Source organism: Coturnix japonica, chromosome 12 (assembly GCF_001577835.2).
Source record: "Coturnix japonica isolate 7356 chromosome 12, Coturnix japonica 2.1, whole genome shotgun sequence".
NCBI classification, from domain to species: Eukaryota; Metazoa; Chordata; class Aves; order Galliformes; family Phasianidae; genus Coturnix; species Coturnix japonica.
In genome coordinates this window covers 14,829,771-15,118,128 of record NC_029527.1, presented here as the reverse complement: position 1 = coordinate 15,118,128, position 288,358 = coordinate 14,829,771, and the positions used below count along the sequence as shown (strand labels likewise).

At 40.0% G+C, this 288,358-nt stretch overlaps 2 protein-coding genes across 8 annotated transcripts; one reads left to right on the top strand and one right to left on the bottom strand.

Annotated features, from left to right (window-relative positions):
- Positions 1-68,390: 68,390 nt before the first annotated feature.
- Positions 68,391-206,361, bottom strand: LOC107319952 (contactin-6). 7 transcript variants are annotated; one of them, XM_015875354.2, is made up of 24 exons: positions 205,594-206,361; positions 173,561-173,695; positions 150,928-151,054; positions 144,063-144,238; positions 129,777-129,872; positions 122,984-123,187; positions 121,558-121,660; positions 114,551-114,735; positions 111,998-112,134; positions 108,616-108,745; positions 107,710-107,860; positions 93,125-93,252; positions 87,894-88,069; positions 87,445-87,562; positions 86,762-86,920; positions 86,520-86,669; positions 82,625-82,695; positions 79,985-80,219; positions 79,319-79,434; positions 78,329-78,368; positions 78,182-78,250; positions 74,596-74,708; positions 73,195-73,363; positions 68,391-72,564 (listed from the first exon to the last, which is right to left on the bottom strand). In XM_015875354.2, exons 2-24 carry the CDS (start codon positions 173,613-173,615, stop codon positions 72,464-72,466), a joined length of 3,009 nt encoding a protein of 1,002 aa, XP_015730840.1. In that variant the 5' UTR covers positions 173,616-173,695; positions 205,594-206,361; the 3' UTR covers positions 68,391-72,463. The 7 variants fall into 7 exon arrangements, with proteins under 7 accessions (XP_015730840.1, XP_015730838.1, XP_015730839.1 ...); XM_015875352.2 differs by having other exon boundaries at positions 78,182-78,368; positions 205,594-206,356; XM_015875353.2 differs by having other exon boundaries at positions 78,182-78,368; positions 144,063-144,187; positions 205,594-206,356.
- On the top strand, positions 181,193-182,902 carry LOC107319954. Its single transcript, XM_015875358.2, has 2 exons — positions 181,193-181,232; positions 181,413-182,902. The coding sequence occupies exon 2, from the start codon at positions 181,999-182,001 to the stop codon at positions 182,899-182,901; it is 903 nt and encodes a 300-aa protein (XP_015730844.1). The 5' UTR covers positions 181,193-181,232; positions 181,413-181,998; the 3' UTR covers position 182,902.
- Positions 206,362-288,358: the final 81,997 nt, after the last annotated feature.

The following is a 288,358-nucleotide window of genomic DNA, read 5'->3' as shown; positions in this document are numbered from 1 at the left end:
TTATCCATCCATGTACATATAAATATGCCAAGTGAGAGACGATCATATCCTCTTCTCTTGTGGGTGAGAAACATCCAAAAATGCTAAATAAATGAATATGAACAGCCAAGCCTGGCTTCAGAAATGAAAAGAAATCCAGGTTTTATACATTGGGGTGTTCAACATTGAGTTATTTTAAATTCATGCCTAGTTAATAATAAATGCATTTCACAATTAATATTGGAGGTCAGTTGCAAAACTGAATCTGTGAACAAAACCACTCTGTGTGTACTCAAATAACCACAAAGATGTGTGTCAGATGGTAAAAGGAAACTTACAGAAGTCAAAGTCACTGAGGTTCCAGGCCTTGGGCAAAGGAGTAGTAAATATATTCATGATATCGTAGAATCGTGGAACTATAGAATAACTATTCTGGGTTGGGTTGGAAGAGACCCTGAAGTCCATTCCGTTCCAACCCCTGTGGTGGGCAGGACACCTCCCATAGACCACGCTGCCCAGGGCCCCATCCATGGCCTCAGGCATCTCCAGGGGTGGGCTACCCATGCTTTTCTGGGCAGCAGGGCATGGTCTACCACCTGTGGGTAAAGAATTTCCTCCTCATATCTTACCTAGATCTATCCCTTTTAGTTTAATAATGTTACCCCCCTTCATATCACTAGAGGTGATGAGACACACTGTGTTCTCGTGAGTTGCTCCTGACTATATAACACAGTCTATTTCTATGGGTGATTGTCTTCAGCAAGTATGTGGGGAGGTCTATTGCAGGCTTTTCTTGCTAAAAAAAGAGAATGAAAAGGCACCTTGAAATGTTGTGAAAAGAGACAATTTAAGGACCTAAACATTGATCAAAATGAATTAGTAAGAGCCTGGGTGTGAAAGCTCATGACAAACTGCTCCCTTGGTTTCATGGCACTGCATGGTTATGGACAGGAGTGCCAGCAGTCTGAGCTCACTCTCCGTTTGCCACTGAAAACTGCTTTACCTAATGCTGAATTTCTGTTCCAAACTGCCTCAGGGAAAAAATGATCATAAATACTATACTGCATATACAGAACATAAAAGGAAATGCTTTTATGTTCTGTATTTCTGCAATTGTTTTTAATCTTCCTTGGTCTGCTCCTGGGTAGAGAGGAGACATGGATTTCTTCCCTGCTGTTTAGATGCAGAGGAAAAGCTTTCTGAAGTGAATTACCCACTTTAACTCGCTGCTCTTTAGAGGAAATGCTCTGTGGTTTGGGATTAGAGACGTGAGAAGCAGCAGACGTGGCACCAGCAGCCCCTCCAAGATCTGTCCTTGTGTGTCCCCCAGCTCCTTCCCTGCTCCTTGCAGCACTTGCTGAGCATTTCCTTATAGTTTTATTAAGCTTTTCCTTTATATAATACATCCAGAGGTACCTTTTATTTTCTTTTGCAGATCTCAAGGGGTAGCGAGCAGAGGAGCTGCTGGTGGATGCTAAGAAGGAGCAGAGCAGGTGGTAGCAGTGCTCCCCACCAGCCCCAGGGACAAAGCACTTCCCTCCCCACTGCTGAATCCCATCTCAAGGTTGTTAGCCCTGCGAGCTCTGATTGCTTTCAGCCGATTAGAGCTGAGACGACCAGCTCAAGTTTTTTAATTTCTAGGCATAAGTAGGTGAGCTAAATTCCACTCAAAGAAACGCCATCTACAATTCTGCACTTTTTATTTTAAGCACTGTAGCAAACTGACGTGTTGTCCAGACATGAGGTAAATATTAATGCCAGAATTAATGCCAAATCTCTCAATAGATCTTTAAAATGAACTCATTATCATAACGCTGGAAAATAGAACATTGATCCATTCACGCAGCGATCCAAGGGGTCCAATTTTATGGTTTTCTTCAGAGAATTTACTGAAAGTTGTCATCATAAATTTAAAAAAACCCAAACCTTTCCAGAACGTGTGCAATGTTCAGAACAGAAGGGATAAAATGAATTAGAGTAAAAACACGTACAGTTTAGGCATACAAAGCATAATGGAAGGCACCTTTCGTCAAGCACAGAGTTCTGTCTCTTCCTTTGTATTGTGGTTGTACATTTGTGCATTATATATAGAGATAAATGGTTTTGACTGTAAGTATGCACCCATTAAAAATCCATATTTAATCTTCTCCCTCGTTTGGGAGCAGACTGTGCATTGCACCATACGTAGGCACAGATTGGGAAGTATTGTTTTCTCCATCTTTCTGATCTGAAGGAGGCTGCACTGCTTTCACATGCCATTTAGTGAACATATCCATCCAGCAACACGATATCAGGTATTCATAAATCATCATATTTCAGATAACTAATTGACAGAAATCAACCCCCAGAGGAGTCTTCTTGTAAATTCAACAGCTCTTTACAATGAAGGACTCTCTAACTCAAAGCTAAAATCCGTTTGAGCTTTGAACCAAGACCTGAAGGTCAACAAATGTAAGCTTAATCAGACCAACATGGAAACAGATTTCATTGTAAAAGCCTCTTTATTGAATAACATGCTTCTCAGCTCTGCTCGGCTGGGAACGCATTACACGGTGATGAGAAAGGGACCTAAATTACCCAACCCCAAGAAAGATGCATGGCCTAATTCAAACACAACTGTTCTCTGGGAGAAGAAGAGGGTTTGTGTGGTATACATGAGAAAGATGAGAAAATGGGCGTGCTTGCTGCAGTGCTGGTGGGCAGCCCTGCACTCCCTGACACTGGGATGCCCAGAATACCCCACTGGAAATGCTGGGAACAGCAATATGAGCTGAGAGCCTGCTGGAAGACAGACAGCTGTCATGCAGACAGCAGGAGAACTGTAAAATACGCTTTTGTATGAATTGAGCTTTACATCATATTGTGGTGGAGTAAAAGGAAAACCTACAAAATTACACTTCTTTGCAGCTAGAGGGAACAGACTCCAGTCCACTAATTGGCACTTATAATGTTTATATGCTTATTTTTTTTAACTTACATTATTGTCTTCTACACACATCACATCTTAAAATAAAGTAAGGCCTTTAAAATGCAAAATTATTTGTTTCTCAAGATAGCACATAAACCTGAATTGTCTCAGTCTCCAAAAATGAAGAACATACCAGAAACGCTTGGGAAATGGCTGTAAAGATTAGTTGCAAATCTTGAAATGTTTAGTTTGAACTTCAATCTATTTTACCTATTACATATTGGCTAGATAGACGATCTGTTGTTTAAAAATCCCCCTCTCCAAATAGATGCTCGCAGACTCTAAGTTTAGCCCTTGATCTTTGCTTTGCTGAGAAAAAACAACAGCTCAATTAGCTCTGTCTCTGCACTTGAGGGCATGTTTCCAATCCTTTCATCATTCGGTGGCACATATCTGATCCCATCCCAATTTATCAGCATCCTTCTTGGGCTGCAGCCAACGGAAAGGGACATAACATTGACATAGTAGAATAATCTGCTAGTAATTAAAATGCCTCTTTTTCTTTATCTGAAAAACCCAGTATCTGTTTTGGCTGCAGTATCTCCAAGAGCCTGTGCTCGGCCATTATCTGTTCTGATCTCAACGTATTTCTTGGTGACTGCTCCCAAGACAGGCTCTCCAGGTAAGTTATACTGAAGTTAAGTAAACTTCAACACTAATTTATTTCCCATTTAATGGGTTAATGAGTTGATTTAAACTGCAGGGAGAGGGAAGATGAGCCAGTGAGAAAAGAGCACAGTGGTGTAAGCTTCAAACCTGTAAGGTGTGGATTCAGCTCCCTCCTCCAAACACCTTTAGTTTGCGACCTTGAGCAAGTCAGATTAGCTTCTTGTTTCTTACTTCTCTACCCATGTAATGCAGATGATCACATTCCTCGTAGCACTGGGGGAGCTGGGAGGATAAATAGATTAGAAAGATGAGCCAGATCATAGCTTTATTTCCATTTACAATGTATAAATGTATATGAACACACTTTCACTCTCCTGGCCAAGCATAAAATGAAACATTTAGAAGGTAGGATCCAAAGAATTTCATTAAGAATCCATTGCAAATTGCAAATGACACCACATATATTGGAATGTGAATTGTGAGTTGGGTGTTGCAGAAGTGTAAAATTATTCCATAAATTATCTATGACAAAGTCAAAAAATGTATCAGTCAAGAACTGTATCAGTAAAGCCATAGTTTATTTTTAGTTCCTCAAACTGTGCACAGTAACATGTATAATACAGAGATAATTACTCCATTGCAATATGGTAAAATAAGACCAGAAAGAAAACACTTAGAATAAAAAAATAAAAGGAATTTGAATTGCGAAATTCTGAAATTTCCGCCTGTTGACCTCTTGGAAAGCATATTGCTTAATGTTATATTAATCAGCCTTCCCTATCATGCAGAGACATTATATGATTCTACCTCATATATTTTCACATTTTAATATTCGTCTGAAGATTTCCTTCATATTTCAAGGGAAATGGTAGATGCATGCACAGCATCTCAACTACCCTTCATAAAATTTGGGACAGAGTTGACTACTGAATTCTGCACTCACCTGAAGTTCTGCTTAAGATCCCAGGAAACAGGTGAGAGAAAAGGTAGAGGATTAGAAAGTAGGTTTTTTTCTCTTCTCTAGTCCTTTGCTCGCTGGAGGAAGAAACTCCTACAAATGCAACCTGGGCTTCCAGAGCATCAGAGACTGCTCTTCAGGTTCCTTGGTTGGCTCAGCTGCACCACCTATGCTGGCCAGCATTTGGGCCACCGTGCTGCAGAAGAGGTCAGTGCAGCAGCAGTGCTTAGAATGCTTCTATGTCTGTAGGCACATGCCCATTGTTTCGCACTGCCACCATCCCCTTGTTAAGAAATTACCCAAGTGAGCATGAAATCCATGGTTCCAAGACCTCCAAAGGTACATTTAAACAGAAGTACTATATTATTACATAAATTAAATAAGATGGGTGTTAGTATATTAAATGATATTTTAATTAATACGAGCCTATCTGCATACATTATCTCGGGATATGAATAAGGTGTGTGATCTTTCAAAAGCTACTGTAGTTTGAGGTCACTCATATTCAAAATTCTGGAGAGGAGCTCCTGCTGGAGAGGAGCTCTGCTGAGAGGGACCTGGGTGTCCTGGTGGATGACAGATTGGCCACAAGCCAGCAGTGTGCCCTTGTAGCCAAAAAGGCCATAGGCATACTGGGGTGTATTAAAAAGAGCGTGTCCAGCAGGTCGAGGGAGGTGATCCTTCCCCTCTACTCTGCCCTGGTGAGGCCTCATCTGGGAATATTGTGTCCAGTTCTGGGCTCCCCAGTACAAAAAAGACAGGTCTTGGAAAGAGTCCAGCGAAGGCCACTAAGATGGTGAAGGGCCTGGAGCATCTCCCCTATGAGGAGAGACTTAGGGAACTGGGTCTGTTTAGCCTTGAGAAAAGAAGGCTGAGAGGGGACTTGATCCATGTTTATAAATACCTGAGGTGTGGGAGCCATAGTGCTGAGGCTGGTCTCTTTTCAGTAATGCGTGGGACAGGACTAGGGGTAATAGGATGAAACTTCAGCATAGGATGTTCCGCAGGAATGTGCTCAAGAACTTCTTTACGGTGAGGGTGACGTAGCACTGGAACAGGCTGCCCAGGGAGGTGGTGGAGTCTCCTTCTGTGGAGATATTCAAGATCCGACTGGACGCCGAGCTGTGTGATGTGATGCAGAGAGCCTGCTTTGGCAGGGGGGTTGGACTCGATGATCTCTAGAGGTCCCTTCCAACCCCTACAATTCTGTGATTCTGTTATTCTGTGAAAATATTTCATGCCTTCGCAACAGATTCCAATGGGTTTGATGGAATTGCTATGGAATATCACCTTAATATCTACAAACTTTGAAGTCTCCACCAATAGTTGGGAACAAGCTGGATTAACATCAAAAAGAATAGGTTGAGCGCAGACCTACATTTACAATTTGCAGTTCTAATATTTTTAAATGACTACATTAATGTTGCTTAAAAGTATTTGTGTGTTTGTAGCTGTTTCTCTCCAATTTCCTTCATTCCTAAAGAATAAGAGTATGACATTTTTCCACATTAAGATAAACTGAGTATGTTAGTCAAGTAATACAATTTTTTTCACTTCAGTGTTTATAATATTAATAGCTGTGCACTAAGAAGTGTACTATTGAACTGTCAAGAATGATTTGTTACCAGGTGTTAGCATAATTTGCCAGCTGTCATATTTTAATCATTTTTATTTGCCTAAAATCTGACACTTAACTGTACTGGTAAATCAAGACATATAGCAGAACTTATTTGATGCTACAGTAGCTAAGGGCAAAAGAAGCCTGTGCATCCTGCAACTGGTATTTGTATTTTCACTTAGAGGACCGATTCTGAAGTCCACTTTCATTCATAAATCATGTCAAATTGCCACTGTCCTCCACAAAAGCTTTTTCCATTTAAGCAGTTCAAGCAGATGCTGCAGGCTTTTACTCAAGTATGTGTTTTCTCATGTGAGTAGCACCAGCAAAATTCTCCAGCTGCCTTTGCTGAGTAAAAGGCACTTGTTATATGAATAAGAGCTATAAACCAAGATCTTGTGCATACCTCTTTTCCAAGGTACCCGCTTAATTTTAGCATATCTGTTCTCATTCTTGATTTATAAACATATAATGAATCTAACTGTACTAAAGTATTCTTGTTTTGAAGGAGCAAGGTTAGTGAGGGATCCAGAATGCTCTTTTTTATTTCCCCGGTCTCATAATTATTTACAGTCAAATCAATCTTCACGTCATCTGAAACTTTTATAAGCCAATCATTACTGAAAATGATTAATAGCAGTAAGCAGATACCAGCCAAATACCAGCATTGCACTTAATTATGATTTCTCTCTGATGACTATGCTTCAGATCCATTAGCTTGCCCATTTTTAATAGATTTAACCTGTGCTTTATTGCTATTGAATAATTCTCAATTTTAATCAAAATATTCCCAGGACTCAGTCAAGTACTGTGCAAAAGTCAGTGTGTAGGAGCTTCACAGCAACCAAGCTTATAATGTTATCAGAGGAAAAAAAAATCAGGCTTGTTTGACATGAGCTGCTTTGTTATCACCATGTGGAATGACAATTGTATTCCCGCCTTTGATTCTTCATCACTTGGATCTTTTGTCAGCTTCCTCACCATGCTTTGCCCAGGACTGAGGTCAGACTAACAGACTGAGAGGTACCAAGGTCGTCCTGGCTGCATATCTGGGGCACTGACACAACATAAATACTCTTCTAATCTGCTGGAATGTCTCTAGTATTATATGCTGTATCAAAAACAAATGTTGCGCTAAAATAACCTCATCCAGCTACAAAGGTCACCCTACGGAGAAGACAACATGACTGCAAATGTAGAATGCTTGTATTTATAAGTACTGTTTAACATCCTCATTAGTTACTAGATGATACCTAGTAGAAAGAAGGTAAGTAAAAAAGTAAAGGACTTTTTTACTAAGTAAAGTAGTAAAAGTAAAAAAGAAAAAGGACGCTACTTACCACCTGACTTTTTTTGCCTATACATTCTCAGGTTTTTCTCTTTTCCACCAATCTGCTAATTTTATTGGTTCTCTTAGATCAGGGACCACTGTGTGCTCACTCACTGAAAAACATTTAGCAAGCTCTGACTGCAGCTGCATGGGAAACAATGGTGCACAGATCCTCAGTAAACATAACTGCAGGATTAGGGTTCCATTTAGTTGGGTGCACAATCAATCAGTTCGAAAAGCAAATAATGAAGACTCAGAAAAAGTGCTTGCAAGCGAGTTAGAAACCAAGAATTACTAACTAACAAAATCTCAGTAGATAATACAGTTGAGGAAGCTGTCAGGGTTTGGGGCAGTTTGTGAGAAGAATTAAATAAAAGATTTCATCAGATAAATTATCTGTTGCAGCTGTTTTTCCAGCTCTACTAGTAACCAGCAATAGAAAAAAATTGGTTCCTTTGACATTTTCTCAGGTTGTGACAGTGGTTTAGTTAGATATGTTGGAATAATTTCATGGCTTGTTATTTCTACCGAGGTAAGACTCTCCTATCCTAATTATCTTCCCATTTGAAAGTATTGCATTTGCAAGAAGCTGTGAAGTCGTAGCTGAGTCAAAGCTCAGCTTGGGAGGAAGAACAAAGTAGTCTGCAGAGGCTAGGAGAGTCTAAAGGGGGAGACGCTACAACAGGCGTTGCATCTGGGGAAGTATTGATGTCTTCCTCATGGCTACCAGGAATAACATAAGGAGTAATTAGCTTAAACTATAAAAAGGAAGGTTTGGGTAAGACAGAAGGAAATTTTTTCACAGTGTAACATTGGTTAAGCACAGGAGGAGCATATGGAACTTCTGAAACCGTCGTATCAAGAAGCTCTTGGAACTGATTCTACAACAGAAGTTATCAGCAATGATGAAGGTGAAGAGAGGATAAATTAAGAGACCTCTGATGATGAGCCCGAAGTCCCTTTCAGACCAATTGTTTGCAGTTTCCACTTAAACTCTGAACGGATTGTTTTTGTAGACAAAAAACTCAAACAAAACAGAGAAAATTATTTGAGGGCTCAGAGACATTTATCGCCAGCTACAAAAAAATGGCATGTCGTAAAAAGTTAGTGAATGTATTAAATATGTCATTATATTTATTATAACAATTAAAATAGCAGAAGCTTAATAACTAATGAACCTGGAGAGAACTTTGCTTTCAAGTAAATTTGGTGATAAAGAATTATTTTTGACAACAGCATTTATCATGGGCTACCTAGTACTGTTGTAGCTATTTGTTGTACTTAATAAACAATGATAAATACATCTCCTCGCAGGAGAGTAGCTTAAATGTGTGTTGTGCAATATTCTTGAGAAATTGTAGCCAAGACTAATTAAATGATTCTAATTAAAATTGTGTAGATAGGAAGAAAATTAATGGCTTCATTTGTACTATTTGTTTATTTCATTGTCAAATGTACTGGATATAATTGCAGCGCAAAGAAAATCAAAATTGTTTTTTACTCTGTTGATTCCTTGTTACATCAATTTACTCAGAGGCTTCCTTTTCTCTATGTTTAGAGAGAAACAATGCTGGCAAAATGGAAAACCTCCACAAAGTTATTTTCTTGTTTGAAGCTGTTAGATGGAGAATACATTTATTGAACAAAATAAAGGTTAAGCTTCAATTAAGCATTCTAAATATATTTAGTGAGCTATTGAAAAGCCATAATGTCTCAGCCCACACGCTTCACCAAAAATGATGAACAAAATAAATTGTAATAGAAGCAGGAGGAGTATTCGGATGGTATGCCTCCAACATGAGACTGAGAAAGGAAAGCAGTGTTACTCCTACTCTCTATTATGTACAGTTTTTACCAGATAAAGTAGAAAAAAAAATCTTTGTTATGATATTATTTTTAACAAGTAACAGATTCCTCTATCAGATGACGAAGAATGCCTAATTCTTTTCATGGCTCTTGTTTACATTTCACTTGTTCACCTGGGGCTCCTCACATCCAGGAGATAATCATGCCTGGGTTGAAAAGGACCACAATGCTCATCCATTTCCAACTCCCCTGCTATGTGCAGGGTCACCAACCTCCAGACCAGGCTGCCCAGAGCCACATCCAGCCTGGCTTTAATGATAATGATCATACGTAGTCTTCAGCTTACATGAACTGCTTCATGTTTCACTTTGTGTGCTGGGGGGGAGTTGTCTGAGAAACGTGTGCCTCACTGAGCAGCTTGGAGCAGACGCACTGCTCTCCAGCTCGCAGGTAACACCATGGGAGCCCCGATGTTCACCCACCTCAGAGAGCTGTGCTCCCCAGCACTACTCAGGGAACTGCTAATTAATTGAATGGGTTTAAAGACAGGTAAAATCACTTGAGAATTTTGTTCCAACTAAAAGAGGTGGAAAGGCTCTGAAGTGCATGAGCTTAAAATATGTTTATGTTTGGCTGGGTTGTGCTCGTGAAATTTGTCTCTTTGACATGTCAACATTTTCTACAGAAAGCAGATGTTCTTTGTGAAAAATTCTGATTAATCAAAAATACGCTTTTCCTTTCTTTAAATTACTTTCAGTCGAACAATTTTGACAACTGAACCGTAGCTAAATCCTTTATGCTGAATATAAAATCTGTCTTTATGGTTTTGTCTAAATGTGCTTCCACAATGCCATACACAAAACTAACTTTTACAGCCCTGATAAGTGGAAATATGTGGGAAATGAGAGTATATTTGAAAATTCTTCCATTAGAAACGTTTGTTAAAGCTAGCTAGACTAATGGCTTATTTTCTGCCTAAATCAGAGAGATTAATCTGTAGCCTTAAAATCAAAACAGTAAGAGCTCTACCTGAAATGTAAGGTGTTGAGTAAGACAATTTTCTTCCTGGGTAGGAGACTAATCATCCTTCTCAGTGAATGTTTTTCACTCTCTCCTCTTTTCAGCAACTCATAAATGCCAGCATGCTCCATGAAAACCCTGTTGCTCCTCAAGCTTTCACTGCGCTGTGATTGTGTTCACAAGGCTTCAATCTGTTCCTAGGAGCCGAGATAGCAACTTTGGGCTTGAAAACCATTCAGGGAAAAGGAAATAGAACAACAAAATATTTATTCACCAAAAGAACAGTTGCAGCCCTTGCTCAGGTGTTGGGAGCTCTCTGCAAGGAGGTACCAGGTCATTTAATAATGTAGCTACTTAACTGTGATGTGCATGCAACGACCCTCCAGCAAAGCTGTTGTAGCGGCGCACCCTGCACATCCCTGACCTCAGCAGAAATGGTCACCTAGACACACTCATGGCCTAGCACAGTTACTATTCACCACCAGCTGTGGTGTTGGTAAGCTGGCTGTTTAATCATTAGTGTCATGTAGCTGTAATGCTCTAAGGATATAAGTAGAGCAAGTTCAGCAAAGACACCATTTTTTATTAGATCAGTTGATACAGCTGAAAGAAGAGCAGATAAGACAGTCGTTCCTCATGGGAGACTCTTAGATGTGAAACAGAGGTCTTCTGTTTCTCATCAGGATCGTCAGAGTACTCCTATAAAACAGAGGTCCTGAAGGTGTATGGCTAAGCAAAAACAACCAAAAAAATAGACAAAATGTAGAACAGATGCTTGTGAAGGTGTGGAATTGTCCCTTCATAAAACAAGAATTGCTACCTCTTTCCTTACAACATGATACTCATGTGCTATAACCGACCAGATACAAGGTGAGTCATGTACATGAGTTATTTCTCAAGGTACCAGTACAAGAAAACTAACCCTGCAATTCTCAAGAGAAAGATCATTATTTCATGTTACTAACTACTGAATGCATCAGTAGAAAGAAGAATCTGAGTTATCAAACCTGGTAAAGTTCTACTATCAATTAAAATTCTTGTGTTAAATAGTTTTATACTGGCATCAGAGCATAAGTCCATACTGTACACAGACAAAAGCTGCTTTATACAAGGTGTGAGGAATCATTGCTCAATACTTATGAGAAAATCTCACTCCTTCTTTGTTGGGAGTAGCTGTGTTGAGCTGCAGCACCAGGACATCAAGAGTCACGAAGGGCTTCCGTAAGCAGCACAAAAGCTTTCCTACAGGCCCTTCCTTAACTGACTGAAGAATTAGCAACTAAGTCACTTAATAAAACATTGTCCTCTTATTTGTTTGTATGCTGTCCAAAAATAAAATTGAATTTTATTCATTTTTTAAAATTATTATTGTTTCTCTTTTTGCTTTATCAATCCACTTGCTACTCCCAGTTCTTCAAATAATATTTCACACTATCCAGCTCCAGCCAGGGTAACTTTTGGAATGATCTGCTGAATAGTCCTTCAAGCATTCATTATTCATCATTCAGTATTGAATGGGGTTGATTTGACACTTAGGCCAAATGGAGGCCTTAAAGAAGCCTCAGACTGCTCTTTTCTGGAAGCCTAACCCGAAAAACATCACCACTCCCGTGTCTGTGGCTGTAGGGATCTAGCAGATGCTGTTAGGGTAACACAGCTAAAACTGTTCTGAGCTTAATACAAACCCAGAATTAATCTTTTTTAGAGTGAAGATTTATATATAAATCTGTATGAGGGTAACTTAGAAGAGAAAAAATACCTAGTGTTTAGGAAATCGGTTCTGATAACACAGAACTGATGGGCCAATATACCTCGTGGTGGGATCACCTTCCTTTGACCTGACCAGGAGCTATTCATTGTGCTGCCTTATTTTGTGAAGGGAATAAAAGAAGACTGAATTTCCTTAAGAGCGAAAGTTGCTTTTCCTGCCTTCTTTAAAAGCATCAGAGGTAACATTATTGGCTAGATGGCTGTAAAAAGAACAGCGGGGATCAGATAAAAGGAGGAAACTTTCTTTGAATTGTCTCTCCCCACTCCCCTTATTTCATAGCAATATTGCCTAGTAGAATGTTTTTTCTTTTTCTCTGATATGGGATGACAGAAAATAGTATATTATAAATACAGCAATCTTTTCATTTTCCTATTGAGCAAGAGAAAATGGAAGGCAGGCAAAACCTACAGAATTATTGAGCCTGCGACTTGAATGCAGGCTTCTGCATCGCTGACTGCATCTCTGGTGAGTGCTGCTGGGGAATGGGGCAGAGGAATTGCTGGGGAAACTGCTGTGCAGTAAAGTAGGAGGCTGCCTGGGTATTAAATAAGAGGAAAATCAATACAGTCCAAAGGTTGCCTCCAAGGAAACAAAATGTTTCTAAATATGTCTGTCTTGCTTCTTTTTCCCTGCAAATGCTGATGAAACCATCAGCTAAACCACCTGCCAGAAGATAGGGGTTAGCCCAGCCAGTCCGCTGCTCCCATCACACGAGTGAGAGGTGATTGTCTCTTCATGTCCCCACCTGAATACTGGTCTGATCTCCCCCAGGCTTATTTAGATCCAGTTGAGCTGACTTGGCTGGAGTGGTAGACAGGATTTGAGTTACTGGTGTGTCTGAGGTGAGCACCCATAGCCTGGACATGACCAGCCTCAAGCACTGTACCCACCAAGGAGTCAGTGACAGCATGGGTTGGCTCAGGGCTTGACTCTCCACATGAGAATGAAGTGTGATGGAAGGAAGGAGACTTGGGATTATTTTCTCTTTTCTAACATTTTAATTTTACTGAAAACTGTCTAAATACAGATTCGAGGACTCTGAAAGCTTTCTTCACAGCTTGGCCTAAGGGCAAATTTACATTTTCAACTTAGATCATATTTTTTCCTTTGTGTTGATGACCACGGAGGGAGAAAGTGAGAAGGTAGTAAAGATATTGGCAAAATGAATGCATAGATCATTAAAGCAGCTTGGATCCCACAGTTCAAAACAGGCCTCTATTCGTATGTAGCTCACGCATCACACAAATTTTCATAAGGGTTTTTAATACGGATGGCATGTCACCTGATTACATAAATACATGATGCTTTTTAATGGCTTAGTGATTCAGGAGAGATAAAAACTCCCCTGACAAGTTCTGTGAGCTCTAAATTCCAGTGGGGTTTGCTGGTTTTGTGTATGTTTTTGTCAGTTTTTAATATGATGTTTCCCTAAAATCAGTAGAGTGTTTTGGACTATATAGAAGGAGATGCACCTTTAAAATTATTATTTGAAAGGGCAACCTTCTAATATAGATTGATAAAACAGAGATTTGTTAAATTTCTTATAGAAGACCAAATTCATCCTTTTTCTGTTTCATAAATAATTCCACCACAGCAAAAGTGTTAGGCCACAATAGATAAAACATCCTACATGGAACAGAGACTGTCAGAAGTTGAGGTATAAACTTATGTTACTGTCTTTGATAACATCTTTTGGTGATCAATTGTTGTAACTAGGGATAAGTGCAATTTAGAATGAGTTAATTTTGCAGAGATCATGCCATTCCTTGTGGCTTTCTTGCAAAACTATTGTGAATAACTGCTCTCAAGACAGGGACATTTGTTGTGACAACTCCTGAGTGCTAACAGAAGCAAAATCTTTATAGTTCAAAAGTGCCTAAGTCTCTTTTGCAAGTTTTAACTGCATAATAATGTTGCTTTTTCTATACCAGATAGTGCACCTCTGCAAACAGCTGCTCTTTTATAGCCCTCGAGTTGCCTGGAGATGAGCTTTGTAATTAGCTCTTTGCTTCAAACCAAAACCTTTGAACAAACATATTTTTGGTGCATCAGCCTGCAAATATAAATCAGTTTTCTTATCAGTTTGGCAGAGAGAGTGGAAGAGGTGAGAGAAATAGGTAAAGAGATGTTGGACTATCCATGTAGAAGTTAGTTATTGTCCACTTTAATTGGTAGGTTAATTAGCATTGAAATTAGTGTATTAGTTTGGGGTGGTAGGAGTGGAAGGTTCTGATCAATGGATTAATAGCACTGAGTTATACATTAATTAGATCCCTGCCTCCATGAAAGCCTGAAATGACCCATTAAATCATGCCTAATCCTAAACTACTGAAATCTCCCCATACTTCTGAGAGAAGCCAAATGCAAACTGGCTATCAGGCCAGTGGGTGCAAGATTCCCCTGCCAGTTGTGTGGCACTTGGTATTACAAATGCATTTCTGGCTGGCTCTACTAAACATGAGGTAGTGAGTAGGAAGCAAAGATTATTTCTTTAGCTCCTGATATTAGTGTGACTGTGAGCTGACTAAACTGGCAGGTTTGTAAGGATGTCTGTTACATGGGCTGCCTTCTGTACAGCTGCTCTGTCTTGATGTCTTCTCAAGAAAGCTGAATTTTACTGGCAAGAGCATATCACACTGCCATATCTCACACTGATTCTCCATTAATCTGCATTTCCTTTAGCACTTTAAAGGGAAGTTACACAGAGCTATGCTGTGTCCTGATTAACACCTGAGTGCAGAAGCATTTTTGGCATGCTTGATTATTAATAGAACAAGCGTAGTTAATTGCACTGGTTGAATCGTCCCTGTCACTGATTAATGACTAAGTGCAGTCCTTGTAATTTTAAGTTATCCTTCTTAAACTGGAAGAGAAAAGCAGAGAGAATCTCACTCTTTGAAAGGACTTTTTTGTGATTAAGACAACTGGTTGTAGAGAGAACATTTGATATTTTACTACAGCACGTAAACCATATAAAATTAAACAAATTTAGCCTTGGCTTTTGTTGCAGCCGTAGCAATGTGTGACTGATGTAACTCAGGGTGGCATAAAGTGCTCTCTGACAGATTTAATGCAGTACTTCTCCTGTGACTGAATTTAATCAAACTACATTTAAAACAACACAGTGCCAGTCATGATAAACAAACATAAAATGTAGCAATTAAAGTATTCTATATGATGCATTTATGCCACAGCTCCTTATGCAGCCTTCCTTCTTAACAGATCGCTGTATGGCAAAATCATCGTATCTCTTTGAATTTTAAATCTAGGGGAAAAAAAAGAGTGGGTAAGTTCCCCACAGTACTGCTGTTACTTTAAATCACCTTCATTCACATTTCCAACAATTGCCTTCACTTTTCAATGGTCTTTATGCAGCCCTGACAGAGGTAAGTACTAGTATTTCGGAAGGTGGAAAGAAATCAAAATAGCAATAGCAAAAACCCGAGTAAAGAGCACATAAGGCTGTGATGCAGGGTACTAGGTCTATGGAAAAAACACCATCTGCCAAATACCTTGATACATAACGGGAATTGCACTGAACGAAGGAAAACACAGGCTAAAGCTAACACAATTATATTGAAGCCACAGAAACAACAAGAAAAGAAAGGTAACACTGAAACGGTGTATAAGACCCACATAATTCAAGATTCATTGTATACTGGCAGGAGAAAATGACCTCAGTTTGCTAAATTTGATGAAAACATTTCACCCCATGGACAAAGTACCACTGGTGTTCAGCAACAAAATCTTCTTTCTAAGCGATTGCTATTAAGTCTGCTGAGGGGCCATTGTTTGAAACGCTTTAGCATTTCTCTCAATTCATTTCAAATGATGGTCTTGCACAGCAATTACTACTGCATCACTATATATCTTGGCTGCTAGATAATGGCCGGGGTAATCATTTTATCGATCAGGTGGCTGAAGCTACTGCACATGGTCTTCACGTAGGCAGGTCTCTTCCAAGAACATACCACGTCCTCTCAGCTCAAGCTCCACTGGGAGTACACCTAATTTTTGCTCCTTTGAGGAAATACTCATCCAGCAGTGGATCCTTACTGCTGCAATTCCTTTGGGGATACAGGGCTATGGGAATCCAACGTGACTTTTGGCGCAGCCCTCAGCAAGAGTGTAGCTGCCCTAGGACATACTCTAGCAGATGTTTGGGGTTTTTTTTGCGTTATGTTGCTAGGAAATTACATTCTTTTCTTCCTGTATGTTACATTGCCTGGTGAGTAGGGAGGACAAATCTGCTTTTCTGGCGAGCTCCTCACTTATAATATAGAATTGTAGAATTGCTCAGATTGGAAAAGACCTTCAAGATCATCAAGTCCAACAACAAACTAACCATACAATCCTAACTCAAATGACCCACTGCTAAATCATGACCTTGACCACCACATCCAAACAGATTTTAAACACATTCAGGGACGGTGACTCAACCACATCCCTGGGGAGCCTATTCCAGTGCTTAACAACCCTTTCTATAAAGCAGTTCTTCCTGATATCCAACCTAAACCTCTCCTATTACAACTTGAAGCTATTTCCCCTGTATATACTTGAAGTGAGAAAGCAAGGTCTGAAACTTTTAAAAACACCCTTACTAAAATCAACTATCAAACCCTTTGAATGCTCCCAAATATCAATGTGCAATACCATTAACACACATTATTTATCAGACTGAAATCTCAGACTCCTCTTTCTCACAGACGGGATGCCCTTTCGAGTGTTCCTGTGGTACTTCATGGATTTTGGTGCCTCAGCACTGTGTGGTATTATGTGAGCTGTGCGACAACACAGAAACTCAAAATAAATGTTAAATCTCAGCAGAGAATGACTCAGAGCGTGAGTGTTGGAGGAAGTAGGTGGAGAAATACCAAGTTTCCACATAGTTGGTGGGCTTAGTCATTATCTAGCTGCTAAGAAGCGATGCAATGGTAAAAAATGGAAAAAAGTAGGCTTGTAAAGTGTCACCCTAGTGCCACCTCAGTGAAATAAAAAAAAATCAGACATTGAAGTGCAGGTGCAGAGAGCAGCAGAACAGGGGTTCCAAATGGACAACTCATTAGATTAACGAGGCTAATCTTGTTGTGGATCTGGGCTGAATAAAGGGAAAAAAGTTGCACTCACTTCATGCTTTTCCTGAGGACAGATAGTGACAAAAGGTTTGTGTTCATGTGGCAGTGACAAACTGGCCCAAGCTGGCAGCTACCAACGTCTCAATGGCAAATATAATTCTTACAGAAACACCATTTCAAATTTAAGACAATTTCTGTTTGTACAAAAAAGAGAACACTTCTACAAAAAATAAAAGTCTCAGCATATTGGAGTCAAAAAACAATAACTCTGTGTTACTTTCTTCAGACCTTTTTACTGGCAAATAAATCCATTGGTTTCTGACTGTGTTTGGTTGCTGTTTGCAGACAATGTTTGCAGCATAGATCCAAGGTAGATTTATTTCCATTTCATCTAGACAGCCTGATATCCATAGTTCAGGTCTTCTCTGCATAATTTCAATACTTTATGCCATTTTCATGTAAGTGATGACAGAATACTTTACACAACACAAAGATGTATATATATATATATTAAATCTAAGAGCCATCAAGATGTCACCAAAAAGATAGCATGCTACGTTTTGCCTTTTATTGGCCATCTGCCATCCCTGGGATTACAGTCAATAACAATCTGTCAAACAATTAACACAGATAATAAAAAGCCACAACGTAATCTAACTTGCCAACCACTAGTAGCCAGGAATTGGAAATTTATGTCCTGAAGCTATTTGGTACCACACCTGACACACAACCAGATGGAACAAGAATGTGTCATGAGAGATGACAATCGATGAGGAGAAAGACATGCAGCCTTAACACATGCTGAGACATGGAAAATGCCTGTTTGCCAGGTACATGGATGTGGCCAATATGGCTGATGCATTGCCTTGCAAATCATAGAATCATAGAATTACTCAGGTTGGAAAAGACCTTAAGGATCATCAAGTCCAACCGCAGCCTAACCATAGTACCCCAACTCTAACAAGCCTCTGCTAAATCATATCTCCACATCCAAAAAGCTCCTAAACACATCAAGGGATGGTGACACACCCATCTCCCTGGGGAGCCTATTCCAGTGCTTAACTACCCTTTCTGTAAAGAATTGTTTCTTAACATCCAACCTAGACTTACCTTCGCTCAACTTGAGGCCATTTCCCCTCATCCTGTCACCAGTAGGGAGACACCTGCCCCACTCTCACTGTAAGCACCTTTCAGATACTGTAAGAGAGAGATAAGGTCTCCCCTCAGCCTCCTTTTCCCCAGACTAAACAGCCCCAGCTCCCTCTGCCTCTCCTCATAGGGCTGATTTTCCAAGCCCTTCAAAAGCCTTGTTGCCCTGCTCTGGACCTGCTCCAGTACCTCTCTGTCTTTTTGTACTGAGGTGCCCAAAACTAAACACAGCATTCGAGGTGAGGCCTCATCAATGGGGCCGGATGACTTCCCTAGTCCTGCTCACCACACCATTCCTGATACAAGCCAGGATGCCATTGGCCTTCTTGACCACCTGGGCAAACTGCTGGCTCATATTCAGCCGACTGTCCATCAGCACACCGAGGTCCCTTAACATCTGGGAGCTTTCCAGTCTCACCTCCCCAAGCCTGTAGGGTTGCCTGGGGTTGTTGTGACCAAAATGCAGGACCCAACACTTGGCCCTATTGAAACTCATGCCGTTAACCTTGGCCCATAGATCCAGTCTATCCAGGTCCCTTCTGTAGTGCCCTTCTTCCCTCTGGCAGATCAACACTCCCTGCCAACTTGGTGTTGTCTAATGATACAACACAGATAACAGATATAACAGCGTTATATCTAATGATATAACACTGCAAGAACTGCTGAGATGCCACTGTAAACCACTGCTCTCCATGTGGCTACGCTATACATGGTGGAGCCTGGAAAGCTTCCGAGTTCATTGCTTACACTGAGATTTTCCACTTAATCCTTTTAGCAAAGAGAAAAATGGTGCAGAATATTAATACAGTGCATAGAATCTATGAATAAGGCCTCCCAAATCCTGCAGAATTTGTATCTGATGTTGAGACCTGAAAGAGCCATTGCAGCCACCCAGATACTTCTTGAAGTGCACAAATTGCAGAGCTGCACCCAGCAATTCTTTCATCAAGTCAGTAATTTCCAGCCAAGCTACAGTGTGATGAGATGATTTGGAGAAACCATCCATGTATCACTTACAAATTCTGGATTGGTTTTTGAAATCTATGTTACAATAACCTGGGCCTGTACACGTTCTACTTCCTGCTGCTTACCAGAGCCCAGCTGGAAATGGCACACACATGTCTACCTGTGAATAAGTCCGTCATTAAAGACACTGTGTGGAATAGACTTTATTTGGGCCAAACAAAAAACATAAGAAAATAGTTGATATTGCTGCTTTTCTTTAAGCTCTCTGCAGGGTTCTGAGATCTGAGAGAGCATAATTTCCCCATATCTGTGTGAAGAAATCAAGGATTAGTGTCAGGCCTTAAATTCATAAAGACTTCAAAATTCAGAAGAGGTGCTCAGAAAGAAAAGAATCTGAGCAGGAAAGAAAAGCAGAGGGTTCTATTTTGCAAAGCAGACGTCTTCTTTAGCGCTAGGATCAGACAACACAGAGAGACTGTACATAACAGTGCGCTGGGAAAGGACTGTTTGTCTCTTATCTCTTTATGAACCACTTAGGCGTCTCTTCAATTATCCAAATACATCAGTGAATGCAGACAAAAAAAATCAGTAGCAAATTCAGTCTCCATGAAACGCTTTTTAATTCCTGATTCCTTGTTCCTGCATCCAAATGCAGGCAGCTGCAACTTGGTGCTGAAAGGCCTCAATGCTTTAGAAACTGATGGAAATGAGGAAGGAAGCCATGGGAGCTGCTCCCTCCTGTGGAGCAGCTGTTGACAGAAGCAGATCACCCCCCTTCTTGGAACTGCAGCCATAGCATAGGGACCAGAGGTCACTTTTATCATCATTTATTATCCCTGCATGATGGCCAAGGGACCCTACAGCCAAGGGTGGGCACAGAACTTGAGTTCCTTCCTTGGAAGGACCAGCACATCCAGGAGGATGCAGCAACAGATGGTATAGGAAGTATGAGAAAATGCCAGCAGAATGATTTATTCCACTGCAAGAATTATGCAGAGTCATTGCATTCACTGAACTGTGATGGGAATGGATAGAGCAGTTCATACCTCTCAAAGCTGGGGCTGACACTGCCAGATGGGCATGGGGTTACCAATGCCTTAAGTTGAAATGTTGTTTTTGCCTTGTGAAAAGCTGCAATTAAATTGCTAGAGAAAGAGAAATTCAGATTCTGGAGTAGAGTTTCATGGCACAAGGCTGATGCTGGAAATTGCTCAGCTGAAACTCCAGGGACAGGTAAATAGCAGCACACAAGGGCTTGGACATACACATCCACTATGGCAGTGCTCGCATGCTCTCCTGTATCCTCCTCCTTTGAAGCCCTGTGCTGCCTCTGGTTGTGTTCATTTGTTCCTGAAAACATCCATACAACAGAATGGGACCGCAGCATCCGCTTGCAATGACCCAGCTCTGGCCCTGGTGCAGGTGAGCTCAGGTATCCTCCCTACCTGCAGCTCTTCCTTCGCTGCCATCTCAGCCTCTCTGCTGATGTCTCCTGCAGACGTCTCACTTCATCTCTCACATCACTGAACATCCTCAGAGGACGCTGTCCTGTGCTTATGCTTTTACTATTTAGTTTCTGTGCCTAAGGGAACACTGCACTCTCTGAGCAGTCTGGCAGGGAAAACAGCAGTAAGTAATTCAGCTAAAAAGAAGCCAGAAAATGCAGATACACAAGCAGCCACCATCCTTTCTTTAGCCCAGCCTATCTTACCACATTTCAGACTACACAAGACACCAGGTGAGACTGGCTTCTGGGAGGCTAAACCAATGATACTGAATACAGGTTGTTTGTATAAACATATTAACACATCATTACTAATATTAACCTGGATTTTGCTGGTGCTGCTGAACATTATCTGTATAGCTTCCCTCCAGCAGAAATGTTCTCTGCCCCACCACAGCACATGAGCAGCAGATCCCACTTTGCTCAGGTTCACTTGTGAACTGGGCTGGCTGGCTGGCAAGGGAAAAACAATTCCTGTGAGTTGAAGCGAGGCACTGTGGTTTTTAATTCATTTTTCAGTTATTCTTTTCTCTTCCCCTCCCCTTTCTCTTTCCTTCCTGGGCAGCAGTTAATCAGTACCTTTGAGTATTCATTCCTTCTACTTCAGAAAATCTATAGAAAAGTAGAAGTATGGATGGAGGAGAATAATAAAAAGTAAATTATATGACATTGTCATACCTGTGCCCAGCAGCATAATTTATAATATATTCCTGCTCTTGTCAGTCACAAATGTGCAAATTTAGAAAGATGTGCAGGTGGCAGAAGGGGTGAGAATTTAACAAAAACTTCTCTTCAAGACCTTGTCCTGTAGTCCTGCAAAACATTCTAGGCAGGGTTAATAGAAAGCAAAGGAAAGTTATATGCACACTCTCCTGGCATGGGTGGCTTGGTGGAAGGAGTGGAGGCAAACGCATATGTACACAGACATACACAGAAGTGGTTGTGTAGTGGGAACTTTGACAGACCTATGGGACAGGATGTGAAAGCAGGTGCAAGACTGAAAAAGTCTTGAGTGCTGAATGGGGAGGATTTCAATTATTTTGACACTTATGAAATGAAACGGAATGAATTCACAGAAGATGTTTGTTCTTGGGAAAAGTCAAGAGCTGTCTCAGTGCTCAAAGTGTCAGACAAATGCCAGAAACCACTCTGAAAGGAACAGAGACTCCATTTCTAGACCTTCTGAATGAAAGGATATGATATTTCTCATATCAGCTGTGACATTTGGTGGTAAGGTGGGCCAAAATAAAAACAACCCACTGGTGAGTGGGAAGATTTCCATGATTTGGAATGGAGTATCTCAAAAAGCAATTTTTGCCCTCACATCAGGAAGATAAACATTACTACTATCAGCTTGCTAGAGCTGATACTAAATAAACAGTTTTTCTTTGGATTCTTTGAAATAAGTTCATGTAGAAACACAAGCAGAGAGTCTGACAGTGCACTGAATCATAGAATCATAAAATTACCCAGGTTGGAAAAGACCTTGAAGATCACCAAGTCCAACCGTAACCTAACCAGAGTACCCTAACTCTAACAACCCTCTGCTAAATCATATCCCTGAGCACCACATCCAAATAGCTCTTAAAGACATCCAGGGATGGCGATTCAAACACCTCCCTGGGGAGCCTAATGAAAAACATGGATGTCCACCAATACTTCTGCAAAGCAGGGAACGCTCATTGCAATGACACTTCTCAAAGATGAGTGTGAGCTGATGGAGCACTGAAGCTCAGGTTCTGGCTATGAAAACGACTAAGCCAAAAGGTAAGACTTAGACATTAAATAGGAGTAAGATTTAGATGGTCAAACATATAAATTCACTGAAGAAATGACTGCCAGAAGACTGGAAAGCAGATAGCTAACCCCAGTGCTTAGGAAAAGTCCTGGTGCACGCTTATAAAAAAAATAGAAAGATCAAAAAACTTTGCATCATTTTATAGAGAAAGTTCACCGAAACCTCTTTGAAGATCAAATAGAAAAAAAGTACAGAGGAAAGTGTACAGAATTAAACACAGTCAACAAGATTTCAGAAAGGAAAGGTCAGGCCTCAGTAAGTTTTGCAAATTCTTCAAAAGCATGAATTGCCCTAAGGGTTGCAAGGACCAAATGCTCAGGTTTTCATAAAGACATTACCAAAGGCATATCCTGGGAGTATATGTCTAAAGTGTGAAACCATAGAGTCAAAAAAATTTTAAGCAGATGCCATTTTACAGTGCTTTCCTCTAAACTGGGGGAAGAAGTAGTTACTGCCTTCAGCAGACTGACAAATGGCAAGAGACTTGGAAGTGGGAAGCTGAACTCTCCAAAGCCTAAACAAATATAGTAGCAAACAAATATCTTAGCAGTACACAGCATGTTCTTCCAGACTTTAGAAAAATCAGTGAATTCAGTTTTTAATGGAGTTTGATAGGCTATGGGATTTGGTATAAAGACCTATGGCCCTCTATTGATCATGAGCACAGCGATCAATGTTTATCATATAGAAACTCAGAGCTGTGATTTCATTCTTTTTTTTTTTTTTTTCTCCCCTTGTACATTGGATTGTGGCAACAGTAAATTCTAATTACATTATAGCCTGAAACAAAATTGGATCATGCCAAGTACATGGTCACAGAATCACAGAAATGCAGGGGTTGGAAGGGACCTCAAGAGATCATCGAGTCTAACCCCCTGCTATAGCAGGTTCCCTACGGTGCATTGCACAGGCAGGCATCCAGATGGGAGTGAGTATCTCCACAGAATGAGACTCTACCAGCTCTTGGCAAACTATCCCAGTGCTCCATCACCCTTGTCATAAAGAAATTCTTCCACATATTAGTAAAGAACTCTCCCTCTGTTCGAGTTTGAGGCAATCGCTCCTTGTCCTATAGCTATGCAACACCAAGAAGAGCCTCAACCATTTTCTTCCCACCTCTCTTTAGACAATTATAAACATTAAGCAGATCCCACCTCAGTCTCCTTCTCCCCAGGCTGAACAGACTCAGGTTGCTCAGCCTTTCAAATAAAAAATATCAAAGTAAAACAACATATTTTTTTTTTTTTCCTTTTCTTTTTTCTTAACTGAGCGTTGGGTGGGATGTTTCAACAACTTTAAAAGCAGTTTTTCCAGAACAGGGAGATTTTTATATGTCTGTGCCCCTCTCCACTGGGTAGAGATTTTTGATGAATTGGCACTTCTATTTAAATAAAAACATGTTGATGAATTCTCAATCTGTTCCGTACAAAAAAATCACAAAAGCATGGGTGGTAGTCATGGCATCTGTTATTAGAGCCCAGCCTTTGACAGACATTTGTTCATAGATTTCTAGACATATGTAGAAATGTTGAGTTGATCAAATGCAGGAGGAATAAACCTAACAGAATCTAAAAGAGAGAATGGTAGACTCTAAGATGAAAACATATTTCCACACTAAGAAACTGCAGAAATGTAGGGGCTGACAATGCTTCCATTTTGCCTGATTTCTCCCCATTGGCATCTGGGTGAGGGATTTCATTGACCTATGGGATGTACCCGTGAACCAGCACAGACATGGCTCAGCTGGTCCTTTGACATCTATTGCCAAGTGCTCTGGCTCGCAGGGTCACCATGAGCTCGTTAAAGATTTTGCAGAAGGAATGGCATGGTGTATGTCACACCACAGATGCAGTGGGCACTGGGAGGTAGGTGGGAAAGGTAAGGATTTTGGGGGGGGGAAGATGGTCTTCCACATGCTAAATCACCACCTAACTGAGGTCAACAAAGTAAAGAATAGAAACACGCTTTCAGAATACTAAACAGGGTTTTTAAATGCTGAGATTCACAGATGGCAAGACTAAGTGAGAAAATCTCAAATAACGATGCACTTCTTAAAGACTGACTAAAGAATATTTAATTATCATAATAAAACAGATCATTGGACAAAAAGAAGTCTTTATCTAAAAAAAGACTCATTTATGTTTCAAATATCTCCAGTGCAAAGTAGAAAGAAGTGCAGAAATAATTCTGAGAATCATTTCCAAGCAATTTGCAGTTGGAGAAGCATCACTTCAAAAGATCCCAGTGGGTGACCTCTTAACCTGGATTTTTCTTAGGAGAAATAAAGTAAAGCTTGCAAAATAAAACTTGCCAGCAAAGTCCCCAGGGAGCAGGAACTGGGAAGAAATGCACTCCGAGAAGTGCAGTGGATCAGCCCAAGAATGTGGCTATCTCCTCATTGACCTGAGCTCCCTGGGGTTTGCTGCTGCCCGGACCAGTGCAGGCTCACTGCCTTTCTCCCTTTGCCTTGTAGATTAATGTGGAAAAGTAAAGAGGAATCCTTTTTGCAGAACTTAAACTCATGCCCTCACACGTAAAGGAAGCACTACGTTCCATTTACTCCAAGGGGTGAATGCTAGGAGGAGGAAAGCACTGGCTTTGGTTTATGGGCACCCATAAAGGACCAGCCAACCTGCCCAGTCCAAGCAGCACTGGCACATTTATCTCAGAGCACAGACATGGCAGTGTTTCCTGGCTACACTGTGCTGTGCCAGTGGAGATGGGGGAAAGGAGATGGCTGCAGAGCAGCTATTTACATGTAGACCTTTGGGCCAACAGCAAGGTCCTTTTTCTTTTCCTGTACTTCTGGCTCCACTTCCAACCCCCTGGGGCTCTGCAGCCTTACATACAGGGGGATAACCAGAGGCAGGGTAGCCACCTTACCAAGGCCTGCAGTCACCTCCAGTTCTGCCTGGGGCCACCATGCAACCCAAAGGATGTGGGGTGTTCCTGAGGTGCTTCACACCCAGCACAAGCCAGAAACGGGGCTGACCTGTATATCACACCTCTACCTTCAAAATTCCTGTAGGAGCATTGCTGTCATTACAGAAGCACACACTTTCTTTCACCCATATCCACCTCCCCAACTCAGCCAGCAGCAGGCAGTTTTGCCACATTGTCCTCAAGATGACTGGAAGCAGATGGAGGGGGGCACAGAGTCGCCTTCATCTTCCATCTGGCACTGCCTACTTTTAGCTCCACACCTCCCTGGGTGGATTTTTGGTCTCCTGCTCAGCACTGTTTGCTGTACAGGAGCCATACGTGTGGACTGCTGCCCCCAGCGCCGCAATGCACCATGCCCTGCATGCAGCCCCGCCCTGAAAATTTCCAGACCTTCTATGGAAACTTTTATGTTAAAAATAAAAGCAGGTGATGTATTGAAGACTGCCACGCATGCTGTATTTATGCAGCACATAAAAAGTTATAGGATTTTTTGTTAGCTTTAATAAAATATATTTGAATACATGCAATTGTGGTGCAATATAAGACAGGGAAAAACAAAGTATTCACAGAGGAAGAATTCTGCAGAAAACTTTTTTTTTTTTGCCACTATAAATGCAGGCCTACTGGCTTAGAACATCCCATAAGCAAAGAGCACATCCAGTTTAGACAACGTATCTATTTTACAAATACTCCCATCAACTTAAATTTACAATAACAGGATGGGATGTATTGCTTGCATTCAAGCAAACTAAACTGGTCTTGAAAGGCCAGATTCTGTTTCACTGCTGGAGTGTCAGTGAATTCATTTGAACAAACTTTCAGTGAGGACACCTGAAAACTCATTGTTTACATACTGCTTTATATCTCATTTACCTCTTTTGGAACAACTTTATGCTGGTTAGTGCTTGTTGAAGACAGGTTCTTATTAAGGCTAAATGGTGATAAAAGCATGCACACTTATATGTTTTTCATGGTCCAATGGAAACTCAGGTGATGTGAATAGAGAAGACAACAGAAACACATGGGTGGAAGCTCCATTCCTTCAGGAGCAAACTCAGAGATACTTCCTTATGAAGTCATTTACAGTTCAGAACATCAGAAGCAGGGGGAAATAAAAACAAACAGTAACAAAAGTCCCTCAGTCATAAAATATGTAAAGACCTTTTGAAACAACCTCAGAAATGACAAAAAGCCTGAGTTGTAACTCTTGAGATGTTTATGAACAAGACTGCTTGATATGATTGACTATGCTAGCAGGCAACCCGATCTGATGACCTGCAAAGGGCTTCCCAGCCTTGTGACCTATGTTACTGTCCTTATTGATTATCTGTGGTTAGTAATAGGTTTAAATTTTGATTACCACAGTGTTTGACACATGTGGTACTTGTATTGTATTTCTATAGACTAATTAAGAGGCACAGTTCTTCAAGGAGATAAATGGACAGGACCAAAACCTTTTCTACTGATGTGAGTGGAGAAGACTTTGTACACTACTCAGTTTTTCCCTATTGAAGTACTTATTCTAGATTCAGAGGATGCACTTAGTCCTGCAAAAAAAGCAGAACATTCATGAAATCTGGATTTGAAATTTGATTTGTTATTTGGTGTCTTTGTCAGGACTCAATTTATTACAAAGTTCAGATTCAGAATCCTTTTTCTACATGGAGTTTTGTTATTTTTACATAGATTTATTTGTGGTAGTACAGTTTCTGCATATCAGAATAGTTTCAGAGTGGTGTCATCCCATTGATTTAACAGACTGTAAGGTTAAGTTTAGCTTAGGTTCTTTTAACCATCACCGTGCTCATTAAAAAGAAAGAAAAAAAAAAAAAAAAGGAAAAAATACACTTAAACTTGATCTTCCATAAGGCCAAAGCACACAGAGAGTGCACAGACCCAAGTGTCCATTAGCAGGTTTTCACTGCAGCACATTTCCACCCATTTAATAAGGAGCAGAGTTTCTATGATTCCTTACTGCCCCAGAAGCATGAATATGTCACCCAGTCCTTCCTGTTACAAAACCACACTGCCCTGATCTGGAAAGCAGCAACAACAACCATGCAGCAAATGCTCCCCCTCACTTTCCCAGGGTCACCCAAGTGCTGGGGCACCTCCACATCAGAAGCTTTGCAGGAGCCCGACTTGGTTTTGCAGAAGAAGTCTGCATGTCTCCACACATTCTCCAACTCACAGCCACCTTTGTTAGCAGGGGATGAACCTCCTCTTTTCTCAAGCTTTTTAAATTTAGAAACAATGTGTGAGGTTTGCCTGAAAGAGGAAGAAAATTAAAGAAAAAGAGGACAGGCTTTAACTTAAAGAACTTCAATGTGTGAAATTGTGCTCTCAGCTAAAATATGACATAAACCTTAATTTTTTCCAAAAGTTGCATGGTGCTTTGGTTGTGTCAGTCCAAACAGGGCCACGCAGACTTAGATGGAAAACTCTCCTAGATAAAGATAACAGGACAGCATCTGTTTCTCAGGAGGGCCTCTTTCTTCTCATTAAAAACATTAGGCCGTTTTTAATATCATGGGTTAGTAAATTATCTTTGTGAGTGTGTGTCCAATTAAGCAAAGTGCTGCCCATATTGCAGGAGATTTCAGCTAAACTTCAAGAGCTATTCAAGTTTTGACAGTACAAACATATGCAGAAACATTTGATTCTTGCTAACAATTCTTGTACGTTTCTGTCAGTTTTTGGCCTGGTGCTTGTCTTTGTGGTAGAGCTTTCTCTCATGGGAAATATCACACAGCACCTCTCAGCACTGATAAAGGAGTCTGGGCAGATCTCTTTTGAAATAGGAAAAGGTTTACACCCATTTTCCTTTTCCCTGCATTGAAGCTATGTGTGACATCTCACAAAGATCTGAGGTCTCCTCAGTGCAGCTTATCTTTGTGTTGCAAAACTCCTCATTTGCTACACACAGGCTTTGTGAGCAATAGCAAACATCTTGATTCAACTCATCTGGAGGAGCCCAATTCGTTTTCTTAGGGTTCTTTTTTTAAATACAGGGCTAACATAGATTTCAAAGAGCCCATCTAGCTGAACCATGCCCGCAGGTTTCACAGCTTCTCTGCTGTGTGGGAGAAGGAAAGGGAGGTGGGAAGCCACCAAGTTGCAACGTCCACCATGGCACAGACAGAGCAAGGCTACATGTGATCCCCCTATGATTTGTCTAGGATCAAGACAAATGATCCCGGAGTACCCCTGAAGACTGAAGCAAATGATGGTAGATGATGACTGCTAGATGTGCCGGGAAGTGAAAAGAAATTGAACTTCATTATATGATTGTTTCTAATGTACATAAGCGATGTTATGCGATGGCTCGTTGGGTGACCCACAAATGAAGAAGGATGGCTTGAGGGAACTCTTGCTGACTGCGAGTGAAAGGATCTGGGCTGAGCAATGTCAGACAATGAGTGCTTAGTGGATATTTGGGGAATGAAGATGAACAACGTCACAGGGAAACTGCTGAGGAGATGTAAGTCAAACAAAGATAAATAATATCCGAGGATTATTACACAGACTATGCGGGGGAATGAAGATTAATAAAGTCAGTCAGCTGCTGAGCAGATATTAGACAAACAAAGCTGAGTATAGCAAGATAAGAAAGATATACGGCACAAATGATGCCTACAAAAGGTTCCTTTAAGTTGGGTGAAGAAAAGAACAACTTATCTCCTCTCACTACAAACAGATTTTTGTGTTTTGTTTTGGTTCTTTTCCCCCCTTTCTCTTATTTTCTGCACAGATTTCCACTTTGCTCCTAAAATCTGCTAATTTTGCTAATTTTCTTTCTCATTTGCAATTTGCCCTCAGATATTTACATACTGCCATATTTGGTCAGGGACAGACCAGAAGTTTGGGTGAAGATCCTTTTCCCTCTGTAGAAGTGTCACTGTATTACTACCATTATGGAACAAAACCTCTCTGATGTAATCAAGGGTGAAATTTGGCTCAATTAGCTTCAGATAGAAGTAATAAACACCAGAAGATACTTGGAGAGAGAGAAATGTGAAATAATGGTACCTTCTGAGAGGAAAAACAGAGAAGTTAATTACTATAATTACAGAGGGCTCCAGAACAACTTAGTGGAATTCTATGGCCCATTGCTGAGACTGGAGTCACCAGCCCCTTCCAATCTCAGGAACAATTACAGCACTACTTGTGGGTTTTCAGGCTAAAAACAAAATCTGGCATCCTCAAGAAAAAGAGGAATTCACTCTTCAGTAGATGTGAATTACACATAACAGTGTCAAAGTGGCTAGTAACAAATAGATTGCACCTTTGTCCTAAAATGATATAAACAGTAAACAAAAGCCTTTCTTGTGTTTTCTCAAATACAGAAGCATGTTTCCTAATTAACTTCCTTATCACTGTCTCCCTCTTTCCATAATATAAAAGTGCCTTGGTAGTTTCACTGATATACTTGGAATTACTTAAAACTTATTGCTTAGCATGAGGATTCACGTATACTGCTTTTATGAGATCAAAATATAGTTCAAACTATATTTCTGCACCATAATCAGTGAAAATTAATGTGTTTTCATTAAATCTTTAGTGTCAGACTGTGAGATGACTGAGATAACATAATGCATGAATAAAGACTTGCACTGTTCTGTGAACTGCTTTTTCTAAGGTTAGTGGAGATTTATGGATGAAATACAAATTTTCTTACTGTATAGTTGTTCACTTAACAAAGGTTGGCTTTGATAGGTCTGCAAAGCTTGTTACTTCAAATATTAGCTACAGACACAAGCTTATGGAGCAGAACACTTGACTTGTTAATCTTCTCCTATTAATAGCATGCAAAAGTATATTATTCTCTTGGTAAATAAGTGATGTGTGTTTGCTATATTCTACCAGAAGTGGAGACATGATGTATCAAGAATTGTCTTTCTTTTTCTTACTGAGTCCACATGAATTCAGAAGAAGCATGAGTTGCATAAGGTCCCAGATCTGAGGTTTTAGAATTTAGTCTGAATGAATCTGTGCTAAACAGCCCAGGCAGAACATGCAGTTCTATTGTGCAGACTAGATTAAACTGAAACCAGAAATAGCTGTATTAATCATGTATGGGCACAAGGAAATATCTGCTATGTGCATGTCAGAATTTGTCAACAATATGAGGTCAGGACAGAAAATGATTCAATTATATATAATCAGATGTCACATATTGAACTTTTAAATTTAACAACCAAAAAAAGGACTATAAATGGCATACAAAATAACTGAGGGTACTCACCGGCTGTCCACAAATGCGCGACTTTGGGTTCTCCAGGTAATTTATTTCATCTGTTATTTAAGGAATGGCTCTGAATTGCAAGGTTTGTCACTGCAGTATGCTGTTCTGAGACTAAGCGCACATCTTAACTTAGAGATTTTTGGGATAGAAGAGCTTATTATCATCATCTCATCTAATTCCATTGAACACAGGGAAACACTCCACCTTAAGAGAAGAACATGGTTTATACTCTTGTAGATCATCATCACTGTGTTTCTTTTTGGACTTAATTGGTCAGTATATGCTGTAGGAAAATAGTTCAAAGAACAGAAATTAGAAAGTATTGAAGAGGCCATAAGGTTTGTACCACAGTGGGATGAATGCTGTGAATGAAGGATAATCAAATATGGGATCTAGGTGAGGTCAAAACTACATGGAGTCTACATTTACCTTAACAATACAAACTTGTTGAGATGATCAATAGTTGCCCTGAAGCTTTCCTTGCAATTAGAGCTCTTAGCTTTTCAAAGCAGAACAAGGGCTGCCCCCATAATATATGCACAGATTCAAAGATGACTTCAAACAGGAAGTCAATTAATATGAAAGAGTACAGATTTGGGATTGTAGGTGAACAGAATGCAGAGTTTCTCATATATTCATTCTATCAGCAATGTAGAATGCAGCTTTATACCACAAATTCCATCACTATTTGGGATGAAACAAACTTCCAAATTTCTCTTTCCAACAAGTACAGACTTCAAATCTTTCTCCTCCATTCTCTGTCTTTTAAGATTACCCAAAAGGCATGCATACCCACACTCCCAAAGAGGGAGTGAAGAAAAGCTTTAATCTTGGCCTAATTAAAAGGAGTCATCCTTGCCAAGGCTGTTTTTCATTTTCTCATTGTTACACTATTTATCTCTTAAGGACTTTCCTTTTCTTCCTCAGCACAGCTGAAGTCTGTGTAAGATGAACTTTTGAACTTCTGTTTCATAAAAAATAAAGCAGCTTAAGATATTCTCAGCTTCACTACAGGGAAGATGAGATACTTGTCTCAGCACTACATGACCTACCCAGAGTGAGCCTTAGCAATGTTTCTGCCCTGAACAAAACAAAGAAGTAAAAGAAAGTAAGACAGGTTCAGGATGCAGTGTTTGAAATAAGATGGATGAAAATCCATTAAAATGAAAATGTCTTTTGGAGTTGCTGCCAATTCATAATGATAAAAAAAAAGAAAAGAAAAAGTTCACAATTGGGCCAGCAAAGATTATTCACTTCTCTTATCTTGCTGTTCTGCAGACTCCTAAAAGAACCAAACCAAGCCAAACCTCAACCCTCCAAAAGCAAAGAGCAGCAAAATGTGACCTTGAATAAGCTAGGAGTTGTGGTCTGTTCTTTTAGAAAAATGATTCCCTGTGCACATGTAAGAAATATTTCATTGTACACCTGTGAAAATTAGAAGTATCTACTGCAAACAAACCAGCAGTTATCAACGCCAGGAAGGAACATAATGCTGTTGGAAAAGGAAAGGTTTACACTAAAATCTTTAACTGCAAGAAGGAAGCTACACTCACTTAGTCCAGTCACTATAATCTACGTATTAACTTATCATGAGAACAAAATCCATGTAATTGTTAATGTTATTATGGAGAGAGAAAGCCATTTGTTACACAAAGATGGAAAGAGAATGGATGCATTCAGACAGAGCTGAGAATCAGTTATATGGAGAGAAGCCTTTAACTTCTGATCTTAAAGAATAGCTGAGCACAAAATTATAATAGCCAACATACGGAGTATCTACAGAAAAATGTCATATACACACACAGGGAAGTATACTGTGCTCACATTACTTTTTCCTCTGCTGTCTTCTATGAGTATCCAACAGTTACTAAACTGTAACAGTCTAAGACATATTAAAGACATTTAATACAATACATAAAAATAGATGGAAGCACATAACTGCTTTGGACATCTCAGGTCCAAAACAACCTGAGGAAATGCTATGGCTGAATGCTCTTGAAGGATGATTTCAATGTGAGATCAGATAAAAAGCTCTTCTCTATATAATACAATTTTTGGTACACACAGTATCAACGTGTGGAAATAAGGCTTGGATTTCCAGTCTTTAAAAAATAATGTCTGTACATAAAAAGAAATCACAAAAATACTAATCTAACTCATGATTCCCTTAGAGATAGTTTTTAATTTTCCTAATCCCTCCCCATCAAACTCCAGCAACGCAGTGCTTTGTTCACTGTATTCTGCATGTCATGATTATCACACTCAGTATGGGTTTCATTTGACATGGGAGGAAATGATTCGCTAATATTAAAGATGATGGTTGATGGAAAACAGTATCCACGTTGCTTTTCACACTGGTGAGCCAGACTGCAGACATAGTTTTTCTACCAGTTTGAAAAGAATGGCCTAAGTATCAACAAATACCATTCAAAAGTTCTTTTAAGACCAAATTTTAACAAAAAGGCTTTTTTTCTGGGTGGTATTGTTATATCACGTACAATTCAAAGACCAATGTTAAAAGATTATGGAATTGCTGCACTCAGTTCTTTGATAATTCCTCACCTTCCTTCCAAATCTGCCTTTACTCCAAGGTTTACCCTCAGCCAGGAGTAAGATTAGTCTCAGTGAGTGAACTCACAGAGCATCTCCTTGAATCCATAATATGTTTAGCTCAAAAGGATTCTGTATTGGTTTTCTGCTGCAAAGGCTAAAAACCTAACAATCTCATTTTCCAGCTTGGGAGCCTATAGCTCTAACCCTGGACTAAGAAATGCCCAGATTAGATTTAGGGACTGCATCACAAATAGGAAATACACCTATATTTAATTTCAGTAAGTGCCAAACCAAATTGATACTTCCCCAAAAGCTTTGAAATAAGGAGCTAATGCCTTAATCACATCACTTATATTAGCTAATAAGAAACACTAAATTACAGAAGATCAGCTATAGACCTTCATATGAGGTTTTTCCTACATATACAATATGAATATTCCTTCCATGTACTGCTCACAATTGTTTCTCAACTGAGAAAGAATCAGAATCACAAATTAATATTAACAGAGCTTTTAAATTCTCAAGGATGTGTTTAGATAGGTTTCTGATCACTATCCCTAGCACCAAATGCTTCAGTCAAAAGCACACAGGGTCTACAGGTATCTGTTGTGATCCAACACACTTTCAGTTGGTCCATATATTAACAATTGTGAAGAACTGCTTTTCCCCCCCCCCCAAGAAAACCTATTGTATAACTGGCTTAGAAGAGCTACATGGTCTCTAGCTCCTGCATTGGCTTTGCAGAGAGCTGCAGTTGGTAGCTGATCTATTGCTAAACAGTAATACAAAGGTCTCATCCATGCAAAGTGAAATCATATCTGTTCTGCTGCCAGGGCCTTTCCTGCACTTTGGAAGAAGGGGTAGGATTTATTTATTTGTATCCTATCCATCCTAAAAGGATTACATTAACATGCCCCATGGGATATGGGGGATAAAGGGTATTTGTAGTCATTCTTCAACTGTGGAACATGATTAATAGATTTTACGACAGTGCTATTTGCGCATTGTTTTTCATTCAAAATAGTAGATCTTGGAATCAATTTATTTGCTTTTATCATATACAAGGTTTTCTTCTCAAAGATGTCACTGAAAGATATTTGATAAAATTACATATTGTCTTGTCAATGTCCTAATCCCTTTGTTTGTAGACTCCACAGTGATGGCAGTTTCCTCCTTACCCCATTGTTATTTGCCTTGTATTACATTGTTTACTTCTGCCTCATATTTTCTACTAAGCACTACAGAGATTTTCACAAGTGGAGGATAAGACCTTGAGATTTTGCGTTTGCCTGTTTAGATATAATTTTGAATTATTGTTTAACTTCTCTATAGCTTCTTTTATATTGCAGGTATAGCAAACATAGCTGTCCTTGTCTTCCTCTCTTTATTTGAAATTTTACAGCTAGTAAATCAACTGACACTAAAATGACTCTGTGGAATGTGCAGAGATTTAAATGAACCAATGAAGGTATAATGCACCTGATAATCTGCAAACAAGTAATGAAATTTGGAATGATTTCATTCGGAAAGACATCTAGAGGTCAAGGATATTCCAAGTTCTGAAGGGCTGAGTGATTTTTTCCTTTCATGTTGAAATGCAATTAAAAAAAAAAGAGAAAAGTATTTGTCACTTTTACTGCTAGGATTCAATACATTGACTCCTAGCGCAATATGGAAAGAAGAGATGCTTGTTCATACTACACTGTACAGCCCCAGCGGTACGAACAAGCTCATTTCAGTACTACACAAATCTCTTTGAAGAGTGTGCAATCCTTATGACAGCACTGCTCTTCCCTGCTGAGAAGGAAATAAGAGAGCTCATGGCCAAGAAACCTGTGTGTGTGTGGGTTCTTACTCTGTTCCTTTGGTCTCAAGGCAATGAAGTGTCCTTGGCACATCTACGTTGAGAGTGCAGAAGGCCAGAAGATATGAGAAGCTGACACTTTCCCCCCCCCCCATGAAAAGTGTATAAATCAGACCATGCCACACTGCACCTGCTGCTCTTGTCTGGTGAGGAGGTCACAAGTGTTCTCTCATCAGAAAGAGCTGAAAAACCCATTTGTTTCATGCACAGATTGCAAGGAAAAAAGTACTAACTAACACATTATTCACTGCAAATTGTTCATTTGGGTTGGCTCCTTATCCTTGATGGCTTCCTGGGAACCAGATATGATCTTTAAACAATTCTTGTTTGTTGCTTTCTCTGAAACAGGAACCCCTTATAATTTAAACTGAAGTCCCATATTGTTCAATATTCCATTTGAAGATAGTAGCTTCATCCTGCATGCTATTTTTGACTGATTTGTCAAATAAATCTATTAATTCCTTTAATTTACTTGCAATTCTCCTCATCCTACTTAATTATCTGCATGTGGACCCTCAGAGAAGCATTTTTCAGTTTGGAGATGGGAAGATTTTGGATACAAGTTTGGAAGCCTTTATCTACAGCTTAATATCATAAAATAAGAATTCTAATAGGTATTTATTAAATGATACAACTAATACTTCTAATACAACTATTTTCCTTCTCTCCCCACTTTTTTTTACCCATTGGTTCCATAGGTTTGTATACCTCCATGTAGATTAATATTCCTTCCATGTTTCACATCATACAAACGTCTGTTTTCCTTGCCTTGCTGAAATGCCTTCAGTCCAATGGTTAGAATCAATCCAGCTTCTGTCTTGCAGTTATGCAGACGTTTATTAAATGGAAAAAATTTGATGATCAATGAAGAAATGGTAGTGGGAGTCAAAGCAAACCCTCATAACCTTTGCAGCCCCTTACAGCAGGATTTTGAAATGAGGTTTTTAAAAAGACCTTTATAAAATCTTTCCTGAACAAACAATTCAGATAATATTTGTTGGCAGAAGAATTTGAGAGAAGCAGAAAACTAAATAAGCTATCTGATTCCTGATCCAGTTTCATAAATTGGTTGGCTGGCATGAACAACTACCAGAACAATTAACTTGGTTCCCCAAGACAACTTACAGACTGCAATCCAAAACTCAAGTCAGGCTATGGAAACTTGTAGCAACTTTGCCTTTTCAGTTGAGCAACTTTTAAAGAAGACCATTTCCATCCCTCTAATGCCAGCATGCAAACACACACACAGCCATTTAGATTTTGACTCCTAGATGCCAAAAGAACATGAGCCAAAAGCTGTTATGCAGATCACTAAGTAGCTCAAAAATGGAAACCGCAATCTCACCAGTAAGGAGAACAAAAATGAAACCAAGAGAAAATGAAAAGGGTCCAAAAGAACAACAAATCATCGTTTGCATCACCACAAAGCTCAGCTGCATCAAGATGGGGCAGTCTAAAAAAGGGAGGTTTAGACATGCATTAAGCCCTTCTGTTCAACACATCATAACTAAATTCTGGCACTGGTTTATGAAGAGGCTGGTCATAGTAAGTCAGGAACACGACTATATCAGATAAATACCATACAGAAGAAGACAAAGAGGTACAAAGCATTGGAGTGACATCTAAAGAAATGCAGGATTGATATGATGCATTGCAGTGTCTCCCTATCTCCAGGAGACCATGACTTCAGAATATTTGATAGCACCATTAAGCAGCTGTGTAGCAGTCAAACCAAAACACAAGAACTCATGCTGAAGCAGTGGAATTAACTGACGAGAATACAAATTAGCTAACAGATTTATTTCTCACACTGACATAATAAACAAATATTGATGGTTTCCTGTGGTGTAATACATTCTTATTCACTGCTTCACAACTCACTTGGAGCTTCATCATTTTCTCTTCACTGCTTTTAAATGGGTGATTTATCCCATACTTCTCGAAATATTAGTCTGTTTACAGTCTTCAGATAGCTAACAGATTGTGCATCATTAAAGTAACAATGTGGAGACTTGCAGTGGTAGATTGTTGTGCTATTCACCTTTATTTGCTTTTTTATGCATCAGAGTTTTAAAGAAGAGAGAAAAGCAAACTGCATCAACTCTGTAGTTAACTGAACCATTTTGGTTGTAGATCTGTAACATGCCCTTAGAATGACTTCAGCATTTCCGATTACTCCCTCCTGCCTTCTGAAAATTAGGATTTGCAAGGTGTATAAATCAGGAAGAGAGCACAGGTTTTCAAGGCACACATGGAGGCTCCAAGTTGTAATCTGAAGAGTAAACAGCCGTAGCTGGGTGCAAGGTGAACCCCAGAGGCAAGTCTCAAATGAACAGAGCCTCAAGCAAACCCAGTGATGCCCAAGCGTTCTTTGTGTTTGAGGCATTCACAATTCAGGTAAGAAGACTTTCCCCAGTCTTTAGGAGATACTTAGGCCCTACCCTCCACACTCCTCAAAGGCAAATACAAGCAGTGATCACTGCGTGAGCACTGACTGAAACAGCTGTACACAATAAGCATTATTTCAAGCCCTCTTCTTCACTCTCAGAATGAGAAATACTCTCATGAATTAAGTACATAATACTACTTTTTCATAATGGAAGAAAATACTGAAAAACATACTAAGTACCTTAGAGTTATCTCTAAATCCCTGAATGGGCAGAGTTTCACCACAAGCTTACAGAACATCAGGGTTTTGTTTGTGAAAACGAAATGCCAGAGTGGTCACAGTCCAGCTCCAGACTTACACAGTCCCACAGAAGTTCATACGTTCCGTGCTAAGGTTTGGAACCACAAAAAAGGTTTAGAATGTTTTGTGTAATTCTGAGATTTTAGCAAGTTAATTACTTATGGGATGTAGTATTGTTAAAATTTAAATATCAGTTTTATATGTAGGTAGAACCATGCTCCAGGGGCACATCTCACGGATAGATTTTCATTCCTTTGTTTCTACTCAATTGCATAGAATTATTCCAGATTTGTGATCTAATTTCTTGACAGCAATACAGAATATAAATTCAAAGTTGCTTTACCAAGTTCGTTCCAAAGAGATTTGAGAATTCTGGCTCAAACCCTACATAGTTCAAAACACCCACAGCTTATTCTGGAGCACTCGAGTTTTACTATATGAGTGAAATGCTTAGAAATGTTTCCTCCACACTTTCAAAACTTAAAGAGATGACACTGTGTCTGATTATGCTATTTTATGCTGAATTCTAACGTGTCTGTTAAGTTACTGTAGATAACATGTGAGCAGAAGCAAAGGCTGCCAGAAGTTGGAATGTGCTTTTGGGGTGTTTGGGAGAAGAAATATTTTAGAAAGTGTAATTCACAGCTTTTTTGTTTTTTGGCTTTTTTTTTTTTTTATTATTATTTTTAAATGAATGGAAAATCTGAATGGAAAGTAGAAATATTTTGCCTAAGTAATTGATCCTATAAAAACAAATATTTAACTTTAAGCTTTCATTTGTAATACAGCAATTGAATTTTGCATGAGCAGTGATGGTGCGAAATGAAATACGCCTTCCAGATCACACTGTGTGTGCAAACATGGTGTCCATGTTTACCTTTTTCCCCTGTTACAAAAGAGGAGGACGATCAATGGACACTTTGGTTTCTGCTTTCACTCTCATTCAATAAACCACAAGAGAAGCAGTGGAAATCTGTAAATTATCCTAAATAATAATAATAATACTAATAAAAATTGCGCATACTACTCAAGGGCTTTCCTGGTCTTTTTCTGCTGGAAAAAAACCAACTGCAGGAAAACCAATCAATTCCCAGAACTGCTGATAACATGGAAATTCTGTGCAATCGAGTTCTTTCCTATTAGATTGAATTATTTCAAGCGCCTATTCCTCTGTATGCTTTTCTATTTCTGCATAGCTGTAGATTTCAAGCTTTCCAGTACAGCGCTGCAAAACATAACAATCTTGCTTGTCTCCAACCTACATAATAACAACTTGAGATTGGCTAATAAATCTGATTTTTTAAAAAAAATAATACTTTCTTGATTCCTTTGATTTGCTTCCTGGTTCTCTAGATGAGATTGCCCCTGCTTTACATTGCAATTTTTCTTTTTCAACTATGTGGGACAGTAAATTGGCTTCTTGTTTTCTAATCCAAACCTGAGATTCACATGAACAATCAGCAGTTCCATCCTTAAAGAAAAAAGTTACTGGAAATCATTAAGGCTATGGCAACATTACAACAGTCTATGCTGTTTTCAGATTCATGGAAACAGTACTTGAACCCTTCTGCAGGACCTGCTTAAAGCAGATAATAATCTCTGTTGTTTTTCCCCCCCCCCCCCCCCTTCCTTAAGACATAAATACTGATGATTAAATCTTATGGATTGAATCTCTGCAGATAAGTTATGCAGATAACACAGTTCTTCTTCTGCTCGCTAATTGCTATGATCTGATAGCATTGCTGCAGATGTACTCATGGTTGATGGCTGCTGAATGAGGCAGGGATGCAGCCCCATGTCACCCCATCATTGAACGCGCAGTATATTACAGCATAGAACCTGGCCACCTGAGCTACATGGGTTGTCCTTGTTGTCCCATAATAGAACACTAGAAGCAACTGAATTACAGGAGATACACTTGTTTATATGGAAATGGAGATATCTGAAGGCAGAACACCCCAAAGATTTACAAAAACATACCCACAGAAATTGTTAAATACTGAATGATTAAAGAACTTGAATATTGTGAAAAACAAGTTGCTTGTTATTACATGCATCCAAAGGTGAAACTGAGTCCCAAGCAAATACCCCTGATGCCTTCCTGAGCAATTCCTCACTCATCCCCTAAGCCTATGCAAGTCAGTGCCAGCACCGTGCAATATGGCACCTCACTTCTAGATTTTAAGATTTCATCATATCCCTGCATTTATTTCAGTTTGGACATAGAGATTATATATCTATTTTTATCTGGTACAACACCACAGAGCAGGAAGCCTAGAAAGGAACAAGTCTGACCTCAGCTCTCCTATGATTGTTTGGGGACTTCAGTGCAGTAACAACGCATGAATACTTGAAAAACAGATTTAGCTGGGATTTGTTTTCCTTTTTGAGGGGTGGTAAGAAATCAAGGGAGCGATGGCTATAGCAATATTTGAAAGTTGATAGAAATTAATAATCAACTAACTCCTTTCAAAATGAAGGGGTTGACATTTTCCAAAAGCCTTCACTGACAGCAGCAGGTCCTGAAAAAACTATTTTATATTTCCAGTGAGTAAATGAGGCACACACAGAGATATGTATAAGCTAAAAGCAGGGGGAAAACCACCACTACAACTAACAAAAAAACAACAGTAATCAGCACACAGGACTTCTAGCAACATCTCTGCCCTATGGACGGGGATAGGGGAAAATTTTTACTTGAGCTGTTTGTGCAGCAAATATTCTGCAATTCAATACAAACAGATAAACACTCTGACCCACATGGTGCCCACAGCCAGGTGCTATCACAGGGACAGAACCCCAAGGCTCTGCCACAGCAGACACAACACACATTTGAAATCTGTGCCCTTACCTTGTTAGCCTTGTTATGTCTGTATCTTCTTTGAACCATGAAGTTCTTCCTTGATGGCATTTCTTACAATATGTCTTGAGGAAAATACAGAGAAAAAAGGAGCATAAATGGGGAACTATTATGCTGCTTTTTGTAGCTGCATGCCCTCACAGTGCTACATACTGCCAGTACCCTTCTGCTAAATGCTTAATTGGTTTCAGGCTTGTTTGACAACAGAGCAATGCTTCATCTGATAACTGGTATTTATCTCAACCATCACATCTCTACAACTCTTAATTGGACTTCAGCCTTATCTTGAAAAGATGACTTTTTTTTCTTTCCTAAACGTTTCTGGCTCCCAAGTTTGTGTTCATCAAAAGCACTATGACCTCCATTCTTGCAAGCATTTAAATGTGCTAAAATTGATACATTTAAAACCAATTCTTTCATTTAAATTTCAGCTTAAGTAATGTAGCACAAGGCTTTATTAGACCAAAATTTGGCAGGTGTTTTGTTTTTATATAAGGACAAAAGGCACCTGAATATTCCAGCAGTCCTTGAAAGCCATGTGCTCCTGCAAAGGATAGCAAAATCAATGGATTTCCATTTGTAAGAGGTTATATGCAAAAAGTTAAAAGAAACAAATGACTACTTTTTTTCCCCCCTCATGGTGAATTACATACTGCAGAAACAGAAGTGATCCATTTATTATTTTGTGGATGAAATAGAGCTGCCAGCATTATCGAGGCAATACTTAGATAACCCTCATGAGAGATAAGCAATAAAAAGTGCCCTGCAAGCAATATTACCTACTAAAGCACCATGGCCAGATGGATATACAGCTGAATTTCATAGAGCATCAGTGATAAATTACTTCCAATTTTGTATGTGATTTATAAATATTCTTTGGAGACTAAGGAAATATCTTCTTATTTTAATTAACCAACGCTTCTGTCTTCTCAAAATAAGGGGAAAATCTCAAGTGCATCTGATTCAAACCCTTTCACAAAAATCAAGCTATTAGCTCAGAGAAAGTCACAGTTATGCCTCCTTATCTTTCTCAAACTGGATTTGTTCTGGGCAAATTTTTAACAGATGGTTCCCAGTATCTAATGAATTCAGCAGACTATTACAAATGGGACACGAGATACACTTAGGTAAAGAAGAAGGAGTTTGAAAGAGTGTTGAAAAATACTTCAGAAGTTTGGCAAAATGTATATAAATTAGAGTCAGATACTTCATGACTTGAAGTAAAACAACAGGGCATGAAAAGCTTTCAATTTGAAATGAACCTCATTGAGCATACCTAATGTACCTTCCCCTTATTTGGGAGCTTTGCTAGAAATGAAGCAACCATGCAGGAGATCCCCTGCTTGCTTCACAAAATACTTTTAATAGATTATAAAGAAAGTAGAGAAAAAAAGGAAATGGGAGCAATAAGTTGCTATTCTTTTAAGAAATTAAAGAAAAGAAGGAATTTCTCATCAGCTGCATTTAAGTGCAGTGGCTCAGCAAAACCCCCCTAGCACTGGCAATCGCCAAACCTGTGCTAACTGCCTTGCTTCTGAAAGTCTCCCTCTGTTTGTAAGGCTGCTTGTACATTGAATTCAGGTGGCCCAAGTCCCTGCAGGGAGCGTTATCTTTTTGGAGAGCTACTTCCATGGACTCCCAGCAAACTGGTGGGAAATCCCAAATGTGGGTCTTGAGGCAAAGAGCTGAAACCATCTGCATGTGTCACCAAGTGTTTGTGTAATCTGTGAGTGATGCTGTAAAACTGATAATGCCTGTTCAGAAAAATTAATATTATGACAGCAGTTATTGTAGAGAGATGTATTGCATTTTTAATGACAACAGCTGTAATTTTCTAAAGAGATGGCTGTGAAATCCAAGGAGGGAAAAAAAAAGCCAGTCGTGCCCCATTTGTCATTATGCAGTCTAAAATGTCTTTACATGGAAAAAAGTCCCAGTGTGGAATGCAGGATTAGAGTCTTATATGAAAATGTATTGACACTGAAATGGTTTTAATCAGTTAAATTATCATTTTGTACAAAAAAGACAGATTTACCTAATAACCTCACTACTCCAGGGAAGTAAGAAGAACTTGTCAATAAAAGCAATTACAAGTTAAATGGGAGAGGCAAACACTGTACAGGATGGGTCTTACCTTCCTTAATTTTTACTTGTAATTGTCCTCATACAAAGCGACTTACACTACCTGTCATACAGCAGATCAATACTGGTGGCTCACCAGTAGGATAGATTCTCTTCTTTGTCTAACTAAATTTAATTGATGTTTCCAGAAGTGGAATTTTCCTGTGCGTTAATGGGGAAGCTTTTATTTAGTGAAGAGATTGCTTGAATTGGGATGAAAAAACAATATGATGACAAAATTAAATAGTTTTGCTGTTCACCCCCTTGGTACACACGTACAAAAAAAGGCTCTCCAATAAATTACAAGGCAAGGAAGTGTCTGGAAAGATGGCAGGCACTACTATTAGAAGAAAAACTAAAAAATGTTTTGTATTTTACTGATCATGAGCATAGATGGCAAAGAAATGGCATCTTTAATTGAGGCTGATTTCTTTTCTAATTTTCATTTACTTATAAAGAAAAAGCTCCCCATGGGGAGAGGAAGGAACTGAAATGAGCAACCGAAAGCCAGCATGCCACTGACAGCCAGCTTGCAATAACAGCTAGGCTGCAGAAGCCTTCAAGATCACAGCAATGACTGATTTCCTTAGGAGAAGACTGAATCTCCCCTTGCTAACGAGTCACTGGTTGCAGTGTGGGAAGACCCACTTCAGCTTCAAAAACCTCAAATTGACAAGTGAGCAGATGATGGAAGCGTCTCAAGTGCTGATGAGTTTGTATGCATAATGCACTGAAGTGCAAATAATTAAGAACTGCACTGATGACAGAGTTTTAATGTAGCTTCAAAATTCAGGTTAAAGTTGCACAAACACTTCTCTCCATTAGCAAAGCTGCCCTAAGCCTTTCCTGCTGGCTCCTTCCCTGCCTTCCCTCCAGCTGCAGCTGCCAGTCTCCATGGTGCAGATTGCACTCATTTTGCGGGCTGTGCTGGGGGAAGGACAGATATATTTATCCAGATTAAGAAACTCAAAGCACAACAAATCTTTAGGTTATATTTTTTTAACTCCAATTTACAGCACGGCCCCTGCATTATGGCAAGGAGTCAAAGGAGTTGGGAGGGGAGAGAAAGGTAAAGTCCATCAATGTTTCTGCCTGAGAAGATATTTTTCCACCTCCTCTGGCTGTATATTGCTTGCTGTGACCACCAGCACCAGGCACCACAGCCTGTACAAAACCAGCGTCAGTCCTATGAATCAAGCATGGGACTGTGGTTTACCTGTGAAGAGCTTGCCCTCACTCCATGTCCTCCCAGCATCCAGCACAGCCGTTCTTCAGGATGTTCTGCTCCTCCACATCTTCCACAGTGCAGAGGTAATTGTTCCTCAACCCAGTTCTGTCAAAAGGATCCAGTTAATTTGAGCACTTCTAATAGTAGAGGTTTTTGGTTTCTATTTTCAACCTGGATGATTTTGACAGACTGTGGAACCGAGTGGGCAGAGGAATGAATTATGTTTGGACAGATGGTCCTTGAATTCATGGCGCTGCTTCCATGATGGTGCTGCAAGAATTCCTGTGGTGATCAGAGCTCTGTTACAGTAGGTGCTATGCAAACAGTGATGGAAATAACTCTTACTGTCCTGTTAGAAAGAGTACCCAAAAGAGGGAGAAACTGGAGCTACATTTGTGAAGTGACACATTCCCCTCAGCACCATCAGCAATAATTCAGTCATGGTCCTGTAGGGAAGCCCCAGTGAGGACAAGAGATCGTTGTTTCTCAGCAGATTCAGAAAGTTCACTGCTCCTGAGTGGTGATTATAAATTAGGGGCCCATCCAGGCTCCCCTTGAGGTGCAATCAATGCAGAACCACCTTTGGGTGTTAAACCCAGAAGAGCCTCTGACATGGTTCCTCATTCTTTCTCATAGTTGCCCAAAGACCCACAGTCCCCACTGCACTGGATCTGGGGCCACTTTGTACTTGTCCTTGAGGGCAGGGCTCACCGCAGAGTTGAGCAGAGACCCAGCCCTTTGCTCTGCACACAAACACACAGCATGAGAAATTACCCCACACAAAGTGCACAGCCCAAGTGAACAACAAAGAGTTAGAAGGAAGCACTGTTTTCCCACTATTTAAAGAAAAACAGAGCACAGAGAAATAGCAAGTGACATCCTCAGAGGTGAGCTCAACATGTTGCCTATTTTAGTTATCTAATAATTAGACCATTGCTGACCCATGGGTAGAATATTTGACAGAATTATAAATTGATGGAATAAGCTTTTGTTTTGTTTTACTTTTTATCTTTTCTCAGTGCAGCATGTAAGACAGTTCCCTGAAAACTCTTGAGATCTGGCTGTTTTCCTATTATTCTGGTACATGACTAAGTGATCTGCCATGTAATGCTAAGAGACAAGCCTAATGTAGGCATTCTGCATTATGGGCCCAAAATATATTCCCTGAAGCTCAGTGGAGATGTGTCCACCAACACAGGAGTATAATAGAGGAGAAGCAGTGCTGGGCACTTAAAGCAGTATGCTGTGGTTCCTGGGTTTTGGAGCCTGCTTCACCTCCATGGAGTTTGCCCAGGGTCACAAAGTGAACCTGTCACGAGACCGAAGACTGAACTCATTTGTACATCCATTGAGGTGGCCACAAAACCATCACTTGCTGCAACAAACTGATCTCTTTCAAACCTTGCTAAATTAATTTGATTGTGTTAAGGGAGGGATAACTGTTAATATAGTGGATAATACTTTAATTATCTTCTTTGTGCCAGGGAGTTTACGTATTTTTTTCTTATTTTTCCCTAGGCTACATAGAATTAACAGAATCTATAATCTTTCCCTAATAGCTGGTTGATCATTTCTTCTTTATTCAGAGATTGTCTTACCCTAGAAAATGCCCCTGTGATATCAGGAATGAGGTTAAAACTTTGTTAGATAAGGTCAGGAATTTCTCTGTCAAGCACACGTACATGGAATACTGACCCAGACTCATCAGAGACTGAAAGGGGAATGGGAATGATCACAACAAATATCACATCCCAACAGCTTACCTGTGTGGTATCAGCTATGACTTTTTCTCCATGCATTTCTGTTTAATTAAACTAATACTGCATGATGCTGTTAGCAGGGCTTCTTATTCTTCCTTTGATAGTTTTAAAGCCAGTAAGTGGTGGTTGAACAATTACGCAATTAATGGCTCAATGTGGTTGGCAAGTGTGTTGCTAGGGAGATCGTCAAAATGATTTTTTAGATTAGTACTGTAATTCAAGGTGGGTCCCAAGGAGTGCTGTAGTTTGTGCCTTGTTTGCTGTCGCCTCTGCTCTAGATGTCAGAGCGAGAGAACCCTGCTCGTGTAGTTTTGAGAGCATAAAGAGAGCAGAATAGAGGACATTTTATTGTATTGATTTTTCACTTGTTTTTTTTTTTTCCATCTTCCTCAAGCATTTTCTGGCCTTTTGAATCCTCCCTATCAATCATGTTCTTTTTCTTATTGTTGGAATAGTAATAAGATGTTCTCTATAAATGTTTTTCCCTTATTATATAATGCCCTTAGTCAGGCTGAAGTCTATAATTATTTTCTGGTTTTGCCTTTGTCTGTAAACACCAGCACGAGATATTCTCCTAACTCCTTCACAGTAACACGATTGTGATTTTATTTCCAAAGAACATCAGTAGAGCAGTTATAAACCCTCCTACCTAGCTCTGCATAGCACGTGTCTGCCCGTGACTGTGAGAATGCTGGTTGAAGAGCTGTGGACCATATGTCCAAATCAGGAGACGTTCAGACAGTGGTGGTGGTTTGTGCACCAGTGCCTGGTAAGAACAGCTGTAGCCAGGACAGCTTTGCTTATCATTCACTGCAAAGCTGCAATGTCACTGTGCCAGGAAGCAGCTGGTTGTGCTGCAGGATACCTGCATGCAGCAGTGGCCAAACATCTCTGCTTCAGGCGAAGGGAAATCAGAGCAACCTCCTCCCCCAGCTGTGAGGGGTTTGAACCAAACAAGCTTGGGGTGTGAGTGACATAAGGTAGGCAAAGAGGTCTGGGGATAAATAGAAGTGACAATAAGTGAGACCATACATAAAACTATTTTGAAACACAATTCTGCAGCATTTTCAGGTCACTTGGTAGAGAAATATATTGAGAAAGCCTTATCTTAAAATTTTTGTGCTTTCTTTTCTGGCTACTGGTAAGTTAACAATAGTGTATTCATATGGGTGTAATAAAAGGTACCAGATATCCTACAGATGGTGAATAATGCCATTTGTACCCAGCTAACACAGAACACAGCCTTGTAGCAGCAAAGCCTTCCTGTAACCATTGGCTGGCCTTTTCCAGCTGCAGTGAGCGATGAGAATAGACCAATGGTCCCACAACGTGAAGGCTGCCTGCTCGAGTTCCCAGGACAGCGCTGAAAACTTTGGAGGCATCCACTTCCAAGTAAACTCTTATTCCATTAACCTGAAGGATATTTGCAACTCCGCTCCTGCAATTAGCAGTGAGTCCTGTGGGAATGGTATTCAGCTTGCAGGCTTCGAGGGACTTGTGTGCTAGATGCTAGGCTCCTCTGCAAGATGTGCTGTTATTGTGCTTTAATGACATGTCAGGGCAATAGCCTGAGGCAACAGAAATCCATGGATGTGGGGGTCCTGTGCCTTTAAGATTTCCGCAAGATATGGGGTATTCACAAAGATTTCCTGAAAAACAATGTGTCATATGTCATATTTTCCAGCGTATAAAGTTATCACTTTTGGAAAATGAAATCTCTGCTCTCCCTCCAGTCCTGGGAGACAGGCTTGAAAGTGAAAATGGATGCATTCTGAATGTGTGACTCAGCAAAACTGAAATGGAGCACTATGGCTGTGACCCTGCAGTTTCCCCTGATCTCCAATCAAGCAAACCTCCCATGGAGCTGTACTGCAGTCACACCTGTCACTGAGCTCTGTGGCCAAGTCTCATACAGGTGACAATGGCTGTTCCTGGCTTTCATCTGTCTGCTCATTACAGTCCTTACTTTGACAGCAGGTTTAAAGGAAAAAAAAAGATGGTCTGGAGCTCCTTCTGCTAATGAACAGTTGCAGAGGTGATAGAGTCCCACAGAGTGGACAAATGTCCTGTGCTCCAGGGTTCCACACTGAATGTCCCCTCTCCTGTTCCGCCAACAGGAGGTCTTCTGCTTGGGCATCCATCCTTGATGATGTTGTTGTGTCAGCTATCAACATGAAGAGAGAAAGTGGGAGATGTGACATGGTAAAGCAGACGTCTGGGTGCGCAAACTTCCATGGCAAATCACTGGGAGGATCTGGAAGACAACTCGGATCGTTTTGCCAATTTGCGGTATGAAATCTGTGGCTGTGCTGCCACGAATCCCAACAAATAAATTTGTTCTCATTTCAGAGAGTTTGTACACCCACCCAAGCAGCCTCCTGTTCATGCTCTTGCTCTTTCCCTGCTTCGTTAGTATGAGTCTAAATCTCATCTTTCAGCAAAATCAGTGTGGATGCTGCTGGCTGAAGCACCACGCGTCCCTGATTTACAGCATTGCCTGTGGGTCACAGGTTTGACGTTGAGCGGCTCAAGCGTGATTAAATAAATATTCAGATGATGAGCAAAGCCCTTGTGTGGATGAGTGTCCCCGTAGGACTGAGTTAATGATGAATGAGTCATATTATTTAGACTAACTGATTGTGCCTTGTGTATCTGCTTATCAAGATAAACAGCTTGCTTCTGCTCCTGCTCAGTGTTTGTGTAGAAATGATGGTAACAGGAACCTCAGCCTCCAGAAAAGCGTTGTGGGATATTATGAAAGGTGTCTGGAGGTGAATCAAGTGCCTGAAGTGTGGTTACATGAACAGCCACCCTGCCTTTTTTGGAAGAAAAAGGGAAGGCTTAGGGGGAACTGGGACAGGAGATTGGAAAATGCATTGATTTCAGTTCGTGAAGCCACTCCTGAACAGGAAGGTTGCACAGCAGTGCAAAACTGAAATCATTTGGCTCTCAGGTTTCTTTCTTAAATGAAAACGAATTAGCTGGATTGAACATATGAAGGAATGTGTTATACATAATATGAGGCATTGTAACAACTGCAAGTAACAGGGAAAAAGCCCAAAGAGAGATATTACTTATTGAAATACATTAATTAAAACAAATTCTACTTCAGAATGATGCTGAGGATACAGTGTAGTTAGGCAATTGAATATCCACTGCTCTTCTGCCTCTACTGTAAGGTTTCTCATTTTGTTGCTTTTCTCCTTCTAAAGATACCGCAGAGACCAGAAAGAAAAGATTCTCTGAAGGACAATTTGGTATCTCGCTCAAAGGGATTTGGACAATGTGGAGATGACTAATGCAGCTATTTCAGCTGTAAGAAAATACGTTGAGTACACAGGGAGCAACTTTCCCCTTGATTCTTTCTAACAGTGCTTACTGAATACACACATCACCGAGTTGTTTGATTTTAAACGTATCCTTTCAAGAGCAGTGAGCAAAGCAAGGCCAAGTCCTCAGATAGTGAACAGAAATCTTGTGTGGATGGGATTCTCTGCAGCATCGTGTAAATGACAGATTAGTCACATCATTTTGACTAATTGGTCTTGTCTTGTGTATTTGTTTGTTAACATGAAACCACATACTGCTGTTCCCATTTTACGCTTATACAGAAATGAAGCCTGCACGTGGTTAACAGTTTGGTTTCCAATGGAATGTGATGGTAAAAGGCAACCATTCATTTTCTGGTGTTTTTGTGCTCATGAAATCAAAACTACATTTTTTAAGTGACAGGGTAAATTGTGACGTGGTTCTAGCAGAGCTACCAGTTTGAGCAGTCACTGCAACTACAAAAGGTAAGATTCTTGAAACATGCCCAGCAGGTGCATGTTGGTTGCCAAGTTATTGCTGTAGCCTTGGGTGGGATCATACACCAAAACCAGCGTTCAGCAGGAAAAGAAATTGCAGAAAAATAAGAAGGAGAAATCAGAATGACTCAGAAGGGTTTGAAAATCTAAAGAAGGTGTAACATTCCAGAGAATTATCAGGAACAGAATTTGTCATGGTGTAGGATGTAAGAAATGTTTTCCTGTTGCCTGGTTCCTACCCAAAGGCAGCTGTGCTCATTGCCAGACCCCAGATCAGTTTAAACACAAGTTCCTTTGATGCTGACATTGACTAACATGATGAAAATGGCTGAAGGTATTATTTAACTGGAAAAGACCAGAGGAATTCTTTTCATCTCAGTGCTTGGTATCACAGGGAACACTTTGCGCTTACATTTAAACAGATGTAGAACAGGAGGAAACCACAGCCAATAGCCATCAGGGTGACACTCCCCAGCACCTGGAAGATGTGCAAAACCTCCGGTGGAAAACTTCAGCAAACACAGCATCTTCACTGCAGGAGTACATCGTGCCCACTGCCCCCAGTGCCCTGCAGCATGGCTGGATGGACAGCTTACATGACTTTTTACCACCAGTTTTCAATGATCTCTATGACAGAGTCCTGGCAGGTAGCTTCTATCTTGCTTCAATATTGGTTTTAGCAACAGGAAGAATTTTACCGTCTGAAATATTAAACTCCTTTTAAAATATTCAACAGTTAACATTCTCCTTTTAGTTGTTAAATTTGTCCTGAAGCCCCAGTGTGGGCTGTACACATGGCAGGGTGCCCCCGGCATGGACTCTGCTCTTTTTGCAGAGAGAAGGGCTCTGCAGCAAGGAGTGACTTTGCTTTTGGTCTGGTGGGACAAAAATCCATTCCCAAGAAGCTACAGGGCCAGGCTGACCAAAAGAACAACAGGCGGGATGTTGTTCAGGTTTCTTTCTCCCCTTTCTGTTCCAGTTTTAACAAATGTGATTCATTACAACGGGAAGGTGGATAAATGACAAGACCTCATTTCGGTGCTAACCTCTGGGGGAGAAAGGTTATCCCTGCTCATCTGTGGTACTGAAAACAAAGGAACAAATAAAAGAGCACCATGAAGGGGCAGGTAAAAGGAGCTGATGTTGTTTTGGGTTGAGGTGTCCTCACTCTCCCTCTGCCCCTTGGCTCTCCCCACGTGGATGTGCAGCTGCAGCCTTTGCAAGCAGCTGTTGCTTTGCTTCCAGGATGCAAAAGATGTGATCAGGTTTGCAGGCCTTATTATAAAAACTGTGGCATTTGTCTCAGCCCAGCTGCAGACCCCAGCTTCTGCTGCTGCAGTGCAATGGGTGAATGTTACAGAAATGCCCCAAAGCTTTTCCAAATGCCACCAGAGCATGGGGATGCTCTCAGAAATGGGAGAGGAAAGTAAACAGTTGGTGTTTGGAGCACTCACAGCTGAGTGCCCGTATTTCTAAGGGGGAAATGACATTTCATAAATACTCTACTGTGCTGCTCTCAACCTCCAGTTTTTCTATATTCAATTCAGTTCTCAAAACTACTTCTTCATTTCAGAAGACCGAACTGTTAATCTCACAAGCAGTTTTATAAGCAGCATGTAGCTTTTCATTTAATCTGACAGTTGTATTTAAATGACCCTATAGCTTTGGGGCATTGCAGCAACCATTATTTCATTATAACATTTCTATACAATAATAAATAATTCTATGCATGATAACTCTAAAAAGGAAATAGCACGTGTAGGGCATAGCTGGCACCAAGTATTGAATGTGTGTTGTTATAGAAATTTGTCTATGCACATCAGAGACATCTATTCCCAGAGGCCAGAAATCAACAGAGCAGTAAAACTGAGCAGCTCCTCACGATGTTTTACTGTTTTCCTCGTCCTAGAGAGGCAAGTTTTTTGACTCCTGCACTGGGGCTGTCAGTGAGGAGTTCTACTAATGATAGTTCTAGTAGATTTTAGCATCTGTAATTTTGAAGCCAGCTAAGAGTGTCTATTCAGTGTGCCACTGAGTAGTTATTCGTTGTTAATCAGCCAAAGTCAATTAGTGCTCCTGCCATGGATTTGTTCAGGGTATGACAGCACTGGATGGCTCTTTGGGACCAGAAAGCAGCTAAGAAATGGGAAAGGAATTCCTCTATAAATGCCTTGTTTCTGTGCTTGAAATTCAGGACACTTCTATAAGTTTTCACAATAATATGTAAGCTGAATATCTACAAAACACAGTGACCTCACCATGCCTTTGGTCTCATTGCCTGTTGCCACTGGAATTGGGCTCATCCTGCATGCTTCTGGGGAATGTGAAGAGTATCTCACATACGGATAATGATAATGCCTCCTTTTTTTGTGAGGCCAAAATACCAAAGGGACATCTAACTTGCATGCAGCCCATCGTTGGACTCGGTACCTTCTGGTCTCATTTACCCCATGATACTAAAAAGTGGGAGGAGAAGGACATTTCACAGCTTTTTGAAACTCTAATAAACGTTGGGCTAAATCTTGATCAGAAAGCAAGTTGCCAGTCACCAGTCAACAAGGAGCGTTGATAGATGATGGAAAGCAGCACAGCTGTCACCTCCACCAGTTCCCTCAGCACTCTTGGGTGAATCTCATCCAGCCCCATGGACAGTGCAGTTGCAGTAATAGGTCTCTGACTGTTTCCTCCTGAACTGTGGGGGGTTTAGTCTGCTTCCAGCTGAGACTACCAGGTCAGAGAGTGGAGAACCCTGAGGATAACTGGTCTGACTTTTAAAGACAGATGTAGAGAAGGCATTCAGAGCCTCTGCCTATTCCTTATCCTCAGTGGCCACGTTCCCATCCTCATCCAGTAAAGAATGGAGATTCTCCTTAGTCCTTCTCTTACTGTTAATATATTTGTAAAAGAGTTTCTTGTTCATTTTTACCTCAGTGGCCAGTTTGAGTTCAAGCTTTTGCCTTTCTGATTTTTTCACTGTGTTTAGAAAAGTTATATTTTTTGTTTTTAAACTGAAGTTTTCAAGTTTATCTCAGGAGATATATTCCACAGAGCATTGGATATACGCACCTTCACAGACAATGGTGATTCATTAACTGGATGAAGTGTGGGGACTTTTGTTTGTTTTGTTGACACTTCCTTTTAAATGGAAAAACCAGTGCCAAGTTTTTATCTATTCACGTTGTGTCACCTCTTGTAAAAGTCAATATGTCACTGTTTTGTGCATGTCAGCCGAGAATGATGGGAGTGCTGACTTTAAAGACAGGTCAGAAAGGCATTGGGAAAAAAAAAAGCAACAACCTTTGCTAGAGAGGAGTGATACTAAATGTCAGAGAACAAAGATTCGGATGCAAGTTAGAGAGCTGATATGCAAAATGTGTTCAGAGATGGTTAAAATGTAAGTTTGTAATATTATACCCAGATCACAGAGTGACCTGGGTTGGAAGGGACCTCGAGGATCATGAAGCTCCAAGCCCCCCTGCTGCAGGCAGGGCCACCAACCTCCACATTTAATAGCAGACCAGGCTTGGATGCCTCCAGGGATGGACGGGGCATCCAGAGCCTCTCTGGGCAGCTGATCCAACACCTCACCACTCTTATAGTAAAGAACTTCCCCATGACATACAACCTAAATCTCCCCTCCTTCAACTTAAAACCACTTCCCCTTGTCCTGCCATTGTCTACCCTTGTAGATTATTACTTTCTCGTCCTTATCCAAAGTATTTTTTAAGGCACAGGGATCTCTTCCTGCAGCATTGCAGCTCTGCACCATGTAGTGCAGTGCTCAGCAGTTCACCACCACTTGGAACTGTGACTACAATAAGCCATTTCAGGATATTCTCTCCCTTCACATTAGTCCATTATCTCCAAATGGATTCAAACTAAAAGTCTGGCTTAAGGATGGTTTTGTCTACCCAGATCCTCATTAGAGCTGCCTATGGGGAAAGCAGAGGCACTGACTGGAAGCTCTTCAGACCTGGGAATTCTGTGCTGGCTTCAGTCCCATTTCCATTTCTTTTCCCTTGCTGTTTTTGAAAACATATGCAGCACTATAAGAGTGCAGAGTGCCACAGAAATCTTTACTGTGTCTTGCCTTGAAAACGCAAGTCACAGAGTTGAGCAGAGACACATTCATACAAATAATTGCCATCACAAAGAACCATCCTTCCTGCAGTGAATGGTATGGAATTAGTATGCATGATGATGATCTTTGCCTGCCACTCACTAGAGGTCACTGTTTTGGATTGATGATTCATACTATCTGCTAGTGTACAGTTTGACACCTGATTTTTGGATGTTCCTCCCTGTGACCTCTATTGTTGTGCCCATAACGTTGTCTCAGTTCTGGAAACGAAAGGCAATCGCAGACTAAAAATACTGTGAGCAAAGAAAAAAAAAAAAAAAAAAAAAGCATGCTTGAACAATCTGGTTTTACCTCTTTTACGTTATTCCATCAGCCACACATTCAAAAAGATAATGCCAGCTATTCTAGAGGCAGTAGTATGTTCATACAAGAAATTATAAATTCTTTAACTGAATTCAGGTGAAAGTACAAGTGAACTAGAATCACAGAACTGCTCAGGTTGGAAAAGACTTTAAAGATCATCAAGTCGAACTAGCTACACTCCATTCCAGTAAGGTGTTTCAGAACCCTTCAGCTCCAGGTCATTTGAGTTTTTAAATATCTGTATGCATGTATTAATACAAAATATGTACAGCCAACCTGTAAATGACAGCAAAGCACTGCTTCCTGGGCACTGAGTACCCAGTGTGAAATACGTTGACTGCTTTCCCCTATGCTTGATGTAGACTGTTCCATCACAGATCTGTCATCATGGGTGTTGTGAACTTGCAGCCCTACTTGGAGAGGCTCACAGGGTGAGAACAAGATGTGCTGGAGCCTCTTATCTCAAATATCGCCCTGAACTGAATGACACACATGGAGGACATGATGCTGAGCTCCCCACTGCACACACGGGCTCAGATCTTCCTCCCATGCCCAGAAGCAGCTTTCTGATCAGGTATGTCTAGATTACTTACACGGAGTTTCTGACAGATTTCTGTTCCTAACCACGTTTCTGGGGCACCTGTTTCTCTTTGAGCAATTAGGGCTTTTCTCAGACTCACACGCAGGGATGCTCATAGGGAAAACATCAGTTTTTCATAAAAGGTTTATTGGATATTAATGTATGATTTTATGATATTGTTTATAGGATAATGAAACAAAATGAAAGCAATCTTCTGTCCATTCTATTTCTTTCCTGATTCTATTGTGGAAAGCATAAAAAAACCCACAAACTCAGCAGAACCCTTTTAAAAGTATAACGTTTTACTTTCAGCTTCTCCTGATGTTCCAAGCTTTTTCTGAGGAACATTGCAGGTCTTATATGCAAGATGCTATGAACTTTGATCAGCACAATGGTTTGAGTCATTGTGACTGACAGGCACAATTATTTAGACTACTACACTGTGTAGCCCCACATCCCCCTTAATGGTTCAGGGAAGAATATATGTATCATATTAGCATAAATTTAATTTACTGACTCATATAAAATGCAAATCAATAAGACTGAACTTTAAGAAGCATTCATTTAGTTTTTCATGCAGGGCTTTGCAGGGCGAGGATTCCTACCAGGGGTGAGGAATAAACAAATGAACATAAATCTGAGTAATCTGAAGTTCATCAGTGGTGAAAATCACAGCTAATGGTAGTGACTATGTTGAAAAACAGCACTTTGTAGCTGAGAATTTGCTCTATCAAATACTGCTATTGCGCTCTGTTGCCATTTGAAAGGAAATAGGAGGCATTACTTTCAGAGCAACCTACTTGTACATATATATGAAGTCAGAGTCCTTTATTTATCATAAGATTTGACTAACAAACGACTCTTGCCTTTGATTGCATGGGAAAAAACATTCTATGGATGCCTCTATTGAGTTCTAAGGGTTGTTTAAAGTCATCTGCTCTTTTAAAGATGGAAGTTCAAGGGAAATAATTTCAAAGCACCTCAGACGAGAGAAACTGAAGTTGGCATCTCCTCTCATTTGTATATTCCTTAGCTCTCATTTGAAAGAAGAAAAAAAAGTCTTGTTTTGTATGGAGGGGAGAACTGAGATAAAAATTGCCAAAAATATGAATCGGCTCCAAAGGAATGGAAGCAGAATCACCTGCTGGGAACCGGCCATTCCTTCATTTTAGAACTGGATACAGAAAATACAAAGAGACTTGTAAACACAGGTTAAAGACAGGATACAGTGGTTCAACCTCTCCAGTTCTGCCATCTTCTCTCTTAAAGATGCTGTTCAAGGTTAAGCATTTAAATAAAATCTCTTTAGAAAAATTCAGTAAGACTGAATTCCTTAAGAAAACATGGTGAAAAACTGTCCTTTTGTTCTTTTCCTTTTTACGTCATCTTTAATTATAAACCAGCAGCTATGCTCAAAGAACCATTCTGTCACTATGAACATTTTTTGAAGGCGATGGAAGGGCCATACCCAATCTAGGAGATTTTACAGAATGGGAGGATAGTTTCTATGCTTAACTTGATTTATTTAAGTTTAAATAACGTTTCAGGAAAGGAAGATGTATAAACAGCCTTCTGCAATCTCCTTCAACAGGAATTGCTTGGGTTTTTTTTAACAGAAGCTTTGCGAGACTGCTGCTTTTCTTTAGAATTCCAATGAAAGACATACTGCAAAATGGCCACATCCTAATTGAAAGACACAGCATCTCATACATGCTCTTTCTAAATTTCACGAGGTTAGTGTGAGCCAACTTCTTCAGCCCGTCTGGATCCCTCTGGATGGCATCCCTTCCTTCTATCAAGTCAAAAGCACACCTCAGGTTGGTGTCACTTGCTGAGTGCACTCAGTCATGTCGTCTATGATGTTTATTTTATTATCCACTGGGAAAATAAAAGTCTTGAATACAGCAAGAGTCTATAAGCCATTTATCTGGTCATTTCTGCTACGAAAGTTGTCTTAAGTTGTCATACTACACAAAGATAAGAAAAAATGCTAATTGATTAAAAGAAATAGATTGATGGCCCTTCATTTCCCCATTGGGTTGCTTTCATTTCTCTGGTCTGAGGCATCTCCTGAGCTGTTCACAGGAATATGACAATAATTTCAAACAGGATAAAGTGATCATATTAGATAATTTAGAATACAGTTGCATCATGGGAAAGCAGATTATGAGACAGAATGGTGTGTCAGCTTTATTCAGGAGAAAAGAGAATTGTATAGATTATTTTTCCTTCAGATCTAATATCTGCTGTTCACAGTAAGTGACTGTATTTTCTGCTTGGTCATAGTTAATTTTCTTTCTGTTTTTGACATATTTTCCTGATTTTAATAAAAATATTCTGTTATTTTACTATTTTTAAACTCAGATTCTGTTTTAAAATAGCCTCCCGATTTATTTGCATCTTCATTTAGCTCCATTTTTTTCCAGTGTATTTAGAGCTCAATGACTTAAGAATCCTCTCCAGAATGCTTAAACGAAAGCATTTGACAGCTCATTTTAGTTCTCTCTCAGCTAATCCTTTCCAGCTTGCACACCAGATCCGTGCTGCTCCGTGCCTCCTCTCTAACAGCTTGCCTCAAGCCTGGCCTTGAAAGGCAACTGCACAATAAAGCATCTTAGACAAACATGCATTAATTCGTTATTATTATCGTGAAAGCAAATTAAGAGTGATAAGTTTCTGAAAATCGCCCTTAATTAGCTGAGCAAATCATACCAGCAGGCCAATGCCCAATGAGCGAGTTCTTTGCTTGCTGCCTTTCTGACTCTCACACTTACCGTTCTGCCCTCTTGCATTTGATGTTTGATCAATAGTATCAGAAATCTGATCTGGCTACCATTGAAATGACTTGCAAAACTTTCTTTGTTTTGATTGGAAACATGACAGGGCTCAAATTTTTGTCTTTTAATTAACAAGAGGTTTTAAAAATAAGTCTTAAGATATGTGGTTTGATTTGATCGCTGCAGCGACCTTTCCTGGTGTTCTCAAAGCTATGTTCTGGAGTCCAGTGATGCAGGGAGAGCCCTTTCCATGGGGGCAAAGGGAGCATAGCAGCAGCAGAATAAAACAGACTGCTCTGAAGATGTCCAGAGCAGAACAAAGAATACAACTAATTAGATTACTTTATGGCAACGTTTAATCTTTTCAAATGAATTGAAAACAGTTTTTCAACCCCCTTCCCTGGTGATTTCTCAGAGCCATAAAGCGTATTCTTTGTAGATGTAGTTCCCAACACTGAACAAAACCCTTGTGGAAATGTCTCACCATCTGATTTTCTTAATCCACTTTTGTAGATTAATGTCTAAACTGAACTGTGGTATTCATCCAGCAGGAGCACCTAGCATTCTCTCTGCTGTTTTCAATACACCTTCATATAATCACTGGTCCCAAAGAAAGGATTAGTCTGTCGTTTCTTACTATTAATTCATCTTCTTCAAATCCCTTTTCAATAAATCTCTGAAATTAAGACAAATGCTATAAATATGGGATTTAATTCAACGATATAGTTTTAGTGTTCATTTCCTTTTCAGGGTGGATTTGGTCTCAGTGCTCTCAGAAGGCTATGGAGGTTATTCAGTTTCTCTTGCAATCTTTTCATTTCATCTATATGAAATATTAAACTTCCAGCATTTAATAATGATGCGTAAGACTGAGTTAACAGCAACTTAAAAAATGTTTTTCTTTTATTTCAGCACCAAGGGCAGGATTGTTCTCAAATCCAGCTGTTTCCTTTCAGGTGCTTTTGTTGCTGTCACTTTATAAAGAAATATTCTTTTCTTGACTGTTCTTCTTAACATCATCCTTGATGACTAAAGAATCTGAGCTTTGCCTGATCAGTTTACCTGTAAAGCATTGCTTTTTTGAGCTCTGGATTTAGGAGTGCCCTCAGATCTTTTGGCTTCCCAGTTCTGCAGAGGATGGAAGCCTCATCCTGCCTGTGAGCCCTGCACAGCCTTCCCCTATGAGGCTATTAGAGATCTGCATTTCTGAAAAACACAATTCTAAGTGCAGCATGGAAGAGCACAGTCGGTTCTGTTGCAGATCTGAAAATATAATTAAGTTCCTTAAAATCCCAGTTCATCCCCCCTCTTAAGACAGTCCACTGACCTAACGTGAAAGGGATTGGTGGTTGTGCCTAACCACTATGTTTCATCTCTTGTCTTTTCTCATCTCTTTCCTCTCTTCGCTTTCTCCTGCTTTTGGTGGTTCTAGATCTTCACAGAAAGCCTGAAAACAAATCATTATGCCAAAGTAAGGCTGAAACTCTTCTGATTCTTCTTTTTATCACTGCAGAACTTGGTCAGGGTCAAACATACAAAGCTGCTGAAGGTTGTTCTTTTAGAAGAAGGAGCCTTCGTCATTGCAGCTCTGTGGCAGAAATACCTCGTAGACTTTACATACAGTTTTAGTTTCTTGTTTTTTCTGCTTCACTTTCATTTCAAAATAGGAATGTAAAAATAGCAAGTGTCTTCATTTTGTTTATAGTTTATGTTAATTTCATCACTATGTAGGGCAAATTCCTCTTGGTTGCATGGCTTCAATCCATGCCTAATTCAACATTTTCTTGCTTGATCTCTTTTTTTGGTCAGTAATAAATTTAGCTTTGGCAACAATCTACCTGATCCTTCTTGTGTTCTCTTCAGTGGTCATCATTATGTGGCTTTACTGCAGTTATCGCAGAAGCATGCCATGGCCAATGCACACATCATAACAGCAACATACAGTAGTGGGAGCACCCTGAGACATTCCCTGTTCTGGTGCAGCCCTTGTCTTCCCTTCAAACGAGCACAGGAAGAAAAGAAATCTGAAAGTTTCCTTTTTTTCCTTTTCTTTTGGTAAACTTTGTTTCTCCCTGCCTGGCAGGAGGGAGAAGCAGCTAATGTCTCCCTGCTGAAAGCATTAACTGATTGCATTGTTGCTTGAGCACAGCAGCTGTCCTTTTGCATTTAGACTCCCAGTGACAACAAAATTAAGGCAGCCTCCCCTTCTGTCAGGCAATAAAATGATTTTCTCAACTTCTTTATTTCTTCTGAGAACTTCTTAACGCCTGCCGCTCTACGACTGCAGTAAGATGCTACAACCATAACGAAGGGGACCTTTTAATCAGTGTTTTCTGGAAAGTCAAATGGAAAACACAAAACAACGCAGATTCTAACGTGCCTTGAGGACTGACTTCCCCCACATTTTCTATTTGCCTTAAATTTGCAGATGTGTGGGGATGTTTAATCTCATTTACGCCACCAATGCTATGCTGATTAATTGCCCATTGATTTCTTATGTCTGATAAAAAGGTTTGTGCTATGACATCTATAGAAAAGAACAAATCCCCAGCAAGGAGGAAGAAGAGTGCTGCTGCATGAGTCTGGATGGACCCTAAGATTTTGTTATGCTCTTTGCACTAGATCAGAATGAGGCCATCCCAAATGATGCCTTCCAGGTAGTTTCACCTACACCTAGGTCTCAGGATGATGTGGATGCATAGCTGAATAAGAAAATAATTTTAAACTCAATCCTTTTCTCTTCCAGTGACCTATTTCAGGCACTTTTTAAGTAGACATCTTGCCTGCAATGAAAGTGCAACAGGAATGGAAGCTGCTGCTTAAAACTGATATACATTTCTATTTTGAATGGATCTCTATATCCTCACTCTCTGATTTTACACATAGTTAAATATGCATTACTTTTAATGAGAGAAAAAACACTTTTCAATTTAATAGCTCTTTTTTTCCTGGTTCTGACTGGATCTGTTTATGTGTAGTTGCTAGGTCCAGTGTGATGCACCGAAAGCATGGGCTCTGCTATAACTTATGAAGGTTTGGGAGCCACAGTGCTAGGCTAAATCATCCACCGTTTGCCACAGCAGGATCCTTCACCTATTTTCTGAAACATTTAGTTTCATTTTTTTCCTCTGGATCTGACCCTCACAGCTCAGTGTGGGTAATTAGCCCCCTGCTTCTTCTGTAGATACTAAAAACTGGGGGAAAATAAACGTATCCATTTAAAACCATTATTGCAAAGGCACAGCCATGGAACGCTGGAAACTCACTCGCGATGTAAAGGGAAATTCTCATAAAATGACACTCAGGCATTTGGGTTCTTGCCTTCAGAATTAAGAACAGTATATTTTCTTAAACATCAAAAAATGAGGAAATGGAAAATGAGGCAGTTCTGTTTCTGTGGTTTCATAGCAGGAATTCAGGTACTGAAATCTCAGCTTGAGGTTTCACCATCCTAAAAATCACTTATGCAAGGAACTCTGATGTGAAATAATAAAAATTAGCATTAAAATAAGCAAAGAAAGAGTCTTTGGGAACACGATTTCTTCTCCAGTGGTACCCAAAGGAAATGATCTCTATATGGAAGGGTGGTCAAGTGATGAACTCTTAAAAAAGCTGTTATTGCAGGCTATATGCAACATGATTTGCCATCACACAGTTCTAATAGCACTTGGGAGCTTCCCCTTGCAGCTCCCTTGACAAAGTATCCTTCCAGTTACTGCTTCTATGCCACTCAAATCAAAATCAAAGTTTGGACTCTGCTGTTATGGGTCTGTTCAATTCTGCCTTTTCTGCATACTGACACAATCGGGCAGATATTTCATTAAAGCAGTAAATATCAGAGCCAAGCCAGAATTTACCCAAACATCCAAGGCAGTATTGCACCTTACAAACTATCATTGAATCTATGGATTTAAAATTAAATCCCATTTTCTTCTTTCTACAAAGGAGGTATTAGAACAGACATTATTGGCTGAGAACTTAATCCTGCAATGGTACCATGTCCAACTCATCCAATTTTCTTATGAAATTCAATGGCTTTCTTTAAGCTCCAGCTTTCTGCATCAACCAGTTCCATAAGGAGCTCAGCTATTCATTTCAGCAGAGCTGAAGTCCAACTTTGACTTGGGTACACACTAAAGGCTCAAAAAGCCCTACATACACAATAGTTAAAATGATTGCCCATTTTGGGGGAGAAATTGTGATTTTTGAATGCCTCTGACAGTGCAGGCATTGAGTATTTGAGAGGGGAATGAAATGCTAACAGAGAAACATCTCAGCGTCTGCTGGCTTTGCTGGAGAAAGACCTGCTCTGAGCAACCACATTCCCTGCTCCTTATTCACCCATCTTTCCCTTTTTCACTCCCCACAATTCTCAGAGATTAATCCGGAAATAAAGTTGCTTTTCTATGAGTTTTTCTTGAGTTTCCCCATTCCTATAAAGGTTTTATCTACTCTGCCACTGACTTGATGCCATTCTGCTTCAGAAATTCTGCTCAACCTCAGCTTTTCCAATAGCACAAAAGCAGTTCTGAGAGCCCTTAAAGACATCATTAAACATTTTATTTCCACGCCTTTCAAAGCCCCTGGAAATACATGTTGTATTACATGCCATCATTGCAAACAGCATTTCTCTTAATGCAATAATCTCAGTCTAATCTTTAGGCAGTGTGAATATTCTAAAAGGGAGGTTTAAAGATGTAGATGCTAAATAAATTAAAGTGAGCTAAGGGAAGGTGCTTTATAACTCTAGAAATATTGCAAGCATTATTTAAAGTAGTTAATATTTTTACAGCCTCGTGAATGCTAATCTCTGGGAAATCTCAGGTAGCAAATATAGTTTTAATTCTCAATTTTAGTTATCACAATCTGGAACTGTAAATTAATTTCAACACCATAAAAAGTAATAGAGACGTTTATTTTCCTAAGCAATCTGGCTTATTCAGCTGCAGACTAAATCTGAATTAATGGTTCCGATATGCTGAATACAAAATCAGTAATGATGTGAAACACAAACAACGACAGTATCTGCTGGAAGAGTTACGCTGCAGTCCAACTTCTTCTCATTAATAAACTCCATTACTATTTAAAACATTATACTGAGCTTTCTAGCTGGCACTTGAGTGCTCTCCTGGAGTCTCCTCTACAACAAATAACACCATCTGCAGTACTGTTATAGCCTAAATGTACTTCTTTCTCTCAGGGTTGCATTAAATGCAGAATTCTGACATCTGTCATATTTGTGTAACCAAGAAGCAAACTAAGGTAAAAACTTAGGAAAGTCATGGGATGTGATAGCCAATGTTCAGCCCAGGGAGGGAGGAGGAAGAGGTTACAAGAGCCTTATTTTAGTCACTGGAAAATAGAAACAAAAAGGATAAGAAAGGAAACCACAATGATGCCTCAGAACACAGCGTAATTCAAAGAAAATAGTGCTGTTGAAGAGCCATCGGTACTGCCCTGTGTCAAAGAAGAGGTTTCTTCAATTATATGTTGAAGACTTGTACGTATACAGAAGTATTTTTGTAAGTCTATGTACAGAAGTACATGGGAAGATATGAAACAGGGCAGGGGCATGCAAGACTAAAAGTAGGATCAAAACAGAAACAAAGCAGCATAGACTTACAGGAGGTCTAAAAGCCACGTGAGTTAGACTTACTTTTTGTTTATAATTGACTTCCCTAAGTAAGACGGTATTGCCAAAGAAAGCTATTGTTTTTCCTCCCTAACAGGAGCAACCCCCAAATCCCTCCATCTACAAATTACAAGTTCATCAACAAATGAGTTTTACCACAGCTCCACTGTGGAGCTGATGGTTTAATTACAGGTATGTTGACTACATCCAAGTGAAGAGTCTGGGTATACTGCTGCCTGTGAAAACCTAGCAGGGAAGATGGGGTTGGCAGCTCTCAAAGAGAACTCAACCTGTCCTTGCTGCCCTCATGCTCAAAATCACCTGAAAGCCCTCACAAACAGGAGTTGAATCACTCTGTACTCGTGGCATTAAACAAAATTCAAAGCAAATAGCAAGGCAGAAAAAAGAACCACAACAAAACTTCTCTGGGATTAACAAGGAATATCTTTAACTTGAGAGCATGCTGAAAAACCTGTCCCACTGCTGGGGATGCTGAGGGGCTGCTCTCCCCACCAGGCCATGTTCATACTGAGGGCGCTGGTGGCATCTGCCTGCAGAGAATCATCAGCTTCCATTGAGAATGTGGCCACCATCAGCAACCCAGATAAAACTCTGCCCTGAGATGGAGCAACGTGCATCTCCTCAACAAACCAGGGGTCCTCCTGCATGGGGAGCACAACACAGAGGGACTCAGAGTGCTCTGGCTAACTTCTAACTTCAGCGAATGCAGAGCTATGAGTGTTACTAATTGTAAAAGAACAGCACACATGGACTTCATCACCCAGGCAAAGAAATACTCTATTTGTTTTAAACAATGAAAGAGAGAGAGAAAGAGAGAGAGAGAGAAAGAGAGAGAGAGAGGAGAAGAGAGAGAGAGAGAATAGAAGAGAGAGAGAGAAAGAGGAGAGAGAAAGGAGGAGAGAGAGAGAGAGAGAAAGAGAGAGAGCGAAAGAGAGAGAGAAAGAGAGAGAGAAAGAGAGAGAGAAAGAGAGAGAGAAAGAGAGAGAGAAAGAGAGAGAGAAAGAGAGAGGAAAGAGAGGAAAAGGAGGTGAGAAAGGAGTAGAGAAATGAAGAGAGATAACGAGAGGAGAGAGAGAAGACGTAGAGGAGAGAGAAGAGAGAGAGAGAGAAGAGAGAGAGAGAGAAGAGAGAGCCGATGAGATTTATCGAGACGAGATGAGAGAGAGTAGAGAACAGAGAGGTAGAGGAGAAGAGAGGAGAGAGGAGAGAGAAGAGAGGAGAGAGGAGAAAGAGAGAAGAGAGGAGAGAGAAGAGAGAAGAGAGAGAGCAGAAAGAGTAGAGAGAGAGACGTAAAGAGAGAAAGGGAGAAAGGGAGAAAGGGAGAAAGAGAGAAAGAGAGAAAGAGAGAAAGAGAGAAAGAGAGAAAGAAAGAAAGAAAGAAAGAAAGAAAGAAAGAAAATCTACTGAATCTTGCATTGCCTACACACAAAATATTATGCCAGTATTAAAGCCTGAAAATGAACATTATTTGCTAGAATGCATAGAAATATTTAGGTTTTGTTCTAAATCATTAAAACTGATTTGAAAACTGGAAGGCACTAAAAACATTTCTGCGCACCCCCAGTTGGGACCTACAATTATGACAGATCTTTAAGAGCAATTCCACCTGAGAGCTCTGGTAATCCTGCAGTTATTTGGTTAACAACAAACTGCTTTAATGTAAACTCCACTTGGAAAATACACGGGAGTTTTAGTGCAACTCCTCAGAAGAAGAGCCAGACAAATCAGGTATCTCTGGTAAAGCAGTACATGGTGCACTTCCTATGCTGATATTGCCCATCCTCAGAGGACAGATGTCTTCCTACCATTGCCTGCAGAGCTGGGAGAAGTGCACAGCTCCAGACTACCACGAGTGGTGCTGAAAGCTCTAATAAACACAGGAGATTGCACTGATTAAAGCCCAATGGCGTAACTTGACCAGGGACATTTAATTTTATTAAATGCCAAGCTATGTACCAGCACAGACCAGAGTGCGTATGAATCAATAATTGTTGGCAGGCTCATTTTACTGAAAGTTGCAACTGCCACAAAGTGACCATATTTCAGTTGATACCTTTAATTTAGGAAATGAAACAAAAAAGAACTAAGTTGTAGGGATGGGGTGATGCTAACCATGGCCATGAGTTCATTTCACAGGTGCCTTCGAATAGTATATAAAACATCTCAATAAAACAAGTTTTAAAGTACAAAGTGTGTTATCATTTTATTTCCTCGGAACAACTAATAAGCCTGGAAAGCCAGCCATGTATTTATAGAGGGATATATTCATAGAAGAAATCTTCCGGTGACTGGGGGAAAAATGGAGAAGCACACACCACTCCTAATGTAGAGAAATGACGGGTAGCTCATACTTATGAATGTAGTGCCATAGCTAAATTAGATAAATTATTATGGGCCCCAGATACCAATATCTGCTGCTATACACTGCCTGCTGCTGCAGAATCAGCCTTTTGATTTTTCTTCTCAGGGAGAGAGGGAAAATGAAAAATGTATTACTCTTTTCATTACACAGCTCACTATTTTCTGCTCCTTATATATGTGTTTTTATCTATATGTGCATAGATACGCGTGCTTAGTTACCAGCTTTTAATTTTCTTGCTACTGAGTGCACTCATCTCATGTATGTGTGGGAAATGCTGGTGCCCCAGTGCTGCCCCACCACCAGGCAGCTCTACCCACACTGCTTTTGGAGTGATATATTGATTCCAAGAACAAGAGCGAAACCTACCATAACTCCATAAAACCAAACCCTTTTCTTCAATAAAAGCATGACCTAATGCAATAAACTTCACTGTCTGCCAACCAACACAACAGGCACAGAACAGAGTACTTCTCTCCTAGATGTCTAGATATGGGGAGAAAGGTCTGTGTGTTAAACAGGAGAAAAAGGGATTCTTTGGGGGGGTTTAGACTTGAGGCAGCTAATTCAAAAACCTTGTGTGACTCCGGAGTCTGGGAGGATCTCTCTATTAGGGAACATCCCCAATTGGAACAGTGTGGGTACTCAGAGATCTTCTCTACAGAAGGTATTTCTTGTGCCATGATGATTTTACTTAACAGATTTCACCACATAATGCATATACACATAAATAGGTATAATAATGCTGCCTTGTAAACCTAACGCTGAATACATAATATGAAATAAGATTTAAAGTGCTTTGCTCCATATATAATTCTGAGATTTCTTACAACTGCAAGCAAGAATGAGATAGAGAATGGTACAGATATATACATACTCAGAACCATTCTTTCTGGAGGTATCAAGAAAAGCTTCCTTACTTCCAATAATGCTGAAGAAACATTATTACCCTGCAAGGAAGCACGAAGCTGCACGTGTGCACATTGGGACGGGAGACGGTGTAGGAAAGCAGCTACTTTCCTCCTTATCAGCTACAATAGGAATCAAACCTGGAACTTCTTTCCCCCACTCTGCACCACAGTCTGCCTCCTACTTCCTCTGCTAGGAGCAGGAATACAAAAAAGTAGTTCCAGCTCAGCCAGAGGATGATTTTTATCAGCTCATTTTAGTCAATAAAGAATGGAGTCAATCACTCTTAGAAAACAGCACTTTGCAGTCCTTGTATACCAGGCTGGTACAATCACAGAATAAATCAATAACCACATTAATCAATGCAACGTAAACTGCTGATCTCTATGGATAAATGGTACTGGTGTAAGAAGGCCCTCAAATAAATCGCAAACCCCCTCAAACTGTGTAGGTCTTAAATCTACCGAGGGCAGAGGGACACGTGAAAGATTTGCCTTGTTTCTCTTTAAAATCTTGAGCATGTCTCATGAAATCCAGGATGGACTTTTTTTTTTTTGGTTATCTTTTTGTGTCTCAGAGTTATTCCAATTCATTTTTTAAGGACAGGATATCTCTGTAGACATTTTCCTGCACTGAAATACATTGGCATACGTTGAGCAGGTTAAGCAAAGAAATAATACATAGCAGCATTATTAATATGACATTCTAATTGCTACAGCACACACATTGTCAAGTTCTAAGTGCTATGAACTGATAAAAAAAGAAGCTCAAACTAAAAAAGCCTGAATGATTGAAGCCATTTAGAGGCCTTTATTGTACCATGCTGTCAAAATGTCCAAGTGACCTTTTCTACACGGTAAATTTAACCAAGAAAAATTTTATACAAGCTATTTTTATAGCACTGTTTTGCCCCCTTCCCCTTCCCCCCCACCTCATAGATTTGGGATTAGATAGTGGTCAAAGCAAGAGAAATGTCACATCTTTACATATACTCTGAAGATGACTAAGTCATTACGTGCCAAGTCTCTGCAACTTTGTCTATGTTTTTAGGTAGAGAGATATTTCTGAATACATATATACAAATGCATGAAAGCGATACTATTCTTCCACATTGCTGGTCCATAACAATCCTTTGCTATGTGGCAGCACTCCAATAATCCACTCTCAGTGGCAGAGGACAGCACACAGACCTCACCTGAACCCAACAGATTCCCTCCTCAGGATAAATAATACAAACGCCACAAAACAGCATTTCCATATTGCCTGCACTTGGAAGATCTCACCACACTTGTCCCAACATTTCAACAGTCCACTTCAAATATTATCGTCCCTCAACCCACATTCACTCAAAGGCTACAGTGAAGCTGCATCTACATGAAGCAAGGCAAGCTTCAAAGCAACTGACATTCAAGGGCACTGAGACACATGGGAGCGTACACTGGACATACAGGTACCAGAGTGGAGGAAAGGCATTAGGTATAGTCACTGTAGGGCAAGATTCTAGATAGCTTTTACCCAGAGAAGTGCAAAGAGCACTTAGACACAAGTACCCTTTGAAGACCAAATAGATAAAACCTGCGTCAGCATCCCCAACCACCAGCTCAGGCAGCCCTGTGCATGCAAAAGCCTCTCTTAGCAGATTAATTCTTGCTTCTGTGCAGCAAATCGTTGTGGGAAATTCTCTGTGACTGCAGTACTTTCAGATATTAATAAAAATCTTTCTTTGCTTTTGCAATGTATTTATACATAAGCGTGATTTAGAGCTCTGTGTCAAGTCCTCACTAGCACTGCATTCCAACGACCTGCACAAAACACAGGGTGTTTCTGCACATCAGGGTAATGCTGATTTAGGGGTTGGTACAATGGCACACATGGGCTATTTTACTTAGTTTCTTGGCATTCATATTCAGAAATTGCTCTATAAAGAAGGGAGAAGGCATTAAAGAAAGTTTAAGTGATCTTAAATCACAGTGAAACATTGCATTTGGAACCAACTGAAACATTTGGATAGACTCAAAATTGCTTTTTTTTTTTTTTTCTTTTTTTTCCAGGGAGAAATATTTTGTTGATGTATTAAATTTAAAATGAAAATCTCTGACTGCGACTGGTTTTAGTTTTTTGCTACTTTGCTTATGTCATCAAAATATAATAGATATTACTCTTCTTGCTGTTGGAAATCCGAGTCTTGTCTTGGATTTGATCCCATGCTCTGAAGTCCGGGAGGTCTGCACCCAGCATTTCCAGTACAATACAAATAAATGGGGTTGTTCCCCTTCCCTGTTGTTTTCCTTTTGACTTCTAGTTTTTGGGAGTTAAAATTCCTATTTTGAAATGTCTTCTACAACTGTGAGTAACAACACTCTTTCTATTTCAGCACCAGATGTCTTAACATTGTACAAAGATACAAGATGAAATCATTCAAGTTGGCTACCTGGCCTTTTCAACGCTGTTCTTGTAGATTGACCAGTCCAGTTTCATTTGGACATCTATTTTAGTGAAACAAACAACAAGAAAAATGATAGGGAAGAGGAGAACACGGGCCTCCACAATTTAACAAACTTCATTTATTTTAGAGATAGAAGGGGACCACATTATTATTTAATAGTATTCTCTTTAAGACTGCTTAGAAGCAGTGTTTTAACGCATTCTTCTCTTGTTGTAAATCTACTTTAGGAAGCACAGCAGCAGAACAAAATAGTGAATTAGATCAATTTAAGTTCTGTTTGCTGAAGTAAACATCTTCTAAGGGAAAGAATGAAAAGATTACTTGCTAGAGTTGCATGTCTTGCTTGGTTTTAGTGGTTATGATGCCTAAAACCTGATGTCTGCAGGCAGAGGGGACACCACTTCGCCACAACTGTGGAGCAGAGATCTATGATAGACACTGTCCACATGGTAGCACATGGAAGAGGTAGGAAACATAAGCTGTAACGACCACTGGTTATTGCCTTGATGTTGCAAGGGTCCTTCCTGTATAAATACACATACTTATCCCTCAACTGGAACTCACTAGGCAGAATAGTAACTTTGTAATGCACTCATGTGCCAGCTCTAAGGAAGCTCAGCCAAAGAAAAGCGTTATTCAAGTCAGCAACCTTCAATTTCCTAGGGTTGTCCTTTAATTTAAAAGGGGATTCTCCCACAGAAATAACAGAATAAGACAAATATAGAAATTATGAGGTCAAACACAGGGAATTGGAAAATTAGCTCCTACAGAGAGAAAAACACCTTGCAAGGAAAATCAGTAATGCATGCAGAAATGAAAACAAACCTTAAGAAAACATTTTCTTGTTTAGTTTCACCACAAAGAAAAATATTTGTTCTTAGGGTATTAACAAGACTTCTAAATACCACAGCTACTTCATTCTGCACTGCTCTTTTCTACTGAAAGCTGTGTTAAACCTCTTCCTAGTAATTCCTGCAATTAGTATCTATGTAGAAGCCTCAAAGGACAGACTTCTAAAAGCAGAATTATATTTTTAGAACCTCCCTGTAATTAATTGCCTATCAGGCCTCCTATACAGTTCCACACAACTGCTCTGCAGAACGTATTTCTTTCCTTGAATGAAAAGAATTGTTTTGTTTCAACTTAGTGAAAGGATCAGATTCATGTTATAAAATAAAAGAGTTTAAGTTACTTTTCACTGAAAAAAATAAAATAAAATACCCCTTGCTTATTGGATGACAGAAAATCTGCATGCAGGCTGCAATGGTAGCAACAAGCTGCAGCTGGAGACCTGCTGGGATGTAATGATGCAAAAAGCTCTGTCAGAGCTCCACTGCAGTGGTCATCCTTTTGAAAAAACAATGTTGAATTCAATATGAGGATTACCGACTGCCACCAGATGCAAGTAAAATTTGTTTATCCACAATAAAGAAAAGCCCACATTCCTACACTCAATTCTGTAGCCACAAGAATGTGAAATATGCTCTCTTCTGGCTTTGATAGCATCACAGAAAAAGCAAATATTTAACAGAGCGCAATTCCTAGCGAAATACCTTGTCCTGGGGATTTAATGTCCTTTTCATCCTCTGGAGTACATAAATCAAAACTGAACATTGTTTCATAATGCATGTTCTTGCTATGTGTTTATTATTTATGGTTTTGTGTCAGAGCACGTGGAGTTCTCTCAGCACGTCAGTAAACCCAGGCATCAAAATTTTGGTAACTTCCCATACGACTTCATATTTTAAGGGCAATATCTATGAAGAAAGGCTGAGGGAGATGAACTTGTTTAGCTTGGAGAAAAGAAGGCTCTGGGAAGACCTCACAGAGACCTTTCTGTACTTGAGGGGAGCTTATAAACAGGAGCAGAGCAACGCATTACACAGTCTGATAGCAATAGGCTCTGGGGGAATAGCTTTAAACGAAAAGAGTGGAGATTTAGATTAGATGTTAGGAAGCATTTCTTCACTCAGAGCTGCGGGCATCCCATCTCTGGAGGAACCCAAGGGCCATGGATGAGCCCCTAAGCAGCCTCATCTGGGGGGCAAGTATCCACCCCACAGCAAGAGATCGAAACTGGGTAATATTTAAGATCCCTTCCAACTTAAGCTATCCTAGGATTAAGACTCTTGCTTCCAGCTTAGCTTCCCATTTCTGTGGATGTGAAATATGTTTTATCATGCTTTTTGGAAGATTATCACGCACAGGTTAAAGCATATTTTTCAGCTCATTTGTGTGCATACAAAGTGTCATCTCCCTTTGAGCCCTTCTTTTTTCAGAAGTATTGGAGTAGGGAGGGAACTTGATTAATTTGTTGTTGCAAATGGTTACAAAGATGAGATAACACGTTTGTCAGTTACAAAAAGAAAATAGACTTCAAAATACAGTGGGAAGGATGAAAAGGTCCCCTAGTAGTGATGTGAGAAAACAAATACCTTTTATAGGATGTTGTTAAAGCTGACAGCAGTGTGACTTCATGTTTTGAGCTCTATCTATTCACTTGAAAGTCAAGCTCACTCTGGTGTTTAATTTGACATGCTAATAACTCAATAGATTGAAGGGTTTAATTAGATGCTTTTATTTATATTTCAAGATGAGGAAAATCAATGTTCTTCTCATTTACCTTCACACCCATCCCAGAGATGAATCTACACTTTCAACCTACAGTGAAGAACAATACCAGCTGAAGGATAACTAAACATGCTAGAAGACAGATATATTTTAATCTCTCCTTAAAAAAGTTGTTGATCAGAACAGCCTTTGCATAAAACAACCTTTTAAAGTTCATATCTCAAATTACAAAAGGTTCTGCCTTGTCCAAACCTGATTCAGGGCTTGCTGGTGTTACTGAAACTCTCTTAAACTCAAGGGCTTGGGGTTGGCCCATATACCACATACAGAAAAAAGAACTAAACTCATCCAGATAGTGAAGGGGATCCCTGTCTATGCAGCACATCTCCTCAAGAAACAGCCCAGGTCCAAGAGATGCTCTCCTTCCAAGAGTTGGCCCCTATCTGAGCCCAAGGAGCCTCTACCCTCCCCCCATCCTCCTTCTGGTTAAGTGGGGAGTAAGCACAGGTGCAAACAATTTGCCTGTGCTGTCTGGGCCAGGCACACCCCATCACCAGGTGTTCAATCACCAGTTGAAACCCTGAACTAACAGCTCCCCTACGAATATATTTCGTACTATGCATTCTGTAGTGGTTCCTGTAATACAAAAAGTAAATAACTAACTGTTATTTATTTGAAATGTTTTTGGTGGGTTTTGTTTTGTTTAGAGGTTACGGTGAAGAATGTGAGATAATTAATATCCACAACACAAGTAATTTCAGGTCTCTTCTCAGTTACCTCCTGGCACAAATCTTCCATGTTTGCCATACCATTAAATTGGAGTTTCAATAAGAATTAGTACAAAACTGGAGATCACTCTTTTCACAGTCTCAAGTTATATTTGGTACCACTCTATTTAATTAATGCATATACCTTTAGCTATGTATTTCAAAGCTTATCTTTTTAATCAATACATTATTAATATTTACATTTTCTTTTATGTGTACAATCTCTGTCTCCCTTCCCCACCCCCACTATTTTTCCTTCTTGGAAATTTTGGTTGTGATAAAGTATTAAGACAGAATCTACAGGTAGTTCAGTGTTAAGAGTCCATTGCTTCAGTCATCAAGGAAAAGAGTACATAAGAACAAAACTCAAGAGTAGGATCCCAGATGTCGATGTATACAGTTTTCTTGGGGACAGTTTTATTCCTCTAGAGCTTAAACCTGTAAAAACATAAGCATAAAAATAAGGAAATTTCTGTCCCAATCCATTTTTCCTATGCAGTCTTGTCTAACAATGCTCTTTTACAAAATATATGCAAAATAAAATATCCGAAAGACTATTTCTTTCTATTCACTTTTAAGTTGTAGCAGCAATTCTAGAGAGTTTTGAACAGCCTTCCCATGCCCCATATAGATATCAGCTTGCAGGAGGGTTTGAGTTGGTTAGTTACAAGCCAGGGTTCCATTCTGGGTGAGTAATAAGAGCAGAGCCTGGACACACCTGCACTAGTTGTGGAGTGCAGCTGAGGAGCTCTACCTTAGTGTATGCAGCAGCTCCAGACCGGATTAAAATCTGCAGCATATACAGAAGCTGCAGAGTTGAGTTCAGTAAGGAAGTTTATGTCTCTGAAAAGCATTACAGATAAGGTCACATCTGGGTATTGTGAAATAGTTTCTCCACTAATGAACACGAGGAAACTGGACACTAATCTACATTCACCCAGTAGAACAAAGGGAGAAGGAGGTCAACAGTGGTAGCAAAAATTCTGTTAATCCTTTGTACTATTTAGAGGCACACAGATTTCTTATTACACGTTGATATTCAGAGAAAGGAAATACAATCTTACGTACTTGATATTTTTGGGATCCTAATTTCCTTGCTGCTGCTGCCATCCCCACCATCACTGACGGTTCTTATTTCAATGAGATAATCTTCTTCAAATGGCACCAGAAGTTCAGCTGAAGTGTTGTTTGTCTCCAATATGTGAGCTTTACTCTGTTTGTTTTGTCTGTACAAAATCTAAACAAAAAACGGTTAGAGAACAGAGGTTACTCAGTTGCTTCAGATTTTACATTGTTCTTTACATGGCTGAGAAATGAAAGGACAGAAGTTTGAATAGTAGTATCTGGGTTTCCACTTAGGAAGCACATTTCTGCAATTAGTTGTGATAGACCCAGTGCCTGCCTGCACATAGGTCTCTTCACTAATTTATCTCTGGGACGAGGTGCGGAGCAGCCCTGAGCCCACGTGCCCTGGGGGAGACAGACTGTGATCAGATTGGGCCTTATAGAAGCCTTTCTTCGTAATTATCACTCTTGACAAACTTTACATAGTTATGATTAAAAGAGCACTTGAAGAGCAAAGCAGGAGGAGAAATAGAGTTAATGGAGATTGTAAGGAAAATACTGTGTTGAGTACTTATAGCACTCTCTCCACAACAAAATGTAACAGACAGTTATAAGGAAGAAGCAGGTATGTTGGATACAAGAGAGAAGAGCTTAAAAGTCTGATTTTAATGTCACTTTGTGGGGCCATTCAAGCACACTAACTAGGCTCTAAGAGGAGGTGATCTTGAGAAAGATTACATGGTAGGATATTTTTTCTGTCTTTTTCCTCCCTGGGAATAAATAACTCTTGATAGTCACTTAAATGCTGAGCAACACCAGGATCTTGATCCTGACAATCTTTCCCCATCTAAGTGCTCTCCCCAGCCATTCTGACCACTTTTCAGGTCTTTCAGAAAGTCTTTGAGGGTCAGAGACACTGCAAACAAACTTTAAACTAAATATGCCTGTCCTTAAAAAGCAGATTTATGGAACCAACTTTTGTTTCGCCCACAGTGATCTTTATGTGAGTATCTACCATTCTATTTTCAAAGCTATGTTTATGAATTGTCAGAGAGGGAGGACTTTTAAATATGTTCTGGGTCACTTTAACTCTTAGGAGTCTGTTCTCTATTTCTTACAGGTGTGCGAAGCTCATTTCAATGCAAGAACCTTACAGAAATAAGATTACAAGGGAAAAGGAACAAGAGGAGTCCAGCAATGGGGACATCCAACTCCAAATGAGATATTCTTCCACACTTTCTATAAATATCAGCCAACCATCCCAGTGACTGCAGGAAATTCACCTTTTCATGGGTAATGAATAGTCACAGTCCAACAACTCACTTTTTTCACCTCTGTTATAAACAACGTGTATGATTAACGAGATAACGCAATGACTTACCTTGTAATAATGCAATGACTTACCTTGTAGCCTAGCACCTCTGATTCATTCTCCATTGTTTTCACATGTTCCCAATTCAAGCAGATTTTGGAATTTGTCAGTTTCCATGCAATATTTACTGGAGGTTGACTGGGAGCTTAAAAAGAAACAAAGATGATGATGATCACAAGATACAACTTTGTATTAATTTGCATAGTGTAATTGAATGAGACTCTGACATGGAAGTAGCAAATGCATGGGTGATTCAAGTCTAAAAGAGAGAAATATATTTTCCAGTCTATCATTGCTCTCTTATTAGTCAGAATAAAGATCTATTCATAGCACAGAACCACTTACTGTGAGAGTTCATTCTGGAAATTAGGCAAAGCCTGACAGTGCCTGACAGTTCAAGTTACATTTGATAGATTTTATTTAAGTATGATGTTGTTCCCATCTATCTTTTAATGGACTGGAGAATGTTTTGCTGTATGGATTTCAGAAAAAAAAGTTGAAACCAGGAGCAGAATACAAAAGGCTCGATTTTCATCGGCCATGAGAATAGGCTACAAAGAGTTACACATTAAAGTCTCCATGTGATCCATCATGAAACGTTGCTGGATTTTATAAATTCTCAGTATAATAGGCTGAGGGTAGATTTTCAAAGGTTTTTTTATGCCTAAGTGCCAGGACTTTGAAAATTTGCCTACGAGTGACAGAAATCGAATCCTGTGTGAACATGTGAAGTTGAAACTGCGCCTTTGAACTGACTGTCTCAGATTTACATCATCTCCATCTCCATGGTGCATTCCCCAAATCTTGCCTGGGAGGAGAGTGCCAGGGGTGTCAGAAGAAATAAGAATTTAAAAATAATTGAGAAAAGAGAGGGAGATATGGAGAAAGGGCTGCTGGGTTATAAGGGTCCCAGGCCTGACTTTAAAATGTTAAACTTCTGGGATTCTTCTTCACTCCTTACAGTTCTTACATACTGATAGGTTAGCATACGTAGCTCAGAAGGTACCGCAGACTTGGTAATACTCCATGATCTGTTTATTTCCCACACAGAGAATGAATCAATGGCATCTGTTGTTATGCATCTATCTGCTTCTTGACCGTGGAGAAGTTTAATACACCCCAGTGTCTGGAAAAGGAGGTGTTACTGGGCTACTCAGGTGAATCTAAGCAGATATCTTTCCACGAACCCTAAGTCCATACTGGATAAAGATTATTTTTCTTTTTGAATGCATTTACATACATTCACATGCTTCAAACCAAAAAGTTACTTAAATTTTGTTTGAAAATTCTTTGTTGCTTTTACCAAATGTTTTAGATGAAGGAATTTGGACATGAAACATTCACAAGATATAAAGGATGTCAAATTTTTAATTGACTCAGTACTTTGAAAACTGCTTGATGCCCTCAAATATGGGGGAATATCATCTTATCCAAAATCTTTTAATACAGTACTTAAAACCATTTAAATGCCCCAACTTTTGGTTGAAAAACCCACCTCTGGGTAACTTTCTAAGCTGAATTATCTGGTTCTCATCTACAGTCAGGGACCAGAATAGGCAGTAATGGACTGCCCTTTCCCAGACTCACAGTGATACCCATAAACAAGAACACTATGAACAGCTCCTTAGATTTAAGACGCCCAAGCCTTTCCACAACTAACTTATCAACTTTATCAAGAACATTTGATATTCTTAAGTAAATCAAGTTAGTGAAGTTACTCATGTTTTAGGAAATCTTCATAGGTTTTTTGAGTTGAAGTTTATACTTGCAAAGTATTTCTAATATGTACATCTTCTAAAATATGCATTAGTGATTAAAAAGCAGTGAAATCCCTTAAAACCACGATGACATATAAATATATATAATATGAATATATAATATATAATATATGATTATGAATATAATATATAATATGAAATAAGTGGAATAGCTGAGCCTTGTAACGCCTCCTTGTGGAGCAGTATGCATCATTTTTACTTTCCTAAGCAGTAAACTTACACCATGATGTCGACCTAGACATTAAACTGATCTTAGATAAGTATATTTCAATCAGAATTGCACTTATTTGGCTGAAGGCTTATTGGAGTTTTAAGTTTGGCTTAGTCTGTACAATAATGCCGTATACAGAACACTAGGAATCTTTGGCAATGAGCGTGAAGACAGAGCTATTCGCTTGAAGCCAAAGCTCCTGCTGTAGATGTGTATCATTTATATGCTCTTGATGTGCCATCTCTTCTCCTATTGAAAATGCCTGCATTTTTCAGAAATGAGAGCTTAAAATTTTAATATATGTTTTCAAGTATTAAATAGGTTGTTTTGACTTTAATTTTTAAATGAACCATTAGCACCATCCTGAGTTTGACAGAAGACGAAATCAATGTAAATCAAAAACAAATCTGTTCCTTTTTTGTTTTGCCTCTTGACTGACGTGTCTTTATCTTTTCTTCCATACAAATATACATACAAATATAGTGAATCATTTCCAGAGATGAGTCCATTTTACAGTGTCTGTGAGAAAAGTCTTCCTCAAGGTTTTCCAAAGATTTTCTCTGGCTTTATTTTGGCTTATGCTACCAACATTAAATTTAATCATTAAAGTATTTAACTCCTGTCTAGCACTTTAAAGCAATAACCTGGAGTGATGCATGGATAAGAGGACAAACGAGGAGAGTCAGAAGATTCCTTTTTTGTGCAAATTGTTGATAAATTGGGAAAACGTAGTCCACTGATAGTCTAAAAATAATGGGGCATGTGGGTATATAGCAGATTAGCAAGAGTTCCTGTTTTATGCCTATATTGCTGTTGATGAGCATTTCCTTTACAGGTTCTATCATGTAAAACAGCACTCCTGTATTATCTCAGAGGATGGCCCCATGAAAGACTACATTTCATGTAGCTCTTATTCTCACAAGTAGAAAAGTGCATGTTTTTGCTTCTAAAATTGCAGGGAGTTTGAACAGTTACTGATTAAATAGTATATAAGTGAATGTGTCACATATGTTCTTCTATGGCACAATTTTGAGGTCCCCAGAAACACCTAGAAAATGTAACAGTTTCCTATTAAAAAATAAAAATAAAATAAATAAAAGCCATAATCCCAAATCTACAGCTTGACCTGTGGAATATCTTTCCTTCATTGACTTTGACTCTCTTTTGAAATTTCCTAAAAGCAAGTGGCACACTGTTCCATTTAAAAAAGATCCTTTTTAATTGTTGCTACACTGTAGGAACATAAACACCCATGTTACCTGGTTTTGGCAGTGTAGAGAATGACCTGAGTGCACACACAGAACAGGGTAAAAGAAATAACCTCAGGGCTGATTTCACTCACTGGGAATTGTAGCTTCTGCTGAGACAGAACTGGACGCAGATCTAAATACAACATCAACATCTTGCATACCAGAATCTGAGCAAACTCAATGCTGACCACAAAATTAAGAAATAAAGAAGAGACAAAGTTTCTCAGACACAGACTTCACTGCTTAATTTTATGAAGAAATTTGGGATCCCATTTTCCTTGGTACTGCAACATTTAGCAGAGCTGGGTCATGATAAGCTGAAATGTCACTGTCCCACCTGGGAGTCTGCAACATTTGTTGTACAAAATTGAATACTCACGTGACTTTTTAGTGGTGACATTTACTGGGGAGCTGGAGGGCCCTGTCCCTGCTGTGTTGTAAGCCCGAACTGTTGCAAAATACACTGTGTTAGCTTTTAGGCCTGTGATATTTTTGGCTGTTATGTTCCCATTGACTCTGACTTTACCAGCTGTGCTTTCCTTGGGATCATCGGTCCAATATAAGACCTGAAAAGCCAAAACAAAAAGGCAATTCATTGTTTTGCATCAGTTACAGATCTGGCTGGCAAGTAGGCACACTGACAGTGAAGATTTCAAGGAATACTGGATTTTTCATATACAAAACCAGCAGGAAATAAAACCAAGCGTGAATATTTATAGAGAAGAAATAAAACTTCAGAAACAGAATACACATTAAGAAAGCAAATGAAATCCTTATAGAAATCCAAAAGGAAAACTTCGATAAAATGAGATATTTTAAAAGCTTTTTGGCTTTAAGGTTTGAACAGATTCAAAAGAAAAAAAAAAATCTTTAAAAGATACAAAGAAACATTTCTATGCATCATCCAAGAGGATTTCAACTATTATGTATCCTGTCTAATTTTCATTCTGTGACAGACATTTAGACCTTCTTTGTTTTTTAATGAACATTTGATTTAGAAGGTTTGAATATGGCTGCTCGCTATGAACAGGAGAGAGAAGCTCAAAGCCTTTCAAATGCTGTAGGAGAAGCTCTGGTTGGTAATAACAAGCAGTTCCTTCTGTAAGGAATGGTGGAGGTCATGTGCGTGCCTGCTATATATCAGCTGCCCCCATCATGCTCAGGCAGTGCTAAAGCTGTGTAAGAGGAGGGAGGATCAACCTTGTTTTGTGGAATCAAGAACAAGCACAAGGCCTTCTATAGTGGCCATCACAAATGATTAATCTTGAGGTTTTAATTTACATTACAAAAAGGCTGGGTAGGAACTGCAGTCCTGGTCTGTAAATGCTCGTGATTATCTCAGGTGAAATGCTGTTAATGAGAGTCAGGTGAAGAGCTGCATTATCTGCTGACTTGGCAGCAAGGGAAGAAGAACCAGAATACCAATGTGGCTGGGGAAGGGATGTCTGCAAGATGCCCAGTCTCAGCCCCATCTCCCTTACCACCCCAGCAACAACAGCATCAGCTGCTACCTCACCTCATAGCCCAGCACCCTGCCTGTGTGTCTGTTCCATGCAACGGGCTGCCAGGAGACCTCCACCTCTGCCGCCGAGATGCTCAGTGCTGAAGTCCCTGCTGGTGCTATCTGCGGCTCTGGATCATGAGAGGAAAGGCAATAAGTGGAATGTCTGTAGTATGAAAAGGTTGCTGCATCAGATAGTTAGAGAGATTAGAGAAAAAGTCAACATTTTTGGTGGATGCAGCAGGAAGAGGATTGGGAAACCTGATGTGAATCTTCAGTTTTGCTGCCCATTTATTGTGGAACAGTAGCAAAACTGTGATTTTTCAGAATTGGTCATAACCTGTAATCTGGGACAGATTTTTAGAGGAAATGATCTGTACTGAGTGGTCTGGGCTCTCTGATAGATAAAATGTTTTGAATGTCTCCTGCTTTTTCTTATACTGCTCAGTGGGAGCTCCTGAGACAAGTGCATTGAAACATACCATCTACTTAAAGTAACTCTGACAATCTTTTCCTTGCCTTTGTTCCCTTCGAATTCCCATCCTCTGTCCCATTTCTCTTGAGAATCTGCAATGAGCAGCTTTGAACACATTTCTTACCATCCCTACAGAGATCTGCACAGTCGTACCTGGGACCTATGTGCTCTACACAACCGATACTAATAAGAGCAACACACTTTACCATCTTCTCCAGAGTAGACAGTGGATATGGAGCTCAGGGTCCCTTCTCCTTCATTGTTGTAGACACCAACTTTCACTTCAAAAGGAGACAGAGGTGCAATGCTTTCATTCCTATAAACATATTTACTTGCTTCTACGGGAGCCACTGCTGCTTTTGTCCATGTTGTTGAGCCAAGAGGGCGAAACATAACGATATAGCCAAAACCTTCTCCATTTTGTAGTTCTTCTGGCACTGGCTGCAGTGACAGGGCAGTCAGTCAATAAGCATTTGCAAGTATACACTGTTTTAATTGAATCTTCATTTTCTGAGAATATTTTAGGAGCATTGATTCAGTTGACTGTGCCTTAGAGAAGATAATAATGTTTGCTCCATCAGTCAATGTAATATTGAAATAAAAATCAAAATAATAAATCTATTGAGGCAATCAATTTAGAAACAAAAGATCTGATCAGCTCCATTAAAGTTATTCTCTTTCAGGCATGAAGTTTTCAAAATTAAAAGCAATTCACTCAGCACAGTTTATAGCTGAATTTTTTTCCCCCAAGGGGCATAGGAACACTAATTTTAAATGATTTTAAAAGAAGGAAAGAGATGGGAAAGGAGCAAATGTACACAGAGGCTCATGTCAGCTGTGTAATTGCTTGTGCATGTGTAGAGCACATATATTTTTCTTAGAACAAGGGAGAGTTAGGAGTGCATGAATGTTTTCTTATTTAAGTTTGTTTAGAACAGAAATGTTATTGCAAGCCAACATGACAAAATTAATGTTTCTATTAATAAAATCTCATGTCAAGATATGTATTAATGACTCATACTGAACAGGCAATTACATCAACACTGTATCCAGAATGAATGCTCCTATTTTCTTGGGAAATAAAGTACTTCTATGCTGGCTTTTCAAAGCAAGAGAACATTCGTAAAACAAGAAAAGAGCAGCAGTATATGGAGGAATAAGTTTTGCCAGCAAAATTTCATTTATTATAAATGCTTTCATCAAAGCAAAGGTGCTCAGAAAAACCGCCATGACAAATGGTACCAAGGGCAGAACTGCTGCCCCTGTGGTGGGTCCTGGCTCCTCCACCACAAGTGTTACTGGGGTGAGAAGGTGGGAGGATAAAACCGGTGAACATCAGTCGATTTCAGAGCACCGCGTTTATTTATTTCTTCATAAATTACTTCTAATGTGATAGTAATATTGTCAGATTATAACCCTGATCTGACACACGTGACAAATTTTGTTATCTCTTGAGTTCTTTACAGGTGTTAATTCATCAATCTGCCCCCCTTCTACTTCCTATCCAGACCCAAGAAAGTTAAACGTGAGGGCTGAGGGTGCAGTGGGGATTGATAAGAGCTCAAGCCACTTTCTTTTAGATTGTTTTCAAGGCTTTCATGACCTCAGATTTAATCAGAATGTTTAAGGAGTCCATAACAGAAAGCCAGAGAGTGATATTCAGTGTGTTTGCTTATTAATTAGTATTTCTTTTGACTGTTTTTCAGGACACACCATGGAGTCCAACAGGATAATTTGATTGAGATCTCTCAGGTTGTTTTTCAATTTTCACATTCTGCTCGCAAAGAATAGATTGGTGGAGGAGAAGATGAAACACAACTGAGGAAGATGCATATGGAGGAAAACAGCTCAGTAAAAGCAAAGTTTCAGTTTGTTTGGAGAGCTGAAAGGGGAAAGCACAGCACTATTATTTATCTTGCGGGGATTTCAGGTTTCATTTTTTTCCCTTCTGTCACTTCCCTTCCTCTCACATTGGTTAAGTGGCAGAGTTATCAGCATACAGGACAAGACGGGCAGATCGCTCAGCTGATGAATAATATCACTTTTAGAATTAATTTCTTCTCCTTTTCTTCAAACTATGAACACAAGGTTGGCTCTTCTTTTGAAAAATAATGAAGTCAAGGAAAAGTGTTTTTTTTTAAATGAATAAAGATTTTCCATGACTTATGGAGCACAGCAGTTTTGAAGCTGTGTCCTCAATTGAGAATTAACTGAAGACCATGTTCAGCTCGAGGCACACAACAAAAACACAGAGGTTGGACATTGGTTGTTGGCCAGTTTTATCACAGAGTGGGAAGCTTCCTGCCTTCATCAGGCTGGAGAAGGAAGGCTACTTCCCTCTTTCTGCTCTCCACAATGACCCACACTCCGCTCCCTCATTGCAACTTGTAGGATGGTGCTGAGGGTTCTGAAATTGTATATTCTCTCCTCTTGCTGGAGCGCTGGAGAATTAAAGGGTTCATCTCCTTTAACACATAATAGGATATGCCTTGTCAGCACAGTGTTCCAGAATGAAAAACATGTAAACAAAAGTATGAAAAACGTTAATGCAGAAAATGGCCGAGCAGATTAGTGTGTTAAGCACCTCCTGTACAATGGAGATAAGAGGGTTATACAGACTTCTAAACATCTTTATAACATGCCTCCTAAGCTGTTTATTTTTATAAATGGTTCACTATAACACAGAAAACTTGCTGTGTATCTTAAACCGTTTCCTCTCCAGATGCAGGATGAATCTCAGGCTCAGCCCAAGCCAATAACTGAAAGGCTCAGAATTTCAGCAGGGCTGTGATTGCACTCACTGAATCGCTCATCAGACAGCTTAGGTTAATTGAGTTACCAATTACCTCCCATGTGATGACCAGCTCTGAGCAGCTCCCTCCTCCTCCACTGACGTTCATTGGTGCCACTGTGGGAACTGGAGGACAAAAAACACCAGGGCTGCAACAACCATCACTGCTGGGGGTCTCCTCTACTGCAGGAATAAAGCTTTCCTCACGGCTCCTCTCACGTGCAGCTACTCTGCCATTCAAGACATGCAACAGGGGATGCATTCTATTACAGTGCACTTTAAGTGAACTGAAATCACGTTTGCACATTTTCAGATTTCTAAGGCTGAAGCCACAGATGTATTTGATACATGAGTACCCTGGTTCAAAAAATTAATTAAAGAAGCTAGTAGCATCAAGTATCTGACATTATTATGCCTCATCAACTAATTGGCAAAATGCTGTTCCATTCAGACTGTAGCTGCAACACTACTGATTTACTAATTATGCATTTGTTCAGTAAACATGTTGTTGGAGCAATATATTAATTTTTTTTAATTGGCTGCATGCTTTCCTTAGGAAATTCAGAACTCGTAATTTGCTGTTCTCCTTCTGCCAGCCCTGTAAGAGACCCAATGTGCATTGATTTGAGGCTGACTTTCCCCAGTGGTGCTTCAACTGTGTGGCTGCGTAGGTCCGTGGTTGAGGTCAAATAATAAGTTGCTGTTGCAGGCTGAAGCTTCATTTGTCTAATGGCTCTTGGTGGAGAGGCCAAGAAAGTATTTCTTGCCTCTTGCTTTGTATCTCAATACACATACTCACCTCATCAGCCAATAAGCATTTCTGCTTTCTGGACACTAAATTGTGATGTGATGGATGGGGTTTAGACCAAGCAGCTTTGTTCCAATTGCACAATTTGCAATACATTTACTTGCAAGGATGATGTCATGCTGTTTTTCTGCTGCTGGAGAAGTATTAAAAAAACAAGGACAGCTGCACCACTTACAAATGCAAAACCTCCCATAAGAGGGCATTGATATTGTTTGCCACCTCCAGACCTTTGCTACTATTTCCTGATGTTTCAAGATTGTTCTTACCTTCAGTCAGCTTCCACTGCCTAAAAGTGGTGTTGAGATAAGGCCAAAACATTTCCAGCAGCTGTGGCAAGTTTTGCCATAAATGCTCACCCTTCCCCATGTCTTCCTCCTGGAGTTAAGCATGGCTGTAGGAGGAGAAATATGGGCAACAGCTCCTCACATTCCCAGAAAGGAATGTGAACTGGCTGCCACCCACATCTACATCTTTACCTGACTTAATTCTCTCAAGAAACATTGAGATTCTAAGGTAATTTTGTTGTGCAGCCAGAAAAGTGAGTGAAGGTACAAACGGACTAAATTTTGGTGGTAGTTTAGCGTAGGCATTCTGTTTTGTCACTCACAATCCATATCTTGGTGCACATCAGAGGTAAATAACCTCAGACTGAAAAGAACATTAAAGGAAAAAAAAATAACAAAATGGATATTCAAGACTACTACTTCACTGCATGGGCCATCTTAGACTCAAACAGTTTATGTGTTAAATGTGTTCAGCACTTAACTATATTGGCATGGGAAAAAAACTGGTACTGCTGCTCAGCAGAGCCTCAACTGGGCTACAGGTGAGAAACAGATGAAAAACTGAGTGCACCAAAAGAGCCTCAATTAATTCTCTGCTGCACCTTAATGGAACAAACGGTGGCTCATTTGCACTCACAAATCTACTGATGCTTAGATTCTAGCTGGCAAAATAGCCACGGTAACAGCAAAGTTGAAATTCGCCCTACACAGCTGGTCTTTTGCTCTCCACACTGCATGCAGTTTCCTATTCTAATACAAAATTGAAGACAAGCCTTACTCCATCTACTGCACAGTGATGCTCTGAGGCAGAGCAGTGGACAGCAGTGAAGGGGTAAAGTAAAGGAAACCTAATGTGAGTCTTTCTGTTCCCTGTGCTGAGCTTCAGCTTGCACTAAACTGTAAGGAAATAACGCTCCTTATGCTACTGCCATGATAAATAATAGTAATTTTATTGTTTCTTTCTCTTTCTAGCCCCAGCCTTGTGAATCCTCCCAATAAAACTGATGAGAGCTGTTACTGATTGCATAGGTGGTTTGGAACACCACACTTCACAAAGCCCCAAGGCAGCATCAGTGAGAAAGACCCTCTCAAGACTAATTTTGACTCCATGATCAATCGTGTGTTGGAAAGCATATATCTCTGATGCTCTGTGGGGAAATACAGAAAATTCAGCCTCTTCCTGTCTGCAGCTTTTCTTTAGCCTTCCATTTCCACACTGCCCTTATTTCTCCCATGTGAAAGATTCCTGGGATTCTTATGAGGGAGATTCTTATGTGGGTTTGTGCCACTTGGGCACACACCCCCTCTCTACCTGAGCACAGGATTGGTCCCTGCTGCAGGCTGGGAGCCCTCCAGCCCTGTGCTGGTGAGCAACCTGCAACCCTCTGCACTGCCATACTAGCCAGGTGGTCCTGACTGCTAATGAGCCTCATTTGATTTCTCCCTCTGCACCTGGCAAACAGACAAAATCTATCAAAACTGGTGTTCTAATGTTCAAGTAGTTTTTTCTGGCACCAGGACTCAGAAGAATCTTTTACTTCAACAATAGGAAAAAAAACACAGGACCCTTTCTTATTAAATTTAGATCAACTGATTTAATACATTTTGTATTCTGTAATTCTGCCTTGGGAAAAATATGGCAAGTAGACAAATAATGTGGTGGGTATTCTGAGAAATAGATGGATCTGCCTTTCCAAGACTATATGTACTTAAGTTGCTCTGAAAGAAATGCCTTCTATTTCTTTTCATGGAAACTGAAACAGCTACTAAGAACACAGTAACACTACTTGATAAAGCAACATCTCACACAAAGAAAATATATATACTAGCTATGCCTTTTTTGCTTGGGAAGGTTCAACCTCTCCTACCATACCACCAACATCTGCCTCTGATGTAATGAAGCAACATAATAACATAGGAGGCATTACTTTTGGAGCAGCTCTCTCATTTTCTACTGTATAATCTACAATATTATATTTTGGCTTCAGTCTCGAAATGCAGCTTGCATGTGGCAAATGAGAGAAAAAGAGAGGAGAAAGTGGATTGTAAATCTGCTTCCATTTCACTGCTCTCCATCCTACAGGTGTTGGTTTTATGGGTGCAAGAGAGCTGATAAGCAGGGGGCTGAGATAAACATAAAACAAAGCAAAGGTTTGGGCTTCAAATAAATTGTACCAAACAGAGAAGGTTAAAGGACTGACAATGTTGGTCATCCAAGAATGAGCTTTCTTCCCATGAGGTTCCAAGTCCCGGAAGATAAATGTGTAAAGGTTAGACAGACTGATAGGAAAGATCCTGTCTTAGAGTCAGTAGAAGCTATTAGCCTCACTGGGCTTTGGATGTTGTAATTTATTTCCTCCAGTTATAGCCAATATCCTGTCCCCACTGATGTTCAGATATCAAACACCCTAAGCAGCAAAGGCTTTATGTGCTTGTGCTAGGGTATGCCAGAGAGCTGGCTTTATCATTTTCTGTTCAAGTCTCTGCAGAATACAAGTACAGTTATAATAGGAGGAAAACATAAGTTGCTCCATAATTGCTTCAATGAAAGCTTGCGTTCAGGCACAGGCATTAGATGCACTTGGGGATGTATAAAAGCACAGCCCAGCTCCAGCCTTTATTGCTGGCTCAGATGATCTTTTAGCTGGAGACAAATGCACGTGGTACCTAAGACATGTCCAAGCATCACTTGCATCAGTATTGCATGTCAAGGAGACATAAGAGCCACAAATTGGTAAAACGCCAAAGAGGTATTTAAGAAACTCTGAAGTAGGGAGGCTTTGCTTCCACAAACCTCTGACATCAGGGAACTGGTGAGGTACCTGTGCTGAAAAACCTAGGAGAAACCAGGGACTTACCTGCTGCTTTGGTTTTCATTAGAGCTGATGGCTTGCTTGGGTCCCCAGTTCCAACACTGTTGCTGGCAACCACACGGAACTCATATTCAACCCAAGGGCTTAAGTCAACTACTGTTGCTCTGTGAGTCCTACTATTGAGGACTTCAGGAACTAGAAGCAAAATAAACATGTAAATAAAAAGATATTTTTGGAGTAATTAATGTTATATGCACAAAATACAAGGCAACTCTCAAATTACTCACCTGTTGAAACTGCCTGCCATCCAACTGAGAAAGGAGTCCTTGTCTGAATGCTGTAGATTTGGACTGGACTATTGTTATCTTTCCCAGATTTCCAAGATAACACAGCAGTAGTGCTAGAAATCTGTTCAACTCTAACATCTTCTGGTGGGCCTGGAGGACCTAATGTGAAAGATATTTTAAGATAAATGTATTCAAAAGAGAAGATGATAACTGAGGATAAGCAAGAGTGCAAGGCAGTGCCTTATACAGAAGTCTGATTTCTACCAGTGACTACAGGATTTGCTCCCATCAAAGAATTTCTTTTGCTGTTGACAGTAGAAGGATTAGCTAAACTTTCAATCTTATCACTTAATTGATCATAGAAAGTGATTTTTCATATCTCCAAAGAGTGGAAAGAGGCCTGGTCTCTTGATTTTTGCCAGCCTCTACTAGGATCCAGAGATGCCCAGCAAGGAGCAGGTGACACCATTCTTTTGAAAGACGAGCACTTCCCGATCCCCTGCTCTGCTCAGCTGCACAGCAAGAAACAATAACCCCCCAAAAAAGGCCAAGACACAACTGCTCGGATCTCCTACTGAGTTACTGAAATCTTAGACTGTCATCCCAGGACTTTTTAAACAACAGCTGATGCTAAGAAATACTAATTCCTCCAGAAGATACGTGTCTACATTTAATAAACATACCTCTTACAATTACATCTACTGCTGTAGATTGACTGTCTAAAGTTGTTTGCACCAGGCACACATATTTCCCAGAATGATGAAGTTGAATATTTCTTATCATCAGATCTCCAACAGATTCCTGGAGATACAAAGAAAGTAAACTAATCGCTCACAATGTGCTTCTCATACTGGACACTTTTATAAATTGCTCAATATTAATAAAAAATTTGGCTTTTAAATTAAAATATTCATAGCTACCATCAGTTTTTCTCATGAGGACATTTTTATTATGGCTTCACAAATAACTCAAGTGCCTTTATGATATTTAAGAAAGAAAAATAAATGGCTGCAGTCCTTTTAAAGAAACAGAGATTTGGCGCACATATAAACAGTGACGGAAGAAAAATGCTTGTGTGTTCCAGTGACTGCGGCAAATAAATTCATTAAGCACAAGAGTTTTAAAAACTTACTCCTCCAATTCTCTCAAAATGATTTATTCCTCTTCGAAAATCAATTTTGTTGCCATTGAAAGACCACGTGAATGTCACAGCAATGGAGGGGTCGTGAGAAACCTGGCATGGAAGGACTATGCTTTCTCCAACTGTTACATCCATGTCAGAAGGTGAAACAGTAATTACAGTCCTTTCTGTGGAGACAAAACAATTTCCTTTTTATTAAAGTGCTTATAAAAATAGTAGATCTTGAGTGAGCTTTGTACCATTGGTGAAATGATGTAAAACCGGCCCATCTGTCTCATAATAAGGAAGATTATCTCTAATACGGTGATGACTTCAGAACACTCTTACCCACGTGTAGCCTATTACTTCTGCAGTATCGACACGAGCACTCTGCGTGCTCTGAGAGTGAGCAGATGTCAGAGGCAACACGCTAAATTAGTCACATGTTACTTTGTAAATCCCATAGTCAATAGATATGATTTCAGCTTAAAACGTGCAGAATTAATTATTGAGACTGTTGGAAATATACCCACAGTTCTTCAAGTTTGACAATCCCTCTTTATAGGATACTGCAGCAAAAATAAAAGTGGTGTCCATCTATCTCCACTTACTGTGTATACAGTGAGATCTTTACATTCTTAGCAGTAGTTTACTGTAGTGCTGCTTACACTACAGCTTCAAGAAAGCTATCTCAACAGACAGAAAAACTATCTATGTAATTTTTATTAACCCCTTAGACTGAGAAATAAAAGTGCAGATCTCATGAAGGGAACTAGTAGTTTGCCGGAGGGGAAAGAAAAGGGTTTCTATGGCTTCATTTTTGTTGTTATGACTGGCAGATAGATTAGGGATAACAACCACTTTGTTGTAGCAATTCCATTGAATAAAGCTTTTGTGCATGAAAATGTTATAAAATGGTGAGAATTGAGAGGCACATGAATAAAATGAGAGCAGAATCTATTCAACAATATTAATGCATTCCGAAAATAACATGAGAGGAGGAGAAGAAATCTTGCAGGAGTCGTATTAGTTTAGTGTTCATGCCGGCTTAACCCTATCTGTTATAAATGCATTCAAAAAGTCAGAATTTTTGTTACCAAGGCTATGGCTCCAAGGGGATGGGTGCATGATAGAGCATCCAACACTTCACTTTCAAGTATGTTTTTGTTCAGATCGTTACCACCACCGTAGTAACCAAATAATATGTAGGTGCAGGCAGGCAACATGGACTGAAGCTTGATGGGCTTCTTCCAAGCATCTGAGCTGCACTGTTGGAGTGACTGTTAAAACAGTGGTCAAGAAGCAACGAGATAGGATGGTGCATATTCTGCTAACCTCTTGAAGCAAATATCTCCAGGTTCAATGACATGTCTGCTGTGATATCGTATACTGTTATCAAAGGAAAACAAAGAGCTTGTCTGATTTCTATTGCTATAGGCCAATTAGGTGATTTTTTTTTTCATTCTAGAATCACTGAGACTGTCAGAGGTTCTCGTCATCTAGAGCTCAGATTTAGAACACTTTATTAGATTCCCCTGTGTACCCTGATTGCTCTTCATAACTTATGCAAAACCACCATCATGGCAGATTCATCCGTTTGTCTGAAGTCAAGGACTGCAGAAATGTGAAGGCCTCGGATGACTGTCTTGAAGATACTTGATCATTAAGTTAAAGCAATCTCTCCCTCTCCCTGGAAGCAGAGTGTCAGTTGCAATAAATTCCAGATGATTCAAGGGCCATACTCTCCGTTGGCACAACTCCACTGATTTCAGCACACATTGGCAAAGAACTTGGCTCCATAAATCTCAAGTGAAGTAATTCCATTGTGAAGTACAGTTAACTTTTACAGAATAATGTTGAAAAGTAACTAAGAACTACAAAAAACCTCTGCAAACTTTCACTTTCTTGACTTTTTTTCTCTAGCACTTCTTTTTCTCACAACTGAAACAGATTACCATGAATGACTCTTTGAGGTAAGAATTAGAGTAATGCTGTGTACATTAAAAGAAGAAAGAAAGAATTCCTTGGTACAAGATAAAAAATGGAAAGATGGTTTTGTGATAGCTGGAACTGTCCTTTGCCACCCGCAGATGGAGAAGCATGATCTGGCCTGAGGTGGCCCTCAAGCCCATCATCTCTTCCTCCAAGGCCATCCTGTGACAATGTCTCCATCCTTAAGCCTATAAACTCTTTGCGTCTTTACATTGAGCTGCTGAAGCCAAATATTAGGGAAGTAAAGAAACAATATCTAGATCAGACTGAATGGTTGCTACAGGCTTCAGGTTCCCAGAAAGAGACTCTGAGGTCCCAGACAAGTTCTCTGCTGATTAGTATGAACTGTCCTGCTTAAAGCTGACATGAGTATGCCTGATCTGCATTGCATTGGTGGCAGCCTGGAGCTACCCCTGAATTTTGTTACTACAACAAAGCTCCAAACCACTGCATCTACTCCAGGGATGCAGTTCACATTGTTTGCTTTGGTCCATTAAGCTTTAATAAAGCTTTGCACCACTACTGAATTTTCCATGTCAAATACTCCCTGTCCTTCAAACTGCTCTTTAAAAAACCTGACCTTCATCAGCCCCATCTCACCTCTGCTGCCAGAAGAGCTAACATTACCTCAATTTGTAACTCCTGCTTCTCTGCACTGGATGGCTGGTCACCAAGATTGCTGCATTTTGACTCTTCTGCTATGCACTGTGTACAATTACAGCAGTCTATAAATAAGTAAAATACTACAAATGAAATCAATTTATTTCTATGGAAAAGTCGGAGTAAAACTAAGCAAGAATGATAGCAACAGGATTGCATAGAATTTATAATCAGATTCAACAGTTATATTCTGAAATCCACAGAATACAAATAGAAAATGGTGCTCCATACAGTAAGATGTTTAAGACTTCCCCAGAGCCAACTGATTGTAATATATAGGAAGGGGCCATCAGTTTGCTTGGTGGGACCTTTTGAAATCTTTATTTGTTTTCTTTATCAGAAAGTTCCAAAATTATTATGATTGCCTCATCAGGTCAGTAACATTATTTCTTGTGCCATCTGATTGTAACTCCAAGAGTTCCAAGAAATCAGATAAATGCAGTCCTGTTATGAAACATTAATAGATGAACTGAAAATCCCAGAGATTATTTCTCTGTTAAAACCTACTGAATTCCTCCTTTTTAAGAGTTCTTTAGGAGTGCCTGCAAAAAACCCACACTATTTTGTTATGAGATTATCATCCTGTTGTACCTTCCATTCTGGCCTGCTTATAACCAGTAGCATCACTGATGCAGAGCTGCTCACTTGTGTTATTTTCTGCTTCCTTTATGGAGCTGTCTTTAAGACAAGCACCTCAAATACTTTGAAAAACTTATCACAGGCTCATGGCTCTACATTATCTTGTTTAGCAACTTCAGATGAGTATTAAATGGCAAGACCCATTCCAAAGGAGAAAACAGATAAGATGGTGCGAGTGCTTGAGGTACAATAAAGATTTCTCACACAAAGAATAAACAATTCAATGAGCAGCAATAAACTTAATTTGCACATTAGATATGCTTTTCCAAGTTCTGACATTTCAGTTGAAAATAATGCTGAAGCAACGAGGCCTATAATTGAACAGCCAAAACTTCTCCAGAGGGGAAACAAAAACAAATGTTCCCTGCAAACAAGATCATTTTTATAACATGTTGTTACTCAGCGTTTTAATAAACTTCCTAAATGCCAAACAAAATATTTTTTTCATTTTTTTTTTTTAATGGGAGTTTTTCATATTGCTCCATTAGGATGTATACATGGGGTAGCTGAAATGGTGTCTAACTTTAATGAAATCAGAGCCACCTAAACCCTAAATTTCTCAGTGTATTCACCACCAGCTGTGCAGTAACATCAGCTCAGATTACACATTGCACTGCATCAATGCTAATTGCCCTTTCTGTGTATGAAAACAATTCTAGACAACTGCAGTAGGTTAGGAAGAAGGACGTTCCTGCAGGCTAGAGTAAATATTTTGAATTCATCGAAAATGAACATATTAAGGAAAAAAGCAGTTACAAACTGCACGTAATAATGTGCTCTCCTTGTATCTGCAATCATTATTAATGTTAGCTCTTTTGCAAAACTGAAGTATGTTTACTACAGCCTCACAAGTTCCACACTTGAACTTTTCTTTCTCATTTAAAATCAACAAATATGATTAATTGCACAAGAGAATACCAGTACGGAAAAGATCACGCAGGAAACAGAGAAAGAAAAGACACCATTTGCCTTAGTTTTCCTTCTTTTCTTCCCCTCATAGATCAGACATCAGAGGATACAGAGCACAGTCATTATACATGCTGCTCACAGGAGCAGCTACACAAACAATATCTCTTTTTATGTCCTTCAGCTCTGGACTGGCCCACCTGAGAGATAAGTTGGTACTAACACTTTTTACTAATGGAGATGGACCATCCATCAGTGCGGCAAAAACTTGAGGCTACTTGGATGTAATAGACTTTAATGTCTTGCACAATGCATTTATCTGTGTTTCAAAGAAGGGTGGAAACTGCAGCAGGGAGGTAACCTGTGTGGAGCAGCACTGCCCTGGGAGCACAGCCAGGGTGTGAAGTCACAGCAGCAGCCCCAGTGCAGCCTCTTATAACTGCCCATACTGAGAAGCTCAAAGAGATGCTGTCTTTGTAAGGGTGTCAAAGTAGCGCCCAGAAGCTGAGTGGGTGCAGCTTCAGGATCTGCAGGGATACTACAAATGCAACACATATCTGTGTCATAATGAAGGAAACAAAAGCACCTAATATTCAGATTAATTCCTAATGCCTTATTTCATTTAACACCCATTTTATGGTCTCTTCTGCAGTCTCAGATGTGACAGCAATTAAAAATGAGCAGAACAAACCCCTGCAAGCACCCTGTATGGGGGCACCATATTGGTCTTGTGCTGTGCTAAACTCAGGCTGCCCAATGCCTTCAACTTCTAAATAGTACTGCAGTGCAAATATCACTATTAATGTTACTGCGCATTTCAGTTGGTATCTTGAGAGGCCTCCCTGATAAACACATTGATCGTCAGTCTGCTGTGGCCATGAGGTTTCTTTGCTACAGGTGATGTCGCTCATTTTCAGCTATAAACTGCAAGGAAAAACCTCTTGATACCAACAGTGGTATAGTCTTGAGCATCCCAGTAAAAACAACTCACATACTCTCTACTATTCACAAAACACAAAGGAATATGCTAAGCATATGAAATATACCTTTCACGATCACGTTCCCTGAATTTCTGGCAACTCCAAACTGATTTGTTGCTATACAAGTGTACACCCCAGCATCTGATTTGGTGATGTTGTAGAGCCTGAGACTGCCGTCCTCCAGTAAGAGGGCCCTGGGAAAACAAACAAAACAAACAAGCAATAAAAGAAGAAGAAGAAAAAAAAGGCTTCTGTTACAGGAACTGCAATAAAAATGCAATCCTTCCTTTAATATTTAAATGCTTCCATTATGTTTCCTTTCTCTTCCTCAGCAAGCTGAATATGCAGCAACTAATTTTCACCTCTGCTCATTATTGATTTCTATATTGAGAATGTTATATTGACATACTGGAATTGACCATTAACTTATCCAGATCGCTTGTAGTAAAATTAGGAGTCTCAAGAGAAAGAAGGAAGACCCAACTTTTTACCTAATTGTGCTGTATTTGACCATGGGGGGCATTTACCAAGATCCCAATGCTGAGATGCTATACTAACATTATGTCTGAGGCCAGCTGCCTGTGCAATTTTGTCAGGATTATTAAAAGACATTAGCAGAGTAGCTGAGATGCTGAAATGCCATCTCACAAGCCAAGGAGCCAAATCAAACACACTACTCTCTCCCAGGGCCCTCAAATCACCTTGTTAGTCACTATGTTGTTCACATCGGTTTGCAGAAGATTGGGTAAATTGCATTTAATAGTAATTTCAGAGCCACTCCTGGGTTTTGTGGACAAAATTAATTTCTAAGCTTGTTTACATGCCTCTTTGTGTCAATGAGACACCTTTCGGATACATGCCAGTGCAGTGCTCAGCGTGAATTTTCTGTAGGTAGTTTTCTGCAGGTAGGCTTACACAGCAGGTCTGGGACTTCTTTCTGTTACATACAGGGAAAACAATTCAAGACTAGAGGACTTCCTTCATGAATATCCAGAAATAGAATCGTTAGGCAATGAGCTTTAGGACAGAAATGACATTATTCCATAAGATTTTCTTAATCCGATGACAGTTCTTCTATCCAACTATTGCTCCTGATGCAGAAGCTTTTGGTAATCTTTTGAGTTTAGAGACTCAAAACTTTAGAAAGACTTGAAGACCCTCAAATCACATGAAAATGGGGTTGGGATTCCAGTGCACAGCCTTTCCTGCTAGTAAGGCCCGTGTACGAGCACAGTCCTTAGTAGGCATCAGAGAATCTGCGCTGCACAGGGATGAGCTGCACTCAGACATCACGCTTTGCTGGATCTGACAGAATCCAGACGTAAGTCATAAATCCCCAGGAAAAGAGGCTTCACTCATTCCAGTGCTCACAGAAGCACTGCATTATTCTTTTATATTCCTCTTTTAATTGACATTTAAATCTAACACAAGAATTCTTTTATAAAAAAGAAAATATCTAATTCATGCATCACAACTTGGGTATTTAATATTTATTACTGACAACATAAGATTGGATGATGCAATGAATTATTAAAGGAAACGAGCAATAACAAGAGCAGCAGTTGAAGCTGGCAGTACTATCATAGCTGTTAAATCACACAAACCATCACAGCACCTTTCTGCATTCCACTCTTGTACGTACATGCTTGTAGCTATACGCATAACACACATCAGGCCTTGTTCTTCTTCCCATTACCTGTTTTCAGCCTCAGCTGAAGTACCAGATGTGGGTTTCAGACCTTTCCTGGAGCAATGGGGCCAACCCATCCTGCACCACACCAGGGATGCAGAGTGGGGGCTGGACAGAGGTGATGTAGTGCCCACCTGAGGAGGGGCGATGGGGAGAGGAGCTGAGAGGGAATAGGATTCAGGTTGGAATGAAAAATCTTTGTTACCTTGGCAATAATCACCAGTACTGCAGTGGTTGCTTGCCTGTAATTTGGAATATGATGAGAAAATAAGTTGGGGTTTAATAATCTATCATATATCCATATTAAATTGGAGAAGAGCAATAAAGTGCACTCTTCGATATAACGATGACTCATCCAAATAACATTTTCAGATACGGATGAATAAGCAAGAAAGAATTTGACCTTTCCACTGGCATCACGATGCTGTGCATCAAACCAGGGGCTGGGAGTGCATCTCCTTTGTGTGCTGGTTGGCTGCTGTGTGGTGGCTTTATCATACAGCACCAACAGGTACACAGCTGAGATCAGCAAGTGTTCACAGACTGGATACCTGACGTATAAGCTATAATGAGCCAACACAACGCCTGTCTCACCACCAGATGCTGACATTGTTATTTTAACTGCAGTTGTATGTAAAAGCAGCATGCATAAACTGGAATCCAGAAGTGGGAATGAGGAAAAGAAGACACTGCCAGTCCCCAAAATCTTCTACTGTAAATATCTGGGAAAAACAGTCAGTAGAAATGCAGAATAATAAAGGAAGAAACTTTGAAAGCACTGCACTGAGCCCACTGTGGGCTTTTCCATCGAAGTTTAGTGATGTCTGGCTCAGATTTCTTTTTGTGTATTCTTCGTTAGGAACTAGGATCTGAATAATTCACAGCTTTGTGGTTTACCCACCATGAGGGGTTGGTACCCACTCAAGTGCTGACAAGGCAGTGTTTGATCTGTAGAACTGTTGTTCTGAAACAATACTTCCACAACCCGGAGAGCTGAGATAGAATGGTTCTTTCAATGGATCAAAACAGAGCTTGGCAGAGACAAGCCAAGAGCTAATAAAAGCTTCAGAGCAGTGTGAAACCTGGCAGAGGTCACATTACCTGAAGACAATTAGAGAGACAGTAGTACATGTGATACTCGGGCAGAATTTATGTAAAAGCAGAGTGGAATCTGGAGTAATTGGCTGGCAGAGAAGGGAATTAAAGCAAAACAAAGAAAAAAGAAAAAAGAAATTTACAGATGTACCAAGGTCTGTGTCAAGAGAGGGATGAGAAAGCAGAGCGCAGCAGAAAATCAACATGATGCATTTTGAATACAAGGGAAAAAGCTCTGTGAAACACTGACCCCATTGCCATGTACAGCAAAGTCACCATAAACTTCCTCCAAGCCACGACTTTATGTTGTGGGTGGGTTAAGAGGGGGCTTCACTTTGTCCTCTTCCATTTGCCTTTCAAATTACAGCACTGTGCTTCTGATGGTGATGGGAATGTTTCCTTTAATGCACTTTGGATCAGGCTCTAACAAACAATTTAAGAAGAAGCTGTGAAATGCACATCTCACCTGCTGAAAGGCTTGCTGAAAACCGCTACTTTTCACAACATTTTACACCGTGTGAAGGATATGGATAATAATTCTTACCACTTGCATCGGGAGACAAGGTAATTTCAAGTAATGAGATGAGATAGAAAAGTTTAACTTGTTGGATATAATGCCAGTAGAATATTTTCTCTGCCAGGAAAATGGGACTTTACTCAGTAAGTAAACAAGGGTTTGCCAAGGGACAAAAGTTGAAAGGCCAGCAGTGAATCTGGTGAATGTCTCCCTGCTATGGAGGAGAAAATGCAATGAGCTGCTTGAGACACGGCTGCTCATAAAATCCTGCTGCAGCAAGGGATTGCTTGGGCAAAAGCCTAAGTCTAAACTGGCATCTCTGACTTACAGAGTGCTGAAGTACTTAACAGAGTGCTCTAATGCTGGTATTTCTGCCTGAATTATGCAGGTTCTCTCTCTGGGTAAACAGCTCAATCAAGCAAAGACGCTATGAGGAGAAGAAGATAGAAAATTCAGTGATACAAACTCATATGAAAGTTCCAGCACACAAGGACTGGTTAGAAATACTCAGAAATATCACCCCCCTATGTAACAAGCCTGGGAACCTACCCCGCAGAGGTGGATATGGTGGATGAAGTTCACTTCCAGTGGATCATAGGAATGTAAGACAGTCATAAAGCCCAGTGCCAGGGTACAGCTCTCCAGTTCTGCAGCCGTTCCCATGGAAGAAGGGAGGGCAGGGCCCTGCAGTGCTGTCCCAACACCAGGTGGGCTGCAATGCAGGTTTGGTTCCAGCAGCAGTGCCTTTCCAAGTAGGATGAAAACCACCTTCAAGAGGGGATCCACGGCTCTTTGCATCTCTGTCAACCTTCAGTCATGCACCAGTTTGGGAGAAGTTTCTCCTTGGTTTATTAAGCACAGTGATGTCCTTTTGTTTGTTTTTAATCTACTAATTTCATGGGATTGATCCGTGTCCTTGTCCTCCTTGAGTGACTCCATTAACATGCAAGACAAGTGCAGAAGTGAGAAGGGAAAACAAACAGGAGACCCAAGAGTCAAAACTCTGTCATGTTCAAAAAGAAGAGACTGCAATGCTTCTGTAGAAGACACGAAGCTGGGAAGAAGTGAGAGCTCATTAAAATTGTCACACATACTTTTTAGGTAAAGAACTTGAGAAATCAGGCAGGGACAATAGATACAGCTTTTAATTAACCAGGCCAAACAAACCATCTCTGAAAGCGTTGTCTCATGTGAACAAAAGATTGTTGATGGCTATTTGCTTTGATCTTAAGGGCATGAAAGAATAATATGTATTTAACAAGGCTGATAGAAAAATAAAATCTGGGAAAAGAAAGAGGTGTCAACTCATTAGATTTTAAAGAGCAGCAGAGGTAATTTTGCACACAGCAGCACTGTTCAGCCAATCCTTGTTAGAGAGGTACGATTCTAATTCATGGATGTGAATTGCATTAATTCAATACAGCAAATGTCTTTAAAATACCCATCAAAATCAGCTGAACTGCATTGGTGTAATAGCAGGGGTGATTCAAACCTATGCCTTCAGATTTCAGTGCTGCCAGTATTACAGTTATCTCTTCAAGGGCATAAAATAATTCCTCTCCAAATAAAGTAACCCTGATACTTGATGTACAGATTCACCCTTCTTTTCTCCTGTCTGCCTCTAACATCAAGTGTCTGACACCTCGTAATGTTATTGAAGCCATCATTGTGGCACTGTGCAGATAAAAAGGAACGCGCTGGATCTGATGAAATCAGAGGCAAAGTAATTTTTATTATCTGAGAGATCCTATTTGTAACTATATCTTCTCAGTCTCACTTTGGTGCTCGAGTGCAAAACCACTCCTGATTTCATAGGCTCTGAAAAGCCACATTGTTTATACATTTCTAGCGGGTATGCCGGCAGTCACCGAGACAATAGCTGACTCTTCCAATTGTGCAAAGATCGCTAAAGCATGAGGGAGGCTGAATTAAAAAGTACGGGGGGAAGCAAGCGAGGGGCAGACACATGAGCACAGCTCTCCAGTGACTCGGTTCCTACTGATTTATGCAGATGTGAATGTGAGTAAAGTTTGACTGAGTGAATGAATTGTACCTGCGGATGACAGCTCTGGTATTTTTGAAAAGGTCCCACTGAGTCCCATCTGAGATCCAACTGTCTGTATTATATGTTAATGATCTTTGTACCTGTTTATCTATTCTGAGTGTAATTTGTATGCTAATAGTGCTGCCATTTAATAAACTACGCTTAAACGAAGATTTTCCTTATCTGCACAGCTTCAGAGTGGATTGACAATTAACTGGAAATAAAATAAATGCCATTAAAATCCATGTTAACTATTTAGATCAAAACAAAACTGCGCAATCAAGCTGAATAATCTTATTGAAATATTTTAGAGAAGAATGCCATTAGCAATGGTAGAAGGTGTCAGCAAAACACTGCTTGTTGCCATCTTCCAAAATCCCTCACTGTTCCTAAAAACAAACATTACTTTCACATAAAATCTCTGCTATTTGAGATAGCACATATTTACCTTATTCAAATATATACAGACGTCTGAAGCGAGTTTTATGCCATCATGAAGCTTCAGGACAAATTATAATATTTTCAGGAGATGGCTTTCCCATTAGCATAAAATAGTTATGGTTGCTAGGCCCTGTTTTTAAGATACTCGAGTGCTAAATGTGAGGCAGATGTCTTTATGTGACGGCCAAAGGAAAAAACACAGCAAACCCATCAGCCTGTAGCTCTGTCTGAACCTATTGCATTACTGTATCTCCAGATTTGTAGCTGAGGAGTCCTGGGCAGCAGCAGCTCTCCGTGTATGGGAAAGAAAGATGTGCCAACCAAGTACCTGAGTTAGTAATGAAAGAAAACAAAAGATCGGTGCCAAAAACACTTTAATCCTTTCAGCTTCCTAAATCACTGTGATAGTTTTAAGCTGCTTGTTAGCTCTTTCAACCCCAGTCTGCTGCACCAAACTTCCATGCACTGTTCTGGTCTCCCACATGGTGAAATGGGTCTCATGCCATATTACAAGACATGGCCTATTTATAAATATTTTCTCCCATGTCTGTCCTTGTCCTGCTTGAAACCTGCATCTAAAAAACCAGTGCCATGAGATGTCAGATAAACCTGACTGAGATACGAGCTGCACCCCAGAAAGCCAGCTAGAAAGAGACATTTCTTGGTTACAGAATCATAGAATCACCAAGGTTGGAAAAGACACACAGGATCACCCAGTCGAACCATCTACCCATCACCAATAGTTCTCATTAAAACACATTCAAACAGGTCTACCTCATGGGCAGGGTTTAATGAAACGTAGCATTTACATAGCTGTGCATCAATCTGACAGTCACACCTGACAAAAATACAGTGATAAAGAAATACAGTAAAAAGGAAAGGACCAGGAAACAGACTTCACAAATTCTGTGTTGAGAATCCAGGTAGAAATTAAACTGAATTGGCAGAGAAAAAAGGTTGCCATATTTTCTATTTGCTGGCAAGTTCTGTTGCTTTGAGGAGACCTTTACATCAGAGAAAAGTTCTTCCAGCACAGGATGGTATGCCCACACTAATAGTATTCAATCTAATCACACCATTAATCATTATTTTTATGATTCAGATCTTATCAGAGGCAGCCATTCATACAGCCAAATTCACTCCAGATGTAAAACGAAGCCCTTAATGTGGGACTTAAGTAGAATTTAAACAGTACATAAGGCCCTGAATTACCCTCTGTGTGGGAGTTTAATTCACATAGAGAAATCTTCTCTATCTGCTTGTCAGAATGTATTTCAAAAATAAAAGTACAATAAAATCTGCAGTTAAGTTTAAATTGTTTTGTATATACAAGTGGCAAGTGACACCAGGTACACAGTGTAGTACTGGTTTGTTTTCATAGATCCTGAAGCAGCATGTTTGTGTGCATGCTCACACATAATAGATTTGCAGTTCTGGGGATGCTCTTGCTGTAGCATATTCTAATGTTGAAGTGATTAATTTTTAACAAACAAATCAGGAAAGGGGCTTTGGAATGAGTAGTTCTAAATCCCGAGCACAGGTGAACTATTCCTAAGACAGCAAAAAAGGAAGGTCCCAAAGCCATGTCCTCATTTAATGAGGAGCTCTCACTGCTGCTTTGCCATTGACTTTCTCTCTGAGCTCATCCCCTGAATCCCTCTGCTCTATTCAGCCTGACTGCACTCATCTGTTGATCTCAGCCTTCACACCAATGACCCATCTTAACTCTGTGCACTACTTGCCTGTCATGCTAATCAATATCACTCTATTGCATCTTTCAACATCATCTCCCCAACATACCTTGATCTGCTGCTTCTTAACACTATGTTTAGGGCAAAACTTTTTCAATCAGGAATCTTTTACTCGATACTCGTGCAGTGTAGCACAGTGTGTTTTCCACCAGTTATTATTATGTCTGCATGCAATAGCAATATGCACAAGAATAAGTGCAGCACTAATGATGTAGATGGCAGTACAACTTGGACTAGAACAGCAGCACAGAAGGTTGCATTCTCTCATTATTTTTTTGCAAACTCCTAATTAGGAGCCTTGATACAGAGCCTGTTGAAGTCAATGGAAAAGCTCCGGCGAGATTAGCTGGCTTTGGATCAAATCCTAAACATCAATCAGAATATGTGCATGAAGCAGGGACAGAACATGAACTGAAAGGGAGAGAGGGCACAACACTGACACTCACTGGGGCTTAGTTTATTACAACTCCATATGACATAGAAGAGTGACAGATTGCTTGGGACATCTCAGCATGTAGGACAGCCCCTCAGAAAGGCTCACCTTAGCGAGGTTCCCAGGAGCTGTCTATGAACAATTTAAAATTGCATTACAGAGATGTCATACAGGAGGGAAATTGTAATAAATCCAGTATTGTGCAGGTTGTCATTCTTTGTTGAACGTGAGAACATATGGTTCATTTGCTTACTTGATGCTCATTCTATCTGATGTGCTAAACACTATTGCATTAAGTAGTCAGTAATACATGATGAAATTAAGTTTATTGGCTTGTTCCATTATGAAACTCCCTAAGGAGAGAGAAGAGAAAAGGAAAGAAAAGCCTTTTCCTCTGCCTTCCACTGCACTAATATTCTGCCTGCTGCCCGACAGAGTTCCAGTGGGTCAAGTAGCAATGGGGGGCCCCTTCTGTCTTCTCATTACTTTACTTTACATTTCGACTTCAAATGAAAAGATAACAGAGAAGAAAGAAAGGGGAAAAACAAAGCAAGATAAGATTGAGAAGAAAATTAAAATACTGTCTTTTTCTTCCCCTCCTCTGTGCTCATTCTTCCTTCTCTCTGTATCTCTCTCCTCATCTCTCACTCATACACTTTCTACTCTCTGGCCTTCCATCTCATCTCAAGGTGAAGGCAGAAATAACTGGAATGACAAAAAACATGAAGGAAATATGAAGGTACTGCAGGTCAGTCAGACACTTCCTAGCGCTCCTGTGATGGCAACATTTGTCTTATGTCAATATTACCATTTTTGCCAAATCACCAAAAATTTCTGCTCATGCTTACTCAGTCATCGCCACGTATTGCAATGTTTTATGGTCCTGATAGACTTGATGATGTTACCAAGAAATGGGAAGAAGACGGGGAAAAGCTAGCAATGAAACAATGAAAACAGAAAAATAAAATGGCTGTTAGCAAACAAATATCCAAGCACTTTATTTTTCCTACTTCTACTGGTCTTTCACAGTACCTTTTCTACTACCATTCAAGTAGAAACAGAGACCATTATAATCTGAGAATAAGATATTTTTAGCCAGAATGTAGAACACTCTCTGCAACTTTCAGTGCTCCCTTGGGAAGGGTGTAATGATGGATTTTGTCTGGTTACCACCACCAAACAGATAGTAGTAGCATGGCTAGAGAGTTGAAAACCCAAAGCAATTCTACACAGCAATCTCAGGTTTTGCAAGAGTTTTCCTATTCTTAATATGTAAGTTCAGACCAAATGCAGTGAATGCAGGCAGGTAAATCCGTGTCTTTGATTTCTGTCAGTCTAATTGTTAGCAAGAAATGGAACTGATTAATCAAACTTAGCAGATGTGGAATCAATTTCATTGGTTCCCTCAGCAAAATTAGAATTTCATCAAGAGATAAGCTTAATTTGTATTCATGTTGACTTACAGCGATAGTGTCTAAGATATCTGGAATTGCTCTGATTGCTGATGCCCACACTTCAAGTGCTTTATTTAAAATCCAAAATAGGAAATGAACTTCTTTACATGCACACAGACAATGATAAGATAGAAGGGTTAAGGCATATCATCAAAGCTATGCAAAGCCTCTTGTGACAGAAAAGCAAGAGGGATAAAACGGAGATACACCTAATCCAGGCTTCAAAAAGTGGACTTAAAAATAAAATAATAGCAACATTAATATCCCATTCCTACTCATCTAGCCACATCGATGTAGAAAGCTGGGAATAGAATGCTAAGTGCTGGAATAGCATAAGAAAATATGTTGCATGTAAAACTTGCTACCAGCATACAAATGCCTGCGCTACCTTTATCTGCAAACAGTGAGTGCATAAATCAGGGCAGTTTGTGGCACTAAGCAGCATGACAAGCAAAGCATCTCTTTGTCTGTACTTTGCAACTGGTGTGACTTAAGTCCAGGCTTCTTTTTTTTTTTTTTCCAAACACTGTGGATGTTTCATTCCCCAGCTTTCTTCATCTAAAAGTTCGGCATCTCATTTGAGATGGAGGTGCCTGCCAAGAAAAAAGTAAATAACTACCTTACACTGCATATTGACTTCAGCTAAATAAAAGTTAAGTAACATCAATCTCCTCCTTTGTTAGTAGAGTACGGCAAAACTTGGAATTCTCAATCCATTTTGTCGTGATTCCTCCCCAAGCAGGATTATTTATTTATTTATTTATTTTAAATAATGGATATTCTGGAAGGTTTTGATACAAGCTAAACAAACAACGCTGACATTCTGGTAATTGAAATGTTTCGTTGCAGTTTGTTGAACTGCCCTGACACATTTCTTCTCAAATTGGTTCAAGCTGAAATGCTATTTCACAGCGCAATATGGTTTGTGTGTAGTATTTGAGCAGTAGATTGAGGACTTCTCATGTTTACCAATTAGTTTTCCTCACTTTTTTAAATCCTCCTTTCTCTAATTCCAACAGCAGCCCACAAGAAGACAGCCTTTATTTATTTTCTTTCTTGCAAATAACCAAGAAGTTTTAAAGGTATGTATATACACACATTTTTGAGATGGGGATCTGACTCTCAACAGTGGAGCAGCAGAAAAAGAGCAGCAGCAGACAGCAGCTGGGCACACTGGAAAGGCTGAAGAAGAGCAGTTGCACTCAGGAGATCCATCTGCTGATGGAGCAGTTCAGATGCAGCACATGGCTATGAGAGGAGCCAACCCTTCAGCTAATGCAACATGCTGGGTTGCTGCATCTCACCTGGGAGCAGGAGAATTCCCCTCAGCTTGAACCTCCAAGGGGCAGCTGTAAGACCTCAGCAATTAGCGGATCATCTTTCTACCCTCATAATGGTAGGCTTAAGCCACAACAACTGCTCAGAATCACATCCGATTCCTGCAAGACAGCTTTTCATTTCAGCTCTTTCAATCATTCTTCCATTCATTTCTTGTGAGAAACGGCAAGAACTTGAATGCAAAACACCAACAGCAAGTGTGGTATGGGAGAGAGAATATGCCAGGGTAGAGCAGCTTTACTTATGGCCAAGAATCAATTACCTGAGATAGGGCTGAACACAGTCCTGCATGCAAGACCTGGAGCCAACAAGTACTGAGCATGTTTTATTGACGTACTTCTTGTCCAGTCCCCAGGAAAGAATTTAAATTATGAATATTTGCTTATTACTGATTATTAATGCATGGAAAGTGCTGTATATGACTAATGCATTTTTTCAGCCTACCTCATTTCTCTGTTTTCCCTAAGCAGTCTTCATTTAAATTCTGAGTGGAGTGAATCATTTGTTTATATGCATTCACTACAGTGTTTGGGGATCCTCATCTCATGCTGAGGGAATAGCACCTCTCCCTGGTAAGTACGTAGGGTTCCAATTCCCATTTATTAAACTGCTTCAATCAAAAAGAATTTTTCAGAAACACGTTTGCCATGAGGCTCCTGATCCCACCAATGGCACTAATAAGACAAGCATTCATGATGAGATCAGTATCTAAATGAGAAAATTTGCTGTGTTTAATATATTAATTGGTCTCCCTTTCTGCATTTTCTCTCTACTTTTCCTCGGCGGGCATGTGAGATGATAGCAGTGAGGCGTGAGATGAAGAAAACTCCCTTTGGACTTACTGAGAATACCCAGCATCAAAAATAGCTCAACACCTGTGTCAAACTTCATATCTTAGGATGATCCAGAGCTGGTTGGGGATCACAGGAAGGAGAGAGCAGGTAGAAAGAGCTCAGATTAGTCAGCTGCAGGATTCCCTTTTGATTCCTGTATTTGATAACCTCAAGTTCTGCCTCTAAAGCAGCCAGCTGCAAGAGGCAAGGATAAACCCCACTATTGGTGGGGTGACTCCTGACAGTGGATTTCAATGATTTTAGAGAATCTTGAAATAAAGTACTTAAGCAGATGAGGATCAGGAAGCAGATCTGATAGAGGCACAGTTAGTTTGCTTTGCAATTTAATGTGAAAATTAATTGATTTGGGATTATTTTGAAGGATTTATGTGCATGATTCAAAAGTAATAAAGTACTCTGCATGAGCAAGAGCAGAAAAGTAGTTGAAGACCTGGGTAAAGATGTTTTTGAGCTACAGAGAAGATGGGAAAGATAAGTGGGGCTGGAGAAAACTGTCTGTGCCCTGGAAAGGGGGCTGCAGGCTGAGGACCTTCACCAAGCTCTGCAGCTTGGTAAACAAAGAGGAAATCAAGTTTCATGGTGCTTATATTAATAGTATGGATGGTTTTGCAACTATTCCTAGTTAGCATATTTCTACTTACATACTTAAACTGACATTAATGTAATATCGCAAAATAACATTGCTTTAAGAGCTCACAGAATCAAACAGAGCATTGACCATATATACCACAATCATCATCAAATAAACCATTACGAGGGGAAGGAGGAAGGTGAAAAAGAAAGAATATCCTTTTTCCCTTAGTGTGAAACAAGTCTAGTTGCACTATTTCTGTAACAAAAGATCAAATCAGTCCAAGTCATTCCCAGGAAGCTATGGGGTTTGACTTATTTTGTAACATGTCCATCATAGTTCTGCTGTCAGAACCATGTGGGATTGGTATTTCCTTTCTTTTCCCTCCAGTATATATAGCCCAACCCGACTTAAAATAATAATAATAAAAAAGCTAGAAGAGGAATCCACAAAGATGCGAAATGCTGCATAATAACATGAGAACTGATATAAGCAAAGGTTTAGTTAAAACAGTGTGTCTGTACATGACGTGGCAGGATTTAATCATACACACAAGTAAGTCAAAAGCAGGTTCTCTCTCTGTTTTTATGACTAAGGATGTGTGATTTTAGTACTTTAATTAGCTCTGAAGAGAAATTACAGCCATACAAGAACTCTTTTTATTTCTGCTTTCTATCGCAAAGATCTCTGTGAAAAACACCATACTGATGATTTACTTTACCTTCTCTAAAGCTGTAGCATTATCTATTTTGTCATTTAATAATCCAAAAGCCTCAAATTCTGCCCCGCACCAGTGGGCACACAGGCAATAATGCTTTGCACATCGAGTGTTCTAAAATCCTCTCATTCATTTCAGTGCAAATCCTGCTCCTTCTGTTTACTTTTGCTCAGCAGCAAAGGCCTTTTGGGATGCTTAAAAATTACAGCATGCTTATAATTATTGTTAGTAAATTAAGACAGGAGTATAAAAGTAAATACTGTACACAGTATGTAAATATTTTTTATGAGTAGATCAGATGGGGAATATCATCGTGCTGGAACTTCAAGGTCTAGGCTTAATTCAGTGATCTGAATTGCAAGTTTTAGATGGTGCTGTCCTCACTCCTGTTATTTAATATCAGAAAATTCAGAGTTTGCTCGTGGCAAACTGGGAGCATGCAGTATACTGTGGTAGACCACATCCAATAGGAAAGAATAGGCATTTCTGTCAGATAGACAACCCAATCAAAATGCAAATAGGAATACCAGAGAGAGCACCAGTTAGAAAAGCATTTTTAGCTAATAGCTGAGTGGTTAAATGGAAAATAAAACTGGCATTATTGAAGAGATGGAAAAACCATTGGAAAGTTCTCTACATCCTCTAGCACAGATTGCTTGCCTGACTATTTCTGTTTCACTGCAAGTTCCTTAGCAAAACCTCTCCTCAACTTCGCACCTTCTTGCACAAAACTTATATTTACTTTCATCAGCATTGTACACCACAGCAGTATGGGATAAGAACATACTTATTTGCATCATGGTTTGAGATAAAGTTGTTTTAAAGAACTGAAGTAATATCCCTTACGTGACCCAAAGCAGCATCTTTGAACAACTGGTACTGCCTGCAAAATCTGCTGTTTGATGCCCAGAACTTTCTGAATTACTGGCTCTGGTTTTTGCCTTTGAAAATGATGATGTGATAGAATTGTGTTGCTGTTACAGTTGTGAACTGAAGGAGCTGCTGAGGAAGACTTCACTTCTTAAGACACTGTTCCCTATTCTGTTTGCCTTCACTTCTGTATGGGGACAGTATTATTTTACATCGTGTCTGCTGTTCACAACTTAATCAGTTCCGCAAGTAACTTTTAGTTTTGATACTTATATCAGCAGGTAATGCTACAGTGAGTTTGTGGCAACTCACAAATCAGCTGGTAGCCAGGGCAGACCCCATGTCAGCAAAGCCCTGCACAAGACTATGTTACCACATGCATGTGTAATGGAGCATTCTGGCACTCTGATCCAGTGGCTCAGTCCTGCCTGAACAGCACAGACAGAGGATACAGAGGATGATTTAGGCATGGGTTGTTGTACAACCTGTACAGATGCCAAGCAATTATGCTGCAGCCTGGGGGTACGTTCTACCTTCCTGAAGCCTCCACTGATGTCTCCTGCATGAAGTTGATTCGCTCAGGCTTTTGCATGTGGCAAACATTTGGCTTTAAAAGCGTTGCAGTGACTTAACTGATGATGAACACAAGCATATGTATCATACAATTACCCCAGCGGATTCAGTTTGTCTTTGTTCTCAGTCAGCTTTCTATCTGCAGAACTGTATGGCTATTGCTAAAGAATAGGCCTCTGGCATCAAAGCTTTCCATCAATAAGCTGTCAAAAGCAATACTAACTCAGCTGTGTTGCGGTGCTGTTTAAATGATATTAAAACAGAGAACACCCAACAATGCAGCAGCTGCTTTATTACAGTACCTTTTGTTCAGGCGCAGCACCTCGGGGCCCTTTCTCCAGTCAATGGCTGCTCTGGGAGAAGCACTTGGTCTACAACCAATGGTGACTTCACCACCAACTTGAACAACGGATGTTTTTTTCACAGGATTTTTGGAAAAATCGGGGGCTGCCACTAGGAATAAAGAAGAGCAGAATGCAGTTCTTAAGCTATTAAACAAACTTGCTGAATTCTTTTGAGCAACACAGTAGGTGACTCCAATAATTGCTTTGCTTTTAGGGTTTCTACCAAAGTGGGTGTGTCAAACATGAGGAATACACCTGAGTAAAAAAGCATGGAATCCACTGAGTCTTATTTATGCTGCTGATCTGAACTCTCCAGTGTGACATCACTCCTTAAGATTCTCTGTAGACTGGGACAACATGTCTGTCTGTGGTAAGGGAGGCTCCCCAAATTGGTGTTCCACTGCTTTGAATGGCACTTGGCTGCAGAACAGCCTTTATGTTTTGATATCTATACTGGAATACTTTTCACTGTTTGGGAAAGAATCCCATTTTATGTGCATCTCTGGTAATTGTTCATTACATTATTTGTTCTGTTATGCTTTCATATACACATGTGCCATATGTTCTTTATGTAATATTAAAACTTTTGCCACTTTCTGAAATTATTTTTAAAGCTACAAAAGAGCTATGAATACAAAATACAAAGTGAGAAGAATTATTTAAACTCGGAAACGTTCACACATGGGATTAGAAATTTCCCCCCCAAACAGCCATGAAACCAATAAACATTTACATACAACTTTATGAAATTCAAGCAGCAAAAAAGTATAAACCTGAACTGTCAGGTAAAATTTAATCATTTCTTGATTTCAGATCTTTAAAGGGAGTGTCCCATTACACATCATTTTAATGCCATTTACTCACCTATAACCCTCAATTCAGCACTGGCATAAATAGTATCATACTTGTTTTCTGCCACACATTGATAGAGGCCAGAGTCTGACATATTCAGCACTGGTATGATAAGAGTTCCATTTTCCACTTGAATTCTCTCCTGATAAAGGAAAAACAATCAAAAACAGATTAATGAAGACAATAAACATACGATCCCAAATATTTTTGGTATCACACTGTCTCGCCTGATCATAATTCAGAAGTAGATATGCTATTTTCTATTAAAAGTGCATGGACAAGTGATGCATACATCAGTTACAACGGTTGTTATTTTTCCAGACCTCCTAACTCATGGTCCAAACCCCCCTCTTCTATTAATCCAATGATGATAATTGAAGGTGATCAGCTAACCTCCCCAGTTGACAGAGATATTCAAATAGCCAAAAAGTTTGAAGTGTCATTGGATCTGTGTAATGGAAAAAAAAATATGAACCACTGATAATGTTCTGAATCATAGTACGGCCTGGGCTGAAAAGGACCTCAAAGATCATCTCGTCTCAACCCCCCCTGCTATGTGCAGGGTCGCCAACCAGCAGACCAGGCTGCCCAGAGCCACATCCAGCCTGGCCTTGAATGCCTGCAGGGATGGGGCATCCACAGCCTCCCTAAGCAACCTGTTTCAGTGCATTAGCACCCTCTGGGTGAAAAAGCCCACTACTGAAAGCCAATTCCTAAATTCCTATTGGAGCCCATAGCCAGCTGTTCACATGTTCCTCGTGCCTTGAATTTCTATTTACAGTACATTTCTTTGGTGTAATGATGTTGAAACAGTGGAAACTGCATAGTAGGTAAATCTGGACAAGAGCTTGGTTTTTGTGTATTAAATTATTCTGACAAATTAAAAAGCTTGTTTCATGATACAAGCTTAATGTAAAGCCAGATATTCTGTGATTTAACTATTACTGGTCTCTGGAGAGGATCTCAGCTCCATTGTGAAGTGTAACACTGAGAAGTAAGAGAAAGTATGTTCTCCAAAACAGATCCATGAGGAAGAAGCCCACAACAGGGAATATAAATTCCATCACCAAGTGCAAATCTGAAACAACAGATAGTGCTACTATTATTATGTCTTAGTCTGGCTCTACTGACACTGAAACAGTAACATGGGAACATACGTTGTTAAGCTGTCCTTTGCTGAACAGCTAGAAGCATCCACAACATCCCAGTGAAGCGCAGAACAGATTAGCCCTTTGCATCCCTGCGGGGAGATTTCTCTCTGTGCTTGCAGAGGGGAGGGTGCCACCTACTGAGCTAGGGAGCTCTGTGTTTCAGTGCTGTCTTATCCTTGGAGGTCTCCCAACCAGGAACTGACCGAGTCCAACCTTGTTCAGTTCAGAAATTTGATGTGATCACAGCCTGTGGCTGTATGGTTGGTGCATTGCAAGCTAATTAACAACATTACATTACTTATCTACTGTTAATTTTTTGAGGCTCTTGCTACAAATATCTTCTGCATACTTAGATTTACCTTCAGGCTGTTTGCTATCCTCTTGATGCATTCTATTTTTACAAACATCCTTTGAATACAAAACCCCCTTCTGAAGTAACACTTGCATTTCATACACATGCTGAATCCCCCTCCATTCTCAGCTGGCTCTTTTGAACTACACAGACAAAGAGAAGAATAAAGCACACCATGTACACAAGCAGGAATACTGCAGAGATGACCAACCAGGTGGTCAGGGAAAAGGGTTTTACAGAGAGCAGACAATATCCTCAGAATCAGCCCCGAGATGGAAAGCATCATATTTCCAGCAAGCAGGGTGCTGTGATGGTCTGAATATTTTATTACACATCCCTTGTACTTTCACCTTCAAACTATCCATTTTGTCCATTGAGCAATAACATTCAGTATTTTGTTGCCTGAAGTATTCCATTTACAATATACTGTAAGCACTGTGAAAATGTTTCTGTAGAGTTTTATCCTTTTTTTTTTTTTTTTTAAATTTTTTATTTTTTATTGAAACGATGCAATTGTAGAGTGGCAGGCTTTAAATATCACTGTCTTCAAAGAGAGAAAATAGATAATCTTGTGTAGGAACAGGCAACAATATGAGTGAAATTATTGGGTTCTGAAAAACTGCAATCCAAGTAAATTCTGGCTAACCTTCTCAGATGCTGGTTGAGCTTTGCTTAGGATTCATCCCAAAGAAGATCACATGGCAGACTGGACCCCCTTCCAATTGTTTCAAATAAGCACCAGTAAATCAAACAAGCGTAGGTTCTACACCCTAGCAGGTACAGAACACGTCTATTTTGGAAGTGCTTCTGTATCTGTTCTTGTTAGACAGAAACTAATCACAGTATCATTTTTTTTTCCCATCAAGTTAAAAAATGCATTACAAATGAGCCACGTCATTTCACACTCAATAGATGCTGCACAGATGCTAATAAAAAGGGAAACTCGGCCTCAGCAGAACACAAATGCAGCAAAGAATCTCTTGTCACAGAAGTCGGAAGACTGGAAGATGGATGTACCAAAGCTTGGCCGCCACAAAAGAATAATTATACTGCTCTGAAAGAGCCAGAGCTGAGTTCTCAGAAACCAGACTGCATAAGTAGCTGATCAGCTCTTTTAGATGTCTGAGCTCCAATTGATTTCCTCTCTCATCCCCCACTCTTACCACTCTATTGCTTCCTTCTCCACTTTGGTCCTTCTTTGTCCTTTAAGTGAGATTTTTCATTTATTCCCCTTTTTCTGGTTAGGTTGTGGTTTGACTCAATGATCTTTAAGGTCTTTTCCAACCTGAGCCGTTCTATGATTCTTAAAACTTTATATGGTCTTCTTCGGTCTGTTATTCCACTACTGGGTGTCAGATGTATACTAAACTCAATCAGTTAATAACTGATTTTCATGGCTAATTCAGTTATAGGATTAATATGCACACTGCATTAGACCAGAGGTACATCCAGCCTCAGGTTAAGAGCAGAAGCCACAGAACCAAGTTGTTAATGGGCTGCTGAGATTGCCCTGAAATACTCTTCCACAGCCAGCCAATTAGGACAGGCATCCTACTGGCTACTACACATGGCCTACACATGCATTCACTATTTCTGGACAGACCCTTCTTTCACCACTTATAATGATGATTTATAAACCCATCTATACTTGTCATATCTTGTGTGTCATATCTTGTAACACTCAGATGCTTTGTAAGATAAATTATAATTGACATTTTCAATATATATGAACTCAAAGCACTGAGGCTTTATGTTGCAAAGTTTAAGCTGTTGCACTAATTATCATTTATGAAACTTAATAAATTCGTGAAACTAGCAACATGCTTTACAATGAACATCATAACCAAACCCTGTAAAAATGAGAAAAGAAGTTAAAAAGACAGAACCTTACCTCTGACTTGAGTGGTTGGCCATTTTTTAACCAGCTGTAGGAAGGGGTTGGTTTTCCTTTTGCCTTACATTCCCAAAACAAACTGTCATAGAGAGACAGAAAGGCATTTTCGATTTTTTTATCCCATTCAGGGAGTGCTGAAAAGAACACGCAGACCATTTTAAACAGGAGAAAAAATGATTTTGCTGGAAGTGTGCTGTTGTTAATTAATGAACTGAGCTAAGCTAATGAGTATTTGACCAAAATGTTCACGTTGTCTTACAAGAAAATTCTGCACAACAAATCCTGGCATTGAATGAACTTCAGGACTAACTTGGGAAGATGTTAGAAATTAAGCGGTTAGGAGATTCAGTTTAGATATTGTTTCTTATGGCCCAAATTTGCAGAAATGGTTATTTTAGATGCCCAGAAGTCTGGACACTCCCTTTCAGATGCTATAATCTATGTACCAAAAGTGGGAAAATCCAAACTATTAGTCAGCAGCTAATCAAAATCACAGACCATAAGTGCCACCCCCTGTGTTTTAAACACATACCTGAGATGATGGTTTTACATAATAGGTTCTTCAAGTGTAATTTACAACAGACACTATACAAAGGAATTAGGATTATTCAAAACAGCTTCTAAACACTTGAGACACACTGACATAAAGGTTTATAAAACAAACAAACAATTTGGAAGAACCACAAAGAAGCTCTGTAAACATCCACATAAACACAGAAGGACGGAGCTGAGCAGGAGTTAGCATGAGGCTGACGTAGTTGTGATATACAGGTGAATATGAGAGCCAGGAAGAATGACCAATGCCCAGCAGGCTCTGGGATACATCAAAGCCACTGGAAGCGTGGTTTTCCATTTCATCCTTCTGTCTCAGGAGAGTGGATGATGAAGATTCTTGGCTTGGTTAAGTCATAAATCTGCAGACTTTTTGTGTGTGTGTGTGTGTGTGTGTATACTCCAATTTCTTATATACAGCAATTTCATTTCAGGAAGAGGACTGTTATCTTTTAAAATGAGCAGAACAGGCTTCTAAAAAATAATCATTAAATAAACCTACCTCCATAGCATAACCCTATCGGGACAAGGCCATGGCTGTGCCCCATTGAATCACCCTGACACTACCACAAGGCCAGCATTTCACAGGGCATGAAAGTCTACTAAAGACACAACTCCCCACACTCAAAAGATACTCTAATTACATGTTGTCTTCATTGCTCTCAGAGCTTAAGACATGTGCACAAAGCACCACCCAATGCCCAGCAAAGAAACCCTATTTCCTAAAGATGAACTGCTTACAGAGTGAGTAAAACAGCAGAACATAAACTAAGAGGAAGTTGATTATGTAGATAATAAGCAAGTACACTCTTAATACAATAAAAATTCTTGTGCAAACCATTCACACTGTCTGTTTAAATGTTTACTATGAATAGCCATTCATTTGCAAAGCTCAATTAATGACTATATTCTTTCAAATTGTAATAACTGATTAAAATGTTGTAGTTGCTTATGTTGTTATCAGTCACGTCCAAGTAGTTTACTCAACTTCATGTTTACTGGAATTCTTAGACATTCTGTGAAAATTAGTGAGCAATGTGAGCAAAAATAACCCCTTAAAAACAAAGAAATAATTAAATATTCAAAGCAGCAGCAGACTGCTCTATTCCCAGCATAGATCTTGATATTAGCCATGGCAGCAGGAGTGGTAGCTTATTAGCAAAGCTTGCATTGCTTTGTTCGCCAAGGTCTTCTCATCAGATATTAATTGTAGGCATGCAGTCTAGCTTTCCTATAATTCCTTTTTATTAAGAATTTTTATTTTTTCCTCTTATTTTCAAAGACCTATCAGGTAAGGAAAAGACCTCCATATCTCCTAATGACACACAAACATTGTTTTTTTTCCCCCTGAGTATTAAAAAGAGGACTAAATGAGTATACAGTTTGCTTTGGCTGCAGTGGAACATCATGCATAACTTGGACCACAGGAAATTAATGCGTAGGATGGGAAGGGAAATGGGAGAACAGTTTCATAGAAATATTATTGCCTGCTTTTACACAAGGAGGAAGGAGAGGGAGGCAACAAGATGAGTTTTCCCTGCTTTGCCCTCATCTGTTTCTGGAGAAACACTGTTCAGCTAGAACTCATATGAACCAAAACCTCATGAATCCTTCCCTAATCTGCATCAGGGCAGCACAGTTTTCTGCTGCTGTGAGCTACTGAGAGTAAATCTTTTAGCCTGCCCTTAATGTTTCATGTAAATGTACCAGGGATTTTTTTCTGCCTTGTATTAACCTTTACAACTTCATCACGGCACAGCCCACATTTTCAATCTGAGTTTTAATGCAAAATATCTTTATTTGCTGAGGATATAATTCAGTGAAGGTCACTGCAGACCTGCAATCATTTTTTAATCAGCTTAACCTGAACTACATTTCATATCTCCAGTAAGGGGCTAATAGACTTCATCTACAAAATACATCTGAATGTTATCAGGCTCTGTAGAGGGAAAAAAAAAAGAAGAAGAAGAAGAAGAAGAAATTAATCTATCTGCTTACCATAGACGAGTAATTGCCCTCTTGCAATGTTTCTGCCTCGAATATTTTCTGCAATGCACTCATAAGAACCTTCATCTTCTTGCTGAACATCTGGGATTTCGAGAACTCCTTTGTTTTTGTCGTGTTTGATTTTCTTTGTCAATGAGTTCCCATCAGACCTCCTCCAGCTGATATTAGGAACCGGACTAAATAATTATATTTATTAGAGAAGAGCAAGCATTTGTTAGAGCAGAAAAGATAATGTGAAATCCCTTTATAGAATCATATTTCAAAAAATAAATCATTTCAGTCTCTGAGAGCAACTTGCAGAGGTTCTGAAGGCTGATGTTTTATAACTCACCCAACCTATTCAGGGGCAAAAGCCGAACTGTGGTATGAAGCCCTCAATGATTTCTTGTAAAGCCAATTTTTATTTTCCCCACAGTAACTCTGAGAATTCAGTGAAGGGACAATTCTGGATGTCCAAAAAAAAACCCCAACAAACACCAGAGAAACACAGAATAATTGACTTGTTTTGGAGAAAACAAATTCCCTCTGGCAACAGAGCTATTTTCACACCTCAAAATAGGAAACATTGCACAAGCATTTAAAGAAGCTAAAAGGACCAATAAATCTAGGTATAAAAAATGGGATCTGAAGTAGAGGAGGGCAGGAAGACAGTTGAGCAAGGAAGCGGGAAGCATGAGAGGCTGAAAGGAGATAGAGACTAAAGAAAATATTTCTTGTTTCGTGCTTTCGTAGCTTCCTATCACTTTCATTTACATTTAGATCAATATATTCTATATGATAAAAACAGGCAAGTGTAAAGAATGCTACAAAATAATTCTTGGATTCCTGGTAATATCATACACCATACAAGCCTCGTCATCACGATCTATTATGTCACCAGAACGCTTTGAAATATTAATAGTGTAGATGTCACAGTTGCCTTCAGTAACAGCAAACCAAAGCAAGCTGCTTCTTTCTAAGCAGACAAGCAGTGATGTTTTGAACATCTTCTTACAGTGGTTTTGATTAAGGCTGCCATCTATTCCATCGGAAGTAACATCAACAACAAACACTTGGTACTAAACTTTAAAGCATGATGTCCATAGAAATCAGAAGCGCACGCTTCCCTCACTTTCCAGTCCCTAAGGTCTCCCTATGTGGCCTGCAGCACTGATATACAAAGCTTTTTTAACAGAGACCATAACTTATTTAGGTCCCTGGCTCAAATTCTCGTTTATTGACCAAAGAAATCAAGTCAGCAATATATAATGGAAAAAGCAGTTAACACTGTAAACTCAGGTTTAGCTCCTGTGCTTTGAGCCCAGAGCCCAATGCCAAATGCAGACTTGCTTAGCATCATTCCCTACTAGGAACATTGAGGGGCTTGACTGTCAAACATACAGGTCAGTGTAGTAGAAGGTGCCATCTCCCCCCCCACCAACTCTTGTGTGATATTTCTCATGCAAAATTTCTCAAAACAGAGTTGTTGTAGTCATTAAAAAGAGAAATAGCTCTCGTGCAGAACAGGCCCATCCCAATGCTGCTATGATCAAGCCAGGAAAACAGCCAGAGGTACTCTGCAGTGTCCTGATAGACTGACACAGACCATTGACAACATGAAGGGGAGCATTGCTGGCTTTAAAACACTATTGCATATTAAACAATGGGTGAATCGCTGCTGTATAATGGAATCCTGCTGTTCTCTGAATGCCAGAAGCATTAACTGCTTACTTTAAAGACACCTCTTCTGTATGTCTTTTTTTCCCCATAACAACCAGATTAAAGGAAACTGATGTTTATGCAAGAGAGGAGAAACAATTAGACATTTATATCCTGCTACCTGAAAATGCTTCATCTAAATATTTCCTATTCTATGAGTTTATTTTCCATAGCATGACTATGAATGAAGGGAAGCCTGCACTGACATTAAGGCCAGAGGCAGGGCTCTGTGGAAAAAGGCCCCTCTGTCAACTTGTCAACTCAAGTTTACCAAAACTGGCACTGAAAATGATGTCCTGTTTTCCTTCTCCACACCAGATACTTATAATGACATCCTTGGGGATGTTTCAAGGCAAACTCTCCTTGTCAGCCCCATCCTTCCTAACAAGGATGCCTCTGATGCCAGCTGCAGCAGGATGACATAGAAAATTGAGCTCGGGTTAGCAACTTGACTGTCTTTAAACGCATAATTGCAATAAATACTTAACTGCACTTTGTTCTTCTGGGAAAGCACGTGCTGAGCGGCCTAGTTTTGTCAGAAGAAGGAATTCATTTGTCAGGAGAGCAGCCCCTCACCAACCTAAAGGTTCAGCAAGCAGCTGCAGGTGCCACCAGCCATGGCTGGACGTTTGGTACCATGCGGCTGGAGGAGTTCTGCATTTCTCCATTGCCTCTGCAATACCTCCCTCCTCTCACCCTAGGGTTTCCAGAAGCTTTAATCACCGTTTTGCAAAAGGCAGGGCTCGGGGTGGTTTCACCTTCTTCCAAATCTAGTGTATACTTTATTTAAATATATACATATATCAGCACTAGTATTACAGGGCATTTGAAACCTTTCAAGTTGAGAAAATCTGAATAGCTTTAAGAAGAATGAATGTAGAATTTACTTCAATGATTTCTCATAGCTTCAGAAATACACCCTTGTGAGCTTCTGCAGGATGATACACAGAGGTTGGAACTAGATTGGAACTAGATGATATTTAATGTCCCTTCCAACTCAAGGCATTTTATGATTGTACTTCCCGTAACTCCTACACTGAACGTCATTATCTGACACTCCAACACAGACTGGTTCTTTCCCATACTGATTTGGAGCGTCTCCTTTCTGTAGTGGCTACCAACGACCAAATTAGATGGAGAATTAAGTAATTGCTTGGCGTTAGGAAGTTTTTGAATATGTAAAGAAACAATGAGTGTGCTTATTTATTACACTTCACAGGCAAGTCTTGCTTTCACCTTAGTAAATAAGAAAACAGTGCATAAATATGAGAGTGTCTCTGTACATAAATCTGTAGTATATCTGAAGTCTTCAGAGCATCCAGGAGTACTGAGCTCAGCTACTAATTTAATTTATACTACCATGCAGACAGAGGGATCACAAAACGGTAAGTTATTAACTTTGAAAGAAAATGAGATGAAAAATATTTTTTGGTAGGTGACAAATCCTGTCATACTGAACATTAGGTTAATCCCTTCACAGCATTACACCTCACACCAAGAGGACAGCCCCACTCTCCTATGGCAGAGACTAGGCAGCCAGTTGCACGGCACCCGAGCCACAGCTTTACCCCTGTGCACCTGAGGGCACTTCACAAAAACATTAAGTTATAGAATGACTTCAGTTGAAAGGGACCCCAAGGATCATCAAGTTCCAACCCCCTGCCACAGGCAGGGTCACCAACTGGCTTCAATAATGAAACCTCCAGCTTCCGTAATGAAGACGATGCCTTGTTAAAAAAATGCTTCTAGTTGACTTGATGTATTCAGAAACAGCAAAGAATCCACATCCTCTGAAACTAGATACCATCTTTCCTTCTTCTGTGGTTACAGGCCATCCACATTAACTTATGTGAGACTGGCACTCGCAAAGCTGCTTCCTCATCCCTTAAGGTACAAATTCTCTGGTATTTGTTCTATCAGGAAGGCAGGCTGAAAGTACTAGAACTTCACTTGTAGTAGAGAAACTGATTCATGTGATACATGTTTTTTAGAATTCTGTGCTTGATCTCTCTACAGCCTCTTGCATAAAATCTTAAAGATACTTTTAAAAGCTGTGAAGCCTGGTGCTGTGATTCCAATTTAGTAAAGATGGTTATTTGGAACCCACTTGTGGCTGCGTTGTATACTTGTACTAACAGCCTCTAGAAAAGCTCAGCTCTGAATAGATAAACAGTGGGAAAATGTAGCACCTTCCCTGGAAATAGAGATTTGGGGTTAAAAGAAGTCCTATTTTATATTATTCAATATGCTTTTCACAACTTCAGCTAACAATGACCCATCCACAAGGATTCAGAACAGCTTATCTCCTTAACTTAGTGAATTAAACACAGGCACAATTTCATAACCATGCACACTCAACACTGAAATTATTTTGCTTATTTTTGCTCCAGAAACTGTTTCTGTTACTACATGAGAAAAAAGTTACTTGGGAAGGAATCTATAGAAAAGCACAGTAACTCAGTTGAACTTATCTGTGAGCAACACCTTCCATGGAACTCAGTCCACTCAGACAGCAAGCCGTAATTCAGATATATGGCATGATTAATATAGCTTGATCCACAACATGACTTTTAATACTGGCATAGTATTAAACACTGTCAACATAATGAATCTTATTGCAGAACACAAAGTCTCATCTCTTCTAATAAATTGCCACAGGCTGCAGCATCTGAGATGGTTGTATTAGTATTTCATATTTCAGTTTTCCCTCTTCAAAGAATTAAGCTATAATGTGCATTTGTGTTCTGTTTGAATTCTCCATGCCAATCACCATAGAGATGCATGCTACTCACATTCCTTTTGTGCAACCACATAGCATCACAGTGAGGAATAATTTACTCCTCAAAAGCTGCTATTCAGGGTTTCTGTTCTACCAGAAAAGCTTGCCCACACATTTTGTCCATTTGAGATCCATTCCTTCAAACCCTCTCCCCAGGAATAAATAGCATCTCCTTGGCCTCCCTATATTTATTTCCATCAAACAGGCAAGGGCTGTGTGACATCCGCTATGACATTCCCATGCAAAATGCATGAACAGAGCTTTGCAACAGATTGCAATGGGGAGAACAGCAAATGCTTTGTGCCAGTGGGGTGCAGTAAGTGTTGAGGTCTCCAAAAGCATCCCCAGAATGCACACAGAATGAATTACTTCTGGGCACCTACAGTCTGATTGTGCTAAGTTGGGTGACTTTGAGTTGCCTTGGGTAAAAAGGGCTTAAAACTCAGCCTTCTGTCTGGCCTCGTCTACTTATGTTTTAAATGCAGAAGTGCTTTTTAAGCAACATCCAAGAGGTATGATTTGCTGTTCCTTATAGAAAAGAGATGCTATTTCTCTAAATACCGTGAAACTACTTTCATTTAAGACTTTTGGAGACCAAAACCGCAGCAGGTTGCCTATAATCTGCCTTAGATGTGAAAGATTTCTGTTATTCATAGTGCGAGGCAGCAGCAGCTGACAGCTTTGTCTGAACCAGTGGACTAACAGTACGAATATAGAAAATTATGGATAATGGGAAAGCAGTTCTGAAATCCAAGAGAGATAATAACCGTTAGTGCTTGTGGCAGATCAGAGGTATAGTTCAACAAACGCTGAGCTGAATTGATTTTAACATAAACAGACAATAGTAGAGGCTAGAGTTTGGGTGGAATTGAGGCATGTAAAGGTGCAGATGACCGCATCGCTGCACTTGTGAGTGCCTGACTACAATTGCAAACAGCTGGAGGTAGGAAGCTTAGAGGTTGAACACCACTACTAATCACCTGCATACCTTTAAAAAGCTGGCCTCAGTAATGAGTTAAGAGTATTTCACCTGTAATCTGTTTTTCTTGCTTTATTCACATACAAATTTCTGCTCTGAAATAATGCTTTTCCCCCCACTGACTGAAAATGTACTTCAAGGCTTCGTTCAGAGAAAAAACTCTGATGGAAAAGTGGAGACATCTAATCCACCACAAAAGGCTGGAAAGGAGAAATTCTCCAGCACTCGCTCAGCAATTGCCTTTCCTTACATACATCATCTCCTGAACACATGCACTGGACCATGTACACAGCAGCAGCACGATATCACAAAAGCTGTAAAACATTTCTGTGCATAGATGACTGCTATTTATTCTGTAAAACTCCAGGCAAGTATACCAGCACCAGTATCTGCTCCAGACCTACACGTGGAGAAGTACCTATTAAAGCTGCATTAACCCTCTCAGCTATTCAGTTTTCTAAGCATGACGTAAGCAGTTACAGTGCACCTACACAGACAGGAGGCATCCACATCCTTTCGGAACACACTGCTGTTTTAATAACATTTTAAGCATGGTCAAAACTAACATGATCTGTCATTGGAAAGGCACTGTTTTGTAATTATTATTTTCTGGTTTTGAAATGCTTTTTGTGTAGTCAATATACCACTGCTAAATGCCTCCAGTGCAACAGATGGAAATCTATAGTGACAACTTGTGGTGTAAAGCCTGCACTGACTCACACACAATTATAGAGGTATTTAAAGAGAAGTAGCCTGATTGTTTGGAAAGGAAAACCAGATTTAGCAGGAATGTTCCAGTCTGGGACTAGTTTGGGGCCAAGAAATTCATATGCTTTCGAATATGACTGCAGAAATATTTTTTTGTCAAAATAATTTTGGGGCTGATTTCCATTTCTATAAAAACCTCATCTGTAAGGCAAGACCGTATCTCATCTTACTAACTTTATTTGCTTTATTTTTCTACTTCTCAGCATAGGTTCCAAAGGAACTTGATTAATTTGTGCTGCCTTCAACTCAGGCTTTTAACCTCTGAAAAAGCTCTAGACACTATAAAAGCCTTAAAAAGGATTGTCAAAGTGAACTTAAACTAAATAGAGGTCGGCTATGTAAGGTTATTTTCGCTCTTCCCATGGAAAAAGGGACACTCTGGAAAGGCAAGTTAAACATTCAGTTAACCATCAGCTCTCAGAATATAGAACATCTCTTTGCATTTGAGTACCCTACTGCTTCTGCAAAGGGTATGTCTATGTGAGGAGTCACAATCCAGGCACAATCCATGCTAGACTGTATCTTCACAGGGCTCCTCAGTATCTCTTTAGAGAAAAGGGTGATGAGAGCCATGTGGAACCTATTCCAGACAGTCTTGGGAACACACTGCACAGAAACAAACCGAGATAAGGTTAAAAAATGTTTATACATTTTCATTTTCTGACAATAAATAAATAAATAAATAAATAATCTGCTATGTCACTTAGAAAGAAACAATTTCTCAGTGTACAACTGTGCTAGAAACTGCAATTAATAAAGAAAGAGGAATCTTACTTTCCAAGGGCAAAACATTCCAGTTTAACAGACGAGCCCTTCGCTGCGTATGTTGTTTCTGGAAAAAGTGCTTCAATCTTTGGTTCATACTCTCCCATCACACCTGTTGAACATCAAAACAGCTAGCACTCCAGTGGAGCCTCAGACCTGCCTAGTACAACAGAATTTCAGTGTAAAAGAAGGGACGACATTAATAGTCTTAGAGCCTTACACTCCACCCATGGACATGCGATATCTGAAGATGAGCTTTAAGCATCTGGGTGAAATCCCAATCTATGCTGAAAGCTCACTGTGAAATGTGCTAGTTCTTCACATTTCAGTGGTGAAGCATGCACGAGTACAATACCTACATGTATTAGGAATTTAGGGAGAATTCAGGGTTCACACCTCTTGTTAGTTGCTAATAGTGACAAATGTCACAGGCATTGCTTAAGTTGCCACTTCTAGGGACACCGAGTAGTTCTGAGCACAAGAGAAAATTACGGGGTTCTGCGTCCAAACTAATTACAAAACACTTAAAGCTTCTTAAAAATAGCCAGATGTGAACTCCAGGCTCAAGAAAGGCTAATGTAATTGGATATAGTGATCACATCCCCAAATCTCATCAAGCATCTGATAAACCAGATAATCCAGTATCAGTTTAAGGGCATTTGACCTTGCGGCAGGTTTGGGGTTGCTTTAGAAAACTGACTTTTTAGCTGAAATTCTTTAAAATGCATTAATCTTTCAGTAGAACTCATTGAATCAGAAACGATGAATATCAGTCTCCCTCAGATAGAGTCTTAGCCCAGATCTCACTCAAAAATGAATTGGTTCTTATTTTACATTGAACAGAGGCCCAGCTACCGCTACATGTGCTTTCTGTACGGTTCCCTTGAGACTGCCTGCTTAGGACTCAATCCAGAGGCTACCAAAGAGAATAGGAGAAGATTAAGAGACTGATGAGACTGAGAAAAGGAATAAAGCATGATGATGAGAAGGGAGAAAATAGGCATAAAAGATCTAAAGCATGCAGTACCAAATTATTAACTTCCAATTTTGGGAATTATAACTTCATTTAGAGTGATCAGATGGAATGTTAAGAAGTAGCACAGTCTCTCAGTGAGAGTATTATGCAATAATGCACAGTTGAGTTTTATTTATATCAGAAACATAACACTGTACTGACTTTGGTAACAACTTGTCACTGCTGCTTTGCAAGCAGCACAAATACACTGAAATGTAGGTGAGCAAACTTACAAAACCAACTTAGTGTAAAGATCACCCAGGTATGCACTTCTTCACGCAAACATTTAATTAGAGGCATTGCTGAAAAGGTATTTGTATACATGCAGGTGAGTCCCTCACCTCACTGACTCACTCAGAACAGATTTCTAGATCTGATATTTGAGCTATACTTAACACTGAGTGTGCCAAGAGAGCTTACCATCACTGCGCAGGGTGAGGGGAGTGGGCGGCCCCTGAACACTCTGCCCAGCCTTGGAGTTGGTCACCACACAGGTGTAATTGCCCACATCCCATGGCTCTACCTTGGCAATGTACAGATTGCCAGTTTCTTGTGAAACAAAACGCCGTCTGTCCTCCTGAACGTACAAGGTGTTATTGTTGAAGGTCCATGCAAAGGACAAGCCTAGAAAAGAGCAATATACGTCATGCATGCTCAGATTTGCTTGCTTCCTCTTAATGCTTTTGCTGGTTGAAAGAATGTGCCAGTTACAGGGCAGACCACTGGGGATGCACAAATTAGCACAGGCAAGATAAGTACTGCTTCAGTTCTAAACTTACTTCGAGCCACTCCAGAAGGTCACAGAAGTTTCTGTCCCTTGCTACTTTTCATTTCCCTGTTTCAGAACTATTTTTAGGTAGAAATGGCTGTGCTGCATTGCCATGAGAAAGCTGGCTTAGTAAACAATTCTTGTCCATAGCAACTTCCCTCTCAATACTAAAGAGCCGACTGCTGATCACACAGCACTACTGCTCCCTTCTCCACTCTGCACATGGAGAAATAGGTAAAAGAACATCAGATTCTCACCGAGGGAAATAAATCTACTGCATCCAAACATTTGGAGATTAATTGCTCCTTCTCTGCCTTTTTCCTTATCTTCCATACTTTCAGTTGCCCCATGCTACTTGTCCTGTTCTGACTTCTTAACCCTATTCCGTTGCCTTTTCCCATAGCATTTCACACCATACACCTTAAAAAGGTACATCCATAGCCTAGCCACTTTAAAACTCATTTATTTGATCATCAGAAGAGAGCTTTGTGAGACTGCCATCCAAGGGCCCTGCTGCCCCAACTCTGTGCTTCCATCAGTGCTAGAGGTTCCCTGCCCACCCCATGCCCAATACAGGGCTGCAGTGTTCAGCTCTGCAGTGGCAGCAGCAGGACAGAAACTCTGTCATTAATAAGGCCCAGTAAATCAGAACTTCCAAAAATCTACCAGTTTAGCTCCCTCTAATTAAATGTATAATTCATAAGCTAACAGTGCTCTGCCAACAGCTTCATTTTTTGCACATTTCCCCTATCAAATATACCATTTGCAAAAGATTATTTACATTTCTTTCCCCTCCTTTGGCTGCAGCATGGGTACAGTATGATAATAAGTCTGCAAACTCCAGTGGTTTTGTGGAGTTTTATGTTATCATCTTCTAACATTTTCAAACTCTCATTAGAAATGACACATCTCCAAGCAGCAATCAATGACACTTTCTATCCTTGGCTAAATTCTGTAATAGGCACTGTTTTATTACAGTATTTTTAAATTATTCTTATTTTGACATACAGTAAGCCCAGAAAATGCAACAGGTCCTAAAGCAAGTCAATAGGTGTGTGTATGTGATTGAGCAGAGGTAGCTGGACACCCATCAGGCTTTCCATGACAAGACATGTAACCCAAAAGTGAGTTAAATAGAAAAAAATGAGCGATGGTTCACTTAATAGAGTGCAGTTCTGGTGCTGGCAGTTACAGGGCTGATGAGAGCCCTGACCCACGGACAAAGCACCATGAAAGACTTCTATGTCATCCTATGGCACACCATCCAAACTCAGATACCTGCTGGTGGCTCCTATACCACACAGCAGTGCAGCAAGCTTCTCCATTACAACAGGGTATACAAACAGTAATGAAAACCTATTAAAAGTAGCCTTCTGCTGCACAGAGCTTGTTCATGACATCAACCTACATATCAGTAGGTAGGAGAGCCAGTTCTCTTATGATTTCAGCACAGGGGTTTCCACCCGATAATCTTGCAGAATGTAATGGAGACTCTATCTGTACTGAGCCATTGCCTCAGTGCCTATTAAATTTCCCATTAACTAGGAACGAATTCAGGCCTCTTCTTTTCATATTTCAATTCCTTCTATCCCCAGAATGAGGCATATAAACACTGCCACTCTTCTCACTGCGGGCTCATCATCACCAGCTCCCAGACCTTACTTGCCTAGAGCCTAATTCAGATCCATTAAACTCTGTAGAAGCTCTAATTTTAATTGACTTCAGTGGGAGCTGAATGAAATCTCAAGAAAAAGATCCAAAACTTTGGAGATCAAACTTTTTTCCTCTTCTAAAGCATAGCCCCAGCAGGATACTCCCTCACACAGCATCTTTTCACAGAAAGCTATGATAAGCAAAAAATATTAATAGATTTAATAGACTAGAAAATGTAACGTTACATTACAGAAGGAGCTACTTTTACTTAAACATTTCCATTTTGGGTCACTTGGAATAGATCCGATTTACGCTCCTTTCTTTTTCTCATTTAGTGGCTCTGGTACAAGGCTCATACCATCATTTTTGGGTTATGCTCATTTGCATGAGTAAATCAGCAGCTGGGAAGGCTCTGGTGAAAGTAATGGTGAACAGAAGGTAGCAGAGACATAGAAGGGAAATTATGTAAAAAATGCAGTAACCTGCTAATGAAGTCTAGCTAAAATGGACTCGAAAATTGCTGCCACCAGCTATTTTAGTGAGGAATAAGAAGTTACCTTTCTAAAGTTTATTTTGCTTTCCATTTAGCCATAGGATTTCTGAAAATGAGAGCTGCCGGTTTCACATCCCCAACACAAATCCAGAGCTGTTGAATTTCAGAGGCTGCTATGAAAAGGCTTCAGTTAAGGTCTTACACAAGCCTTAGCCATTATCAGCACCAATTATTTTTTTGTTCCCAATTCATTTTCCCCTTGCATGGAGCCTTGTATATCTGCCACTTTCCCTCTAGGGTGACTGCTTATGTGAAGCTGAAAACAAAACAACATGCTTCAAAGTAAGGGAGCAAAGAGGGTTTTCTGCAGGAGACCAATTAGTCCAATTTTTTAATTCTCTTTCCACTGTTGTTAACCTGTGATGCTTTAGAGAAGTAAACTACGTGGATATACAGAAAGGAAAAAAAAAAGAGGCTGGGGAAGAGAGATCTTCAGAAGACCCCTACATAGGGTTAGCTTTGTCCACAGTCTACGGGGTTCATTCTTCTCCTTCACAAAAAACAGGAAACATTCCCAGCACCTTACAACTAACTAGTCCTTTCCTCACATGCTAAGGCTGCATAGATAAATGCCCACCTTGCTCCAAAGGGGAATGGTTTTAATCTGAGACAGGGGAGGTTTAGGTTAGATATTAGGAGGAAGTTTTTTGCCCAAGGAGGCTGTGGATGCTCCATCCCTGCAGGCATTCAAGGCCAGGCTGGATGTGGCTCTGGGCAGCCTGGTCTGCTGGTTGGCGACCCTGCACACAGCAGGGGGTTGGAACAAGATGTGCAATGAGGGCATTTTCAACCCTGGCCATTCTACAGTTCTATGGAAGTTAGTCAATATGACACCATTCATCCTTGATATACATATAAGGATCTTTAGAGATGCTTTTTGCTATCCAGAAATGAATACTTCCAAAACATGGGTTAGATGAGGCTACTACCAGCAGGCAAACACCATCTCTCCTGGTTTTGCTGCACCCTGAAATTGTTTGCACGAAAATCAGCAAAATGTTTCCCTGAGCACCATGTCACCATGTGCAGAGAGAGACAAGATGAAGCACACTGAGGCAGTCCCTTCTCAATAGTGCTTTAGGTAAAGGCCAAGAAAGCAGAAGCTGATCACAGCTTTTGCTTTAATCTTCTGAAGGAAATCACATACAGTAATGTCAGACTTGTTCTAAAGTCAAGAAAAATGAGTATGATCTCCTCCTGGGTTAGAAGAGAACTCTGCTAACCTTACGCCAGCCTTATGCCCAGACATGACCCCACTTCCTACAAATAATAACAGAACACAACACCCAGAGTACTATAGTACTATACAAGTTCCAGGATTCAGTTCACAAAGACTCCAACAGAAGAAAGAAAGTATTATAAAGTATAATTTATATCATTTCTATTTTTAATTTAACACTTGTGTTAGTCTCACGGACAAGCTTAGAAAACATCAATCACCTTCATGTGATTAATTTTTTAATTCTGCCTAGCTACTGCCTAATAAATACCACACTACAGCTCCTTTTTCACTTGTGCAGCTGAGTGGCCTTAGCCCAAATTAACATGTTTGAGCTCTGAACACTAGAAAATGATATTTGCTCTCTAAAGTAATCCTGGTGCCATTATTGACTCTGTGGGAAGAAGGTGCCTTGAGTGCACAGAACTGCATTTACTTCAAAGGGGCTGTGTGGCAGCAAAGGGATAATTACAGCAACATAGACTTTATTATGCACATGCCAGCTTATAGGCTTTTTTATTAGCGCTGCAACCCTAATTGTTTGGTTCTTAATCCAAGACAGGTGACTGTGCAGGGTCCATCTCACTCCTCACCCAGGCCTCAAGCTGTGAACCCAGCTCAGCTGCCTGCACCAAGAGGGAGCACAGCCAGCTCACAGCACAGCTGTGAAGGGGAGCAGCTGATAACCATCTCTGATATATCAGTCTAGGGAATATAACATTTCAGAGCTCTCCTCAGCCCAAGCAAACTCAGATCAATATTGCTGGTTCTGCAGGAGGAGAGCACAGGATGGTCTCAGGGAAGGATTAAAGATTCATAGGAGAGCTGAGAAACAGGAGCAGAGAGAAAGCTGCTCTAAAGCAGTGATTAAGGCACTCAGCTTTGTAAAGGGAGATACCCATCAATCCATCACTTGGAAATTATGCATGTTATCAGATGGTTGTTTAATACAAAATGCAGAAACAACACAAGGAAGCAGTCAAAGAGCCTTTTACATAGAAAAAGCACTGCTCATCTCATCTCCACACACCCACTCCCCTGCCCCCTATGCCCTTCTGCCAGCTGAGGACTCAACATTTGTCTCTACTGAGCAAACTTCAGAGCTCTCACTTCTTTAAGAGCCTTTCTGGTTTTTTAATCCAGCTCCGCTGTAGTTACAGCAATACAGAAAAAGCCAACTGAGTCAGCATCCCAGGTTTGAGCCCCAGCAGCCCTCATGCATGAGTAAATGCAAATGCACGAGTGATCCTGCTGCTTCTAACAAGATTAGCAACTTATCTTAAGACTCTGCAGGGAACCAGCTTGGAGGAAACAAGCCTTATATCAGACTTCACCTCTAACAAAATAAACGAAGAACATCCCACCCCATAGACCTGTGTCAAGTATTACCACTTTAGGAACAACTCCTTAATCACAGGCAGGTCAGGCTCATACTCAGCTACAGAACTGAAAGCTTCTTCAGGCTTCCTTCCTCCCTCATAGATGCTTTTCAATGCTTAACTCTATACAAAATGATTCTCTCTTTCTTGTAGGTAATAAAACAACAGCATATGTTGACTATACAGAAAGAAAAGAAATGCTGACCTAAAGAACTTTAGTTGCAGAATAGATGTGTCCCAAAGAGAGAAATGCAGCTTACCTCCCCACCCCTACACCCTAGAGCCCCACTAACAAGCAGAGAAGGGTCAGATGCTGAACTCTATAAGGTGTGTTAATGAGCCTCATAAATAACAACAGCTGAGGCTGAAGAGCAGCAGGTGCATAAATAGGCAGGAAGGGAAGGGTGTAAGAAGCAAGAGCTGGGGGTGTAATTTTTGTTTCAATTACTGTTCTATTTATTTATTTTGTTCAACAGATCCCACCTCTAGCTTAAACCCAGTGACAGACAGATAGGATGGTGGGTTTTTTTCCATGCAATTTAACCTAAAGTAAGCTTGCTTACTATTGATGTACTTATTCTGAGTGCTTGGCCAAATCATAATTTTATCTATCAGCAGGAAGAAGACACACAGCTTACTGACTCATGGATGAATGTATTGTCTTTGTCCCACTGATACATTTCAGGAACTCTTTGAAGCTTTCTCTGCCCTTAAGGGCCACATTTCACTTCATCTCCTTGATTACATACCTCTTTCATACAGCTGCAAGCACTAAGTGAACTGACGTTTCCTTTCTGTTCAAGACTTGTGGGTTTTAAATTGACTGATGGGTTTCTCTACTTCTCTGATATACTGCATCCTCCTTATAGATCACAATTTACCTTCTTCTTATGGGAATTTGTCTTATAGCTATTTCTTAAGAAGGATTGAGGAAGCAGTGCTGAGTGCAGGACGCTGGTGCTAGCACACAACATGCTCCTTCTCCTGTGGGTGCGTGGTTATAACTAAAAGCAGGAGGCGAGTGCTATATAAACTGCTGATTCCTTCAACCTAGTAACCATACTCTTGATGATTTACACCTCTTTAATGTGCACCAACTATTCCAGGATAATATTTCTAATCATCTTCAGCTGGTTATTTTAGAAAACCATAGACAGTGCTCTGAGCCTCACAAGATAAGAAGCAGTTATGATACGAGTTCTGGCACCTCCAAAATAAGATCTGAAAATGCAGATGGCTCAGAACCTGCAAAAGTCAGTGTTAGGGGGAAAAAAAGCAACACACATCCACACTCAGAAAATTGCTCTCAAGAGCTTCTTGCTGCTATCAGATGAAAAATGTGGGGTTGAAGAGAAATGGTACTGCTCCAACAGTAGTGCACATACATGCTCAAGCCTTTGCATTGTTCTGAAAACACTGATGTTGGAAGTAGGCTGTAGCAATAAAGGAGGGGGTATGAATAATGTGCCCCTTGGTTAGGGATAGCTTACTTTAAAGAAGTCTGAAACATCACATGAAAGGCACTGTTAGCTCATTACATGTCCCCAGAACTCTACCTTGTCCAGAGCAATAGCAATAGAAGGACACCCCACATCCATTCTTTGTTTGGGATGCACCCAACTCAGAACTACTCCACGTACCTCCGTGATGTGGTGGAGGGCCACAGAGCAGAACCACTCCTTGTCCTTCTCTGACTGACACTGTGCTTCTCGTTTTCATTTCAAAATTCTCAAGATCTGAAGAGAGGAGGAGAAAACAAAACTGTGTTATAATCAGATTTACTCCTAGCTACAGTCCAAAATACACAGTGCTTATAGATAACTCAAGAATATATGTTTCAGTCGTATAAAATCTCACAATGCAAACTGAAGTATTGCATGGACAAATAGCTCATCCAGCCTCCTACCTGGTCCTTCAGCAACCATAAAGTAAGTATTTATAAAGCACTTATACTCTAACAAGTGTGGGTTTTTTTGCTCCTTGTAAAGCTAGTGTATTCTGTCAATTTTTCTAGCGACCCATCTCAGAATTTATTAGTCTTAATCTGCATGAATAAGGAAACAACATTTTGAGTTGTTTCCCTTTTTATATCAATTAAATGCAGGTGTGTGCTTCTATAAGTATAAATGATAATTAAACCCCATCAGAACTCCCACAGAGTGTGTGTTTAAGCGATAAAAGTATGCCATACTTTCAATGAGCAAGTTCTTTCCTAAAGCTGTCTGTGGTAAGTGGGCATGATTTTAATTGACTTGAATGAACCTTAGCACTGGTTTCAAAGGGGAGTATAAGAGCACTTTCAAGAAGCAAAATCACACGATGCCCCAGGGAAATTTGTGTAGAAAGTCTGATGCCTTGACTCCCATGGGTGATTTTCATGTGTGCTTATCAATTTTTAAGTTATTTTGACTGAATCTAATACAGTATTTTCTGCTTTCTCCCATTTCACTAACATGTGGAAGTCTCTTTTTTAAGCACAGTTCAATTTCAGGACATGATGTAACAGATTTTCTTTAAAAACAGATTATTTTTTGATCCAGTTCTCACCCTAATAAACTGAGTGACTTCTTTTGTCATAGCACTTTGGAAAGCAATTGTTTGAAATACATTCAGAATGTTTTAATAAAATAAACAGCACCAGCCTCCCCTTAAATCTTTCTATCAATGTGGTGTGCTGCAGGTTCTTGTTTCAAACAATTGTTCCATTTTTCATCAGCTGAACAACTACCCGATCCGGAGTTCAATAGAAAGAAACAGTTCTCATTGGTCAAAGCCATCATGATTACTACCTGTACAGCCCCAGCTATTTATGTCAATATATCAATTTTCTCTCCCTTTGTTGAACTTTACAGAGTTAATTTTTCTTTTTCTTCATCTCCTGTATATTGGTCTCTCATGAAGACGTTGTCTACTCAGAGGTGACTGAATTGAATTAGGCAGTGGTGGCACCTCCTCACACCGCCATAGACACAATAGATGGTACCCGTCAATACACAGCTAAGTGTTTTAAACTCTGATGTTCTTTTAATTGCCTGCCAAGTAGATCATTGCCTTGTAGTCCAGAGGGACACACACACAAAAAAAGAGAGATGGGGTGAAACTATAAACATTTTTCTGCCTCTTTCTTTAATACTAATTGGGAAAGAAAACAATGGAATGCCTTCCTAAGAGTTTTGATTCATATCTAAAATACACTTACCCAACCTCTGAATGTGTGGATTGATTTATTTACCTGTTCTGAAAATTCACTCTGAAAAAAAACTAATCATATTTCTTTTTCTTTTCTATCCTGTGGGTTAAATCATTTTTGAAAACGAAAAGACCGGGACAAAAATTGGTCTTAATGGCAAGTCAGCACAGGGGGCCTGACTGAGGCATGTGTGCTATGGGAAGAGAAGTCAGTTCCATATGTGTTAGAGGAGTTGGGAGTAAGATAGGAAAGAGTCAGAACACTCAGACACAAGCAATGAAAACAGTTGCATCTCCCATTCCTATCACATTCCTATCCTTGATTTTGCTAATGTAACACATTGTGCAGATCCTACAGAAAAACAGAGATTAAAAATAATTGCAAATCTCTACATTCATATGACAAATATATGTAGTACAACCAGCAGTGTTCATTATGGCTAATCAGATCTACATTTTTGCTGAGAACAAAACTTTACTGGGAAAGAAAGAATGAAAAAGGAAGTCTGGTGCTGCAGTTAACAAAAGGTTTTCATGACAGTTCAGAATTAACTATAGGATACTTTAGTCTGAAACTGGCATGGTTTCTGGGAAGTAATAGGTTGCTAGTAGCAATTCTTAGTTTAATGACACAATATGTCAAGGTATCATTTTACCCATTTAAGAAACTGTCACCTGTCCATGTTCCCCCATTAAGATAATGGTAAGTATTCCTGGCTTAAGCACTGACAAAGCACAAGTACTAGATGGCTCATGGGTTGCATTATTTTATAATTAGCAGGACTCATTCAGATTACATGTGGTGAAAAATTTGACTTTGTCCTTTTAATCTCTGAAATACCCAATTCTGCATACAGGAGCACCACCACTTCCATAGCATGCTTATACTTTGGTTATACACAGCAGTCCATCTTTTCCTGGTGCTGGACAGATTTTTGTCCTCTTCTTATGGTCAGTAGTGAATGGTAGGTATAAAAGCTGTTATGGGGACACGCTAGGGATCATTTAATCATGCCCATCACAGGTTTGAGTACACACACATTTTTCCAAACAGACAATTATTTAACCTATTAGACTCATAGGGACAGACATTTCCTTAGATGATGCATTCCAGTGCTTGGCTCTGGACTTACCACACTGAATCCTCAAGCAGCTCTCACTCCCAGACTCCTAATAAATCTAAATAGGAATGATCCTTTTTTCCCCTCTACCTCAGGTCATTTTTAGTAGATAATTGTACAAAGTATTCAATGTCTGTCTAATAAAGAATCACTGCATATTAAAAAAATATATCCCTGGAAGAATGACTCATTCTTCTTTTGTTCTTCAACTTCAAGAGAACTTCTTTCCACATAGGCTCCATCTCCCATAAAATACTATGACACCTCATTCAGGAAGTTTTCAGTAATGAGTTAAAGAATTGTCTGTCTCCAATACATAGCCCAGGGTGACAACCAGGACTGAGGACCATCAGGAAAAATGTTTCCTTTGGCTGGAAGCGGTCTTTATGCTCGAAAGATTTTTTGCATCTATTTTCCCTTCTTCGTGTATGTGTGTATTTGCAATGATTAATAGCAGCCTAAAACGTGCTAAGCGAAGAAAAAGAACTTGAAGATGAATAAAAATGCAATATTTATATTTGTTCTTGTTATTCTGAATCTCTGGCTGCTTCCCAAAACCACATCTCTTTGCCCCAAGCATGCACTTACACCAACAGAGCACAACCACCCCATCTTCCTTGTTACTGTTACCTAGCATAACTCTATAACATAACATGACATAACCTAATAAAGCATAATGCTGCTTGTCAAAAAGACTATCAAAAGATAGCTAAGATCAGGTGTTTGGCACACATTTAGATTGCTAATATGCACTTAGGAATAGTGTGACTATTTAACAGATGGTATACTTGCTAACTTCAGTGTTTCTGCAGAGATCTATAAATAAATTATCACCTAGTTCCTCTATTCTTTGCATTTATCTCACTTTATGAACAATGAGTGTCCTCACTGCTCTATCAGCTACAAGTTTTAACAAACAAAACTTCCTTCAGCACAGCACATGTTGGCAGATTACTATCAGTGTAGCACAATTAATCAGTCGGATGCGATAATGAGGTCACATAGGCTAAGCAAAATGCTCAGGTGAACAAATGATTCTTCACAGGGAGAGTGGAAATATATGAGCTCAGCTGTGTGTGGCAAAGAGTCATCATCTTCAGCTGGGAACATTTGCAGACCTAAGCAGGAAAGGTATGTGCCTGGAGCATGGGAAACATCTGTTATTTTGTGGAAAGCATATCAGAAAGTGACAAGGCTTCCTCTGATAGAGATGGGAATAGTTGGGGTGGAGGCATGCAACTCCTCACCTGGTATGAATGCAGGGACAGGGAGGAGTAATGGGCCACAGCTTGTTTCAGCTGCTGTAAATCATTAGGACCCCACCGAGGTCAAGAAAATGATGCTGATTTATGCTAGCAGAGGGTATGGCTTGCAAGTTTTCAGCATGGGTACTCAATTACAATAAAACCAGGATGTGACAGGCCAAGCATACACACAGGTATGGTGTGGTGCTTCCTTGAAGTGAAGGATGCAGAGACTGACAGGTGTCAGTGTCATAGATAAACAGAAATTCTTCCTGCTCAAGCACTTCTGTTAGTAAGTTAATTGTTAGACTCGGCCACACCTGGAAAGTGTGGAGTTTCTTCATCTTAAAGCTCACACTGACAAACACTGAGCTAATTGCTGCTTGGGCAGTGAAAGCATTGCTTTTCTAGTTTCTTCTCCAATTTTTATTCACCGTAACAATCAGAAAGATCAATGCAGTGGAATGACAATGCAGGTGAGGCAATGACAAATGGACTGCCACAAGGAAAGGTGTTACAAAGAAAAAGTGCTCACCTGTCTCTGAAGATCTTGGTTCACAAAGGAGGGATCTTCAATTAAAGATCCTTCCCTAGTGGCAGTCAGCCCCTAAATGAAGTCTAAGGGAGGTGCAGCCAGGCTCCACCCTTTCTGCTCACACAGCTGAATTGCCTTCACCTGTGCTCCCAGGGCTGACTGGGTCCTTTCCCCAGATGCTCAATCAGTGGTTCAGGCTGTGACTCAACAGTTACCATACATTCACACATCTGCTATTTTTTTCTTAATATAAAACTACCTTGAAAGAGTTCAACTTGCACACTGTATGTGAAAGCAGAAATGGTTTTCCTGGGACTTGGGGATCACTTTTTAAACTTCTATCACAGGACCAAAATGTAATCGCAAGCAACAACTCATTCCTTTCAGCCTCCACCACCTTGTGTGTTTCAAGTTCCTCTGTCTGCTCAGGGATAGGTGTAACCCTTCTCGTTTGGCCTGGCTTAAGAATGGGCATCGAACATCCTCATTTTACTGAATAAGAAACAAGGAAGATGGGCTATTTTAATATATGAAATTGTTACAGACAATTAGAAAAAAGTCCAATTCATCATCTTACATAATTACTAACAATTCATCTGAATTACTGTAATTTCATGCTTTATTGAATTCTTGATTTTTTTTTTTACATAAGTGTTTTGTCATTACATAATCCCAACTATTATAGTTGGAATTGCCTGTTATTGAAATGTGCAATGAATACTAAGGCATTACATGCAAGAACACTTTATAAATCAGCTCTGCTCCCGAGGATGAATCAATAAACTTTTCCACGTTTCGGTGGGGCTCTGTCAAATTGTGATGTATTGCATCTGTTCCTTTTTCTTCTCCTTCTCCTATTGGCTGTGATATATTGCAATAGGATCGGCGTTACTGGATGTGATGTATCACAATAGAAATTCTCTTGCAGCGAAATGGGATAAAATTATGACCTCAGCAGTTTTTAAAAGAAGCTCATTGTTATGATTTGCTATAAGCATTTCTAACACCTGTGTTATGCGCTGACAATTAGTTACCTTCACTTTCCCTCGACTGTAATGAATTAGGGGGCCCATTGGTAATTCTTGGCTTGAACTCCAGGCCTGATTCAGAGGTATAAGGTCTGCTGCAGGTGCAAACAGAAATCTTTATTGGATCCTTATCTCAAATTTTAGGCTATCCCATAGTTTGGATGCATTTTGCCTATGTGTTGTTGTTTTCTTTGGCATACAATGAGATAAAACGCTTTAGACACAAACTATGCTTGTTGCCAAAAGACCGTGATAACCTCTTTCAGATCACTCCAGGTGCATTCAGAAGTCCCTTTTTTCTGCTCTGTCCTGTTGTACTGAACAGCTCGTTAGGAGATTAGCACAAATCTCTGTTCCTTTAGTTACCAGTAGGGTGTGTTAAGGCAATCTTTCTCCGAATACCTCCCAAGGGAATGGCCACTCTCACTTCCTGCAACTTTCACTGTTAAGTAAACTCTCTTCTCAGCTTTCCCAACTGTAGTAAACTTGCTAAACAAATCCTCCAACAACTCCTTTGTCCTGATAATAGTGTCAATACTATTAATCATTTCCCTTTACCATCTAATCTCAATTTTTTTTAAATGTTCTAATTGATTTTCCATGAATTCAATTCTATGATTAAGAGCTGTGTTATCTCTAATTAAGGTGTCTGAAAGCTGCTAAGCATTTCCCATTTCCTGATTTTTAAATACTTGCGTTTTCCACTAAACGTGTAATGAGTTCTGTTCCTTCCTATTGAAATGTTTGAAAACCTCTGCTCCGTCAGTGCTGAAGCATCGCAGGGACTGCAGGACTTGAAGGAACTGAATGTCCCCTCTAATCAGGACAGATTAAAAATCAGCTATAGTTCACACTTGTTTTAGTTGTACCCCAGTGCATCCCATTCTGGTGGGAAGAGAAGGCCACTGGAAGAGCTCTGCTGCCAAACCCTGAATGAAATGCACAGTCACCAGGTCTTGTCCTTTTCCAGTGCTGCATAATCAACCAAGGACCTTCATCAGGGCTTCTTTATTTAGTTAAATTGCTTTGGAGCTTCTAAGGGGAGAGGAGCTGTAATTTATGCATTAGGATGCACGCTGGACCCAGATCTTCAATTCAGCTTAAATGGTATGAATAGCCAATCCAGGCACTAATTTTCAAGGTGGAGAACAATAATTTCTGCCACAGCCTGATTGTCTTTTTCAATTAAAGAGTGAAAATGCCCTTTACAAAGTAATATCAAGCTTCTCTAGAGGAAAAAATGGAAGGTCACAATTAAATTAAATGGAGAGAATGAGGGGAAAAATCCCAACTTGGTTTTTGTTCAGGCACCAAAAAAATGGTGCAAAGAAGCATATGCCATGAAGCTGTGCTGCTGATCTACATCATTTTGTGTTATTTTCCCCCTTTTAGAGATTTAGCAGCATAAAACATTCAAGCTTTCTTTTGATCTGAACACAGGCATTGCGCCGAGCAGTAAGTGTTGCTGCAGCCTTAGGGCTCTGACGCTAAACTCCAGCTGCAGGCTGGAGGCGCAGTGGAGGATCCGGCCCTCTCAAAGGGAAGGGGGACATAAGAAATTCATTTTTTAATATTTTATTCCCGAACAGTTTACTCACTTGTCACAGCAGAGTTCATTTGTCACCTGTCATCACAGAGTCACTTCACCGTCTGCGTGCGTTTTCACCAGACTGGAGTGCTCTTAAAAACAGATTTCTCTCTCCAGTGTAAATCTCATGGGACAGATTTCTCCCTGCCAGAGCTGTGCTGCTTTGACTGACTCACACCAGGAGTGGCCTGTGCCCCCTGTGTCCATCCACCTTATGGCAGAGGTGCTGATTATATCCAGCATTGGCTTCTTTCATCGTGTGCCTTAAAACTTTGTATTAGATAGGATCAACCTTCATTCAAAAAATTACATTACATTACATTGCTTTGAAGCCAAAAGAGTCAGTCATTCCAAACACTTTAGTATGTATATTTTTTTCACTCAAGCTTCAATCTCTAATTCTTTTATTTTTATTTTATTTTTTGACAGACTGAAGAATGAGGGAGTTGATGTGGACGCTATGGATATTTCATTCAGTAACTTATTGGAATTTAAGTCCTATCATCTGCAATGGAAGTAGGGCAGATAAAAAGAAAATCACCCAGACTGCAAGTACAGACTGGTTTTATCCTTCAAAAATATTAAATTTTATTAATCAGAATCTAACATCTTTGGGACCTGCCGCTGCTTTGTTCCCTACCACATCTCAATCACATATATTGCTTTTCCAATACAACTTGCAGTGGGCTGATTTAGGATAACCACTTTTGTAGGAACTGCAGAATAGTGAGTAATATATAACTGAAAGATAATCTTCAAATACTTATGCATTCCATATTACTCCTTTATCTGAGTAGCCTTCTGCCTGTAAAGCTCCTTCCAACATCTCTGTAATGGATGTCTCCATTTTAAAGATAAAAAAATTCCTGTATGAAAGGAGTGAGAGCCAGGTATAATAGAAGTTTAAGCAACTAAAAATTAGACACTGGTGCAATTCAAACTGATAGGATGAAGGAGCTTTAACAAAGTGTGCTGATGCAGCACAGGCTTGAATGGTGGTTAGACTCTCTAAGAGAGATGAGTTTAAAAGCATTTGAGAGAGGAAAATGCATCTCAGGTCTGTGATGCTGCCTGGTCTGGTGCCATCAAATAAAAGCAGAATGTTGCTGCCACCAGCTCTGGTTTTGTGTGTTTAATGAGAAAGGGGAGGATGTGACTGTGTGTGATGCTGATTCCTTTTAGATGGGCTCCAGGAACACATAGGACTCAAACCTTTAGGGGAACATCTGACATAATAAAACCCCTCTACTACGTAGACATCCCTGTATCTTCTAGTTTTAAGATTTCAAGATGTTCTTTGTGTCTTCAGGAACACCCAGATGTTTGCATAATCCTATTCTTGTAGTATCTGAGCTTTAGAACAGAAATGCTATCATTAGCCTGTCTGGTCCTGCCAGCAGGCAGGGGAACCTGTCCCAGGCTCCTGCTTCATCACTGCTGAAGGGCGGCTGATGGCTCTCTTTGAGTCTGTGTGTGCACAGAATACTGTGAAGAATAAATGCTGGAAATCTCAGCAGACAAACAGATGAACATAGAGAGGTCTGGTATGGTTTTTGATCTTTGTGCAAAAATGCTTAATCATTTATAGTTCATTCTCCTTTGCTTAAAGCAATCTTTTAAGGAAAAACAATGCCCAGATTCAAGGTGGCTGGAGCAGCACACTGACCCACTGAAGCATGGCAGAATCCCATGAAGTCTTTCCTAATTTTGTGCAGAACTGAGGAGGAGGAAGGGGAAAAAGGAAAAAGAAAGTCCAAGGTTGCTTGGTCTGCTCCATGGAGAGCATCCATTAAGGCAATGGACTTGGTGCAGAGCTGCTGCAATGAGTTTTGGAGCACTGGCACAAAGTGTCCATAGCAATCAGAGCTGATAAATGAAAGTTCAGTTTCTTTTTACTCCAGGCTGAGTTCTGACAAAATATGGGATGTATTTCCTAGTAATAAACTGATGGTATACTTACTACAATTCATTTTATTCAGGAAGCTTGCTCTCCACCTGCCTGTACAGAGGGAAAAGCAAATGCTGCTGCTGTAGCCGTGTTGCATTGTTTGACTGGTTAGGAGCCCAGAAGGCAATTTTGAGCTGTAAGCCTATTTAGACAGGAGGGATGACAGTAGCATTTCCATCCTCCAGACAGGATCATTGCTACTGCAAGCTGCATTTTATTCTCACCTGCCCACAGGAAGATGCAGATTGTGAGGTGTTGCCAGGGCTATTAGGAGGGCTGGATGAGCCACTGCTCTCTCTCAGATTCTCCACACATCCACACGTCAAGATGTGTTTCTGCACCATGTGTAAGGAAGACTTTCAAGACCGAGAGGTAGGCTTAATGTATTACTTTGCATTTGGGGTGTCCCTAGACAGCACAAGGGAACAGGAAAAGTTGTTCAGTGAGCAGTTTGCCATCCCTGCACTGCTTCTCAGCGCTACATTGAGGAGCACACAGCTCCTTCTGAATCAGAAAGAAGTCGCAGTGTTCACTCTTCAGCATGAGCTGCAAGGCAGCTTTATCAGCATGGCAGCCCCATCTGGGCTGATGAATTAACACTCAGCTTAAGGACTGAGAGAGCTTTACTCAGGGTGGTAGTTACAACATCTTGCACACCTTCTAATCAAATATAATTGTTACAGGGGGATTTCTGGGCACACACGGCACTGTGGTACAGCCAGTGCAGAAAAGTATGTGCTATTTAGACTAGAATTCATGCTTGTGCAGACTTTGCAAATTCAGACTATCTGATCTGATTTAAGTGCATTGATTTTTCCATTTTCTATTTCAAAGCATATGCTACAAGTAAAAAGGGTTATGACATTTCGAGGCATGCTGTATTGCTTTGTGATGTTTGTGTAATTTGTGTGCAGTCAAAGGTAAATAACATGATGAAGTAATCAGATGAAAAGTGGGCTTTCATGCTAGCTGAGCATCTCCCAGACAGTCACTCTAAAAGGGCTTTGCAAATGCCTCAGACTGTTACAATCTAGCAAAGACTAAATGCACTTTGATTGCTTTTAATCTTTCCCCTAAAATGTTTAAATACTACTGACAGATTATTATTTTTCTTCTCAGAATGGGAAAAGCTCCGTCCAGAAGGAATTACTGCCTCTTCAATTTGTTATTGCAGCAAAACCGTGTCATCATTTGTCTATCTGATAAAAGGCACTTGGGATCTCCAGGTTTCTTCCAAGTGCTCCAGCACCATCATTTTCATCCATGCTGCCCTAAGCACGTCCTCGGTGGCCAAGAGGAGGGAGAATGTATGTACTTAGAAAAACACTACTTAGGAAAAGGCAAAAACAAAACCTCTGACCACCCCACTGAAAGCCATGAGAGTATGACTGTATCCCAGCAATGCCAAGGAAGACTCCTTCCTTACTCTGTAGCACTGGGAAAAACAACTGTTTATAAGAAGTCGACTGTCCTGTGCTGTTCAGGACAAAATGACTAAACCTATTCATGAATTTAAATTGTTGTCATTGTTTCTCAGAATTCATGTTTAATTAATGAGACCCGAGGTCTGAGGAAGTTGCAATCATCACGACAGTCTACCAGCAATGCTAGAACAGTGGGACTGAGAATCTCATTTAAGATCCCCAGCCAGACAAATGCTTTCAGTAAGTACTGAACTTTCAGGGTTTATGTCCTGAATAGTTATGGATCAGGTTCATATATGATTCTTTCTCATGGGAGAGCACTCTTTTTCTATTTTGCTCAACTGCACTTCTTATTTCTGCTATGCATCTCTTAATGTCTCTATCACAGACACACATGAGAACTAAAAGAGTTACTAACTGGCCAGGACAGCCTGTTTTACTGCAACTAGTTATGGAGATTTCCCTCAAGACCAATTGCTTGCATACAGTTACTCTTATTTAAAACTGATGAAATAATTAAAACAAATCCCCTGTGTGCCTGGAATACAATTCTGGTTGCAGCAGTATTTAAGCAATTCTCTGTAACAGGTTTGTTTGTCTTTTTTTTTTCTTCTTTTTTTTTTTTTTTTCTTAAGGTGTGAAATGCAATCTAGAAGACCTGCATTACTAAGAACAGATTTATGCAGAACACCTCATCAATATACATGTAGGGACAGCTTGGTTATCTTTGCCCCCACTCTAAGCTGAAACTCCACTGGTACCCGTGTGTTGGATGCCAATAACAAGTATGGAGATGGGGAAGCACAGTGTGGGTGGTGGTTATGACTTGGGAGCACATCTGGGTGAGGACCCTGCTTCAGTGCCTGGCTCTGACTTCATAAGCTGGGGTTGAGCATCCATGTTTCTTATCCTGCCTGCAGATCTAGATCACTGACTTCATTTCTTGCGGGACACACATTAGCTTTTCAAAATGTACTGCTTGCTGGGTAGCTGGAGATGCACAGGATTTATAGGGAGCTTTCAACTTTATTTATGACAAAACAAACCTTCACCAGGAAGTATGAATAACATAGGGCTGCCATGCTATGCATCCTGCAAATGCATTTATGTGCTCTTGCTCTGCTCTCTCTCGCTGGTGCTGTCTCTCATTTTCAGCCTGTAGCTTTAATAATCTATGCCACTTCCTTCTGTACAATATTCCTCCTGCAGCTTTCATTTGACAGCTCTGTTTTTAATAGAGGATAAGCATGAAACTCCAGCTGAATTTGAAGACATATTTCTAATCTCATACAGCATTTATTTTGCTACTCAGAGAGCTTGCTATCTTGAAGAAAAGAAAAAGTATTTTTCACTTATTGAGATGTACAATAGGTTTCCAAAGGTATCACTAATTCAAATTCCAACTCAAAGTTACCTTGTAGTAAGAAGACAAATGCACATAAACCACGTTACCCAGATAATAGGCTTGATTCAATTATTTATCATGGTGACTGCTATAGTATGCCAGTCCCATTCAGGGATGTGTCCCATCTTGTTTGGTATTGAATGGAAGTGTCATAACAACAACATGCCTGCCTGCCCAGATTTTAAGATGTAATCTGAAATACCGGGTGAAACAAACATGCAAATTGGATGACAGCATGAAAATAAGAAACAAGGAAATGTTAACTGTGAAATAACTGTTAAAAGGTAATTTGTTCCACTATTCTTATCAGGTCATTTTGGCATTTGCTATGTACTGTCTTTTTGTTATTTTTTTTCTTGTAAGACAAGTAAAGACTCATACTTTCAAAGTGGTATCACTGAACTGAAGCATTTTCCTGTATACTTTTGTTTGCAAACGTAAATGACATTTCAATTCATCTGTCCTATCTCTTTGATATGGGAAAGGATAGAACACTTCTGTTACTGGCAATGGAAAAATTGCATACTTCTTGGAAGAGAGATGTATTTACTGCTATGCAGCTAGAGGGTCAAAGCAGGATGAGAGCTGTAGGTTTGTCTGATGCCATGGACAAATGAGACCCCATTTTGTTGTGAACTGCTCCCTTCCGTAACTTTGAGAAGAGCCTTGGTGGGAATATGGAGCCTAAGAAAAGGAACTGTGTGATATTTAGCCCATTTGACTACCTTATATTGGCCTGAGACACTGGGATACGAGGGAGTTACATGCTTCAGAGGGAATGTTTCACCAACATGGAGTACTAAAGAAGTGGTTTTTAAAAGCTGAAAATACTTAAGGCCACTGACAAAGTCCATTTGCTAGCAAAGAGTTTCTCTAGTTGCTCAGGAGCATTGATTGAATGATGTTGGAATACGCTTTGCCTCAGGATGGCCAGAAATCCACAGGTAAACCAAAGTGCTTCCAGGAGTTTGGGTCAGGGACAGATTTTTCCAGAAGAAGTGGAAATTAGTGAGGAATGCGAAATGCTGAACAATGACTGGAGCCTTTTCATCTTCCACTTTTCATGGACATACCTTTTTACTTTATTTTATTTTAAGAATTTTCTTTTCTTTTTTTTTTTTTTTTTGACTCCAGTCTTCATGTGAAGGTGTTTCTTCTGTCTAAGTCTTTTCCCCACTCCTTCTTGGCCTTTTGTGCCTCCTTGTTGGTTACAGATTCCACAGTTAATCTTGAGGCCACCAATTCTTCCTTAGAACTAAAACAGGATTTGTTCTGTCACTAAACAATTCTTATCTTCAAGCCTTGAAATCATTTCCCATACAGAGGAGTGGCTTACAAAGGTGCTTCAGAAAAAGTGGGAAAATAATGAATCAAAATTTTGCTTTCCATCTGACCAGCTTCTGGGAATCAAAAGCTCTTTCAGGGTAAAACATTATTAAACAAGATACTAGTGATATACCATCTGATCTGCTCTACTAAAAGAGAGTCTGCAAACCATCCTGACCTCTAATGTCTCCTTTGTATAACCCCTGTGACACGAGATTTGCTATGAGTAATGGAAGAAGATTAATAATTAATACATTTTCTGGTGTCTGAAATAGCGGCACAAGGTTGTCTTTTTGGCACATGTTTTATTAATGAGGTTGAAAACAATTGCTTTCTCCCAGCAACAGATAGCTCAGACTTTGATACTGAAGAAATCAGAGTTGAAGCAGTATCTGTTTTTCAGGGGTGGTTTTTTTGTTTTGTTCTGGGGGAGAAGGGAGGGTTGGGGTTGTTTTGTTTAGTTTTGTTTCCCCAGGGCATTAACGCAACTCAGTCATCACGTAAGTGTTGCAAAAAAGGTTGCGAAGTTGTGAGGAAGTGAAATGGGGAGCAAGGTTGAAATAAGATGTAAACTGGCTCAAGACAGCATACGTGCTCTGTCCAATTGAGCTGAAATAGGACACACTGCAGAACCTAGCAGCATCATTTTGCATGCTGAGTAAGGGGAGAGGAATTTACTCTGTTAATATAACAAAATGTCAGTGTGGCAATTAAGGGAACAATGTTTTGTACCCTTCCTTATGGACCTCCTCACGCTAAGCCTGACTTTCAGACACATTCCCCCCCCACCCAACTGCTCTTACCTGCAATGCAGCATAGAAACCAGTCTTTAAAAGGTGGAAACACCTCTACTAAGTGAAAACAACTGCATTCATCTTCCTTTAGCTTTCAATTTTCTACAAGTTACTCTTGTTCCTGAGGGCTTGCAGCTATCATATGTCTGGTTTTGTTATTAATATTTACTAGAAATGATCTTTTTTAAAGAATAAGCACTGCTGAATTAGGCCAAACATTTGAACAGAACCATCAATGATTCTTTAATTATCCAATATATTACCACTCATGCACAAAATTAATCAGAAAATAATGCTCTAATAAATATGATCTTCCCAACTTACATGCAAATTGAAGCTTTGCCTTCCTGCTCAGAATTGTTCCAAATGAATTTGTGGCCAAACACTGGTATGTTCCAATATCCTGTTTTTTACGTGGGTTATTGATTGCCAAGCTGCCTCCAACCAACCTGTAGTGATAACTCATGGTAAGATCAATATCTGTGCCATTTTGCTTCCACCTTTGAGGGGAAAAAAATCAAATTATGCTTATAATTTACAGAGTCTATTCATATTTATCTTAAGTGGCGTGCTGTAGCACACCTGTAATGATAAAAATGTAGTTAAATATCAGAAAATTATATCATTTTTCACACAACTGCTGCTTATATCAATCTTGATGATGTCAATAACTCTGTCCTTTGAGGAAAAAATCTTTACTGCTTTTGTGCTAGTCACCAATGTTCATCCAAATGTAATTATAGCTCAATTATACAAACTAAGTTACCCATCAGACTGATATTATGGCATATTCTTTCACTGAAGCTACCATATTTTTCATGACACAAACAGTACCCAAATATGTTTTACAGTCTTTACAGATGATGCCATAAATCTGGTTACAGAAATGATGTGGAGATATAAGTCAGGAATGATTATACTTCAGCGGACAGAGGAAAACAAGCAGAAGTTTCCTTGCTGCAAATTTCAGACAAGTAGTTTAATGATGATTAGAAAACTTGATTTGCCTCAGCGTTAAGTACAAAATGGATGGTGCCTGCAACATCACAAATGTAAGAGCTGAAGCTTATAATACAAAGAAGATAATTATCTGTTTTAATTTGGAATAAAATTGTGGCTTTATTTATGTAAGAGCTGAACTCTCCTTGCCCATGTGAGACTCAATAGAAACGTCCTCAGTTACTGATGTCTGCAAGCTTTGAGCACGTTTGTGTCATATTTTAAGTTGTGAGCAGCCCCAATGCCCCATAACCAAATTCGAAACGAACGTAATTCCAATTAAACAATTTTCCCAGGTCTGCTTCTTCTTTCGACCCTTGTGTACCATTGCTCTATTCCCTTTTTTGTTCATGTTTTCCCTTTGTTGGCCTGAATTATTGCTGCAGTTTTGGTTTCTTCTCTTTGTGTCTTAATGTATTTATTACTTATTTTTCTCCCCAAGAAGAGCGAAAGGTCTCAACCAGTGCCCCTCCGTGTGTCTCTTCTATAAAGCAGTGGGAGGATTCTGCAGTATATCAGAATTTACATACAATGCATGCTCTCTATGTTTTCAGTTCTCTAAGATGGGATATTCTGGTATTTAGTTTGCCATTTCTCTTTAATTTCTGAATCAATCACTGAAATAACTGCTGTCATCATTACATGGCTCCCAATTAAGCTCTATAATTGTTTTTCAAAACACATGCAAAGTTGTTGGCTTAGTTGTCGCAAATGAATTCTTCACAGTATCCCAATAATCATTCTAATCACCATGGTACAATGATTATTAAACTGTGCATATAGATCAGGGGTTCATCTCCCGGAGTGGGCTTTTTCCTAATTAATATGTTTACATCACTAAAAGAACAGAATTAATGAATTCATGTGATAGGCAACGATTTAATGACTTTGTGCGTTCTGCAGTACGGGGTCTAAAACACAGAAAAAAACCTTTGAAGAATTCTTTGAGGAGAATTTGAACAGGTTCATGTTAAGGCACAGGTTGCCTATGTATGTACTTGAGATTCCACATGCTACCATTGCAAAGCACTTTCAATCAGTGACAGGAAATGCATCCTGGGCCATCATCACAGAATCTAAACTTTTTAAAATGTGCTCTATTTTGAATTCAGTCTTCTCTGGAAATGCAAAATGTCTCAGATCCCATTCATACATCCAGGGATTAAAAACCAGCAGTAAAAATATGCCCTACGTGCTTTACAAATTAACAGAACTGATTGCCATGTTCTTTTTTGTTTTAAAATCCCTGTTTCTGAAATAGAATTCCAGTCATAAAATGTTCCCAATAAATCCCTCATTGAATTAAATACTTCAGAAGCGTACAAATGGAGCACCACCCCATCCATCCCATCTTGATTTAAAGACCTCAAGAGATAAGGAGTCTGATTTCTCTTGTTCTCCTTTCTTAAATTGTTACAGTTTCAACTTATTCTGATATTTGAATGTACCACAATTGCAACATTCTTCAGAGTATGAAACTTGCTTCAGTGAGTTAAATCTGGTAACCTCTGGTCTTTGTTATTTTAGTTGTAAAAAGATGATTTTTGACACAAGATTATGTTTTCTGGGAAATACAATTCTATGCAATGGAAATGAAATTCTAAGTAATGAAAATGAAATTTCAAGGTACATCAAGGTAAAACAACCAATGTGGGCTTGTTAAAGCAATTCAGGAATTGGTAAAAGATTCCTTTTAGACAACGTGCAAATATTCAGATGTGAACTTTCATTAACCTGCTTTTCTTGTCTTTAAAGAAAGGCACACCTGGAACTGTTAGAATTTGCTGCTGAAAGAGAAGTTTTGCAAAGCCTGCATGGCTGGGTCATGATGTTGCACCAAAGTCTCAGCTGGAAGTTCTTATTTGTACCTTTCCCTAATTTTGAACCACCTTTTCCATGATACAGAGCAGAAGATATTTTTCTTTCTCGCAGTTCTCACATCTCGCATAAGCCACTGCAAGGAAGAAACGTTGTTTTCATCCACAAATAAAAAGCAATAAAAACAAAATAAAGCAATGTGTGAACCATTACATATTTCTTCTGATCGTTACACCTCCACCGCTGTTTTGTGCAGATCAACAAAAACAGATATCTAGATCAGATTTTTTATTGAGGTGGAAATACTCCTTTGATAGAGTAATCTCTATGGGGATTGTTAAGTCAGATCCCTCAAATTATTATTTTAATACTTGGTGGAGCTCTGCTTTGAGGAAGAAATATTTACCTTAGGCTGATTGACATTTGGGAGCTATAACTCATTCTCTCCCTAGGAACAATAGAAAGATCATTTCTGACCTGATCGTTTCAAACAGAATTATTTCTAGTAAAAATAAGGGAAAGGAAAGCACAGCAGAGGCTTTTGGAAATCAAGAAGGATTGTTGAGAGTAGCACTTAATAAAGGAAAATCCTTTTGTGCAGGCTTAGAAGACTCCACTTGTTTTCCTTTGTTTTTCCAACTGAAGAGAGTATCTGTAGTAAGCAGACAACAATCCAAGATCCCCAAGTATGAGAACCCTGTCTTCAAAAGGGGCACATGGGGTGGGATAGAACCAATCTCCAGACTTACTCTTCCACTTACTCTGCCCTCTATTCTTAAAGAACTTCAAAATACCCGAATTTTAGAGTCAGTTGTATTTCCATTCATTACATTAAGCTTTGGGTAATGCTGCAAGCTTCCTATCCGTATCTCTACCCTGCTCTATTCAATTTAACCTTTACCTGTCCTGAAGCCTTAGCAACACCTTCCCCAAGAGTCACAAAGCTTCTTTGGGACTTCTGATTTATCCCCACTTCCCTCTATTATCACTTGACTCATTACTGAGTGGATCTTATGTGCATTTCTCCACTGTGAACTAGTGAGAACAATCAGGGTAAAAACAAATAGACAGTACCCAATTTTAGTTTGCAAAAAGTAATGTAAAAATAAAATAGAAACACATATACAGCATTGAAATATGCATGCATGATTCTTCTAATAATCTACTCAGGATACTGTTATAACAAAAGTACGTATTTTTTAAGTATTCATTAAGTGTTCTATGCTTCTAAAGTTAATTCCATTCTAACAGAATGTGCCCTGCCAAGCCTCCTGAAAAATAGTTGGATTTTTACACTGTTTCCATAGAGGCCAAAGATGTAATATACAGTTTAAAAACCATTGGCTGAAACAGAAAATAGAGGTTGTAGAAATTTTTAGTTCTACTTCAGTGTCAAAGCAGAATCTACAATGAGTCAAGGGACAGCATTTGGCTGAACAAGCACACCACAGAAGGGCTGGCATTGGTTCTTCAAGATTATGAGTAAGATAAAAATAAGCTCAGAGTTACTAGGAATAACTCTACAATCCTATGCAATTTTTATAAATCTCTTTTATGATATTTGCAATCGCTGTAGTCTTTCTGCTATGGCTTCTTTGCTTTTATTTGACTTTTGCAGTTCTTTTGTGGGGAGCTTTGACTTGAACTGAATTTGAAACTCTTTATCTTATTTTACTGCCTCAATCAAAGTTATGCTTAAATATTGAAATATTGTTCTATAATTAATCCAAGCCATCCTTGGATTTCTTACTTTCTAATACAACTGATTGCTCTCTCTATAGATCTGGAGGAGAAAAACCCAAAAACTTGGTTTCATACTTTTGTGAAGATATTAGTTTACATTACTCAGAATACTGAACTTGAGTTCAGAAAAAAAACGTGATGCGTTAGAACCATTCGCCTGAACACAAGCAGGAAATGTCAAAACACTGCAGAAAACACCAGCTTGGCAAGCTTTGGCACCATCTCTCTTTCTCTGCAGTGTGGAGGAGAGCTAGTTCTATTAAATGGAATGACTTAATGGAACAAAAATATGAGATGGTGCTGGCATGTTCATGGCTAGCCTGTAACCAGATAAAAAAAGGTAAAACTCATTTCTTAAAGTAGCTGATAAGCTTTCGATCAACTGTAATAAAACAGCTTCAGTACACAAAATTATAAATCTAATTTGAAAAGTTGTGTTTACCACCGGTATCACAGAGAAAGAGCTGAAATAATGTACCTGATATTAGAAACAGTTTGATTGTACAGAATACATCACAATAGATTATTAGGATGGCATTTAATAGGATATTTATCTAGATTTCCCAGCATAAGCACCAAAAAAATTCAGAGATATTTCTCTATTTTTGTTTCATCAGTAATCACATCTATGTTTGCTGTTATTTCCAGGAGAGGCAATCAGTGCCTCTCACTTTTTTCTCTTTAGGCATGATTCAACCCTATGCGATTCTTGCATTGTGATGGGATTTTGAAATGAAGTTGCAAAAGGTCATTAATATATTTAATGAGTCTTTAAGATTGTAATACAGTACATAAAAAATAAGATTTTTCTTTAAAGGAAAGGTTCTATTCAGAATATTTATTTATGCAAATAGTTCCTAAATAGCAAATTAGTTTGGGCTTAACTTTATTCCTATTGTAGTGGTTTTATGGTTATGAATCAAGGAAAAGTCTTGCTATAGTCCTTGCTGTTCTTTTCTATCACTCAGCAAAGGATATTATTAACATTTCATACTGTGCTTGATTTATCTAAAATTGTTAGAACTTCAAATATGGGCTCAATCCTTATCTGATAAAACTGATATTAGCTCTACTGAAATCAAAGAAATGTGCTGAAGACTTCCTGTTCCTTTCAAGTCCTGGTAAAAAAACTCCCAAGTTGTTGTAGCAGCAGTGACGGTCTGATAACTTCTAATTGACCTAGATGGGGCAGGATCCGTCCCCAGATGTTGATCTGGCCTTACCAGAGCAATTGAGGCAAAGGAAAAAAAAATGAATTAACTAAAGGACAGCTAAAGAGCATGAGAAAGTGGAAGGGAAAATAGGAATATTGGATGCCTGATGAGAGGAGACTTCACAGCTCTCCCACCTAATGAAATCTACTGTTACTACTGATTGTGGATGCACAGTCTGTGGGTTGAATACACAGATTAATAACTTTTACATGTCACTGTAGAAGCTGCCTATATAATGGGATATGAAATGGATGGATGACATGAAACAGTAGATGACAGTGCTGAAAACTGCAAAAATGAATCTGTTGGGACCTGGGTGAGGATTTCTTCTCATACGAAGAGAAGTAGCGTGAGGAAAAGGTGATGAAGTATTTCTTTACTGTCACAATGCTTGGAATACATGAAGCACAAAAGCCAAGTTCATAATTAGTAGTGGTACTGTACAGAGGAAAACTCTTTTGTGAGCAATTAAAAGCTATAGAAGGAGTAATGTCTAACTATTTGCTAGGGGACACAGCTTTCTCTCACATGCTGGATGAATTAGTTCTTGTTTTTCACTTTCCTTTTCCCAGACTATTAGTTTACTCTTCTTTTCTGAAGAAAGCACCATCCTTTCTTTTCCATATATCCAGCTTTTCCCCTTATTAGGCTCAGGTTTGTAAACCCTTGCTGCATCAAGCTACATTTTAAGCAATGAGTCCATATTTATTGAAAAAACAAACATTTCCTATGTAGCAAGGTTTTATTAAGTGAGTCTACAGAGTGTTGTAAGCTAGATATCAGAGCTGTGCCTTGCTGCTTCTCTAGATAAACACTATAAATATATACATGAAATCTTGGAATTAGGAACGGACAAGTATGTTGCTCTTTTGCTTTCATAGCATTTATAGATGTGCAGAAAGTTTTAGAAAATACAGATGCACAGCATCTCCATCTTCCCATTTTTCACAGCTATTCTGAGGATTCAGAAGTAATTTTGTAGGTTTTAAAATACTTTGGGGACAATTTTCACTGCTGGGCTTTATTTTCCTCTGTCAATTTTCTTAAGAGTAGACTAGCAAAAATATTTTCCTTTCATTTTCTTTAACCCAGTAGCTTTTAAATTTTCACCATTTTCCTCCTCTTCCCCTCAGATGTTCTTTGGAAGTAGGCTTCAAATTATTTGATGTCATGCCTATATAATTTTATATACACACATTCTCTTTTTGAAATAAAAGCAACAAATGTAAACTGAGGCAACAAATGTAAACTGAAAAAAGCAGCAAACCCAGCCCCAAAACCTGGATGCAGGGTGAAGATTTCCTACTACCACCAGGCTTGCCTTGATCATTTGCCTCGCATTGAAGTCTACTTCTGATTAAAAACATGGGTAAAAGATTTACAGAGAGATGGCCCTTTTCCAAAGTTGACTTCACCTGTAGTTAGGGAGGGGATATCCTTTAGCTGTACAGTTCAGTAGGACTTCTGGATTCCCTGAGCCCATGGAATAAGTGATATCTGATGGCTCTTGAATGAAAATAGGACCATGTAGTGTTTCTTCCCCTGCAAAACAAAAACAATAATTTAAGATTAGACAACCTTAGCATGTCCTTACACATAAAAGTGTCCTTTGGTGTCTTTTCCTTTTGGTCAAAGGTTAAGGTCTACTATTAGATTCAGCAGAGAGAGAACCTCCAGACATTTTGCCATTAAGGAGGAAATATTTCAAGCCTGATTGATAATAAAATCACATATCCCAGGTGTTGGTGATTTATTAAGCAAGTGACAGTGAAAACCACCTTCTTTGCATGTCTTCTATGGAAATTATACTTTGATGTATTAAATCTTCCGCATCTACCTCATACATATGGTTTAGATTGAGACTGGAAGAAGAAAAGGATGATGTTGTGACTCTCTGTGTTTGCAGCTTGTATCTCCCTGCTCAGCTGGTAAAGAGTGAGATCTTCTCCTTAGTCTTTCACCACTTCTGCTTTAACAGTACTTTCATACATATGACAGATACGGTCATATCTGCCTTTGTTTTAGGTTTATATATATATTCCTTACTTTTGAGCTCTTTTAGAAGAACGGTAGCATAAAATAAAGTTGGGTCATTTATCACGCATTTTCACTAGAACCTGTTCCTGTTGCTGACCCACAGAACCTAATTAGGGCTTGAAATCACAAAGGGACAACAGACGTGGGCTGCAGCAAGGCCTGTTTGTCTCAGCAGTTCCTGAAGAAAAACATGCACAGAGGTGAAGTGATTTGTGAGAGAACAAAGAAATGGTTCCTAATCTTTGAGTAAAGCTTAGCATCTGGATCATCCTTTATTTCTCAGATAAGTTTTCACAAATCCAAGAAACCCAGGAAGTCTGTAGTGCAGTTATGCAGGTATATTGGGAGAAACGTAAACCCAAAGACTGGTAGCTCTTCAGATGTGTTCTTGAAGCAATGTAAATGTTGGCAGTAGTCATGTCTGGTCTTATTCACCTATTTTATCTGTTTGTCACTAACAAGAGAAAGAACTTACAACATACTTCCTCACAGCTGCTGCTTCACCCCACCTTCTGGATTCACCACAAGCATGGTTTGCCAACTACAACCTTCTTTTCTATAGCCTTGTAGCCCCTAGAGGATTTTCTAAGCTGCTGCAAATAGCTCTTATTCAGCTGACACCAGCAGAGTTTCTCTGCATCCCTGAAGACAGGCAGCAGTCCTGATGCATTAACTCAGCTTGTGCCCCAGGCAGTTCTGCAAGCTTCACCCCAGCCAGGTCAGCTTGTCACCGGCACCACATCAGCCCAAGCACCTTCTTCAATGCCAGGAGTGACTGCACACAGTGCACATCAAAAATCAGATCCTCTGTATCAGCTTTCATCTGTATACATATTCAAGTGCTTTTGTACTTTTCAACCACTCCAATGTATTTCCTCTAGATCTGAAAAAAAAACACCCAGATCAGCACTGTTGTCAGCTGTCATCATTTTCTGACACTCAGTGCTTTTCTGAGAGTCCTAATCCTGGAACTGCATGAATAATTTGACTCATCTGTTTTAAAATGTAATTTATTTATTTATTTTAATATTTATTTCATCTCTAGAATATTTTCAGCTAAACTGAGAATTTAACACTGATGTTTTTCTACTGATAAAATAGTTTTCTACTGATGGATGTGGTCAAACTTTTCTACTTTGCTGGATCTAAAAGAAAAAACCTCTTGCCAAAACATGGAATGATGATGAAAAAACCTTCCACACTTAAGCTTTTTTGACCTCTTTAAGAATGACACCTTATAACCACAATGTTTTCTACATATCTTAATGTACATACCCACTTCTACACGTCTGATACCCAGTTTACCATGTGTATCCTTCAGAAACTCAGAAAGCCAGCCCAGTTCTCACTATCCGTGAGAAATATCCTTCAAAAGAATTGGAGTAAAATTCAAAGTAGCAGTCAAAAAAGATTGATTTGTTTTATACCACAATAGCTGTTTGGCTGGGCACATCTCATTCTAAGACTATCTCATGTTATATAGGAAATAGCATGGGCATTCCAGAAAGAGAAAATACATCCTTTCTATTTAGGATATAAACTCTGGCTAGTAAAATATCTGAGATGAGCGACTGGTTTGAAGGTACAATATTAAACTTGGCTGAATATTATATGTGATGTTATAAGCAACATAACAGACCATAAAATGCACTAAATCACATAAAAAGTATTAATTTCCATAACTTTCTCATGCCACTGAACTTTGGAGGCTATACGTGAATTTAATGTAGGCTCCAAATATTTTCTGACTTATCTGTAACTACTGGACATTTGAAGCAAACCCAATTAAAGAAGCTTTAACGCAAGTATATTCAAGGCACCATATTACCTTTCTATCTACAGGTTCTTCAGAAAGATTATATGTCTCCCAGTATGTATTCAAGAGCCCAAATGCTTTTTTTCTCTGTTCTGCAATTTCCCAATCAAACGGTTATAAAGCAAACCAGAATTTCTTCAGTTTCTCATGAACTCTTTTTGTTTGTTTGTTTTTGCAGATTTCTCAACATCTTAATTCTTCTATGTCCTTTAAGAGTCTTTAATACGACACAAGGTTGAATGAGGAACAGTGTTTTACACATACCCTAACAGACAGCTCCTTTGTGGTAGACACGCTTCAGCATCTGTCACAGAAAGATTGTCTATTTTAGTGAAGGTGGCTTCATGCTATTATTTTGTTTTCTTTTTAATATCCTTTTCTTGGTGCCTAATCCGTAACAGAGAATACCACCAAGTCCGTGAGAAATGATGTGCACTTTCAGAGCCGATGGCGTACTTTAAGTCCATCTCTTATTTATATGAAAGGTCAGATCGGTCATATCTAATTTCCTGATGCATCCTTTTGCATTTGGTGTAGAGAATGGCCATATATTTCCCCTCTATTTTCCAAATTCACTGCAAGCCTCCATGATCTTCTTCAAAGATACGCATGACAAACTCTGTAGTACTGTTTGCTTGGAGCCAGGCAGTAGGCTTGGAGGGGTCGTGCTGCTGCCTAGGCAGATATATTAGTGTATACTTATTGAAGATCATAAGAAAAAAGAGGCCAGAATAACAGTAAAACTTGTACTCTAAAAAGCTTCTAAATGCAAAACTGCCATAATTCACATAAGCAAACCAGATAAGGAGAAATTTATCCAGGCTATTAAGTTCCAGGAAGGCTGTAAATTCCAGGGGTAGTGAGTTTCTAATGAATCTTTCTTAATGTGCCTTAGATAGAGCCTCATATCTGATCCAAAACATTAATATGACTTTATGGACCAAGGCTGACACCTGATTAAGAGGCCTCTTTTAAATCAGCTTGATAGTAAAACACCTGTCAGTTCTAGTATAAAGGACAGGACATGTGAGTTAGAGACTTCCTTGTAATGACAGCATAAGTAGAGAAAACTAAGAAAAATCAAAATGACTTCAAAATCTGTCTAATTTTCTTCAAAACTTAAGAAATCAGTAAGTTTTAATTGGAAGAGGGGGGAATTTATAGAGCTCATAGGTCTTTAAATATGATTGAGTCTTTCCTGGCAAATAACACTGGGGCTTTTGATTGAATCTTGACAGCAGCTGAATGGAATGATTATTTTTGTCATCCAGAGCTTGGATCAGTAGTTCAAAGACTTTAAGGAGGATGACTGATGCAAAATGAGAGGTAATGGGTGAGACGTTGTTTGTTAACAGGGAAGTGTGAACTTAAGTAATGCACATCGGTGCAAGGAATCATGTTAGCACTGAAAGAGAAGATGGGAAAAGAAGTAAGAAGCCAAAAATGACCATGGAAGCACTCCTAGAAAAAGAAAAATGCTTGTCAATATTACTGGTAATGGGAAGCAGGCTACTCTCCTTTACTTCTCATTCGGTTCTTAATCAGAGAGTGAAGCAGGAGACTTACATACAGAGAAACGAGATTAGAAGAGATGTTACAGGTTTGAGCAGGCAGAAGCAACCTAAAACCTGTAGGATTTTCCCAAAGGGCCTTCAACTTTCATGTGTTTTCTCCTTTCAGACACTGATGTACAGAGCTCTAGAGACACCGGGTTCCTTTCAAGTTGCAGCTTCTATCAAAAAAGTCAAACTGGGAGTAGTGGTGAAATTCCACATTGTCTCTGTTATCAGACACCCAAACCAGAAAGACACTTAACTGTCTGTGATGTGGGGAGAAAGGTGGGCGTCAGGGCGGCACGCGGGGTGAAGTCCTGGCCCTGCTGAAGTCTGAAAAACTCAGTAATGAATTGAAGCTCGGTGCTCGAGCTCAGGTTTTCTTTATGAAGCCATCTATAAAATGACAGTCAATGGTGCAAGGTATCCCTTTCATCTGGGATACAGGCTCTGTGGGCCAGCAGTGCCCCTTCTTCGCAGACAAATAGCGAGTTTAAGCAGGTGAAAGGAGCCGTGCAGCTCCTCCAGCCCTGACAAATGGCACATAAACATTAAATATCTTCAGCTCAGCAATCCTATATTCCCTAAACTTTATTCTTTGAAAAATATTCACTGAGTCCATCCTCAGGTTATATTCCAACTCTGCATTCTCCTTAGGTACTTGAGTGTGAAAACAAACAATAAGTGTGTAAAAATGACATTAATTACTAACAGCCAGCTGACAGATTTGCCATAACCTTACATACAAAATGAGATTTTAATATACCACAGCCAATAATCAATTACTACTCAAATCTGAGTATAGTCTTGAATTATGAGCCATGTCCACACACACCGACAAAAGTTTCTGTCCAAACCCAAAGCTTCAATGTCTTTTTACAGTTTTATTATGATTACGTTTATTGCTTTAACTTTTAAACACTTTTAAAAATGTAATTGGGTATCAGTGAATTTACTTTCCACCTGCATTTTGGTCTAATAGACGCATACCTTCTAATTCCAAAATAATTAATGATAGATCTCTAATTGCCAAATTTGGTGTCTCCTATACTATCCTACTGATTACTGCAATCAAACCTAACCCCACATCCACATGATGTTAACTGCATTCAATTCATATGCAAGATGTTCCCCAAATACTCTTTTCCATAAGTTTAAGCTACAGTGTTGTACAATTGTAATAGTAATAGTAATAGTAATAGGTGAACGGTTGGACTGGGTGATCTTTTAGGTCTTTTCCAACCTTGGTGATTCTATGATTCTATGATTCTATGATTCTAATTGCTCATAACTGATGCACTCTGCACTATTCGGTGCTTTGCTGATTTTCACTCAGGGCTAAAGATGAACAGAGAGTTATGAAAAATGTACCGTACAGATATGTGTAAAAACACTGTGCTCCAAATGGTTATAGGGAATATAAATACCACAACGTATGAACTATATTAATATCTTAATATTTAATTAAAAATAAAAAGCAGGAAAGGATCAATGTTGGAATTCTAACCGTGCCCGGCTTCGTGGCCCTTATGGTAAGATTTTCTGAAGGCTTTTGTGCTACCGTGCAAGATGTAGACAAGATAAAGGAAGCCTTTTCATTTGTGCAGGTGATTTGTTTTATGTCATGAACTTGGCCATGTCCTTCAGATACAGAACTATTGTGGAACAGACATCTAATTACAGAGACAAATATCCACAATGAAGTTAGAGGGATGTGTCTTTATGATGTATAGTAATCTTGACGTGCACTCTTCTCAATGAAATTTCATTAGTTTTGTGTTACCAGGCAAGATGAATAAATAATAACGAACCTTTTCCAATCTACTGCACAAGCACTTTGTTCACTGTAATTTCGGTTATAAGTGAGACATAGATTCAATGAGAGATACTGTTTGCTGCATTGTACTGCTGTGATATTCATTTGGCACTGTTGCCAAAGTGACTGAAGGTTTAATTCAATAATTTACAATACAGGAAAAGATAACAGCTATATCGTGTAATATCTTGCCAGTTAAACAAATCCAACACTTCGTTTTTCTGAAACTATTATTATTGGGGGGGAGGGTGGTGTTGGTGTAAAATTTAACTATGATTTACTGTCTTAAGTGGATTTGACTCATTAAGCTCAGATAATTTTTACCACTGCTAGTGTTGGCCAACTCCGCTTTTTTTTTAGTGATGACTCCAAAGCTCCATTGCTCCTATTGACAGATGCGCAGTCTAAACTGTAAGAGACAGAATCACTAGCTTCAAAGAGTACATAACAACTCAGCAAGCTACAGAGTTCTTACGCTCAACATGAAATACAAACAAAAAACCCCAACTGCTTTGTGAAAAACTTCTTCCAAACTTTACGCTCAGAGTCATTTCAGTCTTTTCATTAAGCATCTTGCCTTGCATCCCTAGTTCCCATCCAGTGACTCCAGAGACAGAGACAAAAAGGAACTGCTCCCCCCATCTCCTTCCTGCAGCTCCTGAGCATGTGCTGGGGAAGGAACAGCCCTGTCTCTCTTTCCTCCTTTTCCTATGTTAGAATAAACTGTATGTGCAGTTTCAAGGTCTCGGAATGAAATGCTTTATTACTCTGCTCCCCGCCCTCTCCACGTTCTTGGCTGAAGTATCTGAGACAACCAACTCTTTAAACCTTCAAGATCATTTACACAAATCTTCCCTGGCACCTTTTTTCTTTCCCACCCTATGGCAGAAAGACTTGAGTAATCTGTTGGGAAAAAAACAAATCAAATACAGCTGCATTTATAAGAATAAGTCTTTTATTTTTTTCCTTTCCCCCAGTGTGACTGTAATTTCAGCATAGAAAACACTCAGCAGCCTGATGGGTGCTAAGTTTGGCTACCGGTTTTATGGCTGGCAATAGATATAGTTTCATGCCCCATCAAGCTTTTTCTTTTCCTATTTAGAGAATCAACTTATGAGCCAAAGTGCTCTGAAGTCAGTGAGAGCCTTTCATGAGCTTCAGCAGGCACTGAATCAATCCCTAATGAACAGAGTAGTTGCAATGGAAGCTCCAGTCTTGTGTGTGAAAACACTGTGCTACGTAACTTACATTTAGTCTACACTTAAATGCTTACATGCATAGTACACATAGATTTTTACAAGCAAAAAAAGATATGCATATTGTAAGGAAAGAGGGAAGACATCTGAAAAGAACTATCTTTGCCCTTCAATTCATATAAGCTTTGTTATGTGTAGTAAATGATGGTGTTCAAAAACAGTACCAGTTCTGTGTGTAAGAGCTATTGGGTATCGATGACAGCTGTGTTATTTTCACGCAGATACTTAGCAGCAAAAATCCAGCCACATTAGAATGAAAAAGAAATGATGAAAAGGGCGAGTTTGCAAGTAGCCTGAATGTATTAAAGCAAACAACAATTCCTCTTTTGTTTCCAGAGGGCATGCTTTGTAATTCTCATTTATGTTCAATAAGAAACATGTCATAATGTGAAGCAGTGTTTTGTTTTTTGCAGTATTATGACTCCCAGACCTTGTACAAAGCTAGATACAATCACCATTATAGGGGACCTAAATTGGAGGTGGATGTTTAAGCTGTGTGTACACGTTATTTAAATTCTGCTTATTTACTTTAAATAACTGGAACTAAAAGGCTGTTTCAGTGATGTTAGCTTTTCCCACCAAGGCTTAAATAGCAGGTATGAATGAGGCAGGAACTAGCCATAAGAACTTGATGCCAGAAACAATTCTGTATGCAGATGGGAAGGTTCATATTCTGGAATAATATTTAAAAAATAATAAAGATCGTGAAGAGAATAAAAGAAAGTCACGTGGAGAGAATTTATCCTCCTAGCACAAATTATCACCATGGCAAAACTCTTTAGAACATAGGAGAAAGGAATCCCAGACTGCCACTCCTCGTTTCCCAATGATTGATAGTTGGTGAATAAAATCTTGGGAAAAAATCATCTTAACCAATCAAGGTAGTGTCAAGCCAGACAAGATTAAAGGGGTTTTTTATTTTCTAACACGTAATTGAAGGGGAATACAAGAGGTGTTTATAACATTACTAAACCAAAGGAAGATCCTTATTTTAATTAGATTTATCAAGTAAGGTATTATCTCACATATGTTGCGAGGACTGTTTTTCATAATCTTGCTGTCACAGAATTGAAACTACTTTAGTAGACAGAAACTAAACATAGAACTTAAAATTAAACTAGATGTCAGGTCGTTTTCATTTCAGTACTGATAACTGGCTGGTCAAAACACTCAGGGTTCAAGCAGAACCATCTCCATGTTGCTCCTAGCTCCTTTTATTGCCATGCAGATTGAGAAAAGCTGCAGGCTGTGCAGGGCAAGGGCATGGCATGCTCCTTTGCTCTGTGTCCACAGACCCAAATAAAACCATTCCCCTTCTGTGCTCCTTTGTATGTAGTGCGAAAGTAATACAGTATTCCAGCTATAAAGCATCTCTCTCTTTTTTGCATGTCTGCTTTTTTCTGGCTGCTATGCAATAGGTTGGATGCACCTTTGATATGAACCTGCAGATCTGGTTCATCCCTAGGCCACTTATATTTAATTATTCTTATTTTGGCATTCTAGGAAAAACAGAGAAATAAAAATCCTGAGTATCATAAACAGCAGAAGGAAAATGGTGATGTAAAAAGCTTCTATCTCAGAAAAGAAATGGATGGGATTTCATGGGACGTAGCTCCACCATCAGACATTCAGTGCATTCTGAAAACCAGCTGATAACAGGAAGGTGCAATATTTCCCCACAAAAGGGTTTCATAACCCATCTATTGTGGAAAAGATTGGGCAACCTAGAAAAAAAAGATTGTACTGTGTATTTTGCTATTGTGTCAAGCACTGAAAGCTTTCAGACACTTTCACAATGAATAGGATACACAGAGATAAATGAAACTGAACTCTGTTAAATATCATCAATGAAGATTTGCTTTATTACTGGCAATTAAACAGAAAAAGTCAAAACACAAGCTATCATTATCACTCATTGATTAAAAACTGGTTAGAACATTGCATTCCAAACTAACCTACTGCTTTGCTCGTTATGCATTTCAGCATGAGCAACAGCACAATATTTCAGAAATAATTAGGAACACAGCATAAGTGATCAGTGCTAATGTTCCTGAATAAAATTGCCAAGGCAAATGATTATAGATCAGCCAAAAGACGCTATTTGAGGCCATCATCTTCTGTGACTATTTAGTATCTTCATGATGATCTTTCTCTGAGCAAATACAAATGAACTTAAAGCCATCTCAGTAACGGCATCCTAAAATTTAGTGGCAGCAACAAACATAACTTTTTACATGCTCGTGTTTGGGAAAGCTGGTGCTAGCAATTGAATTCTTGGACAATTTTTGCCCTTAGTCTCTGTTTCAAAGAGGCTAATATCAACATTTTTGACATGCGGCAAGCCAAGGATGTCTCACTGTCAAATTACTGTTCTTTTCCATTCAAGAAAAAAAAAATATGACCTTTCTCTAATCTATTCTCAACAAAATGACAGCACAAATAGCAAAACAAAACACAACGGAATGGAGAAAATATACACGGACTGATAGGGCTGCAATGAAACTGTGGAGCAGAGATGGGAAGGGAAGGGCTCAGGAGGAATCCAGCCAGCCACTGCTGGGTCATGGGCCAGGAGCACGAAGGGAAAACAGAGCTGGTGATGTTGGCAGGCTGAAAAACCTGGGGAAAAGTGGTCACTTTCCCCTCCTGACAGCTTCATTTCAGTGCTATGCTCTTAAAAACAGGAGCCCAACTGGCTTTCCTGGGTGTCTCTGTTCATTTTTCCAGCTGCACTCACTCCAAGAGCAAGCCGGCAGAGCATGGGATGCTATGCCACTTGGGGAAAGTTTGTAAGATATGTCCTCTGTGTCTCTAGTGCATGTTTCCAGGGGGAAACCAGAACCAGAAACACTTTTCTACAAAAGAATGCAACTATATCTATACTTCTATCTACTTGATTTTCATTTTCATTTTAGTAGGTTGGCACCTCTTTATCTTTGTTCTTGCTTCATTTGATCTTGAACTTAAATACTTGTTGTAATACGGCAATTTTAAGAAACAGAAATTAATATTTCTATTTTATCCAGATCTTGAAAGCTGTAGTTTCAATTTAAGACTTCTGTTACCATCAACACTATTTTGCAAAGCCAAATTTTCTCCTGCTGTGAGTTACACTGATCCCGTTGCAATTAATGCCTATGGCACACTCTGATTGCTGGGCTTGCCCTTACTTTCATTTAAACTTCCTATTTTCCTTTCTCTTTTAAGAAGCTCATAAAAACTAATGTAAGCCCAATGCCTTCTTCCTGCCTGAAAATATTCCAAAAAGGTCAGAACATAGCGGGAAGAAGCCAGGCTTAGGGCCTCCTTATACTTAACACAGTCTATTGAGACCTGCACAGTTTTGTACAATGTCACTGCCCAGGCTGGAAGCAGAAATAAAGTCAGGGTAGTATGCATTCTGTTGGGAAACTCAGTCAAGGGATGATAATGAAATGCAGGCTAAACATTTCAGATGTATTCTTTTGCTGTAATTTTTCTCTAATCCAAAAATCACAAAAATGCTGTAATTCTGCACAAATCGTGTGGACTTGGATTGCCTATTTTTCCTAGCTACAGTAGGAACTGATAACAGGCTGCTAAATTACTGCTTAATAAACCACTAAATGAGTGCCATCTAAGATAACGGGGCATTAAATGACAACTATTCAGGGAAAAAGTAGATGCGCAGAAAGAACTGCAGAAGGACTCTCTGCATAGACAGAAATTAGATTAGTCATTTCATCTCTGCCAGTGGTGGAATTCAAACTGAAGCAGAGGTGAAAAGAGGGGAAAGTATTTTGATTTGTAATGCGCCAAACGAAGGAGTGCACTCAGCACAGGGGTTGTCCCTCCTCACCCCCAACTCATGTGGGGTGGAGAGGTTTCCATTACAGGGATTATACGAGCGTTAACACGCAATGCAAAAGCCAAGCATAATGCAGGGGCACTAAAACAGAATTAAGTAACATAAAACTAAAACATTATCAAACAAAACATAAGAAGAAAAAGAGCAGGTGGAGGATTCCAGTCTGCAATGACAGAACTGAGTTCAGGTTCTTGATCTCCCAAATTCTGTGGGTTTGGCATTGGAATACCTGTCTGCAATGCAAGGGTAAGGCACTGCAAATGTGTGTGAGGGGTTGCTGTGCTGTAGCCCATCCATCACAGCCTGGTGTCATCCATCTGCAAGCACGTTTGTCCCAGAAGGCTGAGAATGTATTTGTTTGACATGTAGTTGCTGGAAAATTGCATGATCCTGACTGATGTTTAATGTGTCTGTAGTGTGATATCACCTGTGGAGTTATGACAAAATGTCTGAAAGCCATATTTCTGAGGAGTGATATAATCAACAACAGATACAAGTCTAATTTAGGCAGGTTTAGAGTGCAGAGTTTTAAAGGAAACAAAATGGAGTGCTTTGTTTCCTTGCTATTTGCAGCCAATTGAATTTACAGTGCACCTTGTTTAAAAGAGTTTATTTCTTGCTTGGTAGTATTTTCACGTCTCTATTATCTTGGAAACTGCACGGACGTTTTAGTTAAATGTCAGTGTGTTATAAAATATTGTTGGTTTATTATTTTGGCCTGCAAAAGTGATATCCAAGTTTGGGCTGCCAGAAGTGCTCTTTTCTCATCCTTTCCCCATAAAATAGCTATGTATCTGTTTTGTATGCATCAGACTGCAACATGAAATCTTAGCTCAGGTTAAGTTTTCTTAAATTACTTGTGAATTTTCAGCTCTTCTATGGGACAAAATGGGAACTGGGCTGGATATTGTCCCCAGTGCTTCAGTCTTTTATACAGACGTTATTGAAAGCACTGGCAGCTGATGCAATTTTACACTGCGTTTACTATCTGAAGGTCCACTTTGACTGAGGAAAGGCTGTTTTGATGCTGTCATGTGGCTGACCAAGAGCGGAGCATTATCCTTTGTTTCTTACCTACTTTAGCCACTGTACTGCTTCTGAACTGAGAAAAGCTTTGGAAAAGCAAATATCACTACAAAACACCCACAGAGGTTTAGTGAGGATAAGCCCTTCAATACTGGGGAATTTTGTCATTGAAAGTCTTGGAAATACATATGGAAACAAAAATGAACTTGCCACCCATACAGACTTCATGTGGCTTTGGATTTTATGAGGAGTATATATATTTTATTTCTTTCAAAAGCAAATATCCAGGAGTAATAGTAAGACCTGGCTTCTTGTTTGCTCTCTGTACTTTGAGACTTTTTTTTTAATAACATGGAGGTGCTCCTATTCCCCAGCTCTCATGGTGTATTGTCAGCATTATGACGTTGTTCTTTAACTGCCTATCGGCTTCATTATCAGTTCAACATAATATAATGGAGATATACTTTTCTTAAGGCAAATTTGAGGAGGACATGTGCGCCACCATTTTAATAGCAGCACTACACAGGATTTGCTATACCATCAGCTTATGTTTAATAGAGGCTGGGGGTTAATTTAGTGAAAAAAATAAGTATACACTAATTAGAAGACGACAACAAATAGCTGATAAGGTCACTTGTCAGGCAAATATGAATTCAATATCTACTGCAAAATGACTTTATTTACCCGCCATGGAGCAAACTATTAGGGTTTTTTTTTTTGAAGACTACAAATGTTTACAAGAAAGACACTGAGAAAACTCCTTTATTTCTACTGCATCCCATATGAAATACAATAAATCTAATTAGAAACAGCAGTTGGAGGTATAATGTTATATTCTGATCTAAGCTACATTATTGCCAGTGATTTCAATAGCATTAGACTAATATGAGTGAAATATAAATCTGATTAATGCTCATCAAGACGTTAGTGGAGATTAAACCCTGGATTTTTTTCACACTGCCTGTTCCAGCATACATTTTTTATATATACTGTAGGAAAAGTAATCAATCATCACCAACTATTAGGCATAAGTGTATGAAGTGAGACAATAAGGGAGGATGAAGAAATTGTGTTCCATAAATCACTGCTCTGTTGGTGGGAAGGCCATCTAAGCACGAGTCAAAGTTTGGATGGATTTTACTCTAAACTACAAAGCCATTTTAAGGTTGAGTTCAGGGCACAGTCTATTAGATGGAGACAAAGCTGCAGTTTGGGAGGAATGGCAGCCGGAATGTCTGCGGGGGCCATAAAGGAACAGAAACAAATGTCTGTCCAAAAGCACACAGTAATACAGCAAAAGCTCATTCTGATGGAAGGGGTTTGTTCTCTGAATTTATAACATGCTCCTATTTTTGGAGATGATTCTCCCAATTGATAATGAGCTTTGCATCAGCTAGTTTTTAAGGAGATCAAGTTGCAAACAGTGTATCTATCAGTGTCAGGGTGGTACTGCCAGCAGGTGAGATGGGACAGCCCAGCCTGCCTCTGCCTGTAGCTACAGCACTGCTGTAGCTGAAATACCACTCAACTGAAGGAGACGCAGAAATCAGATTTCATCTAACAACGGCACTGGGGTGCACACTAACACATGTGAGTGCCTGCAGAACAGCTCTGGCACACTGGTTCCAGTAGGACTCTGCTGTCTTTGTGGCCCGAGACAGAATGAATTCAGAAGGAACCAGACGCAGTTGAACAGTGGCTTTGATTTTCGAGGATCAGTGTGAAATGCTTGTAATGCACAGATAATGCCAGATGTCCTACCATAGAAAGGGAGTCACACTCATTTTAGACGTACATCAATAAATCCTGTAGCTATTAATAAATTTTCCCTAGTGGCTCTAGAACACCATCTGTGTCTTCTGCTTGGGAACAGCAGTGGTGCTGCCTGTTCCTAAGAACACAGTCTGATGGATGTCATCTTATATACATATTGTGAAGACATCCCCAAGCCATGGTGACTTTCCTTGCTGATATCTTCAATAGTTGGATTACTTCAGTAATCTTTCATTTTTCCCTCTAAGCCCTCCTTCTTCTTTTGTGCCCAGTTTGGAACGGCCAAGTGCAATTATTCTACTTCTAAGGCCTTCCGGGACTACAGTGAAAGGTGCATTTGTCACTACAAAAATATCTTTGTCCATGAGAACTTTTCATTCCTACTGACAGCAGCTCAAACCATGGCAAAGCTCACAGGAGCCTTGATTAAAAGACCTGACTTACGTAAGAAGAAATGAATGACTTTCAGGCAATTATAGTGGGTTGAAAAGCAGGAGCATGGTGTTTGGAGCTAAACAATTTCACAGATAGCGCCTTAATTAGCAGCAAAAGAGATTTAGCAGATTAATATTATAATACTGATTCAATTGCTACAAATTATTAATAACAATGGCACAGAATAACCAATATCCAGTAACAACGAGATGCAATATCTGTCAGAGGAAAACTTATTGCCCCTTTAATAATGAGAACATAATTAGAGTAGAACAATAAAGCATATATTAATATTGAACAAAGGACAAAATACCGTGGTATTACACTATACAGGAGAAAAAGAATCCTATTGCCAAAATCCCAAATGAATCTAAAAATCAAGCATATAAAAGCAAAGGTATAGAGATTAGTATTAACATCCATAGATTCACCTCCTGCAGCACAGCTGACATGACTTCAGTTTCCTCTTTGAGCCACCCTACTGGGACAAGGATTGTCACATAAAGTGACCTTACACAGACCTCAGGAAGCAGAAGTGGGGGCTGCTGGTCTCCTGTTGGTCTCATGCCCACTTCCATATTCAGAAATTGGTCTCTTTTTCCCACTGCAGAAGAAGTCAGAGAGCCTTGTCTACGGATGCTAATGATGTTAACTATATTGTTAACACAGACCCTGAATAGTGTGTTTTTTTTACACTATTCCTGAAACCGTGAATGCCATGAGAGTGAAAAGCTGCCTTTCGTTTTGATTGATTGAGGGTTTTTCGTCTGTTTTAAAAAGTTTCCGCCCATCGTATGTGACGAGAGAACATGGAAAAGGGGAGTTCTGGAGGATGAAAAACAAAGATAAGGTAAATGAAAAGAATCTGTGCACGTTATTAGTTTAAGGTTCAGGACTATAATCTAGTCTCATGTAAAATACATATGTGGCTTGAGATTTTGATTGTGTTTTGCATTAATAGAACCAAAACTAGGAAAAAATACAGGATCTGGAATATAATAAGACCACTGAGAGGACTGCATTATAGATAGTACGGAAGTAATAGCTTCAGTCAACAATGGTTCATCTCTTTCTCAGCTATTTTCATTCATCCAGCCCTTACACATGGCCCTGCTAGACTAATCCATCCATATTTCTCCCAAATTACAGATCAGTGTGTGTCTCAGAGTTGGCTTCCCATGCATACACAGCAAGCAATTTTAGTGGTAATCACATGAGTTTCTCATCCAGATAGTTATGAAAAAAATGCCACATGCCCTAGGAGGTTTATGTGGGTAACACAGGCATGAGAACCAGAGCCTAGATAAAACTGTATTATCTGAAATGACTCTGCAGATTCAAACTCTGTGACAATCCCATTTGCTGCCTCAGACAAGTACCAATAATAATAATAGTTAAAAAAAAGAAAAAATGAATTTGTTTATGCAAATCGCAGAATCACAGAACCGTAGGGGTTGGAAGGGACCTCCAGAGATCATCAAGTCCAACCCCCCCTATCAAAGCAGGTTCCCTACACCAGGTTGCACAGCTTGGTGTCCAGGCTGCCAGAGATTGGAGGAGAAAATGAAATAGGCTTTTGAAAAGCCCAGTTACAATGATTGTAAGAGCAAGCTTTGCCCAGGAATGCCAAGCAGGTAGGAATGCAGTGAATTCCAAGGTGTTTTCAGTGTTAATTTCTGCTCAACAAGAAACACACACACATAAACAGCAATCAATAGTCACTAAATGAAAAAGAAGTAGCAAATCAATAACTAGAGACATTTTATTTCCAAGCTTCTGCAAACAATGGAAGGGATGATCAGCCTGTGATTATGTGGAAGTAGCTGATACGGTTACAGCTCTTAAAAGCTGGTGAGCAAGGCTTCACCCATGTCAGCGTGAGCAGATCTGCTGGATGGGAATATTAAGACACATGGAAATTAGATCTGGGTTTCCATTTCTAAGTAAAGCCGATTGAGTAATGCTTTGCACTTCCAAGGTCTGTTTTCTGAAAGTTGAATAAATCCTTCCCATATTTACTATTCATTTTCTGCACTTTTCTACTAGCAGAAAGTTACAGAATACAACTGGGTTTCACTTCATTTCATAAAGAACATCTGCTCTTTATTAAACCTAACCTTCCACACGCCAATTGGAACTCATTCCAGTTGAGGAATGGTTTTCAATGAGAGAAAGTATTTGATTATTATATCCGTGATTTGATTAGTATATATCAGAGAAAGATGCCACCATCTCAACTATGAAATGGGGAATCTCAATATCCAGCACTGGGGCTTTAGCAGAACATTCCTTAATTAAACACCCTGCTCAAATAATGAACCTTGGCAAAAGAATGTGTTAAATATTAGCTTAATGGTGAGATTGTTACAGAAGTAAGAGGACAGTGACCTATTGCCCCCTCCTTCTAAAGGTCTCTAGCTTTGAACAAATGAATAACCCTGGTGCCAGGAAGAAGTCCTGGGCAATGTGGGAGAATACAACACATCCACAGTTACAGTTGGTTTTGCGCTAATCTGAACTGATATGGAGTTTCAGAAGTAAAATTCACACCTTCACCTTTAAAATAGACAGTAAGATTTATATTAAATGTATGAACTACATCTAAATGCTCTTGAAAACAGCGATGTATCTGACTATGAAACTGATATATTATCATGCCATTTTAAGGTGGCGCTTTGTTTTTTTTTCCAGTTAAATTTTCTACTGCTGGTCAAGAAAGTGCTCAAAATATTTTAAGTGCTTAATTACCTGCTAACTTCTTGGCAGTGAAAAAAAAAAGAAGTATTTCTAAAGTACCAGTTAATGAGCCTTTCATACGAAGAGATTAAAATGACTTGGTATAAAACAGAAAGAAAACATGTAAAATTTGCAATATAGCAAAATAACATTTCTTTTTAATGTAAAGTAACTAATTGAGGAGATTAGGAAGCAGTAATTATTTAAACCCCTATAAAAATCTGTAAGTCCTTTCAGCCTAAAGGAAAAACTTCTGTACTGGAGCCACACACAGAAAACATAAACCTCCAGTAATGACTTCCATGAATTCTAGCATGCTCCACTTAACTTCAGGAACTGTAAATAACATCTTTCTGACAGCTAAATCAATGCAACCTAAAATTTGAAAGTGTATTGACCCTCAAAGAAGCATCTGAGTTCTAACCTCTTTTTCACCATACACCTGTGCACTCGAGGGAATTCAAAAAAGACATTTTTTCTTGGAGAGGAAATGTAATAAGGAAGGTGCTTCTATAATGTGAATCTAGCCGATGTTATGTAACATTAGATGATATCATTCCTTTTATCCATCAAGTCAGTTTGACGCAATACGGTGTACGCAGGAAGCTCCATGGTGATGCACTTCATTGTCCACTCAGAAAGGCTGCCTGCGATGCGGGCTTCTGTTTGTTTTTTTTTTTACTGCAAAGATATGAAAACTCTTAAGATCTTTAATCATAATGGGTGAGGCTTTCAGAAATTCTCAGCCTTACTCTGATACTTTGCTTTTCAAAACAAATTTCCAATGCAAAACTACGGAAGTGTAAAAATAGCAGAGCTCGCTCCTCAGCTCTGCTAATGTTGGTTTTCACTTCTTTACTGATGATACCATCACTGCGGCATCATCATTCCTTTCTATGTGTGCTTTGTTATCATGGCAGCTGAAACCACACACTGTTGTGAATATCCCTCTCTTGGAATTGAGAGCAATGAAGGAAATAACTCCACAGTGCATCATAACATCCTCCTGCTCCTGTAGCCAGTAAATGGTAGAGCCAGAAATTGCTCATGGGCTTCCTGAGCAGCACTCCTCTTAGTCACAAGAGGATTCATCCTTTACATTGCCTTGCATTGAAGAAAGACATTCACATTTCTTACGTACTGGCTTATTTTGTCTCCTTTTTGCCCTCAAGTTAGTAACAGTTTGCAGCTCTGATAAGAGACAGGAAATGGAAATAATAACATTGCTCATCCTCATTCCTAAAATTAAAGACCAGCCCTGTGTAAACCCTTCTAGAAATGAACAGAGGCAGAGCAGCTCACTCTCCACAAATCACCTGCTCTCTAGCTTAAGGCAATATTTACGGTAAGATTTTCTAAATGCTATGTCTGCAAAACCAGGCGATGGATTAGAAAAATAACTTATTTTCACTTCCTATCTGTCATGTTTTTTCTTTATCTTGCACATGTTTTCACATCTTTTTTTTTTTTTTTTTTTTTTTTTTTTAATAAGAGTCTATTTTATTTTTTTTCTGCTGATTCAAATAGTAGTATGTCCTGGTTTTGCACACATGTGGTAAATCTCAGAGTACTGGATTTCAGCTGGGACAAAGCTGGCAAGGGAAGAACTACTCACCTTCCTGTGGCTCTCCACCTGCCTGCCACCCTCTCAGTCTCTGTAGCCCCAGGGACACCAGGTGCTCTCATTTTCTGGCTTTGTTCTACCAGATTATGTTTACTGTTCACTGAAATCAGGAAACAAGCTGAACCAAATGGCATCCCATAAAATGGAAATAAAGGTTTTTCTTTAAATGTCACTTTTCACTCCCCTGAGAAGGTCACTGCGTTACCAGACATCATCTCTTGCCAGATGCTTGAAAGTGGCTTACAGAAACTCAGCTTTCAGGGTCACTGTTTGCCAAAGTCATCAGAACTTCCATGTTGTCCAAGGGAGACCTAATTATTATCTTTCTCTGACTCATCAGTGGGTCTCTGAATGCCTCAGGTCTAACATTTAACACCCTAACATTTTTGGGCTAGACTAGTTCTTCTCCACAGTTTGCTGTTAGAAATAGCAAAGATGTCACTTGTCTTAAAATATATGGTCTGCTGTTCCATTCCTAAAGGTGCTGTTATGCTAACAATAAATCTGCAAGAGACTGCAGGCAGAGCGTGGGATGTGATGTATTCAATATTCATCATGCTGTGACCCAAAGGAGTGTCAGGACACTTTACATCAGGAAATTTCTCTCTCTAATTTAGCAGTTTCAAAATGATGGGCCAAAACAGAGCCCAGGAGGTTGTAGTTGTATCTTCAACTGAATTTTGTCTAAGAAGCCAACAGACTGTAAAAAACATAATTACTGCTTGATTTCCAAAATAAAACTAATAACTGGTTGGCTTTTCAGATTGACATTGTCCACAGCTATTTTTAAGTGCCTGACACTTTCTGTTTTCTTCATCTTTAACCTTGGAAAATCTACTTGCTTCCAAGATGACCAGCAGAGTAAAGGATGGCTGCAAAGCCATCTTTACACTGAAGTTTGTGTGTTTTTCAAACACAGAAGACACCAGAAATGAGAAAATAGGGGAACCACAGCAGCCCTCAGGAATGGCAGATACAAGCAAATTTTGTATAAGTAGCCCAGGAAGAAGAGAGAAACTGAAGAAACAATTATAAGATAGCTCTCCTCCTCTTCCTCAATGGTATAGAGCTGCAGAGAAGTGCAGGAAGGAAGCAGGGAAGCTGAGACAGTTGCAGTGAAATTGGTGCCAAAGTGGAATTGTACATATGGTGCTGTGAAGAGAAGTACCGACAGACTTGTTTACTCACCCAGTGTCATGTATTCAAATCATCCACTGGGAAAACCAAACAGCACCTGCTTCTCTTCAGTTATTTTCTTTCTTGAATGCTTAGGCCACACTTCTATTCAGATCAACCTATGTTTAAATTTTTAACACATAAACTGAGCACTCTTGCTTGGCATGTTAACGTCAAGCAATGTCATACATCCATTCAGCAAATACACAGAATTTAAAGTAATGGTCTCTGTGTTTACCTTCAGTACCCTTCTCGCCTCTGGTCCTTCACTTAGATCAGATTATCTCATTTAAATTGCAGTGGGTTGCAAAAAAAGTGTAATCTGTTCCCTCACTGTGTCACTGTACATTCATACATTAGTTTGTTTTATTTTATCCCTTAAGGTGCTTGCAAGAAAACCCCCAAGACCCTTTGTTGAGTCACATAAAAAAAAAAACACTGCTGGAAAACAAGAGTTAGAAGGAATATTACTCCTTCCATGAGCTTTCCAAAGATTTGAGAAATACAGAAAGTAATTTGATCTCTGAGTAGCTGAGCTGCCATTTTGGGGGGTAATAATATCTAGCTTTACTGTGCAGCAAAGCTAATCCTTAGATTTAAAATTCATTGATGGGTCAATTTCATTCTCATTCTACACGTCTGGTAAAACTTAGTTAGAGACAAGAAAGAAATGGCTGACCAATGTCATCTGACCACTAGAATTATCTTTCAAGCCCCAGCCCACAAGGATGCTCTCTAGCACTGTGACTAGTTTTGAATTTTCACACTCAGTTCCATCACTACTACATTGATGTGAGCCATCCACATAATAAATCAAAGTAGTTTTACCCCTAACTGCAACTTTGACTATTTCAGAATGCCACCTAGTAAAAATCAGCATAAGCCCACATTAGTATTTTACACTCAGGTACAAATTAACTTATCTAGGTGAAGTCAGTAGGCACTCTGCAATTTCTTCAGTTGACAGCTGAATCAGGACACAGGTGCCATCATGATTTGCTCTTGGTGCTTAGGAATATAGATCATTTACATTTTTAGCTATTAAGTCTTCAAAAACCTGAACACATTAGCGTAAATGAGAGCTCCTAATATCTTTTAACTCAGTTGGCCTGGGATTCTGGTCTCATTAAAAGATGATCTTCTAGCAAGAAAGATGAAGATGACAAAAAGTTTGAAAAATGAAAGCTTTGTGGGAAAAAAAAAAAGAAGGAAAAGGTTATATTTGGAAATGTAAAACAAAAGTATAAAAACATCTTGTTCATCACTAAGGTGTACTGTGCCTCATCAGTGTTTTGAATTTAAGGTTTGCAATTTACTTCACAACTGGTAAAAGCCATCAAGAAATCATAGGGGCGTCCTATGATCACTATAAGACCTATATTTAGATGAGAAATGAAGGAAGCAATCTGTAAGAAGCAGCCAAGTACGGCAGGTAAACGCTGTGGCAGTGCAGTGGGCTCCCTGTGTGGTTACAATTGCAGGCAATTAAAGGGAAGCTGGTGCTCCTAAACATGCTACTATGTTTTCTTCAGCATATCTGGGATTAAAGGAGTGACTGCTTATTTGAAATCTGCAAACTGTGTATTATGAAGTCCTTAAAATGTTGGCTGTTTGTTACAGGAACAGGTACTTAGTATTGATTTGACAGAATGTCAGGTCCTGAGATTTACATTTTCACCTGGAAACTATTAATAGACAAAATACTGTGCAGTTTAATTTAAATAGTATTTTAAAATACTACTCCAGTCTGCATCTGCTTCTGTAGCTTCTTCATTTCAAACAGTTGCTGACTCATGCAGTACATAATTAATTTAAGTATCATTTGAGGTTACTTTAACACAATTTCTTCATAAGTACATGAGTAACATACCAGCTATTTAGAGTTCAATACATTAATTATAGGCAAAAGTCAGTTGTCATGGTTTCTATCACAGACAGTGTGAAAGGTCAGTTCATCCCCAAATTCATTATAACCTCAAAGTTACCATTCAGAGCCTGGTCTCAGATGGGTCTGTAATGAATCATAAGCATTAATTCCACTTACGGGATTTTATGAAATGGAATTGTCCAGTTGCACGTTTCCAATTAGAAGAAAGGTTCAAAAAACCAAGTGAACGCAGAATAGTGAACCTTTGTGGTGAGCAATGGCCATCCGGGAGGAAAAGAGCATTGTGCCTTACAGTACACCAGCAAAAAGTTACCCACTTAGTTAAGTACAAGGTGTATTTAAGGAGGAGAAAGGGGAAAGCAGTTCTGCTTCCTCCAACCATACTTTCTCCACTGATTACCACCTGAGGATAGAGATGATGCCCTGGATTTAGATCTCTGACCACATGTGTTGTGTGAAGGTCTATCACCATGCCAGCTGGAGACAAAGAAGGAAGAAATGTCTGCATTTGCTTTAGGCAAGAATCAAGATTTCCCTTCATTTTTGGCATTTCCATTTTGACAGTCCTTGTGATTCTCACCAGTTTGAGATCTCATCAGTGAATTTAAATGTGATTTAAAGACACTTTCTGAGTACAGCTGAGACATAAAGGTGTGGTGTTTTGTTAAATGTAGACACCAAACTTCCATACAGCTCACAGTGGTGTTCTGTCCTTTAAACTTGTTGGTTTGGGACCTGATTGTGCTGTGGCTAAGAAATGCCTTTCACGTGCATGTTGTTAGCAAAGTGACAGTTGTAATTTTTCCTCAGTTGCTGCAGTTTACAATGTTTTTAAAAGCTATTACCTGAAGTACACTTTTCTTATGATCTTGAAACATGCTTTCCTGGTTCAAAGGCAGCAACTTGTGTTGCTTAAAATTAAAGGATGTCCTAACGAAAAGCTCCTTAATCACTTGCTCATGCGAATAAGTACTGTTAGTTCTGGTAATTGCTTCACCTTTCTAGAAGAATTATGATACTGATACAGATTTATCAATCACAAACACCAACAGTAGAACATTTTACCTGTGCTGCAGCTCATGAATGGCAGCAGAATTATTAGTTTCCATAGCAACACCATCTCCACTTTCCAAGGTCAAAAATTCCTCCCATCCAATCAGTGGAAAGTAAAGTGCGTCTTCCTGTGACTACCTTGATATTCTGCAAAAACAGGAAGAGTTATTCAATATTTGAAGTATAGATTCAAAACAAATGCCCCAATTTTCTCTATGTAAAATCATGTTCTACTACACCACTGAAGACTCAGAAACATAAGATGCAGTAAGTCATCTCATCAGGATTGTCCCAGTGTGAATGTAATTCCAACAGGACATGAAGCTGGAAAGGATGTTGGTGATAAGCATGCGTAATATCTGAGACTCATTCATCCTCTCCATGTGGCAAAGGAGAGAGCTTCTAAAAGTAAGAAAGCAAAAACTGTCCTTGGTCCATTCACCAAGTACAGCTGGGTTAGGAGGAATGGTGTTCACAAGTGAACAGCTGAATGGTAGCTGTCATTTGCAAGGGAAAAGCAATATAATGTTTTACATGCACTACATAAAAAAACCAACAAAAAAATCAAAGAAGAAAACATGCAACATTTTTTTGTCATAACGTTTATTCTTTAGATATGAAATGTGTACCCACATTTCACAAATGTAAACCACAAGGATTTACATAAGAACTTGCTTTAATTTCCTTTGACATTTCGGCGGACATATGATGAATTAAACCAAGAAAAAAAATACATGTTTGGCCTTTACTCCCAAAGGGTAAGTTTGTAATTTACTGCTGGGAATCAGTTCATAAAACAGCTGAAACCAGAAGCCACTTAATAAAATGGGTTTACAAAATCATAAAATCATTCTAAACCTTTTAAGTGCTAAAAAATTTCCACTGAGAAATTATCTTTATGAGTCACGCTTATGGAACCATATCCTCGTTCCTCTTGTCTCATTTTTCATACCAATGTGAAAAAAGATAAAATCATACAGGGTTGCCTTGGAACTTCTGGCTGATGTGAATGAGGAAGATGTTTTTCAGACAATGAAGAAATGCAGCTCTTGTGGAATCGCTTTTATAAGGAATCTCATTCTGTTCACAGGTTTTTATAAGCTTCACCTAAAAGTCATAGGTGGTCTCAAGGGAAGCACGGATCAACCCAGTGAACTGTTGCCAGTTTCCATTTCAGATGGGGAATGATCAAACCTTGACAAGCTTCTAAGTTTTTGGGGAAAAAAAAGGGATGAAAAAAGCTGTTCCTTTTTAATCTTTCTTTTAATCTTTTGTAAGGTCCTACTTCACACACACCTGGGGTCTACAGAAGAACTTTAGTGTCATTTAATAGTGTAAATGGCTTGAACTCTTAAAAAAAAAAAAAAAAAAAGAAAGAAATCCAAGTTTGGACAATTCTACTGTAGTAGAAATGGAGCTGGATGGTACCTTTATGTTTCAGATAATCCTGCCCAAGTAACATTAACTGCACCTAAAAAGTCCTCAGCAAATATTTACTACCTTTTAAGACCTAGAGTGATGCAAGGCTTTCCATAACATCCTCAGAAAACCCTGATAATATTCTTAGTTTAGAGGTTATTCCTAACTTTAGTTATAAGTGCGTTCATTTAACTACTCTCAGATTCCTAACTTTAGTTATAAGTGCGTTTATTTATCTACTCTCAGTAGGCATGGATTCCTCTCCATACCTTTGCATGTTTGAAAAGTACGACTCCATCTTATATGAGAGGATTCCCAATCTTTCTGTCGTCCCTCCTAGCTACAGCACTGCTTTTCATCCTCATCTCTGCTGGATCCCTCTGGCACTGCAGGCCCTTTTCTTCCAGCACACTGCCCAGAGCTGTGTGCAGCCCTCAGGCTGAGACAACCAGTGCCAATCTGCCGTTTGCTATTCCTGCAGTCCCAAATGAGGATCGCTATCCTTCTATACTTGCATTCAGTTCAGGGTCCACTCTAACCCCTTCTTTAAACCTCCTGCCTGTGCTGAAGGTGTGTATTGATTATTTCTACCTAAGTGTGAAACCCTGTACTTTTCCGTATTGAATTGCATTGTATTTTTTTCACACGCTTTCTTCTATTTGTCAATATTTATCTCAAAGCTGGTGTTCACATCACTGATATTTAAGGCTAGAAAAAAATCTTATCTTTTTTTTCCCCTTGTCCTTCCTAAACAGAATGTACTCTTTCCAATCAATACTGCAGACATGGCAATTTAGTTATCTGGGCTTTTTTTGCCAGTTAAGGAAGAGATTTTTTACTAGGATTTCATGTTAATTCTTCCCATGTAAGTGCTTAAGTCCCCACCTTCCCCTGCCTCCCAATTTTATCTGGAGCGGCAGGAAGGCTCTGTTGTCTGTCAGAAGACACCTCAAGCAATGGTAACAATGGTACTAAATATGCTCAAAAGAAAAAAGACTTGAACTCTTCAATGTGACACGTGCTTTCTGAATATACCAAACCACAATGAAATCACCAATAGAACCCAACTGATTGATCACAGGTGTCCTCTTCCAAGACACTTGACCCTTCTTACAAGAACAGTTCCTTCCAAAAAGCTCCTTGTTTGCTTTTGTCCTCTCTCTGAATTATATTTCAGTTTTCAGAAATCAAAAAGCAAATACCTCCTGCTGACAGTTTCCAGAATATACTTCCAGAAATCTTTGTATTCATATAAGCGATTGATTAATTTCCAGAATTGTAACTTTCCTTCTTCTAAGGTCACAAATTTCAGGCATTATTGCGGATATATAAATATATATGTATGTATGTATGTATATTTACATTTCCTTTAAGTAACTCAACTATTTTACTTATTTCACTCTGACAGACACAAGGACCTAACTGGCAAGTAGGCACTTAATAATTTTTACAATGCCTTTCCAACAGCAGCTTCCATGGGATTATTTACTGTCAAACTAAATCAAGAATAAATGAAAAAACTGAAATATTTATGACATAAGAAAAATCTGGTTCAGACTAGAAACCCCAGACTGGCATTAAATCAAGAAATGTAACAAGATAAATTGTGCCATCATACTCTTTGTTTGCTGGATGTAACACTATCACTTATTATAATTGTTATGCCATAGTTTGAACCGTCGATCTGGATAGATGGAACACAAAGTATGTTAAATATGATCATAGGGGAAACATTACATTTTCCCCTAAAAATACTGATTGCACGTCTGTTTGTCAACAGTGTGTAATTTACACAAATATGTTTGTTACAGCATCATTTGTTGTTGTTTTTCCATTAGGGAAAACAAGTCGGTAGGAAAGGACTCAAGTCTCAGATATATTTTGCCTGTCATTTCTTCCTCTTATTTGCGAGGGAAAAAACCATATATATTCCTCAGACATCCAGATGTTAAGAGCAGGACATAAAGATGCATGTTTGAGATGAACAGATGGAAATCAGGTGGGTGCAATGAGTTTTGGGGAAAACCAATGGTCAGCCCGGTGGGGTCATACAGCAGCCACTTTCCATTGCAAATGCCACAGGGAATGTTATCAGAAAGAAATGGCACAAAAGTATTGCATTCCTCAAACATTCCTGTGAGGATGACTGGAACACTGACAAGCACAGTCGAAATATGGGATATGAGCAGATGCATCGACTTGATGGCATTGCACTTAGAACACAAAGAGAAAGCTTTTATAGCAAGAGTCCTAAGCTTGCAATTTTATTGCTTTTTTTTTTTTTTTCTTTTTTTCCTCCTAAAAATGTTATCTAAAAGGGTTAAGGTAAAATTCATTTATTAATGAAGTTATCTGACATATTTAACACATTAACACAAGTGCAAACATATTGTCCATTATTTCAGAGTTGGAGCCAATGTTTAAAGTATTGCCTTGGCATTAGATTATGAGATCTAGAGTTTCTTCTACAGCTTATTTTTGAATAAGAAAACATTCAGAAGATCAAGTCTGTGACGAAGAGGAAAACACACTTCTGGCATCACTGGAGTTTTCATGCAAACATGCAACATTTCACATTTCTGCCACAACTGTCTGCTGGTTTCATAAAAGCAAAAAGGAGTCAGTTCAGGTGGCAAACTGACATCTTTCTGAGGTAAGAGTTGTCAGGCAGTGGGAAAGATGAGATTTTGCTCTTAGCTAAATTCAAACAAATTGACATTTTTACCCGTGGCAAAATGTAGCTATGTTTGCAGGAGAAGTAACTTCTTGACCTGGTGAAAGAAGCAGTGTTTAACAACAGGGAGCTGGGGCCAGATTTCACACTGGTGCTGGCAGAAGAGCTTTGCTCCAGGACTGGTGTATTGGTGTATATTCCCATAGAAACATGTATGTAGAATGTATGCAGGAGGAAAGTTACCAAAAAATGTGCACAAAAGAGGCTATAACACAAGGAGTACATGCAGACGTTTTATTCTGCAGCTCTGTCTCTCCCTCCTACCAGCTTCAGCGCATCTATATTATCTTTTGGTCTTACATACTTTTGTATTCTTCATCTGCCAGGAAATAAGCTGAGCCTGTCCCAGCTAGGCTTGCATTCTTGGCACACCGCAGCTCCTGATCTCTATATTGTCTCCAGAGCACCTGATTTGAAGTCATCTAATGTGAATTTTCTCATGAATGCCAATGATATACAGCTACATTTTTCTTTTCAAACTTTTTATCCCTGAGGCGCTTTCTGCACTCAAACTATTTTCCAGATATCCATAACAGACTGAATAGCAAATACTTGTAACTACCAGAGCAGAAGGAGAAGAGACCAGTTTTACAGGCTCCAGCAAGATTTACCTGTGCTGTTGTAGTGCTTACTACTTATTTAAAATTATTGAACCATACTTCAAAGGAGAAAAGTACCCCACAGTATTTAACTAAGGTTAAATCATCTGATGCTGATGACTCCTGTGATCCTTTTCTCACAAAAGGACAGCAAATGTAATTTGTTTTTCTCTTCTCACTGCTATTGCTTATTTTCCTAGGGAAACAGAAAATACTGGAGCATATTTTTAATTCAAATTCAGTACATAAAGCCTTCAGGGGCTTCAAATCTTGGATCTACAAAACATCTTCTTAAATCGTAACAGCTCATTGTATTTCAGGTGACACTGAGATCAATATACTGTGTGATGGCATGGATATTTTGGTTCCTTATGTCTGCATTAAGGCATCACATCAGTTTAAGAGGGGCAATGGACTGGACTATACACTGGTATCTGTGATGGCTCATCTCAGTTCCTTAGATAGATTTACTGGTATTAAAAGAAGCAGGTATGATGGCCATAAATGGCTTACTGAATGTTGGTAGTCCTGTAAAGTCTATGGGCAAAAGGCTTGGGCTGAGCAAGCTGCCAAAAAGGATCCACCAGCCTTCCCATTCATCATCCCACAGTGAAGGACCCTTCAGAGAATTCACCACGTATTCTAACACACAAATATAAGATGCAGCAGAATTTCTAAATTTAACAAATTATTTTCATTTTCCATGTAGTTTCATTTTTGAAGAAATCAACAGTTATAAAGCTTTACACCACGTCTTTGAATACTGTCCAATGAGGACTGCAACGGAATAAGAAACTACCTGGAAACAGACACACTCCTTTCCCAGCAATGCACTGCAGAAGGGACCATGTGCTCTGTCCTGCTAGCATCAATGAGACAGTGCCCTGGGAAGATGTCAGGGAGTTCACATTCACTGGAACACTGGGGGTATGTGCACAACTGCAAGTAATTGTGCCTCTGTACGAAAGAGGCAATGCAGGAATTTGTTGTATTTAACCCAAACATAAAGACTGAAAGATATAAACCCTAGTGTGTGGCTGACAAATCGGCATAAAAACACCTTTCAACAGTAAACTGCTTAAGCCATAAGGGATGTAACTGCTGTAATACAACCACAGCCCTTGTGCTTAGCCAAGTCTTAAGAAAGCACACTAAAGGTGCAGTTATCTCATGCGAACCATGTTGCTTGAAGCTTATTTACTAGTACTTTGATCTTTTTTCTTTCAGTTTACACGCTGTATGCAATGCTAGTAATCATTCTGAAAGCATTGTCTATTGGGCAGTATAACATTTTGCTGCACGTACTCACATTTCAGCATTGCTGGACATGTTTCCTTGTAACTTACAAGATGTAGACGTATTAGGTTTTTATATATGCATGTGTCCATATGTATATATGTACATGAGTCTGTGTATATATACACAACACAAATAAAGGTATAATTCAATTCTGTCAGCTCCACTGTAGTCAGCTCTTTGACACGTGAGATTACAGGCCTATTTGTATTCTCTGCAGTGATATGTATGATAAATAAAGACGAAAATATCTCACTGTGGTGTCGTGGGATAAAACCAGCCCAGAAATTGGTTTCACTTGAAGAGTGGTGAAGGCTTTTCTATTTATTACCAGCTCTGTCTCCTGTACTGGCCTTATACTTTGAGACATATTAGTCAGTGTGGGTAATGTTAACAGGCAATGTACCTCCCTTCAGGGTACGTCTTCACACCTGCAGCCTTTCAAGAACAATGCTGGGCTGTGCCAAGTGCTGGCCCCAGTCCAGATGCATCTCCAAATATCTTTCAGGGAAATGATTGTGATAAAATGTTTGCTCATTAAGACCGGGATGTGGTAGCATTGTGGTGGAGTGCTTGTTCATTAGGACCGGGATGTGATGGTGGAATATGGAGGCCACAAGGGTTGCAGAACACTCTAATTTTATGGGTAGATTGTGTACTCTGCATAGTTACAGGCAAAGCGCGCCCCGATGGATACAAAGTTTCACGGAAGGACCAACCAAGGAACGACACACCAAGTGGCACGATCACGACCGACCAATTAAAGGACAATACACTCGGGATGGACCTTTACAAAAGAAGTTGCAAGGGACGGAAGGCGCGGCAGTTGGAGGAACGAGGATTCCCCTGTCGCCGCAGCGCTGAATTGCCTTTTTGTTTTACCCGCTACAATTAATAAAAGTTTCTAATTGGAACATTATCGGCTCATTGCTTATAAATTGATGACAATTTGGCGCCGTGACTCGGACGGGAATACTGGCGTGGGTACGAGCCTGAGGGGGCGCCCCGCCTAAATAGGCGGCCTCGGCTCCTATCCTCCCGCCCTACTCCCGCCGACGATCCGAAATTTAAAACACAAAGGCAAGGAAAAACCGGTTAACCCTTTAAATTTCGTGCACGAAAGTCCGGACGAAGACGCAGGACAGGTGAGTATAGTCCGGTCTGGGTTGGGAATCCGGCGTGTGGCGAGTGTTGTGTGCTTGTGAAGGGGGGCCGGCAGCCGGCACTAACCCGAGCGAGTGTGGACCCCACAGTAGTGCGGTTCCCATTGCCCGCGAGGGCGTGGGCCACGACCTGGGGGAAGCGAGTGAATGCAACACTGAGTGAGGGCACGCCGAAGGGTGGGTACAGGGTATAAGCGGGACCCTTTCACCACCACAACCCCTAGGGCTACGGGCTCTATGGAGGGTTATTCTTTGGTATTCCCCTAGAGCTACGGGCTCTAGGGAGGGTTATTCTTAGGTATTCCCCTAGAGCTACGGGCTCTAGGGAAGGATATTATAAGATCGTACCCCTAGAGCTACGGGCACTAGGGAGGATTACTATTAGGTGTTCCCCTAGAGCTACGGGCACTAGGGAGGATTATTATTTAGGTGTTCCCCTAGAGCTACGAGCACTAGGGATGATTATTATTCAGGTGTTCCCCTAGAGCTACGAGCACTAGGGATGATTATTATTCAGGTGTTCCCCTAGAGCTACGGGCACTAGGGATGATTATTATTATTTAGGTGTTCCCCTAGAGCTACGAGCACTAGGGATGATTATTATTTAGGTGTTCCCCTAGAGCTACGAGCACTAGAGAGAATGTATTATTCAGGTGTTCCCCTAGAGCTACGGACACTAGGGATGATTATTATTTAGGTGTTCCCCTAGAGCTACGGGCACTAGGGGGAGCTACAGACGTTGAATAAAACAAGAGAGCAAGAAGTAAAGAACGAGATGGGGCAGTGTAAAACTAAACCACCCACCCCTTCTAAACGACCATCCATTCCTAAGGACTCACCTCTAGGGTTCATGCTAATTGCCTGGACGCACTATCCAGGAACAAGAAATAAAGATAAAGCAAAGATGATTTATTATTGTATAGAAATTTGGAGCGGACAACAAATTGGCCCGGCAGTATGGTGGCCTAAGTATGGTTCTAATGAAGATTGGGTACAACAGCAATTAAATTTTTGGGTAAACTCCAAAACCCCTTTCAATCAAGAAGAAAGTGACTATGCAGCAGTATGGGTCACTCGCCCAGAGGGTTTAGGAGTCCCCATTTTTAATTTGACACGAAAAGAAAAAGATGTCGAAAAACGTAAACCTCGAAGGGAAGAGGAGGCCTTAGTGGGACCCCCACCATATGCTTACCACCAGCAATTCCCCTACCTTCTCCTCCTCAGTTGGATCATGGGCAGATGGATTCGAGAGAGGGAGAAGTACAAAAGATAGAAGGGGGAGGGCCTGTGACACGGGCAAAGGCACGACAAAATAACCTCTACCCTTTAAGAGAAATGCCCATGGGAGGTCCACAACCTCAGATGGGGTTTATATCAGTGCCCTTAAATTCAGGGGATGTTAGAGATTTTAAGAAGGAAATGGGTAATATACTAGAAGATCCCCTGGGGGTGGCAGACAGAGTAGATCAGTTCTTAGGGCCAAATGTTTATACCTGGGAGGAACTACAATCTATTCTAAGTATACTGTTCACAGCAGAAGAGAGAGGTATGATTAGGCGTGCAGGGATGCGCATTTGGGATGCTCAACATGCCCACGGGCCCGCTGCGGATATTAAATGGCCCTTACAGAATCCGCAATGGGACCATCAAAATCAACATCATAGGACTCACATGCAGGACCTGCGAACTATCATTATCCAGGGCATTAGGGAGGCAGTCCCAAGAGGTCAGAATATAAATAAAGCTTTTAATGAAAGACAAAAGAAGGAGGAAACACCCACTGAATGGCTAGAAAGGTTACGCAAGAATTTACAACTATATTCAGGATTGGATCCCGATACACCGATAGGCCAGGCTCTGCTCAAAACACAGTTCGTAGCTAAGGCTTGGGAAGATATCCGCAAGAAACTAGAAAAGATAGAAAATTGGCAGGATCGGGGGCTTGATGAACTTTTGAGGGAAGCTCAGAAGGTATATGTAAGAAGGGAGGAAGAAAGACATAATAGGCAGGTTAGGATGATGGTAGCAGCGGTCAGAGAAAGTAGGGAATTGGAAAGGAAAATGGGGGGATGGACGCAAAATCGAATTCCAGGACAGCAAAAATTTAGGAAGCCTGAAAACAGGGAGGAGGAGAGAATATAAGGTGGACTGTACTCCCCCCAAGGCTTCACAGAATCCCCTAATTTGTTTGGGGCAAGCCCTAGAACAGATCCTGCAAGAGTATCAGCTAGATCCTGATACCAAATTAATACAGTATGTAGATGATCTATTAATTGCTGGAGAGGATGAGGGAAAGGTTCGGAAAGAAAGTATAAATTGCTGAACTTTTTGGGACTGAAAAGGACTTAAAGTATCAAAAAGAAATTGCAATTTGTGGAAGAGGAGGGTTAGATATCTAGGGCATTACCTGAGTAAAGGAGAAAAGAAGATAGATCCTGAAAGGATACAAGGAATATTGTCCCCTGACGTCGCCAAGCAATAAGAGACAAATAAGACAATTGCTGGGATTAGTGGGATATTGTAGACAATGGATTGAAAATTATAGCAGTAAAGTAAAGTTCCTATATCAAAAGCTCAGTACCGATGGATTAATAAAGTGGGATAGACAAGATGAAGAGAATCTACAAAAGCTGAAGGAGGATCTCATCAATGCCCCTGTCTTGAGCCTGCCTGACTTAAAAAGACCCTTTTATTTATTCGTTAACATAGACAGTGGTACAGCGTATGGGGTTTTAACACAGGATTGGGCAGGGAAGAAGAATTAAGAGAAGGGGAAAAATTATTTGTGGATGGATCCTCTAGAGTAGTGGAGGGAAAGAGAAGATCAGGTTATGCAATAGTAGATGGAAAGACCCTCCGGGTATTGGAATCAGGACCCTTGAGTAACACTTGGTCAGCTCAAGCTTGCGAGCTGTATGCTGTTTTACAGGCACTAAAAAGATTACAGGGAAAAGAGGGCACTATCTATACCGAATTTCCTAAAGTAGGAAGATATAAATATGTATTAGTCATAATAGACCACCTCACACATTATGTAGAGGCATTCCCCACAACTAAAGCAACAGCTCAGGTAGTAACAAAAATATTACTCGAACAAATCATCCCTAGGTATGGGGTAACAGAAGTAATAGATTCAGATCAAGGACCACACTTTACATCAAGAATCACTAGAAATATAGCTGAAGCCTTGGGAATAAAATGGGAAGAACATACTCCCTGGCACCCACAGAGTTCAGGGCGAGTAGAGAGAATGAATGGGGAACTAAAAAAGCAATTGGCCAAATTAACACTAGAAACTAAGCTCTCATGGATAAAATGCATTCCCCTTGCCCTCTTAAACCTTAGGGCCCAGCCCCGGGCTGACATAGGAATATGCCATATGATGCGGGAACCCCTAAAGATCACCCGGGGGTGTTAGATAAGAACATTCAAGCTTATATCACGGAATTAATGAAGTATAAACAGGAATTGTGGAAAAAGGGACAATTGACTCAAAGACCCCCTCTTGACATTACCCTCCATCGAGATAAAGCCTGGAGATTGGGTTCTGATAAAGACCTGGAGAGAAACCACACTGCAGCCTCGCTGGGAAGGTCCCTATCTGGTATTATTGACTACCAATACTGCCATCAGAACTGCTGAAAAAGGATGGACACATGCTAGTCGTGTTAAGGGTCCAGTACAAAATCACGAATGGAGAGTCACTAGTCCAGCGGGTGATTTGAAAGTAAAACTGTCACGAAACCCTCCGTCAAGGAAAATGAGAACATGAATTAACAATGATTGTATAAACGTATCAGTATAGAATTTAATGTAGAAGGGAATATTTTGACTATTGTGAATGCAACTGTTGGGATATGTTTTAGAAAGGTAGTGGACCCACTGCGAAAACAGGGATACACAAATTGGTTATTAGCCTTCAGAGTGGCCGTGGAAATTTTAATAGAAGGGGGTAAACCTGGGGGTGAATTTGGATCCTTACCAGCATCACTTAAGTGTATAACCAGTGGGAAAAAGAATAGGGTGCAGTACCCCAAAGACCCACTTAAAAGGGAAGCAAAACCAGCCCCTCCTGAAGAATACTCTTGCTGCCGAGAAGATTATACACCCCATGGCTCGAGGCAACCGAGTCGATGGGCGAGGCAGAGGAGATAAAACATGTGGAGGGGTCTGCTCCATTATGAATGAATCCAAAGATTTAGGATCCAGAAGATACCCCAAGACTGGAAATAACTCCCCCGAACAATTAAAGACTCACTACTGCAGTGGGAAAACTGCCTATCTAAAACTAGCTCAATTGATAATAATATTAAGTCTCATTAATGAGGGTTGGGGTACAGAGGTACAGACACATGAGCCATTTAAGTGGTCCCTAATCAGATGGGAAGATCAGAAGGTGATAAGCACAGACGTGACCCCAGGCGCTCCCATCCTTAAAAGTCAAGTATGTGACTTAGTACCAACACAACCATGCCTGAATCGCAAGGCAATCTATGCTTGCCCAGCATCAAATCCAGGGAAAAGTTATTGTAATTACCCAGGGGAATATTATTGTGCATACTGGGGTTGTGAAACGGTTTCACTGGGATTTCTGCCAGGGGGGGGACAAGATGAATATATAACAATTAGTTGGGGTCCCTCAGGTTGTACACCTCCGACTTATGGGACTCACTCTGGTGAAGGAACATGCCAACATTTAGAGATAAAAATCCTTAAAACAGAAAACACAGTGTGGTGGATAGGAAAGACTTGGGGGGTACGAATGTGGGAGCCTGGAAGAGACCGAGGGGGCCATTTCCTTATTAAAAAAGAAAGAGTTCCGCCAGACCCCCCAATAGGTATAGGACCTAACGTAGTAATAAATAACAATCAGAATAAGACAGAAGCTGTTACTGTAGGCCCGACCGAAGCAAGCCCTTATATTACCGAATATGGCACCCTTTGGAAAATAATTCAGTCTAGTTTCAAGGTGTTAAACAACACCTACCCAGAATTAACTAAGGAGTGTTGGCTATGCTATGATATAAGACCCCCTTTTTATGAAGCAATAGGGTCCGTAGCGAAGATTAGGAGAAGAAATGGGACTAACCCAGCAGAGTGCCTATGGAAAAAGGGAAGGCCTAATGTTCCAGGGATAACTCTAGCACATGTTACTGGAAATGGTGTGTGTGTGGGAACTGTACCTCTAGAAAAACGACATCTATGTAATAAAACTATAGAAGTACAAAGTCAGGAGAAACCCTCAGACTGGCTCCTACCCGCAGACAATGCTAAATGGATATGTGCCAAATTAGGGGTCACTACATGCTTATCGACTAAGATATTTAATCAAACCACCAATTACTGTGTACAAGTAATTATAGTTCCACGAATCATATATCACCCTAAAGATTATGTGATCAGTCAACAAGAAACCTCTGAACATCACCTGATTAAAAGGGAGCCATTCACAGCCCTAACCGTTGCAATGCTATTAACTATAGGAGGGGCCGGGCTGGGGACTGGAGTAGCATCTTTAATAAACCAGCCACAGGGACTGAAAACCCTTAGACAATCTGTGGATGAAGATCTACAGAAAATAGATGAAGCCATCAATGCGCTTACAAAATCGGTACGGTCTTTATCAGAAGTAGTGTTACAAAATAGAAGGGGGTTGGATCTTCTCCTATTGCAGCAAGGGGGACTATGTGTGGCTCTTAAAGAACAATGTTGCACCTACGTTGATCAAACGGGGGTAGCAATAGATACAATGGCTGAACTAAGAAAACAGTTAGAACAAAGAAAAAGAGCCCAGGAGTCTCAAAGAAGTTGGTATGAGAGTTGGTTTAATGGTTCCTCCTGGTTCACTACATTATTATCCACAATAATGGGACCAGTTATTATGATAATATTAGGTTTGACCTTTGGACCCTGTATTTTAAATAGACTAATCGTTATCGTTAAGAACAGGCTAGAGGCAGCCCACCTAATGGTAATTAGAGAAAGATATGAACCCCTTGATGGGGAACCAGAAGAGGATGCTCTAGAATGGAGTCGACAAGAACTAAAACGGTTTAATGAGCAAAACAAAATAGTACAATAAAAGAAAAGGGGGGACTGTGATAAAATGTTTGCTCATTACGAGGACCGGCGTGTAGCATTGTGGTTTGGAGTGCGTGTTCTTAGACGCGGATGTGCTGGTGGAATATGGAGGCCACAAGCGGTGCAGAACACTCTATTTATGGGTAGTTGTGTACTCTGTAGTTACAAGGCAAGCTGCGCCCCGATGGATTACAAGTTTCACGAAGACACCAAGGGGACGAGCAGCACCAAGTGGAACGGAATTCACAACCGACCAATTAAAGGACAATACGCTCGGGATGGACAATACAAAAGAAGTTGCAAGGGACGGGACGGCGCGGCAGTTGGAGGAACGATAATCCCCCTGTCGCCCAGCGCTGAATTGCCTTTTAGTTTTACCCGCTACAATTAATAAAAGTTTATAATTGGAACATTATCGGCTCATTGCTTGTAAATTGATGACATGATGAAACTAAAATATTCCACCAATTCAGGCTAACACCTCCCAGAACACTAAATGGCATTCAAACAAACTGTTTAACCCATTACCAGAGCCATGGGCCCTGAATTCATTATAAATAAAATCCCAGTAATTGCATTCCCCTTTATAAGGCACTCAATCATTTCCATTTCCAGTCATCATGCCTGGAGTCGTATATAAACACTCTTTGGCTCAAGTCAGTGCAAGACAATGTATGGTTACAGATCCAACTTATATTCTGCACTCCTACAGTATGTAGCACATGAAAGATTACCTGTTGGACTATCATTTATATGTAAGACTGCCCAAATTGAAGGTAGCATAAAATATTTAGCACTTAAGTGAGGCAAAACATTGTATGTGTCTCTTAAAATATTCAGTGAACGATTGCTTTCTATTAGTTAGTCACCTCCCTTTACCCTACCTAATGTAAAAAGCAATTGTATCAGTATAAGTAGTTTAGAAATACCTTGTCATGAACATTAGTATTCATTACTGATATTCCTGGAGGCGGCAGTGAGGATCAGCATCCATTTACAGTGAGTAAGCTCCTCATCTTCAGGATCCTGAAATGTGATATCAAGAAACACAAGGTCTCCTACTCCTCTACAGTTGTGCTTCAGTTCCTGTTATCTGCTCAGTGTTCTCTGCTCCTAGCAGAAATTATCACTTCTGACTTCAGGAAAATGCGTTTTTTACAGTGGTTTTGTAGTAGGATGAGTATAGGTGCTTTTGACTCTGCCTTGCTAGCCTGCAACTCTTTTCATAAACTAACAGAAGTGAGGCAGAAGCAGAGCGAAGCAAAGCAGAGTAATTATTTATCTTATCTTGCTTGATAGTAAGAAAAATGTCAGCCACAAAAGCTTCCTGGGGCAAAATGGATAACCTTAGAGAGAGATTTGCAACAGATGATAGCAGCATTTAGCAATGTCTGCCATGTTTCCAGCGACTGAAGGAAGGCAAAACTAATTCAAGCTTAGAAGTTTCTGTAGGCAATATTTACAGTGGTTTGCCAAAAGATTATGGGCTATTGACCCACCATCTCTTTGCATTTGCAGAAACACAAGTCCTGCAGGCATGCTGAAAGAATTAAACTCATACAATTTTCCACTTCGCTTCTATGTTTGTGTGCAGTTTAAGTCTTCCACTGCACAATAGGCAGTATAAATGAAAATTGAGAAAGCAAAATGTATGAAATATGTTGCTAGACCTGAGAATATGTTATGTACATAGTACTATGATACTATGAATATGTTATGTTCCTGGACTAGATGTGTAACTCAGTCATAGCCTATGTCCAGAAGGCATCAAGATGACATGGGAAACCAAACCTGAAAGTATAACCTGTGAACTAATTACCACATTTTTTAACAAGGTCACAAACATGAAATGTTTAAAAGTTACTCATAAACTTAGAGCAGATATTCTTCACAAATAAACAGTTTAACATCTACTTAATATTTGTGAGTAAAGGCTCTGAACTCTAGAAAACTGCCTTCCAAATATGACCGGTGTAATAGTGATAAAAACCTTGATTCTATTCCAGCTAAAGTCAATAGAAAAATTCCCATTTCTTCAGTAAAATAGGATCAAAATTAGAATGTCATCAAAAGATACTATGCAGGTTTCTTCAAGGATAGGGATGTTATTGAATGAACAGCTGATAAACCTTTACAATGCTATCTTGAAGACTTCACCTCTTTCAATATCTCACACAGTGCTTGTTTCAATATCAGCCTATATCAGAGGAATGCTTTAATTTGTGCCACTGTGAAGTCCGCTATTCAGAGTTTTCGTTTTTATCTTTTGCTTGCCTCATATTTAATATCCCAGATCTTTTTATTAAAATCCATATTAAAGGTATTGTGATATCTTTATGGCACTCTCATTTCAAACAAAATAATATCCTTCAGGAAGGAACGCTCTTCCTCCTGCATTTCTTACACCTTTACACCTCCAACTGGTGGCTATGGAGGGGATCACAATGGTGAGATGCAGTCATATCACCTCATTTGGTTCCCATTTCTCCAGCTATGGTCAAACTGCTGCTAGACAAATACAGCAATAAGCCTCCATCATCCTCAATGATAGAAACCCTTCTGATGCCTTTAACTGGAGCCTGGGACACAGCTAATGGGTGAGAGGACTTCCACACAATGGCTCACAAACCTTTGATCAGCAGGTAGCAAGAATTTACTGTTCACTGGGGGAGTCCCCTTTTTTTTTCTTTTTTTTTTTAAACTATTCTTGGCTTCTTGATCTATCATATATTTACAGGCACGGAATCTCATTTGCAATTTATTGCTCTAACATCTGAAATGATCTCTCTTTCTCATTTCATTGTTGCTCACTGTTTGTTATTCCCTACAATTACAGTCAGCCAGCACCAAATGCCAGGCTCCCAAGCCCAACACAGGGGCCAGTTTCTCATCATTGCAGCAGCACCTGGTTAGCAGCTTCTCTTACTTAAATAAAAAGTACTGTTGTGGACAGTTTATTAAGAAAATATTCATTTTCATATTCTCTGCTCTGGAGAAGGGATGAATTATGTGCTTTGCATGCAAAACATGCCAGGCACAAGGTATGAAAGAATGCAAAACATGACATGCTGTGAGTGATAATGAATAAGCATTAAATGCTACACTTGAAATGATAAGTTTGCTTTGTGTGTTCACTGGGGCTTCCCATGACCACAGCAGTGTGGTTGCACACCATTTCGAGTCTCCCATAAGCCCACTAAAACATATTTGCAAAGCAAGTGTGTAGTCAGGTAAATACCAGTGGCACTCAGTCCCTTTGGAAGAGATGGAGAAATGCCCTTTTAAAGCAGGAGTTCGGACACAGTCCTTCAGAAGAAGAACAAGAAGGCTAGAAGGGGAACAGGGGATCCACCCATCTCTTCTGCCTTGAGCATTCATGGATCAGAATTATTTGTAAACAAAGCAAAAAGTGAAACCAAAGCTAATTTTAGACAGGAATATGGAAATCGGCCAACTTATTAACAACTGGTCATCAGCCTGGCAGAAAGTATTAATGGCACTATGAATGTAAATTATTAACCTTAGATTTCCCCAGAGAGCTGTCAGGAAATACTTTAGATTTTGTAATAGCTGTGTGTTGCTGTGCAGCTGTTAGTAAGGAGACTAGGACTATTTCTTTGCTGACCTAGGATGACACAAATACCCATAGGTTAGATAGATTTAGACCAGCTGGCAACGAGACTATGTTGAATACTAAATAATATAAATAGGAACCAGGCAGGACTGTAATGCCAGGGTGACTTTAAGATTAGCTGAACCATATGTGGCCATTATTTTTGCCTAAGATGAAGTCTCTAATCATTTTATTTGCATGCATATGTGCACATGTGTGTCAGAAGGGAAAGTTAATTTCAGGGCTTAGCGTTTAACAAGTAAATGATTCAGCATGAAATGATGATCCCCACCATTCCCTTCCTCCCTGATGATGTTATTTCTGTTTATCACTATAATTTAGAATCGCTTTGATAAAGAGGAAAAGAAGAAAATAATCAAGTGGCTTTCTATGTGAAATTGGACTTAATTCACCATAACCTATGTATTTTGAGATAGGGAATACATCCAAGTAGAATTAGTAGTGTTATTGTATTAGTGTCTAGACAAGGCCTGAAGACAGGAACAAACATCCAAATTATTCACCTATCCTGTTTGAATAACAGATCTGGACGCTAGTAGAATACAAAGAAGGGAAAGAGAGAGAAGTCAGATAACACATCAAGGGAGAAAAGTACTGGACTTTCTAACAGCATCACCATGTCAAGTGCCTTTTCTATGAGGTTTTTGGGCGCTACAATGGAAGAGGGGAACTCTCAGGCTGGCTTAACAATAATTAAATCAATGAGCAAGGCACAGCCAACTCGTATGAGGGTCTGGCATTCAAACACCAGTTTGTCCCTTACTGCTCACAATGGCCATGCTGGGGCCAGGGCAAACTGTGCCCAGTTCCCCTTTAGCTGCTGTATATAGTAGAGTGCATTATTCTGGATTTTAACATTTAATATTGCAGGAACAGGGATACTGGTAATAGTCCTAGTTATTCCTACAGCCTTAAGAGTTGTGACTTTTGGCCTTTTATTAGTAGTCTGAATTTTAGAGGGAGCAAAGAGCTCTGCAGCAAGAAGCAAAGTCCTGAACCTTATCCCAGTGAAAATAGTGGCAGAGATCTTGGATTTCAGCTATAAGAGCAAGATGCTTCACACTGTATTGTCTGGTGAGACAATGACCAGTGCACAAGGAGCAATGCCTGTGTGAGGGCTGGAGCCCATGATCCAGCAAGGATGCAAAGCAGAAAGCCAAGGGACTGGGAGCTGAGTGATGCTTCCCTGCCCAAATGAGACTAAACTGTGAATAGAAGGCCTAGTATTCTCAGTTAAGGTTCTACTGATAAAGATATTATTAGGGTCTAATAAAATATTACCAGCAATGTCTTTCTTGAACAACTTGCCACACATCAGACATTAAGCACCATTTTGACTTCTAGAAGATGCTGATCATCCTTAAAGCACAACACAACTTACTAAAGGCCAAAGGCTCTTTTTATTTAAGAGAACCTCTTGGCACATTCAAAATAAGTCTAATCTCCTTTTTCTACAATTGAATATAAATTTCTTTTCCCTAGGAATTATGTAGGCACATCTAAGTTCCTTCAAAGATACTTCAAAGTCAGTTCCCACTTCATATACCAATTTCATCACATCGTTTAAAAATTATGTTATTCTGTGCCTTGGATTAATTGATCTGTATTTGTTCATTAATGAATTTCTACTGTTTGTGAGGCCTTTTCTGAGCAGACCCTCTCAAGAGTCACCAAGCACAGAAGGGAAAAAGAGAGAAATATTAACGTATTTTATTATGTTAATTACTACTGGACTCCTATTTTGCACATTGCAGATGATTTGTTAGAAATGGACTGTTTCTTGATAATTATGCTGCACTCCAAACAAGTCATGCATGCAAGTATCAATACATTTGCATCTGTTGGATATGCAGCAGGACATTTATATAGATCCAGAATATGTTAGAAAAGCAAAATGTTAGCTTGAATAGTAATCAGTATTTATGCATGTTTTCTCTCCCTGGACACACTAAGGAGATTTGAGCTTGAGCTTACTATTCTGCAGGTGTTCTCATTTTTTGACAGGTAAACAAGGTTGGATATTCCAGCAGTGTAAGTAGGAATAGCTTTGAGCTTCGTGGGGAAATGCTAATTTACAGACAGGAGCCAGAACCAAAGAGATTTGGAAGAAAAAGCCTTTTACATTTATCTGTTGTAAGATAAGAGTGATGATTTTACTTAGGATTTCCTAATACGGGGGGAGATAATATTTAGGATATCTTTAGCCTCAATGTATGCACTCATTTAAAATGTATCAGTGTAGAATTCTAAACTGTGAAGTCCCATGAAAACTATAGGCATCAAACCTGGCCAGGACTGGATATAAATATTTAGCAAGAGAGTCTGAGTGGCATGGAAAGCTGTTTCTTTTTTTTTCTAGAACCTCCTTTCCACTTCTTTGTTTCCTCCTCTATTAGACCGTACATTGAGAGCTGATAGGACTTTAACCTGTTTTCTTGTAACATCAAAGCTCCGAGAAGCCTCTTTTATACTCTTCTATTCATCACTTTATGCACCAAAATATGTTGTTAGAATCACTGACAGTAAGCAAGAGAAAATTGCACAATGCCGAATGATCTGTTATAATACAAAAAAAGAAATAGCAGTGAATTAAACATACAGCTATTTTACCCCAGGCCGTTTTGAGGAGCACTTGTTTTGCAGTGTGCTTATGCAAATGATTCTTATGATTAAGTTCCCCAAAATATAACCGAGTGCTGGGGAACGATACACATCCCTCAACAAAACACTGTCCTGAGAATCCCAGGAAGCTGCACCACATTCACAAATTGACAGGCAAGAATTATTGCAAGGAAGAAATCCTGAAGCTTAGAACATTACTGTTGTGCCACGTAAAGCATGATGATGAAAATTGAGCTGTAATTAGCTCCTATCCATTCCTTTTTCATTCTTCTGTTGTCTCCTTTCTATCCTTAGTGTTTCTGTGTACTTCTTAATCAGGTGCTGCATTCTTAATCTGGACACGGCTGTATTTTTGTTCTGGTCAAATACGTGAAATGTTCAAGGACAAATTTCCTTCCATGATTTATGTGGTTGAACTCAGCATCATAGCCTTGTTTTCAGAAAGAAACGGGCATCGCTGCTGGTATGAGTGGTGATGTTCTGTTGGTAGCACTGGGATTGTGTATGTTTGCTTCTCAGAAGGATTATGCTCATGCAAGGAGAAAGGAGTACTGCAGGCAAAATCCTCCACGTGGATCTAAGACCAGACTTACACTGCCTTTTCTTTTTATGTGCGGAAGAACAGACTACAAATGTAGTCTACTTTGAATTAATTCACAAGGATCTAAGGAAACGTACTTTCCCACTCTTATCTTGTTCTCTGTACTGTTCTTAGGTGACTGCTCAGTCCTTCTCCCTTCGTGTTGGCCCAACTGCATGGTTGCAGAGTATGAGGCTTCGCTCTGCTCCCAGCCCTCATGGCAGCCACCCTCACCTACATCCAGAAGTAGTGGAGTGTTCCCTTATCCATACAACAGAGATATCCCATCTCTGAATAAGCCCATGACCTGAACAAGAACACATTGCTTGCCAAGTGAAAAACTAAGTACTGATATCTGTGCATACTTGTTAATCGTATTTCAACACCTGAAAACATGAATTGTCATTCCCTGCAGTATAAACTAAGCTACAGGGGCAGAGTAGCAGAAATAACTGAAGATGCTCCAAAATCCTCTCCTGCATATCAGGATGATCCAGCCTGCATATAATAACCCTCATGCAGCACTTGAAGCTCTCACAGCTGTATACAGTTCTAAAGATCCTAAATCAAGAAGCAATCTTTGCCTTTTGACAACGATATAAAAAAGCACCAAACTCCTCTGGTTTCATACCTGTGTAAAACAGTGTAAACTGTCCCTCTTGTTGTTTTAACAGACTTTAAGAACATCAAAATACAATAAAGAGGATATCACCTTATGCCCTCATCATTTCCTTAGTCCTTATCAAAAGCAAGTCTTGCTTTCTGGAGTTATTATTAAAGTGTGTTATTTCCCCAGATCTCTTAGATACGTTGTCCTATGTTTTAAGTCACAGCTGAAAATACACTTAGAATACAAGAATACGTTCTGTCACAATAAATTCTTAAGAGCATTTCTTCATAATTGCATTTACATCTTCTACTTCAACAAAAATGTCAACAGTCAACATTTCCCTGATGCTTTGTAAAGGCACTTGAAGGGAAATTTTCTGTAAAAGTAGAGGTCTGATTATTTAACATTTCTGCTAATATGTGTACTGCTGAGTATGTAGAAAAGTTGCATTTGAACAGCAGATGTTACTAGTTAACATACTTCCAGATCTGTACATTTCTTGTTGTACTTGAAGGACCATGCCAAGCTGTGACAATGTATGAGACTCTCCTTTGTAAGAGCAGTATGAATGGTAAATCTGAGACAAAATTCCACGGTCATATTTCTTTTCCCATCTCCACTTTCATTAGGTGTTTCCATGCAACAGGGATCCAAAACCTAAAACAAATGTAGTCTACACCTGAATTCTCCTAAGGTCCAAGGAAGTTCACCGACTATGCAACTCTTAAGAAAGCTTCTGACAAATGTGGCTTGTATACTAACAGTAGCAACAGACTAGCTTTGGAGATACTTGTTTCTAGGCCATTTTAAACTATGGATGAACATACAGAACTAGTGTGTAATAAATGAGCCAGAAGAGCCCCAGCCTGATGCTATCCCAAGTCCATCAAACTCACTGCAATGACTGTAGAAAAATTATTGCACGAGTATCACTTTCAGCTTTGCATGCTCCTCTATCAATATGTTTCTGCACATTTCCTTGGAAGCATATTTGTGAAGCCTCAAAGTAGAGTTCAGTCTCTAATGGGCTTAAATATGCTTCCTGATCTGAAGAAGAGACATTGAGGAGGATCTCAAAGTGAAGTGTCTGCAGTTTTGTATGCTAATCATACTTTTACCAGAGTTATGTTCTTAATAATGCAAATTGTTTCCTGGGATATTGCGGCTTTTCCCCAACTTCTTGTAATTCACATATTTGATTGCACTCATAAATTGCATGTGGGCACTGATATGTTCTGCTGATGTTACACTGCACATCACTCTGATCGTTGACTCTGCCTCTCTCATAGTCCAGGATTTCCTCTAGGAGCAGATGTTAAAGGCTCAGCAAGAGTTTAGGAGATTGAACACATACAATAAGAAGATGATGGATTTGCATTTTGTTCTTGAAAAATCCATTTACTGGTAATGATCTAAACAGTGTGCTTTTTTTTTTTTTTTTTTTCCTTGACACATAAAACAATATCAAGTTTTTACCATTTCTAGGCTAAAAGCAACGAAGGGATGGATTGTATTCCTCTATTGGCCTATTCCTCTTTGAAAAATTTATCGTCTATTAGAGGAAAGAGCAACTATGAGGTCTGAAGGGATCCACAGCTTTAGCTTTTATCTCCTTAATAAGCAAATCAGTCCTCATTGGTGTTCTATCATCAACACGTATTTCAATTTCTGTATGCATTAGAATATATCAACCACAATTACATTATGTAGAGGGTAAATCGCATAGTAATTAATGTAGCTAATAAGAGGTAAACAAGCTTTGATTCAGCCTTATGAAAGTCAGGGAAACATATCCCACTGACTTCAGGAAGAACTGGATCAGCTTTCTAAAGATTAGGATCTTCACTTACCCTGTGATATAATCATACAGTGCAGTAAATAAGCTTATGCTCTCTGTGCCTGTACCTGTAGGTCAGCACCCTCATACTTCAAGCAGGACCTACTGAGCAAAAGCTCCTTTTATACTTTATGTGTCTGGCTCCAAAAGAAGAAAAAAAGTGCTCCAAGGAAGTGAGTACCACCTTCCCTTCCAGGAATTAGCCACATCCAGCAGAAAGCTGCTGCCAGAAAAATATGTATGTAACCATGCTATAATAGCTCTTCTATACTCACACCCTGTGATATGCGATGCAAGGGTGAAAAAATCCCTTTCACAAGGTTTACAGCCTCATAAGTTTTCTTCGGTTATTGCTCAGAGCATCTCCAGCTACCCACCGTAAAATCCACACGGCCAACCTGTGAAGCGACAAGCAAACAACTGTGCTGATATAAATAAAAGTTGTCCCTTGCAGAAAACTTCAGGCAGTTTGTGTCTGTTTATTTTGGTCTCATTAGGCTGCCACAACATGATAAATGGTTTAGGTTAAGGGTAATTTAGTTTATGGCACAACAGGCAGGAAAGGTTATTCCTTCTTATGCACTTCTCACATAAAATCTACCTTAAAAAAGTAAAGTCTTTATGTCTCAATAAACAGAAGCCACATAGATATTGTGTAACAAATTACATATTGGATAACAATCTATAAAATTTTATTGGCTTATGAGGTTTGCATCGATTTGAATTTTACCCAAAAGCAAAACATTACTGTTTCTCCAACACACTAAAATAAAAGGAAAACAGAAATCTCCATTACAGTCACCAGAAATGGCTCAGAGCAATGCAATACAACTCCTGGAAACAGCTGAGTTCACTGTGTGCACGATCCAGAAAGCCTTGCAAATCTGCTCCAGCAAAGCATTTAGCACTGAGGTTCACCACAAAGCCCAGAAACAGCACCTGACACTGGGTGGTAATTGTGAGACAATTCTGTAAAGCTCTGCTGCCACATTTCCACTCTGAGATGTTGGTGGTTTACTGTGTACATGAGTGATACTGCTGCATGGAATTGCGGATGAGATACAAGAGTTCAGGCAGATCACTTTGCATGAGGATCTGTTCTATGAAATGCAGAGTTTTGGGGGAAAAGATGTGAATCATGGTGAAGGTGAATCTTCCCTTGACCTTTTGCCACTAATGCCCACAGTGCATACAGACAAAGATGGAACAGAAATGTGCATCCTTTACATAAGCATGCAGTAAAAACTACTGATTATTAACAAAAAGAAGTGAAGTACAAGTAAGTCTGTTATTACAGGTATTAATTGCTACTATTCTATCCAAAGGAGGGCTGTGCATTTTCCTCAGTATTACTTTACATGCTTTTTGGCACACGAGACTAAGACATGGATGTTTTTCACGCTGTTTTTCAGTGTTTCCTATTACGTTACCTATCGCCTGTAAACATGACTTGCCCATACACCTCACTGCACTGAGCAGCGGGCTCTGATTATTCAGGGCATGGGGCTGATTTTTAGGTATTGCTGCTGGCTGCTCAGCATTGTCAAACAAAGCATTTTTTCTGCTAATTCCTTTCAGGGCTTAGGTGGATTTTCAATCAATCTTGCTGAGAAAGTCAGCCAGACAAAAGGTAAATTCGTGACATGGTGAGTCATTTATATTTTACCTGAATCAGTCAGTAGGGAACTTTCTGCCCGTTCGTATGCTTCGAACAGAACTTTTATCCTACCATTTTTCTGATAGGAGTTTGACTTTGGCAATCTCTTGGCTACGTCTCCCAAATCAATCTCCTGAATCCCTAACCCAAAGTTTAAAATCATCCATTATTCAACACCTCAGCTAACAATAAGGCTAACTTTAAAACTAGTAATCTCTCAGTAAAGCTGAGCAATTAATGCTGAAATACCTCAAGTACAGAATAACAGCAGCTAGCGCTCCCCATAGCCCTCCTAAGAGCATCCCAAATTACCAATAGTCTTCTCAACATCTCTAGTTATCAAACATTCTTTAAGACTTAGTGGTAGACTGGGGCTCACCTAAGTAGACCTGTTTAAAATTCAGAACATTTTCCCCTGCAAAATGAACCACGGACTCTCTACCTGACCACAGTGAGCCTGTTTTACGCTAGGTTGGAGTGATCAAAATGACCCCCAGTGTTGCTCAGCCCACTCTAGCTCATCCTATCTCTTTCCTCACTCTGGACTGCCATACCAAACCACGCTCTCTGTGTGCTATAGCTCCCCGCAGCCCTAGAGCCCCTGCCGGCTCCCCCTGCTTTGGGATCAGGGGACTGCTTTAACAGGCAGCAGTTTCACTTCTCCCTGTGGTATCATGCTACGGCCTGCACCTGGACAAAGCTCTTGCTTTACAGTCTTCATAGCTGCAGCAGTGTATGTTTTATATGAAAACATTACTTTTACTGCAATATAAAGAGGCCATTATTGCTTAGCTGTGTTCACCGCTGTTCTTCCTTCCCTCCCCTCCTTCCCACCTCTTTTCCTGATGTCTTCCCAGAGTTATACAGTATATACTACACTTACTTATCCCTGCTTGCACTAGATTCAACACAGTTATGTTTCTTCCCCCAAGCTCAGTGTCCTCAGAGGAGTATTTAGGTTAAGAACAGTTTATTCCTGGCTGGAACTGCAGCAATTGTGAGTGGGTTCATAAAGCAGGATTCTCCTTTGCTGCAGGCAGCTGCTAAAAGCCCAGGTGATGTCTCAGATGGAAGCAGAAGCAGGGAGGTGTGTGGCTGTGGGGAACCAAGCATCCATGATGCTGCATGGGTGCTGCTGGGGGCACAGTTGCAGCCCTCTGTTCCCCAGAAAACATGCAAGAAAAGGAACTCAAGGTCTCAAAGCAGAGGGAAATGAGGGCAGGCTGAGGGTGCTCCTCATGCTCTGCAGGGTCTGAACACCTGCCCATGACACCTGGGTGAGGTGTGAGTCTCAGCACCCTGCCATCTCAGTCTGAGGGTGACCTTACTCTGCTCACTGCATTCCTTTAAATGCAAGGACAAGTAAAACTTGCAATACAGTACTTCTATAAGAACTCTATCACTGAAGAATGATTTTTTTTTCCCTTTGGCTTTATTTTTATGCACAGAAAATAAAATGTGCAACTTCCTATTTGAACTGTATGGGAAGTGAAGACTTCCCTTTTCAGCAGAAGACATCCCCCTCATGGGTCTTTTTCACTCTGGTTGTGCCCTCAACAAACCCAGGCATCACACAGATATACAGTTAGTAAATACTGCTATTTAATATGGAACTCTGGGTGAGGAAAGCATACAAGGACTGGAAACTCTCATCTAGCTATGGTGCCACAGAAGGCCCAGAAAGGAGTTAGGGGATTAGATGCGCATCCCTACAGCTTCAAGGTGAGCAATACTGGGGGGGAAAAAAAAAGTTTTATATAGATATACATAGCTTTTAGCTTTATCTGATATCTTCAGCAAGGACTGGGTCACCTCTGTGGAGAAGCTTCAGCAACATGTCAAAGCTAATGATGTCAGAGCTGAGAAAAAGGTGGCAGTTTAAGTGAGTATAACAGGGGTAAAACCTCTAACCCGCTGTGCAGCCAGAGTGCTCCCGTTCAGCCAGCAGACAAAACAATTTTTAGGAGAGAGGTGATTTTGTAGCATTTCCTCAGCCCATAGCTCTGCTGGCGGTTGCAGAGCTTCCCTGCTATTATCATCCAAAGGAAAGTGAAACCATTGGGGGATAAGTGCCTGAATTAAGGAAATCAACAAGAACACGGCCAGTCTGAGGAGAGCTTAAATGCAGCAGTAACACTACAGAAAGCCACACAGCGTGCATCAGTTACCATCCAGGGTTTAGCTGACTATAAAGGATAGGAAGACTCTAACATATTAGTTGTTGTGCTAGTGGCTGCTGACAGACAGGCCACAGGAGTGCAACAATGCACCAAGGACGAGCAGCAGCAGTGCTGGAGATCAGCCCAGACGCTCAGCGTGGCTCTCCAAAGCCTGTGTGTCTCCTCTGCAGAGAACAGCCCCACAGAGCAAATAACAAGCTTGGGTTTATTTATCCCATTCAAGGACAGGCTTCTTGGGATCTATGAGATGCTGGGGGAGGCAGGGATGCAGCACAGATCACTGTAGATGCACCTGAATTCTGACCACTGAGACAACAGAGAGGTGCAATGGGACACCAAGTCCATGTGCGATGCTGGGGAGCGTGCAAGGCACAACAGTCACATTTAGGTGATATAAATCTACACTTTATCTGGATTTCTTTACAAATAGAGGAAGCACAATTTATAGCAAGGTTCACTCTGATCCTGATTGTTATTTTTTTTTTTTTTTTAATTTCATGGTAGAATTATCAGAAAGTGCTTGAAAAGATGAAGCTGCAGAAACTTCAGTGCTTTTAATCCACATTTCTCTCCCCAAAGGCACTTTGTATATGCTGTACACATTGCCTGGGAGAAATGGATTTGGGTTGGTGAGGTGTATGGTGCACCAGAGTTTCAGAAACACAAATACCCCAAGGTCTAACCATCCCTATACTTGGCAGACTGACCTAGCAACAGACAAGGCAGCAGGTTGGGATGAAGCCCAAAACGCACAAAAGATGTGTTTGAAGGGGAAATAAACATTAAGCATCTGAAAACTCACAGACTTTAACTCTGATGCAACACTTTTGCCCAGTAAGGCTCTCCAATTGTATGCTGTGTTAATCACAGGAATGAGAGAAGAAAAAGGCACTGGTAAGCAGTGGTTATCTTCTTGTGCTTACTGACAGATCAGCCTAGCGTGTCCTTTGTCCACAGCAGAGTGCTTTCCTCATTAGCTGGGCACTGGTTTCTCTAAAATCTACTCCTCTCCAGTCAGTTAGAAATGGAGTGAGATGTTCAGTAGCTCAGTATGATAGCAGCAACCCTCATGCACGGAACCAGCTCTGATTTTAATTTTACATGGGAAGATTTTTTTTTTAATACATAAGAAAACTGCTGAAATAAGGCTCTAGAATAGCTAAGAGTTTAGGTCATGAGCAGCAATGAAATTTCTGCTCTGCCTAAATAGTGTTCTCACATTCCCTGGAGAGGGTCCTAATCCCAGACTGTGGGCTGCTGTCAGCTCATTTCCCCCAGGGTTTGATCATCTTGACCCTAGGAAAACCTTCTGAGAAAGGCTCAGCAAGAACAGCAGAGAGTAATCCACCCGATCCAGGGTAGCAAATTAACCACTGATCTTTTTTTTTGCACATCAAAAGGTTGCAGTTATGAGATCATTGCCCTAAATCCCATTTGAGCAGCTGCTCTGAAATACACTGCTCAGACACTTCTGCTCTGGAATGGAAATGAATAAAATTACACCATTTTCAACAGTAGAAGATTCTTGTTTTCCAGTTAGCCCCTTCCCATGGTAGCTTCCTTGCAGGCACTGCCACCGGTGGGACATAGGATCTTTTTGCCTTTGTTAGCTATGAGAGAGCATAGCTCATGAAAAAAAAAAAACAGACAAACAGGAAACAGTCCTCAGATTTAACCTGAGGAAAATTATACATTACATGGATCCTACTGGCAATCACATCAAGCTGTCCTAAAGCAAGATGAGTACTTAATTTAGGAACAGTTAGGTAACACCTTTATTTCTTGGAAAGGCCTCTGGGAGCTGTGATGGAAGCCCAAGAGGGCTATAGTGTCCCTGGGTCACACTTTTGTTTATAGCTTATAAAAACAGTTATCTGGAATCCAACCCTATCAGTTCCTATATTATTATGTTGTGTAAACAGCAAGGACATAACACTGCTTCTCTCATCTTTCCACTGTTCTCTCTCTTTTAACAAGAGCATTATAGCAGGTGCTGTCAACAATTTTAATAAAACAAACCGTATTTCTGACTGTCTTTATCTTTCTTTGGGGGGGAGGGGGCCTTTATAGGCTATAAACATATTAGAGGGACTAAGAGAGTAATATCACTCTTCTCTCCTTCCACCTCCCCCCTGTTCCTGTCTCTCTCTTGCTATTCTGTATGCTACACATTTTTCTCTTGCAGGAAAGCCAAAATACAAACAATCCCACATAAAAGCCCCCCAAAAAACAGGCATGGCAGACTGGATACTTAAACCGACTGTCAGCAAGCCTCTTTACTGAGCCCAGAAGAGCATATAGCATGATGTTAGTACTGTCCTCAGCCCAGCCTGCTCCGGGTGCTGGCAGGAGGACAAGGAGGAGCAGCAGCAGCCTGGAGACACTGACATGGGGAGTTTAAAGCACTAAGTTATCGAGGACAAAACAAAGTAAGCCGACCAGGAAATATGCCAATAACACGCAACCTGATTAAATGTTGCACAGCTGCTGCCAGCAGTGCAGGAGGGATCATCTGTCTCCTGTCCTCCAGCAGAGCACGGAGACTGCTGCACTTGTGAAAATGCAATCGTGTACCTACCAGCGGAGGAGCTGCTTTTCTCTGCTCGTGTCAGCAGCTCACAGCTCTGTCCTTCTGGTGATTCGAGGCTGGTCCTTCTCAGCTCTGTTCTATATCTTGCAGACATACAAATCCTGTCTTTGAGATGGCACCAGGGGACGACTGTGCATCTTAATGAGGAAGAAGTAAAGCACAGGGCAAGGCAGGTCCAAAGCCACTTGCAAATCCAGGAGAGCTCAGGAAAGACCATTTTAAGACAGGTGTTTCTCCCGCTGTGCCCTTCCCATGTTTTCTAAAGTTAAGCAAATATTCTGGGAAAGAATCCTAGAAGATTTCAGCATACCGCAATGCAACAGAAACGTCCACGCAGAGAGGAGAAAAAGCCCTCACTGCAGGCCTAGGTTATCCACCCCCACATGCTTCCTACAGCAACAGCAAATCAACAGTTGTGTAAGATGAATTACTGCCCATTAATGGGTTGTTAAGAGCTGTTAATTATCTGCTGGGGGGCAGAACAGCTGGGCCTGACCTGCTCAGCCGAGGAGCTGCAGGTGTGAGCTGGCAGAGCCCAGCTCCTCAGCCTGGAAATCTCCAAGTGTTTCAATCCGGTAGATCCAGATCCTCATATTTAGCTGTTGTTACATTTTGTGTAGCAATATCCTGCTGTCACCTCTCTCAGAGCTGAGCTGGTCTGCTCAGCAGCAGCCTTGGTGTTCTGCCTTGGGCCGCATCTGGTTGTTCCCCTGACAAGGCACAGAACTGTAAGTGCCACGTTCTGATTTACCGTGATGTGGGTTGGTTTTCTTTCTGATGCTTCAGCTTTTCAAAGTTACTTTTCCAGCGGCGCAGACTACTTTTTTTCCCTGAGTATTCTGCATTTATAGAAAGTTTGTGTGTTCATAAGAAGGCCTTACAGAAGTGTGCTAGGTTTGGAGCGGAAATAAGGGTGTTACAGAGTGCTGTTTTCCCACAATGCTGGGTTTTTGGTATCCCAGAGATAAATTACCAGTGCAGGTATCTGTGTGGTTGGAAAACTGTCTGAAGTTACTTGAGCCTTTGTTTTGTAAAGAGATTGCTTCGCGCCTAGCAGACCAAGCTGCAAACGTGCCCTCATACCTAGCTCTAATCCACGCTGAGTGCAGCCTTTGATAAGAAGGATAAAAGGGGTTTTGGCATTTTTTTTCCCTCCTCTGGAGTTCACGTGGGTAGAGGTGGGTTTGGGGCATGGTTGCCGTGAGTGGGGCCTGAAGGCAGCTGGCTGGGTTGAGGAGGGACTGTGAGCAGGCAAGCAGCAGCAACCCTTTGCAATGAAGTCAGTCCTAATCTTAAACAAAAGGAATATTGTCTTTTGGTAACGTGGAGTTAATTCAGCTTCTGGGCTGAGGGGGAAAAGATCACTGAATGTCATTTTGAAGAGTTGATGTAGTCCTATATACTTCCAATACAGAGATAAACCTAATGGAAATTTCCTGCCCAGTTACAAATAGTGTTTTATGGGCATGTAATGCAAATGCACAACTTTGTATTTCAGGTCCTTTTGGGGATGCTGGCACCTTGTTTTGTGATTGCAATATTTGCTTCAGCAGCAAGAAATTAGTTTTAGGGGAGCCTACTATGCACCACAAACCTTTCTAATACTGACTGAAGAGCTGGAAGAAACACGTCTCTTCTTTGATTTAAAGCACTTACATTGTTATATATTATTATAATTTCATCCTCAGCATGGAAGGTAACACACCTAATACATAGCAATCAGTACCTCACCACCATTTGAAAACTATAGCTGGATACGTTGGAGTGTTTTATTTTTCTTTTTTAAACAATAAAATTTGATATACAATAGTTGCTAACTTCCTCCAGGTACTGAGTTGGGACTTTTTAATGTCATAAAACCTCTCAAGCAGGGACTCATGGAACGTGAAACACTGATATAGTGCCTCAGGAGCACCAAAACAAAAGCTGGCTGATGGGGATGGGTTCTTTGTGGTGGTGTGGTGCCTGGAATTACAAATGCTGCAGAGTTTACATACATACACACAACTCAGTGAACTTGTAAAACTTGAAGAATTGCTGGTGTGGCACTTCGACCCTCTTGGGAGGAAGAGAATAAAAAGGGTGGAGGAAATGCTATTTCATAAATAGTCTGATTCTTTTAACTCGTTATATTTACCTGAAATTGGCTGCAGCCTTGTCAAAAGGACAAGCAACTTATTTAAATAGGGTGCAGAGTGTTTGCCTCTTGTTTAATCATTCAGGTGCTTAAGTGCTGCAGGAAATTGTTAGCATTCAGCCTGATGGTTTAGAGGCTGCTGGAGGAGACCCTTCAGACATGCAACAACTGTCTGAGTCGAGGTGTTTGCCTAAAGAGCACCATGGGAGTACATGGTTTAACAGAAGGCGCTAGTCAAGCAGTTGCTTCTGCAAATGTGGACTTCCAAAACTTTTTATAAAGCGTCACATTTCTTTATGGCTGTGTCATACTCTGTAAGTAAATGACAGGGTCAAAAATAAACCTTTGCACATCTTGCAAAAACAGAATGCTGTTACCTTGACTTTTTTAATTGTTAAAACAAGCAAGAGGAAAGGCTTCCTTTAAAGGCTTGCTTAAATTTTCTTAGGATTTATGTTGATTGCTTTTACACCTTCAGCTGGTAGAAATTCGATTGGTCTCTCATTACCCACCTCGTTATTTATATGCTGCACAAAGTCTTATGAAAGTGGCAAAATTAGCACTGTCATCCTCTGTGTTATCCGTGTTACTGCAGCAGTGAGCTGTGATACTCTCAAAAAATATACCTGTAGTGTCTGTTACCAGCACAGTCTCCTACTCTGTTTGACTCAGACCTCGCATGCATACAAATTCATTATGTATATATTTGTCTCTTCCAAAAATGTATACATTTGGACCATCAGCCATTTAGAGATAGAAAAACATAAATAAAGCAGTGAATTTTCTTCATTCTCTACCCCTTATGCTAATGAAAAAATACTGATTTTAAACCAAAACAACAACAAAAAAAAGACAGTTCCCCCAGCATTATTCACATTGCAGTAGACAGCACAATTCTGTACTTACAGATCTTAACAGTGAAATGTCTCAGGATCTTTACAATTTTCTGCAGAACTGTTTCAAGCTCTCAGCAAGGCACAGTGTTCATCGAGGCAGAACGGAGCCGTATGGAAGGTCTATGCAGCTGGGAGATAATGGAACTATTTTCCCAGCTGGGACTAGAAGCCTTTTATCCACTGAGCATTGCGTGTCTCTTCACTGGTATTAACCATGAAATACACTGCTTTCCTGCTGCACTCGTGCTAGAACCCACACAATTAATGCTTGAAGCAGATAAACAGGTACTACAGTGTATGCATATTCCTATCTGCAAATCTTGAACGTAGGAAAATTAGCTCTTCACTGATCATCCTTCAAGCAAGCTGAGAGTGAAAACACAGCTGTCAGACTCGTAGCATGAAAGATTAAATGTGCTCTTGCTATTCTTTTCCTACAAATAGGAGCTCCTGTCAGGTAATCAGAAAACCTCCCTACCTGGAAATTGGGTCACACTCAGTATTGGGTTTAGAACAGGAGTAGAAATATTTTGTTTAGTCCCGGGTTACACAGTCACTTCCTGAACTCCATAATACGAAGCCCATCACATGGGAGCTGAGTCGCTGTATCCCAGCGCTGACTGTCGTCCTGAAGCATTTAAATGCCCCTCATATTTTGCATATTGAAAAGCAAAACAACAACAAAAAAGGCTTGTTTGTTTGAAGAAGCAGAGACATAAATCCTTATTACACACAAACTTCTTAGATTTCCGTTTTTCCTCTTGAGACTGCTTCAGCAGAGATCAAATGCAAAGCTCAGACAGGGAAATGACTTTCCGTTAGTAAGCAAAAGTTATTTGTATTCACGAGGGATGGAAGTGGAAAGAGCAGTTTTCAGAATGTTCCTGCCAAGAAAAGTACAGTTGTGTCACAGGCACTGCTTCACCACGTTTTAATGTAATCGTGGTGTAAATCCATTAGTTTGTAATGGGATTAATTGCATGCCTGTCTGAGCATTGGCAAAGTGGAGAGGAAGTGGAAGTCAGGTGGCAAAAACACACAGCAGTACACAGGTGCCTGGAGCAGACAAAACATCTCAGTCTGCAGAAGAGGAGGTGCACACCTCTACATGACTTGGTTGGCATTCACCCCAGCTGTAAGCTGAGTGATGTCCCTTCTGCCACCATACCTATCCTTTCAGGCTGCTGCTTCCCTCCATCCATGTGTTCTGGTCATGGAGGGGTGCAGTGGGTTTCTCTTTGGACTTGTGACCAGCCCATTCAAAGGCACTGCTGAGATGCACTGAGTTTGCTCTAACTGGACGTGGCTATTGAGACAGCTTTGAAGACAAATGAAGTAATGCTCGGAGAGAAGTTAAAGATGTGCCGCCTAAAAGTAGAGGGCTGGAGGAGGTTTCTTTAATTTGTCTGTACAGAAGGATGGTGCTTCAGGCTTGTTTCAAGAGATCTGGATTCTACTCAACCCTTGCAAAGAGCTGCCCAGGAAATGCCTCAGATTCCTAAACTTCCCTTTGTAAGATGGAGGCAACAGGTCCACAGGATCTCATGGGCTGTAGGTACATCCTTCACCAGCACCACAGGGACATGACTGGATCAGTCCCCTCTTGATGCACAGCTCACAGAGCCATCCACCTGATTAACATAACCAATCTTACGTGTCCATTGTGCGAGCATCTCAAATGACTTCACTGACAATTAATTAAGCCTTGCAGCACCTTCCAAAGTAGACAGGCATTGTAATTAGCAGTCCTGCTTTTAATTAGGAATACAATTTGAAATGGAATATAAGTATTTCCTCATTATTATTATTGTTTTTAAATAATGAGAGTGCTTTTTAAAAGTTGCATCAAGTGTAAATAGACCAAGAGTTGGTTATAACTGATTAACCCTTGCTTCTTGTCACTGGTTTGCTTTTAGAGTGTTCTCATTTCCAATTGGGAATGAAAACAAAGATGTCCCCACTAAAGATAGATTATTCACTTCAAGATCCAATATTTTCACTTGGAAAGTACTGTAACAAATATGTTTGAACTTTGAACTTCTGAAATTCTGCACTGTGTTCCTATTAAAAGCTGGTTAGTTCTGATTTTCATTTTCTGAAACATATTATCATGTATTGAAGATTATGCCTATATCTTTTACAAATGACACAGCGAAGACAAAAATGAATATCAAAACAGTCTGTTCCTAAAGGTCAAGATAGAACATTTAAATGTTACCAAAATGTTGTATTTTTTGCCCAGTTTTCTTTCAGAACAAAATTTCATTGACATTGACATTTCATTTTGAACAATTACCATATTCTGGCAGGGAAAGCTGTCTGGCTTTATTTTTTTTAATTTAATTTTATTTTTTAAATGCAGATCAAACAGAACTTTACAGGGTTTCCAGCAGTCAAAAGCTATATAAACCTTTTCAACCATAAAACCTTCCATTGGGGTCCTGTTAGGGCCAGAGCGTGGGTGATTGTCACCCCAAAAGCTGGCACTGGCTCATAATGAGTCAAAAGTTTCCAGAGCTCTACATAAACCGCACAAAGTCCTTGTGTACCTTTCAGGACACTGTCCTAGGCTAAAAATAACTCGGAGATAAGATCTGGTCTATAAACCTGACAGTGGGTAGGATTGGGAACATAAGCCGGAAGACAGAAGTGAATTAGCAGGAGTTGGGCCAAGGTGTCTCTTGCAAAAACTCTGTTGAGAAATGGCCAGGAAGACATTTTCTCCTCTGTTTCCTCTGTCAAAACTGGAGATGCCTTCAGATGATGCATGCTTTTTTTTTTTTTTTTTTTTTTTTNTTTTTTTTTCCCTTGTTTTTTTTTCCTAAGTGCTGTCACTGTGCCTTCAAAAGGAAATAGAGCTCTCCAGCTTACTGCTGACTTCTTGTAGCTGCGTCAGTTTTTCTATCTCTCCTTTAGACAGAGTAGATAAATCCAAGATGTCCTTAGCAGCATTTTAAAGCAAGTTAGATCAAGGACTAATGCGATCTAGACTCTGTCATGCTCAAACAGCACCTTGTCCTTGAGCGAGTCCCTATGATCACAGAGGCAAAATTTAAGGACTGAGATGAAACTCCCTTGAACAAAGGAATGTGCATCCCATGAGGTGCTGTATTCAGGCAGTGCCCGAATACTGCTTTGAAACTCATATATTAAGCAACCTAAATTGCTTTTTGGCATTTACACTGTGCATTGGATTTCGGTTGCTGTAAAATCTTTGATCATCTTTATGAATCCATAGGCACCACTCAAGTAAGACTGAAAGTGAGTTTTGCAGGCCTCCTCCAGCAGTTGTTGCAGAGGCAATACTCCCAGTCCCGAGCTACCAACTATAAAGGTCTGCATGCAATTAGTGGCTTTGCTGTAGGCATTCCCGAGATGTTAGAGAAAGCCCCTACCTAAAGCTTTGTAAAAACAGCATTTCTGTGTACTGCTGACAGTCATTTCCACTGCTCAGTCATTAGTAGGGTCCTTGATAGCTAGCACTCTTCCAAGCAACATCATGCACACCTGGGGGGCATCAGCAAGAGCAGGAGGCCAACCCTGGGAACAGATGTAGAAACATTGTCCAGCCTGGTGTGCAGAGCAGGGGAATTGAACTGTGGGGCATGAATTGCTTTGCTTCAGCTGCCTCCACAGCGCAGGTGAACCTGGGAAAGAATGAATTACTAATAGAAATGTGGCCATGTGAATGTATGTCTGCAGTTTCCTTGGAAGAGGAAAGGACTTTTTCTCTGGAAGTGATGTGCACTCTTCCTTTCTTTCCTTCTTTTTTTTCTATATTTTCTTCTTCTTCTTCTTCTTTCTTTTTTCTTTTTTCTTTTTTTCTTTTTAAAGTCATTTTAATTATGCTCTTACCATGCAACTGGAGGGAGCAAGAAGTCTCAACAACATGTCATCTCTGTGTGCTTTAGCAATGTGAATTGCGAGGAAGTATGTTAATGCAGAAAACAATCAATGTAATCTGTAGGAAATCATAGAATAGGGTCACAGAATCACAAGGTTAGAAAGGACCTACAAGATCATCCAGTCCAATGGTCCTCCCATTACTGTTGCTACCACGAGCCACTAAACCATCTCTCGTAGCTCCTTATCCAGACACCTCTTGAGCACTGCCAGGGATGGCGACTCCACCGCCTCTCTGGGCAGCCATTCTATTCCAACATTGCCTGGCCACTCTCTGAGAGAAATCATTTTTCCTTATGTCTAAAAATATACTTTGATAGCTGTTTTCTCTGTAGTCTTTGTAGATTTTACTTTTATTTTTAATTTTTTAGGAGCACAAAGCTAAAGCAAAAGGGGTTGGCAAGTTTAACGTAAGCAGTTTGAATGAGCTATGTATATTTAGCTGCCTTTCTGCTGAGTGTAAAAAGACACAAAAATATTGCGCTTATTGGCCTTTTCCATGTTAGATCCATAGAAGAACCAAAACAGCCTACTTCAGCCCTTGTTTGTATGCCACAAAACTCTTTGTTCTGTGGGGACTGTGGTCTTTGATTCCTGTATTTGGTGTGTTTGTCCTCGTGTTAAAGCTCAGTCTCTCCAGAATAAATGTGAAGGTTTAGTGGATGTTAATCCTCGCAGAATGCATGGCTTCTTAACGATCCTTCCAGAAAAGGTGACCTCTGGAGCTACAAATAATGCTCTCAGTAAAGCCTAAGTGGTTCCTGCGCTTTCACTTGATCTTCATTATTTGCCGATGCCGTTTCGCTTTTGCTACATGGCAAGGGATTTGAAAACTTTCTGTCCTCCGTAGATATCTGGTTCTGACTGGGGGTGGGAAATGCTCAAATCAGTACCTGTGAGCTTATCTATAATGGAACTGGGAGCTCTTTCACCCCAGGAGTGAACTGTCAGGCTTGATTGGAGATAATTGGACAAGGAAATTCTAAAAGTATAAGCAAAACTAAACACGAAGGCTTTTACAGAAGTTATTTTTGACACAGCTGGTAGCATTATCAAGTGTGGCTTCTGTTTTGAAAACACAGCCCAGTGCAACCACTGATGAATGGCTTTAGCTTTCAAGACAATTGGAGTGTACTTGGTGATACCTTTTAATGCTCTCAGAATGGGTTTGTGGCTAAGTATCATACGATTTTCTATTCATCGTGTCTATTTTAGCAATTTGGGTGTTATGTCTTTTTAATTTCTTTAGGGTTTAGTGTCTGTGTTTTTGTTTTGCTTTTAGAAAACAATCGTCCGAGGCATTTTGAGATTTTTAGGGTTGTGTTTGTGGTTGTGGCTTCTGGATGTGAAGTATCAGATAAGTAGGTCACTTTTCACATTGATTTTTGTTAAGGGAGAGAAAACTAGAAGAATGGAGTCTGGGAATTACAATGAAGTTTCATTACTGCACCTCACAATTCTGCTAAATGGTCAGTGGATCAATGTCTGTGTTATGTGTTGGAGAAGCCTCTGAAGACATCAGTGGTTTCAAGTATAGGGTACTCGGTGTCACATAACGAGTATCACTGGGAAGTAGTCATTTAGCTATGAGAGAGTGCAGAAAACCAGACAGAACCAGAACACTTCACAAAAACACTTTGTTTTTGTATATCTTTGCAGATCTTAGTGTAGCTGCACACTAGATGGCTTCATTCAAACGTGGCTTTCTGGTGTCTGAGACTTGGTGTTGTGTTCAGATATTTTGCAGAAGTGCTTGCAGATGTTCCCTGTTCCCTCTGCAGCCCTGTCTCATTGGACTGACGGTGTGGTGCCATCTCATGGGGTCACTGCCTCTCCATGTGACCCTTGTTTCTTAGCATCATGGTGGGAAGTTTTTGCAGCTTCTGTAACACTGATGATTTCTGATTGTTTTAAACGCATTCGTCTTTCCACATCTGTTCTTTCTTCCAGAAATCTCCAATGATTCTGATCTCAGTTCTTTATTTCTGGAGGGAATGCAGTGCTTTTCCCAGATCTCTGCCAAATAAAATGTCAGTAGGTAACAGCCTGTGCTATTCACTGGGGTCTCACAAAAATTACTTTTGACACTTCTAATAGACCTTCTTACCATGTCTTTATCATTCATTTTGTGTTTCCTATATTACATCTCATTATCATAAGGTCTTTACAGAATTTCTGCTCTGATGTTGTTACTCACTGAATTAATGAAGAAGAGGGGAAGGATGAACACTTCCTGCCAACCTGCATTGATTAGGAAGCCCTGCCCCGTTCCTTCCTTGGCAGTGGTTATGCCATATTGGCTGTCCCTCACCAGTTCTGGCAGCTGAGCCCTTTTTCTAGGTCGAGAAAACAGTGTTGCATAGGAGTCTGTTGTGTTGCCTTTAAATGTTAGCAAAGCCATCCTACCTGCTCATGAACCCAGTTTGGTTTAGCCAGGCATATCCAGAATAAGGCTTCTTATGTGTTTGTACATTCGCTTTACTACATATTAAAGAAGAAGGGGGAAAAAAAAAAAAAAAAAAAAAAAAAGGAATAATATTAATTTGCATAAAGTATATGAAGGAAGATAATAGGGTTTCGATTTTCATGATTTAGAGGCTAAAGATTGCCGAAGAAGTGAAAATGGTCTGTAATGATATGCATGAATTGCAACAAGGAAGGATCCATCACCAGAAAGGCATTCACCCAAGCATCTGCTTACCTTCTCTCCATCTGGAGTGCAAGTGCAAGGAAGCAGATAATTGTTGATTAAGGTGACACAGGTTGGAGAATGCTAAAAATGAAACAGGGACAGTAATATAGATTCACTCGAGCAGGTAAATGGTTCAGTGTTATAGCTAATACCAAAGTAGTTGGAAATTAAAAACTGTATATGCTGTATCATAATCTCAGTTCATGCAGAGACAGCAGTAGGTACAAAGTAGATTAAAAGCAGAAAATGCATTCAATTTTTCTATGTCATCTTTGGATCCTTTAAAAGCTTGAGTCTCTCAGCGTGTTTCAGAAGATGCAGGGTTTAAGCTTTAAAATATGTCCATCTTCATCTAAAACAGGAAAGCAGATTTCTTTTTAAGAAGATGTATATAGTGGCAGTTCATATAAACTATAGTCAGATTAGATCAAACTGCGTTTGCTGTTACAAAGATGTAGCAGAAAACCCTCAAGTATTATTGCACTTCTTCCTTATTACTCTGGTACTTTGATTTGAAGCTTGGCATTGATGTCAGTTGTATTAGGTGAACATAAAGGAACAATTAAACTTGCTCTGTGTTTATCCAGCCAGCCACTTTCCACCAGGCTCACCAGGCCAGTGCTTGAGCATCTCTGACTTTATCACCATTTGATCTAATTTGAAATATAAACAGAGAGAGTCCTTGGTAAAACACTTGCTGTTATATTAGGTCTTCCTTTAGGTAGCTAGTATATAACATCCACTTATTAAAAACATATAGGTGAGAATCATAGATGGACTTTATGGATCTGGTTTTACTGCAGTAAATGCAGTTATTTGGGGACCTCAAAACCAACAAACCCACACATAGGCTTTTACAGTGCTGAGTGACCTTATTTGTTTAAAAACATTCTTTTTTCTGCATCCTTCTCTGTACAACATTTGAAGGCATTTTTCAGTTGAATTTTTTACTTTATTTATTTTTTAATATAATTTCAAGCAGCAAATACAAAACATTCCTCTTCCTATTTGTAGATAAAATTAATGAGAGGAATATTGTAGCCAGACAGGGACTGTCTGTATAATGTAACTTGCCAGGTACTTTGTGTAGAAATACCCTTGTGTTTTGACATACTGATTTCTTATTTTCTGACAGTGGTATAATTTGCTATAAGAATTGTTTCAGTCACTTCCCAAATATTTCTCATGCAGCACTGGATAGAAATAATTGAATTTTGTAAAGTTATACCAACCTTTATTATGGGAAAAAACAGAGATCTTTATGTAATCCCATCAACTTCCCCTTCAAAGATCAGCTTAATTAAAACTACAGTCTTTTAAAACAGATCATCGCATATGTTTAGAATGAAATCGTGTAGGTTAGTTTTTGTATCACACAAGATAATTTCTCATTGCTACTGCCTTGTAGAATTGTAATAAGAGGTGCTGTAATCAAGGATCAGTCTGTCTTTCCTTTTTAAACCCTGCATATATTTCAGGGGTGCATATGAGCCTGCAAGGATAAATCTCGCAAAGGCAGAAGCTTAGTGAAGAACAAGTCTCAGCTCAGGAAGGGCTTTTTTTTTTTTTTTTTGTGGTGTTTCTTTTTGCTTCATGGTCTTCTCAAAATGGCAGGGAAAACCAATGGGAAGTTTGCTGTGGATGTCAACCAGCAGTGTGTTTGTTCTGCTGCTTAGAGTTGTTTACAGAATCAGCAGGGCTGATACAAATAGCAAATGTTATAAAAAGCAGTGCAGTAAGACAGTTTTTGCTTTACTGGAGTCAGTTACAATTATATTTTTAGAAAGGGATTGAATCATCTGATTTGCATAGACTTTTGATAATGACTGTATTTAGCCCATTCCCATTCTCAAATTACTCTCTTATTTGAATGGTTCCTAGTAGTTTAATGCCTCACCACTCTTCCTGTAACTCAGCCACTTGTGTAAATCCTTGTGTGGATAGTGCTTCCCACTATCCAAATCTTTCTGCATCTTTCCAACATGCAACGGATTGTGTCAGACTATTAAAAATAGATTATGCAGGCTTCATGCCACACAATCAAATCCCTACATTTCAAAAAGGTTATAGCTTAGCTGTGTTACCTGCTTGAAACAAGAGCTTGTCTTGGGGGCTGTTGTGTAATTTTACTCAGTAGAGAATGGTTCAGAACAAAGCCATCAGGTGAAGCATTCACTCAGATTCTGATGCTTCTTCCATAACAGGTGCAGCTGTGCAGCAAAGGATGCATGAGGAGACAAGGAGCATTCCTTCCTTTTATAGGCTGTTGTGTATTCCTAGGATTGATTCTGGGCAGTTCCTTTTGGTTTCAGCATTGAGCACTAAGATCCGGAGATCCACATCCTTTTTCATTTTGCTTTCAGCCTACGCCACTGTTATTCTAAACACATGATTTAGTGAAATGTTACCTTCTGGCAGGGTCAGCCCTGCACCTGGTCTACTAAAAAGCATTGCAGTCTGTGTGTGAAGTCACACATTGTGTCACCACCCACTTTTAAACCCAACACTATTCACTTGAGTTATACCAATGCAACTATTCCTTGACAAACCTTCCTGGTTCCATGGTCTCCTTACATAAGAAAGGACAAGAACGATTTAACAAGATCACTTTCCATATATAGATCTATATATCATGTTCAGTTGTTCCCATCTCCTTAATACTGTTTGTTTCGACTTTCTTCGGCAACTGTTGCATCATTTTTTCTCATCTTGGTGCATAAACTGTATTGAAAAAGCAAACGTCTCAAATTAAGTTCCCAGTAGCTTGTTTTAATTTTGCCTTGTGCTGTGAAAGGGATGATAACCTAAATCAGCCCGATTGCTATTTCAGCTGGTAAACAGCGTATATTATCCACTGCATATTACTGCTAATAGCTTGTACATAATCCTTGAGGCTATGTATATTCTTCTAATAATTAATTCACTAATGCTATCCCTGTTGAAGTAACAGGAGATGTCTAAAGGTAGCAGAAAGAGGTACAACAAGAGAGGGCACTGTGCAGCCTGTATACCAAAATCCCTCATTAAGAACACATCAGACTCCTGTAATTGAACTCAGGGGAAAATGATCACTCAGGCTACTGTTGGGTAAATTTCCTTACTTAAACTCTTGATCTTTATTTGTACTTTCTGATGTCTGATGACGAATGAAATTAAGAACTGTAGAAATAAAACCGCATCCCAAGAAAGAGAGTGCGGTTGCTGGGGCCTTTCCCTAGCGAACCAGTCTTTAGACAAAGTAATTAGTAGCATGGCTTCAGGCATGGTGTGAGAAGGGCAAAGAAATGTTGCTAGTAATAGCAGCAGTTGCATGCTCAGGAAGAGAAACAGAGGCTGCTAAAGGAAAGCACTCGGGGGTGATGACTCTCAGCGGCTGCCCAGGCTGTAACAGCAAAGTGGACAGGGCACACAGGGGCTCCTCACCCAGCTTTATGTCCCCCTACAGAGCCTCCTCTGCATAAATACCCATTGTTACTGCTAGTAGTGGATTTACTCCTTTATCTCTAGTAATAAATGTCTGTAATTTTGGATTTCTGGTTGAAATCTTGTTCTGGAAAAGCTGGAAGTGGCATCCAATCTGTTCTCAGCACTGCTTAAGACAGAAATAGCAGTGCTGTTGTTCAGTGTTGGGGAAGAAGTATAGAAAGTTAAAAACATGGATGGTAATGATGAGCTAGAGAACAATGAGAATCAAAGTACGGAATCACAGAATCATTAAGGTTGGAAAAGACATCTAAGATCATCTAGTCCAACAGTCTACCTACCTCCAATGCTGCCATGTTACTTAGCTGTTGTGAGAACTGGTAATATTGGTGTAGAAGTTGTTAGTCCATTCACCACAATCTAGAGTATGAAATTACAGAGGGAAGAAATTTGTGTCAGTGTTATTGTTATGTTTATAGAAATGGATTAATTATCCTCTGTTGGCTTCTGAGAAGCAGGTCCATTCAAATACCAGACCAGTGTCCAGGTCAGTGATTTGTGCTGTGCTGTACAGAAAGGAAAGCATCTCGCTGCCTTTTGTGAGCACAGTGTGTGCCTGGGCTGCAGCTGCAGCTAATCTAAGAGGACGTTTACATATCCTGAAGTGTTCCTCGTGAATAGGTTTTATCATTCTCAATCCTACAGGAAAAAAAGCCTCCAAACGTGTCTGTTGACACTGGCATGAAGCAGGGTGTTTGAAATCAAACCCATTAGGTTTGATTTCTGGCCAGCCCAGTTACATTTGTCACAGGACTTGACAAGGATGGCTCTTCTCCTGTTGTGAGCTCTGGTGTTCAGGTTGTCCAAAGCTGTCCTAGCCATAGAATAAAGTATCCCGCGCTTGTTGTACTTTGCTTTAGGTTTGTGGGCTTTGGGAAATGATCTGGCTGTAGGACATCAAACATATCAGATGCGCAGCAGTGCTTGCTCTCATCTGTTATGAGCACCAGTGATGCTGCTTGAATAGAGGGGCAGCTGTGATGAGCAGTCTGGCTCTGCAGGCTCTGGGGTCCATCCCACTGATGGAGAGCTGCCATTTGTACAGCAGCAGTTTCTGAGGGAAAAAGGCAAGCCAGGGCATTCCTGGATTCCAAGACCTTGACACATCTTATGCTGCTGACAAAGCCAAAGAACGAAGAGTTATCAAGGTCAAAACAGCAAAGAAAAATCCTATTTCTCCTGTGCTGTCTCAGCTTTCCAAATGCCAGTGCCATTCAGGATCACTGATAATGGTGTGGTCTTAGAGAGGTCAAGACTTCTAGTGAAGTGCTGATTAATAAATTGGTTCATCATCATCAACTGATTAGATGTGAGGTTTAGGTGTGGATTACAGTTAAGTATCAGTAGTAGTTGAAAGAAATTTATAGCTTGTACTAAGTATCTCAGCTATAGTATCTAATGATATTTCAGTAATAAGCCCTTCCGTTCAGGTGATAGCCCTCACCATTATAACAAAAGTTTAATCAGAGGATTAAAGATGCTTTTTTTTAATTATGATTTTGGTTTATAAGCTTTAATTCTTTTTCCCTCTGGAAACCTTCAACAGAACTGCAAGAAATATAAATCTTAAGAAATTAAATTTAGCACCAATTTTAATTCCAGTAAAATTACTGAGAGCATTCCACAGGTTTTAGACACAAGTGTATCAAAACACTCTGTACATGTATTTATCTTTACAATATCCTAAGAAATGGGGACCTGCTGCCTGTAGAAGGGCTCTGTGGGAAATGGAAAAGACCAATCAGAATCTTCTGAGAAGTGGCTTGTTCCTTGACCCCACAGTAGTCATTCCTTTTCATACAAACTTGAAGCTTGCTTTAAAGTGAAATATCCCTAGCCAGTTCCACTGCCCTGGAGAATCCGACTGACAAAGTCAGGCCATATCACCTAGGAGCTGACTCCAGGTTCACATCCTCAGGAGGCTTTTATCCAAACTGATGTGAACAAAGTGCAACCACCGCTGGGGAATGTTTTCCCATAGTGGTTTGGGAGAGCTCCAGTCACAGTATGTATCTCATATGTCTGCTGTGAGCACAGCAATTATTTTCTGCTACCCTTAGAGCTGTTTAAAATCCTTGATGAATATTGAACACAACACTGTGTGAAAGTTATGAGAAGTTTCAAATATTCTGTATACATTCAAGAGGTGATTTATGTACATTGCATTTAGTCTAGCTATGCAAGATTTCTCTCAAAATAATGTTAAATAATGAAACGCTCATCAAAATATCTATTGTAATGCAGAATAACCCTCTTGTTAGCATAAATTGTGCACAGTGATGACTTTTGAGAGCCATGGTAGATGAAAATCCCTTTCAATTATTTTATTACATATCTAAATTTCACTTTCTAATGTTGTAGTATTATTTAACTTTGTCATTTACTGCTCTTAGAAAACTAAGAGATGCTTTCTTCTTTACCTGTAATTATAAATGTCACCTATATGTTTGTTGTTCTGTGCTCTCTTTCCTTCTCTCTCTCCTTTCTTTTTTTTTTTTTTTTTTAAATGCATTTCTGCTACAGGTCTTTTTCTGCATAAATAATTCATGGCCTCAAATGTAGTTATTGAAAACTTTTGCAATAGCATTTAATCCCCTCTATATCTTAAAGGAGATGTTTGATCTTTAGAAGGATTTCTTTCTTTAGAGAACTACAGCAGTGCTTAATTATTTCTGTTTAAAATCAAGCAAGCTTCACAGGCAATATTTTTTGTTAACTTCAGTGGATTTACTTTTAATAGCATAAAGGAAGTGTGGATCATGATAAGAATCTAAAATTCTTCCATATTAATTCTTTTCTGACCTGCTTGTTTTTTCTAATCTTTGGTAAATGTTTCAAAAGGCATTTGTTAAGTTTCTTCTTCTGTAATATAGTAGAGATTAATTTTCGCCCAGGTTTCAGGGTTCTTTCAACCATATTCTCACAGGTATTTAGGTTTCTGGTTGCTGTTCATGACAGGAGTATCAATAACTATTCCAGTGTTGGAATATCCCATTTTCTATTAGATTACACAGAAGACATTTTGCAGAGTATAGTTTATCCATCACTTGCTGTGTGCAGTGGTAGCTGAAGAATATTCAAATTCATCAAGTGATTTATGCACAAATTAGGCTTGAGAATATGCTGATTTTTGTCATTGTAATTGAATGCCCACCCTGGAAAATTAGGAGTTCATTGATCCCTTTCTGTGAACTCCTGTCTCAGTTGACAACGAAGGTAACATTTCTCCCTCTGTATATTTAGGTTGAAATTCTCTCCTTGCTGTTGCTTTAAATTAAAAAGAGAGAGAAGAAGCCTTCACTTATTATATATGTTATAATATATATTATAACTGCTGTGCAATCATGATGTTGCCAGCCATTTTAAAAATCATGTCTGCTATCCTTTAAAATAAGTAATGACTACCAATATACCAGGTTGGTGATCACAGATGCCATTATCAGTGCGTATGGGAGCAAAGCCAGAATAATGTGACTTGGGATCGATTCATTATATTCTTTTCTTTGTAAAAACATTTGATTCCTTTTTATATTGTCCAAGTAATCAAAATATAAACAAGTACAATGCATTCCAAAAATCCAATTCCTAAGGGCCTCAAAAGCAGTTTCTTTCTCTCTGCTCACTCATTTCTTTTCAATAAATCTTCCAAAAAAAAAAAAAAACAAAAAAAAAACAAAAACAAACCCAAACCCAAAATGTATTCAAAGAGACCAGAAAATCAGTAGCATTTTATTTCAAAGAAAGGAATGAAACACAAACAGGCTGAAAGTGTGAATTTCCTTATGCTTCCATTCTTCCCTTGTTTTGCTTTAGCTCTTTAAATGCACCTTTTCCTTGGAGGGTGGGAAGGGGAAGAATCTATATTGTCCAATTGTTTTTCCATTAAAATCTACAGCAAACCCCTACAGCTTTATAAAGGACCAAGATCAAGGTAGGCATATTTGTTCATGTATTGATCATTCCTGCTGGATATCATGCCTTTTCTCTGGGCTGATAATCTACCATCACTTTCTGATCTGGTGATTTCTGCTCTCTGAAAGTTGTATGGCAGGAAGAGATTGCTGCTTTTTGTCTGTGTAATTGCTTTGAAGATTTAGGGCGAGATTTTAATCTCAGAAGGGCAATATATCTCAAAGAACCTCAGAAGAAGAAGAAAAAACATTGCTAATAGGTATGCAGGCAGAATTGCAGCAGCATTTTCCATGTAACAAACAATGCGTGACATATACCTGAGATTAGGGTCTGGCAGTTGTGAAATTTAGAGGGAAAACCCTACAGAGAGCTATTACTAATTTCAATGCCATCAGTCATGATCTCCTATATGATAATTGTAATGCTTTTTTAATGTCTTTATGCAAGGATCTGTAAACCCTTCTACATTTAAGTTCAGGTTGTACATTTAAGAGTAATTTTCTTCTTCCACTCCTGAAAAGAGAAAATCATCCTTTTCTCACAGTGCAACACACGAGTCACAGTGCTGGAATCCCACCTGCATCTGAATAAAGCAGCAATTTAGTGGCCTAATGCATTTTTCAAGACTTATCAAAACTCCGTAACAAAATCCAAGTGCTCGTATGTGTAATTCCAAGAAATGATATTCTAATCTCAGTAAAGTCTGTCCACATTTACTTGAATTCAGCCAAGTGCAGAAGTCAAAGCTGCTTGGGCCAGAACGTAACTTTAGAATCATCTGAAAGATCTGTGACTGTATATTAGAATTTAATGTTTCGGTTCAGACTCTTTTTTTCACTCTTACAGTCATTGCACAGAAAACTACTTTTCTTGGAGTGCTCGTTACCATGATCTGTCAACAAAACACACTACCTTGTCTTTCCTATTGATTACAGATTCAGTCAACTTTGTGTTCTGGGTAATGTGCTCCTAGCATGCTGCCCAGGCTGAGGTGAAGTCCCTCAGGGTTGTGGTTCTTCACTGCAATAGATTGCAACCTGATATTTTTGCCTCAAAACATTTATATTGTCTGCAGACAGGAGTTTTTTTTTTTCAGTGCTGGCTTTGACATGTTGAGAAGAGACTGGTCTTGGGTAGGTAATGAATGACACTGGTTTCCTAACAGGTTTGGGGTTTTTTTCTGTCTTGGAGAGGCTCTCTCTGTTTGTATGTATATAAAATAATTATCATCATAATTATCAACAACGTAGTTAAAGCAGGTAGCATACATGGCACTGAGGCCATATGTGACAGCTTTCACATGCTGCAAGAGACCTCTCCAATAGCCAGGACCCCTGGATATGGCACTTTCATGTCTGTGCAGCACATGGCAGGATGTACCAACAGCATTACCTGTCTCTTCAAGGAGAGCAATCCTTCTCTGGTTGCTTCACTAACCATATTCACCCATGATATCACACAGGGTGTAAAACTGAGAGCCTAATGAGAAAAATAGATGTGATGCAACCCATGGTGTTAACAAGCCTGAGGAGTACTGATAAAAATATCTGGAGGCTTCAATGTGAATACAAAGGCTGATGACTTTTTTGTTTTCAATTGTTGCTACTCAATACAGAGTGTGTTTGAAGATCTGAAACTTTCATTTGAGGAAAAAGTTGCCTTCTTGTTCTTTTCCTCATGCTGTGTTGACATGTTTTCATCAGCTACATCGTATTACCTCTTCTACATTAAAGGCTAATCACAGACTTGGAGTCTGCAGTTACCAGCTACAAATAGAACGATTTTTCCCTGTGAGACCACAGCATTCCTCAAGCAATTTTCCACCTTTATGCAGGTTTTTTTTGTTTTGTTTCATGAGGGGTTTTTGTTTGTTTCTTACCATCTGCCTTGCAATTAAGTTATTTAAAAGCACCCGCATCAAAGAAGTGTTCTGGTTCTCTACAAACAGATATCACCACTGCAGTGCAGTAGTGACAAAAATAATCTACCCAGTTCCATAGCTCATTATGATGAAATAAATAGTTTCCCTGGTATTTCTTCCTGACAATTACAAAACCAAATCACACATAAAAAACCTACGTTTTCAAAATGAGAAAGCATTTCATCTTCAGATAAAACCCAGCTAGACAATGAAAATGAGATCGGAAGCATCCATCTTCTATTTATATATATGTAAGTTATATATAGACAAGTTATAAAGTTGCTGGAGATTTTTTTTAATGTGTTTCTAAAATGTGTTGAATACATTCCTGTATGCAAATCATAATGGTATGATCCAATCCCTGTATTACATTCATATTTTTAATCTAAAAATGTATGTGTTGCTTTAATGCCCCTTCTAGTCTTTAGGCTTTATGGACTGTGGAGAACAGGTATGGTTGGAGAAAGGGGTGGAAGATAAGGGCTGAAGAGCAACCTTAGGAAGCTCTGAAAAAGCCAGTACTTCACATTAATTGTTAAGAGTGCTGTAGGGATCAGTTTTTCAAAGGATACGATATTTAAACAACGAGGCTATACTGGCCTGTAAAGGCAGGGAAAAAAAAAAAAGCATGGATTAGAGGAACCATTAAAATAAATGTCAGCTTTGGCATTTTTCCCACTTCTATATTTCCCCACTATGCAGTAATAAAGAGAGAAAGAAGGCCAAACACTTGAAAGAAGACAATTTCTATCAGGAGGAATGCAATTATAGTGGAATGAGAAGACATGGAGGAAAAGGAAATGCATAGAATTCAACATCTCAGGAAAAAAATATTTGCAAAGGTGAAAATGTTCACAGTGGTCTCCATGACGTGGCAATGAAGAACCTGTACAAAAAGTGACCAGAGCTTGCAGGTAATTGGAGGTAATGTTTCATTGCCCAGACAGGTGATTACCTTTGAGCCGCTCAGAGTGGCCTCCCCAAACAATCTGAAACCAAGCTGAGAAAATGGGATTTTCTGTTGTCTTTCTCTGTGACCTCTACTGTCAACTTAACAAGAAAGTAAATTAATCATGGTGTGTTTGCTTTATTCAAAGAGCAACACTTGCCTTTGACATGTTTTCTTTTATTTCCATGGCTTGTGGTTTACATTCTTAAGAGAAAAAAAAAAAAACAAACAACACAACACTACAGGAATTCTGCAAGTTGTGTTTCTCTTATTAGAGACCAAGGAGGGAACTGAGTCGTGCCCTTCTGGCTGTCCTGACATAGAAGCAAGGGGAGGAGCAGGGGATGGTTTTGAACCTCTTATTCAATTGTTAGGTGGTCTCCACGGATTTCAAATCTTTTCTCTGTCTCAGTCTTAAACAAGTTTTGAACCAAGAGGTAGACCTCCAAAAAATAGTTGCTAGTCTGCCCCTCTGTGTTGCAACACACTTTTTAAGTGAGTGACACTGAAATTGCCTTTCACTTTGAAATTTGTTTTGGAGTTTTACTGTTCCTCTATTTTCAGACTTGATGTGTCCCTAGATCCATTTACAGAAAACTCTAGAATTTCCCATCTGATTTATCTAAAAGAGTAAAGCAATTATTTTCCCCACAATCACTTTTTCCTTTACAGTCATTAAAATGTCTCCTGTCCTTCTGCAAGGCAAGCACACACACCGTTTGAGACTCAGAGCAGAAATTCAGCTCTAGAAATCCTTTGAAAGTCTGTACTTTCTTAGATATTTGGCTGTATTTTCCTGTTCCACATTTCAAAAACCTTAAGTGTCACCTTCACTCCCAGGTGTGTAGTCAGTGATGTGCAAGGCAGAGCCAATGCACAGCAGCACCCTATCCGCTGCTCTGTGATTAAAACCTGGGATGGTAATTCTACTAGTCATTACCACTGTGTCACTTCCCTATGGAAATCACCTTTTTCTTTACCTTTGTAGTTGCTGAAATGAGATCAGTGAGCAGCAATGCAGCGTGCAGAGTGGTCCAGCTGTGTGGGTGGGCCCTGTGGAAATGAGCCAGCTGGAATTGCCATTCCTGGGGATCACGAGAAAGGTTTTCAGATTTATCACCAGTACTTGATATACTAATCTCATTTGTGCTTTCATTCCGGTGATTGAAAGTAACCAAATTGGAATTAATTATCAAGTTTTGAGAGAATTAGGCTAATTGTTTTCAAAGCGGTGTCAGAAGGAAACATCTCAGCTGTGGCAGTCGCTTTGTTGCTGTGCATGGTGGTTGTCTTAGAAACTTCCCCGAGATGAGACTCTCACGTAGATGAAGGATGTTGGGTGTTGAAGAGATCCTTGAAAGATCACAGGTGTCATCTTTCAACTCTTCTCATCTAACATCACTTTACAATGATTTTTTTTTGCACATATTGTTTTCTTTTTGAATATCTCCTTTGTACGCCAGGCCTGATCTGAAGCTTAGTTCAGTCAGTAGAAAGACTTAGACTGATTTCAGCAGTCTGCTTCTCCACAGGAAAGATAAGTCCTCACCTGTGAGCACTACAGCCATCAAGTGGTGGATCTCATGTCCTGCCCCATCAGCCACTGCCTCCATAATGTGTATATCCAGAAAGCCTTGCAGCCTCACCGTGGCTCAGTGCTGGACTCATTGTATTCTCCTCCAGCATTAAGGAATGAAGTTTTTCTTCTGGTGAGACCTCCAGGGCTTCATTTGTTACGAGAGCTGGCAGTATGAAATTCAAAGCACAAAATTAAAGGGAATGATTATAATTCACCAGGAAAAAATAATAATAATAAATAATAATTTTTTTTTTTTAAAAAAAAAGGAAAAAAAAACAACCTTTTTAAAGAAAAAGCAAATATTCAGGGTGAGCTCTGTGGTGCTACTACATTGCTGTCTAATATAACATACACTTTAATAGGCAGGTGTTAATGAGCAACATCTTAAAGACTGAGCTATTCTCTCAAGATAATAGCTGCTTCAGAGATAAAACCTTTTAACCTGAACAGAGTGAAAAAGCTTAGATCTTGAGTGTATGTGGAGCTGCATCCTGTCTAGGGAAGAATAAACCCAGACAGCAGCCCACAGCAGAAAGCTTAACAAATTTGTATAATAAATGTTACGTATTATATAATGCAGAACTGAGAAGTGTCTGGGAGACTGAACATCATAATTGTGCCAAAGGTATTAATGGATCGAGTTGTTCATTTCCTACCTGGGAATCTCAAAACATAAGAACAGTTACAGCTGATCTGTGTATCCTGGGTTGTTTCATTTTTCCTTTCGAGGGTGTTCTTTGATTCAAAACATGTAAAGATGTTTTTCATGTAATACCTTTAAAAATGATCCATCCTGAATCCCCTACTCATGTCGCTGCATCTGAGCTTGTGCAGGCAGGGCAGCAGTCACAATGCAGCACAGAAAGCAGCTGTGACAGGCAGAGAAAAAATATAATCAGCATGAAAAATGGCTGTGGTTTGTTAGTAAAACTGCTGTTGCTAACCTAAAGTATCGTATTTTTATTCCTGTTTTTAGGTGGATTTCTTTTTATGACCCCCTTTACTCATGTCAGTTTTCTGAAGAAATACTGAACAGCCTTGCTCTTAGTAATAAGGTGATGACTTCCATCTATATAGTTGGTAATTCTGATGGATTCACAAGAGATTCATCAACTTTTCAAGTTCTGTTTGCCTGGGCCATCATCCTGGGGGGGGGGGGGGGGGGGGATCTGTGCCTTTATATGAAAAAATCTTAAAGCAGGTATATTGAACGTTCAAGTTCTGGCTGACCAAAGGGTTAATAAAATACATTGCATCATAGAGGCAGAGGACAAGTTTGCAAGCAGTGTTCAGAATGCAAAGCTGTCTTTCCTCCATTATAATAAAACAAACAAGGTGGTTGTCAGCACAACTAATTGTCAGAGATAAGAAACAAATGTCAAGAAGGGAGGCGAATCTGGCACCTGGCAGAACCTGACATGCAGAACATTTTAAACACCTTAACCTGCGTCAGGAGCTGAGATGCTCCTTAGTGAAAATGAGATCAGAACAAAGATTAAGCCTCATTTGCTTAGGAAAGAATTGTGGATGTGTTTTGTATCTAAAATACTCAAAGTCAAACATGCACTTCAATAATAGACCAAAAAAGGAAGGTTCAATCCAGTTTCCCCATAGAATTTGCCTGTTTGGGCAGGAGTTTTTTACCCAGTGCCAGAAACAAAGAGAAGCATAAATCAGAGGGCTGTGTAAATAAAGCATTCACAATGTATGTTTTCTATCATTAGCCAAACCACTCATTGTAAGTATTCCTGGGAGTACCATTTTACCACAGCCTAAGCACTGTATTTGCACTACACAATCCTGCAATAAGTACTTATTAAAGTCAACTATACAATGTATTAAGTGAAAACCATTTATAAACATAATCTGAGAGTTAAATGCTATTAGTCATTTTGAAGGTATTGATAGAGCCTCTTACTAGAAAGATTAGAGATATTACTTATCCAGCCACTTGCACAGGAATCAAAGTGCACAATGGAACGGAATTAGCACTGCCACGCTCAGTAAAACCTTTCCTGCTGGCAACACGCACCTACGCACTGGATGATAGGTTTTGTGTTGGTGATTGTGTTATGCATGTGGACCAACTCCAGGTATGGTTCTATTTTATCTAGTCAGTTTAGAACCTTCCATCTTATCCTAGATGGGCTTCTGATGCTGTCTAGAAAGCGGCTTAAAATATATAGGTTATATTTGTACATAAAAAAATCTCAGAGTTCTTCCATATGATGGGAAAACTGGAGAGATGTTGCCAGAGTCTCTCCATGTGGCCTCAATGAAAGCTTGAAAGAAAATGCAGATATTGGCACATCTCAGGGGGTGCACGGCAAGGTTGAAATATTATCATTGAGCAGTGTGGAAACTGACAATAATTCCAGTTTTTGTGTGATGATTCTGTCTTCCTAAGCCAGCTGCTGGCAGTTGGCTTTGGCAGAGTGAGGAAGACAGCATTTTCTTCTGCAGAACTTTTCTTCAAATGTAATGAAGAGAAACAAACAGTTAAAATAAAAGCTACAAGAAAGCGCAGCGAGACAGAGAACAGTTCAGGAAACAGCAATTCCCCGTGGACTGTGAAATGAAAAAGGCTTACTAATTCATAAACTATAGGTGTCTGTGCTTTAAAAGAGAAAACTTATGAGACCCGTACTTCATTTTTTCCCTTTTATTAACCATACGATGTGCTGTAGGCATGTAATTTCTTCAGTCTAGAATTCATTTGATTCCTCAGCCCTGTCTTACCATAGCTTTCAGCACCTTGAGATAAGAGCGGTGTTCAGGGACAGGCTCTGCTGGCCAGGGCTCACATCTGTGGAGGGAAAAGGCATCTCATCTTCCATAGGGCTGCAGTGAGGAAGGGGCTGGGAGACAGCAATGTGTGGAAACAAAGCTCTGATGGAAGGCAAAGGAAGCGAATTTCCCTCGATGCTCTGCCATTCAATTACTCTTACAAGAGCTTTTGTTGTTGCCATTATTATACTGTGTTGTGATAGATCGCTATCTGACTATAACTTTGGACCTAGCCAGTGAGGTGCTCTCCATTCACACAGGCCTTCTGTATCCCATGGATAGGGTTTGAAATGTTAAAAAAAAGCATGTGGTGTACAGGAAGTGTTGTTATCACCTTTTTACAGATATGGACACAGACATAAGTGCAGAGAGAATATGGGAAAATGTGGTGGCAGCATGAATCAACTTTGAGTCTCCTGGGCCATAGTCTTGATGCTTTTTCTATGACAGTTCAAAATGTATAAAATTTGCTAGTGATGATTTCCAAGAGGAGGGATTATTCTTTACCTGCCATGTTATTAAATTCTTAATCATCACTGCCACAGAGCAGAGGCTTGCTAAATATATCCTCAGTCTGACCAGCTGTAGCAGTTCTTATGTTTCTTAGTATTGCTGAATGTTGACAGCATCAGAAATAAGATTTTTCTCTGTTTGAACTGTTATTAATTTTTATCTGTAGCTTTCAAAGGAACCATATGATGAGATTATAAACTCTTCTGATTAATTGTTACAGTTCTGCTTTCTACTACGTGTTTGAAATACAATCATGCAATGCCATATTGCTGCTAAAGAGGAGTGGCCAGGAACAGCTACAGGTGATCACTCAGTTCATCAGCAGGTGATTTATGAAGCCTTCTATACAACGTAGTGTGAGCAGTAAAAGAAAGAAGCTCCCCAGGGAACAGTAAAGACAGAGCAGAGAGTGGAGAATTGAAAGATGCAGTAAAGAAAGTTGATTTCAATTAATTATGCTTTTTAGTTCAAGGACTGGTTCTCTCCACTGATGGCGAGACACCTACATCATAGGGAAGGGAGAGGGGGATGCACAGAATCATAGAGGTTGGAAAAGCCCTGTAAGATCATCAAGTCCAACCATTATATGGCACCTGCTGTTTTTCTCAGATATGTCTTTAAAAGAATATACAAATTGGGCTCATCAAAGTACCTGCAAGACTTCTTGGCTTTCTAAGTATCTTTTTATCCAGATGTGATAGTACTGTCTAAATGCACAGAAAGTACATGACAGTGCAGAACTCTTTAGTTCAGCAGGTAGAGCTGCAGCAGGAGGTGTCTGCAAGCTGCAGCTGTGTACAGTCAGATTGGAAAGGAAGTAAATAGCCCTAGCAGTGTGGACAGGCAGCGCATCAAGTTTACTGCAGAATGAAGAATGTGATCTGGTATGTTTTAAAAGCTTTGTGAAGTAAATTTGAAGTCTTGGGCAAACTGTCTGGCAAAACAGTTTAAACAATAAGTTAAACAACCGCATTTCCAATTAGAAATGTTTTTGAGTATTGTCATGCATTGTCTTACATGATTGAGCGCTGCTGTGACATTTAAAACCACTGGTGTTTGGTGCTTGTAGGAATTTGCTAGTTAAATGCAAATTGAGACCTTCAGGCTGAATTGCAGCTAATTATTCAAAATAATACTTTTAGTAGGTGAGAGTAAATTATATGAAAACTAAAGCCTGGATCTGATATCTAAATTTTATGCAGTATGAGTATTGCTCTCAGAGGCTTCTGTGAATATAAATTTAGAGTGCTAAATATTGCTGGATCTGCCATAATTGCATTCTGATGGTTTTGCAGTAATAATATTATATTCCTATTGCTAATAGGAGATGGGTTTTAGCTGGTCAGACTGGACGCTACCTGGAAACATCTACCTGGAAAACAGAGTGAATTTCAGGAGCAGTGCTGCCCTGGGGAGGGAAAGAAGCAGTGTTGATCCTGACTTTATGGGGCTGAATCAGTCTCTAAATGCTGTCAGAGATGTTTGCAAGGGTGACCTAATCCTGGCATACCAGGGTATGGACAAGCGTCTCACTATGAGGAGCAGCTGCGACTTGAAATGCGACTTTAAAGTAACTTTAAGATAGCTATACAGAAATGGACTCACACAGTTTTGAACTTGACCTTCAGTAAGTACATAATCTTCAGCACTTATTTTCACTCTATGAACTGTAGTCACCTTTCCAGTGGCCCACAGACTCATGCCCTGGTGGTTTTGAACAGCTAAGGGAAAACTATAGAAACCAGGCTGAAGTCACGAAGTGTCAAAACCTGGTGAAATTTAACGGAATTTAATCAGGGAATTAAAATAAAAATAAAAAAGAATTAATATTCCCAAAGACTTTTAACATTTCTGACTCCACAAGCTGGGAAGACAACCTTAGAAACTTTAAAATGCCCCTGACAAATACTCAAAGACATGTACTTCACTCTGAACTTTCCAGTTTAGAGATTAAAAGTCCTTCACTTTTACATAAACTAAGGAAAGTCAAGGTTTTTTCCTGTATGTGTATATAGAACTGGAAGCAGGGCTTTTTCTAGGACTACAAAAGCCAGTGTTTGTGTGTCAATAGCAAAGGGAGGTTGAGTTTAAGTACAAGTGAAATTTTAGTGTTTTCCATATGAAATCCTTGTGGTTGTTTTGTTTCTTTGTTTGTTTTTGCAATATTGCAAAGCTGATGGAGAAAATGAACTGGCATAATCCAATTTCCTATCAGGAGCTGTCTTGCAATATTAGTAAAACAACATTTACTAATCTAAGTAAGTCATTGATATGATAAAAATCATGCTTAATAAGGTAAGACTCCCCTATCACATCAGGGAATTGTAGTCTCTCTCTCTCTCTCTCCAGAAGTCTTAGAATTTAAATAAGTTTAGGTTAAGTCAAACAAGATATGCTTAATGATTTTACAGCTGTTTCAGTCCAGCAGCATTAGTGCTATTAGTCAATCACTCAGCACTCAGGTAGTGCTCTCATTTAGTATTTCCCACACCTGACAAATGGGATGTACTGCAGTGCGTGAGTTTGCCATGGGGATATCACCAGCTTTTCCTGGTCTGGGTATAGGAAATCATTTGCTTCAGACATGTAGTCTTCCATTTCCGTGTTTTCTCTTTGACAAGGAGCTGGAACCATATGCTTTGGAAGGAAGGTGGTGTCTGCAACATGCCAATTTGGGATGGCAGCCACTCCGTCTTCACTCCTAATTGTTAAATAGGTGGCTCTAAGCACAGGTGCATGAGGCTTCATGTCATTTGTCAAACTTTCTAGCTAAATATGCTCAAAATAAAAGGAAGCACATAATGATACATCTTCAAAGCTTTTGTTAATCATGTCAATGACCAGCTTTTAGAATCTGGCTGTTTTTTCTTATTGATAACATTCATGGCAATTAATTTCATACACTGTATGGAGAAAATTCCTTTTTTTGTCCACTTAGATTGTGTCACTTTTCAATGACCACATGTTGGTACAATATGAGACAATGCGAACACTTTTGCTCCTATTCATGACTGATTCAAGAGGGACTGTTCAGCTTTTTCAAATGTCATATTAATTCTTTACTCAGTGCAGAAGTTGTTTCTGTAACTGACGAGGAAATGTCAGCAAGTGGTCAGCACACACCTTTATTCCATGCATCTGCCAAATTAGTTTCCCAGAAATTTGCCTATCATGAAGATGTTTAATGGTTTATCTCCTAAACATACACTGAATATCATTCCCATTGGAGGTACCTGTAAATATACTGTCGGAGGGATGATAAAAGATCCCGTACTGTACTTGTGCTATGCAGACCTGGAGGACCAGAGCACATAGGAGGGTTTGAGAACTGCCCTGCAGCCATTCCCTGGCTCCTTCCCTGCTGTAGGTAGCAAGGCTATGTTAGATTACAGAAATGAGATGGGAGATGGTAGTCACTCTGTCAGACAAATAAGTCATAATTCCTCCAAGAGAAAGGAGTCTAAGAATAACTCAGAGCTGAGAGAGGGAAATGCTAATAGGTTTAAATCAAAGCTTATTTGCATGCAAGAACGCAAACTCTTTAAGTATTAGCTGTGTAAGCTGTACAGTAACCTCTTGGAGACACTGCTAATGTGTTTAGTTTCAGCAGAGACGCTGGGCTGACAGCTCTGGAGCCCGACGGGCTGTTTGCTCAGTGCAGAGATGTGCAGCAGTCACGGTGCAGGATGCGTCCTGCGGTGCCAGGGCTCTGCTGCACCCCAGGGCTGGGCACCTCCGAGCTGCATCGCGCTCCCAACCACGTTTATCGCAAATAAGCCTGATGTCTGCTGCTTGTTTACCCTTGTATTCTGTCTTCCTGCCTTGGTATGCTTTTTTAATTAGATGCACTTCTGTTCTTTCACTGCTTGCTAACACTTTAATTTGGGAAGCAGAGTTTTCATTAGCTCTGCAAATATCTGCCGTTCTTTACAAAGTCAAATCTATTACTTGCAAAATAACCTTGCTTAGTCCTAGTTATCAGTTATACCAATAATACTGTGCTCTCTAATTAGTCCAGCTGTTAACTGTTCAAATTCACTTGACTTAGCTGCATTATGTAGCTTTGCCTCACCGTCATCAGTGCTTTCACTTGGCAGATATTTGCTTGCAGAAGAAAGTGCTGTTTCTAAGCTGCTGGAAAAGGTACAGACTTTTTTTTCTCTCCAACTTTCAGAATGATCTTGTCTTGCAGCTTTGCCATTTTCCTCGTAATCCCACTGTAATGTACTGCCTGTTTCTAATGCCACTAAACCCGCCACATGTAACAGATTTTTCTGTCTTCAATATCTCTTCAGAGCGACTTGCTTCCAATGAAATCCACAAGTGCTGTAATCTTCCTTTCCAGCTCTGGGCTGCGCTCAGCTCCTGGCTGATGCATTCAGGTGGCTTCATTTTCTGCCCAGGGTTTCCCTGCTCCTGACACAGTCTCAGGACTGAGCAGCTGCAGCTGTATTGCAGGGCTTGTGGGTTGTGACACAGCTCTGAGCTTTGGATGCAGGTGATGGTGAATGCAGAGCATGCCTGTGGTAACTGCAAGGCTCCATCCACCATTTTATACTTTTAAGGCAATTCTAAGATATACATCCTTTGTATTATGTTCTCTGCTCTGGGTGTCAGATAGCAGCAAAGCATTTCTTATGGACTGTTTCAGAAATATCACAGAATACTTCAAATTTCAAATCTGATATTCAATTTACTGCATCACGATAAAAGTATAAATGTATTCAGTGAAAGAAATGAAAAAACAGCAAAGCATCAGGGCTGTCCAGGCCTTTTTGCAATAAATTCCACTTTTTTAATTGGTAGGTGCTCACTTTCTAGTAGTATTTTCATCTTGTTTTTGAAGACATTTAAGTTCTAAAGTAGGAAAGGGCGTGTAATTTTGGAACCGAATGGAACATTTTGTTCAACTTGGAAAGATGTGTAGTTATTATCTTTGAGTTTCCCAGAAGCTGAGGTAAATTTTCACATTAAGGTGACCAAAACTTTACTTAAGAAACATGAAAACTTCAGGGTTTTTTTCCTTTTTCTTTCTTCCCCCCCCCCTCCCCCCTCTCCCCCAAAGCTAGCTGTACTTAGAACTTCCCTGTTAGAAATAAGACACAGTGTCAATGTGCAATGGAGGGCAGATATGACAAAGGGAGGCTCTTCCATCGCAGTATGGTGCCACAGCTTGAGTGCAGACCTGCTGCCAAAGCAGAACCTGCTCACGGGACCAAGTGTTGCTCACTGTGAACACACTGACAGCATCTGTTCCTTAGAAATAACCCAGGGCTTTGGGGTGACTCAGCCCCTCCACCAGGCACAGAGTGAGTTGGGGTTTGATTTGGAGTAAAGCCTGGCTTCCTGAGCTCTCCTTTTGGGAGATGTTCGAGATCACAATACCCTTATAAATGATTATTGCAAAGAAAAGCACAATCCTAATATTTCAGATATTTCAGTTACACCAAAGACAGAGTTTGGGTGGGACCAAGGATGTGCTATTTTGTCTAGAACAATGTCATAAAGTCTTTGTTATACAGTAGTAATAAGTTTTGAGTACCAGGCTGGCCGATGGCTTCACATCCCTCCCAGTCCACAGATGGAACTCATGCAGAGACTCCTAAGCTGTGCGCTGAATAATGCAGGTCTCCAGTGCCAGTGATTTGTGCCTGGGGCCACTAATTGTCCTTCACTGCAGCCCCTGCTCTGCTCACCGGCCCTAAGCCCGCTCTGGCATGTTTTGCTGCAGGATCACTGTGGAAGTTGGGGGCACTGGAGATGATCAGTGGCAGCTTCAGAGGGATGCAAAAATAAGCACTTTAAGAGCCTCACTGAGGTTACAATCAGCTTTAGATATGGAATCGGCAGGAGTAAATATTTTTCTCTTTCTCTGTTATATTGGGTTAGACTTATCTTTTGTACAATAAATAATTAACTGCATTTACGTTTAACTATTTATTTTTGTACTAGTCCAGATAGGAGTGAAACAGTATTTGCTACAATGTTTTCCTAGAGCTGCTAGAAAGTTACCTTTGCAGTAAATAAACAAACAACTGTATATTAAAGCCTGTTTTTCAGCACAGGTGCACAGGCTTTGTAAGCAGTCACTGCACTCAAGACTGTGCAGAACTTAAATCCAGGTTTGGAACACATTCTTGCTTTGTTTGCTGGAAAATATGAAAAGGAACTGATTTCCCAGTGCAGTGAGATGGAGTTTTCCCTTGCCTTGCAACATCTACCATCCAGTTAGAGATCAGATTGCTAATTCCTTACCTGCAGATATAAATTTACACATATAAAGACCTGTTTACGCTTCTGCATTAGACAGGATGCTCAAGGAGAAACCTCAGGAGGTAACATCAGTACATGTTTTTTTGCAGAAGCTTCTCTGCTTATGGCAGTGTGATTGTTGGGTGCTGAGGAAGCATTTGACGTGAGAGAATGGCTGTTCTCCAACGATTTCAATTTCATTCCCACTCTTAACGTGGGTCAGAGTGCTTTATACCTATCTATTTGAGGCTGCAAAGACCTGGTGTCATCTCCTCATATTTCCCACTAGACCAATGCGGGAGATAAGAAAGTGTGCTTTCTCCTTTGTTGTCCTTCAGGATCAAAGGTTTTAATGGCTGCGATTTGGATTGCTGAGCAGCACAGTGAATTATGCGTCTCGAAAGCTGAAAATAGGATTTCAATTATTTGCAGGTAGTATATAGATTTTTTATGACTGATCCTAATAAGCCCTCCTTAGCATTTGACAGGCAGAAGTGTGTGTGTTTTTACCCAAGGAAATCAAATGAGGGAAAGAAAAGTAATTTGATTATATATGGTGGGAGGTAGTTGAAAAATGGACAAGTAAAGAACCACATTGTAAATAGAACTAGACCTGGGACAAGGTGCAGGCAGCTGAGCAGTGGCTCTTATTACTCCTGGGTACCTCTGCCTTGGAAGAGACTACTGAAACTACCGGGCATTCTCTGCCTGCTAGACATGAAAAGTACTGGGCACCTGTAGGTCAGGTAATTCCTCCCATGCTTTAGGCATATATAATACATAAGTATCAGTTTGCAGCCCTTTGCAGAGGATCTTGAGCCTGACTGCTGAGCAGGGAAATTCATAAAATAAACAGGCTCAGCAGGCCTGTAGAGAAATTGGAGAGATCAGCAATGTCTGAATGGTGGGACCTTTGCTCTGGGCTGTGGCAAAGTGACTCCTCCAAGACAGGGAGGGTGGCAAAGCCTCCATTCTGGGCTGCATCCTCTGAGGGGAGCATGAGCTGGGCTCTGCTCTCACAGCCCCTGGAGGTCAGCAGCTGTCTACCTGGCACTGGGAATGAATAGGAAGCTATCAGTCTGTATTGCATCTGGATGGAGGGCCTGAAGGAGCATTGCTCAGGACTCTGAGGGCTGCTCTGAGTTGCTGCAGGGCCTAGGCCCAGGCGTGCTCAGGCACACCATGTCATCCATGAAATCCTGACCTCCTGGCTGGGGATATGACTCTGTACAAAGTCAGGCTCTAGGCTAATGAAACACTGAGTACTTTCCAAGTGGAATTATTTGGGGCTTAAGGTGCTTCCTCTTCTTTTATCAACAGTGACATACACCCCAGCGTTGAGCTGAGCACAACTATCACACCAACTCAAAGGAGTGAGTGCAGAGATGCATCTTTTTAAAGATAGATCTTTGCTCTTCTTGCACTCCCACACAGAAGCAAAATGCCAGCGGGGACAAGTTGTATTTCTCCTTTATGTCAGATAGATGTTTCTGTGGTCCCTGTTACCTAAGTGTCTCAGCATCTCCTAAATCTGTCATTTATTTCACAGCACTATATTAACTTGGTATTATGGGCGATGGATGCACCAAGGGGCTGAGAAACGCAAACAAGTCTTGATGGGGGGTCTGGAGCTCACTGAGCAGGGAATTGGTCCCTCATTTCCTAAGTATCAGAAAACACTCTTCCCTGTGTTTTCATCGTTCTCCCAGAATCAGATCTGCTTCTGCAAAAACACAAGTGCATCAATTTCTTCCTACTGTTTTCTCTGACAACTTCCCATTTTGTCCATTAGCTTTGCAATTTCAAAGTTTATTTACTCCAGAAGAGTAAGGTTACTCTTATTAAAGGCTTCTTTAGTTGTCTGCCTCATCCGATAAGAAAGCAAATTGTTTCACATTGCCATTCATCTATCACATGTTGCCACAGTGTTTAGTGCTTCATTAAAAATAAAACCTGGGAAAACATCAATTCTTGAACGTCTTTGTAGCCCTCTGGCCACAGTACGCCTCTTGGAATCAGACAGTAATATATTTACACTAAACAATAGAGTTCACACTGAGGTACTTTATAGGATAGAGTGTGCAAGTAAACCTGTTTTTCTCAGAAGAGGTCATCTTTATGGTGGTCTTAGTGCATGGAAATAGCAGAGGCAGCAGTGAGCTTTGTGGGGAGAGCTGCTGGCCATGGCTGTGTGAGCACACAGCTTCTGAAATAACACCTCCAGCCTGCCTTGGCAATACCCCTACGCTCATTAGTACAGCAAAGGAATTGTTTCCAAAGGTGGTATAAATAGCCAGCATTACACAAAGCCTGCCTGTATTCCAGACTTCACAACGTGACACTTTGTCAGTCACTTGCAGAACAGCCTTGTGAGTATCATCGGCTGTGAGCTTAGTAAAAGCTGACTGCGTTTTGTTGAGACAACTTGGGAGATACAGCTTGTGACTACTGAGTCACATTAGTCTAATGCGTTTATTCTTTTCTTATGAGAATGCATATCCTCATATATAGTTTCAGACATACAATAGTGGTGGCAATAAACAGATGTGTTATATTGGTCCAAGTAGAAGTGCTGAGGAGATAAGTAAATGGGAAGAGAGATGCAAGAGATGGATTCAGTAGTGAAAGCTAAGGGGCTCTGAGCAGCCATGCTCCGGCAGCGTACAGCTTTATTGCTGGTAGCACAGCCTGTAAAAGATGGTGTACAATGCTGATCTGACAACCCTTTATGTAAATACTTAAGAAAACATTTGAGGGGAAAAAAACACTTCAATCTCCTGAGTCCATATGCCTGAAAGGATCTTGCCACGAGGCTTATTCTTCTCTAGGAAATTTCCTTTCCATTCCCCTGAAGGCAGAGCTATTAACAAGACATGAGATCTCTATTGTTTTTGTGTCGGCGCTGGAGGAAAGGATCCTATAAAATATGCTTATTAACAGGTAGGCTTTTCCCTTGCTGCTGTGCACTTTCCTTTTTGTTTCTTCATGTAGGCTTTGCAGAGCATGTTTCTGCAGTAACAGGTCTACTTTTCCCTTGTAACACTGAATTATTAACCTGTGATGGGGTCAGCAGAATGGCTTACTTCTCTAATGGTACAGGTCCCATTATTCACACTGAGAAGCACCTCACTCAGCATGGGGTCTTGCTGAAGGATCTATCTGCAAAGTGTGCTGCTGCTGGAAATTAAATTGGTAGGGCTTCATATGCCACAGCACAGGATGCAGAAAATCAGAAGCTGTAATACAAGTCTGAAAGACATTAAAAAATCCAGTTGTTGTGGGATGCAAATGACTTTCAAGCTTTGTTTATTCCTAAAGAATAAAAGAAAACAAAAGGCGAATCACCAGTGGGGCTTTTGGAAAACCTCTAATCTTCCCCTAGTTTGGCTGTATTTCTGTGCACTTAATTGAATCCCCTCTCTGTTTCAAATACCTACTGCAGATCTTGTGTAACACAGAATTAAATTGTTCACTTCCTGAAACTGAGCATTTCAGTTCCCAGTGCTGAAATCTGTTGAAACTTTCTATTTACTTTAATACAATAAGATTCTCTGTAATATATCCTCTTCTGCACAATTTTTCCTTGGGCACAATGTTCTATCCTGATTCCTATATATATTCTAGTCTTCTTTATGCTCTATTCTCCACAGTATGCCTTAGCGAAGGAAGAAAATTTACAGCCTGGTGTCTACAGCCTTTTCTCTGCAAATAAAAAAGAAATAATGCTGAAGTAAATAACAGATGTCAGATCATGTCACAGTGCTACTTCGAGATGAGAAATGTAGTGTTAAGCAGAGTTTACAAGTCGTACAAGCTATAAGATAGTTAAGCATTGTTATTGCTAATCAGACTAATTTCGGAATAAAGTAATTATTAAAGTACAGAAATCAAAAGCACATTTTGTATGTTTAAATAAAGGTCCCTAAGGACAGAGATCTGTGACTGATACAGTTTTCTCCTATGTGAAATATTACTGGCACTGAGCTGGGGATTTGTAGGATGAGACCTTCATGAGGGGTCCCACTATTGTGAGTGAACAGGATCTTGGTTCCTGAAGCCAAAAAAAAGTCCATATATTTCAAGAATAACTTTTTTTCAGCTAAAGTATTTGGCATTCAGTGGTCATTTACACATATGTGTTGACTGAAAAATTAAAGAGCAGTGTGCATATTAAGTATTTGCATTTCAGAACAATGGTGGAGTTTGTTCCACTGTCTCGACTGCTTCAATTTTCCACGTAGTCTTTGGAAACAGAGCTGTTTTCCAAGGATACAGTGGACTTACATCTCTCATTTGACTCCAACTTTGGCATAAATAATGCTCAGAGATAGATAGGTAGACTGGCCCTTGCTCCTAGCTTACTTGCTGAAGGAGGAATAGGAAACCATATGTTATTCAAACTGCCTTATCAACCACTAAGAGACATTCAGCCACTGTTGTGATAATGGTGGTCACCATTGAGTTGAATGGATATTTTTGGTAATGCTTCGAACACTGCAAAATGTTGATTTTGTCACAACTGTTCTCGTTGTTCTTCTGTTTATTACTACTCACCATTCCTTCTCCAGGAGGAAGAAGGAACTTTGTTTTATCTCAGAGTGTTTTTTGGAATGTGAAAATTATTCTCTGTTGATCTCTGGCTCTATGGCTTGGAGCAGGCAGCAAGTAGGGTTTTTGTCTGAGTAAGGAGGAACTGCCTGGGATGGGTGTCCAGCAGTTGGCCTCTCTGCAGGGCAATGCAGCATCTGCTGCACAGTGAAAGATGTGCCAGTGAATCTTCTATGGTGCGCCGCATAATTGTTTCAAGAATCAAGCATTAAAGCATTCTATTTTATTCTATTTTATAAAGCTATCCCTGAGCTTTATTTTATTAATGGAAGACATTTTCTGTTTTAAAAATGCCCGATAACATTCATACAGACTCATGATTTTGAAAATCTTGCTCTGCATTAAAAATAATTATAGCATTTCATGTAGCCTGCCTATTTCTTCACCATTCGGATTAGGTACAGACACAGAACGAGCAATTAAACCAAGCTGAGAGGAAGAGCAACGTGGGCTCTGTGTGTGGGATGGTTTCCAGGTGGGATAGCTTTCATAAGTGCCTTAAAAAACATTCTGCCACATGGCTCTTTAGAGGCTTCCCCACAGAAGCAGCTCAATTATTCATTCAGAGCAGAAACTGTTTTATTACATGTCTTGTAGTCTGAATGGTTCGACTGAAATGTGGGACACTCTGCTCTCAACAAGGTTCTGGTACTTGCATTTGTACTTGCACTTGTCCTGCAGAGCGGTAAAAGAGTTGCCAACACCAGCTGGGAGATTGGAATATCATTAGCACATATTTTGTTTTGTATCTTCAAGGTTAGTACAAATCACAAAACCTCTGCAGCTGAAAGAGAGAAAAAGAGCACAGCTCTGGAACGGAACTTATTCTTCAAATCAGGCTGGACAAGTGTTAAAGCACAACTGAATATCTGTCTTTGGTCCACTGCTGTATCTGCAGAAGATATCTGCAGAATCACATCTGCTCAGAGTTGATTCTCACTTGAAAAATGTTCTGTCTTCCCCAAAATGTGCATATTCTCCTTCCAGTCTATCTATCTGCAGTGTCTCCAGTTGCAATGTGAGTTGCAAACATGGGATACTCCCCTCTCTGCACCCCTCCCCACCGGGGGGTATAGCTGAGTCCTTGCCCCTACCTCAGCTGTGTCCAGCAGGATGGATTCCCCTCCACACACCTCCATGGCTGTGTCTGGCTTTTTGAAGATATTCATCCAAAAGTGGGGATTTACTGCTGCTCTGGGTTAAGAAAATACACATTTTTTAAAGCATCTTTTTGATTAAGGAAAAAAACCCAACAACTTTCCTTCTTCATATCTATCACCAATTTGATCAAAGTAATATTGTGCCATTAGGATCCATGGCTGCGATGGAGGCTATCAGATACCACAATCTGGCACTGAATTAAGCAGTGAATGGTTTTCAAAGATTTTCCTTGAACTAACATTGACTTAATTGTGTAACACATTATATATTACCATATGTACACATTACCGAGGCTCTTAATTATTTTCTAATTTAAATTTCTCCAGCGGTTCTCTAAAGGACACTAATTCAGTACCACTCAACAAATGAATGTTACCACCACGATGCTCACCCAGAACCACTGAACCAGGCAGATCCATAACTTTGTATTTCCCCATAGTGAAGAATGCTTAGCTAATTGTGGCCAGTGTTTGCACAGTAAATGAGTATAATTTAAAATATTTCTATTTTGAAATTGGATTAGTTTATGTTTCTTCATAAAGCAGCTCCATTTAGTCAAGCTCATTTGTTAGTACTCCAGAGACAACAACTGTGGCAAACGAATAATCTAATCAAACATACAAGTTAACTTTGCCAGTCCAAGAGCTGTGCCAGTTGGACCAACCCAAGAAGGCCTCCCAACAGGAGGTGGTGGCCTCAGAAGGGATGACATCTCTGAGAGCAGGGTCCTTGATGGCACAGTGCTCCTGGAGCCAGCAGTGAACTGATGTATAGCAGTTGCTCCTGCATCATACTCCAGTTTATATCACCAAGTAAAATGTTATTCCAAGTCTGAGAGAGCAGAACATCCATATTCTTGCATGCTTAAGAGTTGGGAAAATAGGGAAAAGATAAAATCTTACTTGTCAGCATAGTTGGTAGAGTAGTCACTGGTGTGGCTGCGTGCCCTTCGTGCTGAGGCATTCATGAGATTTAGAAAGTTTTGCTTATTCTGCTCCATTTTACTAGTTTCTTCTCTAACATGTGCTTTCAGAGTCAAAAGTATATGAAGGCTTTAATGCTGCCAAAAGAATTAGCAGATAGAATGCAAGTATGTATGTATCAAATACCAATATTGTGCTCGGAGCTTAGAAGGTGAAGTCATCAGTCATGACCCTGTTGAGATCCCCTGTTGCAGTTTACATGTAAACCTCAGTATGGCAGAGGTGCCTGAAGCTTAACAACCATGGTTCTCCTTGATTTTTTAATGCCCTTTTCCTGCCTGATCCATCAGAAATTACCTTCCACTCACTGATGCGCTACTGAGGAAATCAATGGGATGTCAGTTATATAATTCATGCTGCAATTTTATTAGAAAAAGAGAGTTCCCTTTTTCTGCCCATGAACTATTAAACAATGGTACCTTTCACATATGTGCAATACAAAATAATTGTAAATTAACCCAGGTTCCTCCCTAGAGATGTTTGAAACTCAATGCATTTTTCAGAGCGCCCTGAGGTTTTAATTTATAATCTAATCCAAACTCAGAGAAACTGCAACTTCATGATTTCACGCCCAGCATGAGATGACTGCAATTGGCAACCACACCATCACACATTTAATGAATATGCTAATAAGTAAGTTAAGGATAGGAAAGGAAGATGGTAAATCTTATGGCAGTTCCGAATTCAGATGCCTCCTCAGTTCCCTGGATACTGGTGACAGTGTGCAGCACTTCCCATGACTCCTTCCATTCAGAAATTTGGATCAGGCTTTTTCTCATGAAAGAAACCATCATAATGAAATAGTAATAATAATAATAATAATAATAATAATAATAATAATAATAATAATAATGCTTGAATTAAATACAGAAGGAGATCTGAGCATCTTTGAAAAGCTCCAGATCACAACTGAGATTAAAGACACGGGCAGTCCCTTACAAACGGGGAGGTTCCAGCTGTGTTCTCTCAAATGTTACTGATAGATAAGCTCTGGGGATGCTGATAAATGCAAAATAAATGAAGGGTTAGATGATACATTTTTAAAAGAGATAAAAGGACACATAAATGCATGTAGTGATGGCTAAGTGATGCTTCATCTACATCAGGCAGGTGACCACAACTGATGTCATCAAATGCATACAGGGAAAAGGGCACATACATGATACTGTAGATGCTGTTATCTTTTGGGACAAAAACACAATTAACACAGAGCAGTGTTTGGATTGCTGTGTATACCATCACACGTGTCTACATACACACAGGGACTGCTTTATCTCTTTATTCCTGTGTTACTTCTGTAAGATTTCTGATGTGATGTAAGTAAATTGTCTTCCTATAACTAATGTGTGCCTGGACAGGACTCTATTTCTCACAAACTGATTAAATCAGGAGCCTTAAAACAGTTTGCTTAGTTTTATACGAGTGTTTCTGAACCCTATTGACTGAGAGTTTAAGCACAATGAGAGAAACTATAATGCTTGGTCTGTGGTATATTCATAGCCCTCAGTGTCTGAAACAAGTTTATCCAAAGGATTCTGCTTGTGTGAGAGAAATTGCTGTGATCAATCATCGCATAGTCAGCGATCATAGAAAATGTTGCACCGATGGCTGGGTGTCATTTCTCCATTCAGCAAAAGAGAGGAGATACAGCAGGGGAGCTGTTACATGTTCTGCAAGGAAGCTGCAATTAATTTGTCATACCAAAATGAGGTGAAAACATACATGCTTAGATTTGCTTCACTGTATATATTTACTTTTGAGAGAGAAGCCAAAGATCTTGGCCGCCCAGGGTGTTGGCTACAGGCTCCTCTCCTGGAGATGGGAGATGGCACAAGACATTTTTTTCTCTGTTTTGTCCAGATTGCTGTCCTTTCATTAAAGAATACATGAAAGCTGGAGCAAAATCCACATATACAAGAGTTTGAGCTCTTTGATTCTTCACTGAACAAATAACGCTTGTCCCTCCCCTTCCCTAAAATGTGTCAGGTAATAGCTGTTTCTTACAAGGTTATAATGTGCAGTTGAGCCCAATTTCACATGTCAGCTGAGTGGGAAAATCTGTAGTTCTGTTTCTTGTTAATATTGGCCATAAATGCATAGTGCCTGGGCAGCCAGCCTTGTGCTGGGACCTGCCATTATGGGACAGCACATGGACAGTGGTAGCTTCCCATCTTGTTTTGTGGAGGAAAGGACAGCAGTGCCATATCCATGTCTTCAGCCAGTACATCTGCACAGCTGCCTGGCTGGACAATAATACACTCTACCGAGAAGGGAATTATTTATCGCAGTATTATTTCTGACTTCCTCACATCTTCCTGGCAAGGGGGAAAAACACTACAGTTACCTCAGTCTGTGTGGCAGCACAGATACGTGAATTAAGCCATCTCCCAGCAGACTGCACACTACACTAATAAGGATTCAGCTGGAATAGTATGGGAGAGGTCTCAGGAGGTGAAGCACTGTAGGATTAACTGCTTTGTTATTAGGGTTCACTTTCTTTAAATGGATGATGAAATTGTGACCATAAGAGTGTATGTTTAATGCAGATTATTTTAGCAACCCAGACTGACTAAGAGTGGTTGAAACCAAGAAAACATATTAATGCTCATCTTCAGAAGAGCTTATCATTGCCTGCTCCCAGCTGTGGGGTAATTAATCAGCTTTGGTGGGGACCCAGGGAATCTCATTCAATGAGCAGAGGATTTCTAAACAGAAGCATAAATGAGTCAGGGACAAACTGCTACTTTGGAAAAACTGGTGGCAGAACTGCTGGCAAATTCACAAATCTGTCAAAGTCTACTTATAAGAACCCAGAATTCTCATGGATTTGAAAATTTTAACTGTTTACTGAATTCCTATTTGTTGCTTTGTGATGTTTCCAACTTTTGATCTTCATCAGGGCAGCTTCTGATTGCAAACTGTCATTCCCTGGGCTGCCCGTCCCTTTGTGGCCAAGCAACTTCAGGCATGGTAGAGCAGGTGATGGATTAGCTGAGCCTGTCCTCTGAGCCAGCCTCTGCTCTGGTGGCAAATCTGTCAAATTTAATCAAAGACTGAAAGATATTCTGAAGGGCTCTGCTTGTTGTATGCAAATTATAAGATGCAGGAAAATGCACTGTTGAAACCATCTGTAAGAGGCTACTGGAGCATCCCGCAAAGTGAACATGAATTCATCTACCTGCAGAACAATTTTGTTGAAAGCTTTTGTGTATACAACAGTGAGTCGAAGTGTCTAGAGTAAACTGAAAATAGCAGCTATGTGCCATAGGGAACCTGCAAGCTAGCTTAAAGGTAGCAAGTGCACAACACTCCCAAAGTGGGATAAGAATAAGGTGCTGTCGAGGTCTCAGCCTGACCTGAGCAGGTTGTCCTTGGTTCCCTTCCACTCGGCGCCTTCAGCCCAAAGCTGCAGACACTGTGCAGCACTCCTAACCCCAGGGCCATGTGATGAAAGCTAGAAATAGCAGCAATTAACAACCCTCATTTGCCCAGTGGGACTGTAAATGGAGCAGCTGCACACCCAGGGCATGGCTGGGAGCTGAGGAGATCCTGCTAAAACTATTGCTGTGAATTTTTAAAAAGAGGAGAAGGAAGGAGGGAGTCACAACTATTTAGCAGCTCCATGTTCTGGGTGCACCCTCTGCAACCCTTGCACAAGTGTCCCAGTTCCACTGGTCCATGGGATCATGTGGGGCTACCAAAGTTCCCCAGCCCCAAACGGACATCGCCTGCACCCAGCATGGTTGCCCCAAGGGGGATAATGCATATATTGCTCCCAATGCAAGTGGGACTCAGCCAGCTTTGGGCTCTTAAAGGAAGAAAACTGACTAAAAGCTTTAATTAACACGCCATGAGATGACTGCAAAATTCAGCATTTTATCATAGCTGAACCTAGTCACATAGTTTAGCAGCCATTCAAAGAGCAGCAGTCACTTGAAAAGGAAATTGAAACTCTCCCTTTCCAAAGGCCAGTGCAGGGTGAGTGGCAGGAGATCAGAGCTAGTTATTAAGGCAATGCATCTCTAAACCTTGTCCAGAATAACACTCATCCTTGACACTAAACATTCGTTAGATGTCTGCCTTGGTTTAAGACCCAAAAGTTTGTTGTGTGCATTCTGCTTTCCATCCTGTCCCATACCTGGAATATTGCTGTTGTGTTTCAAGGTCTTGACCAGGATCCGGGCCCTGTAATGCTTAATGTTGTGCAAACAGAGATAAAGGGAAGCATCTGCTCTGGAGAGATAAGATACCTGATCAGGCAGGATTTGTACCCTCCAGGTGAGCTGTCCTCCTGCTGGGCTTCTGGCTGGCAGTGGAGAAGGTGAAGCCAGTTTTAGTGGAGCCACCTGGATGTATTAGATGGCAATCTGTCCCCTGGGGATGCAGTCTGTGACAGAAATGCAAAGTTCTGCATTGTTTAATCACTGTGTTGCTCCAGGCCACAATCGTGCTGTTTGCAGAAGGAAGGACACCCCGACTTTGGTTTGACATCAGCTGGGGAGTCTGCACAAAAGGCTGTGGGAGCCATCCCACCACCACGGCCTGAGTCACACTGCGGGCATTGGAAGCAGCTGCCTCACCTCGCTGTACCGAACATAGGAAGTAGGGCAGGGTGTTTGTTCATGAAGTTGAGTCCACCAGCCTGACCTTCATGGTCGCTCCAGCAGCTCATTTCTGAGCCCTGGATTCTCTGGATCAGCAAGGAATTTGTGTCCTGTAGCAAAGGCAGAGCTCTGCAACACTGGAACAGCCCTGTGTTGGCATTGCCACATTACATCTGCTCTAAATAAGTAAATTTTAAAGCCCTAAATATTTTATATTCTAAATATTTAGCACTTGTAAAAAGAATCAAAAGTAAATAGTAAATAAATTTAAGAACAGTTGATGGAAGTGTGTGTTTGGGGAAGGGTCAGGACTGAAACTCTGACTGAACAGTCTTTGCTGGATGAAGAAGTATTAAAAAACATACAGCCACAACTGGAAATAAATGTGTTTTCTATTTCTTCAGAGAAAACATGAACACTACAGAATATATACAGCTTATTGTCTTAAACCTGGCAAAGATTATGAATAAAACTATTCTGTGCTACAAGCACATGTAGCTTGTCTATACATCATAAACCCACTGACAGATTCTACAGGGATCAGAGCCGCAGCTGATTGATGTTAGATACATGCAGATTGCTCCCTGATTCAGCTCTGAAGGATGGGCTCCTCCAGGATATTTAATAAACAGCTACTGGAGAAGGTCATTAGGAAGCCTGATGAGGCGTTGGCTTCTTTCTTCTTGTAAGTGCTTCCTTGGGGCAGAGGTGGAGGTGGCAGGAGCCTGTTTGTAGGGCAGCAGCAGACTGAGCTCCACCAGGCTGAAGGCAGTTTTGTTGGATGTCACAAAACAGCTCTGATTCTCCTATCTAATTGTTCACATCTACCACTTTAAGTCTTGCTTGTGTGAGCTCTGAATATCCTTATGCAGCCCTCTCAGCTGCTAACAGCCAATTTGGTTTCCACCCCAACCCCATCTTTAATGTTCAGTAATAATAAAATCCTGGTAAATAAAACTTTTGCCTTCATTATGGCTTTTGTTTCAGGTATCGATAAAACTGTTGCAAGCATTAATTAGCACCATGAGGTATAATAAATACTGTCTAATTGCTACTCCTACAATTCAGTGTGAGGATCACCCAGAGCTGCTGCTTTTCCCAGCACCAACTCTTGCATTTGGTTGGTTTTTATTTAACTATTAACAAAAACAAAGATAAAGCACAAATCAACACTTCTGCAATTCCTCACTTACTACCTTCGCAACCGAAGCTTCAATTCTGCAGAACTTAAGCTGTTCTGTTAAAGAAACAAAACAAGGTTCAAGGTGTTTGGTGTTCACAGCCACAAGCTTTAGGTAAATCACTCAGCAAGAGCAAAGGTGCTTTAAGACTCAAAGAGATTTTTTCCCCTTCTCCCACTGAAGTCCTGGCAGTGCCTATGTTGGCAGGAGATGGGGCAATGCCTGATCATTTCTCTTGCTTAAACTACCCATTTTTTCCTCTTTGCAAGAAGTCACATTGCCTGAGCCATTGGGTGGGTGCTGCAGAACTTTGTTTAAAGGACTATGTAGTAAGATCATGAGAGCTTAGGAACACCAGGCATGAAAAGGAAAAAATAAAGTAAACTGCAGTCCCTTTGGGGACCTGTATTTCCTGAGCTAATTAGCTAATTAGACTATGGGCTTCTCTTAAGTGAAGCATCTCTAAGGAGCAGCTCATGGCCTGAAAGCCATGACTTCTTTGCCAGATTCAACAGCTCTGACCTTCTTTATTTGGCTGACAGCTGTGCAAATAGTATTTTTATGCCAAGATGCCTAACTTGAAATAGCTGGGGCAACATAAAATTCTAATGGCTGAGATATGTGCATTTTCTACCTTCATGTATATGTTTAAGTCAATCATGCATCCGCCCCCATCTTGTTTGTTTAGCTACATAGATGTTACAAAAACTGTTTCACAAAATTTCTATATTAAAATGCTCTTAAAGACACTGTGAGACATCCAAATTGTCTTGAGAAGCCTGGGTTGCACTCCTGCAACTCTCATTTATTTTATTTATGTATAAATCTGTTGTAGAACCGGGCTATAAATTGTTGTGTAGCTTTATGCTTGTTGAGCACAGACTTCATTTCATCTGAGAGGTGGTGATATTTAAGTAGCTGATTAAGTGAGAGTCTTTCAGGATGGAAGATGCTTTACAGCCAAAGCCACCTATACTCTGCATTACAGCAAAGTTAAATGCTGTGTGAAAGGCATCATAAATCTGGGTCTCGCTGAGAGCATCCTGCAGAATGCAAGTTCAGTAGTTTTGACAATTAAAGTTTTTAATTGGAAAAGATGAGAATGTATAGCACAACATGTCATTTTCGTCAATTTCTTTGTATTTTTTTTTTAAAGCTACTTACAATACATTGTTTTAAGTTTACCAGCATTGCTGATTTGGGCTGCATGCAGAGCTGCTCTGCAGAGAGAGAAGGTTTTAGCAGAGAAAAGTTGTGGTGTGGGTACTGATAGCACCTCTGGGAAGGTGCTGGAAGTGAGATACATTTGCCTTCATGATCACCACTATGTAAGCATGTGCCACCTACACCCAAGTAGCTCTGATGGCCCCCAGGTTGCCCAGAACTGTGTGTCTGATTGCTGGTGTAGCTTGCAGGATTTACCTTGAGATGTGACTTCAGGGGCTTGGTGAATAAATCCTGCTTACAGATATTTTGGCCAATGAAAACGTCATCGTTGTGCAAGCCGGTTATCCTGCTTTGTTGTTTTTGGATTAATTATTACATAAACAGCAAAGGTTGGGAAGGTCTGTTTGCTGCTCGCAGGCTGCCTCAGCCGACCTCTGCTCGGGAGGAGTCAAAGCTGAATAGCTAAGAAGGACAATGACTCATGCTATTAATTGAAGGCAAATAACCCCCCTTTCAATCTGCATAGTATTTGTTTCAGGTAATCTCCTTCTGCTCAACTGTCTCCAATGCAACTGTTGCAGTCCTGGATCAAAAGGACTGCTGTCAACACCTATTAAAAAGCAAAAAGTTTTGGGATGATCAATCACACCTTTTTCAAGCTTGTAGTTTCTGCATTCGTGTCTAATGAAGTGTTTTGACTTAATTAAATCAAGATGATAAAATAGAAATACAGACATCTGTCTAATTCTCTCATATGCTGCAGTGTTTTTTATCAGTACTTCATCTCTTTATTGTGAACGGTAACTATGGGAGAATTGCAGCAGCCCAAAGCACTGTGCTGCAGTGTGGGCTGAAGGGTTCTGACCCCAGCAATGGTCCCTGCAGGAACTGGTTCTGGTGATGGTGTGTTGCAGGATGAGGGCTGAAACATATATGTCATTAAAATACATAGTTCTGTTGCAAGCATACAGTAAAATCATGGTCTTCATCACTCCAAATTAGAGGAGAAAAAAAGCATCACATGGTAAGCTATTTTAAGAATTTCTCATCCAAAGCACAGATGCTACAGTACTAGAAAGAGACCACAAGTACATTCTTTGTCTTCAAAGGCATTAAATAAAGGATATTATTTAGTTTCACTTGCGCTCTCTCTTTCTAATTACCAGAAATAATTGAAATCACATCACACTTGCATTTTCTCCTAACTCAGCTGCTATGAAATACAGTTCCAAATATGAGGAGCAAAATGTAACCTTTCTATCTCTACCCAAATGGAAAGTCAACTCTTTTAGTACCCCAGCTTAGCTGGCAGTTTTCAGTTTGTAAACCATAAGAAGAGGCATGAAGCACACAGGCATGCCCATTGACAGGGAATTGGGAATAGGAAGTTCCACTGGGTACTTCATACACTCCTTATCCTAGCTTGAAATGCCCCTGGCATCTTGAAATGAGTGCAGAGCTTTATCATGTCTATGTTCACTTGTGTAGAAGGAGGAAGGCTTGCAGGCAGCATATTCTGTTCCATTAGCAGCAAGTATCATCCTCAGGTTGTGCACTCTGCTGCTGCAGAAGGCAGCTCCCTATTTATCTGTGCAGGGCATGGAGCATCTCTTATGCAGGCCGGATTCATTTATAATTAACCTCTTCAGAGTCTGGTTTCTCACAATGTGTTTGATATTAAAATAATGCAGGAAGGCTGTAAACATGGTCACATTACATATAAAATAGTTGTCCAGTATCTCCGCTAATAAAATTACTGAGTTCAGTTTGCAGCTCTTGGACACAGATGCTAAAATTGATCACTGACTTTTTGCTGAAACTCATTTTGTTTGAATTTTGTTTGTGTGTGCATTTGTGTAAGGGAGTAATTCATGAAAGAAGGAAAGACTCGTAATACAACACTCAAAACTCTTCTAAGAGATCTTAAGGGCATTTTCTGAATCATTTGTGACATTTGGATAATATGTGCTTCCATTAATCATAGAATCATAGAATCCTATAATGGCCTGGGTTGAAAAGGACCTCAAAGATCATCTCATTTAACCCCCTTCTATGTGCAGGGTTGCCAACCACCAGACCAGGCTGCCCAGAGATAAAGATCAGTACCAAAAACATATTTTCAATCAGTGCTTCTGTCACGTGGAAAACGTTCTGGTGTGCTTTCTTCTTCTGTTTTGGTGGTAACAGCCAACTATTCTACTTAAAAGTTTGCATCTTTTTGTAACTCGTGCTATTATTTTTCTATAGGATAAAATCCATAGTAAGAGTGGAGCGGCACAGACAGCAGGAGGTAGAGCCAGGAGGAGATAATGGAAGCTTTCACTGAATGAAAACTTCCAACCGTTGATTCAAGAGTAGTGAATAGGATGACTTCTTTTATCTAATGCAGTTTTGGACAACTGAATGTTTTGATGGGTTTCTAGAAAAATCTATCCTTATTCTAATCCCCGAATGAGAGTGAACAGAAAAATCTCCCTCACTTTAGCACAGCTGGAAATGATCTTTGGGGTAGCAACAGAAGTTTTTAACAAGCTAGAGGTGAAAAAAAAGTCCTCCCTAGACCTAACCTTAGCTGGACTAGAGATGATAGTTCAGACTTACTTGCCTTTCTCAACTCAGGATGATAAAAAAGCACTGATGGGTTTGATATAATTACAGTGTAGTGGTGCTGGGTGACCTCGGTTTAATTCTGGTGTGAACTGCTGAATCCGTGCCTTCCTGCTTCTGGGCCATCCCAGAAGCTTTTCAGAGATCAGCATATCCTAACCACCTAACAGTAATCAAAAATTGTGACTGTCATTATTAGAACTCCAAGTATTCATGGTCAGGAGTGGGAAGAACAACTGAGGAATGGCTTTTGCCATTTTTCCTTTTTTTCTTAATTAAAAAAAGTAAGTTCAATTCTCAGAATGCCTTTGATGAATATAGCAGAGCCTGTGAAGTGCTGACCTCTGACATAACCTACAAAAATGACATCAGCATGGAGAATGCATCAGTTTTCCCTCATATGGAAGATTTATCGTTGCAGAATCCGTAGAGGAATTTCCAGAGGAATACATTTAGTTGACACAGATGATTCTCATAATCTCCTTGCATAATATCCCCAAAATGCCCTTATTTATGGTGACTTCAAAAGCTGCAGAAGAGTGAGTGTGCGATCTTGGTCCATGTATAACTAATTGCAGAATACCTAATGACTTCAGTAGTGCTAATATTTCATCATATCAGGGATAAATAAGTATCAGACTTATTTATCACTGAAACTTTGCAAACCCTCCAAGCACGATATACAACTCCATGCCCACAGGTTATATACAGCTCTAAGCGGTAGCCCAACCTCCTGGTGAAACAACTTCCATTTTTTTAACAAGTTGAGCATTTACCAAAATGCTTCCTGCAAAGTGTTTCATCTGTAATCCTGGATCACAGTTTGTCACCGAGGATGCATCATGGATCATACTATATCACCAAACCCTGAAGTGCAATTACCATTGGGCTGAATGTGACAGCAAATATAATATAATGCACAGTTTTTTTAGACGTGGAGACACCAGTGGACAGATCTAAGGGGTAAATATTCACCTTGGTTTCACTAAGGTTATTTGTTTTATTTTCTATTTCCTTAGCTCCTGCTGCGTTCAGACAAATATCTCTTCAAATGTTGAAGCTGATGGGGGCAAGGAAAATTCAAGTCAGAACTTCTATGCTGTCCACAAGAAATGTGTACTAAAATAAGATTTGGTCATATTATCCAGGTGTTGATTATCAATATTAAATAATACATCCTAGTATGCCTAGACTAGCTGACTATGCCCCCCTGTAATAGAACTTGACCTCAATTCTGCTCATAGAGGAATCATCGTGCCAGGTTCTGCATGTCATTTAACTGACATTGTCTCTCCACCTGCTTCCTCTGCAGACTGATGCTTAGCTGACTCTTCTCTGATCTAGGCATCGTCCTTGTTAATAGGTGGCCACTGGCCACTTGGACTGCTTTCAGTATCCTCTGATGAACTTTAGGCAGGGGTATGGCAGGTTTGTACACTCTGGCAGGATCAGTTCAAAATTTCTCTTACCAGAATCCTTGATCCTGAGCGATGTAAATTTACCTTTAGATACAGGAGAAATTAAGATTTTTGTGGCTTCCTAATATTCTCTCAGCCACCTCAAAGACCCATCTGAGAAAGCAACAGTGTGGTAGCAACGCTAATGGCAGGACGGTTGGTCTAGATGATCTTGTAGGTCCTTTCCAACCTTGTGATTCTATGATTCTATGAAAGCTCCATGGTAGCCTTTTAGCCTTGGTACCAAGTGTTACCTTAAGGTCTGCAATCTCTCATGGGCACTGTGGTAGAAGTGTTTCTTTTCTAGCTGAAATCAGAATAATAGAGAATTGGATTTAGAAGATGGTGGCTTTTGCAGTTTTAGTACAAGAAAAAATAATAGAATACGCTAATTAGAGATTCCTTGTAACCCTTCACTATAAGAAGTGACACTGAATCTGAAAGCTTCATAATATTTAAATATATTTCATGACAGAACACTGGCAGCATTTAAAAGGTCTTAGGTGTTTTGAATTCCTGATTGGCTTGACAGCTTGACAGTGATTTGTAAACCAAAGGTGTTGGCAGGGTTTGCTCTTCTGTCGGAGCAGATATCAAAGTTCAGATCCCAGAACAGTCACCACTGGAATGCAGAGATGAAAAATTACTCTCTGATAAATGTTTTCACTGTGGAAGAGGCAAGATTTTACTCCTGAAAACAGTTGGGCCTGATCTGAAAACAATTCACACCAATGGAAAAACCTCTATTGATTTCAGTGGCCTTTGAATCAATCACATTTTCTGATGCAACCTATTTTATGACTGAATGGGTGTTCTGGGGGTTTATCAGAAGACAGGCTACAGCTAAAACCCCCAGTGAGGTTGAACCAATATGAGGGGTTTTGCCAGTGTTAGGCAAGGGAACAGGGCTTAGTAAGTTGGAGCCAGTGGATAATAGTGAGTTATGACTTGGAGTCATGTAAATTGGGTTAAACATCAGCCCCGAGTATCTTTTTCCTCCTTTCTCAATCTTCCCGTTGAACAAGAATTCATATTTTCTGTTGACAAGAAAATCTGAAAGCAATTTATTTGGATTCTATTGAGATTTGTCTGTAATGCACCTGAAGTACAGCACGAGCTATAACAGGGCCACATAAGGTTACGGGTCCATCATTTTTAAATAAAATAATTTCATTTTCAGAGCTGGTCTGTTTCAAGATCTTCTGCTGGGATCCCAGTAATCACAGAAATAATTAACTGGTGCAACTGAGCACGAAACACCCCACCTGCAAACTTTGTTAGCCGTGAAACTTTACAGTTGTTTCCATCGTTGTTCTCTATTTTGCACATTAGTCTGAACCGATACTGCATTATTAAACTATAAATTTTCACGGCTAACAGATTTTGCAGGTGTGATATTAAACGCTCAATTGCACTGGTTAATTATTTGCATGATTCTTAGCATCCTTGCAGGAGACGTGGAATTTGCTCAGGTGGGCAGTGACAGCCCTGCCTAGACTGAGGAAAAGGCTCAGAGGTGATATAACACATTAAAATCATGGATATATTTTTCATGGTGATCCATTTTTAGCTAAACCCTGGGAATGTCAGAAAGGCAGTCAATGCTCTGCAGAATGTCAAGAAATTCTTTCTAAAGGGAAAGAAGCACTGGAATAAATAGGAGTTAAGAGCCACTCCTCAGCCTAAGCGATCTGCTCATCTTCTGCACTGCAGAGAGGTGGAAGATCTGCTCTCAGCAGCTATAGACACCCTTTTTCTCTCTGTGTTTTCCTTTCTAAAGAGCTATCACAGCTTCTTGCTCATTGAGGGCCCTCCTTGCCCTCAATGGCTGCAGACCTGAGAAGTGCTTGTGGAAGATGCTCCCCAGATTGGAGTGTTTCTGTGCTATAGCCCTTGGGATGTGAGGGCAGTCCCTTGACTGTCTCACAACCGGCAGAACGTCCTTAGGAAAGCAAAGAAAAAGGGACCAAAACCACAAAACCACCCATGTAGGTCCCTGCCAGCCTTGTTTGACTTGCTTCTGTGTCAGACTCACAGACAGAATATCCCCATTCAGTATGAAGGCAATGTGACACAGTCCCCTGCTGACTCTTGTATGTATTTGCTGTGAATACCCAATTCTCAATAACTTCATGTTGAACTTCATAGTTTTTTCATCACTTAATTTACCCCATTTTGTCAGCCTGGGAGACTGAGACATAGAAGAGAATGCAAGTTGTGGCTGATCTGATGCAGTTCACCCATGAAATAAATCACTGATATGAGTAAAAGTAGACCCAGTGTCCTTGATCTCAGCCCTAGTCCCTGTCCCTTTGTATTCTGACTCCAGGAACAGCCATTTTTTCCAGATGCTGCTCACTGTTTATGAACATGGCCCACACTCAGCTGCAGAGCTGAGAATCACTGATTTTATGGTAAGTGAAACAGAGAAGGTCATCTGAAATCTTCCATATGTAAAATGCTTTATGTTTGCATGCTCATTTCAGCTGCCTGGCACATTACTTAGTTTTACATTAGGTTAATGCAGAACAATATTAATGAGGAAAGCAAGGTGTAATGTTCTTGCAAGAATGCTGACAGAAGTGAGACCAACTTTTAACCAGGGATTGCTTGCTTTAGCATTATCTCTATTGCCGTTAAACATGCTCTACATTTTCTGGGCAAATATCATTTGGAATTAATTGAATGGAAAGGCGGATGTTCAGAAAGTGCATCTTTAGAGCTGTTGAAGTATGACTTTTTAATCAAACCAAATGATTGTAAACATAAATTAGTTTTTGTTCTTCCTGCTGACTTGGAATTGCAGAAATGCGTGCACTGTGAGGTTAAAACCTTTTCCTCCTGGCTTCGCAGTTTCAAACCTTGTGGCTGTTCAGCTGTTCCGGTAGAACCATTATGTAACGATTATGACTTGGATGCTACTTGAGGCACAGACTTTATGTGTATGCAGAGTTTTAACATTTTATTAAACTCTATTATTCTCTGCATTCCCAATATGTTCTCTTATGGCAGAACTCTGTATGTGCTTCTGTCTTCTTCATCTGGGAGGACATCAGGTAAAAACTTTCAGGGTTTCCTTTCCTCAACACTTTTGGATGCTTTTTCTTCACTAGGAGTGACTTCAGAGTTTCAGACCAAGCAGACAAAAACTACAACCTGTATAGTTTCTCCATACACATCATTACTTAAATACATACATATGTTATCAGAATGAAGCTTTGGAGTTTGTAGGTCTTCTACTTTTCTGGAGTGGGTGTTCTTTGGGCATCCACATAATTGAGTGTAAATTGCAAAGCTGCATTATCTGGTTTTATATCTGAAATAGCCTGAGTTTAGTCTGAGAACATCACAGAAATAGAAGTCGGAGCAGAAATGCTCATACCTGAAAGAAAGGAAGCTGTTATACAGAGACAGCATCTCGGTCCTATTCAAAGATCTTAAAGAATGCATTTCCATTGCACAGGTTATAGAAAAGGTGGTTAATAGGTACTATATATATGTGTGTGTGTATATAAGTGTTTAAAGCCATTCAGTCTACAACAAGCAGAAGGAATATACAAAATGTCAGTGGATAAAGGTGACAGGAGGAGAACCAGATACTTTCTCTGGGCATCTTCAAACCTCTCTTCTGATGTCTGCTGCAGCTCTGGCTGGGGCATGGCTCTGCATGGGGTGAACATACCAAAAAATCACTTCAAAGTGATCAACAGCAGAATTTCATGTCAGAGGAAATAATTTTGTGGAAGGTTCAGAAGTCATTGATTCCACATCTCAATGAATGTTTCTGTCTGGGTTTTAAGGGTTTCTTTCAACACGTAGTTAGGCAATAATTGCTATTCCCAAACATAAGAAGACTGTAAAAATGTAGATGAATAAAAGAGAATGGCATTAGAGAAGAACCGAGAGAGCAAGTTTTCATTTTGTTTGCTAAAAGCTAAAAATAGATCCCCTTTGCACTGTTCCTAGTGAAGTCAAACAAGGGGCTGAGCAGCAGCTGTGATGCACAGTGCTTGCAGACTGGAAACCAGCCGGTGTGCAGCTCACTGCTGTAATCCTAATTAACGTGCTGCTACCTCGTGCTCTCTCCACCTGGCGGCTGTTTCTGTGCTTGGGAAAGCTCTGGGGACCATCGAGGCCGTTGTCTTGTGGTGCCTCTTGCTGTACTCACAAGCAGGCTCCAGATGTGTTTTGCTATGGTGCAGCTTTCCATTCCCACTCTTATAAAGTGTGGTCTTCCACTTTGCGTTCCGGCTCTTTATGAAGCATGTTTTTAAGCTAATATTGCTATTAGGTCTTATTGAATGTAGAAAGGAGATCCTGGTTCATTTTTCTGTTGCTTATGGACTGGTGGAGATGTAAGAAATTGTGAAGCTGTGACAGGTGTTTCTGTTAAAAAGTGTTCAACAATTGCCAGCAGGTGAAAGTATTCCATCCTCTTTAGGAATTCAATCTATAATGGTATAGAATTGCAGGACTTAATTCTGCTCCGACATTGTCCACATGACTTTGCAGCCAATCCCCCTTCTGGAGCTGCAGTGATGAGCAGAGGCTCATCATGCTGGCAGGGACCTGTTAGTAAAACCTGAAGTAAATACCTGCAGTTAAACTCAAACTCAGGTTTGCTCCATGGGATCCATCTGTTCACCATGGGATTCACAGCTGGAAGAAGGAGGGTAAAAGTGAAAGGATGTGTGCATGGGAAAGGAAGTGCTTCATGTCATCCCTTCCAGCAGCACCATGGCCTTGAGCTGCTCTGAGGTGCACCAGGAGCCGCTGTCAGATGCTGAACGGCTTCAAGAATAGTCAGTATCAGTCGTGCCTCAGCAGGCACTTTATTCCAACATCAAGTTTTACCGTTGAAGCACCGGATGTTAAATGACACAGAGGCTTCACAGCACTCATTTTTATTTTATTTTGCTTTTTAATTATCATAACCTCAGATGGCATTAAAGACAACAGAGAGCTGATTCCTCCATTACCCTTCTGAGGTCTGGTAATAATTTCTGTAATTGCCAAGAATGCTGTTAGCAGAACCTGGAAAGCCTGACACAAGGGAACCATCCGAGAGAAAAACCTGTCGCTGCTTCCCCTTTCGCTCTTGCACTGCAGCGATTCTGCCCCACACAACCATTTGATCAGCAGCTGGCAAATCACAGAAGATAAATCTCAGTCCTTTATGTCTTAAAGACCCAGCACAGGTCACATTATTGAAGTCTCTTATGAACAAAGGAATGGTGTGTGGTATTTTAAGCACAGATCTGTGCTCTCTTTTGTCAATTCTCATCAAGCTGTAAGGATATCAGCGCAATCTCTTGGACAAACATTAAGTGGAAGTATTGTTTCAACCTCCTTCCTCCCTCCCCCCCCCAGCCCCTTTCTATTGCTGTGTGTGGTCTGCCTGATAAGCCACATGGCCCTGAAATAAAACAGCAGAATATGCTGTTTACTAAAAAGTGAAAACACCTTATTTTGTCTTCAACAAAATCAATGTCATCTCTTGGGTACTGCTCCTGATAAGAGAATACAAATGCGAGAGAAACTCCTGCAGTGCTTTCCACTGACATTTTTGACAGATGCAGTTTATAAACTTTTAAGATAACTGCTGGTGTTGCTCTTTCAAAAGTAAGGCTGTAGGCTGCCTGGTTTTAACTACGAGAGGAAACAACAGAGGGCCACCAGGCAATGGCATGTACCTGACCTGTCCTTCTTCCTCCCACCCTCGGTGCAGCCTGCAGGTGTTGAGATATGGCATCAGTAACGGAATGGCTTTAGTTTCACCTTTCAAATAGAAATTGCTTTCTGTTGATTAATATGTTTAAGTGCCTGGGTAAATGCAGCTGTCTGACCCTGCTGTACAGGGAGGCTACAACAGTACAAAGCCCATTAGCCTTCTAGGTCTCATTAGAGCTAGAGCCCACATCTAAATTGGAGATGATATTGCTAACATTTTTTTCTTCATTCCACTGGAAATGAACTTAAAGGGAGATGAAGTGGTGTGAGCAACTTACAGAGAAGGTCTGTCCACATCAGAAAATTGCTTAGACTGTCAGATGGGACTGGACAGGAGGGAGCAATTGAGGTGAAAGGGACAGTATGAATCTTGCCTTGAGAAGTGCTTTCTGCAGCAAATATTCAGCCACATTCTCTCGCTGGGACTTTCTCTATGTCTGTATTATATTTATGATTTATTCAAGATGAACCATACAAAAATTCTCATTGCTTCAAAGGGAAATTCCAAAGTTGGACAACAGAGGTACTTCCATACGGTCCTAGGGAAGCCTTCTGCACTTCACTGAACAGCATCTGGCTGTTTCTGGGCTCTCTCTGAGAGTGCTGTGTGAAGCCAGTTAAAGTCAGTCATTGTGTTTATCTCAATTAAGCCTAGTAAAAATTACCCAATATATGGCAAAGATCTCCAGGTATATAAAGTTTGTAGTTTATATTTTATTTCTACTTTAAAATCTTTGGGATTGCTGAAGAGTTTGGGCATCTTGGTGGTAGTAGCACTATAGAAACCAAACTATAAAAGAGTTTGCCATTCTGCTCCCTTACAATGAACAAGATATTGCTGGCATACAACTGGAGGAATACACAAATAATAAATTGGGTCCAGAGAGAGATCCAGAGCACTTAGTGTAGAAACATAGAGACAAGCCAACAGAAATTCAGCTGCTAGCAGAGAAACAGTCAAAACCTCCATTCTTGCTTTCATTGTTCCCTATAAATAATTCAGATTGTTTCAAATTCAGATCATGAGTTTACTTTCAACAGTTCCCTGTATATACTGCTTTCATTTCCCTTTTGATAGGGAAAATCATAAATTATCGACTGTACTGTTAATGTCACATGGAACTAATCAGACATATAATCACGCGTGATATATTGTAAGTCCTCGTGTACTGAAATAATGTTAATTATGACGATTTCATTTATTTAATATGGAAATATGCAGCTCTACTATGTAGCAGAAATTAATGGACTGTAATGTTGAAGTGTTACTGAAATCATTTTCAGTCTTCCTTAATTAGTCACGTGTAATTCTTTCTTTGTCTGGGAATGCTGATGCTGTATTACACGTTCTTCCTTGCTAGAAATCACAGAAGGTCAAAATGAAAGATTTAAGAGCAGAATTAATTCTCTTTTGGAGATCATCTTTCAGAGTCAAGAATTTCTTTTCTTCAGAAATTGAAGCTAGTGAGAGAAAGGAACAAATACAATGTCATTTATTTTATTAAATGCTGTAATTTGATTATTGTTATTGCATGAAAAATCCTACTCATAGTCAGTTGAAGAAAATACCAAGACACGTAGGGTTAGGTTAAAAGTAATGCAAACTATGCACTGGAGCAACAGTTGTTAGTTGTTTATATTAAAACAGATGAGAAATGTGGTAATATTAAAAGAAAAATTACACAGTAGGACTTGCATTGATACACTGAACAGCAAATGCACTCCTATCCTCCTTTTTTCCCTCTACTTTGAAAATCAGTAGATAAGACCATGGCAAGGTATACTTTTGTCTCACTTGGGTTCCTTCAAAAATCCCATTAGGCACTTATCAGCATCTTAACGTGCCTAATAACTCATGAAATTTGTTCTAAGTGGTTTGTCTGGGTAAATGCAGATCATCTCCATCATTATCAGAAACTAAATCTAAGGAAAACTGCCCAACTCCTTACAGACATGCATAGGACTTCTCCTGGAGTAGTTCTCGTACTGCTCATTGGCTTTAACATGCAGTTGTAGTGAGTTCAGGTCTCTGTGTGTGGACATTTTGGGTTGGTGTTTGTTGTTGTTTTTGTGGTTTTAGTTCTTCAGTTGGAAATTACAGCTTTCGTTGAGATCAGTAATATCAAGACTTCGCAGAGCCTCTGAAAATGGGTCCGAAGGCAAGTGTGGAGCAATTTCTGAAAGTGGTTGAAATTGTCCCAATTTAAGTGTATCATATTTGAAAAAAAAAAAAAAAAAGAAAAAAAAAAGAAAAGAAAAAGAAAAAAAGGATAACAAGTTTTTGACTTACATTCCTTCTTTCCTCCTGTCTCTATTCTGATAGACCTCTGCCCGGTGGTGTTCCAGGCATAGTTCATGTTGTGCCTATCCATTGGCCATCCATAGTTTTGGGCTCAAATCATCCTGCGCCATCTGAGACAGCGCAGCACAAGCCACGCCCACACGGAAGCCACATCCCTGAAAGAAAAACGGAACACAGAAGAAGAGATAAAAAATAAATAAATCAATGCTGAAATGATGAAACAGAAATTGTACCAAACCAGGACAATGCTTATGAGCTTGTGTTCCTAATGTGCTCAAAAAACTCTACAAGTTGTCCATGTTAAATGCTGCAAACAACTGGAAATGGATTAGGAAAATGAGATAAAAGTACCAAGTCATTATGATACTCAGAGTTCTAGTAAATCCATTTCTTCCCTGCTGCTTGACCTGATGCCAGGTACCAAGTCCTCCCCAAACACGTGTTTGTAGAGAAATTATTTCTGTAATGGAACAAATGGTCAGGAAACTCTTGCAAAAAAATTAAAACCCCATTGTTGAAATACTGTAATAGGGAGAAAATACACACCCAGCAGTGCTGGATACTGAAGCTTCCCACAGATACCACAAATCACACTGAGATAGCTACAGCTCAAGAAAACAAATACAGAACTGGATTACCTCGAAGTGTTTTATCTGTTAATGTGACTAACGCTGCCGAACAATGCAAAGCAGAATACATGAGGGAATTATTTGTTTATGGTATAGTTATCCTTTTTACAGTCAAGAGGAAAAAAGACCAAGTTTTTGTACACGGCAGCAGAGCGGGCTGTCACGAATTACAGATACGGAGCGTTGTTTACTTGAAGACCTGTGAACAGCAGCTGTCAGACGATATTGGTGAGCCCTGCACACAGCCCAGACTTTTTCAGAGGTTGCTGACACTGAAACACACTTTTTACAGAGTAGCTGCAGAAAAACAGATCAAAATACAACAATGTGGAAACGGTGGGGTTCGGTCAATTGCTTTTAGTGGCAATTGCTCTGGAGAGGAACAATCAGGCTCTCCATTACTTGACTCTGCAAAATTGCTACCAGTGGAAACAGGAGGTAGGCTTGTGTGGAAGCATCGGATCCACTTTGTCCATATTCCTGACTTCTACTTCATTGAGTTTCAGATGGGTTTCCAGATCTTAACTTCATATGTTAGCACTGTGTGGTGGACCCTGGAGGTGGATGTTATGCTCTGACTTTGGTAAGGTTCAGCTTTGGATCATAATGTGGCTTTGGTTTCGTTCTTGAAAACACTTAAATTATAAAAGATTTTGGTTTTTGTTTTTTTTTTTGCTCTGGAGTTTGGCTCCATGGTGATCAGCCAAGACTTTATTTTTTCCCCTAACAGTGGAATTCTTCTGTTTTGTCCCAGTATTTAGAACTGCTCGTGGAAGTGGCTTCAGTTTGCACGTATGAACAGATAGTGTTTGGAGCAGGATTTAAAATTTACTGTCACTCTGTAGAAGCAGAACATACCCTCCTGTGCTTCTGAGTGCATTTCTTGTGATAAAACGTGAATTGAAGGCTATGCTCATTGTGGAGGCTTAGGACAAGGTGCATCCCACAGCTCTGCTGCAAAAAGTCTCCATCATTTATAATACTTATGAGCTGGTCCACTTGACTGGTCCTTTCAAAGCCCTGTGACAATGAAGCTATAAACAGAGATGCTTGATTCTCTGGACTTGATTTTTGCAAGAGACTGTGAATTCTGAATTACAGCAAACAACTTTTTGCTGCTGTACTGTTTTCCAGGGGTACTTTTCTTTCTTGTGAGAAGGAGGGGGAACGCAACGCAATGCTCTGCCTAAGAACTGAAGGCTATTTATTCATCCAGTGTCTTGCTGCGGAGGAGACGTGTGGATGTACATTACCGTAGGGTGGTGGGGTATGAAAATTCCTTCTGTCAAGTGCCCCGTGTGAAATTATAGAAGAAATCAATCATCAGAGAAATGCATCAAAAACTTTTGTGCAAATGAATCAAGGATGACAGATGGTCTAAGCCTGGAACATATGGATTTTGTCAGACAACAGAAAAAAACACATAAGATCACGTTGTGGAAGAGAACGTGTAACCTCTGCGTGTGTACTCCAAGAGAAAAAGAAGGCAGCAGGATGTTTCAAAACTTATCATTTTTTCTTTGACAATGATTTAGAGAAGAGTGGACCACAAATTATTTGGTATTCAACCTTTCTGACCTCCCAAGTAACACCGATGCCAGGAAAAACAGATGGCACTCAGGTTTCTTCTGAAATGATAGTTATTCCACTCTTGCCAGATCTCTGTGGTGTGCAAAATATATGGTATAAGTCACTATCAGAAAACAAGTCATTAATTAATAGCATTTCACAGCTCAAGGATCAGGTGGGTGGGAGCACTGGTCAGGCAGCTGCCGTTAGGAGATCTGTGTGGCAGAGGAGGGGAACGGCCGCAGTAAGAGACTGCTCTCCACCACCCCTAATGATGGAAGCATCCATCATTACATGTAATCAAGCCTACGAGTATTTATCATCCCTGGGGCATGGAGCCGTTTGAAGTCCAGAGTATAAAGAGAACATCCGTGCAACAACAAAACGATCAGTCAAGGAAAAAATAAGAAGTGGCAAAACCAGATAGTGGGATAGCAGAAAGATTATAATTAAACTCTTAAGTGTAATTAAATACAGTGTGAAGTGACAAACGGCACTGGCAGAATGTTTTTTTGCTGTGTGTTGATGTGTTTACTGGATAATTTACACATCTTTTCTTTGCAGTTTCCACTGTAGTCCTCTTCTGTCTACTTTCAAGCAGGAGTAACCTCCAGGAACACAAGAAGTTCATTTTCCATTTTACACTGAGATTTTTAGTGGGCAAAACTTTGCAGACAGGTTGAAACCAGGGCTTTCTGGGGAAACATGCCCTTAGCAAAAGCAGAGGCCTAAATGCTTTTCATTGGCTTTTCCATTCTTACACTGATGTGTGAAATGTCTACAATTATACTTTTTGGGTAGGAAATATCATATGCACAACAGATGTACCTGTGTTCAACTTAACAGAATGCTTTTTGTGCCTCCCAAGGACTTGGCTCTGGATGTGCTGTCAGAGGCAGGCTCTTCTAACCAAGCGCTCTCCTTTTAACTGGCATTTCATTGTGTGCCCTTTACCACACCTGCATAAAACTGGGTGATGTGTTCAACCTCAAGCCCACCTCTCTGATGGGATGCGTTATCAGAGGCGGTGCTCCTTGTTCCTGGAAGACTCAGCCAGCATTAGCACTTTGCCATCTGAGGTTTTGTATCCCTCGCACAGCCAGCAGTGGGCACCGGGTTCACTGCTGAGCAGATTCCTCCCAGCTTCTTCATCCAGCTGCCGGCAGGCCATCCAGCTCCCAGGTGTGGAAGCAGCTGAACTTCTTGTTCTCCAAAGAGAAAACTGCCTTCACTTCCCCAAATTTCCAAAGCTCTAGTTCACAGAAAGCAACCTCTTATTCCTCAGTGCCTTTTGTTTTTCAGTTATTTTCTTCCCGGCTTGCTGAGGAGAATTTCTACCCTTCCATTGAGCTCCTCAGGGAGGAACTGGAAGTAGGCTGGGAAGCTAAAGATGCGCATGTGATTCTCTATTCCAGAGCTCTCTGAAAGCAGTGAGAAAACATGGGGCTGCTGAGGCTGGGTCACAGGGGGTTGACTGCCTGGGAACTTCTCATCAGCCCAGCACAACAGCCATGGTAAGATATGCAGTGCATGTTGGCACAGGGAGCACAACATAGGAAATCAGCCTCCAACAGGGCAGCAGCTGCATAATTTAATTGTGACTTTGAGCAAGATGCATTCAGCTGAAGATACCCGAAAGGTTATTCAATGCCTATGGAAGAAAGAAGACCTTGGGCACTGGGTTTTCTCAGTCCTTGGCTTCCAAACATCAAATCAATCTTTCTGCTGAGAGCAAAGACAGGTCTGCAGTGGTGACACAGCTCAGGGAAATCTTTCCATGTAATATTTCTTGATTAAACAGGAGTAGAAAGAAAGAAGCACTCCAAAACCAGAGGAAGAAGAACCCTCTTCTTTGCTATTCAGCAGTTTCCTTGTGCTCTTCTTTGCTCTTTTTCTGCTGTCTTGCTCATCCCAAGACTGGTTCCTGGATATTCTTTTATGATTCTTATTCTTGTTGCTATAATTGTAAAGTGTATTTGACTTGATCTATTTAATTGGGAACAGTTACTGTCAAAGGGACTTATCACCCAGTCTTCAAGGAATTTTCATTTTAATTATCTGCTTATTAGTAAATTTCCAATTTGCAGCCAGGTCTGTTGTGCATTACTTTATTGACGAGTCAAATGATACGTATACACTAGTTGTACCTCAGCCTTCTCTTAAAACACAGAATAGACCTTTAAACACGATGCTTCTAATTCAGCCTGCATCCTGATTTTATCATGCATAAAAGAAATCTCGTGGAGTTGAACAGCTCTCCAGCACTGGCCTTTTATGTTACCTACAGATACTGTAGGCATAGTGCTGCAAATGCAATGCTCTGCCCATGTTTATTAACTGCTCCTTCTGGTTTACTTAAAATGCATCCGATTGCATCAACAGTAAATTGTGAAAGAAGACTCAGACCACGACCTCTCACTTGCTCCAGTCAGAGATCAGCAGCCAGAAAGAAGCTGTACTGCATTTTATAAGCTTTGACTTCTCGTACTGAGGTCAGAGTAATACAGAGATTACAGAATATTGTCCCAGAGCAATGCTGGAATTAAAGCCTTAAATTAAAGCAAAAAGCTATGACCCAGAGATTTGGGGACTGGGAAGTAGAGTGAATGATAAAGAGGTTGTAAGGATGGTTGTTTTGGCTGTAGTTAGAAGGTGAATTGGTGCCACAGGTGGAAACAGGGTGAGGTTTCTGTGTAATTAAATTTGAACAGCGTTAAGAGACAGTCAGAACCTGGACTGGGACTGTGAATACATTTGGAAGCAGGCAGTAGGCATGGCTCAAACATATGGTTCAGATGGTCGTGGGCTGCAGCCCCATGACAGCTGCAGAGCTGGGCAGAGCTACTGGCACTGCTGCAGGCAGTGACAGTGTCTGCAAGGCAGGCTTAGGGTGACATCTAGGTGTGGAACCAAAACCCCAGATGTGAAACCAAATTTCAAGGTAGTTCTGGCTGCTCAACCGAGACTGAAGCCAGAGGATGGTTTGGAACTGCAGATTGCTGGAAGCCTCTTTAGGACTAGACTGAGGCCACGGGTAGGAGCAAGGCAGTGATATTTGGCATGGAAGATTGATGATTGATGATTGATGATTGATGATTGATGATGATGATGATGATGGTGATGGGTTAGGATTTTGCCCAGTGCTGATGCTGGGCAGTGCTGCAGTGAGTGGGAGGGATGAGACAGCTAGAGCTTGGAGATGGCTGTTACATTGGAGGCCTGAGCTTCAGCCTCACAGGGCTAAGACAGGCTGAAAGGGAATAGAAGAATATTTCCTCATGAACATGCAGAAGAGAATTTCCCTGATGCAGAAATTACACTGATGGTGAATAGTCAAGAAATACAAGCTCGTTATAATGAGCAGATGGCGGCTGAGTGAAGATTTGTATGAAGATCACCAGTCCTTTTGTTTACAACACATCCATGTCCTGTTTTGTTTTTAATTACGCTGTTGTTTTTGCACTCGGGCTATTCACTTAAAAACAAAGCCCACCATCACCGTGTTTATGTCAGCAAAGCTAATATGCGATCCACGGGCTGGAGCTGGGTAAGCAAATGTTCATGAATATTGAGAAACCTCTGCTAGATGTGGTGTCTGCCCATGTTGTTGGGATCCATCCTGATGTCCCTCCTGAAGCCCAAGGAAGGAAGAAGCAAAGTATTTGCATTATCTGTCTGGCTGGGAGCTGAGTGCTTTTCTGAATAATGCTTTGTTAAATCTATTTAAGAGCCTTATGTTCACAAGTCTGAAATGTATAAAAAAGGACGAAAAAAAACCCACAAATGCTCTCCCTCTTATCAAAGGCTGTAGGTTTAGAGACAGGATTTAACCAGTTCCCACCTCTTGTATTGTCTCATATACCATACACAGCAAATGGCAAAATTAATTACAGGTAATAAACACAGAAGCTGCTAATAGGATTACCAGCAGCAGCTTCGTGTTAAAAAAGAGGAGATACCACAAGCTGTGCCCAAAGCAGTGGGCAATGAGCCGGGGTCGTGTGCGGGGCCAAGCGCCCGGAGCCCCCCGAGCCCCATACGCTGCCCGGAATTGCGGCGCCCCCTGGCGGCCGGCGGAGCGAATTGCTGCACAGGGTGTTACACCACGCTGCGAGTAGGTGGGTGAGAGCTATTATTGCTTTCCAGCGTTTTAGGGGGTTTTGATGTACTCTTGTTCATTTTTATTCCTAATTAATTAATTAATTAATTATTAATCTCGCGTTCGGTTTGGATAAGTAGTATCAGTCATCTAGTTCATTTATAACCTCGCTCGGTGGTTTATGCTAAAACCTAAATCATAATAGACCTGCATCCCAGCTGCCATCTGTTCATGTTGTTCAGTTACACTGAGCAAGGTTTAGCGATGTACCCTTACATAAAAGAGCCAAAGCAAGTACAACTTGTTATGTTTCACATAACCAACGTCCTGACTGAAAAAAAAAATGTGAAGTCAGTGATGTCCTTCTGGAGAAAAAGTCCTCACCGTATTTTATACATTACTTATTACTGAAGTATTTTAATGTTTCATAGAGGTACTCAGAGCCTAAAAAGTTTCTGAAGTCTTTACTGTCAGCATTACTGTCAGCAGTAAATACCCAGAACTGTGTGCATACGTGGTATTTCCTTCTGGGTTTCTGCTTCAGTCAGTAAACACAAGGGACAGAGCCCATAAAATTAACAGCTACTCAGTCTAATCTGTAGCTGCAGCCCTTGTGTAAATCGCAGCCTAACTCCAAATGTTATTTCCCCATCATCTATCTGACAGGTTTTCAGCTGTGTGGGGTAGCACAAGCCCTTGAATGGTGCAGAAAAGATACAGTGAGTGTGTGTGTGCAGGGGGGGGACACTGCATATTATCCCCTTTTGTGGTTCAGAAACTTAGGAATGATATTTTGACATCAATGGCAAAAACCTCTAATTCATACCGCCAGTACAGAAGGTCTATGGCAAAGATGTCTGAGAGTGCTTAGCATTTCCCAGGGCTGTGGGAATAATTTTAATCTGCTTCAGTTGTTCCGTTGTTCTGAAATATGACCGGAGAGATCAAGCTGGGAACGTGTACAATATCGAGTATGTATTCAGAGCCCATCTTTCCAAGCCTGATTTACTCATCACTGCAGTAATTCCGTGCTCCTTCAGCTGCCTTCCTCACAGAAACCACCTCCCCCCTGAAATACTTGTGCCTTTTCTTCTCCCTTTCTGCAAACATCACTAAAAAGGAAACGAGCAAAGGATGTAGGCCTTCAGCACACCAACTGGAGTGTTCTGATTGTGTTAAATCTGTGCTTGGATCATTTTGATAATTCATATTTTGTTGTTTGCTGTTGTGGTATTTGACCTTACACCAAGTAACAAATCTGTTTTTTAGAGATCTTGAGTTATCCTCACTTCAGAAAACAGATTCATTAGTGGATAATCGAGGTGCATTCTGTGCTGCCTGATTTCCACTCTTCTAGTGGAAAGTGGTTATTCTTAACCACAGTGTCCCCCTTCAAATATATGGGATAAAACCCGCATTCTTTTCTGATGCTGGTTCCTCCTAATATTCTGGGTTGCCTTGGCCAGGATTCAAGGCATGTCAATGGTCATCCTGGCCAAGCTAATGCATTTCTGAAAAGTTTGGGTTTGGCCAGACACAAGTGATGAACCACAACGCTTTGAACCACATTATTTTGGGGTTGCTGTACATCTGTAGCTGTAGGGAAAGTTGCTGCTTTACTTGTGTTACCCTCTTAACTTTCAGACTGTTTAAGATGTAGAGCAGTGCAGACTCCAAGATGTGCTGCTCAGGCTGAAGCTGAAGACGTGGATTTTCTCTTATCAAGAGACTTATCAAAACTTCAAGATTAGCTCACTTCTCTATTACTCCAATATATAAGAAATGGACTGTTCATAATGGCCACTTGTGGGTCAGGCATGTTGCAGCCTTTTGGAGCCTTGTGTTGCAGCCCTCCCTGTATTTTTCACCAAGTTGTAAACAAAGATTTTGTTCTGAATATCAGTGACATAAAGCTGGATTTTTGTGTCAATGACTTTCAGAGGAGAACGGGGGATGCACAGCTTATTTCTGCAGGGCAAGTCACCCATAGGGGAACCAACAGAAAGCGTTCTTCATCAAAAGAACTGTCTTTCATTTCAGCTCAGCCAGTTATGCAATTCAGCCATTCCCCTGGCACTCCTTGTAGAGAAAACTTGAAATGACCCTTAAGTTTTCTCCACTTGGCTCTCCAAGCCTTTTCAAGCTGACAGGCTGCTGTTGTTTTCAGAGTCAGACTGAGAAAACTGGGGCTTTGGTAAAGTTCTTTCTCATTACAATGCTGTTAAAGGCACAAACACTTGGCCTGCTTTGTACTTTCTGTCCTCTCAGCTCCTGGCTTTACACTCCCACTTTGGTCAATTCATGTGAAGCCATCACATGTAGTTTTGTTAAGAGTAACCCAGAGCAGGAGATCCCTGTCTGAAATACTGATCACCTCTAGTAAGCTGTTGCTTAGATGTGTTTCCCCGTAGTGACTAACATCATCCAACCCTGCTGCTGTTCCTAATTAACCGGTCTCAGAATGTGAAAACTATGATTTCTCCTTCCCCATCTGCCTTAGCAGAACCTTTGCCTTACCCTGAAGGGGAAGGCAATATCAGACTCCAGATGGTAAGAATGCCTTGTGGATATTCTGTGATCGCTGCAGCGGTTGGAGAAATAAGAGATGCTGTTCTAGCTGAACCGAGTGAGGAAAAGGTCATTATGGTCTATGGCACATCCCTGCTTTCATCTCGTTTGATTAAAATATCTGGATAAAACATGAATTATAAGAATTATCAGTACTTCTGAAGCTTTCTGAAAGGGAGGGAGGAAGGGAGGAGGAATGCTCATGCTGGTATGCAGTGAATGTTTAAGGTCTGACGGTATCTTGTGTAATCTTGTGTATCTTGCGGCTTAGCCCTCTCATGTCTATGGGGATACTAACTTTGGATTTGGTTTTGTTTTGTTTTTCTTGTGAACGTAGTGAAGCCAAGGGAAGATTTTGCATTAATAAAGATTGGATCAGATTGAGACTCAGAAGACCAGCTGAAGAGAAAGCAAAACATTGTGCTATCAAGTGAATGAACAAGCAAGTTGTCTGTCATTGCAGGAGAAGTCTGGGGTGCAGTAGTCACTGTTAGTGGTTTAACTGTGTTGTTATCTGGTCTTTGGCACACATCCTTACTGGTACAGCCCCTCCCACATGAATAACAGCGTTTGCATCCAGGCAGATGATGGTACAAGTACCTGAATGTATCACTTACTCCATGAAAAATACAGAACGCCAAAGAAGACCTAAACTATTTATTTTCATAAACATGGGTGGGCTTTTTTTTCTTCTTATTTTTTTTTTCCCCTGTAGAAATGTAACATTATGAAAAGCCTCAATTTTCTCACCAGCCACAAGTAGTAAATAACTTAACTGTATCGCATGATAGCCATTTAACAAATATTCCCCAACCAGCCAGCAACACTTAGCTTGGTGAAATAGATTTGTTCTGGATATAAACCAAGGCGAGCAGAACACGTATTTCTTGGCCCTGGTGGATATATGTGATGGAGTTGTGCTGGATGACTTGAATTAAGATGGAGCATGTGTATAACGAGTATTCCCTGGGCAGTGATGTCTCTACATTCCCTCCCAACCTCCCTCTTCCCTCCCTCCCAAATGCGGCTTATTATGGGTTGGTTTTTTTCCCCCCACCGATAAGTGAATGTTAAAGTTATGTTACGGTTTTCTCAATACTGGGTAAATGTGTGTAATATATCTCTCATAAAATGTTACTACGCAGATGGGACTGGGAAAACTTTTTCAGTTTATGAAGCCATCGTTAGTAATATCTACCACTTATGAATAATAAAATAAAATGGCCTTTGGCACATTTCAAAGTTGTGTTTTCTGTGGAAATCCTCGAAGAAAACGAATGCTTAGAAATGCAGTGATCAAAGATTATGATACAGAATCTCCTCAGGTGCAGTCGCACAGCCTCTGTGCTTCACAGGGCCGATGCTTTGTGCACATGCAGCAAATCCTTTTGTCTTCTCTAGCTTTTTGGTCACAATTCTAATTCCAGCAGGCAAATCTCAGTAGCAGCAAGTTCTCATTCTGTATTTTAATGGGTAAACAAAGATGAGCTCGGGTACTACTATCTGTTTATTTGTTTTGATTAATGTACCCCGTATACTTGTCTGTCTTCATGGTGGCAAACGAATGAAGGTATTAATAATAGATGAAAACAAACAGCCAGTAAGTACAAGCTGGAATTAAAATTGACCTGAGGAAGGGGAGTAGAGGGTAAAACCACAGTTTCACTTTATTAGGAGATAAACTGTGCTGAAGGGTGACTGGGTCTAGAAAGAAAGGGGAAAATCTGTCTGGTTCAGTGCTGTCAGTGCCTTGGGGAGCTGCTGGGAGGCTCTGCTTAGTGCACAGTGCACTGCCCCAGACTGAAGGGAAGGTTTGGAGGCAGATTGGGGCAGGAGCTGGTTGTGGCTGTGCTGCCACTGCTGGGCATCACAGCTGTCCTGTCTGGCTGGTGTGGGACACTGAGAGCGTGGAGCTGTGGGTCAGAGCCCTCCTCCCAGAGCTCACTGTGGATGAGATTGGAGTGGCTAGAAGGGAGGAATCGATCAGGATGAAGGCTGATGTTTGTCATTTGCTAGAGTGACTCAACATGTGACATAGAACATGTGAGCTGCAGGTAGCTCCTGAGTGCACAGAATGGATGGAGCCAGCAGGAGCCATTCCTTGGCAAGGAAATCCTGCTCTGCTCTGCTGAGCCAGATGTGCTGCAGCCTGCATGGGACTGCATGGGACTGCATGGGATTGTACAGCACCCATCCATGCTTTTGAGAAAGTCAGGGCTGTTCACAGTGCCGTCACTCATCCAGAGGCGCCAATGGAAAGAGTAAAGGGGAACTTGTCACTGTGAATGAAAAAGTACAGTGAGTATATTGACCAGTGCTATGTGATTAAAAGTTCAGTAAATGAATACTTCACCTTGGAACCTGGGAAGGCTTTAAAGAGAAAACGTCCTTGGATAGTAAAAACGGAGCATTAATGTTTCAGGAGGGAGGAAAATGAGAAAGAGGCTGAAGTGTGCATCATTTGTTAGTAGTTCTCAAGAACTGGAAAATGATGAAAGGGAATTTTACAAAGAATGCAAAGACACACTGTTGCCTCAGATGTGAGACTGCCAGGAATTTCCTGCAGCCTTTGGGGATTTCAGCAGGTTTGGGATTTGACCCTTCTCTTCTGTTTCTGAAGAAGAATGAAATGTGAGCTCCGTTCTGTCTTTGACAGCGCACTGAGTTACTTTTGTTCATGTTCTGATTTACAGATCTGGTCGCTGTCAGGTATCTGTTACTGCATGGATTAACTATGCAGTATTTCTCATCGTGGCTATGCACACTTCTCAGTTAAGAAAGAGAAAACATTACTGATTATCAGTTGTTGTATTTCTAGTAAGAAAAAACAAACATTAACAATTTAAATTATTAAAGCAACATTTTCTCTTACAAAAGCGAGGGATAAAGGGTGAAATTATACATATTTCTGAACAAGCAAATTATATGGATGTCTGTATTTGTATAGACATGTTCTACTTCTGTATAACTGGGTACTGCAATGGGAACTGTGATCAACTAAAACCATGATTCTGTAGAGCCAAAGATCAGAATGAAATGTTAACATGTGAGCAGTAGGACTGACTCAGGTGGGTTCACCTGGAGTTTTAAAATGGTGTTGTAACATCTTGTCATAGCTGGAGACTTGTTTGCTCCATAAGTCACATCTGTCAGAATGAAATGAAGGGTGTTAATGTCTGAGGTGAAAGCAGGGAGCGGTTGGAAGCTGATGTTCTGAGTTAACATTCAGTGCTTGGAAAATGTACAGCATGGCCCTGTTGATTTTTGTTCCTTCAGGTCTTGTCTGAAAAGGACTTTCAAGATGGGTTTATCCAGTTTCAAAACGTGATTCCTAAGATCATACTAACAAATAGTGCAAATAGATCAATAAAACAGATTGTGCAGATTTTTGCCAACTTGGGATACTCATTGCTGATGGTGTTTGATTGGGTACATTATAGACAGCAATACACCTGTTAATGGCATTTCAGTACAAGAAAATTCTCATGTATGTTACTGTGTACATTTCTAGAGAAATATCTGCCATATGAACTAAAAATACTAATATCTACACAGTCAGTCATGCTGCAAAAATTCAGACTAATTCTATATGATTTTGGTGCCTGTTTCCTTCATCCTGCAGTGAATGAGATATTCTCCATCACCCAAGGTTTCCACAAAAGAAAAAACTAGAAGATTCCCTGATAAAACAAAGTACCCCAGAAATACCTGAGCTATTTCTTGACTGATTAACATTACAATGCCACTTACATTTATAAGCCAGAAATCCCTTCCTGTGCCAAATGCAGCAGGAGGTTCAAGGCTGCACATATACAGAGATGGATTCAGGCAAACATCAGCACTTCATCCCAACCTGATGAGACATCACACAGCTTCAGTCTCAAAATCACATACTAAAGTCATTGGAGTGAATGAATTCCCATCAGCTCAAGGACACGAAAGTGCTCATACAGCCAAAATTTTTCAGGTCAGCCCTGAAGAGAGTGGCACGCTGGGCCACCTGTGTAAATCATCCTTCCATTTTCTAATCACAGCTGTTACGGAAATGGGATTCAACCTTTGTTACAAAGCTTTTGTAGGCTGCAGCGCCTGAGATCTTGAATGATAGCAAATAGCTTTGTGGTGGTGGCAGAGTTCAGATCCTGAAGGGGTAATGGGCATGCCTTTTTCTCACTACTTGTTGTTTTCCACTCTGATCTTCTTTAAAATGTTTGGTATGAATTGGGTCAAGTACATAAAACAAACTCTTCTTTACTAGCGAAGCTTTAAAAAAAACACACACACATTGTCAGTTACTTAAAGGTTTATAAATATCTTTATCTTGAAGATTCAGGACAGTCTCTTCTGTTCTTGCTGTAAATATTTATAAACATCAAGCACAGTACTGTCTCTTGATCCTTTTTTTAACCATACGCTATTCCAGGAGGGCACAAACTTGTCTGATGCACAGTCTTTATAAATCATACAGGTGTTGTGTTGTTAATTAGTATCCATAGGGAACTGGGAGAGGATTCCACCATCAGCTAAATCAAAGGAGCGGACTGTGCCCACTAGAGGGGCAACTGGCATTGCTTGTTCTTTATTTTCCATATAGAGAAACATTCAGAGTAGCATGACTTTTTACACCAAGATTTCTCATAAGCCACCTTTCCTATTTTAATAGGAGTGATCTGCAGTTAAACAGTGTTTTCAAGAAGGGTACTTAGGTTGCTTCTAGCCTGATTTATTTGGAGTACAGATCTCAGACATTTGTCTTCAAATGTTGATCACTTTTGTTACCCTAGTTGTGCTGTGGCTACATATAGACAGCCGTATGCCTTATTTGTGTATGTTTTTGGGCAGAAGCTCCTGGCTTTGATAAATCCCATTCGAGTTGAATGGTGGTCAAAAGAACATAAAATTGTGACATATTTATTAACTTCTGGTCCAGCTGATAAGAAACAAATCTGTCCTTCACATTATTTTGTTACCATGATAATACTTCTACATCCCCTTAAACCGTTACATCAGGATTGAATACAACCTCAAATGCATTTCATAAGAGTACAGCAAAAGCTTTTATCAATGCATCCGTTTTTAATTTTAATTCAACCTTAAATACCAGACCACAATTTGATTATATTTGAACATTAAGCCCATTCTTCTATGTGAATATTTATTGTATCACTTGGTTGCCTTTTACAAGCACATGCGAAGAGGCACACCTAAGTATGAGCATAGAAATATAGAAGGAAAACAAAAATCAGTTCAGGTATAGAAAGCACTGGGTAGGAAACAGAACAAATACAGAATCAGTACAGCAGATTGTGCAGCCTATGGTCAGAACTGGGATACAGTTGTCCCATTGGAAATTCTTTGTGAAGAACAACAGCTTTTCTTTCAGGATCTTGTAACGTGTTAAGTAATTATGACAGGATACCTTGAACATTAATTATGATAGAATGTATCTGGAAGCTGAGCTGAATCAACTTATATGAAAAAGAATCTGGGGTCTCATTAGAAATGGGATGTCAATGTGAAAAGCTGCTGTGTAACATCTGTGGTCTGTGAGCATAGGTTGCTCTCCTGGAGGTGGAGAAATGCATATGATGGCAATAAAGGTAGCCTATGTATTTCCTGAGTGTCCAAAACTTGTACCAGGACATATGATGGGTAAGTTACATTGCCTGACCAAATATGAAAAGTAGTTTCTCATATATAAAGGTATCTGACTTGTAATATGGAAGCTTTTCTTTGACCTTGTCTCTTAAGAGCCTTTGTTTTAATGAAATTCATCATTATGGTGCCTCATTTTGATGATTCAGTGTTATTATTCAATTGAAAACGCAATTTGCTTTGATGATGTATATTCTTTGTTCACCGTAGAAAAGAAAGAAAACAACTACTTTGGGAGGCAGAATTCAGAACTCTGTAACTCAGGAGAATGTTTTCCAAGAAACTGGGCATGAGGGATTCATTTACATTAGAGAGGCAAACATACTTTGAAAGAGAGATGCAGGTAATGACATCATTTTTCTCCAAGCAATACAGCTAAATTTAGATCTGGTCTCAGGGTAAATTCTGAAGATCTTCGTATTTCAGAAGTTTTCAAACCCAGACTTTCATTTTATCTATTCAAAACACAGTTAATTACATCTTGCCTTTGTTTGTCAACCTGTGTCACTCCACAGAGAAAGGTATTTACAGCACATTTTCTCTGCAAGGGAGTGAGTCTTTGCCAGTAGAAATCACAGTGGGCTGCAGTCAGGCAGCCTCTGGTGCAACACCAGTCCCTTTTGCAGACAGTGCTTTTCCTCTTAACTGGAAGAAAACCAGTGTTGCAGCATTACATTGCAGATTGCTCAGCTCTGAATGAAGCAAAGTATGCAATACGCTGGCATAATAAAAGGTATTATCTAAAGAAAATGGCTTTGCAGGATATACAAATTCTCACTGTTTCACACTGCCAGTTTTTTTCCCTCTCTCTTGTTCCATATGATTGGATAGCTTCTGTGCCATATGCTGGAGATAGGACAGTTTGGGGCCATTTAAAAGCAGTAGGCTTTTAATGCAATTTTGAAACATATCTTGTAATTTCAGGGTCTTGAATCCTTCATTCTGTGTTGGATATCCCATAACTTTTCTTCACCACTCCTGCCACTGGTCTCCATTCATCCATCTGTACTAATGGTGGTGATAGAAAAAGGCATCTCTCCTTCTTATCCCAGAAGGTACCAGTCTATAAAAAGGGAAAATTTCTGGCTTTTACACTCTTGCATTGACTCAAATAATTAGTTAAATTCAAGCTTGTAATATCAATATTAAAAGATCTAATTTGATCTCATAGGGACTTCTTGCAGAGGAGGTTCTCTATGCACATGGGGAGTGGAATGGGACTCAAAGGAATGCTCTGATCAAACTCTCCTTTGTGATTCCATAAGCAGTTTAGGTTTTATACCATTGGTGAATGCAGAAGATTTTCCTCAAAAATTCTCTCTCCCACTACACATATGACTGACAGCTCTGAAGAGCCCTATCTGTCACAACAAACTTTACTCACAGCAGCTGTTAGATGGATAAGCTGGGATACACAAGTGGAAATAAGTAGGTCACATTTCATTGAGGAAAGTAAAGACCACGTGTAATGTAGAAAAATATAATAGTCAGGTCAGGTTTAAAAGGATATGAAGTGAAATTGAAGTGTGATGCCTACAACAGCAAAACTGTTGGTTTGGGTTTTTTTACTCTTTATTTTCTATTTGTTAAAACAACACCATGTAAAAGGAATTTTATGCATAGAGAATTATATGCCAGAAACATATGACTGGGAAAATTACTTCTAGATGATGTATTGCTATGACTAAATTTGGAAGGTTAAATGTCTCTGCAGTGAATGGCTTTCTGAGTCTGTCACAAGCTTCACAGTGTTAGACTCCCGTATCAAATCCCTCTGGAGTAACAACCCACCATTAGAATGGTCTAAATGCATTAAAAAAAAAATAAATTTCTTCGTTATTCCCTGTGCCAAAATTGTAAGTAAATATTTTTGGTCTGATTCTATTATTTTCAATGAGAATTTTGTGGGCCCTATCTTGTGGAAGAAGATACACGGGAGCAATATAATAACAACCCCTATGATGCAGTGGAAAAGAGGAATCACTTACAGGGGCTGTCTAGAAATGTCTCACTGCGTATTCCAAGATAGACTTAGTGAGTTCTAAAACTATTTATTGCTATCATTTTCCAGCATTCCACGTTCAGTTAGCCTAACAGTGGAATCCTTAATTAAAACTGTTAATTAAATTCTTAATAAAGACGTGGCATCTGTGAAAGTATCCTGCAGCTTCAGCACTTTGGACTAGCATGTGTAAAAAATATTAGCATTTCCTAATTCCCCAATGAATAGAAATCCCAGTTTTCAGCTTTAATCCATGTTTGCATATATTGAACATACAGATGGAATCCATCTAAAACAGGGTCATTTTTTGTTCGGGTTTGTGCGTGTGTGTGTGTATGTGTTTCCTCCCCATTCCACCCCACTCCATAAAACAGGTGGGTATTGAAAATCTATAATTGTTAGTGAGTGTTACTCACTTGTAGCAATTGCTGTTATACCAATGATATAAAAGGGTTTAATGTACATTTATGCCAGGGAAAGTAAAAGAACCAAGTCCCAGTGTAAGTCACTGTTAAAGGATGTCATACATTGCATTTGACAGATGGGGTTTTGGTGCCCAAGCCCTATCCAACTCTATGGGCATTTTAACAGCGCAGATCATCTTTCTATCTAGGGGAGAACAGATCATTCCAGATGGTTTGTTCCTATCTTCATCCACTGGAGAAGACTTTCACACTGAGTATGGAAGCAGTAAGAATGAGTAACTTAACCTCCATTCTTGTAAATGGATGGAGGCTAAGCGAAGCCAAACATAGTCTTTGATCCAGTGTCTTGACACTGCTTTGTTCCCACAAAGAAAAACTATTCTACTTCCAAGAAAAACTTCACCAAGTTTCACTTTCTATTGAGTCAGCTGTTTGCATCACTTGACTGCAAATACATTCTTGGCAGAATGCCTGTAAAAGCAAATGTATGCGAATCAGAGATCTCACCAGCTTGATCTGAGCTCTTTTTCTTTACTCAGCTTAAGAAGTATCACACGCAGCCGGGGATGAAATCTAAAGACTATGCAGCATCACTTTCTAGAAATGTTACCAATCACGGCATCACAAGTCTGCATGGAAGGTGTGAGATGTACTTCAGCTGTGCCACTAGTGGGAATTCACTTTGTAGTTAACACTGTAAGCAAGGAACTGAATCACGGAAGCCCTACAGAATGCAACTTAGATAAAGATTAAAGCATTTGGGCAGGAGTTAGAGTTTGCATTTTATTGAATTATAACATATTGTTTCAATCTTCGACTTGCTCACAGTAGTTCTGCCTCCATTCACAAAGACAGCAGAAGCAAATCTAACCCACATCTGTAGGAGGCTCTTCTTACTCCCTCAACTTCAAGTGGTTTACTCCTAATCTTTATTGAGAGACACGAGAAAGAACCCAATTCCACAAATGCACCTTGCAAGCAGACATTTCATCTGCTAGATCTGACCTTTTGCTTCAGTTTTTCCACTCTAATATCCCTGCATTGAATGACAGGTTTATGATTAGGGGACAACATAAATGTTCGGGGAAATAGAAGAGTTGGTTCTAACCTTTGCAGTTGTGGTACCAGGAGGCTTTCAGACCTTCAGACCCTCTGTGAACCATTTTAGAGGAAAAGTCCTATCTAAAATTCTTAATAAAGTTTGAAGAAGCATCAAATTGGGAAAAAAAAAACCCTCTCAAAATGTCTGGACCTTGGGAAATCTTCTCCCTAATTGTGATTCAGTAGTTCGTTCACTGTCAAATGTGTGATAAATGCCAAAGAAGCAAGAGCACGTTCTGCTCAGTATGAAGTTAAAGGCATGTTTGCCTTTAGACCTGCGAATTTAATATACAACAAGTTTCTAAGTGAGCCCTGTTCTTTCTGTCTTAATACAATTGGGCTGAGCAAAAACTTCATAGCTATTTTCTTTTTTTTCATACACTATTTGGTTGTCTGCTGGGAACAAAGTCAAAACTTGTACGTGAAGGAAAAAATTCTTTCTTCCTTGCCCCAAAAGTGTGTTGGTTTGTTGTTGTTGTTTTAATAATACAGTATTGCAAGTTCGATGTCAGCAGCACTTACTCTGAAGATCAATAATTCAAACAATTCATTGCACCTATTGGCATATGCAACTGCCAACATGTCATTTCATCTGTCCCAACAAAGGAAATGAAAGATTTGAATACTAATTTGTACTATTCTGTAAATGAAAGGTCTTCTGTGGTGTTTCTACTGATGCATGAAATATGAAGAGCTGAGATAGCTCAACTTCTTCCATTCTTTTATTCAACTTTGTATATATTTTTTAAATCAAAGAATATTGTGTAAATAAAATGAGAACATCACAGCTTGATCTCCAGATACTTATTGTCCCTTCTTCACCTTGTTTACTGACAAGTAAAGACAGGGATTCTCTTGGTCCGAGCACCATTTCTGAAGCAAAAACACTCTCACAGCTATTTTTTCTGGGCATTCATGGTGCTGGAGTGGAACCTCTGGTCAGAGAGGGTACTCATTCCTTTGGAAGCCAAGATGCACATTGAAGCTGCCAGCCACTTATAAGCACATTCAATTCCTTAGTACTTGCATACTTTGAAACATAGAGATGTACAATTTAAGAGATTTTGGGCGAGAAGAAACGTTGCTCTGACTTTTAAAGTTTGAAAACCTCACAGCAACCTCCCAATGAGGCTTTAAATGGTGCTTCCATTACGTATTGATCAGTCACTGCTGGCATTTGCTGTATTGCCAGTGTCTCCCCAGCTCAAACCTTTGGGTCAAACTACGCCAAGAAAGCCTAGACAAGATGTCCCCTCAGTACATAGCAGCCAACAAATTGCCTTCTTATGAGAGTGAGGGAGGAAGATTAAATGTGTAAGCAATTGTAGCAATTAAATATTTAGTTCTGTCCTTGACTTGCCCAATCCACAGTTGTTTTGACTTATTGACCCTGGTCACCCACTTCATTCTCTCTTCTGGTCATTGTTCTCTTCCCAAAGAAAAAAGTGCAGGGGACTTTCTATGGGGAAGCTATTTTCACCTTGAATGTGGTAGCTGGCAATATTGCCATTGCCTGGATTTCACTCTTGAAATGCTCAGTGATTAGAGATGGCCTGTACAGTGTTTTGAGATAAGAATTAGATAACTAACTGCCCACCAGGCAAATAGTCTGAGCTCTGGGAAAAACAAATATTCTCCAGACTGCCAGACACCTTGCAGGTAATCTTGTTCTTGTGCTCTGTTTTTAACTATTTAGGACATTTACTGGTCAAAATGAGGAAGCTCCTCTTGGTCCAACACGGCTTCTCTGGGTCTTCTGATGTTCTTACAATTTCTTGATAAATTTTGGAGAGATTTCAGGAAAAAATATATATTTTTAAAAGTCTATATTTTTTGCTCCTTTTGGGGTCTGATTTTTGGGTTATGCTAATCATATCACATCTGTCCTGACACACTGCAGCTACCAAAGCTGATTTTGGGGTCTGTCCCTAGGAAAACCCTGCTGCAATCATAGCTGTGAGCCCCAGCCCAGCCTGAGCAGCCCAGCCACCAGTATTCCTGATGGGAATTCTTGCCTTTTTTTCCCTTCCAGGAAAGTTTGCTTGCCTGTGTGAGCTGTCTCCCTAGAAGCTTAACTCAGCTGCAGGCCAAAATCCATTCAGATATTCAGTAATACAGCATGGAGCACTTAGCAGACAGGCACGCACTTGAACATAGGTTTAGATGAGCCCGAAAAGCTGATTTTATTGCATTTTTTTCCAACCATCCTCATAGGATATAAAAGCCTAAGAAGGTACATCTGATGAAGAAGAGAATGCTGAATGTGAAGAGCTCAATAGAGAAAGAAATACAAGTTGTTTGAGGAAGGGAAGGAGCAGGTATGAGCTGCCCGGGGGGCCTCACCTTTGGCCCTGCCACATCTCCATGGGCTGTTTCTTGGGATGAGGTGGCTGATAAAAGCAGACACATACTCTGCTCTCCCACAAGGAAAAGCACAGAACAGGAAAGGCTTTTCTCCTCCGATTAGCTGAGAAGCTGCACTGAGTAATGCTCATTTTCTGAGCAGACTACTAGATAGGAGTTTAGAAATAATCCCCAGAGAGGTTAAATGTCCTGACTGCAGGTGACAGACATCTTCCTTAACCCACTCTTCTGGAATTTCTCCTCTTTTCCACAAAGCAGAGTGGTTTAACAGCACAGCAGCAAGGTTACTACTAACAGCACCTCTGCATACTTGTTAAATTCTTTATTAGGATCTGCTCTGGGAAGGAGATGCTTAAATCTCCTCAGGGAAATAAAGTTTTGTAAATACTGAGGAGTTCTGTAAATTGGAGACATAAATATTGGCTGCTATGTAAATGAAAGCAGCCACTTTCTTTCTTACTTGTGTGCTCAGAAATTCCAAGTCGAAGTTAGGAATCCTAATCCTGCAGTGAGTGTAGAGGTGTGAAATGCCTACAGCAAGATCCCTCCTGCCCCCACTTTGGGGCCCAGCCAGCAGAGCTGCAGCCTGCAGTGTTGGACTGATGACTCCTATTCAGTGGACACCTCATAATATTAATTAATAACTTAATTATTAGAGTAATAACCCAAAATACATTTTCTTTACTGCCAGGGGAGTCCTTGCTATTTTCCTTCTTCCAAGGACATGTAATTTGACATTTGTCTTCTATGGGAAGACCTCTAGCCAGAAATATCTTGATGCTTACCTGAGCTGCAGTAATGACTCATTTCTGACTTGTGTGTACATATACACCTTTTAACTTATCCCATGGGGTTTTGGAGGGAAATCCCTTCTCTCTGGAGGAGATGTGCACCGCACAGATGCCACTGCAATGGTGGGGAACAAAGCCCTCACCCAGGGGTGGGAGAGCTGAAGTTCAGTCCACACCCACTCGCTGCTTCTTCAGAGCAATGCAGAAAGTTCTGCAGTGAGCTCCCAGGATGAGGGTAAATGCAGGGACAAGGAGGGTTGTGTACACCAGAGGAAAATAAAAGAAACCCTTTCTGCTGGAAGCAGCCATCCCACTAATCCTACTCTGCCTGAGGAGTGCTGAATATGAAGTAGTTCTCATCACAATTTTTTTCAATACCCTGCAGCTCCATCCTCTGAACTATTTTCTGCCTTCCCAGCTTTCACCTGAAGCTCAGTATGCCTGAGCACCAGCTCCTGACTTCATTAATAGAAACAAAAAAGCACCATCTTTATTTTAGTTTCCAGTTGAAAAATTCTCTTCTGCAGCTTGCTCTCTTGCAGACAAAACTTCCTTAAGTGATGTAGAAACTTGAGACAGGCAGGGTTCTTGAACCTTCCTTCTTCCTTTGGACTTGGAAGATGATGGCAGAAAGAAGGCACTTAGCAGTGTCATTGCACAGAGGTGTGTGTTTGTTGCCCATTTGCAATAGTAGCTTGATGTCAGGATCAGTAAGGATTAGCCAAGGCTCTGGGAAGAAGTCCCTGCTCCATCTCACGATGTTCACGCAGCTGTCAGCTAATGGCAGAGATGTTCAACACTTAAAAATCAGGCAACTTGTGGCTTAGTTTCTTCAGTGCTTGACTGATCTCATTTTTTGCTTCTAGAGGGAGTGAAGCAAAAAAGAAAGTACAGTGGAAATGCTAAGTCACAGCCTGAACCAGTGATGGAGCACCTGGTGGGAAGTGGCAGGGCCAGCCCAGGGGAGCTCAGGTGCATTCATTGTACCTGAGTGATGGAAGGGTGGAGCCAGGATCCACCCCTTTCCAGTCCTCATTTAAGGGTGGAGGTGAGGGTGCCTGTTTTTTGGAGTTCCTTCTGTGTTTGCTGCCTTCTAAAGGTAAGTGGCTTCCTTGCTCTCCACTTACTGTTGTGTTTGAGTGAATACCTCCTTGCTGATGCTTGGTATTTTGCTGCTCTGTTGTTGTACTTTCTATTGCACTGTGGAAATAAAGGTGTTGGCCCTCATGCTGAGGAGAGGTGTTTGGGTGGGTCAGTGGCCTGGTGTTTTTGGGGTATATTTTGAGTCTCTGGGGAAATGGCTTTTAAGAATTTTAACTTAAGCTTTCAGTTTGTTATGTTGGAGGTATGTGCTGCTTTGCATTCTTACCTGCTTTGCTTTTGCTGTTCTTGAGGTGGTTGCATAACAATTCTGATTCCCTCGGGGGTTTAAAAACTGTAATGTTTTTCTTCTTAAGGTAATGAGAGAGGGGAAAAAAAACATACTTGCAGTGAAGCAGTATCCTGGGCTATTGTTTGGGTTAATGATCCTGATGAAAATAACTGGAGAAACAGGGTAGGCAAGAACTGAGACTTCATGTAGGTCTTCCTGAAAATAATGCCTCATGTTTATTTCTATAGAAACTACAGCAGATGTTAAGAGCACTGTAATGCAATTTGCTGGAGCAAGGGGAGGTGTTTGAGTTCGCAGTACTACAAGGACTTGTTAGTATCAAACAACCACTAGCTTGCACCTTGCTCTGCTTGGTTTAAGAATGTGAAATGTGGTACTTACCAGTTTTGTCCATGAGAGATTTCACCTTGCTTTCTGATGTCCTATGTCTTCTTTCCCCATGATGTCTGGGTGTGGGTGACATTGTGAAGTACAAGTGACTAGAAGGGCTATCTGAGAAGATAGGTCAGTTTTAATCTGAAAAGTTGATCTCAGTTTGAAGCTCCTGGTGAGCTGAAAGGCTGCCAGTAGAGCTGAGCCTGTAGTTCTTTAAGGGCATTCAGCTAAGTTGTGCACTGAGATGGGATGCTGAGAACACATCATTTCTTGTGCTGTCAGAAGCTGCCCTGATATGGAGCAAGCTGCTCTGTGACTCCATAGTGGGTCTGGGTTCACTCAAGGGTGTCCTTGTTACATTGCTCATCTGTCTGTCCTTGTTGTGTTGCTAAATCAGGTTTCAGTCAGCAAAGAAATATGATGGTGGTTGAATTTCAGCATTTCTGTATTGCATTTCATCATAACTTCAAGATTCTCATGGCTGCATCATTCATTCTTGAAAGAGCCAGCAAATAATTCAACAGCGCACAGCCACACGTGAAAAGGTCTCAGTTGGTGTATTTAACCTTGTGAATTGGTTTCATTTCATACATGTTTAGGGCTTTATGGAAACTTATATTTTTATCTGCATCTTAAAAATTCTTCAATATATTGAATTCTTTTTTATTGACCAAAGTTCAACAAATTTGACAGATATTCTAATAAATTCTTTCTGAATGCTGATCAGCTCAGTGTTAATGGGCAGGCATTCCTTGTAGCTGCTTTTTAAGCTCGAATGCTGTCAAAATAATAGCTGTTTCTACTCGTGCACCTCCAATTTATTCTAGTTAATAGTGCTTTCGTTGTTCCTGAAATCATTCTTCAGAGATGATTTCAAGTGACATCTGTGTAGGCCTAAAGACCTAAATTGCCTTCTAAATCATATCTGCTTGTGCCCAGGGATTTAATTAAAATATTTTAAAATACAGAAAAAGGAGGATTGGGAGATTTAGAAATACTACCCCCCACTCCTGCCTCAGCAGCTATGCTTGGAGAGAATGGAGACTGTTCATAAATATGCTGTAATTGCCTTAATGAGGTACATAATCACCTGATATTGGAAAAAATAGAGATGAAGGTTATGTTGATGTAATGGAAGAGTCTTTCCTTGTTCTAATTAGAACTCACAATTTCAAGGCTTACGTATCTATCTTAAACTGTGTAAGTTTTGGTTATAGGGTGGGTATTTTATACCTCTGGGTTTTACTTTCTCGTAAAACACACCTGTGTCTTGGGTTTGCCCTATTTATACAATGTCAAGCTTCATTGCCAAAGCAGATTTAGTTTTAGGGTAAAGGTAAATGAAAAGCCAAAAAATGGTTAATGTGTTTAGGAAATTAAACTAGCCCAGACTTCTACTGTCCTCTACATTAAGGGAAACCACTGACCAGAGGTGGGGGGTGGGGTTTCTTACTCCAGAATGTTCTTCTAGTGATACAGCTCAGACTGAATCTGTTCTCCTGTAGCTGCCCTGAATTGCAGAGTATTTGCATGATTAAGGAGGGGGAAAGTTCTTAAGCTGTTGTTGCTAAGGAAACTGCCACCTTGATATTTGCCTAGTGAGAACAGCTGTCTCTCTTTGTATCTAAGTAAAGGAAGCCTGGGAGCAAGTCTTCGTAATGGCAAGGTTGCATATATGATGAGAACTGTGTGGGGTTATTGACAAGCATTGTTTGCAGGCAGTGGAGGGCTGTGCCTTGCTGGTTGGCCCAGTGGTGAGCCAAGCAACCTCTGTATCATTATATCTAATTACTCTTTTTTTAAACTCATGGAAATTGTGGAGAAGTGTTCACCTGTAAAAATATATCTTTATTCCTTTTTAAAATATTCATTATTTGGGGCAATAATACCATGCTATATAAGCCAGCCTGAAGGAAAAATGTAGTGCTCTCCTATTTATTTCATGGCTCCCGTGATGTTAGCTTGGAAATATGTTAGAATTCCAGTTGTAATGTTCACCTTGCCTTCACCTCTGATCCCCTCTTGTAAATTTGTCACTTTCTGACCCACTGTATCAAGCACTGAACTTGGAGAAGTTGCATGTTTTGATTTAGTGACTCTGGCCAGTGCAAATTTAGTACCATCTGCCATGAAAGAAGTTATGTGATAGCTTAACCTCTGGATGATTCTTTCCTTCTGCCTGCTCTGAAGTCTGGCTCTTCAGAAGGTACTACTCAGCAGCATTGGGTTCCTAATGATGCACGTAGGTTTTTCTGATGTAGCAACAATAATTTGGTATCTGTTTCAGTCATGCCCTTTGTGTATTGGAGTGCCAGCTGTACAACTCAATTTTGTGTTTTTTGTCTGTTCAACTTTAAGTTACTGATTTCCATATATTTGCTATGATGCATTCAGTTGCTCTAATGACACAGCTATTCTTAGTGTTTCCAACAGACCTGGACTTGTTGTTAGCCATCATTCATATTCTTTGTGGTGTCTCTTTAAAACCAAAACTAGCAAATAGATCATTTATTTTCTTGGTTTCTAAAACCAAGTGTTTAAAAGTGGCTCTGGCCATTCCATGTGTAGTGGCCAAGCATTAACAACAAAGGCTTCTCTTCAGCTTTACTCACCTTAAGGAGGTACTTTACTGTGTATCCCTCCTCTGTGTCAGAGCATCCACTAGTGGTTTTAGTGTGTAAGACTGTCATAATTTAGATTTGAAAGCATGTGAGGGGAAGAGCTCAAGATTCGTGTGGTTTCATCATATTTCCAAGATGATCTCTGCCTCTTTTTCTTTAGTCCTGTGCAATAAATCTTTCATGGCTGTGATTTTCAGACTCTAACTATTGCTTGAACAGAGGTCTTCATAGAGCATAATCTTCCTGAAACATATTTTTGTCCATGTCTATATAAGAGCATTAATTTTTAACAAGTTTGGATGTTCATCTTATCAGAGAACTGCTTGAGATAGAATAAAAGATTGAAGCTTAAGGTACAGAACAGTTTTTGTAGAGTATGGCACAAAGAAAGGTGTTTATGTTTGAAGTGATTTTTTTAGTCTTCCTGCACTCTTTGCGCATCTTTAGCGTTCTGTGGTCTCTCTAATCTCCACTGCATCACTCAGTTCTTTTAATTCTTTGTGCTGCACTTTGAGCTTCAAAAAGCACATTCAGTGCCCCAGAACCTTCACTCTAACGTTTGCTCTTAAACAGAATAGTTTTGATACACAGATAGCGAACAAGAATAAAGAAGTGCAAACATATAAAAATATAAAGAAAGAAAGGAATGAGAAAGGGGCTGTAATGAGAAAGATGAAGGTACAGTGGCTGCCCTGTAAGATGATGATGGAAGTCTGTGTAACATGCAGAAATAAGTGTTTATTTTCAGATACTCGTGAAGCACCCAGTGGCAATCAGAGGAGCAATCCTGGGCCCTCACAAAGCATTTCAATTGTGTAAAAGCACAAACATTTCTAATGCTTTTCGAGCAGGAGCACTAAGAACAAGAACATCTCCTTCTGTGATGGGAGAACAAGTAAAGCTGTGTCTGAAACTGACCGCTGCCCTGGCCTTGTCAGAGCTTAGTTATATAGAGATGGCCAATGATTTAAATTACCTTGGAATTCTCTTGATCTGGTTAATTTAAATTTGGGTAGTTCTTTTGTGTACAACTCCTTGTACGCAGAGGGAGCCTCTCAGCAGTAGAGGGCAGGCAGCATTGGTCTCAACTTCCCTTCTAGTTTCTGGTATAGACCTGTGCTGTAGGGGTGGATGTGGATATATTTTCCTCCTTAATGTAGAGGCCTAGAACAGCTTTGGGACTGTTAGTATTTGGGTGCTTGTGCACAACACCAATGCAGGATGATGTCTGTCTGTGGAACCCATCTGAGATGTTATGCTGTGGAGTCAGGTACCTCCAGGCTGGGAGAATCACTCTAAGTGGCCTTGTCATTGAATATTCAAGCTTCTTCTGCAGGTGTAATAGCTGAAATGGTGGTCGCTTCCAGTCTTTCTGCCTTTAAGAGACAAGGCACATCTCTTGCAAATGAACTTTGATAAAAGGTAGCATCTGGATTTTAAAACTGGTCTTGCTTTTGCCAAAGAAGAAAATATGGATTAACTGAGAGAGCTAGAGCTTTTATCTGTACTTTTTATCATGCAGAGGGGCCATTAAAGAAGCCTTAAGAAAGCCATAAAATCTATTCCAGAAGATTTCATGTATTAAAAAGCAGGACAAAAATCTCATGAAGCTTCCAGTCTGAGCTTGCTGTCTGCCATACAGGATTCACTTTGTTTCTATACAAACTTGTTCTCTTCAACTTCCTGAAGGGAGGTTGTAGTGAGCTGGGGGTCGGCCTCTTCTCTCGTGTCATTAGTGATAGGACCAGAGGGAATGGTTTAAAGCTATGGCAGGGGAGGTTCAAGCTGGGCATTAGTAAGTGTTACTTAAGAAAGGGTGGCCAGGCACTGGAATGCACTGCCCGGGAAGGTGGTGGAGTCACTGACCCTGGAATGACTGGATGTTATGTTGAGGGACATGGTTTAGTGGGAGCTATTAACCTTGGTTATTCTATGATTCTAAGTCTTAATGCATATTCAGGTCTAGCCGTAGTAGCAAGGGGGGAAAATAGGGGAGTAATAGAAGATGTTTTCAGACAAAATGTATTGTTCTTTTCCTAGCCTGGAGTGAGAGTTTGTCTACAACCATGGCATTAGGTATAATGCAAGATTCTTTACTTTAAAGAGGTTGTATATGAAACTGAATGCATTTTATTGCTTAGTGCTTGGTGGTATGTGCATGTTTGAAAACCTTAGGCCCAAGAGTTAACACTTCTTGCTTTTTCTGTGTGACAGACAGATTGTTCCTGACTGCAAGTTGTCCTGTTAAGTACATCCTGACTGTCAGAAGAGCATGATGTAGGTTTCACAGCGAAATTATGTCCAGTGAACATTCTCAGGTTTAAGTACAGTTAGATAAGAATATTACACATGATATAATTCTGTAGAGTAAGCCAGGAGTTGCTGCATTTCTAAATGATCATTTGTAAAATGCACTTTTTTAATGGAGGGGGGTTCAGCTACCCATGACCTCCTAGAATTTATCAAGGCTTCAGTTCAGCCCAAGTAAATCTTCAGGATTAATGCCTTTTTGTTAGCTCTGTTAACAGAAGCTAGCAGTAGTGACAGCTTTGGAGTGGGGGAATTATATTTTTAACTATGATGCTAATGATTTAGCGCAGCTTTTTTTTTTTTCCCCCCTCTAGAAGACAAACGTAAATCTAATTCTGAAACTCAAGGAAGGCTGTTGTTCTGCCGTCTAACTTCCCTTCATTGGGACCTCACAAACTTGTATATTCATCTACTGAGAAACTCCAGGTGTTTTCAGGTATTATAAATTTCAGGGATACAGGTTGTTGTTTCTATTAGAAGCAGGGAGTAAATAAGAATTTCTGCAAAGCTTTTACCTGCTGATCATTAAGATGTGATTAGTCAGGAAAGACTTCAGGTATCTTCTACCTATTCTATCAACAAGAATGATATCACTGCTTTCCCAACTTCTGATAGTCTCCATTCCATCATATTTCTTTTTGTTCTGGGAACAGAAAGAAGACTGCAAGCTGATTCATAACTGTCTGTCTTTCCTGTCCACATGCAGCTCTGTTCTAATTGACTGCAGTGGGACTCCCCTTAGTACCAGGAAAGACTTTGTGCATACAAAGGAAATGATTCAGAAAGGTAGAAAGTTATTCTTTGCCTATTTGACTGTATGTTTTGCTGAAATATTTTCCTGCATCAACAGTTGATGAAAATACTTCAGCACTGAATACTTCAAATGGGTGCCTGTTGGTTCTTCTTTAGCATGTCAGCTCTGGCAGAGGTAAATATGAAGCTGCTTTTGAGGTTGTATGGGTTGGGCCTTTCCCTTGATATATGAGCTTTCAGGTGTTTTTCAGCATTAAAAGTCATGAGAAATAAATATTTAACTAATGCCTATGAGCATACAGGTAGTGTTTTCACATTTTATTTACAGT

Excerpts from the sequence above, each read along its gene's own strand:
- LOC107319952 (XM_015875352.2), bottom strand. The coding sequence starts at position 173,615 with ATGGTGTTGCTATGGAAACTAATAATTCTGCTGCCATTCATGAGCTGC. Across the intron at positions 121,661-122,983 it reads CCTCACCCTGCGCAGTGATG|GTGTGATGGGAGAGTATGAA; the intron begins GTAAGCTCTCTT and ends GATGTTCAACAG. Across the intron at positions 93,253-107,709 it reads GTGCTGCGCCTGAACAAAAG|GGCCCTCTTACTGGAGGACG; the intron begins GTACTGTAATAA and ends TTGTTTTCCCAG.
- LOC107319954 (XM_015875358.2), top strand. The coding sequence starts at position 181,999 with ATGGATTCGAGAGAGGGAGAAGTACAAAAGATAGAAGGGGGAGGGCCT.